Source organism: Pecten maximus, chromosome 19 (genome assembly GCF_902652985.1).
Source record: "Pecten maximus chromosome 19, xPecMax1.1, whole genome shotgun sequence".
In the NCBI taxonomy this organism is placed as follows: domain Eukaryota; kingdom Metazoa; phylum Mollusca; class Bivalvia; order Pectinida; family Pectinidae; genus Pecten; species Pecten maximus.
The window spans coordinates 2,901,218-3,175,397 of NC_047033.1; the positions used below are offsets into that span (position 1 = coordinate 2,901,218).

Sequence of the window (274,180 nt, forward strand, 5' to 3'; positions counted from 1 at the left end):
GTCATAATACTGTTGCCGTGACGTCATGGTATTGTTGACGTGGCGAAATACAATTGTTGAGAACGTGAGAAGAGCACGTGTAGCTTGTATTTTCCTTAGGGTGAGATAAGAAAATCTCACCCCGGTAAAACTGCGGATATACCTGTCCAGGGTGAGAGAAAAATCGATCTTACACAGGGTGGATAAAGACAGTCGACACGCGCTATATGACGCTGCTCACAATAACGTAACGCCATCATTTAACGTTGAGTAACCAAGTCATAAATGATGACGTCATAAATTTTGACGCACATTCCAAGGAACATTGACGATGGCGCGATAAAAAACTTTCATAAAAACTTTGGTTTCGTTGCAAGTGTGTGAGAAAAATAATCAATCACGGGTCTGTTCCACGAACAAGGATATCTCAACCCTCGTGCAAGAGTTTGGTTGGCCAGCACTCGGCAAGCCTCGTGCTGACTGGCCAAACTCTTACACTCGGGTTGAGATATCCCTGTCCACGGAACAGACCCGTGATAGATTCTATTAGTAAATCAGCTGTCATCAAGTTTAGTGTGCATATTGGTATTTTAACGACCAATTAACAGCTATTATGATTTCCTTCAAATATGAAGAGTTATAGAAATAAAGAATAATAAACCACACCCTTGTATACATATGCAGTTAGATAATAAAGACACATTGAACTAAAACCTAACAAAATTTGTGACAATGCCAAATTTCTTTTCGCTAGAAGAAAGAAGGATCATATTATCATATGCTACTTTACAGTGTATAACATTTATAATCATTCTAACCTACATGTACTTTTTATATAAATATCAAACCGTCATCGAAATCTTCTTAAATTGTTGTTAATATGCAATGCACGCTAAACTTATTGAAACCGGAAGTGAATTGCTGATTACACTGTTATGTAAAGCTGGCCTTATAAAAGCATTTCCTTGTCAATTTATAGATAAGATATCATACGGCTTACAGGGGCATTTTATCTTTATTTGCAAGTTTAATTTTACAAGAGGTGCTATCAACTTAATGTGTTACTGATAATCTTTGGAATGGTATTGTTCTGATAATGTCGCACTATTCCACCAGTAACATAATTCATGCTCTCTACTATTCATATGAGACGCTGAGTGCTGAAAACACTTGGCCTTTTGATGAGTTTTGTAGTTGAACATGTCCTCATAAATTGGATAGCCTTTAAATACAACTTCAGATAAGGATAGGGAAAAGGCATTCTTTTGGCGATTAGAGTATTGTAAATACTACATTTGTTGTTCGCGAGCGAAAGAGAGGTTTTATTAGAATGGATGTAAGAAGCGATTTTATTGGCTGAGAGAGATCACATGATGTTGTAAGAAAATGTATAAAAGAGAGCACGACATTCCTGTTAGACTATATTGATAGCTTCACCCGAACAATGCTTCCATACACATCACTAAATGTACTTCTCTAAAATTACTAAAGGGAGCTAATTTAAGGGATTACATACGTTTGTAGCTTAGTGCTCTGTATATGATCTGTATTAAGATTTGTCAATCATTAGAAGGTAAATAGACTAGTAGTGTTGTAGTATAGCATGATGATGTTGATAGCGATGATGATGATGATGATGATGATGATTATGATGATGATGATGATGATGATGATAATGATGATGTGTGTGAAGATGACAGGAGAGTCATTAATCATAATACCCACCCACTACTCAGACATTAATCTGGGTTAAGAGATTCGAATCACTGGATAATTATTCAAGTTTGATAAACGAATGAAAAAAATAAAACAATTGAACAGCCCGTAAGGTGTTAGAACTTATCTCTAATCTTATTTGACAACAAATTATATAAAAATCTTCACCAAATTTATTTGACTTTTTTCTTTGTGACCTTTCAACCTTGAACTCGGCAGGTTATGAGCAGATACGTGATCACTGCAAGTTGGTAAAACTCAATATCTGGACCACCTCTAAGCTTCAACGCGGAAACTTCACTAATATGATTTTGATTTGACCGGAAGTTCTCATCACTGACCGGAAACACTAGGCTCGTTACAATGATAAGTGACGTGCTCGCCACAGACATCTCTGTATTTCTTAATCACCGCACGCTAGCAAAAGTAATCATAATGATCTCCCTATAGAAACAATAAAATCCCAGGGCAAAAGACCGGAAGTGGAACATTGTAACCGGAACTCGAGTGGCACGAGAAGGAGAACTGCGCATGATTGATCAATAAATCTAAGACGTACATAGAGGTCACACACAGACACTGTATATTGCTCGGTATGTCATTCGTTGAAGTTCTTTGAGTGAAAGAGTGTAAAATGAATGTTTACAAAAACAAAACAAAAACAAAAAAGGAACTGAAATTTCAGTGCAAGGAATTTTTGTACTTTTATTCATTTCATTTTCTTTGCCTGTTTTAATATAATATTATGCACAGCGAATTCAGCATAGGTGTTGACACTGTCCACGAATGTTTACATATTCAGTAAGGAATTGCATTAAATATTTTAGACAGTTAGGATACCAAAACATTCCCTCAACATTATTTTAGATCAAATATATACGCCCAGAAAAAGACTACTTTGTCTTGTCTTGTTGGTCGTCCTGCCGCTTCGGTGCCGACTATATCCAACAATACAGAATCCCCGATTGTGATGCTGCATATGCTTGCTTCATCATTATTATACGGGTTGAGGAATAGGTTTATTTCTGAAGGTGAAGCCAAGGCAAATAGGCATGGCAAAGGCGCGTCAGGTGCGAAAGCATCATCACAAAGACCTTTACAGGACCGCATGGAGGGACAGTTGTCTCCCATATTGTCGAATCAGAAGATTTCTGGAACGCAGAAAGGTCAATCAACTTACAAATTACAGTATGCGTCTTGTGTGGGACATGGGACACGAAAAATAGGACGTATGGTTGTTAATAATAATATTTAATCATTTAATTGACATTTTATCCAATGAATTCGTTTTTTATTGGTTGTGCCAGTCAGAAATGCATTGTTACGTCATAATATGGATAATGGCGTGACGTCATTAATTATGAATGTCTAATGATTAATCCCCCCAATTTGAATGTAAAACTGATCAATATGTCATCATAGACTGTTCTTATTACCATAGCAAACAGACGCTGAGCTATTTCCGATACATATTTAAGAATTAAATGTTTTAGATGAAAATCCAATTATCATCTCCACGATCCACGAAGACGAAAACGCATATTTTTGCTATTGTGTGGTTGAGTGGTTACCTCTTTCATGCTGAGTATAGACTGTGAAATTCAGACCAGTTATTGATGCGCGTGACTTCATCCTGCGCACGACCTACTGATTATATATATTGTTTTGATAATAAGTTTATATTATCAATTCACCACTGACAATAAATTTTATCTGTAACATATCCGATAGATAGTGGTACATTGTGTACAGGGAATTTACGCCACACTTCCCATAATCGGTGTTGCGTATAAGGATGAGTTTGCTGTAGTTATTTTTTGTAACCCATCATCGAAACTCGACCAATATAGATAAAGCTACCGCGACTGTTTCTATAGACAAAGTACATTTGCAGCATCAGATGCATGCTAGGTGCATCGGTGTCTGGAACCAAACTGAAATATAGTAGAAAGGTCCCTGTGTGCCGACGTAAACGATACTATCTTGTAGAAGCTGATCTTTAGCAAGATATGTGAACAATTCCTGCGCCATTTTCTTACTAATGTATATCTATGATATACTTATGTGAATCTTGTTTGGTTTTTACGATCTCAGACAGTTGATTATTATCATTATTGCAGGTTTACTTTCTGATAAGTCAAATACATGTTGCTACAAATGTGTAGTTTATATTGAATTTTTGGTGATTTTTGTCAAGATATTTATCTCTTCCTAGAAATATATCCATGTTTGTATCTCGTAGATTGATAATAAGACGGGAAAATGTAAGAAATTGAAAAAGTAAGATATCTGCTTTCGGTCATGTCGCACTTTCGCATTGGCGACCACGCCAAGCGAAGAACATTAATTCGACAGCTCGTAATGCGTAGAGCAACAATGCGCATTGTCAGGGTAATTTTGTACGCATTGCGTTCGTCGCATGGCGTCTGGTCACTCTTCGCATGGCGCACTGTCGCTCTTCGCATGGCGCACCGTCGCTCATCGTATGGCGCACCGTCGCTCTTCGCATGGCGCACTGCGCGCTGTTTGCCGGGCGCATTGTCGCCCTTCGCTTTGCGTATTGTCGCGTTTCGCTTGGCACCAATGCAACAGTGCGATTTTGCCAAAATCAGCCACCAAAGTATTGCGTAACATCGGTGTCTTATTAATATTAAATAAAGAGGACACAACTCTGATTATTTTTATGTCTATTAGTATCTATAATATACAGATTATGTAATTGGGTGACATAGTTAAGTTTCTGGTTTCCGTAGACCAGGTATTTTCCCCAAGGCGAAGACGAGGGAAATAGACAAGGTCGTGGGAAACAGAAACATGCTATAAATTCCTCAACCTGATATTTTAACCCTTCTTTATACCGATACAGACTGAAGAGATGTTCTAAACTTCTCTTCTTTTTTTACATTTTTTTTTTTTTTTTTTTTAATAAACCCTGTTATTTATATGGTAATTAATGGAACATAACGCAACCAGGGTGACTTAAAATATACAGGCTATGGAGACCTTCTGGTTTCGTGTCCGAAGAAAGCGATTATGAAAGATATACAAATTTTCATCACGAACTTAAGCGCAAAATATTCTTAATACTTCATCACATCATTCAACACGACAGCTGTAAATCTTGTCTATATTCTTACCCTATCGCCTGCAAAAGTAAAAGAACGGCAACGCATTGCCACATTAAAAAGTACAAGCATCTTTGAAATGTTTCTGCTCACCTACCCTTACACCCATTCTTACGAGACGTCAACCTTCCTCTATCACACTACTGTAGTCTGTTAAGTACTACATATATGTACATAATTATATTGACCTGAAGCAATTTGACATTTTAGGATTACTTACACAACATGAGTGATTATTGCCCGCTCCGCCATCCATCCAAGCCTACAAGAACGGTTATTCCTCTCCGCTTCTCCATCCAAGCCTACAAGAACGGTTATTCCTCTCCGCTTCTCCATCCAAGCCTACAAGAACGGTTATTCCTCTCAGCTTCTTCATCAAAGTCTACAAGAACGGTTATTTCTCTCTGTCCATCCATCCAAGCCTACAAGAACGGTTATTCCTCTCCGCTTCTTCATCAAAGTCTACAAGAACGGTTATTCCTCTCCGCCAATCCATCAAAGCCTACAAGAACGGCAAATCCTCTCCGTTCCTCCATCAAAGTCTACAAGAACGGTTATTTCTCTCTGTCCATCCATCCAAGCCTACAAGAACGGTTATTCCTCTCCGCTTCTCCATCCAAGCCTACAGGAACGGTTATTCCTCTTCGCTACTCCACAAAGTCTACAAGAACGGTTATTTCTCTCTGTCCATCCATCCAAGCCTACAAGAACGGTTATTCCTCTCCGCTCCTCAATCCAAGTCTACAAGAACGGTTATTCCTCTTCGCTACTCCACAAAGTCTACAAGAACGGTTATTTCTCTCTGTCCATCCATCCAAGCCTACAAGAACGGTTATTCATCTCCGCTCCTCAATCCAAGTCTACAAGAACGGTTTTTCCTCTTCGCTACTCCGTCAAAGCCTACAAGAACGGTAATTTCTCTCTGTCCACCCATCCAAGCCTACAAGAACGGTAATTTCTCTCTGTCCACCCATCCAAGCCTACAAGAACGGTTATTCCTCTCTGTCCACCCATCCAAGTCTACAAGATCATACGATTTTTTGTTTATGGCCACGATCTGTATCATTTTGGTTGGATTCGGGATGCTTCATTTTGTTTAACGTCCTATTAACAGCCAGGGTCATTTAATGACATGCCTGGTTTTGGACGTGGAGGAAAGCCGGAGTACCCGGAGAAAAAAACACCGGCCCACGGTCAGTACCAGGCAACAGCCACACATGGGTTTCGAACTCGCAAACAAGAGGTGGAGGGCTAGTGATAAAGTGTTGGGACACCTTAACCACTCGGCCACCGCGGCCCCTTTAGCGGTAACGGTCGTTTTAACTCGAGACGTCACAAGAATCGGTCCCATTGACAGAGGGAAATCTGACGTTGGGATATGATATTGTTACAGATTGAATATACGAAAAAAAAATAGAAAATAATAATAAAAAAAATAGATTAACGGAAAATGTAGGTATTTAATTGTCTTCTTTGGGACGTGATCGCCTTATATTTATCACAGGGTTGCAGACAAATTGATCACAATACACATTTATCACCAATGTCTTTACATGGATTTTATCTTAATGTAGTCAATATTACTGTTTGACTTAATATATGTATTCATCACAGTACAACTATTACAGGAAATTCAAATATTTATCTTCGGGTCACCAACACATAGTACATATGATACATTGTGATGATTATATGATATATAACATAGTAACACAATTGACGAAGAAAGACAACTGTATGACTCGTGCCCTGACCGGGCCTCGAACTCACGATCTACGGCACAGCTTATACCGCTGCGCCATATCGGCGTTCTAAAAAAAGAACGTTTAATGACGCAGTGATATGTAATAGATACATAATGGGTACGAGTGATGTATCGGATATATCACACGAGTGCGTAGCACGAGTGTGATATATGCGATACGTCACGAGTACCCATTTTGTATCTGTTTTATCCAATGACAGCCGAGGTTTTGTCACCCACGTGCCTAGGGGTGGAGCTATAAAATTGATCAGAACCTGTCACTGTGATATGTTTCCCGCCAATTTCTGACACGTTTCATTGTTCTGTCACAGTAGCCCATTCATTTCTAGTGAGACTGTCAACCATGCCGGATCAGGTACTGATCACTGATGTCGATGTGTTCACTGACCTCGACGATATAACATTATCACAGGCCGTAGACAAGTATGAGTATGAACTTGAAGATAGTGACACGGTAGCTACTGACATTGGAATAGTTGATACCAAGGAATTAACTCAGCCAATTGTTGTAAATGAACTGAATGGTAATGTGAAAAACATGTGAAAGGCTGCAGGATTCGAGGGAAATTACATAAACCATTCCGGAAAGAGGACCTGCGCTACTTCCCTTTACCAGGCAGGTAAGTCTAAAATCATATCGTTTGAACAAATTGTGAAATGAAATATTTTTCGTAAATTTCGACGTTCACAATGTCACAAAATCCTTTCAAAATCCGTGAAATTGTTTAAAGAAATCAATGAATCGGTTAATCGGTATTTTTTATCCACTCGTCTTGTTATCATTTTCATCACGATTTTGTTTATGATAGGATTTTTGTGCAACGAAAGTATATTGTTACATTTAGCGTAATCTGTATAACCATTTTTTTTTAAATGACTGAAATTTTATATGTAATCATGTAATGTATGCTTTTTTTTACTGACCTGTTAAAATAGATTTTACTTAATAAAATATGAACAGGGTTTTATATTCTGTTTGGTCAGGTTTTGATGAACAACTCATGGACAGAACGGTACATCGCAGCAGGGCTGTACGTGCATACAAGGTGAAGAAAGAAGACGGAAAATTTCTAAACGGCACTCGTATTTCATTAAATTTTGTTTGAAATGCATTTCCTGTCTTTGTTCATTTGTCACGCCTACATTTGAAATTGGCCCCGCCTCAAGACTGAGGCATGGACCAATCAGAAATGCCATGTGATATTTCAGATATCACATATGTGATATTTGAAATATCACATAGTATGCAATATATCGCCAACAAAAGATCAAAGAAAAACCGAGGCGTCATTGGATAAATATATATACTTTCCATTGTACGCTTAACATATGGATATTGGAAATATATTGGTATGCAAATACACTATGGTGACCGATGGATAGAGAGAGAGAGACTGTTGAAGTTCGTTGACACATGAAACAGGATCAGAAAATTATTGTGGAGATTATTTTATAAGCACGGTCGTGGTTTTATCGTGCGCACCATCCTTTCTTTCCTCCTTTCATCTCGCTAATGAAACAGGTCACCTGGTACAAGAGGGGTCGACTAAGCATACAATTCTCTCTTATTTGATCGCTGGACTAAGCTTCTGATTATAACTTACCTGATATATATAATGAGCGATAAACAAAAGGTATGTATTATTGTGGTCCTCTTTTGGTCCGCCATAGATCATACATTGTATTTAGTGGATTAATAATGTGGGGTATGCGAGATCAGAATTAATAGAAGTATAGGTTATTTGGAGTCTAATTATAGACCATATCCAGACGTCAAAGAAACAATAACATATGTAAGTCATTAATGTTTTCTGTCATATGTGCGAATTCGAGAAAAAAAGGGGAAAACAATCAAAAATACAAAATACAAAAAAATACAAAAAATACAAACATTTTTTTTTAATTAAAAAAAAATATATATAAGAAACAAAAAAAAAGAGAAAATGATAAGGAAAAGAGATACAAGAACAAAACAAAAAATCAAATCTCGATGAATTGTGATCTTATGTATTTTTCTGATTTGCATCTTGTGAAGTGTTAGGATTTAGAATTAAAATGTACAAGCCATATATATATGATTTAAGCTATATGACGATCGACGATCAGAGGAAAACAACAATAACGAAGCGCATATAGAAAGTGATCATAATGAAAGAATCCACTATTTATGGTGCTATGTTAAGATTACGAACTCCGATTTTGTATAAGGGGACTCCAAACATTGATTTTATAAAACTATGTATATGTTCGCATAAAAAGCATTTGTTAATCAGTCCATATGCTACCCACCAATATGTGTTACCGATAGGATCACTTACAAGTACTGCATTAGTCACTTCTAACAATCAAGAAGGACCAGGTTAAATAATGTTACACATTAGTCGCCTCTCAAATCCAAGTAGGATCAGTATACATAATGTCACACATTAGTCACCTCATATAATCGAGTAAGATCAATCTACCTGATGGCACATATTAAACGCCTCACAAAATCGAGTAGGATTAGTTTACATAATGTCACACATTAGTCGTCTCAAACAATCGAGAAAGATCAGTCTACAAACTGTCATACATAAATTACCTCACAAAATAAATTAGGATAAGACAACATAATGTCACACATTAGTCGCCTCACAAAATCGAGTCGGATCAGTCTACATGTCACACATTAGTCGCCTCAAAAAATCGAGAAAGATCAGTCTACGAACTGTCACAAATAATTCGTCTCACAAAATCGAGACGGAATAATCTACATGATGTCACACATTAGTCGCCTCAAACAAACGAGACAGATCAGTCGAAATAATGTCAAAATAGAATTCTAATATACAAACATATCATGGGTGTCTGTGCAATAGTCATTTTGGCCGTGAAATAAATATTACATAGTACACATGTACCTTATGCGTAGAGTTAAGGAAAATCAACCGCATTATGTAATATAATATACAAGATAAAATACAGTTTAATGTCAAACCGCACAAAGAAATACTTGGGTTGAGTGATATGTTGTATGCCTCGTATTAAAGGAGGCACTCAAGGATGTTCTTATTAAATCCTACTATTCCCTGACTATATAAGGGCCGTGTACCCAAGGACTGGTATCATTTGGTTAGTTTATATCGACGAGGCAGCACTCTTAAGTGAAGAAGACAAGCAGCTCTTGCAAAATAGACAAAATTGGTTAGAGTTAGGGTTAGGATGAAAAATTCTTTCATTACTATAGCTGCCATTCACGATTGAGGCTTTAAATTGATTGAACATCCGCCGTATTCACCTGATCTCGCTCCATCGGACTTCCATCTATTTCCAAAACAGCTATTTCAGGCACCCTAACCCTAACTCTACCATGCAGTGGATGGCTTTCTGAACAGCCAAGAAAAAGAGGTTCTATGAAAGTGGCACTGAGGCCCTTAAACACCGCTGGCAAAAGTGTATAGACACTGAAGGGGATTATGTTGAAAAATAATACAATATGTCCGGCAAAATTCAAATCCTTCAATATGAGGTTCACAACTTATCAATCAGCCCTCGTAGGTCTAGATAAGCTATTTGTACTTTATACATTTACTCTTACTATATGGTCATATTTTTTTGCAGAGTTTCTTAATCGAATCCAACCCCGGTGAGATAGATTGCCATATGATACAAAGGTAATTGTAATCTGATTAAAATCTAAATAGTATTTTTTTTCAGATATAAAAGAAGCGCCACCTACATGTATAATGTACCCGGTTTTCATGTTTTCGGAACTTACATCTGAGAATTGCATTCGTTCGACTTTGAAGACCTCCTGTGCTTTATATTATAAATATCTATCCATTACCGGTAACGCTGGAGTAGTACATGTAAATAGAAACCGTAAGTTGTGTTGATGAACTCTAATCAGTACAGTACAATAGAATGATCCATGCCATACGAATCGTAAATACTGTAGTCGTATTTGGATTAAAACCTTTTCGTTTTAAGTAAAGTGTGCATTCGTGTTTTTATGACATACATACAGATTAGCATCTTCTGTCCTTTCATGAATTTTAAGCCATCCGTTTTGATACGCGGAGAAGCGCGTGATAATAGCTAAAAATCGATGGAAGGAGGACACATTATGACCGAAGAAAACAGTAGGCCTAGTGCGAAAACCCTTTTGAAAAGTCCAGGTCAAATTGTTCAGCCACGCCAGTTATTTTTTGTTTTTGATAGTCTCAGGAGTATTCAACTTCGAAACGTATACCATATTTGAAGAGATTAGATATAATGTTGATTGAGAAACCTCCTGTGTGAGGTCTATTTATGTATATTTTTGATGATGAATAAATAAGATTATTGAATAGAAAAGTTGCGTTTACAAATGAACCCGAACTGGTCCTTGTGATTGTGACATCGAGCACATGTACATGTCACTAGGTATTCTGAGAGTGTACATCATAGAATACATTTGTATATCAAAATATACATGTATAGGGTTTTCGGTTTGTTTTATAATCTGAACGTTCTATGAACACCTGTGGTCATCGAAGGGCGGTCCTCCCTGTTTAAAAGCGGCATGGGTTTTGTTCATGTAAGCGTGTGCGTATTTTGGAAGGCTGCGGTACAGTAGTGCTTTTCTCCTTGTGATAAAGCACTGAACAGATGACGATTTTATAGTGCTGCCTCACTGAACCATACTGCCGAAGACTCCAAGTTGGATGCCCCACCAGGTCACATTATACTGACGTACAAACCAGTCCTCCCACTCTCAAATTACTGGTCGCTTAGTTTAAAAAGACAACTACCAATGTTACAATCTCGGGTATGTCTTGGGTAAGGGACAGAACCCAAAGCCGTCCTTACAGGGGCGAACGCAAAACTTAAGGCCGGAACTGCCCAGAAGTGAGGCAGTGTCAAGAGGGACACTAGGGAAAAGAAAGCAGTCGTCTTTTATTACGAATCCTGCAATGACATGGGACAGCACGTGCAATTTACACAAACTCTTGATACTCTTTAGGACCTGACGGAGAGAACAGACAATTTGTGAATTGACAAATTTAGGGCTATAAAGATCTTTTGCAAAAGGTCCTGGGTTCTTACAAAGCAATACCATAATTGGAGTAACAATGCAAAATTGGAAACGTAAATTCTTTAAAAAAAAAACATGGAATTCTATCAGTGCGAGAGTCTTGCTTGTTGCCAACTGCCTACTGTCTATACATGCAACTAGCGCTTATTGTTGACAGTTTACTACCTACTGTACATTTTGTTATTGTTAGGGATGTAATTTGAGTAACCTTTGTAATAGCTCTATTGGCTAATAAGATAAGATAAGATAAGTTTATTTCTGGTTCAGGACTTTTAAAGTCCTCTATACCAGACTCAAAATAATACATGAGATTGATATAGTACTTCTGTCCGGTCTACTGTACATTGTTTGTGATTTAATTGATGCTTTGTAATTAAAGAAAAGTTCTTGGTTTTTCCACTGATCGTCTAGCTTGTTTTTGAAGGAGTTTACATTTAATGCTGATATAACCTGTTCTGGCAATTCATTCCAGATTGACACTGTTCTGTTTGAAAAGTAGTTTTTTCTTAGCGTATTTGTGGATAGTCTAGGGAATTTTTTTTTTGGTATGTCCTCTGGTACTGCTTCAATTATTTCACTAATTGGTATCGCATCGCAAAAGCAATACAATACGACAAGCTTAGTTGTAATGAACGCAGTTGACAGTAAGCAGTAGACACCGCGCAGTAGGCAGTGCGCAGTAGACAATGCGCAGTAGGCATTGCGCAGTAGACAATGCGCAGTAGGCAGTGCGCAGTAGACAATGCGCAGTAGGCAGTAAACAGTAGGCAGTAAACAGTAGTTAAACTAAAGTAAACAACACGCTGTCGCTTATGTAATTCAGCAACCAACACCATATTTTATTGTAAGCAGTAGTTTAGCTGGCAGTACGCAATGAAGCTTGCAGTACGCATTATAGCTGGCAGTACGCAGTATAGCTAACAGTACGCAGTATAGCTGGCAGTACGCAGTATAGCTGACAGTACGCAATATAGCTGACAGTACGCAGTATAGCTGGTAGTACGCAGTATATCTAACAGTACGCAATATAGCGGACAGTACGCTGTATTATTGGTAGTACGCAGTATAGCTGGCAGTACGCAATATAGCTGGCAGTACGCAGTATACAGCTGACAGTACGCAGTATAGCTGGCAGTACGCAGTATAGCTGGCAGTACGCTGTATTATTGGTAGTACGCAGTATAGCTGGCAGTACGCAATATAGCTGGCAGTACGCAGTATACAGCTGACAGTACGCAGTATAGCTGGCAGTACGCAGTATAGCTGGCAGTACGTAGTATTATTGGTAATACGCAGTATAGCTGACAATACGCAGTATAGCTGGCAGTACGTAGTATTATTGGTAGTACGCAGTATAGCTGGCAGTACGCAATATAATCACTTATGAAATCCATATAAATGTACATTCTATTGTTTGTAGTGAGGCTCATAATTCAATTTGACGCTTAAAATTTGATATACATTGATAAGACTTAAGATTTTTTTCTTTTTAATGGCCACTGAAACAATCATATTTTAGCCAATAAACATGTATATGTGTCAAGCAAGATTACATTATTAACTTATAGCGATATGCGTTTCATATGGTGTTAAGTGAAATTTGATTAGCCGACGGTATATGTCATTAGAATGAAAAGAGGCATGGCGTAGAGAGAGGCATGGCGTAGAAAGAGGCATAGTTGGGTTGGGGAGGAGAGGGGATGGTCAATTTATGTAAGCTTTTCCCCTTCAGCCGTATGATCCAACCGGACGTTTGAAATGGTGTTGGAGATAGGTTTGGTCTGAAAATGTAATTATATATAAATCGGTTTTGACAATTTGAAAATAACATGTACCGACCCATATTGTGTCGTATATTTCCAGTAAACGGACATTGATGACGTATGAGAAATGAACATAAGGCAAAATCTACCGATTACAGGATAAGCCAGTAATTTCCGGTCGACGGAGACAAGGACGTTTTTTTTTTTTTTCGTCATGAAACAAATATCACGTATATTATATCAAACCAAAGTTCATATCAACCTTACCGCAACAGATGCTAGTATCATAGGTGGTCACCCGAGATGGGGAAGCGATTATCGGGAGAAGCAGTCTTCCTCTCGGTGAGGGGATAATATTGACAGGCGGTCCAATCGCAATGAGGATATTTGCCTTTTTCCGCTGGACTGTTCTTTCGCTAAGAGTGAAATAAATATTGGTTGGAGGTCGTCCGTCGATAGTCTGTGTCCTCATAATCTGGAAATTTATTAATAGAATCTTTCCCTGCCTTGGGGGTGTGACAAAGAAATCTAAACCCGAGGGGGAATTCACGAGCGTCCAACCCGAGGCTTGCCGTGTATTTCGGCGTGATGACATTAAAGTATTGTCACCTTTTATTTTATCGCAGCTGTTGCGGAAATGTTAAACCGACAACATACACCCCATTGTCGTTCAAAACTTCCGTTTTTTTTCGTTGGTAGAAAAAATGTAAATGGCAGGCTGATGTATGGGTTGGACAAGATACTCCCGATCCGGAATACAATATCCCTGGTGTCATATCATTTCTCTATCATACGAAACGCACAGGACACACGATGATATTGAATTATAGGTAATTATATGTTCCAAGTAAGATCGTTACTAATCCTACATACAAGGTCTTTCCTGTAAGTGTGTTGGGATGGTTTTGATAATTTCTAAACATTATATTTACTCTTAGTAATGAATATTGACGGGTGACAAAATCAGGGATGGCGCTGAGAAGCACGGAGTTTTATCTAATCTAGCGTCTGTAGCAAAATGATGTTAGTGTATACGTTTACATTAATACGTCTCTCGGCGACGAGATGGACAGGATATTACATTACTAGTCTTTAGCAAATTATCATAATGCCACGAAAATACATGATTTTGTCAGATCTATATTCATGATTTGTCGTCATGACAACCAATGCGCGTGAAAGGGGAGCCATTGTTTTGTTAACAACCTGAAATATTTTTCATTTATTTGAACGGTAAGTCAACTCTAAGCCCCATTAAATTATCCAAGATCAATATTTTGCATGTGTCACTGTTGCTTGCCAGAATTTGCTCTTAAAAGATATAGTTATGATTATGATTCAGTCGATGTGTTATATAATTCTTAGAAGGGTGATGCTTTTTAAAGAGACATGCTTTAAAAATGGTTTCTGGTTCTGGAAATCACTAATAAACATGTCTGCTCATTTTATCTGACATCCGCACTTCCATGTATATGTTTAATGTCCTGGAAATATCATAATATGTCGTGATTTTCAGCAAGTTTCAAGGCGAGACTCTCCTCAAGATGTTTACTTGATTAGTAGCACGTTGCATGAGGCATTAAAACATGTTCATTCGCCATAATTTTTTAAATCAAAAATTTGCAAAAAAAAAGTATTTAAATTCAATGCGAAAATGGCAAAAGTGAATGTATGCATAAAAATCACCAATAATCCCTTTTAATACTGTGGACGTTCTCCAAACCGATCATTCAAGGTGCATGAATATTTGGCCGGTTTAGAGAAGGCTCGATTTGTAGAAGTGACCAAGAGTCTCCATACAAATTAAGGCCTCATACAAATCTGGGTCTCCTTACTATTCTAAACTACTCCACAAAACAGCTGTTAAAATACTGACCGATAATTCTGTACCTAATGTCCGGTAATTCTGTACCTAATGTCCGGTAATTCTGTACCTAATGTCTGGTAATTCTGTACCTTATGTCCGGTAATTCTGTACCTAATGTCCGGTAATTCTGTACCTAGTGTCCGGTAATTCTGTACCTTATGTCCGGTAATTCTGTACCTAATGTCTGGTAATTCTGTACCTTATGTCCGGTAATTCTGTACCTAATGTCCGGTAATTCTGTACCTAGTGTCCGGTAATTCTGTACCTTATGTCCGGTAATTCTGTACCTAGTGTCCGGTAATTCTGTACCTTATGTCCGGTAATTCTGTACCTAATGTCTGGTAATTCTGTACCTTATGTCTGGTAATTCTGTACCTTATGTCCGGTAATTCTGTACCTCATGTCCGGTAATTCTGTACCTAATGTCCGGTAATTCTGTACCTAATGTCCGGTAATTTTGTACCTACTGTCCGGTAATTCTGTACATAATGTCCGGTAATTTTGTACCTTATGTCCGGTAATTCTGTACCTAATATCCGGTAATTCTGTACCTTATGTCCAGTAATTCTGTACCTAATGTCCTGTAATTCTGTACCTAATGTCCGGTAATTCTGTACCTAATGTCCGGTAATTCAGTACCTAATGTCCGGTAATGTCCGGTAATTCTGTACCTACTGTCCGGTAATTCTGTACCTACTGTCCGGTAATTCTGTCCCTACTGTCCGGTAATTCTGTACCTACTGTCCGGTAATTCTGTTCCTACTGTCCGGTAATTCTGTACCTGATGCCCGGTAATTCTGTACCTGATGCCCGGTAATTCTGTACCTAATGTCCGGTAATTCTGTATCTAATGTCCGGTAATTCTGTACCTAGTGTCCGGTAATTCTGTACCTGATGCCCGGTAATTCTGTACCTGATGCCCGGTAATTCTGTACCTGATGCCCGGTAATTCTGTACCTAATGTCCGGTAATTCTGTACCTAATGTCCGGTAATTCTGTACCTACTGTCCGGTAATTCTGTATCTAATGTGAGGTAATTATGTACCTAATATCCGGTAATTCTGTACCTAATGTCCGGTAATTCTGTACCTAATGTCCGGTAATTCTGTATCTACTGTCCGGTAATTCTGTACCTACATTTGTAATGTCCGGTAATTCTGTACCTACAGTCCGGTAATTCTGTTTCTACAGTCCGGTAATTCTATACCTGATGCCCGGTAATTCTGTACCTAATGTCCGGTAATTCTATACCTGATGTCCGGTAAGTTTGTACCTAATGTCCAGTAATTATATACCTACAGTCCGGTAATTCTGTACCTAATGTCTGGTAATTCTGTACATAATGTCCGGTAATTCTGTACCTGATGCCCGTTAATTATGTGCCTATGTCAAGTAATTCTGAAGCCTGTAGATAAATTTTCAGAAACTTTCACAAGCTGTTTCCTTTGTTCAATATAAAAAAACTGTAATATATATACATGTATATACGCTATTTGATATAAAACTCAATACAGACCAAATTTTAGTACATGTGTATGACCTTTTAGTTAGACAGCTGGCTTTAAAAATAATTCTTAATTACTTCTTTACGCTACACGAGTAAGTTGCTAGGTTTTCTGAGGGACAAGAAAGCATTAAACAAACATTAATGTTAATTTACACATGCTATTTATGTACAAACAGATACCAACACACACTATCATTAATAGTTTATCATTTGGGTCGTATATGTTGTTTTTTTGTGGATCTTTATGATGCAAACATTAATTGAATATGATCTCGCGAGGAGACATACAGTTTTAATATGCTTTGATCCTCGTCTAATTTCCTAGAAGTTATTAACGTGGCCTGATAATTCACTCATATTGTGGCGTGTACTGACCTGAAGAGGGTCTCTATTTATGTAGTATGTCCAAACCACAATAAGTGAACTAAAATTCAGATTTGATTCTGCATATTTGTTATCACATAATCGGCCTATTATGCTGTGAATTCACCAGTTTAATATATCTTTACGTATAATTTTGTCACCTATGGAATATATACATGTACTATGCGGCGTTTGCATTGAGTGCTCCTGCCAGATATCGATTGTGACGTCATAATATGGACAATGGCACAGTAAAATGAATGTCTCCGTTTGTGGCGTCATAATATCGACAATGGTTTGATGTCATGAATGGTACATGGTAAAAGAAAATGGATGATTCAGTTTGATTTTGCCCTCCACATTTTGACTTTAAAATCTGTCAAATTACAAGTTTTCCGAGTTATATGATAAAAAATCGTGAATTTGTTTTCATTTCATACCAGGCGAGCATATATGTACTATTCTTTTCCATGAAGTACACAAGGAATGAAATTAATTTTTTCAGCATTCATGAGGTGATAACGACTTTTGCTTCTGGACATATTCCAGGAATCCCGTTAGCGATTCGTGATAAATATGCCCAGACGAGACTGACGGATTTTCGGCTTATTAATAGTTTCAGTTTTATTAGGATTAAAATCAACCAACCAATCTTTCGACCATTCATGGATTTTGTTTAAATCAGAATTAAGAACTTCTGCACTTATTCTAGGGGTATCAATGATTCCATACAAAGAAGTACCATCTGCAAATAATTTGATAATAGAATTAATATTTTTCACAATAACATTGATGAAGATAAGAAATAAAAGAGGACCAAGGATGGATCCCTGTGGAACACCGGCCTTAATGTAGCACCAGTTAGAGTTTTCCCCATTAATAACAACTCTTTGTTTCCGGTTATGATGATAATCTTCGAACCATAAAAGTAAAGAACCTCGAACACCAAGTCTAGATAGTTTACATAAAAGACCTTTGTGCCAAACACGGTCGAAGGCTTTGCTGATGTAGTATAAATATGTCTAATATTCAATGTACATAAAAAAAAATACAATTCCTATAATTGGGAAAATTTTAATTTCCCTTACATCCACTACATAAGCAAGTATCGCACAAGTATGATACTATTAATTTATGTGTACAGGGCAAACATTCGTTTTATGGCATATATGGACTCTAATCTAAATTCTTCATGATCAACTTCATTCACCTGATGGTTCATTGGACCACCTAGTAAAATATGTATTAATGAATAATCAGGTAGTGAATGCAGATATGTACTTAGTGTTATACTTGAAATGGATGCTATAATACACCATAGATTATCACGGATATTATCCGTTACAGAACACTGCAAAATAACACGAGTTACAAAATCTGTGTAGAAAAGGCCACAGTGGTGACATAAAAGCTGAACATTACTTACCCGAACAGTTACAATCAATTTCATTATGTATCCAATATTATAAAGACAATTTGGATGACACAAAGCTAATTGCCATAAATAATGAGGTTTAAGACCATCATGCAGCAATAACAATCGTGTGAAGTCTGCGTCATTAGACATTCTATGCAACCAAGCATTAGTTTCATAATTTGATACAGATTTATAAATCAATGACTTCCAGTGTATTTTGTTTGGAAAGCTACCATCATCAAGAAAAAGTACAATATATTCATATAAGTTATACTTCTTAAGTATTCTAACGATATCGGGTATAAAACCTTTTTGACTACAGTTGTTCACTATGTACATAAAAAATCTCGAAATGAATACTCGGCAGATTAAGTTATTTCTATTCATTCTGCAGATCCTACCTAAATACAAAAGTTTTTTAATATCAATGTACGCTTCTATAGAGAGCCATCCAATCAAGGAAGTACACATATCAGTTCTTGTTCTTTTTCCAAAACCTTGAATTGACTTTACAATAAAGTGTTGAGCTCTTTCTAACATCAGTAATTCAGTATTTGAAAGTACCCACAGTTCACATCCGTAGAGTGCAGATGGGTATATTTTAATTATTACAATTTTAGCAATAGTTAAAGGGTTTAATGCGCATTGATGTGCCCCAGAACGTAAAAGGACCATATTGCCACTTTTTAATTTAGTGCATGCTTGTTTTGTTCTTTCAATGGAATTGTGTTTATCATTTAATAAGATGTCTACATGAGTAATCTCAGAAACAACTGGCAATATGTTATCATAGAGGCGTAAAGTACAGTTAATGGTTATGGTTCTTTTATTTGAAAATACAACAACTTTACTTTTAGAAGGTGGAATACAAAAATCGCCATTTTCGACTGTATGATTCACAAATAGTTAACATTTTATTTAAACTTGTAATATTTGTACTTATTAAACATATATCGTCTGCTTGGGTTGGAATATTTACAGTTTTATCGATAATCATAGCGCCCCTACCACATCTTTCTACTTCATCCAATAGGTCATTAATAAAAATTAAGTACATTTTGGCTGAGAGAGCCCCTCCTTGTAAGATCCCGCGCTCCATCTTTACTGGAGCGGAGATTGAACCATTAAAAAATACGGAACTGTTTATATCCGTGTACATCAACTTTAAAATATTCCACACTTTACCGGTAAGGCCAATGTCATATAATTTTGCAAGTAGACCGTCATGCCAAACGGTATCAAACGCCTTTGAGCTGTCTAAAAACGATACATATACATCTGAACCATTTTCCATATTATAATAAATACATTCCTGTAAATGAAAAGCTGTACAAAGGCTACATAAATTCTTCTGGTATGCCGACTGCTGTTTATTTGGGAACACATCAGATTCTATTACATGGCTAATTGTTTTTGCAATAGCCACTTCGAACATTTTAAAAAATACTGGCAAAAGGGTTATTCCACTATAACTATTAGGGTCATCTTTTGGCTTCCTATGGCCTTTATACATCGTTACTATAATACCATGTTTCCAACCTTTTCATGATATATTCATGTTTTACAACAAGATTAAATAAGTTTTGTATATGGTTAATTACAGAGTGACCTGCATATTTAATATGTTCGTAAACAAGACCTTCATGACCACCTGCTTTACCTGATTTAAGGTTTTTACAAATTAAATTGATTTCACTAAAAGTAAAATTATCATGTAAAAACAAATCTTCATCAGAATGTATACTAGATTTTAACATTTTGATTCTTTTTTCCATCACATCTCGAAAATGACAATCAAATTCCTTATCGTCATGGTTGTTAAATATATGTTGAAAATGTAGACGCCACCCATTAATAATATCATCATGAGGATCTCTGAAAACTTTACCTTCATATTGCAGCTCAGTTTGTTTAACCCTTGAGGCTGACTTTTTGCTTTTAAAAAGTTGCCAAAAAAGGTTCTGATCAAGATCACACGATCTATCAATTTCAGCGAATTGGTTCTTCATGTAAGATTCAAATGATTTCCTGAGTTGACGTCTAAATTTAGTTTTATATTTTTTTATATTCCGAGAATGTTCGACAATCTTGTCTACGCTGTCCGGATTGTATCCACACCACAAGTGTCTTTTGTGCAACATTTCATTATGTAATACCGTAAGACTTTCGTCCCAATAAGGTTTTTGATATTTTTTATACATAGTTTTTGGTAAACACTTATCAGCTGCTTCATATATTGTTATAATAACAATCTATATCATGGCAAGATGGATTTCCAGTAGGTACTGTGATGCAATCCAGTAAACGTTTTACATAACATTGGTAATTTCAAATTAAACCATCACTTAACGCTTTTTTCCACTTTTATTTGTTACACCTTGCTGTATTGCAAACAATAGGACAATGTTTTGAAACGTTTTCATTGTCGTCTAAAACTTTACAGTACATGGTAAGATCTATAGAATTTGACTCAATGAGTACATGATCAATTGCAGTAGAGTTATCTGTTTCAGGGTAAAATGTACAAATGGGACCCGTGCATTCAGATTGAACATTTAACGAGATCATGTTAGTTTTATCTAAAAATTGCTGGAATAACCGAGAACGATTGTTATCAGTAAACTGATAGCGGTCACCTCTTACTTTAACATTAAAGTCACCAATAATAAACACTTTACCCTTGTCTGAGTATACATCATATAAAGATTCTAAAATATCAACATGTTCTTAAAAAACTTCAAAAAGCCTCGAAGAAGCAGGCATATAAACTGAGAACCAATATGAGTATTCTCCACAAGCTGACTGTAATTCCAGGCCTACAATTCTAGGACTGTCTATAATAATTTCCTGTACATTAAGATGCGATTTGTATAACAAACATACGCCACCTCTAATACTACATTTGTAGCGGTAAGGATCTACTTCATAAACTGGTTTCACAAAACATTTATAACCAGAATGGTTAAAACTATTAAAAAATGACAACTGGTATCCCCTTACCCAATGTTCTGATAATCCACAAATATCTATATCATATGTGTCAAGACATTTAAGGAGATAAGGCATACCGGTCATTATCCCTTCACAGTTATTGCATTGACTTTGTTACTTTCTGTCATTATGCTCGTTCCAGAAAACCTGTCTTGGCATCCATGGCCTTGCATATATACCCGGTGGCCAAAAGTCGGGATTTTCCAGAATAGTCGAGTCTGAATCAAGGACATTTAACTGTGCGGATGCCGTCTTTTTGTATCCCTTTTCAAAGTAACGAAGGAACGTGATTTTAACATCATTGTCTTCTAAAAAGTCTCTCATCGCACTTTCCGAGGCGGTATACTTATTTATTCCATGTATATAGTATCTTTAACGCGCTTTTGTTTTACAGGCATTAAACCAACAAATCTGCCGCTCAGTTTTTGTGTCGATATCGGAGTTGGGTGACACACTGATGAAGGACAGTGAACCTGATCTGGCGAAGATTGGCGTTTGGGTTTCCGCTTCCGAGTTTGTGCGACGCATCAGTTGGTACTGAGGTCGAGTTCTGTCGAGGTCGTCGAACGGGCTGAGCGAGGGTTGATGAACAGACTGAGCCAGAGTTGGTAAGCGAGTCGCGCGCGGGATGAGCGAAATTACTCAGTTTCCACCAGATGTCAAGAATTATGGGTATAGGCTTAGCCTAATTATTTGCAAACAGATGAGACAACAACATAAATTACATTAACATATGTATTCACCTGAACATATTTACAAAATCATAGGAAACAATATTTACACCATACAAAACACCCTTTCACACTCCCACTCATTCTCTACAATTAATTAATAATGTACAACACAAAACAAAACCCGTCTCTGAAACCCATTGTCTCTCCGGACCCCAAATATATATAGTTCATCACTGTGGTCGGTTCCCAAAGTTCTCTTCACTCCGATGTTGTTTAACTACTTCAATAGAGTATATATATATATCCTCCTTAGGCACTGTACTAGTCCAGCACAAATATCTCCCTTCTGGTTTCACATAAATAGACCAGGGATTCTGCTGCTCCCACTATGGTCTGGCACATAGACCTTTCTATGGCTAATGGCTCCCTGTCCCAAGGTCACCTACAAGGTTACAGTGTCAATGTTCTAAGTTTATGGGTTTATAGTACTTGCACATTTGTATTATACTTGTATTTTACTTACAATGACATTTAATAATTCTCTTTCTCACTATCTCCAATTACTTTTTTCTCTATTTCCTATTCTTTACATTCTGTTAGGAAATTATTCTACAACAATGACATATATTATTACACCCTATATTTTGCATGCTAAACATTTTTACCAACCTTACATTAATGACATAAATATGTACTTACTGTTGGCGTCTCTCTTAAGCATTTCTGAGCACACAGCTCACTCTCCTGTTTCATTCCAGGACTCCCACACTCCATTGAGGTGGACATAGCACACAGCTTCTCCAAGTAGCAAAGTTTTGCCCAAACTAGCACACAGCTTACATGTAGTGGCTTCAACTATCTCTAACTTGGATAATAACTTTGGGCACACAGCCCTGGTAACATTTCATTACCAAGCACACAGCTTAGGCATTTCTCCCCTGGCACACAGCCTCTCACATCCGTGAACCTTCCAGGTCCAGGTCCGGGGTTGAAATGGCCGCACACACAGGTAGCACTTACCTGTGTTGCATGATTTGGTTACGCCTCAGTGACCCTGACTCAGCACTTTCTATTCAGTGAACTCACTCAGGTACCGTCTACAATACAGGTGTATTTATAGTTGACACACTTTCTTTAGGGGTGTCATCAATGGTAGGGAGGTTAGCGTTAGTATCATCAACGTCAGACTAGGCACTGAAAAAATCATTAAATAGACAAGCGTTTTGAAAGTCGTCTGTAATAACAGAATCGTTATGGATTAAAGGAGATATGCAAAATTTACCAGAGTTCGGTAATACTAAATTGACAGTTTTCCACCAGTCTTTTGCTCTAAGATTTGAAGTTTTTTTTGTTTTTTTTAAGTTTTCCAGATAAATCTTTAAAGTACTGAAATTTAGTTTTTTTTTACAGTATTAACACATATATTACGGATATGGGGGAAGGCCAACCAATGCGCATTGTTCATGGTACGTTTGGCTCTTTTGTGTACTCGTTTCCGTTTGCAAATAAGCTTACGTATTTCGTTTGACATCCATGGAGGTTAGTTTGATCGGACGGTTACAAATTTGTTTGGAATACAGGATTTCGCAATCTCTAATAAGGTAGAAATAAAAGATTTTACTGCACAATTTAAATCCTCAACATCTAATATATTATTCCAGTTAACTGAGCTCAATTTATTCCAATACAATACATAACTGCCATGGTCAAAGAGCCAAACGTTCCGCTTGAAAGACTGCTGCAACGGTTTAACAAAGTTAAATGAACAATAAGTTGGCCAGTGGTATCTAATTGGCTGATCAAGAAAACTTTCTCCGGCGATACATTTATCTATGATACTGACATTACTAGTGCAGACAATCAAGTAGTGAGGTTGAAGCTTCGGTATAAAAAGTTGAATCTTGTACATGTTGAGATAAATTAAAATCACCTGTTATTACGATATTGTACCAGTGTTGAATGCGTTCTCGATAGAGTGGGAAATATGTGACCAGACAATAAATAAAATTTGCCATACAAACATTGTTCTCCGCCCAGAACAAGTTCCATCCATATACATTCAATTGTAGGCAACTCTAGATCTCGTCTACACTTGGCAGATATGCTGGGTTTTTTTAAATCGACAGATATCCCACCATCAAATTGTTCAGATCTACAGTGACAGAATGGGTCAGAATATCCAGGCAAATTATAGTCTGGGGAAATGTCATTTTCATTTAGCCAGGTTTCAGTGAATGATAATATAAAAAAGTACTGAGTTCAGTAAATAGAACATCAAGCTTATGTTTGATACTTTGAACGTTGAGATGGACAAATGAATATTTACCGGTACAGAAATGGGAACTTATATTAGAGGAAAGGGATGAGTTTGATGAACTTGTAGACAAAGGACCCGGATTTAACTCAATGTCGCCCGATAATATCAAAAACCAGTTAATCAACGTATGATGTATGGAAAGAAAACAAACTATGTCAATGAAATAGGCATGTAGACTGTAGATAGAATGAGTTAGGAAAACATTGATAGAGAGATAAGATACTTATACAAGCATAGAACATAAAAGGATATATTAAAAATAGAAATAACCTAAGGCACAGCATATCGAAAACATTCACATAGAGAATGGAGTTTGCCGACTGTACCCAATTATCAAAGACACCAATTCGAGGACGGTAGAGATATACATTTACAGGCATTATGTAATCCCAGAGTGAACAATTGTAAAACAATATGCACGAAGAGATGCCTTGATAAGGTATACAGTCAGAAACATGATGAGCGAAAGTGGAAGGGACTTGACATGGATGGTAATATGGGCGGGAGGGATGTAGGAGGTTGGGGAGAGAACAGTATGCTTGTTTACCACTAAAGGAGTTGGGCATAGAGTAAGAAGAGAAGGCATAGGAACAGAGAAATATATTGAGAAAGTCAAAACCAATAAAATCATGTTGGAAGAAAGGTAGATGCATCAGGAGGACCCTTTTCCCTACTACATTCGTCTGTGGATTAGTAAGCTGAGTTGGAGATATGAACCATTACGGCTAAGAGTATAGTACCAGCATAATTATTTTCCATGAACATTTATTATAATGGTGATATTATAAATAAGTTTTTAGAATCGTTCAAATGTATTTGCATTATGGACGATAACGAAGTGGTTATATGATATCATAGCTGCAACGGAAAGGTGAAGGTAGCGTCAGCAAAAGTTACCAAAGAACATTGACTAAATATGAGAGGAACAAACAAAGAGGAAGGACAAAACAAACAAAAATCAGATAATGTCAAAAACATGATGAGTCAAAAATGATATAAGACAAGCGACAAGCTTAGTTAGCTTATTTCCCCGGAGATGGATTGCCAATGAAAATATATACAGTGTATATGAAAACTCGCTATAGCAACAATTGATATATTAATAACGACTTTTAAACTCATAAGAACGAATTAAAATCATCTCGTTATAACTTATTTTAAAGCCGTGATTATAACTTATTCGGCTTCCGTAGGCTCCCGAACTATTTTAATGCTAAATTGATACATACTTCTATGTAATAGAACAAAATTCTCTTCACTTTCTACCGTCTACGCTACTCGACTCAATCAACGTTTTCGTTCGGCTGAATAATCTGTAAAAAAATTGGAAAACATATAAAATTGTTGCCGTTTTTAAATTTCAAGTAAGCTGTATCTTAGTCAAATTCAATTACAATTATAAACGTACAAACTATTTTCAAAATAAAACTGATATCGTATCAAATCAGTTAAATGTACTGTTCTTTCACTTAATTTTCTCACTAAATTTCATAAATGAATTTCATTATTCAATATATCGACAAAGGAAATTTTATTAAAATTATGAAAGATACTAATTGCTTTCGAAATGAGTTTCTTGCAACGCGTCACACAGTAGAAGTGATATGACGTAATTGACGAGAGTAATTGGTTGTTAATTGCAGGCGATGTTTTCATTTGTTCCCGTATTGATTCGAGCACGTGCATATCTTTATTTGTACTTTAGCACGGCGTTACAGCGGTGAACCTATAACAAAGATATTTTAAAGATAAAAAAAAGAGAAATTTTGATGTGTTACATGGTGGTTGCAATGAAGTTTGCCTGCTTTTGATAAATAAAATTATTTTGAACCTGAAAAAAAAGGAAAGGAAAAAAAATGTTTGTCTTACACGGCAATTACTGATGACTTCATCTTGTTCTAAACTTGTCAATGCGTCCTTCAGTTTGTCTAGTATTCCGTGCATTTGTCAGTTAGTCAATTGGGCAGCCCTGGATTATAAAACGTATACGAAAAAAACACGAAGAAATTCTGAAACATCCTATAACTTTTGATAAAAATGGTTTGGAAGGGTTCAGTAACAAGACTGATCCTAATTATTCTGAATCTTTTGAAAAGAACTGATAGCAAGCATTCTGCGCAAACATCCCATTGTTCCCTTGACCTTTTGATGCCGAAGAATTGCAGGGGTCAGCTCGGCGTTTCTGTGAATTTTAATAATGAAAGGCTGGAAGCTTTGTTGTTTCAATTTTACACTTATAGAGGGTGGTGAATTCTTTTATGGGTAGTTTATGTTACACACATATATTTACATTCAGTATGCTTGAAAGCATTGGCGAAAATTGTATTCATTTTTCATAACAACATTAGCCTCATCACAATGTGTAGTAATGTCGGGGACCGCGTTACCACGGGTAGTACTCTCCGCCTTCGGATATTTTCTTCTTCTCGTATTGATTTACTAATAATACTAATATTACTGAAGTTTCGTCACACAAACACCTTGGTGTATTTCTCTCTAGTAATGGGTGTTGGAATGATCACATCAGCTATTTATTGACGAAGATCTCGCCCAAAATAAATATTCTGCGAAAATTCAAATTTTCGTTAGATCGTCTTAGTCTCCAAACCATGAAATACGTAGACATTGTCTGGGACTGTCCCACACAGGCTCAATCCGACTTTCTTGAAATCATTCAGTTAGAAGCAGCACGTATTGTTACTGGTGCCACTAGACTAACTAGTAAAGTCAAGCTTTATACTGAAACAGGCTGGCTTCCCCTCGAACGAAGACGACAACAACATACACTGTAAATTAATACAGTTTCATAAAATGGTTCATGGTCTTGCACCCCAATTCCTTCATGACATCCTTCCCTCACGTAATAACCGAATACATGACCACACTCCTATCACTTGTCACACAAGTTTATATAAAAACTCGTTTTTGCCTTCTGTAATTCGCCCCTGGAACTCTCTTCCTGACTTCATTAAATGTGATCCATCATTACCCAGACTTAAAAAAAACATTTAAATGAACATGATATTATTGTCCCTTCTTTCTCTTATAGCGGTAGCAGGATGGGTCAGATTCGCCATGCCAGATTAAGGATGGAGTGCAGTTCTCTCAAATTTTACTTGTTCCGTAGAAATCCTATTGACAGTCCTCTCTCTCCATGTAATAACGGAAACGAAACCAATGAATACTTCTTGTTACGCTGTCGTCGTTACTCTCAACTTCGACCGCGTATCTTTATTGAAATAACCTGTCCTATCACAACTCGAGTACTGTTATTTGGGAATGATGAACTGACTGATGATCAACATGCTCTTATCTTCTTATGTGTTTAAAATTTTATAATTAGCTCTAAGAGATTTGACTGATGCTCATACTCCTACTTCCTGTCTGAATGTATCTTTTATCTCACTGCACAGTTGTCGAAAACTTTCTGTTCTCGTTGTTTCAGTGTCAAACTATTTAACTGACATGCTGAACCCCCCTCCTCCTCACAACCCTTTTCCACTTTCCTATCCCACTTTTTTACTGTAATTACGTTAATTACTGTAATTACGTTACTGTTTTTCGTATACATATATACATCACCTACATCATGTATCATTTAAATTCATGTGTTTACTGTACTGGAGACGGATTTACATAAGTGGTTAACACCTATTTCCGAATCCAATTCATCCCTAAGTGTGTTCGCTGTATTGAATGTAAAGGACGTATATTGAGTGAAATAAAGTTTATATTAACGAGTTTTAAAGTCGTAATTATGAGGTTAAGAGTCGTTATTACGATATTGATTGTTGTTCCTAAGAAACAATTTTTTTCTCAGTACCACTCAAGTTAATTTTTCCTTTTTGGTCCTATTCGGCTTCTGAAGAAAATAATTATACTTTGTACATAAAACCTTTGAATGAGTTGTTCACAATGGATTATTACATTTCGCATATGCGTCATATATGACTTCAATCATTTAAGATATTTCTGCACTTAAGATAGTATATTTTAATATAAATTCGATTTACTACGTCCTGCGATGTACGTCATCATATACAGATCTTCTAAGCTTAAAACGTTTTTTTTCCAAAAAGAGTTTACTTATCAAATTGTCGAATGTCTTATACACTTTTTTGATATAACCAACGACGTCATCACGCCACAGGGAACGATTGTCCCTAAACACTGTTAAACTCGGGTGCTAATCAGACTTCCATCATATCCGCAATGTACGAGCCAGGTGTTCATTTTCAAAGGTTTGACAAAAACAAAAACAATCGTCATCCAACCATATCACCGTTTAAATATGGCTATCAATACACTGAGTACTGATTTAATAAGTAGCTTTCATTTAATGCACAATACAAACATCAATCAATATATCATCTCTAAACGATAGAAATTTTACAAAAAAATCCCAAGTTAAAAAAAAAGGTTATTCTACTTCAAAGAAATGTGATTCTGCAGCAATTGGGAAACTACACACGGGTGATGTATTCATACAACTGTGAATTACATTTGTGTATAACAGAAATTGTGTTAATCGATTTAACCATCACCGTCTGTCATAATCAATTAAACAGAGGGAAGCCATTAAAATGTTATAATGGCTCGGTAAACGATCAGACAATGATCAAGCAAAAGTCGATTGTTATAAAAAGAATAATGCAATAGTAAACAATATCTGCATTAGCACGTGAATTTAGGCAATATACCATGTAAGTTTAAAATATCCATATACAAACAGGAATACTGTGGGAATACGAATGTTAATAGTGTACAATAATATTTAAAAGATAAATAAATATTATTTCTAACAAAATAAGGCAAAATTCCATATAGTAAAAGTGAGGTCCAATAATAAAGAATTGCTCTAAAATACAAATTCAATGGTATATATTAAATGTTAGTTACCACAGGATTCCTGTATAAACAATAACAATGCTCATTAGTAACCTCTGTGAAAGTTACACTTTCGCTTTGACCTCCGGGTTAATTACTTGAATGTTATATTGTTTGGTAAACTTGGAAAAATAAAAAATAAATAAAAGAGAAAAAAAATATATCCATATACATTTTGTTTTTTACAAAACCCATTTCTCACATGTTGATTATTACAGATCTCTATAACCGGATACCTGTGTAAACCGGCCAAATTATCTGGTCCTAGTGACATCCGGATTAGACAGGTTACACTGTAACTGATTAAATGTTAACATTATATTTTAGATTGTCACGTATTCAAATGGACAGTTTTTTTCAATATCAACTATATACTACGAATACAATCATATTCAAAATTACAGCCGAACTATTTTGGAATTATTGATATATATTTTTTCCATTGGAGACATCAACTTAAACGCCGACATGTATGCACGTTATTTTTTGGACCGATTTTTTTTTTTTTATTCTTTTAAAGAGAACATGAAAAAATTATAATGAAATCAAACACAATGGTACGGCGGAACAGAGGTGACATGAAAAATATATTTTTTTTATGTACGGCTAAAAATGTTTTTTTTTATGTAGGTTGAAAAATATTTTTTACTTTAAGTGCTCACGTAAAACATTTATGTACGGTAAAAAAACCCATTTATGTGCTCACGTGAAACTTTTACGTGCTCGCGTAAACTTTTTCACGTGAGCTCGTAAAGGGAAACAATCTTTTTCAGTCTACATAAAAAAAAACATTTTTAGTCTTACATAAAAAAAATAATTTATCAGTCTACATAAAAAAACCACATTTTTAGCCTTACCTAACAAAATGTATTGTTCTTGTCACCTCTGTTCCGCCGTACAATGGTGATCACAGTACAATATACACGACTGATAACATACATCCCACAAAATCAATGATACAGCCATTTGCATGAATTAAAACATTAAAAGTTCATTGAAACACATTTAAACATTATCAAGTAATTTCATCAAAACATTATCATGGCAAATGACCATGAGATAAACCATTATCAAGGTTATCAATACGCATTAAAATGTTAACAGTGTTAATGATGCTCATTGTGAAGGTTAGCGGTACCTATTATCAAGGTCAACCCTGGGTATTGTTAGTCTACCAGATACAATGTTACGGCAACCTCAGGGATAGATACCTCATACTTCACCGGCTTGGACTATAAGGACACCTCGGGGACTGATAGTCCACCAGCTACAATGTTAGGACACCTCGGGGACTGATAGTCCGCCAGCTACAATGTTAGGACACCTCGGGGACAGATAGTCCACCAGCTACAATGTTAGGACACCTCGGGAACTGGTAGTCCACCAGCTACAATGTTAGGACACCTCGGGGACTGATAGTCCACCAGCTACAATGTTAGGACACCTCGGGGACAGATAGTCCGCCAGCTACAATGTTAGGACACCTCGGGGACCGATAGTCTAACAGCTTGAATGTTAGGACACCTCGGGGACTGATAGTCCACCAGCTACAATGTTAGGACACCTCGGGAACTGATAGTCCACCAGCAACAATGTTAGGACACCTCGGGGACTGGTAGTCCACCAGCTACAATGTTAGGACACCTCGGGGACTGATAGTCCACCAGCTACAATGTTAGGACACCTCGGGGACTGGTAGTCCACCAGCTACAATGTTAGGACACCTCGGGGACTGATAGTCCACCAGCAACAATGTTAGGACACCTCGGGGACTGGTAGTCCACCAGCTACAATGTTAGGACACCTCGGGGACTGATAGTCCACCAGCTACAATGTTAGGACACCTCGGGGACTGGTAGTCCACCAGCTACAATGTAAGGACACCTCGGGGACTGATAGTCCACCAGCTACAATGTTAGGACACTTCGGGGACTGATAGTACACCAGCTACAAAGGTAGGACACTTCGGGGACAGATAGTCCACCAGCTACAATGTTAGGACACCTCGGGGACTGATAGTCTAACAGCTTGAATTTTAGGACACCTCGGGGACTGATAGTCCACCAGCTACAATGTTAGGACACCTCGGGGACTGATAGTCCACTAGCTTCAATGTTAGGACACCTCGGGGACTGATAGTCCACCAGCTACAATGTTAGGACACCTCGGGGACAGATAGTCCACCAGCTACAATGTTAGGACACCTCGGGGACAGATAGTCCATCAACTACAATGTTAGGACACCGCGGGGACTGATAGTGCACCAGCTACAATGTTAGGACACCGCAGGGACAGATAGTCCACTAGCTTCAATGTTAGGACACCTCGGGGACTGATAGTCCACTAGCTTCAATGTTAGGACACCTCGGGGACTGATAGTCCACCAGCTTGATGATAGGACACCTCGGGGACTGATAGTCCACCAGCTACAATGTTAGGACACCTCGGGGACTGGTAGTCCACCAGCTACAATGTTAGGACACCTCGGGGTCTGATACTCCACCAGCTACATTGTTAGGACACCTCGGGGACTGATAGTCCACCAGCTTGATGATAGGACACCTCGGGGACTGGTAGTCTACCAGCTACAATGTTAGGACACCTCGGGGACTGGTAGTCCACCAGCTACAATATTAGGACACTTCGGGGACAGATAGTCCACCAGCTACAATGTTAGGACACCTCGGGGACTGATAGTCCACCAGCTACAATGTTAGGACACCTCGGGGACTGATAGTCTAACAGCTTGAATGTTAGGACACCTCGGGGACTGATAGTCCACCAGCTACAATGTTAAGACACCTCGGGGACTGATAGTCCACCAGCTACAATGTTAGGACCCCTCGGGGACTGATAGTCCACCAGCTTGATGTTAGGACACCTCGGGGACTGATAGTCCACCAGCTACAATGTTAAGACACCTCGGGGACTGATAGTCCACCAGCTACAATGTTAGGACACCTCGCGGACAGATAGTCCACCAGCTACAATGTTAGGATACCTCGGGGACTGATAGTGCACTAGCTTGAATGTTAGGACACCCCGGGGACTGATAGTCCACTAGCTTGAATGTTAGGACACCCCGGGGACAAATAGTCCACTAGCTTTAATGTTAGGACACCCCGGGGACAGATAGTTCACTAGCTTCAATGTTAGGACACCTCGGGGACTGATAGTCCATCAGCTTGAATGTTAGGACACCTCGGGAACAGATAGTCTAACAGCTTGAATGTTAGGACACCTCGGGGACTGATAGTCCACCAGCTACAATGTTAGGACACCTCGGGGACAGATAGTCCACCAGCTACAATGTTAGGACACCTCGGGGACTGATAATCCATCAGCTTGAATGTTAGGACACCTCGGGAACTGATAGTCCACCAGTTACAATGCTAGGACACCCCGGGGACAGATAGTCCACCAGCTACAATGTTAGGACACCTCGGGGACAGATAGTCTAACAGCTTGAATGTTAGGACACCTCGGGGACTGATAGTCCACCAGCTACAATGTTAGGACACCCCGGGGACAGATAGTCCATCAGCTTGAATGTTAGGACACCTCGGGGACTGATAGTCCACCAGCTACAATGTTAGGACACCTCGGGGACTGATAGTCTAACAGATTGAATGTTAGGACACCTCGGGGACAGATAGTCTACCAGCTACAATGTTAGGACACCTCGGGGACTGATAGTCCACCAGCTACAATGTTAGGACACCTCGGGGACTGGTAGTCCACCAGCTACAATGTTAGGACACCTCGGGGACTGATAGTCCACCAGCTACAATGTTAGGAGACCGCAGGGACAGATAGTTCACTAGCTTCAATGTTAGGAAACCTCGGGGACTTATAGTCCACTAGCTTCAATGTTAGGACACCTCGGGGACTGATAGTCCACTAGCTTCAATGTTAGGACACCTCAGGGACTGATAGTCCACCAGCTTGATGTAAGGACACCTCGGGGACTGATAGTCCACTAGCTTCAATGTTAGGACACCTCGGGGACTGATAGTCCACCAGCTTGATGTTAGGACACCTCGGGGACTGATAGTCCACTAGCTTGATGTTAGGACACCTTGGGGACTGATAGTCTAACAGCTTGAATGTTAGGACACCTCGGGGACTGATACTCCACCAGCTAGAATGTTAGGACACCTCGGGGACTGATAGTCCACTAGCTTCAATGTTAGGACACCTCGGGGACTGATAGTCCACTAGCTTCAATGTGAGGACACCTCGGGGACTGATAGTCCGCCAGCTACAATGTTAGGACACCTCGGGGACAGATAGTCCACCAGCTACAATGTTAGGACACCTCGGGGACTGATAATCCATCAGCTTGAATTTTAGGACACCTCGGGAACTGATAGTCCACCAGTTACAATGTTAGGACACCCCGGGGACAGATAGTCCACCAGCTACAATGTTAGGACACCTCCGGGACAGATAGTCTAACAGCTTGAATGTTAGGACACCTCGGGGACTGATAGTCCACCAGCTACAATGTTAGGACACCCCGGGGACAGATAGTCCATCAGCTTGAATGTTAGGACACCTCGGGGACTGATAGTCCACCAGCTACAATGTTAGGACACCTCGGGGACTGATAATCCATCAGCTTGAATGTTAGGACACCTCGGGAACTGATAGTCCACCAGTTACAATGTTAGGACACCCCGGGGACAGATAGTCCACCAGCTACAATGTTAGGACACCTCCGGGACAGATAGTCTAACAGCTTGAATGTTAGGACACCTCGGGGACTGATAGTCCACCAGCTACAATGTTAGGACACCCCGGGGACAGATAGTCCATCAGCTTGAATGTTAGGACACCTCGGGGACTGATAGTCCACCAGCTACAATGTTAGGACACCTCGGGGACTGATAGTCTAACAGATTGAATGTTAGGACACCTCGGGGACAGATAGTCCACCAGCTACAATGTTAGGACACCTCGGGGACTGATAGTCCACCAGCTACAATGTTAGGACACATCGGGGACTGATAGTCCACCAGCTACAATGTTAGGACACCTCGGGGACTGATAGTCCACCAGCTACAATGTTAGGATACCTCGGGGACTGGTAGTCCACCAGCTACAATGTTAGGACACCTCGGGGACTGATAGTCCACCAGCTACAATGTTAGGACACCTCGGGGACTGATAGTCCACCAGCTTCAATGTTAGGACACCTCGGGGACTGATAGTCCACTAGCTAAAATGTTAGGACACCTCGGGGACTGATAGTCCACCAGCTTGATGTAAGGACACCTCGGGGACTGATAATCCATCAGCTTGAATGTTAGGACACCTCGGGGACTGATAGTCCACCAGTTACAATGTTAGGACACCCCGGGGACAATTAGTCCACCAGCTACAATGTTAGGACACCTCGGGGACAGATAGTCTAACAGCTTGAATGTTAGGACACCTCGGGGACTGATAGTCCACCAGCTACAATGTTAGGACACCCCGGGGACAGATAGTCCATCAGCTTGAATGTTAGGACACCTCGGGGACTGATAGTCCACCAGCTACAATGTTAGGACACCTCGGGGACTGATAGTCTAACAGATTGAATGTTAGGACACCTCGGGGACTGATAGTCTAACAGATTGAATGTTAGGACACCTCGGCGACAGATAGTCCACCAGCTACAATGTTAGGACACCTCGGGGACTGATAGTCCACCAGCTACAATGTTAGGACACCTCGGGGACTGATAGTCCACCAGCTACAATGTTAGGAGACCGCAGGGACAGATAGTTCACTAGCTTCAATGTTAGGAAACCTCGGGGACTGATAGTCCACTAGCTTCAATGTTAGGACACCTCGGGGACTGATAGTCCACTAGCTTCAATGTTAGGACACCTCGGGGACTGATAGTCCACCAGCTTGATGTAAGGACACCTCGGGGACTGATAGTCCACTAGCTTCAATGTTAGGACACCTCGGGGACTGATAGTCCACCAGCTTGATGTTAGGACACCTCGGGGACTGATAGTCCACTAGCTTGATGTTAGGACACCTTGGGGACTGATAGTCTAACAGCTTGAATGTTAGGACACCTCGGGGACTGATACTCCACCAGCTAGAATGTTAGGACACCTCGGGGACTGATAGTCCACTAGCTTCAATGTTAGGACACCTCGGGGACTGATAGTCCACTAGCTTCAATGTGAGGACACCTCGGGGACTGATAGTCCACCAGCTTGATGTTAGGACACCTCGGGGACTGATAGTCTACCAGCTACAATGTTAGGACACCTCGGGGACTGATAGTCTAACAGCTTGAACGTTAGGACACCTCGGGGACTGATAGTCCACCAGCTAGAATGTTAGGACACCTCGGGGACTGATACTCCAGCAGCTACATTGTTAGGACACCTCGGGGACTGATAGTCCACCAGCTACAATGTTAGGACACCTCGGGGACTGATAGTCCACCAGCTACAATATTAGGACACTTCGGGGACAGATAGTCCACCAGCTACAATGTTAGGACACCTCGGGGACTGATAGTCCACCAGCTACAATGTTAGGACACCTCGGGGACTGATAGTCCACCAGCTACAATGTTAGGACACCTCGGGGACTGATAGTCCACCAATTACAATGTTAGGACACCTCGGGGACTGATAGTCCACCAGCTACAATGTTAGGACACCTCGGGGACTGATAGTCCACCAGCTACAATGTTAGGACACCTCGGGGACTGATAGTCCACCAGCTACAATGTTAGGACACCTCGGGGATAGACAGTCAACCAGCTACAATGTTAGGACACCTCGGGGACTGATAGTCCACCAGTTACAATGTTAGGACACCTCGGGGACTGGTAGTCCACCAGTTACAATGTTAGGACACCGCAGGGACAGATAGTCCAGTAGCTTTAATGTTAGGACATCTCGGGGACTGATAGTCCACTAGCTTTAATGTTAGGACACCTCGGGGACAGATAGTCCACCAGCTACAATGTTAGGACACCTCGGGGACAGATAGTCCACCAGCTACAATGTTAGGACACCTCGGGGACAGATAGTCCACCAGCTACAATGTTAGGATACCTCGGGGATTGATAGTGCACTAGCTTGAATGTTAGGACACCCCGGGGACTGATAGTCCACTAGCTTGAATGTTAGGACACCCCGGGGACAAATAGTCCACTAGCTTTAATGTTAGGACACCCCGGGGACAGATAATTCACTAGCTTCAATGTTAGGACACCTCGGGGACTGATAGTCCATCAGCTTGAATGTTAGGACACCTCGGGAACAGATAGTCTAACAGCTTGAATGTTAGGACACCTCGGGGACTGATAGTCCACCAGCTACAATGTTAGGACACCTCGGGGACAGATAGTCCACCAGCTACAATGTTAGGACACCTCGGGGACTGATAATCCATCAGCTTGAATTTTAGGACACCTCGGGAACTGATAGTCCACCAGTTACAATGTTAGGACACCCCGGGGACAGATAGTCCACCAGCTACAATGTTAGGACACCTCCGGGACAGATAGTCTAACAGCTTGAATGTTAGGACACCTCGGGGACTGATAGTCCACCAGCTACAATGTTAGGACACCCCGGGGACAGATAGTCCATCAGCTTGAATGTTAGGACACCTCGGGGACTGATAGTCCACCAGCTACAATGTTAGGACACCTCGGGGACTGATAGTCTAACAGATTGAATGTTAGGACACCTCGGGGACAGATAGTCCACCAGCTACAATGTTAGGACACCTCGGGGACTGATAGTCCACCAGCTACAATGTTAGGACACATCGGGGACTGATAGTCCACCAGCTACAATGTTAGGACACCTCGGGGACTGATAGTCCACCGGCTACAATGTTAGGACACCTCGGGGACTGATAGTCCACCAATTACAATGTTAGGACACCTCGGGGACTGATAGTCCACCAGCTACAATGTTAGGACACCTCGGGGACTGATAGTCCACCAGCTTGAATGTTAGGACACCTCGGGGACTGATAGTCCACCAGCTACAATGTTAGGACACCTCGGGGACTGATAGTCCACCAGCTACAATGTTAGGACACCTCGGGGACTGATAGTCCACCAGCTACAATGTTAGGACACCTCGGGGACTGATAGTCCACCAGCTACAATGTTAGGACACCTCGGGGACTGATAGTCCACCAGCTACAATGTTAGGACACCTCGGGAACTGATAGTCCACCAGCTACAATGTTAGGAGACCGCAGGGACAGATAGTTCACTAGCTTCAATGTTAGGAAACCTCGGGGACTGATAGTCCACTAGCTTCAATGTTAGGACACCTCGGGGACTGATAGTCCACTAGCTTCAATGTTAGGACACCTCGGGGACTGATAGTCCACCAGCTTGATGTAAGGACACCTCGGGGACTGATAATCCATCAGCTTGAATGTTAGGACACCTCGGGAACTGATAGTCCACCAGTTACAATGTTAGGACACCCCGGGGACAATTAGTCCACCAGCTACAATGTTAGGACACCTCGGGGACAGATAGTCTAACAGCTTGAATGTTAGGACACCTCGGGGACTGATAGTCCACCAGCTACAATGTTAGGACACCCCGGGGACAGATAGTCCATCAGCTTGAATGTTAGGACACCTCGGGGACTGATAGTCCACCAGCTACAATGTTAGGACACCTCGGGGACTGATAGTCTAACAGATTGAATGTTAGGACACCTCGGGGACAGATAGTCTACCAGCTACAATGTTAGGACACCTCGGGGACTGATAGTCCACCAGCTACAATGTTAGGACACATCGGGGACTGATAGTCCACCAGCTACAATGTTAGGACACCTCGGGGACTGATAGTCCACCAGCTACAATGTTAGGACACCTCGGGGACTGATAGTCTAACAGCTTGAACGTTAGGACACCTCGGGGACTGATAGTCCACCAGCTACAATGTTAGGAGACCGCAGGGACAGATAGTTCACTAGCTTCAATGTTAGGAAACCTCGGGGACTGATAGTCCACTAGCTTCAATGTTAGGACACCTCGGGGACTGATAGTCCACTAGCTTCAATGTTAGGACACCTCGGGGACTGATAGTCCACCAGCTTGATGTAAGGACACCTCGGGGACTGATAGTCCACTAGCTTCAATGTTAGGACACCTCGGGGACTGATAGTCCACCAGCTTGATGTTAGGACACCTCGGGGACTGATAGTCCACTAGCTTGATGTTAGGACACCTTGGGGACTGATAGTCTAACAGCTTGAATGTTAGGACACCTCGGGGACTGATACTCCACCAGCTAGAATGTTAGGACACCTCGGGGACTGATAGTCCACTAGCTTCAATGTTAGGACACCTCGGGGACTGATAGTCCACTAGCTTCAATGTGAGGACACCTCGGGGACTGATAGTCCACCAGCTTGATGTTAGGACACCTCGGGGACTGATAGTCCACCAGTTACAATGTTAGGACACCTCGGGGACAGATAGTCCACCAGCTACAATGTTAGGACACCTCGGGGACTGATAGTCCACCAGCTACAATGTTAGGACACCTCGGGGACTGATAGTCGACCAGCTACAATGTTAGGACACCTCGGGGACAGATAGTCCACCAGCTACAATGTTAGGACACCTCGGGGACTGATAGTACACCAGCTACAATGATAGGACACCTCGGTGACTGATAGTCCGCCAGCTACAATGTTAGGACACCTCGGGGACTGATAGTCCACCAGCTACAATGTTAGGACACCTCGGGGACAGATAGTCCACCAGCTACAATGTTAGGACACCTCGGGGATTGATAGTCCACCAGCTACAATGTTAGGACACCTCGGGGACAGATAGTCCACCAGCTACAATGTTAGGACACCTCGGGGACAGATAGTCCACCAGCCTTAAGGACATAAGTAACCTCGGGGACTGATTAACCAGAAGTTGAACCACCTTGTGACGTAAAAGCATCACAAGACAATTCCCTTACATAAAACATCTGTTGATAAAACCAGTCGTCGCTGCCGTCAACGAAACAAAGTGACACAAAATGGTCCCATACAGTAATTTTTTTCACGAATTCGTCGACTTTTCGATGAACGACGATGGCATTATAATCTGTAATCTCTTTAACAGAAACGAGAATGAGTTTCAATGTCTTTCAATAAAGACAGTGATAGCACACGTCTTAAAAATGACTAATGAAATAGACATTCGGTGAAGAGATTTAATATCTAGATAATTCACCGGGATTTGTGTCAGTCTGCATGGCATTTAGCCGTTATCGGGCTAAATATAGTATACATATGCTGTTTTATTTTTGGTATGGTTTCTTATTTGGTGTAGAATACAAAAAGGAATGTGATGCTGTATGAAAGTTATTTTGTGATTATTCCAATGCTGTTTTGATTCTTGTTTTGACTAAATGCATGTTATTGTTAAGTAACGACGGAAATATGTTTTGATATTATCAAAAGTGCTACATCTCCAACAAAGATTAATTTTGATCGATGGAAAACAAAAATAGGTCTTTTGTTTATTTTTAAACAATATCAAAAATACATGCTAAATCTTCAATGCTCAAGAATAATTATCCCAATGGTAAGGGGTCGAATGGTTAAGGCGTCCCGACATTTTTTCACTATGCCGCCACATCCCCGGGTTGAGAGTTCGAAACCCATGTGAGGCTACTGCCTGGTACTGACCGTAGGGCGGTGATTTTCTCCGAGTTCTCCGGCTTTCCTCCACCTCCAAAACCCGGAACGTCCTTTAATGACCCTGGCTGTTAATAGTAAGTTAAGCTAGATGTGTTCAACACTTGTTAAAATGCATAGTGTTCGTTTTCCCCACCATAACTCCCATTTCAAATTACGACTTTAAAGACGTAACCTAGTTTTGTATCTCGTCGACGAAGTAGAAGACGCTTAGTTAACTGGAGCGCTTGGTTCTATTGTCCTTTTACTTTAAAAGGGTCTCCATGCAAGATTTTTTTTCTTTTTTTTTGCACTTATGTTTATCATTCCGGTATTCTCTGGTATTACCGTGCTCCACCTCTATATTTAGTATGTAAATTCCGGTTTTCTCTGTTGTTATCGTGCCCCACCTCTATATTTAGTAAGAACATCCGGTATTCTCTGTTGTTATAGTGCTCCACCCCTATATTTAGCATGTACATCCCGGTATTCTCTGTTGTTATCGTGCTCCACCCCTATATTTAGTATGTACATTCAGGTATTCTCTGTTGTTATCGTGCTCCACCCCTATATTTAGTATGTACATTCCGGTATTCTCTGTTGTTATCGTGCTCCACCCCTATATTTAGTATGTACATTCCGGTATTCTCTGGTGTTATCGTGCTCCACCTCTATATTTAGTATGTACATTCCGGTTTTCTCTGTTGTTATCGTGCTCCACCTCTATATTTAGTAAGAACATCCTGTATTCTCTGTTGTTACCGTGCTCCACATCTATCATTAGTATGTACATTCCGGTATTCTCTGTTGTTACCGTGCTTCACCTCTATATGTACATCCCGGTATTCTCTGTTGTTATCGTGCTCCACCCCTATATTTAGTATGTACATTCCGGTATTCTCTGTTGTTATCGTGCTCCACCCCTATATTTAGTAGGTACATTCCGGTATTCTCTGTTGTTACCGTGCTTCACCTCTATATGTACATTCCGGTATTCTCTGTTGTTATCGTGCTCCACCCCTAAATTTAGTATGTACATTCCGGTATTCTCTGTTGTTACCCTTGCTACACCCTTATATTTAGTTTGTACATTCCGGTATTCTCTGTTGTTACCGTGCTTCACCTCTATATGTACATCCCGGTATTCTCTGTTGTTATCGTGCTCCACCTCTTTATTTAGTAAGAACATCCGGTATTCTCTGGTGTTATCGTGCTCCACCTCTATATTTAGTATGTACATTCCGGCATTCTCTGTTGTTATCGTGCTCCACCTCAACAAAACTAATTTCGAGTTCGAATTACAGGTTAACTCACCTTTCGTCCATCCATTGTTTCTGTTCCATCAACCAGATCTCTGTAAGTAGTACGGCGCCCGTGAGTGTCTTGTTCAAGTGATGTTAATATAATTGTACAATATATAATTCTTCAGATCAAACACAAGGCATTGTTTATAAACATATTAAGGACTATTTACAAACTACATTTAAGTAACGACCAACTGTCAGCCTTCGCGAGTAGATTGAACTTGCATACCAGCAATGTGTGTGGCCAAAGTCAGTCGTATATAACATAGAAAGGTAGTAATGCTAGAGACACCGTGACCAAAAATGTCGTGGCCGCCCTGATTTAGTGGTTAATGTGTCTCGACATTTTATCACTAGCCCTCCACCTCTGAGTTACGAGTTCGAAATCTTGTCATTCCGGAGTCAGCAGAATCTAAAATAATGAAAAGAAAAAATTCGAGGTAACCGGGTATATTCGATATATCACTTTTTTCGGAACTGAATTTTCACTTCGAGCTAAAATTTCGTCACGTTGTTGCCTTTTATTTTCAGAAACGAAAAAGGAGCCTTAGGGAAAGTATAAATAATAATGTTCCCGCGCATTAGCAGGTCTGTCACTTTTTATCCGCCTTTTCTCTGGCTCGGTTCATTATTCTAAACGCGCTGCCCTCTTCCACTAACTCATGAACCTACTTCACACAATACTTCATATCTCCTTTCCTCCTCGCCTGGTTCCTCGCGCTACCCTTCCCCATAGCCTCCCAGTCCAACCTAGCAGTGGACACCACCACAATTTCATTCAAATTGCCAACCCTCGCCTGGTTCCATGCCCCACGTACACTACATCCCAGCCTTATCCCTACGCGAACACATAATACTTTTATTTTCATTTTCCTCCTCGCCTGGAACCACCCTCCTGAATCCTAGATCAACCCCACCTCACCGCAAACCTTACAGCACTTTTATTCTATGTATCCTTTCCTTCTCGATCGCTTCCAGACTCCACGTGCATGTTTGAGTCAATTGCGTACAGATAAGAATTAAAACAGGCTCACGTGCACCTGGCCCAAAGTAGCATTAGAACAAAAAGCTATTTCATTAGACAAAACAATGCCTTCATTGTTGATAGTGGTTTATTACATAATAGAAACAAAATGTTCTTTTCATCTGGTGTAAACTTTTGTTGTGGTCATCGAGTGCTGAGAAATTCCGACCTGGAGGTGAGGGGTGCAATTCCAGGAGAACTATACCACATCTATCATGGATTCGCGACAAGTAGGGGCATCCGTAATGGGTAAGTCATTGTTTCAATACTCCTCCCTTGACATTATTGTGTAGCCATGTTGACACTCTATCCCGGATTTATGCCACTAATGGACATCGTCTTTCATTTGGGGGAACCTACAAGTCATGTATGCTACACACGCAAACAAGTAATTTATAGGGTTCCTTAGCTACACATGTGATCTGTGTTTTGTTGGGGAAATCTCCTCTTGTTTTATATACTCATTAGCGGAGTTTTCATGAGAGTGCATTTTGTTTTCAAATCCGTATCCATGTGAAATGAGATACGCTTGATTTCAAGCAGCATATCTGGAGTACCTGTTTGAGCGAACTGTCTTCCGCGATATACACGTACAAGGGATCTGTATAAAGCGTGAACAGTATGAGGTTTTTTCTGGATACATATACATTTGTACGTTCTAAATTAAGAAGAAAGATACACGTGTTGCACATCAATAAAACAATATCATTTAAAATGTTTATTTGTATTTGTAAATCAATCTTTGATAATAAGACTTTTAATTTCGTGTTTAAATGCGCATGACTGTCTCTGTTATTTCATGGTAAGCTTTAGTCTAAATGTATCGTTATATCGTGTTTACTTGCATCAATTTGTGTGTGTACTTCAAAGAATAAAACTTGTAATTGCTGCTTATCTCTATATTACAACATATATTCCTCGGATTTTCCTATCGGAGTTTGTAACAGGGATGGATCACTGGTAGATTGTCGGAGTCCGTGACCGGACGAGTCACTGGTAGATTGTCGGATTCTGTGACAGGAATGAGTTACTGGTAGATTGTCGGAGTCTGTGACCGGATGAGTTACTGGTTGATTGTCGGATTCTGTGACAGGAATGAGTCACTGGTAGATTGTCGGAGTCTGTGACAGGAATGAGTTACTGGTTAATTGTCGGATTCTGTGACAGGAATGAGTCACTGGTAGATTGTCGGAGTCTGTGACAGGAATGAGTTACTAGTTAATTGTCGGAGTCTGTGACAGGACTGAGTTACTGGTAGATTGTCGGATTCTGTGACAGGACTGAGTTACTGGTAGATTGTCGGATTCTGTGACAGGACTGAGTTACTGGTTGATTGTCGGATTATGTGACCGAATGAGTTACTGGTAGATTGTCGGAGTCTGTGACAGGAATGAGTTACTGGTAGATTGTCGGATTCTGTGACAGGACTGAGTTACTGGTTGATTGTCGGATTCTGTGACAGGAATGAGTCACTGGTAGATTGTCGGAGTCTGTGACAGGAATGAGTTACTGGTTAATTGTCGGAGTCTGTGACAGGACTGAGTTACTGGTAGATTGTCGGAGTCTGTGACAGGAATGAGTTACTGGTAGATTGTCGGAGTCTGTGACAGGACTGAGTTACTGGTAGATTGTCGGAGTCTGTGACAGGAATGAGTCACTGGTAGATTGTCGGATTCTGTGACAGGAATGAGTCACTGGTAGATTGTCGGATTCTGTGACAGGACTGAGTTACTGGTTGATTGTCGGATTCTGTGACCGAATGAGTTACTGGTAGATTGTCGGAGTCTGTGACAGGAACGAGTTACTGGTAGATTGTCGGATTCTGTGACAGGACTGAGTTACTGGTTGATTGTCGGATTCTGTGACAGGAATGAGTCACTGGTAGATTGTCGGAGTCTGTGACAGTAATGAGTTACTCGTTGATTGTCGGAGTCTGTGACAGGAATGAGTTACTGGTAGATTGTCGGAGTCTGTGACAGGAATGAGTTACTGGTTGATTGTCGGAGTCTGTGACAGGAATGAGTTACTGGTTGATTGTCGGAGTCTGTGACAGGAATGAGTTACTGGTAGATTGTCGGATTCTGTGACAGGAATGAGTTAATGGTAGATTGTCGGAGTCCGTGACCGGACGAGTCACTGGTAGATTGTCGGAGTCTGTGACCGAATGAGTTACTGGTAGATTGTCGGAGTCTGTGACAGGACTGAGTTACTGGTAGATTGTCGGAGTCTGTGAAAGGAATGAGTTACTGGTTGATTGTCGGATTCTGTGACCGAATGAGTTACTGGTAGATTGTCGGATTCTGTGACAGGACTGAGTTACTGGTTGATTGTCGGATTCTGTGACAGGAATGAGTCACTGGTAGATTGTCGGATTCTGTGACAGGACTGAGTTACTGGTAGATTGTCGGAGTCTGTGACAGGAATGAGTTACTGGTAGATTGTCGGAGTCTGTGACAGGAATGAGTTACTGGTAGATTGTCGGAGTCCGTGACAGGAATGAGTTACTGGTAGATTGTCGGAGTCTGTGACAGGAATGAGTTACTGGTTGATTGTCGGAGTCTGTGACAGAAATGAGTTACTGGTAGATTGTCGGAGTCTGTGACAGGAATGAGTCACTGGTTGATTGTCGGAGTCTGTGACAGAAATGAGTTTGTTAGAGTGTTTGAGAGGAACCAGCCAATAATATGGAGAGGCAATCAGACCTTGACTCCGTTGTGATTATTTATAGACTGTCAGACCCCGGGACAGGAGTGAGTCACATAGGTTTGAGTATGTATAGCATACACAATATGGAATTAATCAAAAAGGTGAACTGCCTTTGTCGAGTTTTATTATAGCTTCCTCTACCTGAGCCAAATTATCGACTTCTAACGCGAGTAAAGAATATACACCCTGTAGTATTATCTTAACGAATTTGAACTTGTTCTTGCCCATCAAGCTTCGTTAGCAAACACACGTGCGTAATTAAGTCATAGGTCTGCGAACGCCCCCAACAAATTGTAGAAGCATAGTTTGGTTTAGGACCCGCAGTTAAAAATACATACTGATGGAGGTACGGCTGAGTCTGAGTTTACGATGGAATTGGCGTGTGTTGGCATATGGTCAGTAAGAGGTTTGTGAAGGTTAAGTTTCTTCCCTCGTCTATAATGGGCTGTTAGCTTTCATCTATAAAACAATTAACTTTTATTCCGATATTTGATCAAATACTTTGCTGATATGGACCTGAAATATATTGTTCTGCATAACCATGGAGGTGTGGAGACATTGATAGATTTGTTCTAAAAGATTTATCTCATAAATCAGAGTAAACCACTATGCTTATGACTACGCGAAGCTAGTGTGTAATTTTAACAGTTTGGATTGTGAGCCGATATATATAAGGTTTTCATTTCGTTCTATTAAAAGTGATAACGTTGGCAGAAGCGACTGATGCCCCAGCCGCCACAGCCATCACAGGTAAAGCTGAATGCGACGACAATGTTGTGTCGTTCCAGATCAGGATCAGCGATAGACGGATTGTATTTGCGTTGTAATTGTTGGCTACCTTCAACAGTAGAGAAAACGATGCTGTACAACAACAGATCGGGTTGTTATACAGAGTAGCAGGCCGCCTGGCAACATGGCCCTATAATATGATATTAGCGTATGATAAAATGGTATCAATAAAATTAGGCTCAGTATCGTAGTGAGAACGATAACTGCTGGGACATAGTGTCATACAGCGACACGCGGGGGTCCCAATCATCAACGCGCCGAGCGCGGGCGACATCTATACTTGTCTCCGGATTGATCACTGGGCGATCGATACGAGTTCGATATTGGAATCCTCATATGTTTATCGTTGTCGCCATATCATATAGAGACACTGGCAGGGAAAGAGGAACGACCGCGGTGCAGTAGTGTGTTATGAGGCAAATGAATTAAAAACATCGTCTCCGTGACACGAAAACGTTTACAATCGATTGTTGGAAAACACAGTATTCATCTGTTAACGCTGAAACACTGTGTCACTACTGACAATGGTAGACGGGATACGCGTGTCGTTACAATAATGGAAACGATCGTAGACGAGACAGATGACAAGGATTTCCATCGTTTAATCGTCGTTCGTCCATGTTTTCATCTTTCATTGCTTCCATCATGTGTTTCACACGACGGCCGTGACACTCATGCTACAGCAGTGTTTTAAATCAGTGTTACCACCTACATTACATCGGTAGAGGAGTTTGTTTTTGCCACAAACCTTTACCTTACACATCCGCGAGGATGAATGCTTCAGTAAAAAGCACGTGCATTTGTTTATATTTAGTATAGTGCAATAGTGTTATAATGACGAACCGGAAAGGATTTTTAGCTCAACAGAATACCTTTTTGGATACCATAGCAACCCGGTTTGACGGCACACGTAAGTACAATGATATTTTGATTCCCTTTAATCTAATATTTTTCTTCATTATTGAACAGGAAACTGTAAGACTGATTGGTGGTATAGAATGTTTTGTCGGCAAGCGCAGACAAATGTCAAGTGTGCCGTTATACGCTATAAGTGGGCACACGTGCATTTCATAAACTATAGTTTAAAGGCTTTTAGCCAATACAAATATTTCTGTACTATTAAACATACAAAGTAAAGAAAACAGCAGCTTCCATATATGAGGGCTGTGTTTATGACACCCCATCGAATGTTAGATAGAAAAAAGGAGATTCAGGTAGTACATGTAAAGTACAGTTTGATATTTACTTGGAATCTGAAGACCGTTTAAAAATAGATTTTGATTAATTGTGTAAATAATTATCGTTCAACAAAACGTCTTGTTTATGTGTTCTTAAGCTGTTGTTCTGGTAGGGTCGTAAATAAGTAATATAAGTATACCATAAATTGTTATTACGTTTCATTGGTGCTATTTCTGTGGTGCAGTCTATACCATTAAAACCAGAACGTTATGTTTACTTCTGATTTAAACAGGACGAGAACCAAGTCGGCAACTCTTCTTTGGTTATTCATCATTAATACTTCGTCAACACAAAATTGTAAATATAAAATATAATGACTTGCGGATACAGAATTATGAAAACTGTACCATATTGGGTGTTATAACTTATACCTTCATTTAACTGTTTCCTTCAGGAGAGATACTGTTTTGGCCCTGTTTTTGACATATATGCCATGCACATGCATGATGCACGTGCAATAAAACAAATATCTCGTAATATCTTCATGTGCGGTTTACATGTGCATATAAATGATAAAAATGGGTATATTCCTGTATGAATACAAGTATATATAATCATCTTAAGCTTCAGAGACATATTTGATATATAACTGACTTTGTACCTTATATTTAAAAACAAAACAATATTGTTCAAAAGACATACAATTCAATTCAAAAGAATATTTTTGTCGTCGGCAGATTTTTTTCTGCTTTATTTTCCAAGTTGTAGATTAGATTGACCGGTGTTATACGCTTCCAGGCGGCAAAATATGATTATTTTGTCGAGCACCAAAGTTTGGTCGTATATCATCGCCCGTGCGCACGTGAGACCCATCTAACTCAAGTAAACGTTACCAGAAGCGATGGAATTGGCCAGGTTATAGCTCATTGGCACTTTCCATCAGTTTTAGAGCAAACTAGCTCCATATTATTTACAGACTTTGTCTACCGGTCCTTTGACCTCAAAGAAGGTCGGCATCTTTAATTTGTCAAGTACGTGTAATATACTGCATGTATAGGATACATGTACAATTGTAATTAGCACTGCATTTCATTCAAATGCATATCGATCTAGAATTTAGCATATGTGATGTCATTTCATTCGCAATGACCTGGGGACACTTAGGTTGTAACATGTGCGGAGATCATTTACATAGTATCTCGTGTAGGTTTCTCGTTATGAACGACACATAATATATTTGTTTTTCACGTTTGAACATATTTATTCGTGTTGACTAATATAAACAAAATGTCAATCACATGCATATAATATTAACTGTTTATATCCATAAGATGGGCCAGCATATTATACATTTAAACTTCGCTATTCCGATCTCTGATACTCGAGGACTGCATATCTCGAAATGTAGTAATTAAGTTCCGACAGTGAAATTAGATATAAAATATACTGTGTTATCTCGAATATTTGGGTTATCTCGAAGGTTTTATGACTCCACTGACTTCGAGATAGCGAGTTCGACTGTTAACCGTTGGAGTACATACTGATAAAATATATTAATAAATATCACACAAAAAACATTATTGATTTTTTAATTAAGGGGCTATTGATCTTTTCCATTCAGATCATCACTTTTTTCTCTAACTATTTTGAGCTCATCTGCCCCATCCTAATCATAAAAAATTTAGACCCTTATAATAACTTATAAGTCCTAAGGGAGGACGGAACAAATGTTTGATGAAGCTGAATTTATTTTGGCTTCGCTGTATCTAACTTTGGGGGCCGCGGTGGCCGAGTGGTTAAGGTGTCCCGACACTTTAACGCTAGCCCTCCACCTCTGGGTTGCGAGTTCGAAACCTACGTGGGGCAGTTGCCAGGTACTGACCGAAGGCCGGTGGTTTTTCTCCGGGTACTCCGGCTTTCCTCCACCTCCAAACCTGGCACGTCCTTAAATGACCCTGGCTGTTAATAGGACGTTAAACAAAAACAAACCAAACCAAAGTATCTAACTTTCTGTTTGTGTTGAAAGGTACCTTATTGTGTGTGTCCTTTGATTAATCCAATGTAAATTTTGTCTTTCTATATATATGTACGTATGTATCTCCCAATTGAATACAGCATATTTTGATGTCGGCCTGAAAATAGTTACACAGATATTCAGCCGTCTGAAATATCAATAAAATGAAGCCACGTGCAAATAAAATCATTCAACATGGGTTGATAGCAATTGCAGATCCCATGACAAAATTCCTATTTAGACTAAAACGAAGCAGAAAGCAAACACTAGCCTAGCATTGGTGATATGAACGGTCATTACTCGACTGTAATCCCAATGTAACGACATATTGGCGACGGCTAGGTTGTTTAAGCTTTCCTTCCACTGAGGCTCCAGTTGGATCTCCTGAAATTAGATTTCCATGGGAAACCATGGATATGGAATACGGCTGGTCACGTTGCTAGAAAATCCTACCTCTCAGAATGGAGAGAGGAAATACAGTTTACGTGTTTCGTTTCGATTTTGCTCGATATGCGACAGTTTAAGGCTTCTTAATGTCACGAAGCATCTTGCACAACCAGCCCTTGTCACCAAAGATCCCCACAAAGCATTTTAACGTTGACGTCAGTGGGAAAATATAGACCTAAATTGAAATAAAGATTTTTCGACATAAAACAGCTATATATAGACACCGTGTTGCAACATCATAGCAATGAAAAATACTGCTAAAAATCGCTAACTGCTTTACAGTTACGAAATATACATGTATATCAATACGTTCATCTGTAATGCACAGTCAATATGATACCATAATCACCTACCTTCTATAAATTAAACATGTTTGCTCATCCTCAAAGAAAACACACAGACATATATATATACATATGTATGTACATTGTACATGTATATCAAGCAATGGGGTTTAATATAAATCTTACAAATTTGAACTTAGAACTTTATTAGCTGTGAATGTTCGAACCTATTGTGGATTATACACGTATATCCTGACTTTATGGATTAAAAGGTCTATAATGTACAGTGTAAGTAGACAGCCTTCTCGATTTAATGTCGATCTGGCTACCACCTGTTGCTACATCGCCCGAGACGTGTCACATACATCAATTCAATTAGATTGCGACTATCAATTAATTACCAATGGAAATTGTCAACGCTGACGAGGGAAAATAGACAGCGTATTCAAGTGTACCAATTAAATTGGCATAATTGTTTATTTGATGTTGATGGATGTAGGTGTACATCACCCGTATATGTATTTACGTCAGATTTATAATTGATAAAAGTTTTACACATACTCGACATTTATGTGATAAGTATACATTATGTAATTCACAGATCTACAAGATCTAGGTCGTTATCGTCTCGGGAGTTGTGCGAAAAATATACCGTAAACCTATATATTTTAGCGGTGAGATTTTTTCGCCAAATGAAAATATTATTACGCTTCACATTCATAGGTATTTAATAACAAATATTATCTGTGAGCTAATTCAAAATTACGCTTATCTGTTAAAATTTGGCAATGCGCCAAAATTGGTACGCTTTCGGTAATTGACAGATCTAGGAGGTTCATACCGTTATAATTGACAGATCTAGGAGGTTCATACCGTTATAATTTGACAGATCTAGGAGGTTCATACCGTTATAATTGACAGATCTAGGAAGTTCATATCGTTATAATTGACAGATCTAGAAAGTTAATCTTGTTATAATTGACAGATATAGTTCATACCGATATAATTGACAGATCTAGGATGTTCATACCGATATAATTGACAGATCTAGGATGTTCATACCGATATAATTGACAGATCTAGGAGGTTCATACCGTTATAATTAACAGATCTAGGAGGTTCATACCGTTATAATTGACAGATCTAGGATGTTCATATCGTTATAATTGACAGATCTAGGATGTTCATACCGTTATAATTGACAGATCTAGGAGGTTCATACCGTTATAATTGACAGATCTAGGAGGTTCATGCCGTTATAATTGACAGATCTAGGAGGTTTATATTGTTATAATTGACAGATCTAGGAGGTTTATCGTTATAATTGACAGATCTAGAAGGTCCATATCGTTATAATTGACAGATGTAGGTGGTTCATACCGTTATAAATGACAAATCTAGGAGGTTCATACCGTTATAATTGACAGATCTAGGAGGTTCATGCCGTTATAATTGACAGATCTAGGAGGTTTATCGTTATAATTGACAGATCTAGAAGGTCCAGATCGTTATAATTGACAGATGTAGGTGGTTCATACCGTTATAAATGACAAATCTAGAGGGTTTATCTTTGATTTAATGATGCAAGTGACCGATTTAGATTTTTTTCGATAATAAATCAAATATTGTTTCGGTTTTGTCTGTAAAGTCCATCCTGTTAATTTAAATGTGTGGTTTCGTTAGATTTTGTTCGTTTAATAAAATTATCTATTAATATCATCCACGGAATACCATGCTTTACAACAGTAAACGGTTCATCACATATTCATTCAGGTTGCTTATCTCCCTTGAAAGGTATGAATATGCCAGAAATTGGAATGTGTAAGAAACCTGGTTTGTCCTACATAAATTCCCATGTTCTCTAAGTACAACTTGTACATTTTTAGTACTTCATGCGAGGAAGTTTTAACCATTCCTTTTACATTTTCTGTTTTGTTTTTGTTTTGTTTTTCTAAATCAGTAAACACACATTTAATTAGTACAACATGATATTTTCCTAAGTAAAAAATAACCGTAACGTTTTTCTCCATGATTTTCACTGTTGTACGCATGACAATTTCTTTAGGTTTAACCTAGTTTTCTTGCGACCTTTTCTTCTGATATGCAGAGATCAGTTGAGCTAACGTTTATAATAAGTTTGGTATGAATACCTCTGTGACGTCAGAACCATGGAAGCCCAACATGTATTTATAGTAATTTCGTTAAATCGGCCTCCTACACTGTAGTTATGAGAATAGACAGCGAATTTTCACTCATCCGTAGAGATTGTAGGGCACGTAATTAGCAAATGGCTTATAACGAGCGTTAGTGTGCGTGTGTGTCTATCCTTCAGAGAAAACATCCGGAATATGAAATGTAGATAAGTTGTTCTCATTTTCGTAATATCGATAAAAGTGAATCAAAGGCATTGATTGTCTAGCATAATATTTGTTGTATGGTGAAAACTGGTCATTGTTCTTTTTAACGCATCTAATTTCTCTAAACATTCTTAGGTAAATCCTATTTGCCATCAATGTTAAAATTGTGTAATGTAAATCAGTCTTGATTTGTAGAGATTTGTTAGGAAGGTGTTAGGCTGATGGAGAAATCATTAATATCTGAAATAAAATAACGTCTCTTCTGTTAATGAGATAGGATAGTAATTGTGTAAAATACTATACTCATCACGGGTTGTTTAAAAGACAATTTAAATATGTAGTCAGTAATAGATTAACGAGTGTCAGATAATGAATACAAAACTACATCATGCAGCTGTTCCTTTATTATTAGTCTGATCAGTAATAAGTGGGACGGAAACAAACAAAGTACAGATCCGGAATTAATTAAATCAAAACGGACAAAAAATGTCATGAATTAAAAAAACTGCGCGCAATCTCGCTTACGTATTGCACTGTCTGTTAGTAGATACAGGGGATCCAAAATGAATCAAACTACATTGTATAGCTAACTGGTCCTTCCAGGCCTCGTCAGTGATAATATGGACATAATATAGCTGTTTCATCCTCAAAGGCCTCGTCAGTGAATAATATGGACATCATACAGCTGTTTCGTTCTTCTAGGACTCGTCAGTTATGTAAGGGACGCCATACAGCTGTTTCGTTCTTCTAGGACTCGTCAGTTATGTTAGGGACGCCATACAGCTGTTTCGTTATTCTAGGACTCGTCAGTGAATGATAAGGACACCAGGCAGCTGTTGTATCCTGCTTTGACTTGTCAGTGATGTTAAGGACACCATACAGCTGTTTCGTCCCTCCAGGTCGACTTGTCAGTGATGTTAGGGATACCATACAGCTGTTTCAACAGTGTAGGACTTGTCAGTGATTTCAGGGACATCATACAACTGTTTCATCAGTGATGTTAGGGACATCATACAGCTATTTCATCAGTGATGTTAGGTACATCATACAGCTGTTTCATCAGTGATGTTAGGTACATCATACAGCTGTTTCATCAGTGATGTTAGAGACATCATACAGCTGTTTCATCAGTGATGTTAGGTACATCATACAGCTGTTTCATCAGTGATGTTAGGGACATCATGCAGCTGTTTCGTGACTCGTCAGTGATGCTTAAGGTCTAGAATAACTATAAGAGGTGGCTTTTCTCGTAACAGATCGAAATAAGTATCATAATCTGGTGGGGGTGGTGCAATAGAGTGCAAGCGCATGGTTACTTTAAGATTAGCAATATACTTTTTACCATTTGACATTGTTGTTAAGGTCATGCTGGGTGATTGGCATTAAACCATGTACTAGTGCCCGATATTAGTGTCTGTAGCGAGACTGACTGTCAAAAATACAGGCTTAAATCTGTCTACCGAGAGCAATAACTCCGGTCTGCCTTCGGTTGTATTTCTAATACTCTTCTTATCGACGCGCTTTCAAGGTATAATATTATCCTGAATTATTGCTATTACCACGCATGCTTTTAATTTTGTAAACTTTATTTCGCGAGTGTTTTATTGCTTATCAATCTTTATCAAAATCATATCTTGAAAAAAAAAACCAACAAAAAACAAAACAAATATTAAAAAAAAAAAAATAACAACAAAAAAGACAAAAAAAAAAGCAAAAAAAAAAAATCTTCTTTTCAATTCGACATAATTATCTTCCGTACAATTTCCAACTGGTTGTTAACACCAGACAAATGGTTGATTAAATGCGTGCTACGTACAATTCAGAAAAAAACGAACGTTGCACGTGTGGATATCTGTACAGGAGATTGTCATTGCAGGCAGACTACAGCACGTTACCGAATAGTCCTACGTGTCATACACATTACATTGCAGTTTGTCTGCGATAACAATAAGCGTTGTAGCTATCAATAGCACGTGTTAAAACATTAATTAGTCACACTTCAACGTTATGTGAGAGAGACACCATTTTGTCACGTGACCACCATTGTGATGCCAACGATCTGACTGACTCTCCGTTCTGTGACCTTAATGAACTGATATTTCGCGGGTGAAATGACAACATAAAACTCGATAACTATAGTAAAATGTAAATATTGGTAATGGGCGGTTCGCCAAATCCTGCACTGCTTCTATCAACTCTTTTTTTATTGCTGACAAAGCAATACCAGATATGCTTCGTTAAATTTGTCAACATTAGCTGTAAGAGCGTTATAGAACCGTGAACATCCATTTCTGGTATTCGTGTTTGTAGAGTGTATGTGTATTTTTAACGTCAGTTCGTTAATTTCTTAGAAAAGCAATGTCAACGCCACTCGGATCCTCGCGAATGGCACTTGCGCATGCGCAACCATGAAGAGTTCCGATAAAATCAGTGTTTTCACTGAATCACGGTCTTTGAATCGTTTGAAGCCAGGTTCAGACCATTACCTAAGACGTACACATTCCCGCGACGCATTTGCATCTATAGTGTATTGCTTGCAAAAATGACTGTTTACTACGTTGAGAGATTATTACGTCACAATTTGTGTTACTAAGTGGAATAAAGACACACTATCACAATAAGAGCTGTATCTGTACTGTGATAACACCAAACATAAATCGTGCTTTGAAGGCGTGCTTATAGTAACATTTCAAACGCCACAAACACTGTCAATGGTTTGTTTGGTTGTATACCGTTAAACAGCCTCCCCAGTGTACGAGATACCTGCTTATGACCAGTGTGTATGTGTTTTGAGAGGCTATGGTATATTTACATTTACCTTCTTGTGATAGCGCGGAACTGATGCCGACTTTATAGTGCTATCTCACTGAAGAGTACTGCTGACGACACTGACAACGCACCAGGTCACACTTTATTGACAACGCTAATGTGACCAGGTAGGGTGTCCTGCTGGGTGTCTTCGGCAGCATGTTTCAGTGAGGTAGCACTATAAATCGGCAAAAGTTCCGGCCTATAACAAGGAGATTTAACACGAACATACCGCAGCCTCCCAAAACACACAAACGCACTCGCCACACGCATGCATGTCGCACGCACGGGAGGCCGTTCTTAAATGACCTTAGCTGTTAACAGGACGTTAAACAAAATAAACCAAACCAAACCAAATGACAACGCCAAACAGGTATCAACTGCCATTTCTAGCGACGCAGGGACAGAACTCAAAGCCGTCCTCACAGGGGCGAATGCTCATGATGAAATTTAAATCCATGTAATATACGATACGAAGTAAAATCTGAGATACCTATCTTAATTATCCTGCATGGTGTCGAAATATCGTTATGATTTCATTGCAGCGTGATAAATCACTCTCTTTGCATAGATTAAAAGCACGTATACAGTCCTTATGATTAAACTTATAATTGTTTCTCTTACATGTTGAATTATGAAAATCCTCATGAAAATTTTGAATAATTTGTTTGTTTAAGATTTATTTTTATTTCTTATCGTCAGAATTTCTATAAAATATTAACATTCGTGTCATGACAAACATAAACGAAAATCTACGTTTTCTGTATGATTCCCCAATCTCTTGTGTAGAGTATTGAGAGTGCGTGGGTGAGTTAATTAATAATTAAAGCTGGCTATTTACGCGGTTATCTCCCCTTAACATGGTTCTGAGGAACTAAATATAAGTTTACGATATTTGTCTTAATTCTGAAACGGGGCGTACACGTATATCAACCTTTATTTATTTCCTAAGTGATAATTCTTCATTTACCTGATCATAAATTGGAGTGATGATAACATCCATGTATAATCAATGTTAACCATGACTAAGTCTAACTCGTCCTGACATTAAAACCTACTGTATTATTCACGATGTTTTCGCCACGCGTTCCTGGTCGGTCAGAGGGGAATTCATCAACGCATGACGTGTATAATGGTTTTGTTACGGATATTCAATGATCCGTGACAATGTATATGAAATTGTATAGGGCTTCGGCAGGTAAATATGTGATATTGTTAACCCTAATTCCATTGGACTCGATACGGTCGATACGATATATGGAATTCTTATCGGAATTTAACGAGGTTTTCGGCTATCACGTGGAAATAATATATGCATATTACCATCGTTGTAGTATTAATTCTCGTATATGAAATAAGTTCGAAATAATACCAGAAACGACAGAAATAGAATAATTAGTCCAGTACTAATTGTATGATATGCAAATGTGTCCAAACACATGGCTTCGTTATTAAGTGAGTCATATTCAAACCAATACCATTATCATCGTGTGACGGTAATGGTACGGTTACATAACTAATGCCTTCTTAATTCTTAATGAAACCATGCCACTTGAAAGACACACATTCGACATCCAAGGGTTTTGTAGGCATATCTTGTCTGTCCCATTTGAATATATTTAATGGCACTATTGGAGAACCACATTTAATTGTCAGTTTATTTTATTGATCAATGCATCAAATACACAAATGTCTGTACTGATAACTTTCCTTTGAATATCATAGCGATGTTACAACTAAATCAAAACCCTTCAGTTTACCTTTGAAATGCCGCGTGACTCCTGTCATATTCTTTCTAAAGATACCTCTTTAAAATCTGTAACAGATGCAGGTCAACTGGCGTCATCCAAAAGAAGCCATGCACCTTAAGAGGTCATTACTTGTCAACTTGGCTGATTTGTCATGGCATTGTTACATTAATGTGCAGAACAACAACATAGCATTTCGAGGATTCGTTTTCAAACTTTATGTAATTAGAATAAAAAATAAAACGCAATTGAAACCTGTGTATTTGTCGTTGGAAATAAAAAAAAAAAAGAGAGAAAAAGGTAATATGGAACAAGTCTTTGACAATTTCCTCTTTGTTTTCAAGTTTGTGAAGCCTACATCTTGATTTTCCTTACTTCTGTTATAAATTTTCCACACATATTTGGCGCGTAGCATCACTGATGAGCCCTAAAAGGTGTGTTTGTTTGTGTTTAACGTCCTGTTAACAGCCAGGGTCATTGGAGGACATGCCAGGTTTTGGAGGTGAAGGAAAGCTGGGGTACCCGGAGAAAAAACCACCGGCCTACAGTCAGTACCTGGCAACTGTCCCACGTAGGTTTCGAACTCGCAACCCAGAGGTGGAGGGCAAGTGATAAAGTGTCGGGACACCTTAACCACTCGGCCACTGCGGCCCAAAAAAGTACACCACATGCAGGATGACGTAGAATTGTTTTAAGACCACCTGATCTCGTTCTCCTTGAATTATTTTAACGGTCTCGATGTAAATCTATACTTTTTGTTCGTGTTTATCGACTTTTAGTCAGAATTAATGATTCGCTATTATGTCAGTATTCTCTGATGTTTAAACATTATCAACTAAGTAATCAAAGATATTTTTGTGATATATTTTTTTTCACTCAAATCAATTTAAATAAACATTAGCTCAGGGACACATACTGCCATCCTAACACATCCGGTAAAGGTTAATATTCATATCGAATGGAAATGATTTTGATATTTGTTGATAAATGTCGCCCCACCTGTGAAATTTCCTGCAGCATTATGCCAATCAATAACATATGCCCAACCCGGTTTCTAACCGTAGTTTTGTTTTGTGTTTGTTTTATTTTTGGGTTTATTTGATGTTTGTTTTTGTTTATCTGTCAAATGTATGCCTTTATGTTTTTTGTATTGTTTTACAACCATTTGATGATTCGACAATTAAAGTACTTGGCAATTAAACAGAAATGAAATATTTTCTATGATTCACAAAATAAATGCACCAAAGTAAAGAATGAGCAACACACTGAGATCAGGGAGCACGTGTCAATAAATAATATGGAAAACAGAACTATATATATAATGGACAAACAACAGCAAATTCCGATAAAATAACAAAATCATAAGTCCCAGTTAAATTGATAAACGTGGGATGATATATAAACAATTAGGCAGAAGCGGATGTTCAAGATTAAATATTTACTTTTCCGGTTTGTATTATCAATTTGGTCTAAGAAATTGACGTTTACACTTCTGTAAACTTTAGTTTAAAGCGTATGAATTTGTCGTTGACAGTGAGTAAGGTTACGCCCCCGATTCGGGACACACACGCGTTATTTTTTTTTTTTTTTTTTCATTTTGTGAATATATTTTTGATAAACAATGATGAAAACAATATGAATTGAAGCTGTAAATATTAATATCCCAGGAAATGTAATAAATATATGATGTTTTTATGGAACTTTATTCTTTTTACTTCTTGTAGTTGACATTTTCCCCGCCAAATTGGAATCAGCTGTTTCATTCTTCATCAGTTAATGGGCTGTTCCGTCAGTGCGTACAACGTCCAGTGAATGACAATTAATGATTTTTTTAAAAAAATTACATATGTACGTAAATGAAAAAAAAAATATCAAAATGTAAATATAAACTTTTTTTTTTTTTTTTTTTTTTTAATTCTTCGGAGTTTTTTCAATCCATTTCTGGCGTAAAATATTTCCCTATAGGACTGCAGCCCTTACATAATTGTAATACATAAGAGCCTAGTTAAACAACTACTCGAGTAATAGCTGTTTAATAGGATTCTTATGAAGACTGCGAATCCACTACAAATGTGGTGAATTGTAGATTCACATCCTTCTCTCTTTCCGAATTTTTAAATGATTGCAAACCAGAAGAATGATCGGTCAGTATTCGCCTTGAAAAAGACTGGACTATGTATAGGTAAGGTTTTTGGGGTATCAAGCATACCTATTTTTATCAAACTGGAAATGTAATAATGTTTACAGGCGAAAGTCATCCTATTAGATGCCTTTAATTATCTTCATTCACCTCCACAAACCTGTCATATAAATCCTCTTAATTAAGTTTACCATTGTATTGCATTTAAAAAAAAAAATTTGATATAATATTTTTTCCTGTTTTTGGCCCTATGTATCGTGAAACGGATGTAACAGGCTCTTGTTTTCCCATTATCTGGTCACGTTCTCGTTTTACCCATTATCTGGGCACGTTCTCGTTTTACCCATTATCTGGGCACGTTCTCGTTTTAACCATTATCTGGGCACGTTCTCGTTTTAACCATTATCTGGGCATGTTCTCGTTTTACCCATTATCTGGGCACGTTCTCGTTTTACCCATTATCTGGGCACGTTCTCGTTTTACCCATTATCTGGGCACGTTCTCGTTTTAACCATTATCTGGGCACGTTCTCGTTTTACCCATTATCTGGGCACGTTCTCGTTTTACCCATTATCTGGGCACGTTCTCGTTTTACCCATTATCTGGGCACGTTCTCGTTTTACCCATTATCTGGGCACGTTCTCGTTTTAACCATTATCTGGGCACGTTCTCGTTTTACACATTATCTGGGCACGTTCTCGTTTTACCCATTATCTGGGCACGTTCTCGTTTTACCCATTATCTGGGCACGTACTCGTTTTTCCCATTATCTGGGCACGTTCTCGTTTTACCCATTATCTGGGCACGTTCTCGTTTTACCCATTATCTGGGCACGTTCTCGTTTTACCCATTATCTGGGCACGTTCTCGTTTTACCCATTATCTGGGCACGTTCTCGTTTTACCCATTATCTGGGCACGTTCTCGTTTTACCCATTATCTGGGCACGTTCTCGTTTTACCTATTACCTGGGCACGTTCTCGTTTTACACATTATCTGGGCACGTTCTCGTTTTACCCATTATCTGGGCACGTTCTCGTTTTACCCATTATCTGGGCACGTTCTCGTTTTACCCATTCTCTTGCCTATTCCGGTGGAATCCATAAATATCTTGAAATTCATATTTTGATTTAGAGGAATGAGTCTCCATAATACGGATCCTTCATGAAAAGATTTCATAGCTTTTTTTTTCATCGGGGTCGTTGATGTACATTGTAGGGAGAAGGAAAGGATCTTCCACGAGGAGTTGTTCGAAGGTTATCCAAATTTAGCTGTTGAGGCGTTTTCTTGCAATAAACCATATTGCGTAGAATTATTTTGCGAACATATATAGACGAGCCGTACAGTCATAGACGAATCATTTATTACATTTTCATTAACAAGCTATCATGAATTAACGTTATATCATAACTGCTTTTAATAATCTTCACTTGTGATGAAATTGTTTTTGACCAATCAGAGCGTCGCTTTCTATTAACCGCATTGAATCCACTTTTTTTTCGGTTCAAATCCCCCCAAAAAGTGAAGGTACATTGTAAAATAATAAGCTATTTTTCTGCACTTCTACAATATCTTTTATTGATTTTCAAAACACCATTCATGTGACAAAAAAAACCAAAAAAAAACGGAAATCGTTGAAATTGTGTTAAAATGACGCCGTAACGTCTTAACGATACGCCATCCAAGATCATGTTACTGAGTCGCGTGCTCTTATAAATGTCGTTCTCTTTCCTGTTTAAAATGAAAGAAATGCGATTTTTTTTTCATTTTGGCTTTGCACACGTGAGGCACATATCGACAGGGAATTCATATCTGTATCTTCGGATCACCAACACATAGTATATATGATACATTGAGCTAAATATTTGATATATAACATAGTACCACAAATGACGAAGGAAGACAACTTTTTGACTCGTGCCCTGACCGGGCCTCGAACTCACGATCTACGGCACCCAATCGTTTTAATGCCACTGGACTAATAAATAGTACATTATCGTTATGCATATTCTTCAATTCTAAGATTGTATCTTGAAACAATGATGAATTTAAAGTAACATATTGAATATCATCAAATGAAATATTTCACAGCATATTATCTCTGTAACAGCCCCCAGTCATTAAAAACCTATTCAAACAGTTCTTGACCTTGTGGTCTGGCAAGTATTGACTTTGCAATACGTCCTCCACGCCATCATCTGTTCGATACTATACTTTTTGAAGTCAGGTTTCAGTCAGAATAAATGTATGTTTGAATATCAAACAAAAACACATCTTCAATAAAACGTATTTAATTTTCCATTCCTCTTTGATGTGGTCTGTTAAACGTGAAAATAAGATCATTCAGAACCAAGTGGTTCTGATAACCAGTATTTCTGTGTCAATACAAATATCAGTGAACAGAAGTGGACGAAAATATAGATAAGTGAATTGAGAATGACCTGTCGGAAAATGTCCAGTTTCATTAATCCAATCACCCTTGTAATCCGTTTTTTTTCAATATCCAGAGTTTTTCAGGAGACACAGTGACTGAAAAATGTAGTTAGGACTGTCGCAAACTTGGAACGAAATCTGTCTTAATTTGTCAGACTCGACATCACGTGTACATCTTAGAACGTGTGTATCCGGATAAGTAAAATCATTTAAGCCTTGAACGGCTTTCAGTTGGCGTTCATAGTCAATATGAATGCCAACTGGACAGAGGCAAATTCCATGAAGCGCTTCATGTTGAATTTGCCTCTGTCCAGTTGGCATTCATATTGACTATGAATGCCAACTGAAAGCCGTTCAATGCTTATATTTACCATCTGCGATTTTTTATTTGTCGTGCGATTTTTTTTTTTGAAATTTTGAAATTCAGATTTCAGTTGGCAGTTCATAAGCTGGTGAACTCGCATCTGAATTGGTAGGGTTATATAGTGGCAGTGCCATACAATGGTAAATATATATAATATGAATCGAATACTCGGTTATCTCGAAGTTTTTTCCAATTAACTTCGAGATAACGAGATTCGATACTGGGAGTAACGGATTACGGTGAAGAATTGTATGTATATAGCTTATCTTATCTTAATACAGGTGTATCTGGGTAGATAATTTGTGTGCATGTACATGTATCTTGGAAGTGCGCGTGAGTCTTTCTTTGGGTTTATAATTTGTGTGCATCTTACATAGAACGTGTGTACATAGCCGTACACCGGAAATTGCTACCACCGAAGCGACACTGCTGGGTTGACGCGGGCAAACACGCGTAAGTTTTTCAATTTGTTTTTCATAATCAGATGTTTTCACACGGCGTATAAATTGTGTCTATGATAAGCCTATTGTATAGGCGTGCCATAGAACCTCCGTATGTGACATTTTTTTCCAAATCATGTCTATTTAAGCTAAACATCCTGCCTGGTACCGCTAAATGCAAAGTGATAACATAACATAACAGGCAACGATTATTAATTATATCGCACGTTAAAAACGTCCCTCACACCAACATTACACTAAATAAGATCCAAATATAATATACGTGCATGCATGACCAAGTTAAAGCTTTAATTTGTTCGAACATAACAGGAAGTATAATGACCAGGTATACGACAGGTTGATCTATAGGTGTACGGGGAGAGTTATAAACTTGATCAACCTGCCGTATACTTGGATCATAAAATTACTGACAAAAACATGGGGATCGAGTTACACGTAATAGGGCTGGTAATTAAGCATGTTTGACATTGAATGAACTATCAGATGTAATCAAAGCTACCATATGATTTTAAAGTCTTTACATATCCGTTGATTAAGACTGACTCATCGTTTCTGTATACATTGTTTGTAATCTATACCTCTATCTCATTATTTCATTCAGACATTTTTTAGAGGGGCCGCGAGTTCGAAACCTACGTAGGCAGTTGCCAGGTACTGCCGGTGGTTTTTCTTCGGGTACTCCGGCTTTACAAAAGCAAGACTGGGCGTTTTTCTATTGTGACGTCACTATTACTGTTGTGGTGGACGCAGAAACGAAAATGGGTTCACGCTGAAAGGTCATCCGGCGGTGAAATATTTATTTGAATATGAAATAAGCATTGTGAAATGTTAGTGTGATACACTGAACAAATTAAATTCTATGGTCTGATAGTGTTGTTGGGGGATGGCCGACTCGGGTACTGTAATATCTCGACAGGACCATCAGAACTGTCACCATAATGCCCACCAAATGCAACGATGTATAAAGAGGTGTTCCCAAACATCACGCAGTTTACGACCGATCTATGAAAAGAGTCCGAGCGGACATGTTGAAAGACAAGTTTGCTAACAACTACGCCATCCGACATCTTATTTTAAGTCGTAATGTATATTTAATAATTAAATCACCTTCTTTGGAATGTTATTGCAGCTAAATTGGTGAGCGCGATATGACTACTTTAATTGTCTGTGATTTTCTGGAACCCCGTAAGGGTTATAGGATTTGGTTTGGTTTGGTTTATTTTTGTTTAACGACCTATTAACAGCTAAGGTCATTTAAGAACGGTCTCCCGTGGGTGCGACATGCATGCGTGTGACGAGCATGCGTGTGACGAGTGCGTATGTGTGTTTTGGGAGTCTGCGGTATGTTCGGGTTAGGTCTCCTTGTGATAGGCCGGAACTTTTGCCGATTTATAGTGCTACCTCACTGAAGCATACTGCCGAAGACACCCAGCAGCACACCCCACCCGGTCACATTATACTGACAACGGGCGAACCAGTCGTCCCACTTCTAATATGCTGAGCGCTAAGCAGGAGCAGCAACTACCATTTTTAAAGACTCTGGTATGTCTCGGCTAGGGGACAGAACCCAAAGCCTTCCTCACAGCGGCGAACGCTCAACTAAAGGCCAAAAGTGAGGCAGTGTCAAGGGAGACATTAGGAGGGTTATGGGATCATGACTCTTTGAAGAAGACAGTTAGATACTATATTTCCATATTAAGTTTGAACTTTTTCTTATAGCCGACCTATTTTTTTATCGTATTCGGAAATAAAATTTCGGGCTATCTATTGGACCTGTTCTTATGACGTTACGCAAACAGGTGACCATTCCCGAAAAAAAAATGTATACTTCGTCAAAATGAACACCGAATCATCAAATTAATCTTAACATTTTATCAGCGTTTTCCACCGTGAGGATATTCACTTTTTACACAACAGAATTACACGAATTGTTTCAAGTGGTTCTTAACACATGTTTTTTTTTTTGCGTATACTAGCTTATGTATATATAGAGTAAGGATACAAAGCTTACACCTGTTATTAGCAATGGTCCTTATCATGCAATGTCAGCTTGATTTACAGTCAATTAATATCCCAAATATCATTATCCTAAAATCAAGTTAACGCAGTTTTACCAGCCGAGCAATAAGTAGAAGTAACTTAGCGATATTGAAGTAGGAGTATTAATTACCCTGTCGGTTGTCCATAACACGCCACTGCTTGTGAGCGATATCGTATGTTTAATGCTCCATAACACTATTATACTAGGAGGCTAATGCACCGTAATGGAAATCGTTAACATCCCTATCCTCAGTGTGTAATCATAGCCCCTAACCTCCTCGATACCCTCGATTATAGATATTACACGCTAGGGCAGCAGGGTTATCGTAAGGGTGTGGAGGAAGGTGAGGCTTGTTATGGTGGGGGGGGGGGGGGGGGTGTCGTTAAGGAGAGACGGATTAGGGCGGGAGCCACTGGAAAGTCAGGACTCTTAAGTGGTGGGGCGGGGGGGGGGGGGGGATTCACTGGAAAGGCAGGACACTTAAGTGGGGGGGGGGGGGGGGGGGGGGGGGGGGGGGGTGAAGGAGGGGCTGGTTAGGGATTGGATTCACTGGGTAGACAGGACACTTAAGTGAGGGGTGAAAGAGAGGCTGGTTAGGGTTGGATTCACTGGAAAGGCAGGACACTTAAGTGTGTCGTAAAAGGAGGCTGGTTAGGGAGGGATTCATTGGAAAGTCACAACCCTTTTCTGACGCATGACGAAATACCTGATTAGAGTCATGGGGAAGCCATGGTACCATTATTAGACCAGTAAATAGAGAAAGGATGATATCAAGAACAAAAATCCTACAGAGAAAGAATACCGTGCTTTTCAATGAAGCATTTGCTTATGAATTTTGCTTTGTCCTCGACATTTGAATGAAACGTAACGTCAACCTGAATGCGAAGTTACAGCATATTAGGCAAACCAAGAAGGACGTCTTTGCGTTCATCGATTTCCTTAATTTCTTTAATGAACTATATTATTCGCGCGAACCTTACGCCTCAACATAAATGCTGTAATTACGTAGAATAATCGAAATGAGGTCGACCGGCATTCATGTTGGATCTAATATTTAGCTTGCATTCGAATCAAACTGCATTCTCAACCAACCAAGCCAAGCGTCAATCACCTTTCAATTAACGCTGTACAAGTCGAACGACATGAGAATTCGTTAACGGATTTCAACTCTTTCGCCGAAGAAATTGTGTATTGTTAATTGAGTGAAAACAAATTAGACAACAAGATATAAAGACAGAAAAAGGGAAATAAAACCAACCTATCGGCAGTAACACGAAACAGACATTCTTAGTCAAAATCAACAAAACAAGGACAAAATACTACAAAAAATTAGGTCTGAATGGTGGCCTTTGAGAGAGGATGGGAATATTGAATAAGGGTTTTTCTCTTTAATTACAAGTGTATGTAATATTTTCCAATGGAAAATTTTAAGTTAATAAGTTTTATAATGTTTTCGTATGGAAAATTTTAAGTTAATAAGTTTTCTAATGCTTTCGTATGGAAAATTTTAAGTTAATAAGTTTTCTAATGCTTTGATATGGGAAATTTAAAGTTAATGAATATCTTTATGCATTCCTATGGAAAATTTAAAGTTAATGAATATCTTTATGCATTCCTATGGACAATTTAAAGTAAATGGATTCCTTTAAGCTTTCCTATGGAACATTCAAGGTTAATGAATTTCCTTATGCTTTCTTAAGGACAATTCTAAATTAATGAATTTGTTGATGCTTTCCTATGACAAAATTAAAGTTAATGAGTCTCATTTAACATTGGTAGAACTAAGGCCAGATAAGAGAACGTTTAAAGTAGTTGAACGGAGATATTCGTGTGAGATGGGTCGAGGGTATTGCTATGACAAGAGACGCGATACAGGAGTACATTGCATCTTTTGATAATAACTGTAGTGTGGAATGACAGAAAGAAAAGATAAAGATATTTTCGAAGATAGAGTAGATAAAGGGCGAAAAATTGGAGAGCAATGAGATACATTTCTTATTAGGAACATCATTGACGGTGTGAGAAGGAAGAATTGAGACCGAGCAGTATCAGAAATATAACAGCAGATACCACGTGACAAGAAATGAGAAAATATGACATATAATAACCGAGATAAATGAGATTTGATAAAGTCCGAGCGGAAGGATAATGCTTCAGAACGAAGCAAAACATCAACAATGGAAAGGAAAAGTAGTCCGGTTTGACAAATAAATACATCATCATCAGAGAAAAAAAAACTGAACACCAGGAAACCGCGTTCACCACAGTCATTAAACTCTAAGGGAACTCTTCTGTGCGGGATATAAAACAGCAGTTTATTACCCCAGTCAATTGACGTTTTCTCCCGACTCTAAAATTATAAATGATAGTTAATGGCGATTTAATGGCCAATTAAGCAATATCACATAATTGATGTAAAATCTTTCTTTTTGTTGATACAAGAGAATTTGTAGGCCTTATACAACACTTAAATTGCACAGACGTGTTGGTACTAAACACACACGAGTCTCGTGTAGGGAAGGCAAGGCACAGGGGACAGTATCGGCAGTACTACAGTTCATCTAGGCCGAGAAAAGAATAGATACAGGGAGGCTATCAACAACATTGTCTTATTGTCTAAGCCAGGAGGTGGCTAGACACGGGGGAGGCTGTCGGCAGTATTATCTAGGCCGATAGAGGGCTAGACACGGGGGAGGCTGTCGGCAGTATTATCTAGGCCGAGGGGAGACTAGACACGGGGGAGGCTGTTGGCAGTATTATCTAGGCCGAGAGGAGGCTAGACACGGGGGAGGCTGTTGGCAGTATTATCTAGGCCGAGAGGAGGCTAGACACGGGGGAGGCTGTTGGCAGTATTATCTAGGCCGAGAGGAGGCTAGACACGGGGGAGGCTGTTGGCAGTATTATCTAGGCCGAGAGGAGGCTCCAAACGGGGAGGCTGTTGGCAGTATTATCTAGGCCGAGAGGAGGCTAGACACGGGGGAGTCTGTCGGCAGTATTATCTAGGCCGATAGAGGGCTAGACACGGGGGAGGCTGTCGGCAGTATTATCTAGGCCGAGGGGAGACTAGACACGGGGGAGGCTGTTGGCAGTATTATCTAGGCCGAGAGGAGACTAGACACGGGGGAGGCTGTTGGCAGTATTATCTAGGCCGAGAGGAGGCTAGACACGGGGGAGGCTGTTGGCAGTATTATCTAGGCCGAGAGGAGGCTAGACACGGGGGAGGCTGTTGGCAGTATTATCTAGGCCGAGAGGAGGCTCCAAACGGGGAGGCTGTTGGCAGTATTATCTAGGCCGAGAGGAGGCTAGACACGGGGGAGTCTGTTGACAGTATTATCTAGGCCGAGAGGAGGCTAGACACGGGGGAGGCTGTTGGTAGTATTATCTAGGCCGAGAGGAGGCTAGACACGGGGGAGGCTGTTGGCAGTATTATCTAGGCCGATAGGGGACTAGACATGGTTGAGGCTGTTGGCAGTATTATCTAGGCCGAGAGGAGACTAGACACGGGCGAGGCTGTTGGTAGTATTATCTAGGCCGAGAGGAAGCTAGACACGGGGGAAGCTGTTGGCAGTATTATCTAGGCCGAGAGGAAGCTAGACACGGGGGAAGCTGTTGGCAGTATTATCTAGGCCGAGAGGAAGCTAGACACGGGGGAAGCTGTTGGCAGTATTATCTAGGCCGATTGGGGACTAGACACGGGGGAGGCTGTCGGCAGTATTATCTAGGCCGAGAGGAGACTAGACACGGGCGAGGCTGTTGGTAGTATTATCTAGGCCGAGAGGAGGCTAGACACGGGGGAGGCTGTTGGCAGTATTATCTAGGCCGAGAGGAAGCTAGACACGGGGGAAGCTGTTGGCAGTATTATCTAGGCCGATTGGGGACTAGACACGGGGGAGGCTGTCGGCAGTATTATCTAGGCCGAGAGGAGACTAGACACGGGCGAGGCTGTTGGTAGTATTATCTAGGCCGAGAGGAGGCTAGACACGGGGGAGTCTGTTGACAGTATTATCTAGGCCGAGAGGAGGCTAGACACGGGGGAGGCTGTTGGCAGTATTATCTAGGCCGATAGAGGAGGCTAGACACGGGGGAGGCTGTTGGCAGTATTATCTAGGCAGAGAGGAGGCTCCAAACGGGGGAGTCTGTTGGCAGTATTATCTAGGCCGAGAGGAGGCTAGACACGGGGGAGGCTGTTGGCAGTATTATCTAGGCCGAGAGGAGACTAGACACGGGCGAGGCTGTTGGTAGTATTATCTAGGCCGAGAGGAGGCTAGACACGGGGGAGGCTGTTGGCAGTATTATCTAGGCCGAGAGGAAGCTAGACACGGGGGAAGCTGTTGGCAGTATTATCTAGGCCGATTGGGGACTAGACACGGGGGAGGCTGTCGGCAGTATTATCTAGGCCGAGAGGAGACTAGACACGGGGGAGGCTGTTGGTAGTATTATCTAGGCCGAGAGGAGGCTAGACACGGGGGAGTCTGTTGGCAGTATTATCTAGGCCGAGAGGAGGCTAGACACGGGGGAGTCTGTTGACAGTATTATCTAGGCCGAGAGGAGGCTAGACACGGGGGAGGCTGTTGGCAGTATTATCTAGGCCGATAGAGGAGGCTAGACACGGGGGAGGCTGTTGGCAGTATTATCTAGGCCGAGAGGAGGCTAGACACGGGGGAGTCTGTTGGCAGTATTATCTAGGCCGAGAGGAGGCTAGACACGGGGGAGGCTGTTGGCAGTATTATCTAGGCCGATAGAGGAGGCTAGACACGGGGGAGGCTGTTGGCAGTATTATCTAGGCCGATAGGGGACTAATATCAATATTAGGATATGGAATAATATTTTTGTCACTTATGGATAATGTTGGTAATTTTGGTGTGCGATGACATAAAAATCAGGTGTTCTTAATCAACATACCGGTGTTGCCTGGCATCGAGATCAAACATCATCTTTCCTGACGAAAGTGTCAACAGCATACGCAATTTTTAAAAGCGCACATTTTTATTTTGTATTTTTTTTTTTTTTATTATTGCAAAAATTTATATGAAACGTGCGCACATGCAATATAATCATTGTCAAGATATTTAAATGGATTTTCTATCAAGTCATCAGCTGAAACAAAGAATGAAATTGAATGACAGACCAATTTAGAAATCGGAAGGATTATCAGCAATTCTACTGCTGTGGGGAGAAATCAGATACAGCATGAAACAAAATAAAAATACAAAAAAATACTAATCGTCATCATCTGCCATGAGATATGAACCTCAAATGGAAATTTCAGCAATAAATAACATTAAAAAATAATATGAATGTCAGCATGCATGACAAGGGGAGTTCATAAGTCAATGAACTTTGTGGAAGCAAACACTTAAAGTGTCAGACTGCCACTAATTTGATAAATTTCAGATAAAAGTTCAAATATGTTCAGACATGCTATGGATAACTCATTTAGAGAGACCACAACCATTTGATGACGTGAATGATATTGTGACGTCATAGATATGATTTTTACATCATCTTTTTTTTCTGTTCCGAGAAATACTCACGCTTACAGAGCGAAACGTTGCTACGCGTTATCCTATCAAAATATTAATGTAAGTGATTGATTTAAGGAAACTGTATTATGGCCATATAACACGCCATGCTAATGCTGACAGACGAACATAAACTGTTAAGTTTGTCACACAATGCATGTTATAGGACCATAACAACCTTTGCTAAAATAATCATTGTTTGAATGAACAAAAAGCTCGATAGAAGTATAAACATCACCTAGGCTTCATTTCTTTAATGTAAAACCAGTTTGTGTTTTCGTATTGTGCACATTAGATACTACTTTTAAAATAAGATGTTCGATACTCTAGTCAATATTGAAAACATACACACTGTAATAAGAAAACGTCTGAATGTTTTGCTGTAGATAGAGTTTTATTTCATTTTGAGAAAATATATTTTTTGTCTAAATAGTTTTTATCCATTTTTCTTTGTTTAACTAATTTAAAAATCCAAGCGATCTTTGCAATATGCATAAAATAAAAATGATTTTTTTTCTAATGTGTATTGTAGAAGTAGATACGGTTTTCATGTTCGAAATTCCTTAGCATCTCAGGTGATTCATCGAGTTGTCATTTCGATTTTTCATTAGACAATTTTAATTAACGATATGTTTTGTCAATATACACTTAACACACGACACCCAAGACAGCTGAGTCTATTGTTTACATAACTAATGCATATTTAGTGTACAGGACCTTGGTGAAAATTCTCAGCCCTTGTAAAACATTGTACGATATGGACAGTTGGTTAGCAATTGACCGTCAAGTCCCTGCAGCGCAATGTAATACTGGCCTCAACGATTTCTATTCTTTTAAACTCTTTCCTCGGCTAATGTGAATTGATCAATATGAAATAAGATCAATACAATTTAAACAAATAATGTCAAATTATGATTCCAAGTGACTCTATTTCACTTTTATCTAAGCAATTAAATAATTAATAGCTAATTAGATTTATATTAAGAGCTAAATGTACCCGCTTTGAAAATAGAACAAAATTTATTTCACAAATACAAACTTTGGTTGCGGGCAATCCAAGGTAAAAATCCTTCAAAGACCTCATCACATCACCGGGAGGTCAATGTAACGTTTCGCCAGGTTCGTGGAATGTTATAGTAACCTATGATAAAAATCCAACTCAGCACGGACGACATCTTTTCTATTTTTAGCAGGAGTTAATATAAGATTCCACGAACCTGACAAAACATTATATTAATGATGATGTCATGGGGTATTTCTAAGGAAATAATTGTTGTCATGTTATCTCATTAGGACCAATGATAGTGGTACATACCAATCATATAATACAACAAAACAACTCGTAGTATCCTACTGCAAGGAACTAGATTTAAAACATTTGTTTTTTATCCCTTCAGACGTTAATTTTGTATGCCTTGCTACATGTAATTACGGTTTTGTCGAATGCTAATTAATTGAATTCTTAGTTAACATAACCATAGCAATAGCAACACAGTATTTCTTTATATAATTATATATTATTTAATATAACCGATATTATCAATGGTATACTATAAAGTTGTCCGTTTTTACATCTATTTCCGCCCACATTGACAAATGTAGCGTTTTAAACTAATGCAATCTATCTTTGTTAGAGCACCATAGTTTTCTGGCTGAACAGCCTAATGGCAACATTGGAACATTTTGAATTGAAACTAATAACACAGCCTTAAAAGGTATACGATTGTCAAAAAATCTGCATTACATTGATTTGTAGTGTAGGGTGCTTGTTTATAAAGTATATCGGGGCGGAGATCGAATGCATCCAGTCGTCCATTTCAATTACATGGATGGCAGGCGAAGGGGATTTACAGTAGTCGGAAACAATTGCAGGAGAGGCATTGCAATTTAATCTGAAAATAACAAGGCAGCCTCACGCGTATATTTTAAATAAAATCTCGAAATACCATGACAAATGAAGAATAGCAAGTATTGGATTTAGGAAAGAAAACCCTTTAAACGAAAATGTTGCCGAGTTTTTAAATACATATTGATGGTTTCTGTACACAATTGGCAAATCCATTGCAATACTCGTAAAGAAAGAATCATATAATAACTAATGTATTTTCAAAGTCATAAACGTTAAAGAATTATCAACGATAGTGGATTTTAACATGTGGCTGAGGAATAAAAATAAAAATATATTGATGCGAATTCTAGTATTACGAATCATCATTTTATTATCTAGTTGAAATAGAACTAGTTCATATTCCTGTCATTTCGGAAACCATACGAGTTTGTTTTTTCGTCAGAATGTATTTTAGTGAGCATTAAATTAACTTCGTACACAAACGTTTTAATTTGATTTTTGTTCAAGGCTAAGACATTGATTGCGGCTTTGATTTAATTTTCTCACCAACGATAATTGCTTCGGCCTTGAATAAACCTGTATAAACTTTTTCTGTTTTCGTTTAATTGTTTCTTCTCTACTGCTTTGTACCACGAAGCGTTGAGCCTTTGAGGAGATACCCTTCAAACTCAATTGCTACATGAATAGCTGGTTGGCAATAAATCAATGTACTCCAAACGAGAAATAGATCGTACATGTACATGATTAATGACGCTTTACTGAGATTTCTAGCTATAATTGCCACAATTTTCTTTATTTGACTTCTTTCTAACAATACAACGTACATTTCCCCGACAATAGGACTAAATAGTAACCAATCGCATACATTTAAGTCTCCTTTCGATCACGTTTGAGTATTGTCATGTCTGGTTATTGTCATGTCTGGTTATTGTCATGTCTGGTTATTGTCATGTCTGAATATTGTCCTGTCAGGCTATTGTCATACCTGGATATTGTCATGTCTGAAAATTGCCATGTCTGGTTATTGTCATGTCTGGTTATTGTCATGTCTGGTTATTGTCATGTCTGAATATTGTCATGTCTGAATATTGTCATGTCTGGCTATTGTCATACCTGGATATTGTCATGTCTGAAAATTGCCATGTCTGGTTATTGTCATGTCTGGTTATTGTCATGTCTGAATATTGTCATGTCTGAATATTGTCATGTCTGGCCATTGTCATACCTGGATATTGTTATGTCTGGTTATTGTCATGCCTGGCTATTTTCATGTCTGGATATTGTCATGTCTGGTAATTGTCATACCTGGATATTGACATGTCTGAATATTGTTATGTCTAAATATTGTCATACCTGGTTATTGTCATGCTTACGGTTAGATTCATGATTTTGTATGTTGTAGTGGTTTGTTTCTATAAATGATATGCTTGTTTTGTTTTAATCATTTCGAATATTGTCGATCACCTATAATATATTTATATGCTGGGTATAGTTTCATTGTAATGAGATACGAACAGAATACATTTGTACAACCATTATGCAATAACTGAAATATCAAACGATTTGCTGATAGCTAGCTCGTGCGTTCGCCCAACACAATATGCTTTTTTATATTTCTTAAAATATATAAAAGACATTTAATAATTTTCAAAATACAAATGTATCTTTCTATCTTTTATCAGGAAAGTTTGTCACGAATTCAATTATCTAACGGTCATGTCTTCCAACACACGATAAAATATTGCAATTTCAGATAATTTCAGAATTCAGATAGAAACTGTATCTGTTAAAACAGGTGACTGAGTATTATTTCCGCCTACACGTGCTCATGTGGTGACAACTGTTAAAATGTGAGAGATAATATAATTCCATTACAATCTATCTAAATGACAAAGAATTAATGCTAGCGATTCCTCACCATCAAACTGTGTTGGACTCTAATGCAAATTAAATGATGTAATTATCTCCCTTTCGTGGCACTCTTTATCACATCCGCTAGGGAATTATGCACCGTAGGAGCTGTTCAAAATCCTATTAACCGATACTAATGGTGGATGACATTTGAAGCCGATGTTGACAGAAATTAAAATAGTGTATCGCCTTGCTGAAGTGCGTTAGAGGTGATTTCAAAAATCTAATTATATATTTTAACACAAAGACTTTATAATTCAAACAAGCACGAGAGGTTTCTTGACTACAGCGTAACGAATTATCTCAAATAATTAACTATGTATTAAATATTGAACACTATTCAACGTACTGCAGCAGTTGTATTAATGCATAGTTTATGATATAGTCTTCCCATCAATCAACAAATATCCATCGATATAAATCAATGCGGTGACAAAAGATCTTATGACGGGTGCCACATGCGGTGACATAATAAATTATGACGGGTGCCACATGCGGTGACGGAAGCAATCATTACGGGACGTTGCCGCATGCGGTGACGGAAGCTGTTAAGATGGGTTCCAAATGCGGTGACAAGATATATTATGACTGGACCACATGCGGTGACGGAAGATATCATGACGGATGTCACATGCGGTGACGGAAGATACCATGACGGATGCCACATGCTGTGACATAATATATTATGATGGTCGCCATAAATGGTAATGTTTGTGACAGTTGCACAATCTATGGTGCATGGGACATACTAAGTATGGTACCACTTTACAGCGCTGTGTTTATGCTCATTTGTTTCTTTTTCCGATTATATACCTATGTTAGGGTGATTTTACGTTACAGTGATATTAACTCGTTCTTAGTGGTTCCTTTGGCACCTCTGACTAAACCCGGATTTGACCTAGATTGACACTGAGGGTATCGTCGATGAAGACGCTCACTCTGTAGGAACCCCTGGTCTTAGTCTCCTTTTACATTCTGAAGGGTCTCCAGGCATTTCTATATTTTGTTCATATCTTAAAGATAGTTTAACATGTTGGAATCCTAGCAAACAACCTCATTAAAAAAACGAACAAGCAAACCGTGATGTTAAACAGTATATGACACCGTGTTTTTAACAGTATTTGCTATTAACAGATTCGCGACTAACGTTGAAAACATACGCGTGATTTCAAGGTCCATACCGTAATATCATGAGAAAAAAAACTCGTTATTTTTGTATTTTTCAAAGCTTGCTATGTAAATCTACATCTTAGTCTTTTTTTGCTTTTATTTTATCGACTTTCAACTTCATGATCAATCATATTGAAACACCATCAAATCTACAATAGTCGTATCGAACGAAGTAGATAAGTCTGGGCTCGGGGATTATAAATGGTAACGTTTACATTAAAAAATCGATGACATTGTATGCTCATCCGACTGAATGGTACTACATTACTTATACCGGGATTCATATTAAGATACGTGTATCGCGGTTCTATTGAACTTTATTTGTAATTAACAAGATTTAGCGAGGCATACATACTCCGGAAACGAGTCGAGGGGAAGCATTGATGAACCGCTTCATTACTTCAATTAGTATTTATGTATGGGAATTAATTATTTAGATTTATATGATTACTACAACAACTAGTATCTGTAGAGCAATTTCCACTTCACGGGTTTTTGAACGCATCCCTGTTTGATTAAACCCATGGAGTGTTCATGACATGTAAACAACTTTTGTCTAGTAGAACACCATCGAAACTCCATTCTACTACCAGCGCTAACCATTTCTGGACGACCTACCAAACGAGTAATAAATATCCAACTGAATTCGATCTCTGCAGAGAAACAAATGGAATCTATTGATCCGAGATAAATCGTTCTTCCATGTTAAAACTGAAATGCCAGCTGCCATCAGTCGCCTGTTTACAAATCTGTCGTTGACACGAGAACGTTACAGTACATGAATCGCTATCCTCGCGATCATTAGACAATGATATAAATCACGTGATGAGCTTTACGTGGATGATGTTGTAGAGTTATGGCATATTGTTGGATATGGATATTGGCATATTGCGTATTCAAGTGATATTTTATTTGCCCCAACACAAAATGGAGTCTAGAATCATGATATAGCCATTGATTATTATACATTTTTGTTATAGTATTTTGTAACCAAACATTTCATTACATGTACATTATTAACAACTACATGTACAGTCAAACCTGTCATAAGGGACTTCCCAAGGGAGGTAATAAAAAGGTAAAGCTAACAGGATGTCGCTTAATCCAAGGTCAGGCAACTATTATATAAATGACATTGGAAGTGAAAAATACGATCACATTACCCCGAGTTTCCTCTGGCCCTGACACCAAGCATATCGTCAGGACCAGAGGAACTCGGGTTACGGTCACATAAGAGAGGGCTCGCTTAATTCAGGTTGTCACAGAGACAGGGTTGACTGTATACGGACATTCTCTCATGTCGCCTCGATGATCACAAACAATACAAGTCATAAATGTGATATCGAATGTTATTGAGGACAGCGGTACCCAACACGTATACCTGAGTCATCCGGCATGATTGGCATTGTTATACTAATTGTCTGACGTATTCGTTCGTCGTGTCAATCATAAGTATAGTTCGTACCTACCTCCCAAAGTGATTGACATATATATATATATAATTATTTACATTGATAACATAAATAGTATCGTAGAGAAGCTATTAAGAACAAGCGCTTTGGGAACTAACAGATGGTGTATATGTAACCCTTCTAGCTCGGCGATACAACTCGACACGAGTTTATGGTTTCAATGTGTTTATTTTCTATATATATGAACCTGCAATAAAAGATACGAAACTATCACTTAATATATATGTACAGGTGTAGTTTCGGTTTCTATTTATAGCATGGTATATTTAAAAATGCATTTAGACGGAGCTACTGTTATACAGTTATATAATTAGTATACAGGTACTTACCAGCGACCGGAGAGGAAGGCAATACTGTGACAATATAGAATATATCTATGCAGGAGCTCCGTCCTGCTTCGCAGCTAAGTGCTGAGTGAATGGGACATACAGGGTAGACAGGGTGGTGATGTGTGCAGGTGGAATCACGTGCAACTCGCTCACGACACGATATACCCGTGGTGACACGGGTACATCCAAAACAGCACAAACAAGTGTGACTTAGTGCAATGAGTACACCCTGTTACATATTCCCCCCCTTTCCTTGAATGACACCCGACATTCCCAGGATGTACCCAGTGTTGTCATACTATACTGGTTATCTACATCAAGGGTTAAAGCCACACTGACTATAGGAATACATATTCCAAGTTAATGAGATATACCTACAGATAGTGTGTCACAACATTGTACTAGTAACAATGAAGTTTAGGCGCACAGACTCAGTACCCAAGGCTATAAGGCACTTATATCAACCATATGATAACTTGTACTCTTTTACAAAAGACAAGGAGATTTACTACATATTTGGGTGAGATGGTTTAAGTTCACCCGGAAAGGTTATCACAAATTCACAAGGCCAATCTCATTGAGTCTATATGTACCTGTAGAAAGTTGTTCTGGTAAGAACAATATATGTAACATCTATAAAACAACTTAGTGATAAAATACAAACTAGATTTACCTACAACACCTGATATTGAGTGGTTGGGGAGCCCCCTACCTACTCACAGGCGAATAGGAGACATATTTTATAAAACAAGTTAAGGATAAAACCAAGATAAAATTATCACAATTTAGAATTCTACACGAATATTTCATGATCACCAGATCTCATCAGCTCAGCCTGTTGAGAGAGTACCCAATGACCGTACCTATCCGGTGGTTTACGTGTTCTAGTGGACTGTCGAACCACTGGTGGGCTCTGTGTTGGTGCTATGAGGGAACTTCCCTCAAGATCACCGATATCTGAGACTGTTGGATCACTGGTAATATCACCCAGTTCTACACTGGTGTCTCCAAGTTCCACTACACTGACACCCTCATCGTGATCTGTGACCTCAATGGATATAGGTTTCGGGGCAGTACCGGTCAGGGTATGGGGTTTTCTCTTTGGACGTTTCCTGGAAATTTGTCGCTGTACAGGTTCCTCATCGGATTCTGATACTTCAGAACTCTCCGATCCAGAGGACATGTCGATTGGGTTAGGGGGAGTTGGCTTGGATGACCTTGCTTTGCAGCGGCTCTCCTCGATGGGGACATCTATGGGCATAGCATTGAAGTACATCAACATATTCCGGTGTAGGGTCCGTTTACGTCCCTTCCCGGTCTCAAGTTGTACCTCGTATACAGGAATATCACTACTAGGCCTATTGATAACCTTGTAGGGTTCCTGTTCCCATCTATCTGCCAATTTGTTCTTTCCCTTTAGACCGACCTTCCTTACAAGGACACGATCTCCTATTTCGAGTTTTGACTCCCGAATCGACCTGTCATAACGACTTTTATTGCGTGCAGACACCTTGGCGGCCTCAGTACCAGCAACCTTGTAGGCATATTTCATCCTATCTCTAAGCTTACTGACGTACGAGGCATGGTCTGTCGCCCCTTGTTCACAAGGGTCTGTTCCAAGGAAAACATCCACAGACAGGCGAGGATGCCAACCGAACATTAAAAAATGTGGTGAGAAACCGGTGGCATCGCTCCGTGAAGCATTATAGGCTTGGACTAATGGCGCTACATAAGACTTCCAGTCCACTTTCTGGTGCTCCTCAAGGGTAGCCAGCATACCAAGAAGTGTACGGTTAAACCGTTCGGCTGACCCATTTCCCATGGGATGGTAGGGGGTAGTTCTGGTTTTCTGAACTCCTGCGATCTTACAGAGTTCTCTTATAACTTTGCTCTCAAAGTTGCGACCCTGATCACTATGGAGACGTTCAGGAAAACTGTAAAAGGCTATGAAATGTTCATAAAGTGCCTTCGCAGTTGTGTGTGCTGTCTGGTTCCGACAGGGCACAGCCTGAGCGTACCTGGTAAAATGATCAGTAATCACCAGAATATTTTCAATACCACCCTTCGAGGGCTCCAATGTGAGAAAGTCCATGCAGACTAACTCCATCGGCCTCGTGGTATGGATTGGTACCAGCTCAGCCCGCGGGCCTACTGGAGTTTTGCGTCTTATGCACCGTCCACAGTTCTCAACTCTGTCATCTACATCTTTTTCTAGACCTGGCCAGTAAAACCTCTGTCTAGCTAACCAAAGAGTTTTCTCCCTTCCCTGATGACCAACATCATCATGGACCCCTTTCAGCGCTAGGGAGTGGTATTGTCTTGGCAGCACTAGCTGTTTTACCTCCTGACCGTCTAGAGAGGTGGTTCTGTATAGCACGCCCTCGTGTAGATGAAACCTTTTCCAAGTTCTCATAATTTTCTGAACATATGGGGACTCATCCTTCCGGTTATTCCCCCTGGGATGAAAACCGGCTCTCTTAAGGTCTATAACCCTGGCAATATCCCTATCCTCCTCCTGCTGTTTCCCCCAATCAATTGTGCTAAGACCATCTTTACATGTAATACCCTCACTGGCCAGGTGAGAGGACAGCTTAGTATGGTCAGCAACACTGTCAATCAGTGGAGCTAGAACAGTTGAGGACTGGCATACAGCCTTAACAACATCAGAGTTACAGAATGATATACGAGAGAGGCCGTCTGCATCAGCATTGTTTCTCCCAGCTCGGTATGTCAAAGTAAAGTTGTAGTTAGCCAAAGCGGCTACCCACCTATGGCTAGTGGCATCCAGTTTAGCTTTACCCAGCACATAAGTCAGAGGGTTATTATCTGTTACAACTTCAAATGTATTTCCATAGAGGTAATCATGAAATTTATCAGTAACAGCCCACTTTAGTGCCAGGAACTCAAGCTTATGAGCTGGATAATTGCGCTCACTTGGTCTTAGTCCTCTGCTTGCGTACGCAATGACCCTCTCCTTACCTTCATGCTTCTGATACAATACACCGCCTAAGCCGGTACCACTAGCATCAGTATGCAAAATAAAAGGTTTGGTAAAGTCAGCATACGCAAGTACAGGAGGACTGATAAGCTTCTCCTTTACAGTATCAAACGCCACCTGCTGAGTATCACCCCAGGTCCACTCAGCTTTCTGTGTACGCTTTGATTTCTTAGACTTTGAAGCCTTGTTTGACTTGACAACCTTTTTTGACTTGTTAGCCTTCTTGGTTAAGTCATGACCCTGTAAAAGCTTATTCAGGGGTTGTACTATCTTTGCATAGTCTTTCACAAACCGTCGATAGTACCCGCTAAACCCCAAGAACTGGCGCAGCTCCTTCAGGTTTGTAGGTGCTGGCCAAGTCTTGACCGCAGATACCTTCTCTGGATCTGTAGCTATGCCATTTTCAGATACGACATGACCGAGATATGTCACTTCAGTTTTGAAGAACTCGCATTTTGATGGTTTGAGTTTCAAGCCGTGCTGGACGAGTCTGGCGAATACTGACTCTAGTCTGTCCAGATGTTCGTCAAAGGTACGGGAAAATATTAGGATGTCATCTAAGAAGATGAGGCATTCCTTCAGATGCATATCACCCATGCACTTTTCCATCAAACGTTGGAAAGTAGCTGGAGCACAGGTGAGACCAAACCCCATTCTATTGGTTTCCCAGAATCCCAGGTTACCAACTGAGAATGCAGTTTTTTCGATATCCGATTCCTCGACCTCCACCTGCCAATAACCTGAACGCAGGTCTAGCTTAGAAAAATAACGGGAACCATTTATGGTATCCACGGTATCATCAAAGCGAGGGAGCATATATGCATCCTTTCTGGTACGTGAATTTAGCATCCGGTAGTCGATGCAGAATCTAAGACTTCCATCCTTCTTTCGTACTAGTACGACATTAGAGGAAAATGGACTATTAGACTCTCTAATCACACCAGCCTCCTGCATCTCCTTTATATGTTGACGAACCTCCTCATACATGCCAGGTGGTATCTTACGATATGGCTGTTTGAAGGGCCGTTCGTCCAACAGTTCGATCTTATGTTTAATAAGATTAGTTTTACCTAAATCGAACTGACTTTTGGAGAATGCATGTTCCCAATTACCTAAGACCTGGCGAACCCTTAATAACTGTTCCTCGGTGAGATTAGTTTTATCAATATGCACACCAAGTTCTTCAGGTAGAGATAACTTTTCCTCCTGTGATGTTGGAAGATCGGAAGCCAAATTGTCTACTACCTGTACCTGGTTAACAGTACATAATATTGACCTTGGGTTTAAAACCACAGGCTTTGCTGAGATATTACAAAGCTTCACTGGTATTTTGTGAGTAGCTGTATTTTGCTTAATTTTCAGCACCCGAGGGCAAACAGTATACCGAGACGAAGAGTTCTCCTGGTTCTCTGTGACTAGGTCAGTTATTTCCGGGTCTACACCCCGGACTATTCCATTTATGACAGCAGTTGTATAGGGAGCAATAGTGACAGGTTTCTTACTCAACATTCTCACTGCGAATGAACAGGAGATACTATCCACTGCAGCCTGCCACTCTTTAGGTACTACTGAATCCTCCAATGTTGCCCTCTTAACTAGGCGAATGACATTGGTGCCCAGGATAACAGGACAAGTACTGTTATATTCTGTGTTGGGTACAACCAGCATCAGTACCTGGAAAGCTTGTTCTGCCATAGCCGGAATCTCAACCTCACACTCTATATAGCCTAAATAATTCAAAGTTGAACCATTAGCTACTGTAACATCCAATCCTAGAGTGTCTAAGCTCTGGAGTAGAGGTTTACATTGAAGACCTGTATAAAACTTTTCTGATAGGGTAGAAACCATCGAACCACTATCTATTAGTGCTTTGACCTTTTGACCTTCGACAAAAACAGGACTTTCATTCGACCGGAGAGGAAGGCAATACTGTGACAATATAGAATATATCTATGCAGGAGCTCCGTCCTGCTTCGCAGCTAAGTGCTGAGTGAATGGGACATACAGGGTAGACAGGGTGGTGATGTGTGCAGGTGGAATCACGTGCAACTCGCTCACGACACGATATACCCGTGGTGACACGGGTACATCCAAAACAGCACAAACAAGTGTGACTTAGTGCAATGAGTACACCCTGTTACATATAGACACAGATAAAACAATTGTATGGGGCTTGGAAGCAGCACCAACCTACTACAAAGACGGCTGGTTTATTTTAGTATTCGTACTCAGATTGGACTGAGCGAGTTGTAGTGTAATTAAGGAATTCTGCAATGTGATGACGTAAAGGAACTAAAGCATATACGATACATGTATGAACCAAGATAAAGCTTCAAAACGCAAAACGGAGCAATATAAAGTGAACTTTACGTAAATAAACCTGTATATAGTTTCTTACTGTGAGTGTTCTAAATATAAAATTGATAGTCTGTTAGCATAACTAATATTTGTATACAATTGTAAATATTAATTTGAAACCCCCCCCCCCCCCCCCCCCCCCCCCCCCCCCCCAAAAAAAAGCAAAAAACAACAAAACATACAGAAATACATTGATAAATTTAGAAATATTTCACGCATGGCATATGCTTATGTATGGTGAAACCGTGAAATTCACGGTGTGCTGCATTTGACTTCTACGTGAAACATTCATATCAAGAGATTAGTAAACCAAAAAACACTCTAGCAAAGCACTGACGTACATCTAAAGTTGTAGTTGTCTTCAGGGGCGAAGACTTTGTGAAGGAGGGAGTGTAAAAGTGGAGAGTAAAGGCCACCTTACAAGCTCAGACTAGTGGGAATTTCCCTTCAGTCTAGTGGAGCATTTCCCTTTAGCCTAGTGGTAGGATGTTTGTATTGAGAGCGAGGGGTTGCTAGTTTGAGGCCAATGCAGAGCATTTCCCTTTAGCTTAGTGGTAGGATGTTTGGCTTGAGAGCGAGAGGTCGCTGAGTTCGAGTCCTAGAGCATTATCCTTTGGCCTAGTGGTAGGCTGTTTGCCTTGATAGCGAGAGGTCGCTGAGTTCGAGTCATAGAGCATTACCCTTTGGCCTAGTGGTAGGCTGTTTGCCTTGATAGCGAGAGGTCGCTGAGTTCGAGGCCTAGAGCATTACCCTTTGGCCTAGTGGTAGGATGTTTGGCTTGAGAGGGAGAGGTCGCTGAGTTCGAGGCCTGGCATGGACAGGGTATTTTTCATTATTCATTCCTTCCTACTATATTAATTGTTATGAGAACATCATCCGGAACTCCTTGGTAGGTACAGCCAACCCGAGGATGATCCGAATGATCAGTAGAGTTAACAGAGATCAACACAACAGAGAATATGCTTCACACCTCAGATGTAATATGTGTTTAGATATGTAAGGAATTCAAACTTATTATTCCCTTGAAACAATTCACGTTTGTATCAAATATTTACCGACATCACGCAAACAACCGGAAGTGTTACCATCTCATGTTAACCTATTACTAAACAACGGAAATCTAGATCATTTTCAAATTAATATTTTTTTTTTTTGTGGCTGCATTTCTTCTTTATCTGTTCAAAATGCAATATTGTGTTCTAGTAGTTGTATGGTGTGGATATCAACGTCGTTCATCTTTGGAAATCTAATATTTTATCTCTCACGTGGATCTTGTAATCATGTTTCAGAAATACCTCGACGACCCATAGTTAGTTTCCATCAACATCAATGGATGCTGACATTAAAGCGAAGTCGTAATGTTCATTAAAATCTACAAAACTAGGGCAAAATACGAACAAAAAATGCATATTAGCACGGAGAGCCTTGAAAACTACAATGAGAATAAAATACAGCGTTCCGGAAGAGTATTCGTCTTCTGCTTTAAGATAAAATAAGTGAAATGCAGTTTGGCAAAACTGAAGCTTATCAAACAAAACAATGCCGCATTAGAATGTGTAATAGAGGGTAAATAGAGAGTGAAAAACAACACAGATTTAATTTCATTGGGCAAAGCTATATTTAGTAACAACCTGTGTTGTGAGACTGTGAGAACTAGATAAAGAATGAATATATATATTTAGTAACAACCTGTGTTGTGAGACTGTGAGAACTAGATAAAGAATGAATATCTATATTTAGTAACAACCTGTGTTGTGAGACTGTGAGAATTAGATAAAGAATGAATATATATATTTAGTAACAACCTGTGTTGTGAGACTGTGAGAACTAGATAAAGAATGAATATATATATTCAGTAACAACCTGTGTTGTGAGAATGTGAGAACTAGATAAAGAATGAACATTTTAGTAACAACCTGTGTTGTGAGACTGTGAGAACTAGTTGTAGAATGAATATCTATATTTAGTAACAACCTGTGTTGTGAGACTGTGAGAACTAGATGTAGAATGAATAGCTATATTTAGTTACAACCTGTGTTGTGAGACTGTGAGAACTAGATGTAGAATGAATATCTATATTTAGTAACAACATGTGTTGTGAGACTGTGAGAACTAGATGTAGAATGAATAGCTATATTTAGTAACAACCTGTGTTGTGAGACTGTGAGAACTAGGTATAGAATGAATATCTATATTTAGTAACAACCTGTGTTGTGAGAATTGTGAGAACTAGTTGTAGATTTGATAATACATATTTTGAAAGTTTCATAAATATCAGTAAAATACATTTTCAGTATTAAGATTAAGATTGCAATGCTTAGATATAATGTCCAGCACCTAGGGTCGATATTGTTTCTTAATAATCATTTGAATCGTACACTCGCTCGTAATTTATAGCTCTGTTACACAAAATCAGAAACGAAATCAAGAAAAATGAAAACTAACAAACAGATGTTTCATGGCAAGTGTACAGTCGGATTATTAAAATCATTATCTTGAACTGTTTTAATGGAATTCCCGAAAACTGGTTGCTATGGAAATTTCTTTTATTTTGATCGGTTCTTTCAATTAATTTAGTCATGATTTTGTGCTGCTTTGTTAGTATAACAAATAATGAAATAATAACGAATCCGTTATTCTAACTCAAAATCGTTAAAATACGGAATATATATGTAAACACAAAATATTAATTTGTTAATAGCTTGGCCTGCTTAATCAACTAGGTGGAGAATTCCGACTTCCTTTACTTCGCTGTTATTTGATATGTCCTATGCTGTTGATGAAACTGAAAACGCTTACTGTCTAGGACCTCGTTATCTTGTTAATCTGGTTCTTTGTCAATATGTTTTTGTTATTTTACATCCTTTTTGTGTCAATTTTAAGCTAGATATATGGTTAATTAATATAACAGTATTATCAATGTATAATTTTCTCTTTTATAATATCGACAAAAATGACTTTGAAAAAAAAAACCCAAAAAAAACCCAAAAAAAAAGAAAAAAAAAAAAAAAACAACAACAACAAAAAACCCCAACTGTCTGGACGGAAAGGAGGGAATTGTTTTGATTGATAGGAAGGATTAGATTTCTTTAAAGATCACAGGTTCACTTATTTCATTAAAACTGTTGTAAGTATTCTAATTATTAAAAATGAAATAAAAGGATATGATATCATAATAACACCTCAGCGGAAACTGTGTATATACAAGTCTCAGTAGACGATCTGGGAGTTCTATACTAACAGTGAACTAAGATGTTACATTGCCGTAGCGACAACATGAGTTAGCACGGAGTTTCAGTCAGATTCGTCAAAATAGATGCAACCGCATAGTTCTTCTTCGATCGTCAGGAAAAAGTTTAATTGGTCGTTGATAAGAAGTACTCTTTGAAGATGAGGTATATTCTTATTGAATCAACGAACGCGTTAACGAGATGGGTCTCTAGCACGACACACAGCCATTAAACCCGCCCGATTCATAGAAATGTACCAATACTCTTGTGTAGAATCGAGACTGTAATTACTGGCAGACTTACGGGTTTAACACCACGTCAATCATTATCTAAATTAGGATTGTAGCGAAAGTTTCAATAAATTCTAATAGTGAATACGACAAAAAATGCAACTGGGGAGACATTTGCATGAACATTTTGTGCTCTTTGCTATTGCTGTTGCATTCCTATTGTGTCATCACGTGCATTTCTGTTGCGATAAAAAAGAGTTCCGCTCAAACCAGTTCTTGTAAACCGCTGCATGTTTCTTGATTTGGTCATGTGAACTAACAAACGACGTTCAACGTATGCGCATACACATCTTATCTTCATATACAAAGGCGAGCTAACCACGTACACTTGTTAACTAAATTAAACGGAATTCATTGAAGTGCTGTATGAAATATCACAAATACTAGAAGCTGGAATCTTTAACCTAAAAAAGGACTTAACTATTATCATCAGGAAATATACAATTGTACATCTCAATAGATACATAATGTACCATTGAAAAAGTACTAAGATGATTAAAACCAAGTGTTCCTCGAGGTTAAGCGTCCCCTGTTGATCGATGGCACCCGACAACAAGAGAGTCATTTAAATGACACTCATTCCGCCGTCGTCCCAAGTTAAAGGATAAACGTTCCCAGGAATGTGGGAGTCGAACACGGATAGGTCGTTGTAGTGGCTTTGATATTGAGATTGGCTTAAACATATAAATGTCTGAAGCTATTTTTATCTGTGTTTCCATATTTTTTGTTCATACTTAAGATATCTAATACTATGTTGTTGTACAATTTAAGTGAATAATACAGGAAGCAGGGCTTTGCCAAGACTTTCCAGTGATCTTTTGTAGTAAGCTTTATCATTGATTTCTCTGTATATTTCATTTACGGAAATATATATTTCTTCTGACATAATTCATCACAAAATTTGGCGGGAGATTAGTGAATCAAATATTTTAAAGATGCACACGTCGACAAACAGAACATTATAGTTTCTCATCCATACCAGTATGCTTTAAATATGCTTGTATATACATTGCGATCAGGGTATTCATATCATCTAATAGACAAGTTGTCACGTGTCGGGGTATCGGACCGACCATCACTGCGTCATTGAAACGTTCTTTATTCAGAGCATGAATATAGTACAGTGATGTGAGCTGCTGGTATTTCCGGCTGAGCGATTAGATGCCTTTAGATCGTGGGTGTGGGGTGTGGCAATATTGAACCTAATTGACCCTTAATGTTTACAGAAAATATATTATTGACCAAACATTTGTGTATGATATTCAGGAGCAGAAACACATATCTGAAAGTAATGTCTGTACTCCGTGGTTGTTTGATTCGATAGTTGTTTAGCAAGGAATCTGATTATTTATCAGATCAGACATTACATGTAACTGTTATTAAAGCGATGTGTACCGATTTAACCGCTAGAATTCTGTTGCAAGCTATTTTACAGCTTACCCGCCCAATATAATTCATAAAAAGTACAAAATATTATATCAAGTAAACCGATCATGTGTAAAATATAACTGACAAAGCAAACAACGAATCCGGAATATCAACTAATCAACAAAACAGGTTAGATAAATTCCGGAAAGTTAACCTTATGTACTTAAACATTCTGACTTTAATCCAAATTTGATGGTATGTCTGTAACATAGCTTTAATATCCGAACACTCTCAAACACATGGTATCGGAGAGTTCGAACTAATGAGTCAAAACAGAACTATTTCCTTGCATGTTAAATATCCTGGTCGCTGAAGTTATATGTGTATCTCGATAATGTTTTACACGTGAAAACAAGGGTAGTCATATTACGTGTGCACTTAGGCGAGCGATTGAAATGTCAAACAAGTTGGTTTATGAAAGTAAATTCCCGAAAGAAAAGATATTCTATACTTTTAGACACGAGGTCAACAGTTACACAACTTTAAAGCCGACTCACTCATATTTGCTTTTTATTTGACAAGTTGAAATCAGTACAATGTTGTAAGTATTTCTTCGCTGTTTCCAAGTAGAATGGTGTTTTTGTGACGTTAATTGTAAGCATCTGCATTTGAGATGTAAGACTCGAGAAAAAGCTTTTTGAAGGATGTATGAATTGAATATAGGAATTTTGCTGGGGCGTTTTAAAAATAGTCCTTGAATGAATTTTAAATGCTTGCATTGAAATAAATAGATAATTAGTGACACGTTCTTAAACAAACGAGTTTTCATTGTTAGTTTGCAAATCGAAGTAACTAACTTCCCTAGAGAATACTTCATTTCCATCAATGGCACTTGCATTCAGTCGCCCATACATCAAAGAAATGTGTCATTGCAGAAACCGAACCTAGTGAATGAAAATGAAACTAAACATGTCTGTTATAATATATACCAGTTGTAATATCGTAGACTTACTTTGACTATGTGGCAAGCAAGCCAATTTATTTATCAAAAACTTTCCTTTTCTTGATGGTAACATCCTGCCTTCTTCGCATACATTGTTTACTTCCAAATCGACTCATTTGGTTTGGTTTATTTTGTTTAACGTCTTATTAACAGTCAGGATCATTTAAGGACGTGCTTGGTTTTTGAGGACATTCGATCTGTGTCCTGACATTCGATCTGTGCCCTGCCATTAGCTCCGCGCCCTGACATTCGATCTGTGTCCTGACATTCGATCTGTGCCCTGCCATTAGCTCCGCGCCCTGACATTCGATCTGTGTCCTGCCATTAGCTCCGCGCCCTGACATTTGATCTGTGTCCTGCCATTAGCTCCGCGCCCTGCCATTTGATCTGTGTCCTGCCATTAGCTCCACGCCCTGCCATTCTCTCTGTGTCCTGCCATTAGCTCCGCGCCCTGACATTCGAGCTGTGTCCTGCCATTAGCTCCGCGTCCTGCCATTCTCTCTGTGTCCTGCCATTAGCTCCGCGCCCTGACATTCGATCTGTGCCCTGCCATTAGCTCCGCGCCCTGCCATTCTCTCTGTGTCCTGCCATTAGCTCCGCGCCCTGACATTTGATCTGTGTCCTGCCATTATTTCCGCGCCCTGACATTCGAGCTGTGTCCTGCCATTAGCTCCACGCCCTGCCATTCTCTCTATGTCCTGCCATTAGCTCCGCGCCCTGACATTTGATCTGTGTCCTGCCATTATTTCCACGCCCTGACATTCGATCTGTGCCCTGCCATTAGCTCCGCGCCCTGACATTCGAGCTGTGTCCTGCCATTAGCTCCGCGTCCTGCCATTCTCTCTGTGCCCTGCCATTAGCTCCGCGCCCTGACATTTGATCTGTGTCCTGCCATTATTTCCGCGCCCTGACATTCGATCTGTGTCATGAAATTCTCTCTGCACCCTGACATTCGATCCGTGTCCTGACATTCGCTCAGACCCCTGACATTCGAGCTGTGTCCTGTCATTAGCTCCGCGCCCTGACATTCGATCTGTGTCCTGAAATTCTCTCTGCACCCTGACATGCGCTCCATGTCCTGTTATTAGCTCCGAGTCCTGACATACGATCCGCGTCCTGACATTTGCTCCGCTTCCAGACATTCGTTGCACGTCCTACATCAGCTTCGTGCCCTGTTATTAGCCCCGCGCCATGACATTCGCTTCGCGTCCTGACATTTGCTCTGAGTCTTGACATTAGCTCCGCGTCCTGACATTCGCTACGCGTCCTGGCGTCCACAGAAGGGACACATCTTCTATTTGTAGCGTTCAATAACCTACGTGGACATCTGCTTCACTTTGATGTACAGTGTAGTCATGCGTAATAGATGTTTTACCGTGATTTTGCATATAGCAGGTAATACTATTGCAGATAAGGATCCGAACAAAAACACAGAAGTGCCCCTCATACAATACTGAATCATACAACTGTTTCGTCCTTCTAGGACTCGTCAGTGATGTTAGGGACATCATACAGTTGTTTCATCCTTCTAGGACTCGTCAGTGATGCTAGGGACATCATACAGTTGTTTCATCCTTCTAGGTCTCGTCAGTGATGCTAGGGACACCATACAATTGTTTTATCCTTCTAGGACTCGTCAGTGATGTTAGGGACATCATACAGTTGTTTCATCCTTCTGGGACTCGTCAGTGATGCTAGGGACACCATACAGCTGTTTCATCCTTCTAGGACTCGTCAGTGATGATAGGGACATCATACAATTGCTGTATCCTTCTAGGACTCGTCAGTGATGTTAGGGACATCATACAGTTGTTTCATCCTTCTTGGACTCGTCAGTGATGCTGGGGACATCATACAGCTGTTTCATCCTTCTAGGACTCGTCAGTGATGATAGGGACATCATACAATTGCTCTATCCTTCTAGGACTCGTCAGTGATGTTAGGGACATCATACAGTTGTTTCATCCTTCTTGGACTCGTCAGTGATGCTGGGGACATCATACAGTTGTTTTATCCTTCTAGGACTCGTCAGTGATGTTAGGGACACCATACAGCTGTTTCATCCTTCTAGGACTCGTCAGTGATGATAGGGTCAATATACAGCTGTTTCGTCCTTCTTGGACTCGTCAGTGATGCTGGGGACATCACACAGTTGTTTCATCCTTCAAGGACTCGTCAGTGATGCTAGGGACACCATACAGCTGTTTCATCCGTCTAGGACTCGTCAGTGATGATAGGGACATCATACAATTACTGTATCCTTCTAGGACTCTTCAGTGATGTTAGGGACATCATACAGCTGTTTCGTCCTTCTTGGACTCGTCAGTGATGGTAGGGACACCATACAGTTGTTTCATCGTTCTAGGACTCGTCAGTGATGGTAGGGACATCATACAATTGCTGTATCCTTCTAGGACTCGTCAGTGATGGTAGGGACATCATACAGCTGTTTCGTCCTTCTTAGGCTCGTCAGTGATGGTAGGGAACACCATACAGTTGTTTCATCGTTCTAGGACTCGTCAGTGATGGTAGGGACATCATACAGTTGTTTCATCCTTCTAGGACTCGTCAGTGATGCTAGGGACATCATACAGCTGTTTCATCCTTCTAGGACTCGTCAGTGATGGTAGGGACACCATACAGTTGTTTCATCGTTCAAGGACTCGTCAGTGATGCTGGGGACATCATACAGTTGTTTTATCACTCTAGGACTCGTCAGTGATGTTAGGGACATCATACAGCTGTTTCATCCTTCTAGGACTCGTCAGTGATGATAGGGTCAACATACAGCTGTTTCATCCTTCTAGGACTCGTCAGTGATGATAGGGACAACATACAGCTGTTTCGTCCTTCTTGGACTCGTCAGTGATGGTAGGGACATCATACAGCTGTTTCGTCCTTCTTGGACTCGTCAGTGATGGTAGGGACATCATACAGCTGTTTCGTCCTTCTAGGACTCGTCAGTGATGCTGGGGACATCATACAGTTGTTTCGTCCTTCAAGGACTCGTCAGTGATGTTAGGGACAACATACCGCTATATTGTCAATCTAATACTCGTCAGTAATGACAGAGACATTATACAGCTTTTTCATCCTTCTTGGACTCGTCAGAAATGATAGGGACATCATACAGTAATTTGATGTAGGACTTGTCAGTGATTCTATAGCTGCAAGTGTGAATTAAGCCAGAAGTTAATTTAGGGAAACCCAGCGAAATACATTATGATAGAAGGCAAATCAACCCTATAATTTAATCATGTTTTTTTTCTTTCATTCCTTTTGTTTTAAAAAAAAATTCTGAAAAAAAAATTCCAATCAAGGGGGTCTCATTAAAAGAATGTCTCGGGAGGCGATGGAGGTAGTTTTTGTTTCAATACTCGTCGGGTGCTGTTATATTTAGTTAGCTACTGCAGCCCACACCGGCTGCTCTCCAGATGTGTGTGTGTTTTTCAAGTTGGAATTATTATTTATATAGAAACACGGACTTTCCCCTATAAACCCACAGCAAAGTGGTTCCAGATCCCCGGCAGACAGCCGCTTCCGACGAGACAGCAGTCTTAAAATGAAAATGATCCGATCTTCACTTTTGTTCTTTCTTCAAACTGTGGGGGAAGAAAGTAATGGAATGAACGATGTGAGGTGGTCGTGGAATGAGGGTGCTTTAGGGACACATTTTAATTGTTTATTTGATGTACAATTTTAGAATATTCGTTATTTCTTATTACTATGTCAGCTGTGATCGGCCATACTCTACGCGAAGTATTGCAAATGAGATAACACACTTAAGTTTCAAGATGAACCATTTCATTGGTCGCTACTTGTCGATTGTATGACATCATCGTGCTGGCAATGATATCAGTCCCCATACTTTTAAATAAATTTACTTTTTTATTGACACACCCACGAGTCACTCAAGATTCGCCTGATATGACGCAAGCTATTCCAATATCCACCCCCGATTAATAATTGCCGTTGTGTCGCTCAACCTCCCCCACTTTGTCTTAATAGCTTTTAGCATCATATACACGGAGAAGATACTAGCCTAATTTTACGCATCAGCAACCTGTATTAGAAAATTGCTTTAGACATAATCTGATATAGAAAATGAGCTCACATGTGACAAAGAACGCCGCTGCAACGCATGTAAGCTTGCAGAGATCAAACGGAAATGACGTCATATCTATATATATACCGCAATCACCTAATCAAGCGCTGATATTCTATATATAGTATAGATTGTGTTGTTACACGCTTCCATTAGTAACACGTATTTGCCGTTCCGCTGGACTGGGTTGATTTGAAATCAGTTATTACGTTTCTGTATTCAAAGTCTACGACTGCCTCATCACCCACTTCCGGTGTGGGATATGGGTTATTGATGTTTACAATAAACATTTGCTTTGATGTCGCTTTCATATCGACCTGTGTAAATGTCATTTGTATGAATGGGAATCTTATCCCTTCGAAGAATACACATATATTTACCCTTTAATTTCAGTCTAGTTAAGAAAAAAAAAACAACATAAAAAACCTACACGCATTCAAAAGTTGTCTATTTTCCGTTTTTTAAGTAAGTTTCCAGATTTTCGGATTATTTATAAACGACACAGAACAAAGTTCTTGACAATACACGTACTATCGTATTATGGAAGTGTTTTTGGAACATGGTCTACGGATTATATCCATTTTACGTTACTTTGGCATCCAATTCACATACCACAGAGTGCCGGATAAATCATTTTCACTGTTTGCTGGTACATAATTGAATTATTCTAATAATAGCTTAATTTGAGGCATGTTTTTTTTTCTTATAATACATAACGGCGCTTTAATCAATGTCTACTTTGAATATATACACGTGTAAACAAATGACGTCACGCATTGGAATCAATAACGGTATATACATCATTAACATTCTATGAAGTGATGAGAAACATGAAAGAGACCAGTTGCTACTCAGAGGGTTATAGAGTACATGTATATGTACATTGGGCGACAAGTGAAAACCAGCTGTAAGATAGACAGATATAGTATGTGGTTCTCATACAGACACATTTCACGTAATTTTGAATTATAAAAAAAAAAAAAAAAAAAATGTAAAAACTAAAAAAAAAACCAAAAAACAAACAAACAAACAAACAAAAAAACTTAAAAACAAAAAACATAAAATTCCATAAATAGAAAATTTGTATATCAAATCCCTCGAAGTAGCATTAAAAGACAAAATATTACATCTGATGGCGTAAAAAAGTCTCGTAAACAAAATATTGTAATATCGAGTTTTATCACATTATGACTACAGTGCACTTTTCATCAATTCCCAGTAGCCCCTAATTACGAGTAGGCGTTTTGATATGTTTTCCCTAACCAGGTTTGACGAGCAAGCACTGCATTCGCTTAAAGCGTTCACTTCTTTTATGAAGTGCACGTTATGGCGTAAAAGTGATGACACGGCAAAATATGTTATTGTGCTGCTCGCTTCTAGCTGAGTTTGACCTTTTTCTGCATGCTTGAAGAGCAAGCCATATACCTATAAGTTAATTACAAAGTAACGACTGTCATATTATATTTACATTCTGTGTTGCATTTGCCTATATGTCGTTAGTAAACCAAATTGTATTCATGAGACTGTATACTACAATTTACAGTGATTCGGTCAGAGTAGGAATACAGCCCCGGGTGTTGCAGGTCAAAACAATGGCCGCCAGTTACTTTCAGCCTGGAGAGCTTTCGAATGCTAGCATTTATAATCCAAAACAAAAAATAAAGCAACTTTACAAGTTATGAGAGTAATATTTTATAATTAAAACAAAATGTAGTCATCACAAAATAACTATAAGCGCCGTTCTTGATCTAGGAATTATCAAAGTCAATGTCGTCACACTCACAGGGGCTCGTTTCCGAATTTTCAGAAATGCAAGACACGACATTAAACATTAGCATTAAATGTCCAGTATTTATATAAAGAAAATCTCGTGAAAAATCGGGAGTATGGACATGGTTTCCGGTTGTGTATGTATATTGGATTTTAGGTTTGTGGTTATTCACTGATGTCAAAGGCCTACCTTACAAAATCGAGCCCCTGTGAAGTTAAAAATCGTCTGCTAAGATGTGACCGGTTAGACTTGAATCTGTTTCGAACGAAAGACAAATGTATCCTTGGAATTGTTTTCACCTACTGTCAAGACGACTTTCATTTAGAATTTAAGAACTGATATTCTTCTGAAAATAACGTAAATCCAGTCGATAGAAACTTAGGTGTTTCCGAGGAATCGGGTCTATCCTGTGCAATACCCGTTCAAAGCCGCATCACTTCTAAATGCTAACCGTATAGCATTGCGCCGAAAAAAGGCTTGGATTTTAAACAATCGGAAATTATGCAATTATGAATAATTTGACGATATCTTCAAACGTATATGAAATAGAATTCAAAGTCAAATTTGTGCAAAACCATTGTATGTGTTTGCCATTAATAACGACACGAGGGACTATATTATTCCTTCTGGAAATTTCGGCTGTTCCGGTATTTGAACAAGATGACGTCAGTGATATGGTAAGCGGCAAATTTAAACGCGTCATAATCTACAGTAAATAAAAAATCTTTATGAATGTAAATATAAGCATTGAACTGTTACCAAATGGTAGTATACAGTCGATATGAATACAATTTGGGTGACAGATAAATATTTCTTGTCGCCCTAACGGGCGACATTCTATTTATCTGTCACCGAAATTGTATTCATATCGACTGTATACTACCATTTGGTAACAGTTCAATGCTTAAATATTTGATTGTTCGGTTTGTTTACCGCGATGGCCATTTTGAGCAATGTCCCCGTAGTAGCTTGTGGCTACCTCACTCACCAGTCACATGCCTCGGGGCAAGGACATTAACGTGTCTGGTCGAAAATCAAAATAACAGTAGCACGGGTTGGTCCTTTATATCAGCTGACGTGGATATAGAAACTCTCGCATTCAATGGAAACCAAACAGACGTAGATTGCCGTGAATACTCAAATGATATAATAGTTGCACTCCTCATATGACGTTTGATATTGCAAGGACGTTAAACGCCATACAAACGTATTTTTACGACAATTATTCATGTTTCCTAACATACAAACAGATTTCGCTGACATATAGCAGACTCAGACATAACATAACAAACAAAAAACATATGATCTGTTATAAATATTTAATCCAACATTTTACAAAAAATTCTGTTATGTATGTACATTAAAACTGACGGAATCACATTTCAATCTAGTATTGAGCACTATGTTAACTTATACCTCTGCACGAGAGTTACAAAATTTGTGTAGGCGGGACAGTTTGGTGACATATCGTGTACACACTTGAGTATTATCCTCTGTAATGTTTACCGCAGCCCTTGGGAATACACTGTTCTGTAAAGTACACGCCCATCATTATGCGACATGGGAGCGAAAATCCCCGGTACAACAAATGCGCATGCCTTCCACAATGCGACATGTTCCGTTAGGCCAAAGAGAATAAAACGTGAAGTGGAAGGTGTATTCCTACCATTATGCGGTAAGTTCGATCTGACTAGAGTGAATGTCCCTTGCTGACTGAAGTGCACGAACGATAATTCAAACACTGTACAATTTGTTATCATTACTCGGTATACGGGTGAATTCTCTGTGGTGCTGTAAGGCCTCCGATACATAATAGATTTATTTGAAGGTCACATGAACGTAAACGCGACCTTGACATGTCGGCCCACTCATTATGGAACTATGTACGGGCGAACTAAGGCCATATCGCGACATACGGTGGCATGCATTTGTAATAAATGTTAGACATCAATTTTTAACGTGTACTAATGATTTTATTGAAGGTATTAATAAATTAATATTACTAAAATTATCATCCGTTAACATGAAAAGCCAATTATTTCAAAGGGAGATTAATCTGACACAAATTAAGCGATCAGTCTCATAGCTTGTCAACAAACTTCGATGAATAAAACTGTTTTTTTTTTCATTTCATCCATAACATTTAACGCCATCGCCTCATTTTTGGACAAATAATAGTATGATAGTCAAGACAAGAAAAACAAACAATGACACTGTATTCCTTTATGTTTTTTGTGTGTTTTGTCTGATGTTGTCAATGTTATGTAAGATTTGTATATTACAATGTATGTATATGATATTGATGAGTCGGAAGACTCAAAGTCAATAAAGAACTTGAAGAACTTTAGGGTGTTCACTTAAAGCGTTGCTACCTGTAGCCAGCACGGGCAGAATATATTCACGTTTTGTATATTATTTTGTTTCATTACTCCTTCCTTTCCATACATGCAATAGCAGCGCGGAAGACACAGAATTCTCCATGAATCCAGTTCTAATACCGTTTGTGGCATTATTTACGTATGTCTGTATATAATAGGCTGATCATTTTGACGACAATGTTTCGTTGACGGGTCACATGTAACGGGGCACTGTCAAAGCACTGGCGATTGGTCAGATGAATTACGAGTGGCATAGTGTGTGTTTGCAATAATGATGTAATATCTTTAAAAAGGCAGATAGGCTAGCAAGAACCACGGAATACAATGTCTAGACGGACTCCATTAGGAGTGATAAACTCCCGGGAGTGAAAGGAAGACCGTCTGGCCTAATGTGCCGTGTAATGCCCCTTACTACTGTCCATATAATATGGACAGAGCTCCATGGGGAAAAATGTAGTATATTATCGAAATAATGATCGACATTTTCCCCCGTAGTCCATTATAACTATACGCGCTAATGTATCAACATTTAAAATGCGGGTATTTTTGTTTCTAGGAATATACAGTGTAATTTACAATGTTGGTTTTGTAGGATATACATAGAGTCTGCATACAAAATCTGATGGTATCGAAATGAAATGGAACGAAAATGGTCAGATACGATTTTAAGATAAATATTATAGATAGATACATTGAATATATGAAAAATCAAATTGTTTGATAATTTATGACGTCATCAAACTTATGACGTAATGAGGTACATGTACTTTGTACCCTGTAGTAAGCATCCACGCTCAAAGAAAATGTTATTGCTTGCGCATTTATTTTCTTTATTGAAATTAATTATATCTCTGTATCGCACGTACAAAAAGAATACTCTTCCGATCATTATATTTACATATCTGATGTTTTAAGATCGTGCGAGCTGATTACGTCGTGTATTTTCTAATTGCAGTGTATGTATAATGCAATGATGTGATATTGAGTAGGACCAGGTAATGATCATAACGCGTACAACTGGCACTGAGTAATGCAGGTTAGGCCCGCCACACCCCCCTGGGAGAAGTCGTTTATAAGTTGGTAAAACTTGCTGATTAATCCCTTTGTCATTATTATATGTCAATAAAATATGTTTAAACTAAAGATCCCCCGAAGCATATACATGTACTTTGACATTGATAGGTATGGAAAATTACCAAATGGAATATTTCAGCAGAATAAATAAATAAATAAATAAGTAAATAAATGAATAAATAAATAAATAAATAAATAAATAAATAGATAAATAAATAAAATAACTAAATAAATAAAGATATAAAATATATGATAAATAAATAAATAAAATTATTAAGTAATAGATAAATGAAATAGATAATTAAATTAATAAATAAATATTATAAAAATAAACAAATAAATAATAGATGAATCAATAAATATCGTAACAAGAACAAACAATTGATTTTAACTAGAAAAGTTAAGAATATCTTAGTTGTGTTGAAATTAGGAAATTATGAAATAAGGTTTGATGCGCTGAGACTGTTTGTATTGACAGGAACAGGTTAAGGAATAGATGATTTCTGTTTCATGTTAGTACTGGAGCAACCAGATTAACCAGATTCATGAAGTGTCTATATGTTATGGGGATGTTTAAAAAAATGAAAATTTTAGAAAATGACGATGTATCTAATTTACAATAATATCTATCCACACACATTATTACATTTATTGCCTAAAAACCCTAACATAAAATAATATGACTATATCACGTGAAATTTAGCTTCTAGTTTAGATAATTAGTCGAAATTTCTCGTTTTTATATCAATCTTAGTTGTCTCCCTTTCCTGTACAGTACATGTATATCACTTGTCACATTTCGGCATATTCCGTATCCAAAACCTATTGCATTCGGCTTGCCTCGGCTGAATCCGGTACCTTCGTCTGAGTGTATGAATGATGAAGGGTATCGGAATCAGCCGAGGTTTGCCGAATGGTGCCGTCTATCTCCGTATAAGCCTAACAAACGTACTATCATCCCAAGTGCATTAGTTTTCTTAAATTGATATTTTATCCAAGCGAGATCCTACCAGAGATACCCATTAGTTAAATAATGAAAACACACTGGACAATTATGAAAATGTCGAAATGTTGTTTCACACGGGCCATCTTACCAACTCAGACTGCCAGAGAAATGGAAGGATGTCCACTCGGAGAGCGAAGGGTTAGTAGTTTGAACCCAAGCACGGACAGGCTATTTTGTATACCTTCCATTTTTGTACAGGGAGCAAAAAAAATCGCATGACAAAATTTCGGATAAAGCATAAACATTGTAGGTATACCAAAGTCAGTGTTTACTATACCAAAGAAGATAAAAACAGTTTTTCAAAAAAAATGTTTTGGTTAGTTGCCCGGGAATAGAACACCGCCATCTAAGACATCTTGAGACATCAAAGATGGAGGTACTTCGGCACTGAGTACATGTAATTGAATTGTGTAGAACTGTAGGTCGACTATATAGCATATCGGTGACGTTACACGCATTACATTGTACCAAAGTTTGTGAAGGAATACAGAAAGCCCAGTGTAGGGGTATGGAAGGGGTCAGAATCTGCCTTCGAGACATTTACCATTTTGTCACATTTATAAATCGATAGCATCCCTGTCGATGTGAACGGTTTTACTGGCGCAGAGCATACGTCACACCACGCGAGCAACTCGAAGCGTCTTAAGCAAGCGGGGTTACTTAAACGCTTGCCTCATGACCATCATGATCTATCAAATACTTCCTTCTAGACGGGGTCGAATTACCCTGGCCGTGACAGCTACATGAGGTGACCGATGGGAAATCGATTTTTCAAACAATCAGAAAAGAAATATAGGCCCACGCGTACGAGTCTGTAGCGCGTGCACGGATGTGACGTATCTATAAAAATGAAGTACATTCCTCCCGATATGTAGTGGACGCCTCCTGCATTTACAGCCGACATTACTGAATGTATTTCAAACACAGATTTATTTCACGTTCTACATCGAAGGTGGAGCATTTTTTTTTTATTGTAATGGCAGTTTTCTGTCAATCTATTCAGGCTCTAACCCAGTGGTCTACATTGAAGACAAAAGTGCAGAATGTTGCAGTTTTCCTTGTAATGTTACCGTAAAAAAATAAAACAAACGAAAATATTTATTTCCCGTCAAATATTTTTCGAAATTTTCATGTATATATTTTCAAATTAAAAATCGTAAGAGCAAAAAGTATGGCAAACACTCTACTGTGGTATTCTTTAAACATTTATTCACACCAATCCGTATTTGCACAGTGATGTAGTTGCATCTTGTTTTTAGCCGGACTGTATACCGTTGATCAATTAAGTTTGAAGCAGCAATTTGGAAGTTCCCGGAAAGGCAAAGTTCCGCTTTGATACAGTGTATCTTCCCATATTTCATTTTTACACAAGATAATGGTTTCATTACAAAACAAAAAGTAATATTTAACACATTTTTGATATAAACTTCTCTTCCAGGAAGTGATTTCCTTTTTCTCTATATACGTGTAATCCTGTACGTTGGGGAGACCTAGAATGACGCATGCGCCGTGAGGACTGCTGTAGATGTACCGAACATAGACAAAAACAATTTATTTCCACTACAATGACACGATTTCGTTTCGAAACTAATCAACACGTCATCTATTAAAACCAAACGAACCAGCAAGGCATTGCTATTGCCATCTCTACCTATCAATTTGTTAAAACGTATTCTAAATTGAAACATCTTTAACAAGATAACCATTTGATTACTGTAATATCATTTTGATTTTACACGAAAGTTGTACCTCGTTTCTCAGGAAAACATGAGCCAGAATTATTTTTAGATTATCACCTAAAATTCTACACAAAAACCTTGAACCATAGAATAATAGTACATTCGAAAAATGTGAGGCTGTCCAGTCGTAATCTTAAACAACCGCTCTCTGTTTTTTTGCTAACCTCTTCCATAGTCTGTAAGCATTCGCCATTGGCAATTTTTAAGTACAGAATTTACGCCAGGGACTTCACAAACATATAAATAAGGACTTCACAAGTATATAAATAAGAAAATATTCGTATTTAGTTGTAGTTATATGTATTTTAAAAGCTCTCCCATATATATTTAACATCAAATGAAGCCACCCAGAGTGTATATCTGTTTACCACAGGCTATTACGCCTAATTCACTGCGCCGATTGCACATGCGCACAAAACATAACCTTTCGATGAACTCAAATAATCGTGTTCATTGAATCGACCACAAATGTAGATCCTGTCCGAATGACAGAAAATAAAAAATAGCTTGTAATGAAAGCGTAATCTGAAATCGGCTCAAGTTTTTGTTTACAAATATATTACTATTTATTGGTCATCCGGATTATTGCCATGGCAATACTATAACTACAATGCACCCACGCCCACACTGGAGTAGTCGACTACTGTACATGCTTATGATCGAGATAAACTGATCTTAATCAAACGTAGATATATTCTATATCAAAAGCTCATTCGTTGCAATTCCGACAATGAGATGTTGTAGACTTAGTTTGAAGAGAGTAATGGTTATGCAAACGCGTGTTATTTGATGCCCCATTCCCCTTTAAAGTTTTACGATGTAGTTTTAATCATATAACTACGATAGACATTTTAGCATGGGCATTTCCATGATAACTCTAAAAGAAGTGGCAAAACGTTTCCATGGTTACCATGAAGCGTTGTAGCGCCAGCGTCACTCCATTGATAGCTTATGGGCGACATGATGGTTCATTGATCTCGAGCGGGGGAGTTTCTGTCTGTCATGCTGAGCCTCGCGTGTCCGTCATATCCTCCCATGGCGTACATACAGCCCCAAAAGCTGCTGAAGTCACGAAACATCTAAAATCAAATAAAAAAAGGAGTAAGAGTATCGTACTATTATTTTTACGAAATCTGAATTTTTTTTTCCTTTTCGTGCTTTCATATCTCATGTTGCAGTCCCCGTAGCCAGACACATGTCGCCGTGCTGCGATATTGTCAACCAACGAAAAGAAAGAGAGGAAACCGTTAAAAAAATCAAATGTCGCCGAGATTTTTAATGACGATATATGTTTAGATCGTAATTCTCCCGCTCGTGCGGACACTAATGTTAAAAAAAAACACACAACCCAAATAAAGACAAATCCGACAACATGACTTCAAATTAATTGAGTACTTTTCTTTAAAGAAAACTTGAACAAGATGTTACGACGACAAAAAGAAGTTTTCAAGATCATGGGCGCTGGGGTTTTCCCGGGTACCCCGGCTTCCTCCCCCAGCACGCTTCCATCCAGGCCGACATGAGTGATGGATATAAGTTAATATAACTTGTTCCGTAATTGTTGTAAAAGGAATAAAGTTTACATTTTTATCAGACTGTATCAAACAGCTCTAAGAACCAAATCCTAGGAGAATAGTGCGTGATACAGAAAACAATATCAGTGGAAGTATTAAAACGACAAATTCGATACCATACAAAATCCTCGTCTACAATTTTGCTCAAATTAATTTCGCTGATGGATCACCTGAGGTAAATATCGAACGCTGAGTATGGTACCGTTTGCCTGTTCTATCGAATAGCAATCTCGTGTCTCCTCAAACCACTGCTCATGCAGCTAATCGGCTTCATGTCAAAGGATATTTTTATAAGGTATTATAAAATTTACAAACATTTCTGCATTTTACATTTTATATCCAATGGTTTTAGTATCATAAACTATGGATTTGTAGTCTTATGTGATTAGCGAGTCTCGTGCGAATGTGTGGGGCCCCGGTGGCCGAGTGGTTAAGGTGTACCGACACTTTAACACTCGCCCTCCACCACTGGGTTGCGAGTTCGAAACCTACGTGGGGCAATTGCCAGGTACTGACCGTAGGCCGGTATGCTTTTCTCCGGGTACTCCGTCTTTCCTCCACCTCCTAAACCTGGCACGTCCTTAAATGACCCTGGCTGTTAATAGGACGTTAAACAAAAACAAACCAAAAAATCCGGCTTTCCTCCACCTCCAAAACCTGGCACGTCCTTAAATGACCCTGGCTGTTAATAGGACGTTAAACAAAAACAAACCAATCATGCGAATGTTGATGTCTCGCGCTATGTTAATATTATACAATATGGTCATATTGATGCCTCTGAGTGGTAATCAATCCGGTAAAAAAGCATGGCGGTCGACTGTCATTGGCATCAATCAACAACGCTCCTTTAAATCCGATTACCTCGTCCGAGGGTGGATATCTGAGGGTAACAGATATATAATTTGCTTATCTGTCTGTTTCGCTTCACAGGTCTAAGACCCGCTCACTTACACCGCAGTGTCTCAATCAATGTGCAACCTAGTAAGTTCTTTTGTGGCTTATCTATGCATCTTTTAACAGAGAGTTGTCAGTATGATCATGTCAGAGTTTATCAGATTGTTCCAAACTACATGTACGACATCGAAACGTCCCTTTTTAAAGGTGCGTGTACTTGGCGCAGTGGTTATTCAGGCCAGCCTAGATCGGGATTTCGAGACCCGGTCAGGGCATGCGTCATAAATTCGTCTTTATTTGTCATTTGTCTTCCTTTTGTTCTTTATTTATGTACATTTCTTCTATATATAGTACGATGTGTGAATAACATGTTCTCTCTTGTAAATAGATCTACATGTATTATCTTCTCACGATACACAAGCCAAATATATCCGTTATTTACGACTGACTGACAAAAGAAGGCAGATCCGTATAGAACAGTTTCCTATACCTGTCGATCATATATAGCCAAATTGCAAAAAATCCAATCCCAGCTTTCTATAGCGGCTTCTTCTTGAGACAATAGCCACTGTTGATGATTTCCACGCGCATTTCCTGTTATTGAAGCGCCACGAATCATTTTAAATTGATAATTCCGCAGCATATTAGCTACATCATACTAAACCCACAGTATACGTGTTGTATTTCGATGTGTCTAGATTATAAGATGCCCGCGTTAACGATATACCGGCTAGAAAGGCACCGACCTAGAATTGGTGACGTCATATCTAGGTTGTTAAGCTTCGTGTAACGTGTTGAAGTTCCGTGCTTCATGCTACGACAAGGACTTTAGGCCTTTTACTAAGGTTTTATAGAAATGGAAAAGTGTTATTTGATATTGAAATAATACAAGGGCACGAGAGGAGCATTCATTTTTCTGAAAATGGTAGTGCGTGTTCATTTTGAATAAAAAAACAACACAATCTTGCACAAATATATATACACGTGCAATCGTGCTCGTTGACATCGATAAAAATACAAGTACATCGTCAAATTAGTAAAGAAGACATCTTTTGTTATAATCCGGCTATCCCATGTGACGGGCAATAAATCGGCCGTAAACCACAAATGAAAGTTCATGTATGAATACAAACTTCAAATATTAATCAATTTATCTGAATATCAATCATTTTAGGATTCTTAAATGTTTCTATTAAATAAAAATGCTTCCTTCCGGAGACAATGCCATTTTGATGGACTCGTGACAAACTCTCACCAGAACAGAAATCAATAAGATGCATAATGAATTTAAAAAGCCGGTAGTCTTTTCAAAACGCCATTAAATAGTAGAAATGGCTTGATACATGTATATTTATCAAATCCGCTTTTGAATGTAATTCCCTTGGAATAAACAACTTCATTGATAATCATAATATCGTAGGTGTTTTATTTCAATATGGTGTAACATGTTTTCATATGGTGTGGACATCATCATTATCATCGTCATTATCATCGTCATCATCGTCATCGTCGTCGTCGTCGCCGCCGTTGTTGTTGTTGTCGTCGTCGCTGACATCATGGTTATTACTTTGATCACCGCTACATGGCAATCGTTTGTCTTCATACATTATCACGATACAGCAAAATAGATTCAGCAGAAAAAAACAATTATATATTTGTCTTTTCTTATCAGACTTGTAAGGATTTCAACCATGGACATGTCCAAAAGTTCGGGCTTTCATTTTTGGCGACTGCTATTTCCAGCTGTTGATACAAGACAGAATGACCGATCACAGCTATCTCCTGATCCGAGCTCTGTTCTCGATAAACATGTCGTCTAGCAGTTGACAGCCCACAGACAGCCATTTGATTGGTTCCCATCATTGAGGCTTATCCAATCACTGGACTGATGTCTTTCCTGATAAATCTTCAAAGAAGCTGCTACGAAAAAATAGTATATATGCAAATAAGGAACTCGATTACTGACCCTAACAGTTAGACAGGCCGTGTCTCCCAAGGACAAAACCAAAGAACCACGCCTTCGGTTTTACGATACTCTACGATACACTGCAAGAAGTAGACTTGTAATTTCTGCTTATACCATATTCTACGATACACTGCAATACAAGAATTAGACTTGTAATTTCTGCTTATACCATATTCTACGATACACTGCAATACAAGAATTAGACTTGTAATTTACACTTATTTACCATATTCTACGATACACTGCAATACAAGAATTAGACTTGTCATTTACGCTTATTTGCCATATTCTACGATACACTGAAATACAATAATTTGACTTGTAATTTCCGCTTATTTACCATATTCTACGATACACTGAAATACAATAATTAGACTTGTAATTTCCGCTTATTTACCATATTCTACGATACACTGCAATACAAGAATTAGAGTTCTAAATTCGCTTATTTACCATATTCTACGATACACTGCAATACAAGAATTAGACTTGTCATTTACGCTTATTTACCATATTCTACGATAGACTGCAATACAAGAACTAGACTTGTCATTTCCGCTTATTTACCATATTCTACGATACACTGAAATAAAAGAATTAGACTTGTCATTTACGCTTATTTACCATATTCTACGATACACTGCAATACAAGAATTAGACTTGTAATTTCCGCTTCTCTACGATACTCTACGATACACTGCAAGAAGTAGACTTGTAATTTCTGCTTATACCATATTCTACGATACACTGCAATACAAGAATAAGACTTGTCATTTACGCTTATTTACCATACTCTACGATACACTGCAAGAAGTAGACTTGTAATTTCTGCTTATACCATATTCTACGATACACTGCAATACAAGAAGTAGACTTGTAATTTCTGCTTATACCATATTCTACGATACACTGCAAGAAGTAGACTTGTAATTTACGCTTATTTACCATATTCTACGATACACTGCAAAACAAGAATTAGACTTGTAATTTCCGCTTATTTACCATATTCTACGATACACTGCAATACAATAATTAGACTTGTAATTTTGGAATTTCTACCCCTTTACGATTCTCTACAATACACTGCAATACTTGTGTTGCAGTGTGTCGTAGAGTAGAAATATCAAGTTTTGCGATAAATCGTAGAGTTTTGTAGAGGAGCGGAAATCGAAAGGCTAATTTCAATTAGATTCGATATCAGATCACTGACGCTAAAAACCTCCTATATTAAAACCTAGCTGACATATAGTGTGTAATATTTCCTGAGCAAATTCTGCTGAGTTCAATCAAGGAATGTCTTATCGGAAACATTATGGTTCAAGCAGCCAATTTTAATTTCAAAAGATTTTATTAACAATACACATATAAAATACAGTATTGTCAAAAGAATAAGACAACAGGCTAGGCCTATATAAGTCTTCTTCTGAAGATATTCCGGTTGGACCTGGCAGAAAGATGTTATGTTCCATATTTAGATACTAAAATTAATGATATATTGCTAGAAAAAGCACTATTGGTTACTGAATAGACGGTAGTATAGTATTAGTTATAACAAAATAGAAATAATTACACCCAATGGAATAATTCTCCAAAATAGAATTGGTCAATAGTTAAGTGGAACCATAACATATCAATGCAAGCAGCCAATGTCTCCTCTGGCCCTAATACCGGACGTCAGACATTTTTACGAGAAGACCACGCATCTGTCCGCGAAATGCCTCATGTCTGGTATTGGGGACACGGTTCAAGCAGAATGACCTGTTTTATTGTCGTCGAATGCTTCTCAACAAAATTTTACAAATATTGTTTCCAGAGGATCAACATTTTGAAAAACATTCCCTTTTGTATAAAGTAAATCTCTTCGCAAGAAAATAACGTTGGCTTTGGTTCATAGTTATCAAAGTCTTCGTAAGCATCTTCTAGTGAATGTATCCTCATATGTAAACATGACTACTTCCGGTTTCATAGGGAAACGTAAACAAGGGCGCATCAGCTAGTTGTTGTGTGTAAAGAATGTTTTGTTCATTATTACGATCAATACCAAATACTATCATTAAGTGGGGCTGCTAGTTTGAATAGAATGATTTCTTCATTAGCACGATCAATACCAATTATGTCCATTATCTAGGACTGGTTTCTTTATGTGTTGTCTTGTAAACAATTAAATTTAAATCCTGCCGTAACCATCTCTTATGAGAAAGGAAGCCGAGTTCATATTTCATGAACTTCAATTCTATAAAAGGTTTGACCAATGACAGCGCTATATTTATCATCTCGAGCGAACGTCATTCTTACAACGATAGGAAATGGAGACATGTTTTCTATGGTGTTCCGTTAGGGTCAAATCAAATATCGTTCCTTCGCCATGTGTTTTCGCTCCTTCGTCATCGTGTTTTCGCTCCTTCGTCATCGTGTTTTCGCTCCTTCGTCATCGTGCTTTCGCTCCTTCGTCATCGTGCTTTCGCTCCTTCTCTCATTTGCGTCTTCACTCCTTACTCTGATACTACCAGTTCTCATCTAGAGCTACATTCATTGACTTGCCGCGAGCATTGCTCTCTACTATACGATTATCAATCAGTACGCATGCGCATGAAATAAAGAGACGAGGTCACAAACAAGATGAGTATCCTTTATGGACGAGCTTAAATCTAATAGCCCCTTCGATCATTTGTTAAATGTCATCGAGATCACCTTCCACATCCCATACCAGATTATATTACATAGAGATCGATGACTGGAAGTTGGCCTGTAAACAGTTACCTTGAAATCGTAATGTATCTGATTAACCCTTTTAAAGTGGCGATTGGAACACATTTGTTGTCATTCTTGAGCTCTATAACGGATCACAGGAAAACGTGACCGGATACTACAACAGGGAATACCAGTTACCTAGGTTACAAAACAGATCCATTATGTAAGATTGTCACCCAAAACGAGAACTATTTTCCCTTAAAGAGAATGCATTTTGCTCCTGATGCATGTGCATTTGCATGTGAAAAAGAAATTTTAGGAAATTAGATAATTCTTTTTGAATTTTGTCACCATTTTATGGAATTGTATATTTTCGTTTGTTGACTTTGTAATTTCACACTGTTATAACCTTGATTATTTCTGTTGAAGGCATTTTAAATAACAAACAATGTTTACAAACAAATGAACAAAATTAATGACAATGACGCCAGATTTGCGCTTCGGAAGATTAGGCAGCGTCGCAGCCGATTATTTTCGTTTTGACTTCCAAATATGATATGAAAAGTGTTGTACAGCTGTGATATATTCATCTATACAAGTTGAAAGATACACATATTGATAAATGGTTTTAATCATCTCACAAAAACATAATTCTGTATATTTAAACATGGATATTTTTTTTTCTTTTCTTGCCAACCTAGTTTTATAAAATGTATGTACATTTCTTCTTATTTTGGCGCATTCAATTTTAAGCACAAAAATGATTTGACGCATATACAGCTGTGTATACATTGTATTCGCCGTACAATGAAATATATTGAAACTGTCTAGATAGTTACAGTTTATTAATCATAGTGTTTTATTACAAATGGAACGACGCATGGCAAATATGATGAATTCTTTGTTTTAATTCCATGCAGCTCTATACAAAATAATAAATGTATTTTAAACATAGTTTTAGCCTTGTCAGTGATGTGCTCCATGTATATTTAAGGTAATCATCGTTTTGGCTTTCAACCTAATTAAAACTGATTTTCTTAATAAATCATGCTCAAAATATGTTTTCATCCCAATGTTTTTCTCTTTCATTGTCGTACATTTCACTCTTAATGTGAGAGTTGATAGTAGGAGATTTGTGGTAGTCTCCATTACCGGAATCTATGTGTCACATGATGAATGTCCCTGCCATTTCAGATGTGTCGAACTGGAAGATTTTCTAATGTTGCCTTTTTGATCCTGATAATGAGCGGTCCTATGGGACGGGTTGAGTACGCCCTGGATGTGTGACCGGGGTTGTGCCGACAGTTTCCCATCAATCAATTCAAAGAATGTGACGACGTAACACATTCATCAAGCCCAGCACCAGAACAGCTTACTTCTCGGTAACATAAAATGATATTTGCAATTTTGCAATGCAATATGTTTTGGAAATCTTTTGAGTTTTGCTTCTTGGATGAGAGAGACTTTTTTATTGAACAATACCGCGAAGGAAGATAATGAATTTCAGCTGTCAATGTTGTTTTTTGGATTCTTATTTTACATTCAATATATTTTGAACAACTGACTTGTGCAATTACTTTAAAGCGACTACTACTGCTGTAAGACCTTATCAGGCGTGGTATATATAGAGGTTACACCACGAGTGGTTGTTGGATATGGAATTTATTTCACACGAGTAAGTTAGTTTTTAAAAGTTACAAAAGACACGAGCTTTAGCGAGTGTTTTTTGCAACTTTTAAAAATAACTTACGAGTGTGAAATAAATTCCATATCCAACAATTTCGAGTCGTGTGACCTGTTTCTACCACAATAATATCGGCTTGAATCAAAGGGAAACGTGGCCAAGTATAATATTCGCGTATGCTAATAAAGTGTACCGGTGACGTCCGGGACCCGGTGATGTGACGTCATTAGATTATTGATGACGTCAATAACAATTGCAGCTTGGGTCAAAGTTCACCGTGTTAGCCAATCGAAATGCGTACAGAGTTTATACCACGTGTGGTATAAACCGATTGTTAAACAACAGCTGTAATGATTAACTGATGGTCTGAGAGTTGAATAACACGGGGTATTGTGGTAGAAACATGTATAATAAAACTAGGAATTTCCTTAATCAAAATATAAAAAAGTGTTTTGTGGATGCTATGTAGATGCTTAAATCATTGCAAAACAATACCATTACAATTTGCTCGTAAGCAGAACACAGCACGGACCCATCACTCTATGATTTCCATTCGGTTTTCTCCGTGTAGCATGGCTTATAAAAATCATTCGAGGTTAACAATTTTCAGAATCCGTAACCAAAGGCTTATAGAAAATGTTTACGGTTCGGCCTATGTGTTGCTATATCTTAAACCCATTTCACCATTTATATGAAACTGTCATCGTTTAATTAGTATGATATCTACATTCATTATTGTTTTCGTATAGGTCAATGCCTTAGATGTCTATATTAATATATTTAAGCGTTGATGTCATTTTTTTTAGTTTCATCGGGGTATGAAAAAATTTTTGTTTGCAAACTGTATGAATCCGCGTAGCGGATTTTTACAGAAGTTTGCAAACAAACTTTTTTTCATACCCCTATGAAACTAAAAATAATTGACATCAACGCTTATAGTTAATTTTTGAAAATGATTTTCTAATTTAAAACATGTTTATGTACAATTTTACTGGTTTTATATGGGATTATTTTTCTCAAATCAATACGCAACGTCAATTGTCGTATTGTGACGTCACATTTTTCGCACCCATTCTCGGAATTTGTTTCATAGTGGTATGAAAAGAAAATCTCAACCAATCAGAAAGCCGCATTCTGCGTACAAACAATGGAAAATTAGTTATAAAAGTATAAATGTACCTACATTATTACAAATGAGATAGAGTGAAGGCGAGGTTTGATTCATATAATCTTTTCCTGTCTTGGGGGTGTGTCCAAGAAATCTCAACCCGAATTCACGAACGTCCATCCCGAGATAATTGCATGTTCCATCGGTGATCAAGGTCTATTCGTTCACAAAGGCACATGGTCGGTGCACGAAAAATTGGTTAACAATATCATTACACAAGAAAACATAGGTCTGAACTTAATTCACAATATTTATTCAAAAAGACACTAAAATAAGTTATCAGTGATACTCTCTGATGTTAACAACATTATATATTGTCATTTCATAAAAAAAAAATGTGTCCCTTACGATTAATTAACATTAAATAACAACGCGGGAACTATGGTGAAGTCTCTCAAAGAGTAGTTCTGTAAGTACTTCCGGTTCAGAAGGGGTTGACAGAGAAATCTTTCACTTCTAAAACTGAAGATAAATCGGTGAACTGTGGGAGAATAGGTCATCTCTTGACAGAGACGTTCTTTCAGATAGGGGCTGCGGTGGCTGAATGGTCAAGGTGTCATGACACTAATCCTCAAACTCTGGGTCACGAGTTCGAAACCCACGTGGGCAGCTGGCTTGTACTGACCGTAGGCTGGTGATTTTTTGAAGATACTCCGGATTTCATCCATCTCCAAAACCATGGCTGATAAAGGATTACCAAATAAACCACCAAGCCAATCTTTTAAATAGGCTTGACTAAATACATTTAATGTGAAGTACAATTAGAAACTATTTTAAGTATATTATGCTATGCAAGTAAGTGATATATTTTGTAGAGTTTTTTTTATCATTTTTTTTATCATTAACTTCATGTTTTGTTATATGTTACGCTATATCCCTAAATATATTTAAAAGGAAATCAAATTACATTAAGAGTTAAGAAGCAAACCTTAGATTTTGTCTTTGGCCAGGACTAGGGCGCATGTCTGACCTGATTGTGTTATTTACAAATAAAAGGGCGTGTAAACTTTCGCATTTGTGTATCTGGAAAGAAGCCAGTTTTAAAGTTGCTAACAAAATAAATAAATAAGATAAAAACAGAAAAAGAACCTTACGACATCGGCTTGTTTTTATTGGGAAAAGGTTATCACACCCCAAGGAGTTAGACTTTGAGGACACCGCCTCTAACGACAAAATATCGTCTTCGCACTTCTCACTGACAACGACAGGAAAACACACGCGGTAGAGTGTGACGGTGGCGAGACCAATGTATTCTATCAGTGTCCCCTTGAAACGCGAGATCGATGGAAGTTTTCCAGCTTGACAAATACCTGGCATTCCGTACACATCCAACGTATAAATAGTCCTGACATTGTAAGTGTAGATTCATGTTGGTTTTGTATTCTAGAGTTTTGTTATCGCGAAATGACAATGACCGCGTGATGACACTAGAATGAATTCAATATCAGTGCGAAAGTCTCTGAATAATTACACGAGGTTTCTGAAGATTTTGAGAACTACGGATGTATATAGGCCTACTTTTTTTTGCATTGTCGAAATCGTAATAATTTTCGAGGAATATATATGGATGTTTTCATCCACTATTGATACTAGAACACTTTTGTGTCTGTCGTAAAACATATGCCTTTCGGTTCTTTAGTCAAAACCCCGGTTCCTACTTTGAAGACGTCACATTACCTGGATTTTCCATAGATATACATGTATCTTGGATAAAGCGAAAACGCGTCCCCTGTAGGAACACCTGGTCTTATCCCCATTACAAGATTACAAGAGAACCCATCATAATGCTTCGTTCTCTATTTTGTAAACGATCCATCACTATGGAGTTAGAGGTATTGTTTCTTTTACTTGATGGTATCTTCTGTTTTAATCCAATTGATGAACTAGACAAATAAAATGTCCCTCTGTCGTAAAAATTCTTCCAGATGTTTATAACAACAGGATGTGTGATGGTATTGGTTGTAAAAGATTTATCTTGTTAAGAACCTTGTCTGCAGAATTGATACCCCCTCCCCCGTCTAATTAGATGACAATTACAGATACCTGCCCACAGAAATATTCTGCCCTATATTTGCAGTTTACAAAAAGCCACACATTATCTTATCGATATTTATAAGGCGTGGTCGCGATAAAAATCGTTTAGGACCTCAGTAGTTCTCTAATTAATGTTTGCTATTAGCTAAGGGATAACATCCAGTTATATTTTATATATGGTTCTTAAACTGGATGACTCGCCATTAGCATGAAGTGTTATGTTTCCTTGTATTTGAGATTGGCATTGTTACAGGGAGACAGTGTAAAGACACGTATTGTACAATTCCATTATATACAATTGTAGCAGGGTCGCTTTCCTTGGCAGCGATCGTATCTCTATTTACCTTACAGGCCAAAACCTATTACAAGGTTGGAATCAATATATTAACCAAACGTACAGTCATCTATTTTTTTCTGTTTTTCTCTTTTTTATATTATCGAAATTGTATATTGTTTTTTTTTAGAAAAACGCGAAAATTGAATGAAGTCATAAATAATGAAGGATATCTTTTCGAAAATTTATGTTATTTTAAAAGCCGTATCACCCAATTGCAAACATCATTACTGTATGTTGCTATACGGAGTAAATTGACTATTGCTTGTGGTGCGTGATGTCTATGATGTAACATTGTCTGTTTCTAATACAATGGTTGACACGACATTGGTTCCACACAGCCTGGGAATGGTTTTGTTTTGTTTATTTTGTTTAACGTACTAATAATAGCCAGGGTTATTTAAAGACGTGCCTGGTTTTAGAGTCGGAGAAACCACCGATCTACGGTCAGTAACCACTCGGCCACCGCCGCCCCCAGCCAGGGATCATAAGCTATATACAAGTATATATATATACATATATATATATATCATTAGAGTTGACGTAGACTCATGGTATTCAGATCAGTACGTTTTTTTACCTCCAATAACACGGTTTGTTATTCAATGTTAAAGTCTAGATTTGGATCTGTTTCTCATTCTGCTATATACAGAATATTGCGTTTTTAAATTAGCATGCATGTTATATTTCTAGAATTCGGCTCGCTCTGAATAGGGACAACGGCAAAATAGTACTTGTACAATCTTGTGTGAATGATGTTCACAAATTACTGTACAGATGTATGAATGCTGTTATTGTAGATACAAAATAATCTTGTATTGATTTGCCGAGGAAAGACGCGTGCTAAAACTGAAAACTATTGTTCTGTAAACAAAAGAAAGGCAAAAAATAACAGAATACCTAACACAACACAACAGGGATTCCAGAGTGTTGACAATAGGCATTGTGAAAACTATCTGCCACAGAGCTATTAAATGACTGCTGAATATAGAGATATAGGCTTTGCTAGGCAACGGGATGTCGGATTTTTCAAAACTGTTAAATTTGTGACAGCTTTATGCAAGTTCAATATAGAAATTAAGGAAATCCGAAATGATGCCAAAAAAGGTCTCAAACGCACCTACTCTTTTATACAAACTACGTGACGCCGTTTCTGATATCCCAACTGAAGAAATGTTGCATTCTGATGGATGGAAGATACTGCCTTTTCGCGAAAGATATGATATGTTTTGTTTTTTGTTTTGTGAGAAATAATTTAGACTTCGATGGCGACTCTGGCACCAGCAAAATTAAAAGAACATTTTAGCGTTGTGGCATGTAGCTTGTCTACTGTAGTTAATCTGTTAAGCGTAACGCATGTTGATTCTTACATTTACAGACGTACACTAACGCACAACATTGGGAGTTTAAAAGTGGCATAATGCGTTGCTTAGAGAAGTTACTCATTCCATTCAAAGTATTGTTCTGAGTAAACGACGTATCAATCTTAATTGCACAATATTGCAAATGACACCCCTTGACCGGAAATGTATTAATTTTTTAAGGCTATATACCCTGTCATTTATATTTTAACGTTTTCATTGTGTTGGTCCATTTTGATTTACCAGACTTTTCTTCCTAATCCTGCTTAGCGCTCAGAATTTCGGGAGAGGGACGAATACCTTGCCCGTTGTCAGTATAATATGACCGGGTGGTGTGTCCTATCGGGTCTCTTCAGCAGTAGGCTTCAATAAGTCAGTGGGACAGCACTATAAAGTCGTCATCCAGTTCGCGCTATTACATGGAAACAGACACGAACAAACTGTATCCCCCAACACACACGCGCGCGCGCGCACCTCACACATGTATCTCAGACACACAGGAGACCGCCTAAAATAAGCTTAGCTATTGATATGACATTTAACAGTACAAAATCATAAATCACTTTCCTTCATGATTTCCACATATTTTTCACGCTAGAAGCATGACTATATGATAGTTTTATTTTTTCAGCTAATTGCTATCTAATGGAGCTATTCATTTGCTTGCCGTTTGTACTGCCCTGTAAATTTTTTTATTCCATAATTTGAGAACGTTGAAGAGATTACATAATCGATCAGAAAAACAAAACTTTCTGTTTGAGCAACATGTAGAGGGATTCGAGAGTTTCAAAATCTCAGGCTTTATTAAAATACAAAAACGCTTTTAGAAAATGCCCGGATCGTGATATTACAATGTAGCAAACACTGTTCCACCGCGTTAAGACAATTAGAATATCTTTCCGCTGAAAACCACCGGCGTAATGTAGAATCGGTGAAACCTCACATAAAACAATCGTACAAGCGAATGACGTCACCGAGGAAATTGAATTTCAACTTTTTTTTCTTTGATCGCATGTTGCAATATACATTTGAACTATAGGAAGATTCGCGGACGTATCGAGCGGTTTCTCGGTGCTTAGTATTAGGATGTAGGTCAGAGGAATCACATGTTTTTTCATTACTTTTTATCGTCAAACCTTATTAAATTTTATATCAGCAACTCCAACCGTTAAACTAACGCACTACATGTTTTTATTACGACAAAAACAACATGGATACGATTTTAGAATGCAATGCTATGCAAACTGCGAAAGCTTTAACTAGAAATATTACTGACATTGTTAATTATATGTTTTCCAGTCTGATCCAAATTAGACACCATGTTCCCGATATGCTGTTTCTGATTTCTACTCCTTGTTTCTAATGTCCGAGTAATAAAAAATAATTGATAATCTTTCCCGCAAAATGACATTAAAATACCATCCGAGACTCGACCTATTTAAAAGTTTACGTCTTTTAGATATGTTATATTTTTGATTTTTTTCAAAACAGTCGTTTTGCTATCAAAATTCATAAGTGTATAATAATATACTTTATACGTTGTAAGTATAGACTTGTTATGTTTGGTTGTTGTGAATATTTATGAGTCGAAATCTGATTTTGAAAACGGAAAGTGGCACAAACCATACATTCCAGTAACAAAACATTCCAATAAACAATGCATTCTAGTAAACAATACCTTACAGTAAACATTAAATTCCAATAAACAATAAATTCTAGTAAACAATACCTTACAGTAAACAGTACATTGCAGTACACGAAAACAGAAAATGTTCTATACAATTTGAATTTCATTGATAATCAATTAATAAGAAAACACATTTCTTTTACATTTCACTGCAATCACCTCGTCCAGGTAATTAACTTAATGATTCCAATTTGTGTTAGGTGTTTCTATGATAAGCTTCATGTCTACTTAACTATTCCATGATTTTGCTGTCTTAATAAGTATGTTGTTAGGGCGATTTTAATTGTTATCACGGGGTTATCTAAACCGACAGAATTTTCAAAAGACGTAAAAAGGATAAGTTCATCTGAATATGAGACATTGACAATGAATACAAAACCAATCATGCTCATCAATGATATCTAGGGCCTTATGTGTTATTTAAAAGGAAGCTTCCGATTGAACTCAAAATGGGCCAAATAAATGTCAAATATGGATGAGGAGGTCAATAGCCTAATTATATGAAACGGATTTCATAATTTGCAGTATTTTCAAAGAATGTCAAATACATTTTTATGTTTCCATTAAACTGTTCCAATATTCAAATGAATCGACACGTGACATGCAGCTAACGGCAAATAATGGTAAAATTCGGTTAATGCATCGTGCATTGTGGTATTTTGTTGGTTATTTTTGTTTAACGTCCTATTAACAGACAGGGTCATTTAAGGACGTGCCATTTAAGGCTAGTGATAAATTGTCGGGACATCTTAACCACTCGGCCACCGCGGCCCCCACATTCTAGTATACAATGGCAGTAATCAGTGTTTGCAATGCTACATGTTTATACAAGGGCTTAAATCTTCGAATCGCACCAAGTTCCGTAATAAAGGACCAGTCGAACACTTAGTGGTCGTGTGGCACAGTGGTAACACACTTGTCTTTCACCTAGCCGGCCGAGGTTCGATTTCCCCAATCAGACGTGAAGAGATATGGGGTCACCTGCCAGACCACGTGGGTTTTTCCTGTGTACTCCAGTTTCCTCCCACACTAAGCTCACCCCCCCCCCCCCCCCCCCCCCACGCGCTTCTAACGGGATAACAAGCGTAATACGATAACATCATTTGATATAATTTGTTTATATCTACAGTTGATCGACATCAGCAACCCGATATGCCTTTATATGGATATCATAGTCTAGAAGTTGATGATAAACATGAGTTCTTGTGTCAAAAAATATAATAATCATAATGGCATGCAGACTGCCTCCAATGCCTGTGATATCAACACGAAAAAGACAATTGTTTTATTTGGTATTCCGTCACGCAGTTCCCGCAGGCTTACCCATGTAGTCTGTCTGGCCAGAATACATATTAAATGATTTCCATGTTGGATGTACACGCATTGTTTTGAATATTTATGATGATATTGGAGTTGAATGTACATTACAGCAGGCAGACTCCTGTGAAATGTATACCAAAAATGGATATAAGAGGCGTTCTGACGGCATCTGCATTAGCCATGGGGGAAATATAGCTAATTCGACGCTACAATGATAATAACGTTTATTGGTTTAGTTATTACCCAAAGGATTACGTTTTTTAGTAGGTTTACTTAATCTGATTAAATCGAAGTACTGTGCGCATTGAAATACATGCGTTTATACAACTGTATGTATTCATAGCGTAAATTTTAAATTTCATTCCATCTTATCATTTGTCACCCTTATCAAATGTTAAATAAAGATATATGCATTTCATGTATATTATACATGTATATATATAATTTGAATTTCATGAATATATCTATTGTTTTGTTTTGTACTTTGCTTATTTGTTTATTTTTTGTTATGTTTTAATATTGCCGAACGGGTACCATATGGTCCAACCATAGCAAATAATGTGTACTCGACTTTGTCTTTAATGGTATCCATGGAATTTCTCTTCCTGGTTGCACCCAACGACATTGTCCTATCTTTCCATTTTAAATGCTTCCTCAATCCATCAAAATGTTCAAGGATATCACTATACTAGCTGAAACATTGGATTCGATATAGTAGGTCGTCAAACGATCCTCAGGGGTTTTCTGATGTTTCCACCAGAATTTCTTTCATGACGTCATCATTGTAGTTCGAGACAGTTGCAGTTAAAAGGGCTTAATGATCACGTTGCTGGCATATTACATATTCTAAGTCTAATGCAAACTTACATAAGCAAAATATGTATGAACTATAACGGCTAAATTGGCTGCGTTTGATGTTTATGCAGTTGTTTTAGATGATCATGAACACCATTGAGTGGCTCTCAAATGATTAATTAAATTATAATATACAATATTCTATTATCCAATGGCAAATACAAGGTTTTAAAATGGAAAAAAAAATGTAAGATTTTTTTCTTAAGATTCAGTACATCGATTGAAAGAAGCAATATGAAAAATAATACATTACTAACTTCTCACTAAAATATCCACACCAACGAACTGCCCCTTTAAGACGGAGCGAGTCTGTGTGTGATTGGCAGATCTAGGCCGATGGCGCCCCCTACTAATGATAGAGTTATTTGTCTATATCACTCAGCCATGTGCTACCACCTTTCAATCAGTGAGTTTGTGAAAGACAAAGAAACAGATGGAGAATCGATATTTATATTATTGGGTCAAATTAACTTATTGCAGGATAACGGTCAGCCGTAGTGGCGAATCGTTCAATTTACAAGCCGTTAACAATTGGTCTGTTCATACGAATTCCTCCCTTGCGTATTTTTGTTTTTTTGTTTTTGTTTTTTTTTATCAACTTTAAAGACATCTAAGATGTTTTAGTGCAAAGCGAAACTAGAGTTCTCAATAAAGAATACAACAATCCTCGTGTGTAATATACAAAACAATCATTTACGTTATAAATATACAACACAACAATATTCGTGTATAATATACAAAACAATCATTTACGTTATAAATAAACAACACAACAATCCTCATTTCAATTTACCAAGTAACATTTTTATTGCTTAATGTATAAGACATCAATCTAAAAGGCACAAATTGATTTAAGTCTAAAGCTGAAGGGTACACTACTTGATAATACTTTGGAATGAGTAACATTTTAGGATGGTTTTGTTGATAAAGCATCATTTTTATCGCGACTTTGTTACTGGAAACTTATTTATTTTTAACACTCGTATTTTAGTTTATAACTGGATTTGAACAAACCGCAAAATCTGCCGTAGAAAGTTAAAATGAACACAGCCATATTTAGTGTAATGCATGCCGCGCGAAAATCTTTAAAATAAGATCACCGCCAAAGCGTGTACGTCTGCAGAATACACTCTAAAACTAACAGAAAGCTTACTTCGTTGTACTTCCTGTATTGTAAAACTTCGTCTATTGCGAAGATATAGAAAGTATATTCTTCAGATCATGTTTTCCTCGCATTTCGCTAGGACTTGTGTGTTAATAGAGCCCTTAGGCTACGGTATCCATGTGTAAAAATGATGACCACTTTTCAGGAGAAAGATTCGCAGGTGGAATAAATGATAACATAAATACATTTCAGTAATTTATTTTCATTGATATTATTGTAATTGCCGAGATATCGGTGACAGTTTTCAGCCGAATCATTGGCATCATACTTCACGCTTACCAGGTGCAAACATTCGATTTCTGGTCGCATTATGATAATTACCCACCGATTTTTCTTACAGATAAAATTAACATTATTCACGTATTTTTCGAGGTTATTACTTATTGTATATTCATATCAATTAAAAGAAGAAATATTTTTTGTGAAGATTTATCTAAGTTCCTATGCGTGTACCCATTACCACATCGAATTTCCTTAATCTAAAAATATATCAAAGCATTTTTTACAAATTCGCTTGTCTTTTTAGTAACATCGCTTTTCATGCTATTATAAGATATCGACCATGATGCAGTATGTCGCCGATATATAAGAATCCTTACCCTTCCGGAACGAATGGTCGGCATGCCATTGTACTCTACAATTACCTCTGTGCATGAACAAAAAGTTTTAAGTTGGTGCTAATATCATGTTAGTTTTGTTACACGTTCGTCATGTAGGTCGGAATCACTCTCAACAGGGCCGGGGTGAACTCTTCTAAACGCATGCAACAGGTATCGGTATGCCCACTAAAATAGTGTTGTCACGTGACTTTTTGTTTGGTTTATTTTGTTAAACGTCTTATTAACAGCTAGGGTCATTTAAGTACGTGCCAGGTTTTTGAGGTGGAGGAAAGCCGGAGTACCAAGAGAAAAAAACACCTGCCTACGGTCAGTACCAGGCAACTGCCCCACAAGGATTTCGAACTCTCTACCCAAATGTGGAGGGCTAGTGATACATGATAAAGTGTCGGGACACCTTAGCAACTCGGCCACCACGGCCCCTGTTACATGACTATTTTATCTAGAATTGCTGCAATTGTGTAAAACATACTTATGACCAATGCTTTGTAATTTACATTGCCTTTCATTAACTGTATACGTCAGTAAATGCCAGTACATGGTCGGCCACACCAGAATAGGGATTGAATCGATCTGAGTCGCTACCTTGTGTTGATTACAATGGGACGAGTTATTATACGATATACAGGAAAAAACTGGTATTCATATTTAATATTCCAAGCATTGTCAACTATAACACAAATAGCATTGTAGATAAAACAAAATTACATCACTTCTTAATATGTTTACTAATTACTTACATAACGTTATGACTTGTCCGTGATTTATACCAAGTCCACGACTTTGATATAACTACATATACATCGAGTTATGTGAATGCGACTTGTAACCTATCACAAATCAAGTTATGACATATATTCTTACATGTGAAGCTGACAAGGACAAGGTTCATTGTCACGCTAATCATCTTTAGTTGCAATACAAGCATTGTCAGATTGATTGATTAATATGTATCTCGTCCTAGCTGCTCAAATTTTAAAAAGTCACAGCAAATTACCCCCCCCCACCCCCCCCCCCCCCCCCCCCCCCCCCCTCCTCATTGTTCCCAGCATGCATGCAACGGCAATGATGGCATCATTTAAATTAACGAACTATCCCTTTAAATCGAAAGTATCATTTGATTCCAGACAAACATTACCTTCTATATGACTTTTAAATTGAGCAAGCAAATCTCATCTTCCGCGCAAAACCATTTTCTAATGTTGACTCTAGTCGCAATCAATACATTCCGATTTTGTTTTGGCACCACTAGGTAAAGCAACTTGCTTTCATGATACACAAATGTGCGTGCTTACTTTTTACTGATTGCCATGCTAGCTACTTTATAAAAAAAGATTAAACTGACCTTTCGATAATAAAGCTTCAACACCTCCGAATGGTACTAATGTTTCTTGTCAAGTGGTACCGCTATAGAAAGTAAGACACATTTCTGAAACAGACTATACTTTAGCTTTATAGACTGTTTCTATTTTTACAACTCACCCAGACAAGTATAATTGGAAACTCGTTTGCTGCAAAGTGCAAATATATTAAAAACGACTATATAATTCGTAGAGTTGTCAGTGGGACTAATTTGTAGAGAGGTCAATTGAAAATCGTTTTAAATAGAAACATCTTAAGCTACTTCGTATTATGTAAAGTGGTTTCCTATCTTTAGACCTCGCGTTAAAACACTTTTAAATAAAAAAGAAGACAAAAAGAGGGGGAAAAGCTATTTGCATCAAACGTTTAAAAGTTTTAATAGCTAGGCAAATGCTATGTGACTGTACTCTAAAATATCAGTGTGCCAGGGATAAAAGATAAAGCAAATGGGCAATAGATACAGCATCCACGAAACAAATACAAGGTCCGTCCTACGACCCATTCGCTTTTGAATTATGTCGATTTTTTTTTCAGGGGTTTTAAAGAGAGCAACATTCTTTTTAGAAAACATCCTTTGATATCGCCAAAAAAACATGGTTAATTCTCAACCAACAAGGGAGCGAACATTGATCGATTGGTAATCAATATCGTTTAATATTTCAATAAACACCTGTTGCATTTACAAGATGATGAAATTATATCAAAACTACTGTGAGGTTATTGTGTGAAGTCTATGGTTGAGTTCCTACTGTGTTGTAACTAGCTTTCACTAAATACAAGTCACCTTAGTCTAATTACTTTGGACCGAGACTGTTCAGCCTTTTGTGTATGTTATTGAATAATTACAAACTTCACATTATGTATAGGTAGATTAGCCTTGTGCATTAACATCACCGTTTCCAAGAAGATCAAGCATAACACGGTTTCCAGTTTTCGTAATTTGTACATGTTGCACTATATGAGCTATGTTGTAGACTCAGTTCATCAAGAAAGCATTCAATGTAATGTGTACACACAAGATTATTGTTAACAATATTGAGAGAAACATTCATTACAATCTTCACAAGAACGGGCAAAACAAAGTACAATTTCTTTTACGCTCAAGGACACATTCAAAACAAAATCGATAAAAAAGGTTCATTACAATGAGAACAACCAAACCAAACAGGAAGCCGCAATTCACCCGCATCGAAAACCGGAGAAAGTATCAGCTGTGCTTCGGATTTTTAGAAGTGTTTCAAAGAAATGAAAAAAAGGACTTCAAATATTAGCACCTTTATCGCAAATTGAGATATAGCTAGCTAGGGTTCCAGCAGAAAATTGATTCAACTGCATCGTAAAGATGTTTTGTCAATCTAGCACTCGTCAGTAATGCTAGGGACATCATATAGCTGTTTCGTCCTACTAGCACTCGTCAGTAATGCTAGGGACATAATATAGCTGTTTCGTCCTACTAGCACTTGTCAGTAATGCTAGGGACATCATATAGCTGTTTCGTCCTACTAGCACTTGTCAGTAATGCTAGGGACATCATATAGCTGTTTCGTCCTACTAGCACTTGTCAGTAATGCTATAGACATCATGTACAATGTAGCTGTTTTGTCCCTCTAAGACTCGTCAGTGATGTTAGGGACATCATATAGCTGTTTCGTCCTACTAGGAATCCTCATTAATGCCAGGGACATCATATAGCTGTTTCGTCCTACTAGCACTTGTCAGTAATGCTAGGGACATAATATAGCTGTTTCGTCCTACTAGCACTTGTCAGTAATGCTAGGGACATAATATAGCTGTTTCGACCTACTAGCACTTGTCAGTAATGCTAGGGACATAATATAGCTGTTTCGTCCTACTAGCACTTGTCAGTAATGCTAGGGACATCATGTACGTAGCTGTTTCGTCCTACTAGGAATCCTCAGTAATGCTAGGAACATCATACAGATGTTTCGTCATTTTAGGACTCTTCAGTAATGCTAAGGGCCCTAAGTGTAAATATTCACGAGACTACAGAGGAAATCAAACACTTGCAGAAATGTCAATAGGGAGGTGCAGTTGGTCAGGTAATACATTTTGCAGGAGACCATGACGTATATTTTATTTTCAAATATCATTATTAATCAACTATTAAATGTTATAGGTAGCTGCTTGTAAGCTTAAGCTTATGCATCAACCTGGGACACATGTAATTAGAATTTGACAATAGGGTTATAAAAAGGAGTATACAAAATGACACAATAAGTATTAGCACGTATAAAAAAGTAAATTTAGAATCAGATACAAAGGAACCAAAATGAAGTAAAATGCACCATATATCTGTTTCATTCGTCTATGACTCATCATTGATATTAAGGGTCTAAAGTATTAATTACAGGAGGCGAACAAAGATTGGAATAGGTCGATGAGTCAAAATCTTAAAAAAAATATAAAAATTAAAAATTAAAAAAATTCAACATGAGTATATTATGAACCGTGATAATATTCTAAAGAACTAATACGTGGTTACGACGGTTAAAACTGATTGAAATTAATTAGCTGTTTTTTTAATGGTTGTTTTTCTTTCAATGTGCGAGTCTTTTGAAAACAGTGAAATGACTGTCGCTCTCGTATTACAGAAGTGAAGATCTAGCTTCACTAGTTTCATAGCATCCCGATGAATGCGTTTGATTTACAAATAAACTTGTTTCAAGCATGACATACTTGTTGGTTAACATGTTGGAGTTGCCTCTTGTAAAAAGCACAATACGACGACATTTAAGAAATCATACATATAAAATGGGTTCGTAACACTAATGCCAAATCCTATTTACATAGTGCTTGCCTTTTTTCGTTTAAGAAGACAATATCCTATTGTGGAAACATTTATCAAGTTGATGAAATTTAGCTGTAGTCGTTGTACGACTACAAATAACACTGTAACAAGTGATGTATCGGTAGCGCAGATTAAGGCAGCATGTTCTGTTAAGGTGAAGCAAAATAAGTGACAGAGGAGGGAAATACGCAAACAAATAAAAGCAACTTACGTACAGTTTTATTAAACTACAATAACATATTACCTACTGGGTTGATATATAAAGAGAGAATGTCAGGACATTTCTACATTGAAAGTTATACGAAGATATATGGTTCAGAGCATACCTGTAGTGCGTATAACGTATTGGCTTGGTCGCCCTAGTCACCGTGGAAGTGATATTAAAAATCATTCCTCTGTAACGAGGAAAGAAACTACATGATAATGAAAAAGATCAGAAGAAATGAATGTACGGATGAACGAATAAATGAATAAGATACATTTAAGTGAACAATGATGATACAAAGTCAATCCAAAAATATTTGTCATAACATAAAAGTTAGATTTGAACAATTGAGATGAAATGTTGATTAAGTTAAACCGTTGTATGAAAATCTTCCTAATTTACAGTTCAACTCAATATGAATATCTGCAAAAAAGTGTTAATTAAATGAATTAAATGAAAAATGAATGTCACTAGCGCTCCTCGTGGAATATTTCATTTCTGTTTGACATTCATATTAGCTGTAAATGCCACACAGGGACCAGTACAATGCTCCAGAGCACTTTACAATTGGGGGGGGGGGGGGGGGGGGGGGGGGGGGGGTGTAATCACGGGATATTCATTTTCTATAAACGTATCCGAATTATCTAGCCACTGTATCCAGGTAGGCTCCCTAGGACGGCAGATTCAGGAATGTATCTAAACTTTTCAGCACTTCGTCTCCCATGTATTTAACCTTTAGTAGTATAGTAGACTAAAATCATTTTTGTTATTCATTAATAAATATATTATGTCTATTATAGCGTTGGACTCGATTGATGGTGAGTAAAATGCACGAACGTATCTTTTAAAACACGCCAGAGAATAATGGAGTAAGTAAGATTGTTGAAATAATGCACCATATTGTATAACAAATAAAGCACGTTCAGGTATATTTATTTCATAAAGTAACGATAAGATAATTTTGATTATAACGGAGTTCTGTTAGGCTGTAGACGTATATTTTTGAAGCACTCAAATTTCAGCGATTAACTCAATCTTAACTAATAAGCGACATTTGCGTACCAACATACTTGCTATGGAAACAAATACAAAAAAAAAACAAATAAAACTAACGCAGTCATAATTTACCTGATTTTATTCTACGCGAAATAAAATCACCGCTAAATATGTATATTGACAGTTCTTACTTTTTTTTTTTTTTTTTTTTTTATAAATTGCGAATAAGTATTTTAAATATCTATACTTCAGCGGTTATTCTATTCCATCCGAAATACAGTGTTCAACCTGTCAGTGTAGATAGTATTTTATACAAATTCATGTGGATATTTCATATGTGATAGTCTTCACCTTATAATGTAAAAACATTCACTACTGTTGTGTATTGTGTTTGTCTTTGTCTCTACTAACAAGCACTCCAACGTTTAAATAACTTATAGCACACCATGTTAACATACCAAACCATATGTTTAATACTAATGCATATCAAATCAGTTAATAGTATGCAGTTTCATACCGCAGTAAGCATTTGGTGCATATTTAATATTCCAATACCGTATAATATAAAAGTAAACCTTTCCCAGTAGCGATATGGAGACGGAATCAGCCTAACGCCATTAACAAAATTGCAATTTCCTTCCTTCATCTAGCCTTGCTGTTTATATCAATTCTCAACTAACACGAATCTCGTATATACTTTAGATTTTATTGAATTAAGATAAATTAAAAATTTGTAGGAAAGGTCCTTCTACCCGAAATTTGATTTATCATTATTATTATTAGAGATTATGTTAAAGGAATGTGAAGTACAATTGTATATTTGTATGTACTCAATAGAAATGGACATTAATTATACACTAACGAAATGTTGATATCACGTAGTTTATGTATCTGATCACGAATAAAAATTAAATCATTCCTATCGAACAAAGTACTTAGGTTAGTGAACTGTGGTCATAACGGTCAGATACATAAGTTAAGTTGATGCTGATATGTCAACTGTTATCGCGGAAACAAGAAATTTTGAAAAGCGAGTTCACTAGGTAGAGGTAGTCACGTGATGTCTTCTTCCGACAGAGATTCTGACCCTTGTCTATTCTTCACCTTGACTTGATAAGGATGTGTTTTCTACAGGGGGTTTCATATCATTCATACATCGTCATTGACAACACTCGAAGGCCTCTTGAGACTCAGATCAGAAGTAAAGAGTCTGATAGAATAAGATCGATATTCATTTATAAGCACACAATGCAATCTGATTCATCAAGGCGCTTTGTCCTTACCTAATCCTCTTAATATATGACCTCCAGACTTTTATATATATATACATCAACAACGGGTAATTATACTTAAGGATTTATACGTGTAATTTGTAATTGAAAGTGACATATTCAAAAATATGAATTCAGTAATACAACAGGACATGCCAGATAATGACACATACGTGTTTCCTGACCAGGGTCATCTGCAATCTTAAAGACAAAAAGTGTCAAATTAAATGAAGTTCGGGTTTGACCATCCCATAATTCCATCATTTTGGTGACATTTGGATATCGGATAATCATGATATAACATCAAATATGATCATACATTCTGATCCGATATATAAAACATGGTATATTAACGTGTCAAAGGATTAGATGATAAATCTTGTTTAAACTAAATACACGCCCCGAGATGTCATAAGTCGACAATGAAATTCCATCATCAGATTCAAATCATAGAAAATCCAGATAATGGTATATAGGATGAGATTGGCTTATATTTAGCGATATATTGAATAAATGGTTATTTTGAAAAAAAAATGGAAGTATTCGAGGTCAAATATGAATTCCGTGGATGAAAATTACGGAGAAATAATCGTGTGGGTATGCTATCATTATTCATTTATAGCTGGTATTTAAAGTCATATAAGATGTTTATGATATTAAATGCTGACAGAAACTAGTATGTTTTACTGTCAACGTAAATGTTTTAGCAGTAATATTATTTTAGCGGTTATTTTTTGGGCTGGAAGCAATCCGCTAAATAATGATTTCAATAATTGCACTTTCTATGCACTGTTTCTATATCAAATAGTTTTGTTACATACATTCATCAATATTCGCCGAATATAGTAAATTACAGTACTTCTCTTTAGCATTATATGCTAATCACATTAAAGTTTGCGTTTTCGTAAAATCCCAATTAATGCTCCAACAATATGTTAATGTTTTTCTATTTTACTTTGTTGGTAATTGTAATCAATTGATTGGAACTGCAAACAATTCAACGGAGCGTCAATGGACACTACTGTATATTAGTCACAGGATCTACAATATCCATGTGTACTTTCCAGGAAATCACTCTCATGTTGAATAAATGAATAAAATACCTTACAGTAATACATTTTTACTGATACTATCGTTATGGACGAGATACTGACGATTTATATCAGCCTTAATGAAAAAAATCGAAGCTAATTAATTATGCATCGTATAGTGATACTATCCGAGATGCCGAAGCGCTGACCTAAAATTGCTAGCTAAACATGCATTAAGTCAGCGATGACAACGTGTGTAATTTACACTAACATGTGCTTTATACAAAAACTGGTTTTGCGTGAAACTACAGATAAACATTTTCACTTGACTTGATATTGTTCAGTAACAAATAATTACCTGCTATAATGTTCGACTGACAAATACAAACGGTGCTGTGTCTGCTTTGAGTAAAAGATACCGAGTTGTTCCGGATATGGTGATTTCCCCTTTACTTATATTTACACGTGTACATTAGAGGATGCTATAGCAGGTACTCGGTTTGACACATATCCTCAATACAAGTTTTTTCCCCATGTCATTTATCTATTTCGTAATTCTAATATCTCATTTATTCCAAATGTAGGAAATGTAAAATGAAAAAGTGCACTTAGTCAATTTAGTCATATGCTACTTGCTATCACTATTTTCCTGGTTAAAAAATCACATACGAAATGTACGCTTCAATCAACCTAGCTTAGCTTTCTTAAAGATATGATAAAAGTCTCCTTTGTTCCGAGCGTGGAATTCTTTCTGTACTACGCTGCATAGTTGGGGTTCCTAATCGGTCCCCTGCTTTCCTGAAGTGAAATAATATAACATCTGTATAAATTGTGGTCGGCTTTGTGATAATTTCTCTTCTTGTCTTTTCTGAAGATGAAATGATACATACTGAAATATACGTTATCAAATGATTTGTATAAGGTCTCTTGCTTTCTAAAACGGGAAATCCTCAATTCTGCTCTACTAAGCTTAATGTGTTGCTTTCCTGTTTTCTGAAACGTGAAATCATGCATAATGCTTACAATATCTAGGTCAGCTTTCTAAGATCTCAAGCTTTCCTGAAGGTAAATCATACATTCTACACTACCAAATCTAGCTTTGCTTTCTGATAATATGTCCAGCTTTCCTGAACTTGAATTCATACATGCTGCACTAACAAATCTGAGTTAGCCTTTACACAAGGTCCCTTGCCTTCATGAATGTGAATTCATAAATGCTGCGATACCAAATCGTATTTAGCTTTCTGACAAGGTTCCACTGCCATCCTGGATGTGAATTCAAACTTGCTGTTCTACCGAATCTAACTTAGCTTTCCGATAAAGTGTCTTGCTTTCCTGAACGTGAAATCGTCTATTCTACATAATCAACTGTGTTAGATTTCTGATAAAATCCCCTGCTCTACTGAACGTGAAATGCTATACACAACACGGCCAGTCGTGAATGGATCAGTAGTTCATGGACTTCATTACGCCGGACAACTATCCGATTGGAAGTTATTTCCGAGCTGTCGAGAGTCTCGGAATTGCCGTACGGATTGTAATGGAACAGATACAGACTTCTTATTTGTTCTTTTCAATATGCGAAATCCTGCTTATCTCCTTATTAGGGGAGCAATTGGAAATTCTGTAGACTTAACACGCCGTGTGAGACGTATATATGAACTGTGATAGGAATATAAATGACAAGGGACCGTGAGGGGAATAGTTTATATGGTAAATGGCGTGTATTTTTGTGCTAATGTGGATATGTTTAGATTTAGAAGCTGTCTGGGTAATTCTTCAACGCAATTTCCGTTGATAATGCAGAGTTGAGCAACTATATTTGTTTTTGTTGTTTTGTTTTTGTTTTTGTTTTTAGTTATTTGTTTTTGTTTTTGTTTTTGTGTTAATCAATACATATGCAGGTGTAACAATTGCGATTTGTGGCTCTCGGGAAGTTGATAATTAGGCAGGTCTGTTTTGGTTGTGTCCTTGAGCAAGACACTTTACCTTAATTGCTCTGGATGGCATGCGACGGTCCTGCTATATGTTGTTCAGTGAGGTAGGCACCATCTACTCCCCCACCACCATGACCCGTATGACCCCTGCTATTCGCAGGGCAACAGACACAAATGTAATTGCTCGTAAATAGAAAACTTAAAATTAAACATGATTGGATTGAGATGTCAGCGTTTCAATATTGAAAGTTTATACAATTATGGTTTATCGTTTCTTTTGTAATAGGGTAACGCAGGTTTTTGGCGAACATAAATGTTGCGATGAAACCTTTATAAAACCATTGCTGATAAGGTTTCGCGGATATTTTTAAAAAGAATGGTTAGAAAAACAATCACAGATGGAGTAGTCATCATTTTACAACAAATTCCCAAATCATTCAGATTGGATGAGTCTATGCACTATCCAGGTTGACATATTAAACAAAAAGAAGCAATGTCATTTTAATAGCATCAAATTACATATTCAGGCAGTGCGACCTTGAAAAATAATGACTTGACAGTTATGTGTCATTCAAAATAAACAAAAATTCTGCAGCCTGGAATAGATTGGACTGATATGATACACGTACAGTCCCTTGGTACTGTGTCGTGGCTTACACCGTGCGCTTCCTTTGTTTATCGTAAGCAGCGCATGATTCTTTCATTAGCGGAGCGTGATTATATCGCTAGTGGAGAGTGATTATACTATAAGTGGAGAGTGTTTATATCATCAATAGAGAGTGATCATATCATAAGTAGGGAGTGATTATATCATAAATGGAGAGTGATCATATCATACAAATGTAAGTGGAAAGTGATTGTATCATACAAATGAAAGTGGAGAGTGATTATATCATACAAATGTAAGTGGGGAGTGATTATATCATAAGTGGGGAGTGATTTTATCATACAAATGAAAGTGGAGAGTGATTATATCATACAAATGTAAGTGGGGAGTGATTATATCATACAGATGTAAGTGGGGAGTGATTATATAATACAAATGTAAGTGGAGAGTGATTATATCATAAGTGGAGAGTGATTATATCATAAGTGGGGAGTGATTATATCATAAGTGGGGAGTGATTATATCATAAGTGGAGAGTGATTATATCATACGTGGAGAGTGATTATATCATACAGATGTAAGTGGGGAGTGATTATATCATAAGTTGGGAGTGATTATATCATAAGTGGGGAGTGATTATATCATAAGTGGAGAGTGATTATATCATCAATGGAGAGTGATTATATCATAAGTGGGGAGTGATTATATCATAAGTGGAGAGTGATTATATCATCAATGGAGAGTGATTATATCATAAGTGGGGAGTGATTATATCATACAGATGTAAGTGGAGAGTGATTATATCATACAGATGTAAGTGGAGAGTGATTATATCATACAAATGAAAGTGGAGAGTGATTATATCATACAAATGTAAGTGGGGGGTGATTTATCATAAGTGGGGAGTGATTTTACCCATACAATGAAAGTGGAGGTGGGAGATGATTATAACCCCTACAGATGTAAGTGGAGAGTGATTATATCATAAGTGGGGAGTGATTATATAATACAAATGTAAGTGGGGAGTGATTATATCATACAGATGTAAGTGGGGAGTGATTATATCATAAGTGGGGAGTGATTATATCATAAGTGGAGAGTGATTATATCATACGTGGGGAGTGATTATATCATAATTGGAGAGTGATTATATCATAAGTGGAGAGTGATTATATCATACAAATGAAAGTGGAGAATGATTATATCATAAGGGGAGAGTGATTATATCATACAGATGCAAGTGGGGAGTGTTTATAGCATATGTAAGTGGAGGTGATTATAGTATAAGTTGTGATTGAGTATAGTATAAGTTGTGATTGAGTATAGCATAAGTTGTGATTGAGTATAGTATAAGTTGTGATTGAGTATAGTATAAGTTGTGATTGAGTATAGTATAAGAGGAGAGTGGATATATTTTAAGTGGGGAGAGATAATATTATAAGCGGGGAGTAACTATACATTTTATCAGCAGAGTGATTATTTTATAAGGGGAGCGTGATTTTTTTTATAAGCGGAGCGTGATTATTTGTAAGAGAGGAAGACGTTAATATCTTACAGAGCAGGTATTTTTTACAAACATTATAAAATATACGTTTGTTTTCTAAACACGGTTCTTTCATCTTTCTATCGTTGTGTATTAGAGCGGTTAAACATTAGTGTAGTGTGTGTTGCAAGTATATTTTCCTTTAACCGTATATAACAATAAGAAATCCGTCTGAAAAGACAGCGTGTTCCGGTTCAACACTTCCTCTATATGATGAACTCCTGTTTACAGAGGTCACTTTTCTTTGTTCCTGTGAGTGAGGCCTTCTTAGGTTTCATTAAAATTTCTCCATATGACAATTAAATGTTCTTCTTAATGTTAACCTTGTAGGAAACGGATTATAGCGTGAGAATGATATATGGTTTTCTTATCTGAAATTCGATCGTCTTTCTAAATATCATATTTTCTTATTTGATATGAAGTCATACGTGGTCATTACATGTTGATATGCCTTGCGGTTCCGTAATTAGCACCATATTTTTCATTTTGAGGATGTGACTTAATCCTGACCTGTCATAGATGTGTATTGCAGGCGTCTTCGATAAGCGTAATGCGCTTACTCTTTCGGAACATCTGGTCTTTCCTGTGTGGATTATAAGTTTCCGTATTATGTCGGTATTCTGTGTTGCCTTTCAGCACTTTGCGTTGTATTGATATCCACGTGACCTATTTTTGATAAAATCCCGAGTTGCTTTTTTTCTGCAAAAATCCCGCGAATGCATATTTTTGTTACTTGATAATTAATTTTTAATATGTATATATATACTTCTTCAAAATGAATATCCTAAAAAAAATAAAGCTTAGCATTTTGAATCGGATGTCTGGCATGAACAGTTGTTACAATGATTACCACAATTTGAAAGATACCCCCAAATTCACGGGAAATAACAGAATCTCCATGAGACTAAAATTAATACACTCCCTGTTACTCAAAGTCAATTACGTGACATAATTAAGGAGAATGTACGTTCAACTAATGTTAATTTCCAATACCAGCAACCATCAGGCCGATTTATGCAGGGCATGAAAGAAGTACACAAAGACATTTCGCATTGTCAGACACCGACCGGAATAAATTTAACTCCCTGTAAGCTTGACGAAAAACGGCAATTTAATATTCAAAAGATTTTGAATAAAGTTAGGCAAAAACCCCAAAACATAACAAAATTAACAAAATTCGCACCAAACGTAAGAAATAAATAATGCATGTGGTATTTAAAACATTTTGATAATATTTTTTATAGGATTTTACGACAAGAAGCAAATCTAACCAGACATTGCAATATATGTTCGTGGTAACGTTTATCATTAATGGGAGATCTACAGAGTTTGACACGGAATTACTTCTATCGCTAGGGTAGGTACGTACAGATAATCCAATACTTTATCTTCACCTGAGGTTTTAGCGTTTGTAGGTGATGGCGCTTCATTGATTTGATGAAGCCTGTATGTGTGGTACTGACGAGTTGGTCACATTCACGTCGCTCTCTGTTTATCAACAATCTATTGTATGTTATTGTTTACTTTCTGGTGTTTTTTTTTTATTGTTTATGTATTAAAACGTTGACGTTTTTATTTTTTCTAAAGTTTTATTTCCCTAGAATTTTGTTTTAGGGTTGTTTTATGTTTTTAATTTCTATTATTATTTTCATTATTTTGTTTAAATTTTTCAATCAAGCATTCTTAATTACAACGTGTTTTTTTTCTTTTTTTTTCGTGTGTGTTTGTTCTCTCTTTGTTCCTTCTTCCTAGAATGTCGAACTTGAGGTTCAAAAATTTAATTATTATTTTTCTTTTATTATTTTTCTTTTCTAAATGAGAGTTTCCAATGGAAAGAACTTCCTTCTTTATGATTTTATTTATTTAATTTGAGAATGTTTTATTGTTAAATATAAGTAACATACGGAATCGGGCAACAGGCAACGCCCACAAAACCCCCAACCCCGCAGTCATAGACATTATATATGCATCATGTTATAAACAAAAATGGCGATTGATATAAAAAAAAAAAAGGGGGTAAGTTTTTTTTATTCCTGACGACCAAAAGCACATTTATACGTTAAAAAGATGCCGTGAAAGTTCCATAGATATATGTCAGCTGATTGTTCATAGCTAAATAAACTGCATTTTTGCTTTGAGGTTTGTATTTTTATCCGTAATGTCTTTATTTATTTATTTATAAATTATTTATTTAATAATTGATTGTCATCTATTTGTAAAAGGCACTTTCAAATACAACCTCATACAAATGGTTCGGAACCATATTATAATAAATCTTTACAATATGATTATGTATGTTAAGGTTTTCTTATAACATTGTATGTCTGTTTATCTGTTTTGAATTTAGTAAATGACAAATATTGTTCAGCTTCAGAGTAATGTAGACATCCCAAGTTAATCTGATATATCAAGGAAAGAGTACAAGAAAACAGTAGAAGATGTCAACTGTAAGTTTAGATCTGAAGTTAGATATGTTATTAAGTAAAGACAATCACGTGTTCTACAACGGTGACATTTTTTGCCAAATCGGCGACAGATTAAATCCTATCAATCGTATGGTCTAGAAACGAGAACACACGCTACGGTATTTCCTTTTTGGCATAGTTTCAAGCGTACCTGATTTATAATTACAGTTTCATACATACCACGGTATTATCTAGTATGTGTTATTTGTGTGGATGCGTACATGTATGTGTGAATAAAATATGATATGATGAAAAATATCACTTTTATAGAATGAATAATTTTTGATATTTCACTGGTAAAAATGTAATAAAATATGTGTGAATGTGTGTGTTGGTATACACGTATTGGTAAATGCAACATTCGCTTGTCTAGGTAGTAATTGTGTACATGTACAATATGTGTATGTGTGAATGTGTGTGTGTTGGTATATTGGTAAATACAACATTCGCTTGTCTAGGTATAGTAGTAATTGTGTACAATATGTGTATGTGTGAATGTGTGTGTTGGTATATTGGTAAATACAACATTCGCTTGTCTAGGTAGTAATTGTGTACAATATGTGTATGTGTGAATGTGTGTGTGGTATATTGTTAAATACAACATTCGCTTGTCTAGGTAGTAATTGTGTACGATATGTGTATGTGTGAATGTGTGTGTTGGTATATTGGTAAATGCAACATTCACTTGTCTAGGTAGTAATTGTGTACAATATGTGTATGTGTGAATGTGTGTGTTGGTATATTGGTAAATGCATCATTCGCTTGTCTAGGTAGTAATTGTGTACGATATGTGTATGTGTGAATGTGTGTGTTGGTATATTGGTAAATGCATCATTCGCTTGTCTAGGTAGTAATTGTTTCAATATGTGTATGTGTGAATGTGTGTGTTGGTATATTGGTAAATACAACATTCGCTTGTCTAGGTAGTAATTGTGTACAATATGTGTATGTGTGAATGTTTGTGTTGGTATATTGGTAAATACAACATTTACTTGTCTAGGTAGTAATTGTGTACAATATGTGTATATGTGAATGTTTGTGTTGGTATATTGGTAAATACAACATTCGCTTGTCTAGGTAGTAATTGTGAATAATCTGTCGATCGACACATAATGCTATCTTAATTAAGGGGCCTCCCGCACTTCGAATTTACCTTTCGGCTTTTCATATTTATGTACAATCATAAGCAAAAGTACAAACATTATAAGGGTGCGTATCATTCCGATATGCAATTTAAACCTAACAGCGTAATTAATGCTATGTTTGTAGTGGTCCTGTTTCTATTTTGGTACATTCGCGTAAGGATTTGAGTGAATGATAAGTGCAATTATGAACTTTGACAACAGATTTGTAAACGAAGCTCCCATTCATCTCATCTAGGGGTACAACCTACACGATAGCTTTGCCATTAATTCCAGAAATAACCAAAGGTTATGTACGAGTACTTCAACTCAATACCTCTAAGAACATATGTTCAATGGTAATTGATGGAGGCTCGTGCTTGGCAGCCAAACAAGACAACATCAGCATGTATTTTCTGTACCCATGCAAGGTAAAAATCAAACAGCATATAGTGAAAAAAAAATCAAAAAAAAATCAAAAAAAATCAAAAAAAAAAAAAAAAATCAGAAACAGAAAACACAATCATTGTTTACTGTATTGTCAAGTTAGAACACAATGACCTTCATACGTCATTTCACAAAGTAAATGTACCATAACGACAAAGATCCCTCTTACTGTTATATATTTTTTAGAAATACATATGATTGAGGTGAGTAGGGGCCGCGGTGGCCGAGTGGTTAAGGTATCCCGACACTTTATCACTAGCCCTCCACCTCTGGGTTGCGAGTTCGAAACCTACGTGGGGCAGTTGCCAGGTACTGACTGTAGGCCGGTGGTTTTTCTCCGGGTACTCCGGCTTTCCTCCACCTCCAAAACCTGGCACGTCTTTAAATGACCCTGGCTGTTAATAGGACGTTAAACAACAACAAACCAAACAAACCAAAAGGTGAGTAGTTGTCATAGAGGGATTTTTTTTTCAAATTCAGTTCAGTCACACTAAATAATACTATATATGAAACATTTCATATCAGCACCCGTACCATACAAATTATACATAGAAGAATACTATAACTAATGGCTACACACAGAGAGTGATTGTTTTATTTAATATCATATTGTATTGACAAGAGGGGAAAGAGAGATGAAATTGAAGAAAGAGAAGCTGATAATAGGACAGAAATGAGACAGAAGGAAGAAAACTTAAAGGACAGATAAAAAAAAGAGAATGACATAGAAAGAAGCCATACTAGAGCTCCATTTTTATAGACACTAAATGATTATACGTCAAAGGAAAGTTCCTGAATAATCAAAACTTTCAAAGAAGAATGTGTTATCATTCTCATTTAAGGTTTTGGCAATATCGGCTTTCACCATTTCTTCCTTTCATCTAGAAAAAATGTAGACACAGATATGAATACATTTTTGGACCAAATAGTTTATTTATTATTGTTTTATTTACTAGAGCCATAAAAGAAAATACTATGTATAGTTTTAGTTATGTAGATAAAGGATTTAATCATAAGAATTCCTTTATCATTTCGATTATAAATGCCTTTGTTATTCAACATTCAAATAGGAATTACTCTTTATAAATCGGTAATGTGATTGTAAGTGCATCAAATCACCTTTCAAGACTTGCCAGGGATTTCTTAACCTCCTTACATTCCAAAACATATAATTTAATGTTGTATGAAACACGCATTTTCATTGGCTGAAATAATTTTGTTATACCTCCATAACAAAATTTTTGACGTTGCGAAATGTAACGTCATTATTGATTGGCTGATGACGTTGCGTAATAATTTATCACAGAAAAGAGTTCGCCAAAGAAAGTGAAATATCTTGGTGTGTATAAGACGAAATTAAATTACAAGAATTAACATTAATTATTTTTTTCTGTTATACAGTCATAACATAAAAAAACTGGAGTGTAGTCTCTTCATAAACGGCTTCGCGGTTTATTTAGAGTACACTCCAGTTTTTTATGTTATGACTGTATAACAGAAAAAAATAATTGATGTTAATCCTTAAATAAACGATTATCTTCCTTTCACTATTACGAAAATTACCTTTTAGGATTATTATGTGTTCGTGATTTATGCGCTTAAATGTTCATTGTTAGATTATAGTGGTTATAGTGGTTCAGACTCAGGAAGAGGTAGAATGTACCTGTACAACCCTTTATATTGTTACTTGTTTTGCAATATTTTGGTAATCATCGGATACGTTTATAATGCAATGTATTCTTCAGTCAGAAACCCATAAAAACAGTACCTAAATTAAGTTCAAGCTACAAGATGTCTGACAATATCGGGAACTAAGATAGAAAACCGAAATCCGTCCGAGAATTAATGCTTGTTGATATAAACATTCATCTGGATGTGACGGCGTGGTTAGAGATATCAAAGAAACTGTACCCTCTCAGAATCAATTAAGTCAATATCCGATTTACAGAGAAACTCACAAATCGTATTTACAAAACCAGGCATTACTCTTGATAGAATCTGTTATCTCCTGGTTTCCGTATGTACCTGTATACAAATAAACCCCGTAGACAGTGAAGACAGATGTCCAGTACCAAGCTCTATAACAGCTGTGCTGCACGGTATTGACAACACAGTTAGATAGAGGATTGAAAACAATTTACCAATATAGATAGTCTGTGTATATCCTATATCAGTTTCCTTTGTCGTTTATACTACACATTTGTTTTCGGATACAATGAGTGCAATGCATTTTTTGATTGTTTTGTTTTTCATCAAATAAGATATCGTTCAAAACAACAGAATACCGACATCCAAACGCAACCGTATTTCAAACTCAAAATCGTCAAAATTTGGAAACACTCCGAATAAATAATTGAAATTCAGGAAGGCCCTTGAAAATGTACAAGGAGAAAAGGACCAGGAGCTCCTCAGAATAAGCGTCATGAATATAGGAAAGTGGCAAATACGGTTTCAGTCACACTATCAAAATACTCTACTTTGAACAAGAACACTTCTTTGCTTATCACAGTAATCAAAGACTCGTTCATATATATATAACACGCCAGTAAGTTAATAAATAAAGAAGCATTGCATCTGAGCATTGGAATACAAGTTTGGTATAAAATACACATTATCTTTAATGGCTGTAAATACTTGTGTCTCACGTGCTGGTTTTATCTGTGAAATAAAGTATTGCTGATTAGGGATTTAAGGTTTTCTACAATTAACAATAAACACACATATAATTCTTGCTCAAAGTTTTAGAATGTCTACATGATCTTAATATTAGCAGTGTAGTTTAGTACTGTGAAGAAAAATGCCTGTTTCGGTTTGGTTTTTTGTTTTTTTAAGTGGACTCCATCTAGTGATTTTACCATATCCTAAAAGGTCGTTCATGCTTTTAGCAGCCAAGTTGGAGTAATAGAGTAGAGTGCAACATTACAGGATTATAAAGTCTTAATGTATCGCTTAAACAATGTCCCCGTCAAAACTCTGGTGCGTGCTGTATTAGACTGTCATATTGGATTGTGATGTAAATACGTGCGACTCACGCGGACTAGCTTGTCATGGGTTATCTAGGATAACGATATATACGGAAGGTCGTCAGAAACTAATTAGGAAGGAGACTTTTATAAATAAACACAAATAAAAGCTCTAATACTGAAGTCTGGCTTTTCTATCAGTCTTGGAAATCACAGCAATCTGACTATGTTAGGTCTGGGACTTACCGATAAGTCCTCACATCGTATCCGGATCCGAAAATACACACGATCGATTTCAGATTGCGGGTCCCTGATCTAGTGCGGCGCAGATTCCGATTAACGGCAGAACAATCGAGGCAACATATAATTGTCAACATTGCCGTGATATTAGAAGGAAGCCTGAGCTAGTCTGTTTTCAATGGTCGGCTAATGGCAGGTCGGACTTTTGGGTCACTGTCTCAATCCAAGGCTCGCCAACAATAACAAATAAAACAAGACTCTCGTACCAAGTAGGTTTATAGGTAGAATCAGCTAAGACACAGCTTAATTACTGTCGGTATTCGTCGGAATTCCCTATAAGCACTCTGCGAAAACAGATATATGTCAATCGAATGTAATTAGCAAATACACAAGACATCAGAAAGCGTCCCGAACTGCCCGCCGCCGAGACATTAGACAATAGGTTTCTTACCATTTGATGTTGATACTTCGAATTTATACAATAAACATGTTTGAATCAGACTGAGGAGCCATACAAAGGTGGTTGATATTATGCTTTTATAGCCCTTAGCTGAGGTCGATACCTAGGATTATCGACCAATGAAAAGATCATATTGACAGAGGACAAAGTTTGGGGTAGTCCGCGTCAATATGATCTTTTTTTTGGTCGTTAAATTTGGTTAAGCTTAGATATGGACTGAAGCGAGGGATCATCATATCCAAAATAATGATAAATCAGTTATTTATTTCAAGGCTATCACATATCTACTGTTAAGGTTTTTGTTTTCGATTGGTGATGTACATTTCGCGATTTGATTATTTTATTCAACCCGCGAAATTGGTAAAAAAAGGAACCTTTGGCCCTAGCAATGCAGTAAATATAACTAAGGAATATGATATGAACAATATAATCAACTGTTCCGGAAGGATGGGCGTCCTCTGGCCCTAGCAATACAGTAAATATAACTGAGGAATATGATATGAACAATATAATCAACTGTTCCGGAAGGATGAGCGTCCTCTGTTTTAGCGACGACGTCTGTCGTATAAATGTACATATGAACATACTTTATCAATCCCACTGTCTACACCACAGCTGATCCGTGAAATAAGTTTCACATATATCGAAGATTGAATAGTCTAAACATTTTGTTATTAGAGAATTGATTTCCCAAGAGAACCTTCAGTCATCTATACGCTTGATGGATACTCTGTTCGAATCTTTAATGTTTCTCGCTTGTTGTATTTTCCTCGACTTTTGCTTGTTCCAGGGAGAAACGTTATCTGACAATTCTTAAAATTTCTTTAAGCATTTAAATCAGCTGATGATGTTATATGCAGTTAATTTGCTGTAAGAGAATTACTACAATAGCCATTAATTGTCGATGACCTATATACTCCAGGCCTAGTAGATACATTCAAAAAGAAATAATAGAAAGTTACATTTTGTTTGATTTTTTTGTATGCAAAAACTACTAGATACTATACGACGGCGATGGAACGAGGCAGTACATCGTGTAATTCATTCAAAGTCTCTCGTAGAGTCGTTACCAAGAATCCCGGCATGTAGCGAAAAAGATTATAATTCTGCCCGAACTGATATTTTGTTTAATTTCAAATCCTACAGAAAATTAACTTTTCCCCCTATTGACTTTCACAGTAATCTCATTCGTATGATAGAATGTAATACCCTGTTCCGCTCATAATTCGCATTCATATAGATCACTATTTTCGCTACCTTGGTTCCCACATTGAGGACAACACATTACTTGAATTTTAACCTAGATATGCCAATATCGATAATGGAGAACATATCGACCCTTCTAGTATCATTTTTATTCCTCTTCTCATTGGTTGCTCCATTGCTATCTAGGTAAATTTAAGAACCTCTTTTAGTATTTTTCTGATATCCTTCTATTACAGGCTAGTTTACATTTCGGCAACGCCGAGAGATATTAACATTACGCCCTTCCGAAAACAGGGCTAGCTTTTTAGCACCAATATGTTGTCTTGTATAGTTTCAAACTCATTTACTGTGATTGACACTTAGTTATACATCCTTGACACTCCATGGGCTTCGTGCGTTTTCGCTCATTTCACCGCTGGAATACGCAATGACGAAATCGTAGGCACACAGCTACCATAGTTTCCTGTATATCGCCCGCTCCGTTAGATTCCCCGCACAAGCCGAAATGATAGTTTTATAATATAAAATCTGCAGATAACCCGCTCCGTAATATTACCCCGAGTAATGGAGTACATTTTTACTCTCAGGGGAATCCCCAACAGTATTGTGTTTAGGTCTCATGGTTTACTTAGATTTAATAAATATCGTAGCCAACAGGTTTATTTAAAACATATTGCCAGATAACTCGCTTCATTAGATAGACCACAGAAGGCCATTTGTAATGTTTTAAATCGTAAAGCTTGTGGGTAATACGCTGTAAAATGCGGTAGCTATATGATTGGCGTTAGGAAAACATGCTTGAAAAATCTTGAAGCTGGCACATTTCTTTTTGAAATTACCGAGGAGCAACAGCGAAAATTCAAGACGCCCGTTAATGTGGGGGTATGGCGACCACAAGATTCACGTGATGGGCATCAAAGAATCAAACACATATTTTTGTCTCATCCACAAGGTCGAGGCGATTGAGCCTTTGATTTTGTCATGACATATTCCAAGTGTGCAGATAGCAAACATTAATGCAAACCCTGGCTTATCGACGATGTGGCTGTATTGATCTGTCTGATGCATACGACAACTCTACAAATGCCATTGCATGTGTTTTTCCAAAGATTCACAAGGAAGCAACATTTTTTTTAAAACCGCTGTCAATATCTCTGTTGGGAAGGCTTTAAGCTCAATCTATTTCATCTGGAGGGTTGGAATGACCTTTCTCCAACCCGAATCTTTGTGCTCTATTTGTCCGTTTTGAACTGTTTTCAGTCACATTTTCATTACCAATGTGCTTCAACGTTTCAACGTGACGAGCTACGTTGAATTTCAAGATATGTTGAGTTCAATACACTACCCTTATTTCACATTTTCATATTTTAGCAATGATAATAATGTCTGTTTAAGACACAACTAATATGATATTTAAGAGTGTAGGATGTTTATGTTAAGTCTCGAAAAATGAAAACTCTATCATATTTACTTTACCAACCCGAAGAAAATGTTCCAGAATAGTGATGTCTGATTCTCAATGACGGGTAAAGGTAAAGTGGAATCACTGCATTGCAGCTCTTTCGGTTTAGCCATCTTTAAAATGGTTACAACATGCTGGCCTTTTCAGAGACTTGGCATAAGCATACTACATCTTCGACAAAGAGTTATTATAAACGATTATCAAAGAAGAATAAATTGTTTTATATTTCATACTTTCACGCTTTATCAACTTTCCATTTAATTATGACACAAGACTCGTATTGCGTTTTACATAATGAAACTTAAGGGTAAGCTTCATACCAATCCCATAGACAGACATGAAAAATAGATACCGTGATACTAATTCATATTTAAGCACAGAAGGCTTAATAAATCAAGCCCAGGAAGAACTGCAAATCTTTGGTCATTAATCAATGCTCGTTTTACAAAATAGTAGTCTAATAAAAATGAAATGTGTCTCCATATGGAATACGTTATATTGCCATTGTTAAAGTTTCGCTATCGATAATATATCGTGATTAAGAGCGCTAACGCTGTTGCTAATTACTATGATCTAGTATTGTCGATAGAATTCTGCCGAGTTTCAAGAGAGGCAGAAAAACATATATTCAGTTAAAATAACACCACGAGTGTATTTTGAACTATAGACATTCCAGCTTCGGTTTCCATGGAAACGTAATTCTTACACAAACTGTACTCAAACGTAGGTCTGACGTTCGATTTGAGATATTTTTTTCTCGAGAGACAGCACGGACGAAGTCAGTTACGACGGAACTTATAGGTCGCTGTGACCTCACCGACCTATTTTTCACGTACAGTGTGGTTCTGCTGAAAGTCAGGTGTCGTGTAACAGTTGACGAATTGTCCATTCGAATATTAAATTAACGGACGTCCAAAGCCTCTGAAAACACACATTCACCAAATGCATGCATCCCGTACACAAGGGAGGCCGTCCTTAAATGACCTTAGCTTTTGATAGGACGTTAAGCAGTGCAAAACTAAACCAAACCAAACTATACTGACGGACGGACGGAAAGACGGACACACAGATGGAAAAAAAACACGTATTTATCTTACACCATCACTAATCCACTTACGTACAATCCTCGTGTAAGAGCCGCTAAATGTATACCCTCAAAACTGTTGACAGAATTTGTCCATACGTCATGCATGTAAGTAAACAGATTGAAATTTTCCCTGTTTTTGTGTCCTTTGACTCTGATATAATGTTGAAGCAATATATCAAGCAATGTATATCTGTTGTATTTGAAAGGGTATGGATCACGATTGAACGCTTATATACGAAGATATATCAAACTCAAAAAAATAACAAGTACAAAAAAGCATTCCGTGTTCGAATAGAAATAAATGACCATATCGTAATGCAATTAGTGTTTTAGATTCATAAAACAACATATATTCAAATGATATTTAGATGATTAGAAAAAAAACATTTTCAGAAGCCCCTATCGTTTTACCACTGGCTGATGTGGGAACGTCCTTGAGCAGACACACGCAGTCGATCCATGTACACCGATGTATGATTTAACACAACGTTGAATGATAGATGGTGCTTGGTTTATATAGATGCTTTCCTCAAGTATCATTCTGTATTTACACAACTGATGAGATGCCGCAAAGCAGACGGATTCTTGGAATGTCAGATAGCAGACGACTCGAGTCGAGTGCTTCTATGTCATCACTTCAGCATGTTAGCTTGACCAATACACTATTCTGCATTACATGTTCTGTAAACTTTCCAATTTTCGTGGACAATTTTTTCAAATCCCCTATTTTCGTGGAGATTTTTTGTTGTAAACTCTACCACACAGTTTTATTTATGCAGATTTCAATGATGTTAGAGATTTTTTTCAATACAATGCAACAAAATGTCGCCGTGACGTGATTGCATTGTCGATGTGACGTCATGAAATTGTCGACGTGACGTCAATGTATTGTTGCCTTGACGTAATTTCATTGTTGCCAGCACGCGTAACCCGTCATACCCTAGGTGAGACGAATTTTAAAATGTTCTGTATAAGCAATATGAGTATATAACGGTGTGAGATCCCTCTTGGAGCGTATACATACATGCCAAACTTTTACCCGAACGGTGCTAACAATGCTTTGTCTCATACAAGTTCTATTGGGCAATGCAATCACCGTTAGGATACACAAATAACTACAGTTACAACGTGTCAACAATGGCATACGTCGTCGTCTGAGAACCGGGAAGGAATGGTAGAGGTGACCTAATTACATCGCACGTGATAGTTAGGTCACATGATAACATCACACGCGATAGTTAAATGAAATTAACAGACCAATATTTGATTGGATCTAAACTGAATTACAAAGGTGAATGCGGTCATGTTTCTTCTGGTCCTGAAAACGGAACACAAATGAAGTTATAAGATGTCTCGTGTTCTTTATGCCAACTCGCGACGAACACAAGTACTCTATGGCATCCTATGCAAAATGCGTATCGACTCACGATGGGTCAAAATGGGTTTGAAGTGAAGTCATTCCATATAGGATCGGAACAACCTAGTTGCGTAAATGCACGTGACTTGGTTTCGTTTTGTATTGTTTAACGTCCTATTGTAAACTTTGGTAATTGTATTTGCGTCTTTGACATGTTTCTGTTCAGTGATATAGCCAGTTATGGAATAAGACGTATGCCTACTTGAGCTTCCACCGGAAATGACGTAATACAAGGACGTGAGTATGTAGGGTAATTTTTGTTCATGTGGGAGGGTCGACGGGTAAAGTAGGTCATGGACCTAATGCGTCTTTAATGGCCACAGAACAGTAAAATCGTACAGTGTATTAATCAGGGTCGTTCGGAAAATATTATCGGTATTTGGGTCAAATATTTGCCTATACAAACTTCAATATACTGGTCAATGCTCTAAAATTACATGCATGTATATTCGTCTTCCATATTGACTGTCGACTGACTGTGGTATATTTAGGTGCTGGCCTTGATCAAACACTGTCTCTACTGAATAAACAGATAATTAATTGGTGACATTCACAAAAGATTAATAGTCTGAATTTCAAATAAACGCCAACTCTCGCGAGACTAGGTCAATAGACTGGCTTGCTATGTACGATTTTGACCCCTTCATTACAGGGGTAAGGCAGAGATAATGTACATGTTTCGTCATGTAAACGTTTCTATGTCAAAAAAATAATGATGACAGTACAATGACACATTTCATCATCAATTTTATTAGATAGTATATGCTGGAAAGTTAATACAAAGCTTAATCATACAACTGCATCAACCTTCTTTGACTCGTCATTGATACAAGGAGCCAAAATTGTCTACCCCAAGCCTCATTTTGGGAACGTGACATTGCCTGTTTTTCTTAAAATAACGACTGTCATCAAAAAGTCACTTACGCTTCTGGAACATCTGGTTCCTACACTTCTGGTCTCATCCTTCTGTAACATCTGGTCTCAGTCTTCTGTAACATCTGGTCTCATCCTTCTGTAACATCTGGTCTCATCCTTCTGTAACATCTGGTCTCATCCTTCTGTAACATCTGGTCTCATCCTTCTATAACATCTGGTCTCATCCTTCTGTAACATCTGGTCTCAGTCTTCTGTAACATCTGGTCTCAGTCTTCTGTAACATCTGGTCTCAGTCTTCTGTAACATCTGGTCTCAGTCTTCTGTAACATCTGGTCTTATCCTTCTGTAACATCTGGTCTCATCCTTCTGTAACATCTGATATCATCCTTCTGTAACATCTGGCATCATCCTTCTGTAACATCTGGTCTCATCCTTCTGTAACATGTGGTCTCATCCTTCTGTAACATGTGGTCTCATCCTTCTGTAACATTTGGTCTCATCATTCTGTAACATCTGGTCTCATCCTTCTGTAACATGTGGTCTCATCCTTCTGTAACATCTGGTCGCATCCTTCTGTAACATGTGGTCTCATCCTTATGTAACATCTGGTCTCATCCTTCTGTAACATGTGGTCTCATCCTTCTGTAACATGTGGTCTCATCCTTCTGTAACATGTGGTCTCATCCTTCTGTAAGATGTGGTCTCATCCTTCTGTAAGATGTGGTCTCATCCTTCTGTAACATGTTGTCTCATCCTTCTGTAAGATGTGGTCTCATCCTTCAGTAACATCTGGTCTCATCCTTCTGTAACATCTGGTCTCATCCTTCTGTAACATCTGGTCTCATCCTTCTGTAACATCTGGTCTCATCCTTCTATAACATGTGGTGTCATCCTTCTGTAACATCTGGTCTCATCCTTCTGTAACATGTGGTCTCCTCCTTCAGTAACATCTGGTCTCATTGTTCAGTAACATCTGGTCTCATCCTTCTATAACATCTGGTCTCATCCTTCTGTAACATCTGGTCTCATCCTTCTGTAACATCTGGTCTCATCCTTCTGTAACATGTGGTCTCATCCTTCTGTAACATCTGGTCTCATCCTTCTGTAACATCTGGTCTCATCCTTCTGTAACATCTGGTCTCATCCTTCTGTAACATGTGGTCTCATCCTTCTGTAACATCTGGTCTCATCCTTCTGTAACATCTGGTCTCAGTCTTCTGTAACATCTGGTCTCAGTCTTCTGTAACATCTGGTCTTATCCTTCTGTAACATGTGGTCTCATCCTTCTATAACATCTGGTCTCATCCTTCTGTAACATCTGGTCTCAGTCTTCTGTTACATGTGGTCTCATCCTTCTGTAACATCTGGTCTCATCCTTCTATAACATCTGGTCTCATCCTTCTGTAATATCTGGTCTCATCCTTCTGTAACATCTGGTCTCATCCTTCTGTAACATCTGGTCTCAGTCTTCTGTAACATCTGGTCTTATCCTTCTGTAACATGTGGTCTCATCCTTCTATAACATCTGGTCTCATCCTTCTGTAACATCTGGTCTCAGTCTTCTGTTACATGTGGTCTCATCCTTCTGTAACATCTGGTCTCATCCTTCTGTAACATCTGGTCTCATCCTTCTGTAACACCTGGTCTCATCCTTCTGTAACATCTGGTCTCATCCTTCTGTAACATCTGGTCTCATCCTTCTATAACATCTGGTTTAAGTGTATACGTTAGCATCTACATATTATACTATCAGCTTTACCGCTGTCTGTTTACTTAGAAGCGCTAGTCCACAAAGGGGACAAGCTGTTGTCATTTTTTTTTATTATTAACACTCTGTAGGGTGTTAATGAGATACATATTTGTAGGTATTCCCTAGTAACTGTGTAGAACACTCCTTCTCGTGCCATGTCGCTCCCAAAGGTCACGTGGTTTCCCTCATTGAAGCATGACAATTTTCCAAAATCATGCTATCTATCTATTTCATGGAATTCAGCTCAAAATCAGTATTTGTTGTCCAGTCTAAAGGAATTATGTTTCTCGTTTATCTCCTCGCGTGCTGTTTACACCAAACAATAGATGTAAATCATGACCTACTTACAGTCACAAGTAAGCGACCTCTAGCGTTTATATATGTGTGGGAGAAACACATTTACTGATACACATTGACAATTCAATTGAAATCAGAGCTGTAATTTCCCTGTCACGTGAGAGAAAGATATCGACGACAATGTTTGATTATGTGAGGAAGGGATTATTGATCGGGATATTATAGGTTTTTGTTGTTGATTTGTTTGTTACGCCTCAGTAAACACGTGTGGCCAGTCTTAGCGACAGTGTCTCAAAATCAGCGACACTCGCTCATTACATCACTCGCCTTCGCTTCAGTTGTAGAACGTTTTTATTTCCCTTATGCATGATTTCCCATTAGCTTCAAACGGTGCCAGGGATGTCGATGCGGTAGATTTTATAAGATCAATATTCGAGGACGAAATTATTCACCTGGATGAGATGCATGATCGCACGCGCTAGAATTAGCCAATTATGCATATCTAAGGTTTCTGACGGCGGCTAATGATGCATATGTGTGTCATTATTGTGGTGTACTTACAAGTATCTGACTGACATCCGAGTTAGGCTAATCTCGGCGAACATTGGTATGGGTCTGGAGCTCGATTCTATATTGTCTCGTGTCGCCAAAGTTATTTACCTACCCAAGGTCAACTCGGGCAAACTGGCATGCGATACTGTCATTGACCGTTATAGCAATTTTGTAATGTTTTTCACAGAGTGCACTCGGGTCAAATATTTTCATTCAGCATACTAATACTTCTATCATCTTTGTTATATACGATTCACTTGGATATTTTGTTTGTCACGAAATGATGGAGAGGGCGCTTTGATGAAGCAAAGCAATGACTCACGCTCAGTGAAACTTGACACGAATTTCAAAACAAGGGTCAATAGGCATCTATTATAGTATCGAGGGTGGTACTTAGTATTTAAATGGACTCCGCGCTGTCTGCCCACCCCTTTATAAGGACTCTACGCTGTCTGCCCACCCCTTTATAAGGACCCCAAGCTGTCTGCCCACCCCTTTATAAGGACCCCAAGCTGTCTGTCCACCCCTTTATAAGGACTCAAAGCTGTCTGTCCACCCCTTTATAAGGACTCTACACTGTTTTTCATCCCTTTATACGGACTCCAAGCCGTCTGTCCACCCCTTTATACGGACTCCAAGCTGTCTGTCCACCCCTTTATAAGGACTCCACGCTGTCTGTCCACCCCTTTATAAGGTCTCCAAGCTGTCTGTCCACCCCTTTATAAGGACTCCACGCTGTCTGTCACCCCTTTATAAGGACTCCACGCTGTCTGTCCACCCCTTTATAAGGACTCCACGCTGTCTGCCCACCCCTTTATAAGGACTCCAAGCTGTCTGTCCACCCCTTTATAAGGACTCCAAGCTGTCTGTCCACCCCTTTATAAGGACTCCAAGCTGTCTGTCCACCCCTTTATAAGGTACTCCGATCTGTCTGCCCACCCCTTTATAAGGACTCCAAGCTGTCTGCCCACCCCTTTATAAGGTCTCCACACTGTCTGTCCACCCCTTTATAAGGACTCAAAGCTGTCTGTCCATCCCTTTATAAGGACTCAAAGCTGTCTGTCCACTCCTTTATAAGGACTCCACGCTGTCTGTCCACTCCTTTATAAGGTCTCCAAGCTGTCTGTCCACCCCTTTATAAGGACTCCACGCTGTCTGTCCACCCCTTTATAAGGACTCCACGCTGTCTGTCCACCCCTTTATAAGGACTCCAATCTGTCTGTCACCCCTTTATAAGGACTCCAAGCTGTCTGCCCACCCCTTTATAAGGACTCCACGTTGTCTGTCACCCCTTGATATGGACCCCAAGCTGTCTGTCCACCCCTTTATAAGGACTCCAAGCTGTCTGTCCACCCCTTTATAAGGACTCCACGCTGTCTGTCCACCCCTTTATAAGGACTCCAAGCTGTCTGTCCACCCCTTTATAAGGTACTCCAATGTGTCTGTCCACCCCTTTATAAGGACTCCAAGCTGTCTGCCCACCCCTTTATAAGGTCTCCACGCTGTCTGTCCACACCTTTATAAGGACTCCACGCTGTCTGTCCACTCCTTTATAAGGACTCCAATGTGTCTGCCCACCCCTTTATAAGGTACTCTAAGCTGTCTGTCCACCCCTTTATAAGGACTCCAAGCTCTCTGCCCACCCCTTTATAAGGACCCCAAGCTGTCTGTCCACCCCTTTATAAGGACTCCAAGCTGTCTGTCCACCCCTTTATATGGACTCCACGCTGTCTGTTCACCCCTTTACTTTTTTATTATAAGGACTCCAAGCTGTCTGCCCACCTATTTATATGGACTCCAAGCTGTCTGTCCACACCTTTATAAGGACTCCAAGCTGTCTGTCCACCCCTTTATAAGGACTCCACGCTGTCTGTCCACCCCTTTATAAGGACTCCAAGCTGTCTGTCCACCCCTTTATAAGGACTCCACGCTGTCTGCCCACCCCTTTATAAGGACTCCACACTGTCTGTCCACCCCTTTATAAGGACTCCAAGATGTCAGTCCACCCCTTTATAAGGTACTCTAAGCTGTCTGTCCTCCCCTTTATAAGGACTCCAAGCTGTCTGTCCACCCCTTTATAAGGACTCCAAACTGTCTGCCCACCCCTTTATAAGGACTCCAAGCTGTTTGTCCATCCCTTTATAAGGACTCCAAGCTGTCTGCCCACCCCTTTATAAGGACTCCACACTGTCTGCCCACCCCTTTATAAGGACTTTAAGCTGTCTGTCCACCCCTTTATAAGGACTCCAAGCTGTCTGTCCACCCCTTTATAAGGACTCCAAGCTGTCTGTCCACCCCTTTATAAGGTACTCCAAGGTGTCTGCCCATCCCTTTATAAGTACTCCAAGCTGTCTGCCCACCCCTTTATAAGGACCCAAAGCTGTCTGTCCACCCCTTTATAAGGACAACACGCTGTCTGTGCACCCCTTTATATGGACTCCTCGCTGTCTGTCCACCCCTTTATAAGGACTCTACACTGTTTTTCATCCCTTTATACGGACTCCAAGCTGTCTGTCACCCCTTTAAAAGGACTCTAAGCTGTCTGCCCACCCCTTTATAAGGACTCCAAGCTGTCTGCCCACCCCTTTATAAGGACTCCAAGCTGTCTGCCCAACCCTTTATAAGGACTTTAAGCTGTCTGTCCACCCCTTTATAAGGACTCCACGCTGTCTGTTCACCCCTTTATAAGGACAACACGCTGTCTGCCCACCTCTTTATAAGGACTCCACGTTGTCTGTCACCCCTTTATAAGGACTCCAAGCTGTCTGTCCACCCCTTTATAAGGACTCCACGCTGTCTGCCTACCCCTTTATAAGGTACTCCACGTTGTCTGTCACCCCTTTATAAGGACTCCAAGCTGTCTGTCAACACCTTTATAAGGACAACACGCTGTCTGCCCACCTCTTTATAAGGACTCCACGTTGTCTGTCACCCCTTTATAAGGACTCCAAGCTGTCTGTCCACCCCTTTATAAGGACTCCACGCTGTCTGCCCACCCCTTTATAAGGTACTCCACGTTGTCTGTCACCCCTTTATAAGGTACTCCAAGCTGTCTGTCCACCCCTTTATAAGGTCTCCACGTTGTCTGTCACCCCTTTATAAGGACTCCAAGCTGTCTGCCCACCCCTTTATAAGGTACTCCACGTTGTCTGTCACCCCTTTATAAGGACTCCAAGCTGTCTGCCCACCCCTTTATAAGGACTCCAAGCTGTCTGTCAACACCTTTATAAGGACTCCAAGCTGTCTGCCCACCCCTTTATAAGGACTCTAAGCTGTCTGTCCACCCCTTTATAAGGACTCCAAGCTGTTTGTCCACCTCTTTATAAGGACTCCAAGCTGTCTGCCCACCCCGTTATAAGGACTCCAAGCTGTCTGTCCACCCCTTTAAAAGGACTCCAAGCTGTCTGCCCACCCCTTTATAAGGACTCCACGCCGTCTGTCCACCCCTTTATAAGGACTCCAAGCTGCCTGTCCACCCCTTTATAAGGACCCAAAGCTGTCTGTCAACCCCTTTATAAGGTACTCCAAGCTGCCTGTCCACCCCTTTATAAGGACTCCAAGCTGTCTGTCCACCCCTTTATAAGGACTCCACGCTGTCTGCCCAACCCTTTATAAGGACTCCACACTGGCTGCCCACCCCATTATAAGGACTACAAGCTGTCTGTCCACCCCTTTATAAGGACTCCAAGCTGTCAGTCCAACCCTTTATAAGGACTCCAAGCTGTCTTTTCACCCCTTTATACGGACTCCAAGCTGTCTGCCCACACCGTTATACGGACTCCAAGCTGTCTGCCCACTCTTTTATAAGGTACTCCAAGCTGTCTGCCCACCCTTTTATAAGGACTCCAAGCTGTCTGTCCACCCCTTTATAAGGACTCCAAGCTGTCTGTCCACCCCTTTATAAGGACTCCACGCTGTCTGCCCAACCCTTTATAAGGACTCCACACTGTCTGCCCACCCCATTATAAGGACTACAAGCTGTCTGTCCACCCCTTTATAAGGACTCCAAGCTGTCAGTCCACCCCTTTATAAGGACTCCAAGCTGTCCGTCCACACCGTTATACGGACTCCAAGCTGTCTGCCCACCCTTTTATAAGGAATCCACGCTGTCTGCCCACCCTTTTATAAGGTACTCCAAGCTGTCTGTCCACCCTTTTATAAGGACTCCAAGCTGTCTGCCCAACCCTTTATATGGACTCCAAGCTGTCTGTCCACCCCTTTATAAGGACTCCAAGCTGTCTGTCCACCCCTTTATACGGACTCCAAGCTGTCTGCCCAACCCTTTATAAGGACTCCACGCCGTCTGTCCACCCCTTTATAAGGACTCCAAGCTGTCTGCCCACCCCTTTATAAGGTCTCCACGCTGTCTCCCCAACTCTTTATAAGGACTCCACGCCGTCTGTCCACCCCGTTATAAGGACTCCAAGCTGTCTGTCCACCCCTTTATAAGGACTCTAAGCTGTCTGCCCACCCTTTTATAAGGACTCCACGCTGTCTGTCCACCCCGTTATACGGACTGCAAGCTGTCTGCCCACTCTTTTATAAGGACTCCAATGTGTCTGTCCACCCCTTTATAAGGACTCCACGCTGTCTGTCCACCCCGTTATACGGACTCCAAGCTGTCTGCCCACCCTGTAAATAAGGTACTCCAAGCTGTCTGTCCACCCCTTTATAAGGACTCCAATGTGTCTGTCACCCCTTTATAAGGACTCCAAGCTGTCTGTCCACCCCTTTATAAGGACTCCACGCTGTCAGTTCACCCCTTTATAAGGACTCCAAGCTGTCTGTCCACACCGTTATACGGACCCCAAGCTGTCTGTCCACCCCTTTATAAGGACTCCAAGCTGTCTGCCCACCCTTTTATAAGGTACTCCAAGCTGTCTGCCCAACCCTTTATAAGGACTCCACGCTGTCTGTCCACCCCTTTATAAGGACTCCAAGCTGTCTGTCACCCTTTTATAAGGACTCCAAGCTGTCTGCCCAACCCTTTATATGGACTCCAAGCTGTCTGTCCACCCCTTTATAAGGACTCCAAGCTGTCTGTCCACCCCTTTATACGGACTCCAAGCTGTCTGCCCACCCCTTTATATGGACTCCAAGCTGTCTCCCCAACTCTTTATAAGGACTTCAAGCTGTCTGTCCACCCCTTTATAAGGTACTCCAAGCTGTCTGCCCACCCCTTTATAAGGTACTCCAAGCTGTCTGTCCACCCCTTTATAAGGACTCCAAGCTGTCTCCCCAACTCTTTATAAGGACTTCAAGCTGTCTGTCCACCCCTTTATAAGGACTCCACGCCGTCTGTCCACCCCGTTATAAGGACTCCAAGCTGTCTGTCCACCCCTTTATAAGGACTCTAAGCTGTCTGCCCACCCTTTTATAAGGACTCCACGCTGTCTGTCCACCCCGTTATACGGACTCCAAGCTGTCTGCCCACCCCTTTATAAGGACTCCAAGCTGTCTATCCACCCCTTTATAAGGACTCCACACTGTCTGTCCACCCCTTTATATGGACTCCAAGCTGTCTGTCCACCCCGTTATAAGGACTCCAAGCTGTCTGTCCACCCCTTTATAAGGACTCTAAGCTGTCTGCCCACCCTTTTATAAGGACTCCACGCTGTCTGCCCACCCCTTTATAAGGACTCCAATGTGTCTGTCCACCCCTTTATAAGGACTCCACACTGTCTGTCCACCCCTTTTTAAGGACTCCAAGCTGTCTGTCCACCCCGTTATAAGGACTCCAAGCTGTCTGTCCACCCCTTTATAAGGACTCTAAGCTGTCTGCCCACCCTTTTATAAGGACTCCACGCTGTCTGTCCACCCCGTTATACGGACTGCAAGCTGTCTGCCCACTCTTTTATAAGGACTCCAATGTGTCTGTCCACCCCTTTATAAGGACTCCACGCTGTCTGTCCACCCCGTTATACGGACTCCAAGCTGTCTGCCCACCCTTTTATAAGGTACTCCAAGCTGTCTGTCCACCCCTTTATAAGGACTCCAATGTGTCTGTCACCCCTTTATAAGGACTCCAAGCTGTCTGTCCACCCCTTTATAAGGACTCCACGCTGTCAGTTCACCCCTTTATAAGGACTCCAAGCTGTCTGTCCACACCGTTATACGGACCCCAAGCTGTCTGTCCACCCCTTTATAAGGACTCCAAGCTGTCTGCCCACCCTTTTATAAGGTACTCCAAGCTGTCTGCCCAACCCTTTATAAGGACTCCACGCTGTCTGTCCACCCCTTTATAAGGACTCCAAGCTGTCTGTCACCCCTTTATAAGGACTCCAAGCTGTCTGTCCACCCCTTTATACGGACTCCAAGCTGTCTGCCCACCCCTTTATATGGACTCCAAGCTGTCTCCCCAACTCTTTATAAGGACTTCAAGCTGTCTGTCCACCCCTTTATAAGGTACTCCAAGCTGTCTGCCCACCCCTTTATAAGGTACTCCAAGCTGTCTGTCCACCCCTTTATAAGGACTCCAAGCTGTCTCCCCAACTCTTTATAAGGACTTCAAGCTGTCTGTCCACCCCTTTATAAGGACTCCACGCCGTCTGTCCACCCCGTTATAAGGACTCCAAGCTGTCTGTCCACCCCTTTATAAGGACTCTAAGCTGTCTGCCCACCCTTTTATAAGGACTCCACGCTGTCTGTCCACCCCGTTATACGGACTCCAAGCTGTCTGCCCACCCCTTTATAAGGACTCCAAGCTGTCTGTCCACCCCTTTATAAGGACTCCACACTGTCTGTCCACCCCTTTATAAGGACTCCAAGCTGTCTGTCCACCCCGTTATAAGGACTCCAAGCTGTCTGTCCACCCCTTTATAAGGACTCTAAGCTGTCTGCCCACCCTTTTATAAGGACTCCACGCTGTCTGCCCACCCCTTTATAAGGACTCCAATGTGTCTGTCCACCCCTTTATAAGGACTCCACACTGTCTGTCCACCCCTTTTTAAGGACTCCAAGCTGTCTGTCCACCCCGTTATAAGGACTCCAAGCTGTCTGTCCACCCCTTTATAAGGACTCTAAGCTGTCTGCCCACCCTTTTATAAGGACTCCACGCTGTCTGTCCACCCCGTTATACGGACTCCAAGCTGTCTGCCCACTCTTTTATAAGGACTCCAATGTGTCTGTCCACCCCTTTATAAGGACTCCACACTGTCTGTCCACCCCTTTATAAGGACTCCAAGCTGTCTGTCCACCCCTTTATAAGGACTCCAATGTGTCTGTCCACCCCTTTATAAGGACTCAAAGCTGTCTGCCCAACCCTTTATAAGGTACTCCAAGCTGTCTGTCCACCCCTTTATAAGGACTCCACGCTGTCTGTCCACCTCTTTATAAGGTCTCCACACTGTCTGTCCACCTCTTTATAAGGACTCCACACTGTCTGTCCACCTCTTTATAAGGTACTCCAAGCTGTCTGCCATCCATTTTCTGTTCTGCTCTCATATTCTGGCAAGGTCTTTCTTTGTCGGTCCTATTTCACAACTAGCTGACGTATGAAATTTCATTTAATGTCTTGCATTTTGTTTTTGCTTTGCCATCTCATTTCAACTATCTTTTAACGTCCTTTCAATAGCTATGGTCATTTAAGGACGGCCTCCCCTGTATGCGACATGCATGCGTGTGGTGAATGTGTCGGTGATGGGAAGCTGTGGAATGTTGGTGTTTGTCTCCTTGTGATAGCGCCACGCCGACTAAATGGCGCTTCACCGGAAGGAAAAGAGAAAACCAAACACGCTAGTCTTATCATAGCTCTCATCAATATCACTTAACTTCATAAAATCCCTTATCATAACACAATTTAAGGACAATTTAGAAAGGGTCTTTTACTAAGATGTCCCTTAAATTATGAAATGCTTTCCGATGGAAACATTTTAAATTAAGGAACATCCTGAAGTTAAGGAGCATTGATGAAACCTGGCCCAGATGTCGTAAATTTTTTTGTCTGCAAAGTCGTGTGTATTTGTAATATAGTAAGTAAACATGCTGATGGTAACGAAGGAATTTCTCGTGCTCAAGTTGATGTGATATTTAAAACATGAAATATTTCTTTGAGAAAATAATTATTATGAATATGTATCTCGCAACGTCTTTTACTAAATGTAAATGTGTGTTCTAAAAATACATCAAATATCGATATGCCGAATGCAATGTTAAGTGCCCACGCATGATGCCACACATTTTCTTATAAAGCGTGTCAAATTGTTTCCATATACTTTAAACCAACACATTTTCGCGTGCAATTAAATTCCACGTTTGTCGCCGGCGATTAGAAGTCGCGAAAATTAATCAACGCAAAATTGTTTCTATCAAATTACAGTTGGCTTTGTATGACTGAAAATTGCGAAATGAAAAGATCCCCACAAAGACACCTAACCCGGTCGCATTGTACTGAAAACGGATGAACCAGCCGTCTCAACCCTAAAGTGCTGACGGAGAAAGTCGTTTGCAGAGGAGAGAAAAGTTTGTTAACGCGTCCCGGAGGAGTGATGTTTAACATGTTCTTAAGAGTGTGTCAACCAGTCATCAACCCATAAGGAAGAGTTTAACGACGGCCTTTTGACACGTCCCAGGGGACTGAATTTCAAAAGATTGTTACGACGGTTCCATTTTAGGATTTACAAAAGCCCATTGAAATTCGCCTGCAAAACTATTTCAACAGCATGGCGAGCAGAAGTCCGTAGGGAGGTACATTCAATAGCACGTTCTGACAGAATCAGAATTGAGGCATCAATAGTCAAACAATCGAGTTAGAAGCGTCAATGTGACATTGCTCGCAGCTTTTAGATAGAACACATCCGGGTCTTTTAACTAACAAGGACTTCCAAGGAGAGAAGAGTCCCAAGGGGTATGCTCGATTACTCGGGATAATTGTAAATGGCTCTGATATGTAAAGAAATGTGTGGAATTGAATACGACAGTTAATTTCGTTGTAGGGGTTACCGAGCGAACATCCGTCACTTGATTCCAGGAAGTCTGATTTCTGTATAAGTATTGTGTTATTAAGAACACGTTCGGATATAAATGATAGATAACTGAGGCATTTTACAAATCATGATACAACTGTCATTTATGGAGCTTATCACAGTAATCAACAACAAACAACAAGGGTCATATGAGGACTGGCTTCTATGGGAGACCAAAAACGAGGGTCATATAAGGACTTGTGTCTAGGGGAGACCAACAGCCAGAGTCTTATAAGGAATAGTGCCTACGGGGTCAATAACTAGGGTCATATTGGGTCATCATCATCATCATCATCATCATCATCGTCATCATCGTCGTCGTCGTCGTCGTCGTCATCATCATCATCATCATCATCTAGCAGCAGCATCGTCGTCATCGTCGAACATAAACACCTCATCCCGTACTTTTTGGTTCGTTAACTATATACATACACGAGATGCACAGACACCGTGAAATGAAGACAATCGCTTATTGCATAACGTTGATTTACCTAATATAGCTACCTCAAAGCTATCGACCAGCACAGCGCTTCTGTATAGCTATTTACATGTACCTGTAATTGATCTAGAGAATGGGGCGAGCATTGCACCATATCCGGTTCTAGTTAGGGGTCACATACCGGAACACCAGTTTGACGTCTCGATATGTCATTGTCTCTCGTGATGTATTTCCGGCTCTAAGTCGGATTCGAGTTTACTTACACTGGCGATTGACTAAATGTCTAGTCAAATCGATTCTGCCTGTGATTCAGTTAAAGCCAGTCTAGAGACTTGTTTACTCAGGTGTCAGTTTAAATACAGTTTGCACTATTTGCTGTCGTTCAGGACAAACATCACTTTCTTCAATGTGTGCGCCTGTTTACTGCTCTCTATAATGGTATTGACATGGCGGATTGATTTTTTGTCCTTGAGTGTCATCTATTTAACGACAGCTATTGATGTCTGCGAATACATGTCTAATTAAGTTAGGCTTTAGCGAGGCTTCGATTCCGAGAGATACCGCTATAGTGTCTTACCAGCGATGTTCACTAATTGGTGCTGAAATGGCGGGCATTCTGTTGTCGAGTCTGATAGCCTGTAACCTTTCCAGAGCGCTCTAACATGTACTTTTTCTGCTCATCTTTCTTGATTTCCGTCATCATATAGCTTCGGCTGTTGCGAGAGCTTCAGCTTCATAAAAATGCAAAAATTATTTCAAAATTTTGATAGTCAGGATTTCTAACCAAAAAAAAACTGTTCTAATGTATTTCTAAAAACAAAAATACGCTGAAATAGTCGTGAACCATGTCAAGGTGGTTTTGCAGTGGCTTCCCGTCGAGGCGAGTCGAGGAATAAAACAAACTTGAAAGAGATGCTGTTGCCGTAAGTCAGCTACTCTCCGTCATCAAAAATGTTATATATGAGCTCTGTGGTGCTGAGACAGCGTTTGAAGAGTTATTAAAGTGCCGAGTCCTTGCAAGACATCATATAATTTGCCAAGCGAGACGATTTTCATGAAAGGTTCGCAATTCGCTCTGTCAGCATGTGTTGACGTTTTTACATTTCTCCATGGAGATATTTATTGACACTGCCAATACACAGCAATTATCCTGCAATTACCGTAATTAGACTGATTTAGCCTTTCCTCGATATCCTTCAAAATGTTCACACACAGAAATTGTATTAAGTATCTTGTAAGATTTATGTATTTTATAACCAGTTCAGAGTTCTGGTTGTCTCTGACTAATGGTTTTGTATTAAATCTAATCAAATACGCACAAGATGAAAATGTGCAATCGGTATCTTTTAGACACTGTCAGAACCATTTTATCATGAAAATGTGACTCCGATAGAAATCGTTCCTTCGGTCAAATTTCTAGCGGTCATATTTCCACGTTACACCGGAGCATAACGATCATGTATGATTAAAACAATGCAGTGTTGTCATGGGCATGTTGTTTTGACTTTAAGACACTAATGACTGTTTCGTTATTACAAACAGTTCTTTTTTGAGACAATCTTAGCAAGATCATGGTGACAAGCTATCATTAACCAATATCTCCCATAGTGCATTGTGCAAGCTACGTGTCATCCGCAATGCACGCTGGGAGAAATTAATTATATATCACCTGGCTAGGTCGGGTTGGTGGAAATTACGCTTTTAAATGTTTTGCCAAGTGGTCGGGCGTCCGCTTGTAGAGAGCGAGGTCGTTGGTTGGAACCTAGATGTGTACATAATGTTTCCATTGCTCTTTCTTCTCGCACATAACAAACAACATTGTCTTTTATATACTTGTAAGAAACAATTCCATTATATTTCAATATACTGCCAAAGTCTATGCATGATTTTTTTTTTTTTTTTAGAAAATCCTAATTCACTGCATTGCATTAAAGAAATGCGATGCAATATATCTCCGTCCTGTCGCTTTTTATGAGTGTCGTTTGTCCTGTGAACTTGTGAGTGCAACGCACAAGTTTTGATTGGTTAACGGATTACACTCTTACGCGCATGCGCAGAGAGGTTGAATGATGAATTATCGGATCAAACATTAAATTTCGTCTCCTATAGGCGATGATGATAGTTGCACGGAATGAATCGCGAATTCACCCCACAAGTACATGTATATCTGTTTGAGTACGGACGGACGGACGGACGGATATAGATTGATGTTTTCGACCACTCCGTGGACAGGATAAGAAACCACTCGAGTAGAATGATGAAATTGACTTCATACTCTTTCGATTGCAGCGAGTGATGTATCATAGTGGTTTGGAGAAAACATTGTATACAGTATTATTCGCTCATGTTAAACTATGACACGGAGTTTGTTGGATGGACAATTTTACTTGTAGATTATAACTGTACTTTTCGGAAATACGTATTATGAACGGAGAGCGGGAGATTACCTATATAGAAACATCGCCACAAGTTAGATAACTAGCCCACACGTTATAAGGATGGCCACAGGGCCTTGGACACGAGTTGTAGTTGCTAGTAGTTATATTTATTTGGACCAATCGCATTAAGAGCGTATCTGACCATTATCTGGTATTTTGTATGATATCACTTTTTAAGCGAACTAAAATGCCTGAAAATACTCTTAACACTTTTTAATAGGCCCAAATACATCTAGACTGTAACAAACTAGCATGTACTTTCGTTTCATCCATGAAACAAGATAGTTTAGGTGTTGAAAACAGAATTTCTGTCATTTTAAACGCTTTATCCTAATAATTCAGTTGGTTTTAAATATCAAATAATAAAAATGTGACTTTGCTGTTTATCATCTAATTATCATTTTAAAACCACATCAAATAATTGTTGTTGTCTTCGTTTTACAGACAGTAACTTCGTGCTCGGCAACGCCCAGGCGACAGGCTGTCCAATCGTCTACTGCTCGGACGGTTTCTGTGAACTAACCGGATACTCAAGAGCGCACGTGATGGGGAAGAGTTGTTCCTGTAAGTTTCTCCGAGGACCGAAGACGAATGAGACAGAAAAGGAGAAGATTGACGAGGCACTGGAAAACATCGAAGAAATTAAAACTGAAATTCTACTTTATCGGAAAGGTGGTAAGTGCAGAGGCGAGAGTTATGTAATGACGGACTATTGAAAGGTGGTCAGTGTAGGAGTGATGGATGTGTAATGGTGGACTATGGTCAGTGTAGGAGTGACGGATGTGTAATGGTGGACTATGGTCAGTGTAGGAGTGACGGATGTGTAATGGTGGACTATGGTCAGTGTAGGAGTGACGGATGTGTAATGGTGGACTATGGTCAGTGTAGGAGTGACGGATGTGTAATGGTGGACTATGGTCAGTGTAGGAGTGACGGATGTGTAATGGTGGACTATGGTCAGTGTAGGAGTGACGGATGTGTAATGGTGGACTATGGTCAGTGTAGGAGTGACGGATGTGTAATGGTGGACTATGGTCAGTGTAGGAGTGACGGATGTGTAATGGTGGACTATGGTCAGTGTAGGAGTGACGGATGTGTAATGGTGGACTATGGTCAGTGTAGGAGTGACGGATGTGTAATGGTGGACTATGGTCAGTGTAGGAGTGACGGATGTGTAATGGTGGACTATGGTCAGTGTAGGAGTGACGGATGTGTAATGGTGGACTATGGTCAGTGTAGGAGTGACGGATGTGAAATGGTGGACTATGATCAGTGTATGGGTGACGGGTGTGTAATGGTGGACTATGGTCAGTGTAGGAGTGACGAATGTGTAATGGTGGACTATGGTCAGTGTAGGAGTGATGGATGTGTAATGGTGGACTAAGGTCAATGTAGGAGTGACGGATGTGTAATGGTGGACTATGGTCAGCATAGGAGTGACGGGTGTGTAATGGTGGACTATGGTCAGTGTAGGAGTGACGGATGTGTAATGGTGGACTATGGTCAGTGTAGGAGTGACGGATGTGTAATGGTGGACTATGGTCAGCATAGGAGTGACGGGTGTGTAATGGTGGACTATGGTCAGTGTAGGAGTGACGGATGTGTAATGGTGGACTATGGTCAGTGTAGGAGTGACGGATGTGTAATGGTGGACTATGGTCAGTGTAGGAGTGACGGATGTGTAATGGTGGACTATGGTCAGTGTAGGAGTGACGGATGTGTAATGGTGGACTATGGTCAGTGTAGGAGTGACGGATGTGTAATGGTGGACTATGGTCAGTGTAGGAGTGACGGATGTGTAATGGTGGACTATGGTCAGTGTAGGAGTGACGGATGTGTAATGGTGGACTATGGTCAGTGTAGGAGTGACGGATGTGTAATGGTGGACTATGGTCAGTGTAGGAGTGACGGATGTGTAATGGTGGACTATGGTCAGTGTAGGAGTGACGGATTGTAATGGTGGACTATGGTCAGTGTAGGAGTGACGGATGTGTAATGGTGGACTATGGTCAGTGTAGGAGTGACGGATGTGTAATGGTGGACTATGGTCAGTGTAGGAGTGACGGATGTGTAATGGTGGACTATGGTCAGTGTAGGAGTGACGGATGTGTAATGGTGGACTATGGTCAGTGTAGGAGTGACGGATGTGTAATGGTGGACTATGGTCAGTGTAGGAGTGACGGATGTGTAATGGTGGACTATGGTCAGTGTAGGAGTGACGGATGTGTAATGGTGGACTATGGTCAGTGTAGGAGTGACGGATGTGTAATGGTGGACTATGGTCAGTGTAGGAGTGACGGATGTGTAATGGTGGACTATGGTCAGTGTAGGAGTGACGGATGTGTAATGGTGGACTATGGTCAGTGTAGGAGTGACGGATGTGTAATGGTGGACTATGGAAAGTGGTCAGTGTAGGAGTGACGGATGTGTAATGGTGGACTATGGTCAGTGTAGGAGTGACGGATGTGTAATGGTGGACTATGGTCAGTGTAGGAGTGACGGATGTGTAATGGTGGACTATGGTCAGTGTAGGAGTGACGGATGTGTAATGGTGGACTATGGTCAGTGTAGGAGTGACGGATGTGTAATGGTGGACTATGGTCAGTGTAGGAGTGACGGGTGTGTAATGGTGGACTATGGTCAGTGTAGGAGTGACGGATGTGTAATGGTGGACTATGGTCAGTGTAGGAGTGACGGATCTGTAATGGTGGACTATGGTCAGTGTAGGAGTGATGGATGTGTAATGGTGGACTATGGTCAGCATAGGAGTGACGGGTGTGTAATGGTGGACTATGGTCAGTGTAGGAGTGACGGATGTGTAATGGTGGACTATGGTCAGTGTAGGAGTGACGGATGTGTAATGGTGGACTATGGTCAGTGTAGGAGTGACGGATGTGTGATGGTGGACTATGGTCAGTGTAGGAGTGACAGATGTTTATTTTTTTGGTCTTCATATAAGGCTTGACTTATCACACATTTTTCAAAACAGGCACATGTATCAAAGACAATGCTTAATCATTCAATTTTAACTTTAGGCACTTTTGTGATTTGACGTTACCATCAAGAACTCGAACCAGTGGAACAACTGTACAAACCCTATTCCATCAGCCACTTACCTTTATAACTATTACTTGAAACTTAACCAACATGGGCAGCTTACCAATTACATATGAATTAGCTGTGTGATAAAAATGATTTTAATTTCTATATAATTAATTCTCCATTTGTCAGCCTCACGGTTGATTAGATATCCGAAGGCCTGCCACTTATATCATAAGTTCTGTGTAAAATTTCGATTGTTCATAGTAAAAGATATGTGGGAACTGGGGAAGGGCATAGAACAACAATATATTGCGTGTGAACGTAATACTATTGCTTCGCAGACAATAGCTTTCATTTTGATTCAGATTTTGAATTCAAAGTCTTTTTCCAGCCAAAGCATCTCCAAAATCCACCGCTAAGTTCTCGATCACCTTAATCTATCTCGTGAAGGCAATCCCTGCAGTTCCCACCCACTGTAAAAGTGAAGGGGATTAAGCGAAGCAGGTTGATTAAAGTATTTTACAACGCTACCAGGTCTGAAGCTAGACGTGTCCAATAATTAATGCTATGACTCATAGTCTCGTTTCGCTACCCCACCTCTCACGTTGAGAACGTAACATTATCTGGATACATTTTCATGGTACTTTTTGTGTGCAAAACGATTTTAACACTCCTTCATACTTATATAACGTATCGAAAAAGAAATTCTGGGACGTGTATTGTGAACGTGCATTTTTCTTTTAAAGATTATGAGTAAATTCATAAATTTAAACTTCTTTAATTCTTAAAATATTCGTCTATGTAACTTTGGATAATGCATCATGGAGGCCATTTGTTAAAAATATACTAACCAGTTAAATACTATGATCCCAGGTAGATAATCTGAATTGTTCAATGGAATTCAAATACCATTTAAATATTTATGATATTTATGACTTTAATAACCTGCACCACTCAGTAAAACGTATAGCGCATGTATATGTGGGTGTGTAACAGCAACTTCATAAATAACACACTGGTATTGATGTGGTCTGTTCCAAAGGATAGGGTTACACAGACAGGTAGGACCTACTTAAGTGTTAAATGGACATTCCTTCGTTTGAATAAAGTTTAGGCCGTCAAAATTAAACTTACTGGAAAATTTGTATTTTTCCAAGCTGTAAAAGTTAAAATTATTTACATTAATAATGCAGTTTTACTATCAAGATGAAGCAATGTTCTTCGAGTATTGAGTCCTGAAAACTCTTAATTCGACCCGCAGTATCACTACTTACTGCAAAGACATACGGTATTTGTGTACGATACACCTTTTTCTTGTACATTTCGGCGCTAAGTTCATTGCATGTAGGCACGGATATTCGTATAATCATCGTTCGGACATAAATTTCAGTAATAGAAATTGTACATGTTTTTGATGTCCGAACAAAGGAATACCTCTTTAAAGAGGCTTACCCGCAGACGGACCGGTAAACGGCACATCTCCGATCACTAAATAAACTTCAGTACACGTTTCTATGTGACAAAATTAGAGGCTTTCCGACTTTATTTCTTGAAAACAATTACAGAATATGTATTTAAAGACGTTTTAAAACTCAACCTGAGAGGGAAATGTATGGAATATAACGGCAAATCTTCTTTGTAAATCGCCGCTGCCTTTGAAGTTATCACTGTGCGGCACTGTGCACGTGCTTGTTTCTTTGATGTGTCAATCAAATTAGACTCCACTTTATAGCGGGGACTTATTGCGGGTTGCGATTAAATAAATAATATGTAAAAAATGAGGTTTTAATATCACTTTTCAGCGTTTTATAAGGAAAATAAAATGAAAAACTCAACAATTCCAACAATCTGTCATGTGTAAAAAATCTTTTTCTATTAGCCATTTTTTCTGATCTCTCTGCGGGCAAGCCTCTTTAAGGAAATTGCGCTGAGATATTAAGGTCACCATACACGGTTTCCTCAGTATAGCCTCTTTACCCTGCTACAGTCTCTGTGTTTGTGTTTGTTCAGGCCTGACGTTTTGGTGTTTGCTGGATATCATCCCCATCAAGAATGAGAAAAGCCAAATTGTGTTGTTTTTGGTATCCTACAAAGACATAAGTCGAGACCGATCATCGTCTACCGATATCCCGGAAAAGGAGAGCAGCGATGATGACGAAAGCGACGGTAGGTATGAATATGACAAACCACGTGATCACTTTCTAAATGGGTTCTCATCTAAGCTATGAGCACGTGTCCAAATTGCAACACCCAACCCCCACTCCCCTACCTCTCTATACATGTATGTCAGTATACCTGAATCGCTTAATACTGTACCCTGGGTAGTACGAGTTTATATGCTAATTAGCCCAAAGGCTAAATGTTAATAAAACAAAACAAAGCAAATTATAATTTAGCTTAGGAAATATCATTATATTTCAAGTCCTTTTACAAAACGATTATAACAAAGGCAGAACAAAGACTTACTTTTTCTGTACATAGAGCGCAGAGAATGAAACAGTCGTCCTCAATATTAAGGGGTTACGTTCAGTTTCGCACCGTACAGAGAGACAGAAAGAGAAGGAAAGGGTCGTCCTTAATTTTAAGGGTTTGCGTTTACTTTCGCGCCGTATAGAGAGAGAAAGAGAAGGAAAGGGTCGTCCTTGGTATTAAGGGTTTGCGTTTACTTTCGCAAAAGAGAAGGAAAGGGTCGTCCTTGGTTTTAAGGGGTTGCGTTTACTTTCGCTCTACGCAACCATGGGATATATCATGGCAAACTAAAGGACCTGCACACACAATCTTGTGAATTAAACAAAATGATTAGTTTCTTCTATTTAGTTTTCCAGCATGTTTTTTTTCCTGAGACCTTAACCAAGACATATTCAATATATACAAAACTAGGGTAGCGGATGAAGGGGCCGCGGTGGCCGAGTGGTTAAGGTGTCCCGACACTTTAACACTCGCCCTCCACCACTGGGTTGCGAGTTCGAAACCTACGTGGGGCAGTTGCCAGGTACTGACCGTAGGCCGGTGGTTTTTCTCCGGGTACTCTGGCTTTCCTCCACCTCCAACCTGGCACGTCCTTAAATGACCCTGGCTGTCAATAGGACGTTTAACAAAAACAAACCAAGGAAGACATAGAGACATATCGCGACCCATCAATCTATCACGTTAGTCGAGGACGGCGAGAGAGCGAGGTTGCTGTGTGTTATAAGGGAGACAACCACAATTAATTTGCAATTTTAGAAGCATATTTCGCATCCAGGTTTATATATCTATACATTTGCTACAGGTTCGCAGTTTGTTTGTTTTATTGTCATTTTTAATCGGAATTCGTTCGCCACGATGTCTTACAAATAATAAGCATAACACACATTTTTAAACACGAAACCCACAGGGAATTCTTTAACAGCAATTAAATCGCCAAAACAATTATGCGTATTCTTTCTTATCAGAAAAGTGTGCATTAGTAATGAACCGATATGTTTTTTTATTTGTTTCGGGAAAATGACAAACGTTCAAATGTACTTTTCTCGGTTCAATTGTCCTAAGCATAATACTGTGTCTATCTATCCTCGATCTGATCAATTTTCTGCCCTTGGCAAATCTCGGTTTTGATGAACATTTAGGTAATGATTTTTGCCATCAAAGAAAAAAAAAATCAATAATTCTAAGGTAAATTTCATTTAACGAAAGTAATACATTTGTAATGATAATAATTTAGTTATGACACAGTGGTAGAAGCTGTTTGTCTGGCTAGGCGATCGGATATTATACAAACGTCTCGAGCCATAAAATGTCTTCGTTCATCACTGGTGTTTCTGAATAACTTTTTATTTTCGTTGCTCTATATTCTCCAAACTATGCTCCTTGAATTAAATTGTGTCAGTCTGTTACATAATATTCGAAACAAACAATGTCAAGAATTTATGGCCAGGCTTTCTTTTATTGTTTTAATCTTCAAGGAATGTTAGTTTCGTCTCGAGGCTGTTGCGCACTGTCAGCATAACATTAAATTCTAAGCATGACTCCCACAAGGAATATTTCACCAGAATTAAAAACGTCACAAATGCACGTTGTCATTCTAATCAAAATAGGCGCGTGTTAAAAATGAATTTATATTATCTGAAGACGTGTCTTGAGAAAATAATAAATGTCAGTGTACTTTGGTGTCGGTGCAAGTGTCCCCAGCGTAACTATATGAACTATATCGCCGACCTGATCAATATTTTACACTATCAGAGTCAGAGTTATTTCAATGGACGTCTAGGTTTTCATTTTATCAATAAAAAAAAAATCGATACTTCCAAGGCAAAGGTCACTTTACGTTATGAAAACGAAACAGGTACATTGCATTGAAACATAGATTGACTTTGTACATATGATCCATTTTGTATCATCTATTTTTTATGTATTTTCAGTTATTCTTTTTTTTGCTATGATTTTCATTTGTTCAAGCCTACACACTCAAGGAACCAATGATTTTCGCTATCTGTGGTGAATACATTATCTTCATGAGAAAAAAAACCCCAACTTAATAGGATTTAATTTGCAGAATTGATTTCTTCTGGAGTCATTCTAAAAATCTGGCACAAGATAATAAAAAAATCTTTGGTAGGGAGAGCAGCTCAATAACAAATATATATGTTATGCATTCAGTAGTTCGCGAGTTCTTCGTGTGTCAAAGTTGATTTTGATCGCAAGAGATTTGTAGGAATACACGCATGTGGCAGGATAAACAGTTTCATGATTTGGTTCATTTACATGAATTTCCAGTCTAGATTTAAATATAATTTGATGATTGAATACGTATAGAGTCATAGGAATATAGATCTAGTGGGATATGTTTTTATTAATATCAACTTCCTGTTTACACTGCTTCACTTCCGGTTATAGATGACCTCGACGAAAACTTCCGCCCACCAAGTGTGCGATGTCGGGCAGATATGCCGACCAACTGTAACTATCAGCGCAGGCGCAGTCGAGCAGTACTCTATCATCTGTCGGGACAGTTTGAGAAACAAAACAAAGCCAAAAGTAAACTACAAAAGCTTAACAAGGTACGTGAGTTTCTGAAAATGTAGTAATGTCTGCGAGGCTTATTTTCGCTAAAAGCGATACCTTGAGTACTGTCTAACCTCGGCCAGATAAATGATGAAATACGTCCATCTATATGCATGTGTGATTAGATATTCGCGATAAATCATATTTGCTCATCTGCTTTTGTTTGTAAATTTTTATTTCAAAATTGAATCCACAAGCGAAAATGTGTCCTAGGATTCTAGGAAATCAAATTTTTTTTAGAAAATACATGGCAAGTGTCTTGAAATATAAGCTGTATTTTGGCGAGGGTAAAGAAAGACTAAAGTGACGTGCTTGGCGAGGCACTTTTGTCTTTCTGTCCCGAGCCATATATACAGCTTATTGTTCTAAAACACTGGTCATGACTTCTATTTATCATGCATCAGCCATCAAAAATAAGCATTGACGCACGTGCTAAGATTCTAAAATTCAGCTGTTTTCCGTCACTGACGAATATAGTAAAATATATATACAATACCATAAAACATATTAGTAATATTTTTAACACAATTTTATCAATCTTAAAGTCATTTTTTATGAGAAACAGATACAGCCATACATGAAATTCCGTTGATAAATTCATTTCAAAGTTTGAAATTCTAATGATTTATACACATGCGAAGTGATCCGATTCTCGCCAATCATGATAGGCAGCGCCCTCTATCGCTCACGATTGCATATTCATTTTGACCGCTTTCTTAACATTTTATTTTAAAATGATATTTGTATTCAAACTGATTCATATTTCAAATATATCTAATCTGTTCTTTGATCGTCAAGCACTTTTTATTACTTCTACGAACACACTGGTAAACATTTAATTTATGTCTTGTATTTATTTTAGCTCACAGAATCCATTTCCGGTAAAATGCCAGAATACAAAGTGCAGGAAGTGAAGAAATCTCGTTATGTGATATCGCATTATGGGATATTTAAGATAGGCTGGGACTGGCTGATTCTGTTGTGTACATTTTACACGGCCATCATGGTACCATACAATGCGGCGTTCACACGTGAGCAAGATTACAGAAGCTCCATATATTCAGATGTGTTAGTAGAAATCCTCTTTATGATTGGTAAGTCGAACGCATAATCTTTTAGTTTCATTATATTATTACAGAGTATACAGTTAGTGGAATATTTCGTTTAAGTTTCAAAATTTCTGGCTATTCGATATTTTTCAAGTGCCATTTTTATGGATTTACGGTATTGTCCGCATCGAAATTTCGTTCCTGTGGTCAATTCATACAATTGATGGAAATTCTCCGGTCGGTATATCAAATTATATCGACTTAGTATACCACATTCATCATCTGAAGGGTTAGGTTGTCGAATGACACAGTGGTAACGCACTTTCCTTTCACCTAGACGTCCGGGGTTCGATTCCCCGGTTGGACACGTCACCAGTTTTCCCCGGGTACTCCGGTTCTTCTCACGGTAAGGCCCCCACGCGCGCTTCCATATGGGCCAACAAGCGTGAATTACATGTATATAACTTGGTATAACTTGTTTTGCAATTATTGTAAAACAAATAAAGGTTAGATGGTGGTTTACAAAACAGACGCACGATGTCCGATATTTAAGTTTTTTTAAACATATTTTATTGCCAAGAAAATGACACGAGGATTTACAAAATTGCCTAGCTGGATGATAAATAATATAATATTCATTATGATATAATATTTGTAATATAAAGATAAAAACATTTAAATTGACTGAAAAAAAAAAGAGAGAAAAAACCTGTGTACAGTCTCGCAATTGTAGAGATTCTTAAGTATTAATACTTAAATCTACTGCTAATATTTATGAATTTATTCACAGCCTAAAAAATATCTTCGTTAACTTCAAAGGTAAAATCTGGAATACCTCATAATAATAATCATTCTAAAGTAATTTGATTAATCCTTTAAGAATTAAGATATTGAAACAACTCATACCTGTGATTTAGATAAGTAGGACATTTAAAAAGAAGTGATATATATTTTCGCTTAGAGATCTAGATAAACACGAAGGGCCGAGCTACAATGTTAAACTTGAATAAATCGTAATGAAGCTTAAGAGAACGCCAGTTTTATCTTCATTTCGTATGAATTTTAGAATTTGTTCACCGTATCCGAAAAATCTGGTAGAATTTCAGTTAGGAATTCGAGAAATGACATTTTAAAATGATTTGAACATATTTCATTGTTTAGGCATCGCACTCTAGTGCTAAAGTATCAGAAATAAATAAAACATTGGTCGGATTGGCATTAAGATCAAGTAACTATTTTTTTGTCCATTTACTTAAAGAATCGAGGTCCAGATTTAGGGCAGCCTAAATTTCTAGACAGGAAGATGATATACTTAAAAGAGAAGTGTGGTCAGCGAACAGTCTGGTAGCTTAATGTAATACATCACATACAAATATATAATGATTTAAACTGAGAATAATACCGGGCCTAAGATGGAACCTTGGGATACTCCTGCTTTTATAACACAAGTACGAGAACAAGAAATTGAGATAAAATCTTGTTTATGCTAGTTCGCCAGATATTCCATACGATTTTAAATTCAATAATTAGGCCATCCTGCCATTCTCTATCAAATGCTTTGGAAATGTCACAAAATACTAAACAAGCATGCTTTCTTTCGTCCAGAGCTTGACAAATATTGTAATGCATTTCAATAAGTTGATGTAATGTCGAACGGTTCGGCATGAAACCAGACTGGTGTTGATAAAGGAGGGTTTTCTTTAAAAAAAGGTTATGACTATGTTTAAAAGCAACTCTTTCAACACCAACATTTGATAACAAATCGGTCGGTAATTAGTAGAGAAATTTCTTTTTTCCTCATTTGTTAAGAGAGGCATAACTTTCACAAATCCCAAGCTAGTGGATAAATGTCACGCGAAAGAGACATATCAAAAAAGATCAGTGATGGGTAGCATACAGTACTTGCAGTGTTGCTTTTAACACGTGATTAATAATACCATCAACGCCAGACGCTTATCGCATATATTTCCTTTCATGAGTTCCTATCATGATGGATTATAAAATAAGACGCACGATGTCCCATGCATCATCATTTTGTTACATTAGGGGCTACCTCAGCGAGATTTGAACTAATATTTCAAAGTGTGACATTTATTTCAGATTGTGCTGAACAGTGGCATATTAAATCACTTTGAAACAATGAAATGCTTCAAAATCGGCCTATCTCCGCAGTATTTGAAGAAGAAAACATCCAACTTAACAGGAGCATTTTAAAGCACTGTTGAAAATCTTAATTGCGTCAAATTTGGTCTTAACTCACGCTATTTTGAAATTTTTTCAACGAAATATCAAGTTTAACGCATATTGTGAATATTTGGTCGCCTCATATGATAAATACTTTAGATCCTTAGCAGTGTTGCTGACGATTACTAGAAAGACGAAACAGCTGAGTCGGAGTATACAACTTTAAAGTGAAATATTTATGACGTCGTTGCCGTCGAAAACCAAATGTAACACTGTGCAGGAAAATGTATCAAAAGTTATATAGAAAATCGATATTGAAATCTCGAGAATATTAAAGTTATCTCGCTGATAGATAAATGGAGATACAGCCTTACAGAATATGACTGCATTGTCATTGAAAGGAACGAATTTTAAAACAAATATCTGAAGAGTTGTGGTATATGTGGTATTTGTATGATACACGATCAAGCCTGTTGCCGACGGTGTGTTCGGTTCAGTTTCAGAAATTGAATAAATATACAAAAATCTTTCGACTACCACTTCGCCCTAAATTTTATCCAGAATGTATTTGATTGACTATCCGTTTTGTTACAGATATTGTGTTAAATTTTCGAACGTCCTTCGTCAGCAAGAGTGGACAGATTGTCTACGACGGCCGAATGGTAGCTATCAACTACATAAGAGGCTGGTTTCCATTGGATCTGCTGGCCGCCATTCCTTTTGATTTCCTATATACGATTGATATTAATACTGTAAGTATGAGACATAGGACAATGTTTGTTCGAAATTTACATCTGTATATGAGGATTGTCAATGTCATGTGTAAAGCACAAGTTTCATTAATATTCCCAACCTTTTGGAAATTTATTAGCTTAGATTGTCCATATAAAACATCAGGTCTAGTTGTTCAAAAGATGATTAGCCTGATCATTGTATTAGTTAAAATCTCTTTTCCCAGTTTACTTCAAAAAAATGTGTGTATTCCTTTAAATAGACAGGTAGGAGGAGACCGGCAGATGTTATAGTTTCATAAAAGTTTGTCTAGATAGTTTTACCACGAATGATTTTATCGAGATTTTAAAATTGTTGTTAAATTGTGATTAGCCTAATTATCTTTTAAACAACTTGGCCCTGATCTTAAGGTTCATATAAATAGCAATTCCAATGATATTTTACAAGCATTCAACTCATTAATCTGGTGCAAAGGAACAGACGTAACTTGACCAATTGTAAATATGTAGCATGGTTATCAATATGTCTTGAGTTTGACATTTAATCTGATATCATATTTGTTAATTTTGGCAAAAAAATTTCGTAAAATCCAAGTTAGTTAGCTACATTTTATCTTTACAGAATACTCCAGTTCATTTGCTCAAAGTTGCCCGTTTGCTCCGACTTGCCCGTCTTCTTCAGAAGATCGACAGATACTCACAGTACAGCGCCATCGTTATCGCTCTGCTCATGCTTCTGTTCGCACTCACCGCTCATTGGCTGGCTTGTATATGGTACGCCATTGGCTACCACGAGCTTTTAAACAGCCCAGCCCATTGGACAACAGGTGAGTGCAAAGTTCAGGTTTTGATACCATGAGCTGTATTGATAATCAGTTAGAACAATCATATAGCTGAACGTCAAATCTACACCCGACCATACCCACATAGAGGGATTTAAATGAATTGTTCAAAATCCGCTCAAGTTATTAGAATCTCCATTACAAATTGAGAGTTAAACACAGTAGAAAAAATAATCAAACTGCTTCGTCCTTCTGTAACTTGCCACTGATGACAAGGACCTAAAGAGTTGATACGTTCGTAGCGACGGAAGAAGTTGAAAAATGTGGAAGTAAAAGTCGAAATCAGGATGGTTTCCCAATAATTCATTTTTTATAATTTTAAAAACCAGACACTGGTTTCCAAAGGAAAGCAATGTACACATACATAATATCATTACAGGCATTTCTTTTCCTATGGAACGTTTTGATAAGTTTTGCATGTTCTTTTTTTTCGTGTTAGGCGAAATGAATATCCTTGAGAGAAGCAAACAAACAAACACAAAAAAAAATCTCTTTTATAGTTTTGTTTAACACAACAAAATGTTTAATAATATTCAATCATATGCACCCTACATGCATTCGAAATAGCTTATCTCTGACGTCATTTTACCATTCTTTCCCATTTCCATATGCATCTTAATGTGCAGTGTACATTCAGAAGAAGAATATGTCTTAAACCTTTAACTATATTCTTGTTTAAACATATCACACATTCTAGCATTTTAATGACTTGCATGTGTAAACAGACAGATATCTTGTACAATCGTACCATCCTGATACCACGTGACACTGCCAATATATGTAGTCTATGTGCGGAAAAAAATAGTATCCACCTGAAAGTAGGAAATTCAAATTAAATTAGGAGCAAATATACTTTCTTCTTCAAATATCTAGTATGCTCTGTTTTGTTTTATGTCGGCTGTAGTTTTATTTAGCTGAAGACGCTTTAATCTCCAGGAACACACGGTCGTATTATCCCTGCTCTTGTTTTAGGTTATCGGAGTAAATATTTTTATTCATTAATTGCCTTCAAGATACTGTATATTGGTTAATTTCATGTGACTAATATTTCGCGTTTGCCAAAGTCGTACATTATTTGCGAGATTTATATTTCGAGCAACGCCGCTTTGTTAATAGTTCTGTTAAGTTTTGATATACATATATATGTATGGGTATTTATTCTGCGCTATCTTTAATGACCGCGAAAAAAGCGAAATTACCACCATCCTCTCTCGTGTATATAACCAGACATACAGTATCTAAGTCATAATGGACTTGTATATCATTAAGTCTTTTTATTTTGCTGCAGGATGGTTGTTTGAGTTGAGCGAACGACTTGACAATCCCGTCCACGCTAACAAGTCTAACAAAGCCTGGACTTATGACGTCGTATGTGTCTGCCCTATACTTCACGTGCAGCAGTTTGACCAGTGTGGGATTTGGGAATGTTTCTGCCAACACAAATGCAGAGAAGATATTTTCGGTGTGTGCCATGCTCGTTGGTGGTAGGTATTTTGATATTTGACTTAAATATTGTTCAATATAGCAAATGTGATAAGGCACAAGCTATCGAAATTAAGAAACATAGGGAAGTATATAATTTGACAAAAGTAATAATTATTAAATAATTAAATAACTATTGATTATCTGACTCTAGCTATGCTCCACGCCGTTGTATTCGGTAACGTCACAGCCATCATACAGAGAATGTACGCTCGTCGCGCCACCTACCATTCCAGGACGAAGGATCTGAAAGATTTCTTCCGAACCCATCACATCCCAAAACCTCTGAAACACCGCATGCAAGAGTACTTCCAAACCATGTGGTCGATGAATAATGGAATGGAAGCAGGAGAGGTAATCTATGTTTCAGAGAATTAAAAACCCATACAAGTGGATAGCAACTCCAAGTATTAGTTAAGTTACAATAAATACCGAGTATTAGGAATGAAAGAAATAATAAGAATACAAAGAGTGCAACGAACAGGTATAATATAGTTATCTTAATGACAAACTGTTGTGAAGGTATATTTTAGTCTCAAGATCTTAAGATCTGTGCCAATAACATGTTGATATAAAATTGGTCATGTGTACATGTTTTAGTGCCATATGTATAAGAGTTTATACTTACAATGAAAATTACTGTATTTTGTAGATTTTGAAAGATTTTCCAGACGAGATGAGAGGGGAGATCTCGTTACATTTGCACAAGGATCTTCTTTCTCTCGCCATATTTGAGAATGCCACACAAGGCTGTCTGAAGGCGATTTCCCTCCATACTCGAAGGGCTTTCTCAGCCCCAGGAGAATTTATTATCCACAAAGGCGACGCCATTAATTACGTGTACTTATTATGTAGTGGGTCCATGGAGGTTTTAAAGACGGAAATGGTGGTAGCTATCCTTGGTAAGATAGCAATAATTTGAATGTCGTATTTGAACTATTTCATATTTAAAAAAAAAAACAATAACCTACTTGCATATCATTTTGTTGCTACTGGGAAAAGTGAATCTAATGATTTTTGTGGCAGTTATTAACAGATAAGTGACTAATTGGATCAAAGGAAAAGGGTTTTTCGTCAAAAGTCGGTATTGTACATGTAAAGCACACTTTAAATTATTAATTACTGTTTGTTCCATTATTTTTTTTCTTCAAATTCTGCTCCATATTTATTACTAGATCCCTCTTGATTTCTCGTCAATCATAAGTATAACCGATAAAAAAACAATTGCTTCTACATGAACAAAAATATCGTTGTTGGCGTTTAAAAGTTTGAAATATTTTTATATAGGGAAAGGCGATTTATTCGGAACAGACATCAACTTGGAGGACCCTATTGGAATATCGTGCTGTGACGTCAGGTCGCTGACCTATTGTGAACTTCAAGGAATCAGCATTAAGGGACTAGCGGAAGTGCTGAGCCTTTACCCAGATTTCGCTGACAAGTTTTCTCAAGATATCCGCCATGACCTCACATACAACCTTAAGGAGGGAACAGATGAATCTGACGTATGTGTTATTTATTATAGAGCTTTATAAACCGGACACCTCCAAAGCTGGTGACCATTAATCTCGTTCAAGTATTCCATGAACTCATTGAAATGTTCCCTTACGGCATTGATACAGGTATTAATTGATAGAACTTCTGATCTGTATAACTGCACGACAGGTGTTAAGTAGCGACATGTTTGGATGCTCTTTTATGCTCGCATTCAAAGTCCTATGTTGGTCGCAAACGTTCACGTTTGTAATCGGATTTAGACGGTAGCTCATCGACAATCAAGAATGCAGCTTGTTATCTTTATAACACACATGACATTTAAGACTTCCGCCTGAAGAGAAGAGAGGAATTGTGTAAATGTATATAGAAAATACTTTAAAAGGGTAACAGAATTTGTTTTGACCGTCTAACAGGCGTAATATTCCCTAAATGTTAAAGAATGCATGAAGAACACTTGTGAATTCCCTCAAGCTTATTGATGTAAAATTACTCGTTGAACATTAGTTAATTTCATTTAATGCCATTTTTAGGTGCTGTGAAACTAGCTAGAACAAATATATTCGGAACTCTCGGGGGAATCAAAATGACGCTTTTTATGATAAATCCCGATGAGTTCAGGATAGGACTGGAAATAGTTTTTTCCCCAAAAAAACGCTTACAACACACTAGACAATGGTATCTCCTTCCGTGTAGTATTTGTTTGTGATTAAGTAATATGATTCACGCATTTATATGTTTGAAGACCTTTGTTTCAGATAAATAACTAATAGAAAAACAGTTTGCTTCCTGGTTTGTACAAAGGGAGGTAACTCGTATACACTCTAGGTTATTTAATCTTGATACAAAGTTAATACAGGAAGAGAAAAAAATGTAAATTGTGTACAATTTAAAAACTTAGGAACTAAAATATACTTGGAGAGTATTTACAGCAATTATATATAGGGAACAACCAACCAATTGAAAAAAAAATTTTTTTTGAAACAGCCCTTGTGTATAGAAAGTTGAGCCAAGGATAAAATGTCTGGCAGCCACTGAATGGCCAGTATGTTATGAAGTGAGAAAATAGATATGTAGCCTGATAGGTAACTATCAATAAGAAATGCTGATATAAATTTCGTAAGTCCGATTGTTTTTTTCCTCCAAAAGTTCACGTAATAATAGTAAACAGATAAACATTTAAGATTTTTGAGAATTTTTACTGCGAAATTCACCTATTTTTAAAATGGCTACCCTGGAGAAAATTTGAGCTGAAGGACCCAACTTTTTTTTTGATTAGGTGTTATATCAGACCCTAAACTTTTGTTATGAACCATAATCGTCATATTCAATTCAAGAATTTGAATGAAATAATCCAAAACGTTAACACTAAAGTCTATGGGAAAACAATTGGTTGGTTGGTCTCTATATAGGGAATCACGATGGGGTTTATCAAGAAACATGGTCGATATCACGGATTACTCTATTCTTCACCGTTCATCACAACTATGACGCAACCACAGCCTTTTCAAAGTAAATAAAATTCCTTAAAATGACATAGTATAACCACCAGTAAAACATTCAGGAACCCTCAAAAGGGTTACGTTGGTATTCCTTGATATACTCATACAAACTGTTCATACTCATATATTTATACAGGGTGAATACGAAGAGAAACTTCCCATCACCAGAGTGATGACACTGCCCTCTATATCAGAGGATGACGAGGAAACAGACAGTGACCACGTGTTCCACAGGGGAGAGAACTCAAGCAGTCCAAACTCACAGAAAGACGGCGGCCGAGAATCCAGTCCATCCTCCCCACTCTTAGCCGATAAACCTTTCACCTTCAATATCCCTAACGGGGATATAGAGAAGTTCAGCAGGTATTCAGAACATAAAACAGAACTTGCTTCTTATGTCACATGAATGTTGATTATACGACCCACGGTGTGTATTCTTTTTTAAAGAGAAGTGGCTTTCAATTCATCTTGATCAATTTGATAACAATGGCAGGACTCCTTGCTTATCTGCAATTACAGACGACTATTGTGTTCTCAAATTCTTACGAATTAATTCTAAAGACAGAACAATTTGAAGAATTACCTACGCTGTAGATTCGTATGGCTTTTTAATTAGGAGCACTGCTATGACATGACGTGGAGTAATGCGTAGTCACGTTGTTTTCGGGTCGCTTATCTGTCCTTACGACCCGATCAACGTCTGTTTTTATTTTTAAATATTTTCCTTTAAGTTAGCATGGATTTTTTTTCATATTGTTTTCATTGTTTTCTCCAATTGAAATAATTTCAAATTGACTTTCATTTTTAGATTTTCTCTTAAATATACAGGGTTACATTTTTTTCGAGTGATTTATTAATTTCGATATTAAATATTTATCATCGGCAAATATATTTTCAATATTAACTATGAAAATGTATTGATTAGTTTTGAATATTGATTTTATTTATCTATCTCTAATACAAAGAGACCTGACGAGCCCCCCATCATTAAAAAGAGGTCCTGTCACTGTTTCCAGTCCAGCCCCTAAGAGGAATTACAGTACACCGTTCCGCCGATCGTCGCTAAGGAAGCAACGTCACCTCGCCACTGCAGGTACGTATTAGCAAAGTAATATTTTTAATGGAATTTTCTGAAAACTTTTTTTCAAGCATGCAGCTCAGTTTGTGAAGCGGTTACGTCACGAACAAATCAACATATATTATTAACGACAATGACATTCAAATGTTTATAAAATCAGCTACAACTGTTGCCTGAGTAACTTTGGTGAGGGCCTGTTAAATCAAGTCCTGATCAACTATAGAGAGGGCCTGTCAAAATAGACCCCTGGTTATCTGTAGGGACGGCCTGCTAAATCGAGCTCTGATTAACTGTAGTTACAGCCTGCCAAATCGAGCTCTGATTAACTGTAGTGACGGTCTGTCAAATCGAGCTCTGATTAACTGTTGTGAAGGCCTGCCAAATCGAGCTCTGATTAATTGTAGGGACGGTCTGCCTAATCGAACCCTGATTAACTGTAGTGACGGTGTGCCACATCGAGCCCTGTTTAACTGTAGTGACGGTCTGCCTAATCGAACCCTGATTAACTGTAGGGACGGCCTGCAAAATCGAGCTCTGATTAAGTGTAGTGACGGCCTGCCAAATCGAGCTCTGATTAACTGTAGGGACGGCCTGCCAAATCGAGCTCTGATTAACTGTAGTGACGGCCTGCCAAATCGAGCTCTGATTAACTGTAGTGACGGCCTGTCAAATCGAGCTCTGATTAACTGTAGTGACGGCCTGCCAAATCGAGCTCTGATTAAGTGTATAGACGGCCTGCCAAATCGAGCCCTGATTAACTGTAGTGACGGCCTGCCAAATCGAGCTCTGATTAACTATTGTGACGGCCTGCTAAATCGAGCTCTGATTAACTGTAGGGGCGGCCGGCCAAATCGAGCTCTGATTAACTGTAGGGGCGGCCGGCCAAATCGAGCCCTGATTAACTGTAGGGACGGCCTGCCACATCGAGCTCTGATTAACTGTAGGGGCGGCCGGCCAAATCGAGCTCTGATTAACCGTAGGGGCGGCCGGCCAAATCGATCCCTGATTAACTGTAGGGACGGCCTGCCAAATCGAGCCCTGATTAAATGTAGGGGAGGTCGGCTAAATCGAGCTCTGATTAACAGTAGAGACGGCCTGCCAAATCGAGCCTTGATTAACTGTAGGGGCAGCCGGCCAAATCGAGCTCTGATTAACTGTAGGGGCGGCCGGCCAAATCGAGCCCTGATTAACTGTAGGGACGGCCTGCCACATCGAGCTCTGATTAACTGTAGGGACGGCCTGCCAAATCGAGCCCTGATTAACTGTAGGGACGGCCTGCTAAATCGAGCTCTGATTAACTGTAGGGACGGCCTGCCAAATCGAGCTCTGATTAACTGCAGTGACGGCCTGCCAAATCGAGCCCTGATTAACTGTAGGGACGGCCTGCCAAATCTGATTAACTGTAGTGAGGAACAGTCAAATCGAGCTCTGATTAATTGTAGTGAGGAACTGTCAAATCGAGCCCTGGTTAACTGTAGTTACAGCCTGCCAAATCGAGCTCCGATTAACTGTAGTGAAGGACTGTCACATCGAGCCCTGATTAATTGTAGTGACGGCCTGTCAAATCGAGCCCTGATTAATTGTAGTGAGGAACTGTCAAATCGAGCCCTGATTAACTGTAGTGAGGAACTGTCAAATCGAGCTCTGATTAACTGTAGTGAGGAACTGTCAAATCGAGCCCTGATTAACTGTAGTGAGGAACTGTCAAATCGAGCCCTGATTAATTGTAGTGAGGAACTGTCAAATCGAGCTCTGATTAACTGTAGTGAGGAACTGTCAAATCGAGCCCTGATTAAGTGTAGTGAGGAACTGTCAAATCGAGCCCTGGTTAACCCAATCCTCAATATTGTATCCCATATACTAACACATGTATGTTTTAGGTTTTTGTTTTATATTGTTAAACATATTTTCTTCTATCATCTTGTGATAGCGGGAAAATGGCTTTATACTGCTACCTCACTGAACCATACTCGCAAAATGCTGAGAGTCCAAGTAATATCAGGACAGGTATAGCTAATTAGCCGTCACGTGCATATGTTGGTACGAGCAATACCTTGTTCATTAAGAACAATGACAACTGTTAATAGGACGTTAAACAAAATAAACCAAACCAAACAAGACACAAAAGCACTCTAGACATTTTAAGAACATCATACGAATCAACCCAGACTGCTCTCCCAAATTACAAGTAAACACCTCGTAGTGCAAGCATTACAATACTGATAAATTATATCTTATCTGTGTTTTTCTATTTTCAATTTCAGCTGAAAAAGGAAGTGGCATAGATACCCTATCAACATCGTTACAAAACCTACAAACAGACTTTGAAGGAACTAAAACAAATATATTCCAGATAGAAAGAAAAGTAGATACTATTGGAAGTGAACTTACTCACATGGATGAACGATTGAAATCGTTAATCGAAATACTGACTCCAAATCCAAGTGTTCATTCGGAATCCCCTCCAAATACACCCTTTACACCTTACACAAAACCCAAATTTTCATTTGGATCTCCAACATCTGAAGACAATATGATAAACATGCCCAGCCACCAGAAGGGGTGTAAATTAAATGTGCCTTGTTCTTCAAATAAGAAGGCTATACCCCAAGGAGCAAAGCCTAGAGCTTCGCTATTTCCTAAAATCCATTTGGACAACATTCCTTCCATAGATAGTGATGACTGGCGTGTAAAAGCCAACAAGAGTTGTGATAATATATACCTTAATAACAATGAACACCAAATTTTGGAGCGTCGCCATAGCGACGGTCCTCCGGACCGTAGAATTCAGAAAGAACTGAACGGAAGTGTTTATGTTCCCCCAGAGTCACTTCCGGCTCGTGTTCATGGCCAATTGGAGAAGCACTCGGATCGTCCAAACTGTTCTTATGTTCTTCCTTCACGTCCCGGTTGTTCTTCTAGTCCACCGCAGGAACATCGAGGCCATTCCTCTAGTCCGCCGAACGAACATCCGGGTCGTTCATATGGTCCAGCAGAGACGCATTCAAGTAATTCGTATGGTCAACCACCATCTCTCGGTTCACTTGATTTTGTATGTGATATAGACACAAAAAAGTTACAGCGCGTGAACTCTGTCGACTGTAAATATAAATCACCTTCTGGAGAAGCACAAACAGTCCACACCATTAGTACCGGGGACTGCAGCAAACCGCCAAGGACAGTGAGAAGGATACCGCGAAGTATTGTGTTACAAGGCCAACATCTTCCCAGTGCTAAAAATGTCCTAGAAACTACTGATTTGTAGATACTTTGTCTGATTCTGTTAGTTAAAATATGACACCAAGGGAGACAACCATGGCATAAGATACACGTAGCATTTATAGTTATACAGTAAAACTAACGCCAAGGGAGACAGCCATTGCATACAACATGCATTATATAAGTAGCTTTTAATTTCTAAATTACCTCCTCATGGGAGACAACTATTCTATATGATACACGTAGCTTTTATAGTTAGTAGTTAAAACACTCAATCAAGGAAGACAACAGTTGCATACAACATGTGTGACACGCGAGCTTAAATAGTAATCATTTTGAATACATCATCAAGGGAGAAAACCATTTCATATGGTACACGTAGTTTTTATGGTCAGTGATCGGAACATTTCCTGAAGGGAGACAACCATTTTATACACATATCTTATAATTCCTAATACACGTAGATTTTATAGTTAAGAGTTAAACACCTCCTCAATGGCGACAGTCAGTAATCCTTTACACGGTATTACCGCATTCAGCGTTGATCATACTACATTGACTACTTCTGTTCTGTTATTGCAGTTGACCTCTGTTATCGACATATAACTGGTATAATTATAATGTGTCAAACATACCTAGAAGCTCTAAATCAGATATACTGGACATTTTTGAACTCATTATGGCACTGATTAGTTGGGTTGTTGACGATATATGACTGGAAAGAAATATTGAACACCGCAGTACTTGTTATAGAAATTTAATATACAGAAACTCCAAATAGCCAAATCATAATTTAGCAGATTTTTTTTTTTTTTTTTTGTTATCCGAAAAGCGCTTAAATAATAATACCGCTTAAATATATTAATGTACAGTATATAGGAAATAACAAAGACCACTGGCAAAATAACGACACCATAACTACGAAATCGATATAACGAGGATAAATAATAACCATTTAGATTTGTATGGAAACCCTTAAAAACAGTCACAATAAAAATAAAACCGGGTGCTCCGGAAAAGTAACTAATTAATACGTCTGTGCAGGGATTAAATAAAACACGCAAAGAATTAGCAACTTAAAACATGAACTTTCATTAATATTTAAGTGCAAAATTGCTTTGATAGGAATACAGTTGGAAAAGCATCAGTAAAAAGCTCATTTGCAATTTCTATGAGGAGATTCGGCTGCATGAATATCGATCAGTTTGGCGAGAACGAGCGTTTTAGATAACTGCCTACGGGAAATAATTTATTATTATATTGCTTATTGATAACACATATTTCGTTGTCAGAATATCAGCAGCTGCTGCTTAAGTGTGTAATGATTTTCAGCTGAATAATCAATTAATATACTGTTGTTAAGCACAGTTTATATTATCAACATTTATTTTGGTTCTTCAAATCATATCCGTAATTAGAGTTAAGCATCAACGGTCACTTCTGATGTAATCCACAAATGCAACTACTGTTGTCTGTGTTGAAAGCAGATATGCATGAATTTCAAAGGATTTTACATTTATGGCATTGTCCCTTAATATTTCATTAGTTATATGACTTGGTTTGCACGTGCATCGATTATCATCGATTTCAATAATAATGAAATACAATATGATAAGGAAATAAGTTCAATTGATAGCGATAATAAGCAAATAGGCAAAGAATAAGGATAATAATGAAATATGACATAAGTCACATTAATGATAAGGAAATAAGTCACAAAATGGATAATAAAGAAATAAGTCACAATAAAGATAACCGAAAAGTAATAAACAGAAAATCCGTAATACAATGTTAAAGTGAGAAGGAAATAAGTTATAATAAGAATGATAAGGAAATAAGTCACGATAATGAGGAAATAAGTCACAATAAGGATAACCAAATAGTAGATAAAAAGATATTACAATGTTTAAAGGAAAAGAAAAAAAGTTATGATAAGGATAATAAGGAAATAAGTAGTTGCAAGGATAATTAAGAAATACGCATGCGCAAAACTGTTACTTATCCTATTTAAACTGGTCGAAACTGAAATCGTGTGACAAAAAGCATATGACATGTGTCTTGGTAGTCATTGTGTCATTGTTATTATTGAATATTATACAAGTGCTTTCATATTCTGTCTTTTTGATGGGGGTCTAAATAAAATAAGAATAGCAAAATAGTGATACGTGTACCATTATAATAAAATGTGGACATTTTGGGGGGATTTTTATCCGTGCAAAAAACAGCTATAGATTTTCTTTATTATCTGAAAATAAATTTGAACCTCTTAAAAGCAGCCTATATGTTTATATAAATGTATCAAGGATTAATATTGAAATATAAAGACGTGTATCGTATGATAACAAATTTTGTAACAAAGTTTTTATATTAGAGAAAGAATCGCTAACTATAGTTTCTATGTTAAAACTCCAGTTCGTTCTTGCCAGCAAAGCCTGATAGTACTGTGTGTGTTGTATGTTGGATATACATCTCGTTCAGCTACACTTATATGTAGTATATACATTAAATTTCCCAGAAGTGACTTGCTCATAAATAAGCGCTATAAATCTACCAAAATAGAAGCCATTTTTATTTTGTTAAGTGTTGTTTAACGTCATATCAACAGCTAAGGTAATTGAAAGGCGGCTTTTGATAACAAATGTCATGTACTATTTGGTTTGTTAAACAGTTTGAGCATTTTGTTATTACTGTATATATGCCTTTCACAATTATACAAGTACATCTGGTTAGTATGAAGTTAAATATATAATATGAAAAAGAAAAAGATAAATCGTTACAAAATGCCACAAACTTCCGTCACCCTCTCTACCCAACACTTTCAAATAATGGCTGTCCCCCAAGGTCCCTTGGGTCCCATTGATCAGTGGTCGAAAAGGCCACACTATGTATTTTTAAAGCAACATTTGTTTTCTTCAAAAAACAGAAACTATATGTCTGTCCGGAACAAATACTGTTATGCCATGTGGGGATCAGAATCGACCTACCTAACCAGTTTCTTTTCACTTTGATTATTAAAACTTCCTATTGATTTAAACGAAAACACAGTAAGCTGAATTGACTTCTATCTAAGATCCCCCCCCCCCCCCCCCCCCCCCTTAACTCTGATCATTTCCCTCTCATCTTAGCTCATTTCCCTCTTCCCCTAGATATAATGATTTTCATTCCTCTTAGCTCTAATAATGTCCCCTCCTCTTATCTCTGATGATTTCCCTCAACTTAGTTCTGATGATTTCCCCTCAACTTAGCTCTGAAAATTTCCCTCCTCATAGCTCTAATAAATTCCCCTCCTCTTAGCTCTGATGATTTCCTCTCAACTTAGCTCTGAAAATTTTCCCTCCTCATAGCTTTAATAATTTCCCCTCCTCTTAGCGCTGATGATTTCTCCTGAACTTAGTTCAGATAATTTCCCCTCTCGCCTTAGCTCTAATACCCCCCTCCCCCCACCCCTCTCGCCTTAGCTCTAACAATCCCCCTCTCGCCTTAGCTCTGATATTTTCTCCTCCTCTTAACTCTGATAATTCCCTCACACCTTTGCTCTGATATTTTTTTCCTCGTCTTAGCGCTATTCAATTTTGAACAGACAGTTAAAACTGATACATTCTCTAATCGATGGGACATACTATAAAATACAGCATTTGGAAACGTCTTAGTGAAATTAAACTGATCGAAATATTGTAAGCGTGGACATTGCTAAAATGGATAATTTGTTATTGTGTAACTCGTTTTCGTTGATAGCTGTATCTATAGCTGTTTACTCTTAGAAAATTGAATTGACTACCATAATTTCATTTGTATCATTCACGTTGAAATTATAACTACAAGTTAAAGAGAAAAATCGTTGTTTGGAGTTTTGCCTCTTTGTCTTAGACATGCGTGGGTAATTGCAGAAATAAGATTTTTTTTCTTAAAAAAAAACCTTATTTCTTACCATTTCTTATTTGTTATCTTCTACAATGTTTATCTGTGCTTAATCAGCATTTTATTATAATGTATAACATAACAAAACAGTGTTAACAAACTCTCGAAGACAAACTTTTGCTGAGTAATATGGTATGAAAGATGTGCGATTGTGGTGTAGATAAAAAAACTCCTACCCTGTTGTGTTCCTGGGAATTAAATGATATATCATAATAGTATAAGTCCATGTATACTACCACACATTGATGATAACGTTTTGGTATACATGTAGAAGCATTCAGTATGCAGTCATTTTTCACTGGGTTTATAAGAAGACATTACTGGTTTGCTGATTTTTAGCACTTATAATACACGTGTGATACTTCGATATATTTTCACGCGAGCATAGCACGTGTGAACATACTGTTGAATTATTCATTTTGTCGGACTGTAATTTTAGCGCATTACCAAACTGATTATTTGGCGGACCCAAAGTACTTGTCATAGAAAATGATATACAGAAACTGCAATTATCACGGTGATAATTAAGCGGATGGCTTTCAACGAGAGAAGGAAATAACATGATATAATCGATAAAATGTGTACTCCTGATATAAAGCAAGAAAGTAAGATTGTTGTTATAACAAAATTCGTTACATAACAAAACACATATAATTCATCTTCAATGTCCACGAAAACAGTTCATGTCTAACTTAAAAGTTTACCGATTCCTTCATTTAGAGACCCCCCCCCCCCCCCCCCCCCCCAAAAAAAAAAAATGAAATAAAACAATCACTAAAATTTGTTTATTTCGATTATTACATTCCCAGTGTCCATATGTTAACAGATAGTTACCCTTTTAATCTGCAAAAGGAGTATAGAATTGTGACGGCATTATAAGAAAATTCATGGAACATTGTGAAATCATAGCATTGATAATACTCATTGCTTGTTATTTACTAAACTAGTTATCCGCCACCATAAGAGAATATCAGCAATTACTTTCAATCATGTATCTTTTTCCATGTTTTAATTGAGGTACACAAAGGAACCCAAAGGGAAAAAATAAATTAAAAATTGGCTACAGAAAAAATAGCTATTCAGAGAAGATAATTCTAAGTTAAATGAGATCAACAATGATAGACTTTCTAAATTTATAGGAGATAACCATGGCTTTCCAATTGTAAGTTACACGAGATAGGTATTAATAACATTACTTAATTAATAGAAGATAATATTGGTTTTGCAGTTATAAGTTACATGGGAATAAACATTGGTATCCATACGTAATTCTAGAAGATGATAAAGGGTTTTTTTCAAACCCTTACTTATTTGATAGAATATTATGATGGTTTTCCAAACCGTCACTTATTTGATAGAAGATTATAATGGTTTTCCAATAAAATTAAATGAGATAAACATTGGTATTCTTACTTAATTTATCGAAGATAATAATGGCTTATTTATTGAAAATTATGAATGAAGATTAAAACCATACTTTTTCCACAGTTGTTTTCCAATTATAAGTAAAACCTAAAAGATATTTTCATCACTGTAACGTCACCTGTGCATATAGGAAGACTTTATTGTCTTGGAACTGTGGAGATCAGCAAGGAAATTCCTGATCAGATCAAATTCTTCAAAGTTGTATTCACATTGTATTGAATAATGTTTTAAATTTAATGTCTGTCCTCCTAAGTCAGATAAAAGAGAGAAGAACGAATCCCGTAAAAAAAGTATTTTACCTTTTTTTTTTCGTTTTTTTTTTTCTTTATCTTTTTCTTTCCGTATGTTAATAATATTATACATTCCACAAACGTAAGACTTTACCTAGAATTTGATTTCGCAACCATACCGATCAGGTAAAATCATCGATTGAAGACATAAACATAAATTATAATTTTTTGGATTACATCAAAAGCTCAGAATCTTCAACCAATTTTGAATTATCCTTGATATCAACTATCTTCAATGCATTTATGATTTCTTGTATATGGTTGTTGTCTACACTAAATAAATTAATATTTTGAAATCTTATATATGTTAAGATGTTAGTGGAGGAAAGACCACATCGGATGTGCCGTTCGGTTGTTTATCGCCACGAGTTAAGATATTTGGCTGAAACCTCTTAAACGCTCACTGGTAAACACAAATGGCAGATATTGATATAATGGAGATAGTATATAACCTTGTTATGACGGAACGTTTGTTATAAGTTTTTAAAAAATACATCACAATGAACCTTTTTATATATAATTATAACCGTGAAAGTCTGTGTGTGTATGAAAGAATGGATAGTCATTTATAAAATAATCGAGATCTCATTTACAAGGGCAGTGATAATTCGGAAGCGTGATGTAATTTATGTGGTTTTGTTTTGTGTTTCGTTTTTTTTGCCATTTATACATAACTCCTTTATCTAATGATTATATAAACAATGTACATTTAGCTTCTGGCATGTTTCCGGAATGATGTGTGGCGGATATACTCCAGTGTAATGGGATCCTATATCAATGTAATGGTTAAGACAGTGTGACACTTTTATTGTTCCATGTTTGTTTTGGATCATTGTTTATGTTTTCAATACATTGTAAAGTACATTGTATTTTGAAACCCCATACCATTGAATATGTTAATATACCTATTTCGCTATGGTATACCGTCTCTTTCTTTTGTTAAAATTGTTAATACACTAAAATGTATTCAAATTTTTATTGTGTTGAAGCGTTGTTTTTTTATCAATAGCCTTCATGTTTCAGATTTTATATAAATATATATCTATATATATAATAGATAATAAATTGTTTTTATCCTTACGGACGAATTATAAAAGTAAAATAAAAAAAACAACTCTCCGTTAGCGCTTTCGTCGCGTCATGGCGACTCTTCAGAATGATTTTATTTTCAAAATAGATGATTATGACGTCATATATTATTTTTATTTCGAATATTTTTATATTCACAATGTTGCCATTCTGTGTTGTGTATTACTGTCTCTATGTCTATGACGTCATAATCATCTATTTTGAAAATAAAATCATTCTGAAGAGTCGCCATGACGCGACGAAAGCGCTAACGGAGAGTTGTTTTTTTAATTTAACTTATATATATATACACATATATATTTGCTATTTATGTACTCTAATGGGAAGTCTGACCAGGTCTGAAGGGTACTAATACACATGTTTTACTTCAATGACGACACACCATGTAATCAAGGTCGAGTGCAAGGAATGTCATGTTCTCAGAATAAGAACCAGTGTGGAGATTGTGTAAACACTAGACAAAGCGTGTTTCAAACATTTTGAATTTGATATAACGGCCAGAAAATGTGTATCCGTATCAGATTATAATTGTGATCATACAGCTTTCTAATATACATTAAGATACCCTTTCCTCAGTAGCATTGATTACCCTTATATATCCATAGACCACATAGCTGGATGTTCTATCCTCTGCCAAATCATGACTATCGAAATACATACGTGTAATAACACTACTGTTTGGTCACAAAATTCTTCATGACGTCACAATGAATCTAACGTCTCACAATTGTCTCTACAAAGAGAAACCTAACGCCTAAGTTCTACATTGAAATGATTTAATCCTGTTTGTAACAAGCAATTTCATTGGCTTATAAACTTATGTTATGAATCCATAACGTCAAAGAATGACGTCACCGTCTATAACGTCGCTTTTGATTGGCGAACGGAGCAGCGTAATGATTAGTAAGAGAAAAGAGTCTATCAGTAAAGTGAATTTTAGTAGGAAATAGGTTAAATTATAAGGATCAACTTTGAGTTATCACACACAAAAAAACCGGATTGTACTCTCAGTACACACCCTTTTTTTGTTATAACATAAAATATATGTTCAAGTTAATCCCTACACAAATTTAAACGTTATTTTCCTGACATCATTTTACATACGGGTGATAAACATAAACAGTAGCTACGTAATATGTAATTTATCAAACTTGTTAACAAATTTGCTATGTAACTCGTGTCATATCAAATCATTGAACTTTAATAAATTACCTATTACGTAGCCCCTCATGTAACTCCCTATATATCTCCTGTTTACTTAAGAGATATATAGAGATGCCACCTGAGAGAGAAGGTACAATTTCAAATGCGCACCAACCACATTTTAAAAAGATATTCTTTAATCTACTCAGTGCAGCTCAATATTACTTTAATGCTTAGAGAAATCTTTTGATTGATAGTAATTCATTTCAAGCTATATTTCGAATGTTACCTTTTACATTGTTACTGATACATTTTACAAACAGGTTTGATTATGATCTACCTCGCGATTGGATCAGCCATTATTCTGCTGGAAATGACCTCCCCAATCCCCTCTTCATTCCCACCCTTCCTCAATAGTGTGTAATAGATTATTGTATATGAATATTATATAGCCAACAAAAATGAAGAGTTGCGTCCCCTGCACTCTAAAATCTTATTAAATGTGTTTAATATATGTGCTGATTGAACATGGTGCGTAAAGGACCTTTCAGTGTTGAATAAGAAACAACATTATATAAAGGACGTTAAGGATGTATTCTTCTATGGTTTCAGTCACGTTCAAGTCTCGTTTTGATCTTGATTGATTATTTGTGGCAATATTCAAGAAAATATTGTCAGTCTAATTAGCAAATAGGAATCCGAAAAAGATGTCAAAAATGTAGATGTCTGTTTGTAAATAAAACTTTTTTCATAAGAATTTTTATAAAATACGAATTGGGCGGTCATTTTCAAATGATTTATTACTTGCTCATGAAAGGCCCAAATTTCACCGGTTTGATCACTCGAATCATCAGTGTGTGGCCATTTTATAATTGCAGCTAGTTCATTTTTGTTCTACAACTTTGTAATGGTCAACATAATGAAATGTTATACAACAATGCGGGAAATTATATATCTATGATGTATTTGTTTTTTACATGTTTGGTGTGACTTAAACAACACAAATTATAATGGGACACAGAGGAATGCACACGGACCTCCCACTTTAAATGACTGTTTAAGAAAAGTTATCTTTATTCGTTTAAACTACTAAATATTTCTCAAATATTAGTAGTAGAAATTTTGATATAAAACGCTAAATTTGCTAAACATATTATTGTGCAATCGAAAATTAAGGTGAAGAGGTAACTTAAATTGCTGTTCTGAGTTAAATGAACAGGTTAAAGAAGTCTTACTTCCATAACTTAAAAGATAATAGTATTTGTGTCACTTCTGCATACATATTTGAGAACACGTATGAAAGAAATTGTATAGGTTCCTCCTGTAAAAGGTCAAAACTTCAAGTGTGATACAAACTGTATCAGTTATTGTTTGCATAAAGTTGTTGTTTTCATGTTTTATCTTTAAAATATGAAGAGTTGTCTTGTACGTATGTGAATACTGTTTTCCTGAAGGAAGTGACTAAAAGCAAATCACCTAAATACCTTTATAATGTGTCATCGTAACGTAAATCAGCATTGAGCTTGATGTCATTGTTTCACGTGATCTGGAAAGTATCACTAAGCCTGTCAATAAAATACGATTATCACTGAAGAGGAAAAACAGGCTGAAAAATAAGCCCTAACAGGATACACTAATATCTATTTTCTATTGTTTCATACTTATCTGAATCCTGAAATAGAAATGAACGTTTGCTAAATCATAAATAGGATGTTCTATCTTATACACAACATGCCTGACGCTAAGTATCTACTTACAAAAACGAGAATGTTCATATGCATACACACAAAGCATGGAAGTTGTGTCATTCGAGTAATGCCAGCAGTAAACTCCCATTGACTCCTACCTGACGGATGCTTGTAGGATACAACTTCCTTTGAAATCGGAATATTGAACAAGCAATTGATTCTCATTATGGGGACAATATTAGGTTAAGATTTCAAAGCAACCTACCTTTTTTTCGAGACACAAAAATATGACAGTAAAAGGCAATTACGTTATAATTAACAAAAAAAGTAAACAGGATAATTGTTTAATGATAGTATAAGTAATAATCCTATCAACTAATAAAATATGGAGAGAAATGATTCAGTTGAGTTGTATTTAAATATTTAATATTTTCTTGCTTTTATATTTATACATAAATGATTGCTAGCCTTTTTTTTCTTTCTTTTTTAATCGGATGATTCCCTTTTTTTCTTTCCACGGCAAAACTTTATCAAAGTTGGGGGGGCCCTGCGTGCCAGTAATGTTTCCTCGACGAAGGAAAATATTCTCTCGCCATTTTCATGAATAGAAAATAATGCTCGCGTCATTATATTGTAACCCTAGAATAAATTAGGAACTTCCTCGTGACTGCGTATACAAAATGAAAACTCCAGACCGACACTAAACACTTTTAACTTAATATGGCGACCAGAATTTATCACAATGAGATGATAAGTCTACTTTCCTCAATGCTACTACTTACTGTACTATCATGTTTTAACAAGATTTCTTTTTGTCGCCGATTAAGGGTCATCTATATAGCAGAATAGTGTTGAATTTCAAACACGAATAAATACCTTAAGATTTGCACAAAAATGTCATGTAATATACCAAAATGTTTGTTTGGACATGTAGCTTCTTACACTCACCAATAATATGCTAGAGATGCTACCAGTTTCTTCTGTAGAGTAACTTTGTGGTAAGATTTGGCATGGAATAATTCTAAGTCACGCAAATGATCAAACCTGAAAATGGCAGCTGAGAATAATATTACACAAATATGGCTTAAAGGAGGCATTTCAGTCAATAACAAAACTCCTATATCGTACATTTAAGACATCTCATCAAAGTAGCATGAACATTTGAATGTCAATTTGTTAAAATGGTGAGTTTGCAGCCTTTTTCAGAAATAGGCATATTTTACCCCAAACTCAACGGTTGAACATTTTTTCATAAAAGCAGTCCTCTTGCCACTTCAAGAATACTTTATATTGTCTAATAAGAGCATTTTTGATGTTTTAAATACCTCCTTATATGCCATATTTGTGTGATATCATTCACGACCGTCATTTGCAATTCAAGGTCAAAATAAAAACAGCATTTTTACATATAATAACGTCAAAGCTGGTCAAACCAACGCTCCTATTTTGTGCTTTAGACACTTGTGAGCAAAACGACATGGCAAGTTTGTGTAATATATGGGATACAAATGAGTTAATTATGTCCCCCTGAAACATGCATTTTTTTACGTTTTGTTGAAATTTACAAACAGCTTAACAAATTACATGTCAACAGAAAGACCCAGGGTTTGCCATGATACATGCTAAAAGTCAATCATGTTACTTCTGTGACATTACACTATAATAGGGATCTATAGGCCTGTAAAATATCAATGTTTTGACTGGATTTGCTGTTTAGATGCCCCTTAAACAGAATAGATTTGTTTCCAGATTGTGTCATATTGGCATATTTGACCGATCATAGCAAAGAAACGGACACATAATTCTTTTTACATGTTCTGTCATCCCGCTATGAGAGAAAGGGAACTTTTTTTACATCACAGAGGTAAGCATGAACACTCTTAAGTAAGCAAAAAAAAGGTTAAGTAAACAACAACATTAAGTAAGCATAAACGTTAAATTCAGAGCATTTTAAAGTACAAGAAGGACATGTGTTCCGGAAGTGCTAGTGTCTTCTGATGAATCTACGCCGACTGCCATGAACATTTATATTGAATCAAGTTAAGTCACTAAAGTCTTAATAATATCATAAATGAGTGTATGCTAATTTGTAACGAAACTGACATAAAACTATTTAATAACAATGTACATTGTTTTGTATTTGCATTTAGAATTCAGCCCATTGGTATCACTGACGAGTCCAGAGGGAGGAAACAGTGGTACAGTGTAATTTAGTTTTCCTCTCTACTTTACCTTCTTACTCTCAGTTGTTTTTGAATATACTGTGTATTAATATATACTAATGTATTGTGTCTTGTACAAATCTTTGAGATCGTTGGTGGTAGACGCTGCTGATGGACACCAGTGTTCTTTGCATGAATATTAATGGATTTTTCCTACTTGGAGAGAAGTACTTACAACTGCGAAGCAAAAACAAATCTTCATATTGCTTCATAGCGACATCAATCGCAAAGAATCGTACAGCTTCGAATATTCAACAAAGAATCGTACAGCTTCGAATGTTCAACAAAGAATCGTACAGCTTCGAATATTCAACAAAGAATCGTACAGCTTCGAATATTCAACAAAGAATCGTACAGCTTCGAATATTCAACAAAGAATCGTACAGCTTCGAATGTTCAACAAAGAATCGTACAGCTTCGAATATTCAACAAAGAATCGTACAGCTTCGAATATTCAACAAAGAATCGTACAGCTTCGAATGTTCAACAAAGAATCGTACAGCTTCGAATGTTCAACAAAGAATCGTACAGCTTCGAATGTTCAACAAAGAATCGTACAGCTTCGAATATTCAACAAAGAATCGTACAGCTTCGAATATTCAACAAAGAATCGTACAGCTTCGAATATTCAACAAAGAATCGTACAGCTTCGAATATTCAACAAAGAATCGTACAGCTTCGAATATTCAACAAAGAATCGTACAGCTTCGAATGTTCAACAAAGAATCGTACAGCTTCGAATATTCAACAAAGAATCGTACAGCTTCGAATGTTCAACAAAGAATCGTACAGCTTCGAATATTCAACAAAGAATCGTACAGCTTCGAATATTCAACAAAGAATTGTTGTCATTTGTGGATGATAAAGATGATGGTGATGATGATGATGGTGATGATGATGATGATGATGATAATGATGTTGTATATAAAGATTATGATGATGATGATGATGATGATGTAGATGTACAAGTATCTGGATGATGATGTATTTAGGATGATGAGGATGATGATGAGGATGATGATGATAGGATTATGATAATGTAGAAGATGCATATCTTGATGATGATGATGATGATGATGATGATGATATACTTTAATTATGATGCTGAAGACGATGATTATCTTACATGGATGATGATGAAATCAGGTGATATTTTTATTTTATACATAATGTTGATGGTGTGTATGTGTGTGTGTGAGAGATCGTATGTATTTTTTGTTTATATGCAAAAAATGGTGAAAAATAGAAAAATACAAAAAAAAAAAAAAAAAAATCGATGTCTTCTCCGACGGTAACGTTTATAGGAATTTCAATTACATATTGACTTTTTTGTCACATATTCATCCTAACAGAGAGTGATATTGATGGTACATACTTCCGAGATCCTTATTGGCTTAATCCTCAAAAATAGCTATTGCGTAGTTTACCTTGCTAATGAGTATTCCATCACACGATCAGTTGTAACTAGTTCATATTCCTGAACCCCTCGATACGACCTCAACCAATTATTAAAAATATGATTGTGTTTGTTTTAGAACATATAACTTACCTCGTCACGAAATTGGCCTCCGTCTAGTGATTTAGAGTAATAACACGTGTTTCTACATTTCATTTATATTTTAATGCTAGATTTGTCCCAATGGAACTGCAATGTGATTTTCTTTATTATGTTTAAAAAAATCTACATTGAACTTATCAGCAAAAAAAAATAGATATGTTAAATATTCAAAGTATATGTCGTCATTCTAAGCGCACTTAGAAGGATATGACAGTAATCATGTGTATGGTTATTAAATTAACACTTCTTAGTCTCCTAGTCATGCGTTCTCTCGGATAAACCATATATGGTGGGCAGCATATCGACCACAGGGGAGTGCACACTTATGATCGACAGGATAGGTTAGGTAAGTTACTAACACATCGCTTAAACGAAGATATATGGCTATCAGTAAAGTGTTTCTTATAGTTCAGAGTTCGTGTGATCGATAATATTGAGTTATTGATTAAGGTTTTCCTATCATGCTAAGCGTCGAATAAGGACAAATGAAAAATCGAAACATTGATATGTTGTGAGCCTCATATTGAATTCTGTCGGACATATTGTATTTTTTTTCAACATTATCCCCTTCAGTATTTACACATTTTTGCCAACGCTGCTTAAAAACCTCAAGGCCACTTTTATAGAACTTCTTTTCTTGGCTGTTCGGAAAGTCATCCACTGCATGTTTGGGTTCGGGTAAGGGTACGAGTGCCTAAAATAGCTGTTTTCAGTTTTGGAAAAAGATGAAAGTCTGATAGAGCGAGATCAGGTAAATAAAACAGAAGCTCAATCAATTTAAAGCCACAATCGAGAATAGTAGCCACGGCAATGACAGACTCTTTCACTCTAGCCTTAACCGATTTTGTCCATTTTGCATAAGCCGCTTATCTTGTTTACTTGAGTGCTACCTCGTCAGTATGAACTAACCAAATGAGACCACAGGCACTTGCATAGAAAATGTGATTTTCAATATTTCTTTTTTTTTATATGACAGTGGTATGTGTACTCTGTTAAGTACAAGGTTGGCAACTCCGCCACGAGCGAAACGGCAGACCACCACACTTCAATCGGCTAAAAAACAATTTTATTCAAAATGACACGGTGCACACTATATGCGACCGTCATCAGAAAACATTCATCTTTAAAGAGGCTTGCCCGCAGAGAGATCAGGAAAATTGGTTAATAGAAAAAGATTTTTTTACACATGACAGATTTTTGGAATTGTTGAGTTTTTCATTTTATTTTCCTTATAAAACGCTGAAAAGTGATATTAAAACCTCATTTTTAAATATTATTTATTTAATCGCAACCCGCAAATAAGTCCCCGCTATAAAGTGGGGTCTAATTTGATTGACACATCAAAGAAACAATCACGTGCACAGTGCCGCACAGTGATAACTTCAAAGGCAGCGGCGATTTACAAAGAAGATTTGCCGTTATATTCCATACATTTCCCTCTCAGGTTGAGTTTTAAAACGTCTTTTAAATACATATTCTGTAATTGTTTTCAAGAAATAAAGTCGGAAAGCCTCTAATTTTGTCACATAGAAACGTGTACTGAAGTTTATTTAGTGATCGGAGATGTGCCGTTTACCGGTCCGTCTGCGGGTAAGCCTCTTTAACCTACCGTGTCACTCAATACGAATTGTTACATTCAAAACACAATTATCCGTGAAAACATCGCCGAATTCCTCCAACAAAACACCATTTTTCAAACTGCTCCCTCAGCCTGTTCAGATTCTTCATTTACATACAGGGTTGAAAGGTCATGCGTTTATATAATCGACTGTCATCAGGTGCACTTTTTGGGGTCATCTCGGCATACTTTATTTTACAGGTGAATGTACAGGACGTCGTTTGTGAGATCACGGACTTATTAGAAAGCATGTTTTAATGCCAGTGATGAGATCATCCTTTCTCCTTTTCTTTAACTGCATCATTTCGGCAGTTGTTGAAACTTGGTTTTGCAATCGAAAGATTGTGTGTAACGCAGGTGCGGATCCAGGATTTTCAAGGAGGGGTCCAGTAATTTAGTGATAATGCGAGCCGAATTCTTTTTCTTGCGAGGGGGCTGGGGTCCGGCAAGGCAGTCCGGGGGTCGCAGGTGGGCGAAGTTGGGCGAAGTTATTGGTAATTTTTACACTCTATTTTAGACATATCATTATAACAATGAAGTGACGTAATTTGAAAATGAACCCTATGAGAGAGATCATATTATGATGGGATATGGTTACTGATAAGTTGTATCCTCAATTAAAGACGTCATTTTAACAACGAAGTGAGGTTATTTGTAAAATGAACCCTATTTTAGAGATCATAAGGGGTTATTGATAAGTTTCACCCTCTAGGAAAGACCTCAATTTAAACTTTATCCTCTTACAGAGATTATATAAACGATTAAACACAGTAATTTGTAAGTTATACCCTCTAACATAGTTCATTTGTTTGTAAAACCAGATATATGTTTTAAAACTATCATTTATTATTTATTATTTTCATAATAGTAACCTACAACGAAAATCTACTTTTCATTTGAAAATATGCCTTGAATTCCCGGAATTGGCCTAGATTTGTATGAAACCTCGTCCATCGTCAATGGAGCAGAAGACGTTTATCATTTCGGAACGTTGGTCGTAATGTCGTTTCACTTCTTTAAGGATCTCCATTTAAATCTAGATTCATTGTTCATATTTTTTTCCTCGTTTTATCCATATTGAATAAGAACTGGGTTTCGTTATTATGTCGGTATTCTCTGTTGTTTTCATTCACAGTATGCTGCTTTATTTCTTTGTTTGGGGTCATAATTTCTTTTCTGACTTCAAAGTAATGATATCTAATCGTTGCTTGATGTTACTAAAGGTAGACTGCTGGCAGTTTGACCCTTAAAGGACAAATTTACGGGTCAAGTATTTTTTCCGAAATTTTTATCAGAATAAGTTTAAATACAAAATGTAATGAGCCAGCTTATCCCAATGAATGAGTGGTCAAGTGATGACGTAGACATACACGCTTTTGAGAGGGGAGCCAAATTCTTAATTTTCTAATTTCCTTGGGATTACTCTTCCCGTCTGACTGGTGAGCAGGGTTTTTTCTGTACTTATATTCGCCACAGACTATAAAACTGGATCAAATTTTCTACTCAAAAGTGTCCTAAATTGAAATTTTGTGACAAAGGACTTCAGTGCACGGACTTATATGGAGCTCACTGGAGCTAATATTCCTGGCTAGGCAATTAAGCGGCGAAAGCTTAATTATGACCTGAGTGCAAGTAATGATGTCTGTCGGTACACCTATAATAAACTAATGCATTAAACGAAATGATATTGATTCTTCGCCTGATCCTACATTTGAACAGTACCCAAAGAAATATAATATAATATTGATAGACGCGACTCCGTGTCCTCCATTAAATCCAGGTGTGCACGTGTACAGTAGAGAATCAGCCATACCATCAGATCGAGGCAGACGCGTTTCTTGTGATCTATAGTATATGCCAATAGAGTTAATTACTTCACTTCCTGTCGAAACCGGAAATGTAAGTTCATGTTCACTGTACTTCGATGCAAGTGGAAGGAATTCATATGTTATATGTTATGCCAATGGCAATCTCTGTGTGAGTTACTTCTACTCCCAATTCCTTGATTTCTTCTGAGTGCATCAAATGTATCTCCAAATCTAGCCTGTCTATCCACATATATATCTATAAATAGATCTAGTAGCTCTACATATCACTTGTGACAGTGTTTATTCTATTTTTTTTTTTTTTTTTTTCGTTTTATCATCATTAACATTATTATCATTACAAGCTAACCGATAATAAGTATTTATATATTAAAGTATTTAAAATGTTGCCGCTATCCATCCATGTAAAGAATATATAAAAGAAGTATTGTGTGACCAGTAGCATTGGATTCTAATACTTTTTCATGTAGGGAAAGCATGGTCTTTCATTGATATGTGCAGTATTTTTCTATCTATAGTTACATTATCTTTAACATTTGTCTTTCAAACCTTAAGCTACATGTAGTATTCCAAGCAACTCGTTTTCATTTGACAGAAAGTGACATTGACCTTTGACATCCGAGTATGAAAGAGTACTGAAGCCATTGTGCAGCAACCAAATAAGAGGCCATATCACCTCCTTCTCTGGACCTCTTTTTGATATTGAGAAGAAAAGGGTTTAAACATTTAAACATTTTTGACGGCTGTGACCTTGAATTTTGTATCACTTTCATCAGCATACTACAGGCCCAATACCAGGTATCTTGGCCTCAAGGTTATTCAGTTGAAGATTTTCAAGGTTTTTTTTTTGCACGTCTGGCTCCAGTGGTCTTTAATGAAGGTAAAGGTCATTCATTAAACAAACCTATAGTAGCATTCAAGATTTGGGACCATCACTACAGAATGCATGTGCATTTGAATTGTTGAATTGTCCTTTTGTGTCTCGCCCTTTCTCCTTGGGAGCCAGCATAGTGCCTCAAGATTCTTAAACAACAATCAGACCAGCCAAATGATGCCCAAGACCAAGTTTGAAAAGATCCTCAAGTTATATTTAGCCATACAGAAAAAAAACAATTATATATATATGTTACAGAGACATGCAAAATATTGATGTACATGTATTGCAAAACAAAAAGCAAATTTTGAAAATCAACCAATTCTCAAAAGTCACTAAATATGACAATTTTTTAACCTAAAGGAAACTGAAAGACATGAGAAGAAACTTTTGAAGATATTTAATAGAAGGAAGTGTAAAGACTCATGTAAGAGACTATAACCACAGAGATATTATCAAAAGAAAGGAAACTAATTTTAAGTATACATATAAGCAAGTGTTAACCTTGTTATATAGGAGATATATATCTGATGAATATGAATATGTCCTCTGCCCCCAACATGGCAACAATGGAAAGTAAAACAACCATATCAATAAAATGTTAAAATCTTACCTACATGGAAACTAAAATGGATTTGTAAAGTATCACTCTTTTGTAACTTCCAGATTTCTTTAACTGGATGAATTGGAGAAATGAAGTCAATGTGACTCAATACAATAACTCATTCCATTTTTCACCCACTTTCAAATATCAGATGTATACGAGGTGTAGAACAATTGGAAACAAATATGAATGGCAATCTGCTAGAATAAGATCTATAGGAAAGAAAAAAAAGGGGCACAACTCTTCAAGTTAGTAAAAATCCAACCCTTAATTAATTTAGAATATGATCATCTGTCATTTGAGAATGTGTTCCTAAACCAAAGTCAACTACTGTATGAGAGATTGTCAGTGTCTAACTTCTGGTGGTGGGGCAAGAGGAAACTCTGAGTACTCATTAATTAGGATCATCAAAGGTCTTTGACCTGTTAGAAGGTGAGATCTATTGATTAATAAAATCTGACATCCTGTGTATTGAAATAAGACCAAAAGTAATGCAGTATATGTCAACAAGTATTTTTGGATAGATACACCAAATATGTTAATACGAATGTTTAAAAAATATTTCTTATTACTGCAAACACATACATGTATATTCTACAATTATTTCAATTACAGATTTGGGAAATGAAGGAAATATTTCTATGTTCGAGTGGATTAAAGAAATATATAACACAGTATTCTAATAAAGTAATGTAATAATTGTGAAAATGTCACAGAAACATGTCAACAAACAATATGAATTGATGTGGAGCGCAAAGGATTTTGAAAGATAAATTCTTACTGTAGTCAAGTTGTCAAGAATCATATTCTTTTATATATCTACATGACTTAAAAAATCTCTGCAAGGATTTATAAAACAAAAACAAAACAAAACCCTGCAAAAAAATAACAAAACAAAAAAAAGACTATACACAGATGAACATAATTTAAAAAGATAGACAATAAAAGGTGGTAATTGTGTAAAATGAACTTAATTCTATATCTTCATAACGTGTTTACACGGGCCTTCAGAACTGAACGAGAAAAACCCAATTCCATTCTTTTTAAATTTGTTGTTGACATTTCTCTGATCTTCAATAACCAAAGTTTTTTTTTTTTTTAATTTCACATTTTCATGACTTCAGCTAATATGCCAAATACAGTAAAAACTTTGTCTCTACTAACCCGACTGACTCTAAAAAAAATTCTTGCATGCTTTTTTTATTAATCCTGGTCAGTTATACAAGGTATGTGTAAAGCGATTACACTTAATATTTGGGGAAATATTCTGTTTTTATATGATCAAATGAAAGACATTAAATTGATAAATATCTTCTTCATCTAAATGACAACCAAGGGAAAGATATAGGTTGCCAGTGCTGGAACAATCTTGATTTTTTTTTTTTAAAGTTTTCCACATTACTGGTAATATATACCACATGGAGACAAACATGAACATACCGCAGACTCCTGAAACATGTATTAAGTGCACAAGTGACCAGGGCCCAGTTGTTCAAAAGGTGATTAAGCTAATCACAATTTAACAACAATCTTAAAATTGTGATAAAAAAATTTCTGGTACAACTAACATCACAAAATTTTGTGAAACTATAACACACCTCAGTTTCTTCCTATTTGCCTATTTTAAGGAACATACACACGGAGGTTCTGAAGTAAAGGCGAAATAAAATTTTCACTGATCAAGTGATTAAGCTAATCAACTTTTGAACAACTGGGCCCAGGTACATGTAGCTCAGTGGTGAAGTGTAAGTCTAGAGTTTGCAGGGTCTCGTGTTCGAACCCCTGTCTGGCTACTATCTTTCTCCTGTTACATATTTAGCGAGCTTGCAAATCCTTTGGGAGGATGCTAAAGCAACGGGATATCCGAACCTGTTATCTTTGTCGGTGAAAATTTGATAAAAGGAGGGAGGAATGTTGCGGAACTGGACTGGGTTGATCATCGGCGACCAGGTAGCTCAGTGGTAGAGTGTCCGTTTAGAATTAGGAGGGTCTTGGGTTCGAACCCTGGTCTTGCTACTTACTTTTCTCTTTCTCGATCTGTTATAACATGTGACACACGTACTTGATACATGTACATGTATGTCTGTTACTGTGACAGGTTATGAGTAATAGAGTACAAAGACAAGTTACTATTGTATGAGCTCGAGTCATAGGGTTCCCCCCCCCCCCCCCCCCCCCCCCCCCCCCTTCAACTGGGGATGTTATTTTTGGGTGGAGTCACAACGTTCCAGAAGCAGAGACGTGTATATCATATACACGTCTCTGCCAGAAGGTAGAAAATTGAAGTAATACAGATAAATCTGCCGTTTCTACAAAGGAATACGTAGTAACGTGACCCTGTGGTCAGATCGAGAGTCAGCTGATCATGAGGGTAGTCAGATCAGATCTGCAGATCTAGACCAGTCAATTGTAAACAAAGATGCACTGTACATGAGAAGTACAAATATTCTTAATAGAAAAATCCAGTGGATACGTAATTAGATGACTATGGTTGAGAAGATGAATTATTTATATGATCATATCTGTAAACTGTAAAACGAAAGTAGGTCTAGCCAAACTACTACTAAAGTAACGTTGCTGTTACACCACAAGCTAGTTACCTCGCTGTTGGTCACGCTATCTGGTTTACAATGGAGGTCGATCTATATCACCACGGGTCGCTGGACAGGTCAGGATACGGTGATGATACAGCAGTCAAATACTTATCCAATAGAATATACTGGCTTAGTGTCCTAGCTAAAAGCCCGGAGCACTAAGATAACTGACACTACTTACGTAGAGATATACTGACTCCGTTAAAAACAGAGATGGTCTAACACACGTGTTGTCTGATTGCCGGTCAGGTGTGAAGAGACTGTACACGGGGTAGATCTTTATCTGGCACGGGCCAGTGAACCGTGACGCACTTCCGGCGTAAGTAATCAGGTCAACTCGGCCCGAGACACTACATTCCTCCCAACTTTATAATGAAAGTCCTTTATGGCCGGAGGGTTGGTAATGGTATATACAAAGATCTTCCGTGTCTTGATCAAGTTCCTAAATTTTGACTCTGCACACTAAAAGCGTTGCGATGAAGTCACTTAAGTTACTACTGGGTTGCTTCCTCCAAAAAGGGGGAAATAGTAGGGATAAAATCCCTTGCAGTCAAATCCGGTTATGAGGCGCGGGTCGTCCTAAAAGGACACACAATCCTGTAAAATACATGGATGCAATCCCGACCTCCATGTCTAGAATACAATCCTCGATGATGAGGGTACGGGTAGCCTATAAAATAGACTCACTACCTAGTAAAATACTGAGGTACAACCCCGTCCCTAACTGTCCTTTCCGAGTTCCTAGTGACGAAACAGTCGTTGAGCGTTGGTTACGGTCGCATTCAGCAGGGATTCCGCCGTGTAACTGAGGTGTTTTGCTACAGCCTCCGCCGTCCAATACAATTGGTTGGGTGCAGACCACTTGCGGCCTGACCGGTTGAAGTAGGGGGCGTCGGTCTCCAACAACACTCTCTCAGGGTTGATCCACTTCAAGGCGCGAACCTGAGGTGGGGTGAATCCTGCAGCCATGCTGGTAAATCCGAAGTACAGATTCCTAAAAGCACTAGACCACTGCTCACGGACATAGGAATCCCCATTGAAACAATGGAGATATATCCGCTGGTCTTCAGGCACTGCCTTCTTTACGTAGTGTAGAAGAAGGAGGTATGCTTCTGCTCCACTATCTCCGGACATCCCTCTACAATGGAGAACCAAGACATGTCGAGGCTCCACCAATGGTAGAATCTTCTCCAACATGACTAACTGCTGCGGCCACTGCTCCGGTGGTACGGAGTGGTCAACACCAACTTCGCCAACTGCTGTCACTCTGCGTTGTCGTACGAGGTCCTTCAGCTTCCTGATGACACGATCCAACTCCGAGCTCGAGTATCTTTTCTTGGGGTGTACCCCTACTGCGACCTCCATATCCGCTGGTAGGGTCTTCAGACTATCCGTGGTTGGATAAGTCTCCGGGTCGCAGAAAGAGGCACAAGTCCCGGCGACGATTACCTCCTTTCCCTTGTCCATCCTGGTACCATCCAACACGGACTGGAACGTAGAGTCCAGTCGTAATCCCATGGCCTTCAGGGTGCGGTCAAGATGGAAGTGAGCATCAAACGCCCGAGGGGTTCGGGTTCCCACTTCCTCAGGGGCAGGAAATAACGTCCTCCAATACTCTCGCTCGGTAGCAGGGATCCGGGCAGCTATCAGCAACAAAACCTTCCAGTGGAGGAGGACGGCTACAGAGTTCACCGGTTCCAACGTGAAGTTGTCTGGACATGGTACACTCAAATAGCCACAAAATGCCCTCATCCCCACTATCTGGCAGTCTGAAAAGCTGAGCTTCTCCGATGATGTTGTCAACAGGTGCTGCATCTCCACGTACTCCACAAGGTCGTCCAGGTTGTCCACGGCTCTTCTCAAAAGCCATACAGCGGCTTGTAAAAGGGCCTCCTTCCGTCCACGAAGAACCTTGATTGCTGCAGGGGGCAGGCGCTCGTCAAAAACCCTCGGCAAATGATGGTTGAACGCGTGGGGCTTGGCGTAGCTCCCAACCTCCTTGCAGTCAGGAATCACACAGTGTCTGACCCTCGGCGCTCGGCTCCGCGACGTAGATCCAGAACCTCTCGGAACCTCTACCACTATTCCTCCTCGTCTCGGCTCGGCAGACGTCACAACTCGAGTGGTACGGGGCTCCTCAACGTGGACTGTCTTCCTGGGAATAGGTCCAGTTGACTGGCTGTGAGGGCGCTTACGGGGGCTCGTCCGACGCATAGGGGCAGACACTGAAGGGCTTCTGGCAGCTCTCCGCGGACTGGATCGATGACGAACAGGTGAAGGACTCCTACGGGAACTCTTCTTACGAGGACTGGTCCGGCGAGTACTCCTGGATGGCCGGTCACTTACCTTGGGTTTAGCACGGGAGACGGGGATAAAATCCTCACGCACACTGGCTGGACCCTTGGCAGAGACGCGACCTGACGGTACAGTCTGGCTATCTGGTCGCTGGGATGGGGATACAGCAGGCGATCCAATCAATGGCTCCTCCAACACGGGGGTATCCATGGTATCCACTGGGGGCATGAGCTCAATATCCATCGGGTCATCCCCCAAGAGGTCCAGGTCATCTTCCGATGCTGCAGGGGCCTCAGTGGTAACTGCATCCTCGATCCTGCGCTCCAGATTGGGGTCGGTAGACAGGCGAATGTCACGGTAACAAGCCGTCGACTCTGCAGGTACAGGTCCTACTCTAGGGCGACGACTCAGCGGGGCGACGTGCTGCTCAATCCAGGCGAATGAACGGAGCTGCAGCGAGTCCAAGGTTTCCGCGACCTTCTTCAGCCAACCTTCAAGTTGTCTCCGGTTAGCTCCCTTCTTACCCATCTTACCCTTTGCCAAACTGCACATATCCAAGACGATCTCGTCAAAGCGTTGATCCGACATCATACAGAGGGCCATCCGTTCGATGAATGCAGTAGGGGGCTGAAACAGCTCACCTCGGCGTAAACACGCTGCTGCCTGCTCATCAATGGGCTGAGTGGTCCCTCTGTTTGCCATATCTGTAAATAATCAGAACAGAGCACATGATTACTTATTACAGCAACCCTTACATTTGTATTTGTCAATATCAAGTGCCTCAGTAGCAGTTACGTTGACACAAGATCCATGATACCATTCCTGACAATAATCACATTGTATCATGAACCGGCCTTGCCATGGCTTACGACAAACACAAAAAACTTCTGTACTCTGGTCTGGTAGCTCCGCATCTCCTCCCCCTTTTGTCTTAAAGGTCTGGATCCACGCAGGGATTTTCCTATCTTTACAAGGGGCCATTCTATCATGGTTGGTCACCAAAACGGAACTGCGAAGCTTGATTTGATACAGGTAAGGCGATATCTTCTTCACTATAACTCCCGGTCCTTTCCAAGGGGAACATAGTTTTTTACATTTACCCTTGGTGACTGCAGTATCTAAAAGATACACGACATCTCCTTCAGCGTATGGTCTCTGTAGAATGCGTAGGTCATAATAACGCTTCATACGGTTAAGAGATGTCTTCAAATTACTCCTAGCGACGGTGTGAGCTTTCTCTAGGTTTCCTACCAGGGTAGACACATAGTCTTCAACACTGTTGGTTTTCTGGCCTGGTAAGGGAAACATGAGCTGGGCGGGCGTGTTCACTTCTTTCCCGAGCATCAGCATATTCGGAGTGAATCCTGTAGTCCGATTGACCGATGCGCGAATAGCTCCAGCTATTTGCTGGACATGCTCATCCCATTTATTTTGGGACTTCGCGAGGAAACAACGAACAGCGTCCATTAACGTTCGGTTATACCGTTCCACCTGTCCATTGGAAGACGGTCTGTAGGGTGTAGTACGAGCTTTATGGATATGGAGAGCCTGGCATAAAGCTTCGAACAACTTACTCTCAAAGTTTCGTCCCTGGTCGGAGAAGATTTGAAACGGATAACCAAACCGCGAAAAGAATCCGTCCACAGCTGCTCTCGCTGTTATTTCAGCTTTCTGGGAGGGTAGGGGAATGCACTCCACCCACTTGGTAAATTGGTCCACCATCATGAGGCAGTGTTCATTTCCGCTTGCTGTCTTAGGTAACGGTCCGAGGAAATCTATATGCACTCGTTCCATAGGAGCACCGGCGTGGTACTCCGTCATGGGGACGCGTCCGTAGCGTTTGTTTTTCTTGTTGCGGCTACAGACGTCACAGGAGGTTACATAGGTCTCAACGTCTCGTCCTAGATGTACCCAGAAAAACTTTTCTTTCAGCTTAGCCTTTGTTCTGGCTATTCCTTGATGAGCAGCTGAGGGAAGATCATGGTGCCACTCGAGGGTCTTCTCTGTCAGAGAGATTGGCACTACAAGCACCAAATCATCACTGTCAGTCTTCTGTTTAAATATCACACCGTCAATTAGTTTACAGATGTTTCTGTTTAACCAGTAGTACTTGGCTTCTGGAGAAGCTAGGAATAGCTCTCCCTGTCCAGGTTCTGATCCATCCAGTAGGTATTTCCGGATAAACTGGAGGTCTGTGTCTTTTTCTTGTTCATCTTCGAGTTCACGGTAGGTGAACCCCCAACAAGATGGTGTCTCTGCTGTAGCTTCTTTTGCTAGCTGAACTGTACACATCCTAACCTGGAGCTGGTTATCCAGAAGCTCTATATCAAAACTTGATCCATCTGAACGATGTTCCACTGGCAGGGTGGATAAACTGTCATCTTTGAGTCCACTGTCATGTCCACCACAATCAGGATGTGGATAGTCAAGGAAAACCGAGGAAGCCGTATTCACCTGATGACTCCCCGGAGTTTGACTCGCAGAAGGTGGTTGGCCAATAATGGCCCTGTCATCTTTAAGCCGACTGTCATGGCTACCGCAATCAGGGTGTGGATAACCAAGGAAAACCGGAGTAGCCCTATTTACCTGATGACTACCCGGAGTTTGACTTGCAGAAGGGGGTTGGGTCGAACTGGCATCTTTAAGTCCACTGTCATGGCTACCACAATCAGGGTGAGGATAGCCAAGGAAAACCGGAGTAGCCCTATTTACCTGATGACTACCCGGAGTTTGACTCTCAGAAGATATACTGGCATGCATGTTCAGGGGACACTCAAGGAAACTGGTAGGCTTACTTTCTTTACCGGCAGAGTTACACACGGAACCAGCCGTGGCACTTTCGTACGGGCGTTGATCGCTAGCAGGAAAACTGTCATGAGTGCCTTGACATCCAAGATAACTGTCATGTTCACCTGGAGGGTGAACAAGGTAACTCGAACAACTCAAGAATGAATTGACCCCTGGCATGAGTGTCGAGTTGATTGTCCCTTTAGGAGGCTCTATAGGGCTAGAGTCCCCTAACCGGTCTTGCGGATCTAATGTGGCCACATTGTTGGTACCTACAAGGTACCCCTTATCACCGCAAGTCTTACTTCCCGTCAGGGCGGTTACGTCGTCTACTTCCAGTGAGAATTCGCCCCACTGTCTGTCAGCACGCTTACAATAATTGCAGCCTCCACAGGGCAAGTTTTCAGGCTTGATTCCAGCTATGTACGATGGGCATGGAGTCAGTTCATCCGGGATTCTGGATAGCGCGTCCGCATTTCCATGTTTGGTTCCGGGTCTGTGCTTCACAATCATATGGTATTGAGAAAGTTCCTCCATCCATCGTGCAAGCTGTCCCTGCGGCTCCTTAAATCGTAGCAGCCATGTTAGACTTGAATGGTCCGTCCTGACGGTAAACTGTCTACCTAAAAGGTAGTACTTAAACTGTCTTGTAAATCTCACAATACTAAGCAATTCCTTCCGAGTGGTGCAATATCTTTTCTGTTCGGCTGTGAGAGAGAAACTGCTAAAAGCAATAACTCTCTCAACCCCGTCTTGTACTTGATTCAGCACCCCTCCAATCGCTACATCCGAGGCATCTGTGTCTAAGATGAATGGATCCTTAGTATTTGGCAATGCTAAGATGGGAGGTTCTGTCAGCACCTTCTTAAGACTATCGAAGGCCTGTTGCTGTTCTGCGTCCCAATGAAATTTATTCTTTCCTGTGAGATTATACAAGGGTTGAGCTAACTCGGCGAAGTCCTTAATAAAGGAACGATGATAGTTCACCAATCCGAGAAACCGCTCCACATCTTTAGAGGACGTTGGTAAAGGCCAATTAGCTACCATGCTGGTGTCTGTATCCGACATCGCTATCTGGTCCTTTCCTACTATCCGACCTAAAAACTCGACTTCCGGTTGGAAAAGTAGACACTTTTTTGGTTTTAATTTCATCCCATGTTGTCTGAATCTTTCCAACGTTTCTCTCAAATTACTGAGGTGTTCCCTGAAGGTGTGTCCTAATACTAGGATGTCGTCCAAAAAGGCGAGAACTGTTTTCCAGGTGAGACCCCGTAAGATGAGATTCATTGCACGAGAAAATGTAGCGGGAGCGTTAGTCAGACCAAAACCCATACGAACATGTTCAAATAATCCGTATTTTGTAAGAAACGCCGTTTTCTTTCGATCCGTGTCCTTAACCTTTATTTGCCAATACGCGTTGTTGGCGTCTAGTTTGGAGAACCACGAACTTCCAGCTAGGGTGTCCAAACAATCCTCAACTAATGGTAGTGGAAAGGTGTCCTTAACAGTGACATCATTGAGCGCCCTGTAATCAATGCACCAACGCATTGAGCCGTCCTTACGTCTGACGAATACAGGTGCTGACGCCCACTCCGACATGGACTCCTGGATGACACCTGCGTCCAGCATTTTCTTAAGGTGAGCCTCCTCCTCCCCGGCAAATGATGCTGGCGTGCGACGCATTCGCAATTTAACAGGCTTGGCGTCGCTGGTGTCCACTGCATGCTCAATTTTGTCAAAAGTCCCGAGATCAAATTCATTCTTAGCGAAAACGTCCGAATAATGACGGAGAAGTTCGACTAAGTCCTTATTCTGAGATTCTGTCAAATATTTACTAGAATCAACAGCTAATTTCTGGAGATGCTCGGGTACCTTCCCAGTATCGGATGAGGTTTTGGTTTTGTCTGACTCGCTAACGTTGCGACATGTTGTCCTCTCATTTGTATGCCTCTGAATAGGTCTGGCGCTTATATCGGAGCGAATAAAATCCGCTGTTTCGGGGTTAAAATAATCCCGAACCTCAAAAGCGTTAGCTAGTAATTCTCCTTTCTTAATGGTCCTAAAATTGTCGCCTAAATTTACCAAACAAACAACGGGCTTAGTATGGGCATTACGAACTATTCGGGGTACTAGAAGATCCAGGTTCCCACTAGGCTCGATGTAATAATCCTCCAAGTCCGCGTTCATTTTACCGGTTACTCTGACGACAGTGTTGGGTGGTACTACAAGTTTCCTTTCAGCTGTAACCCTGGCAATTATTGGTCTGTCATCTCTGAATTTCGTGTTTAAGTACACCCTCTCCTCCCCTATCAGAAGAGTATCTGTTTTCATATCGTGGATGGTGCCCCATTTGTGTAGGAGATCATGTCCTAATAACATTTCATCACTGATGGGGGCCACATACACGCTTTCCTTAAACACGCTGGAACCAATTTTCAGACTAATTGGCGCAATCCAAGTGCCATTCAGAGAAGATTCTGTGTCTGCCAAGTGCATTACAACATCTTTCAACTTCTTAGGTTTTTTCCGTAGTCTGTCAAATACAGATGTGGAGATAATAGTCATCTCTGCTCCGGAATCAATCCTGGCTGTAATGGGTACCTCTCCAACTGTGACCTTAACTAATGAGGAGCTAGCACAAATCCTATTGATATAAACAACCTCAGGTTTAGAGGTGACACAAAATGCATCATCTACTGTACTAAAAGCACCAGTAGCCTCTGAGTTAACAGGTTGTGAAATTGGTAAAGAAGAAGAAATATCTAGCAAAACATTTGCTGGATCGGTTGAAACAACCATGGGAGTAGTAGGCACGGGGTTAAAAACCTCCATAGAATCCATATCTAGGCCTAAATCTACAAGTGGCTCAGGGGCTTGGCCCGTAGTCCTGGGCCCTACTAGTTTAAAGAATCGGTAGAGTTCTTTGCCTTCTTGACCTTGTCTGGGTTCTTCTCACACCACTTTTTGTAGCGGCGGCAGTCTTTTTTCATATGGCCTGCTCCTTTACAAAAGAAGCAGGTTATTTCGTTGGAACCAGACTGTCCTTGAGCCTGTAGATTGGTCTTCCCCAGTTTAGCTGCAAGTTTGTTGACCTCCTTCTCAATTAGAGCTTTAATCTCATCTTGAGAAGACTTCACTGCATTGACTGAGGTTTCCTCCCTTCCTTTTTTCTTCTTTCCATCCACGGCCTGGCTAACATACTGATATTGTTTCATCAGGTTCAGAGCTCCTTCCATGGACCGTGGTCTGCTGAGAAACACATGTTTCCCTGCGTCTTTGTCAGTGCTCCCTTGGCAAAATCTGGAAATGGCCTCGGAACGGGCATGTTTCTCCGGTAGGTGACGAAATGCGGGTGTGGCGAGGGTCATAACTCTATCGGCCCAGTCATCGAGTGACTCGTCATTCTTCTGAGTGGCCTGTTGGAATTTGACCGTCGACGTCTCGGGTAATTCCTTAGCACCAAAACGTCCCTCCAATTTCTTCATAATTGTACGGAAAGAACATTCCCGTCCCATGCCGACATTCATCGTGAAATAATCCAAGGCCTTACCATCTAATGCCCACGTCAGGTAGTCACGGCATTCTCCCTCTGACCAGTGAAGGACCGTACGGAAACTGTCAAACTTCTGCTTGAATGACAGCCAGTTTGTTGAACCATCATACTTGAGGTTTTTCGGTAGCTTCTGTGGCTTACCCCGTGGTCCCAAGCTATGATAGTCATCTCCACTGGACTCGCTACCAGAACTTGAGGTGTCGAAATAAAATCTCGACTTCTCACGACTGGAGCGATTGTGATGACCGCGACTGCGATGACGCGAAACAGAGCGCTTGTGGCGACGCGAAACAGAGCGATCGCTGTAACCTTTCCTTGAAGGAGACCGAACACTCCGGCTAGTGCTCATACGGTCATGACGACATGGCGAATATCCTCGGTGCCTAGAAGAACTAGGTTGCCTTCTAGACCTGGATGTTGACCTGGAGTCATGACGGCGCCTATGGTGTCCAGACCTACCCTTTGAACTGGCTCTAGTATCTGATGGTGACCTAGTTTTGTGATGATGCATCGGCTTTCCAGGTGACCTCGATGACCTTGATGATCTTGGTTTAAGAGACCTGAAAGACGATGTCCCTTTGCTAGGTGACCTCGAAGACTTACATGACCTTTGAGGTGTCTTGTCCGACCTCGATACTTGGACACTAGCTTTGTCCTCAGTTGGGTAGTAGCTGGGCGCATGACTGGGTGGGGGTTGACTGGATACTTCGGGTCGATTTAACCAGAGTGAACTAAGTCGATGCCTAGTCATCTCATCATATGAAGATGGCGGCTCCAACTTCATAGGTATAGGTAACTTGGCTGACTCTGGCTGCTTAGACTTGGGAATGGCCCCCATTTCCTGTTTGGGGTCAAATACCGGGACATCTGGATAGTCCATTGGCATTAAATCCATGCTGTTGACAGGTTTTACCAAAGTATTAACTGGTGACCATTTTTTGTCTGTATCGTCAACACCCGTGTTATATAAAATACGCGTAGGATTCCCTACATTAGGGAACCCAACCATGTTGGCGCGAGACATGGGATCAAATTCCGATATTTCTGAAAATTCCTGAGTCCCATGTCTCTGCATTGACGGCTGTGATGTGGTAATAGGTACCTGGGGTGGGGCGAGAACTGGGGTTAGGAATTCCCCCATGTCCAATAAATCAGCAAACTCCGGTGACTTATGGGACTGCCTGCCTGGCTCTCCAAAATAAATAGAGTCCCATAACTCCTGACTTGGTTTTCTGCCACCAAAAGCCGCTGTAATGTGCTCGGCGGTTAATTTCCCATAATTAAATCTCATATTAATTAGGGTCCTTGCACGTGTCTCCCCTATTCCAGGTAAATACCGGACCATATCTTCAAAAGTTGCCGTGTTTATGTTTCTAGCCGGAAGCGACGCCATTTTAACCGGAACTGACGCCATTTTGATGAAACAATAGAGGTTGGATATTTTTTATTCAAAAAATAGGCATACAATAAATACAAAATTCCACCGTAAAAAATACTCCGTATCATAAAATAACACAGGAATATGAGGTGAAGAATGATGTTGTGCAATGAAAATGATACAAATTTAATCCTCGTATTATAAAATAACACACAGGAACGGTATCATGAATCTGTAAACCACGTGACTGCTGGCTGAGGAACAATTCGATAAAATCGTAATTGAAACCACAGAAAAATCAGGAAAACTGCGCGAAAATTGATAAACACAGGACTCAATGAATAAACATTAATTTATCAATTACTAGCCAATACTTCTGACACCATTAAAGTAACGTTGCTGTTACACCACAAGCTAGTTACCTCGCTGTTGGTCACGCTATCTGGTTTACAATGGAGGTCGATCTATATCACCACGGGTCGCTGGACAGGTCAGGATACGGTGATGATACAGCAGTCAAATACTTATCCAATAGAATATACTGGCTTAGTGTCCTAGCTAAAAGCCCGGAGCACTAAGATAACTGACACTACTTACGTAGAGATATACTGACTCCGTTAAAAACGAGAGATGGTCTAACACACGTGTTGTCTGATTGCCGGTCAGGTGTGAAGAGACTGTACACGGGGTAGATCTTTATCTGGCACGGGCCAGTGAACCGTGACGCACTTCCGGCGTAAGTAATCAGGTCAACTCGGCCCGAGACACTACACTACATTGTAGGTGAAGCAAATACTGCTATTTTCGCAATAACTGTTCATTTTACTTGATACGATAGCAATAAACAAAATCAGTGTTACCTTCCGTTGTATTTTAGCACATTGGTGTCTCAAAAAATGAGAAAATAAGCCGGTATAACGTTCAATGATCTTCTGTTTTTATTATCGTCATGCATGTTTTCCGGGTCACGTTCTAATAGCATGTGGGCTTCCGGTTACGTCATCAAATTCATTTCCCGCGAATTTATTGGGAAATCTAAATTACACTTACAATGATATGAAGTGAAAGAAATAAAAAATGTCTCAATAAAAATATTGTGATCAGTATTTAGTGCAACATGAAATTTTCACTGTAAAAAAATTGCTAAGATTTGCTTGTACCTAAAGCATTAGTAATTAAAATCAAATTATTTTAAAATCCATATTTCGTTTCTATTAAATTCTTAAATTTTTATCACAAGACCGTTTAGAAGCTTTGCAGTACTGACTCTTTCAAACGCACAGATGCTTTGATTTGAGCAAAGATGGCGACCTGAAGCTGTGAGGCGGTTTGGATTGGAATTAAAATGCGTATATTTCGGCAAGTAAACATCGTACAATGTCCCCGTATGGTCAGATCATCTAATTTTGTCATTATGTATTCAGAACAGTTGTTGTTTAGTCGCTACGGTCATTAACATACAAATTCGGATTATTATATAAATACTTATTTAATTATTTAATTTTGTGGAACCTCCATAAACCAAACATGCATGGGACATATATATTTGTTCGGTTTACAGAGGGTTCGGTTTGGAGAAGTTGGTCGAAATAACCGGCCGAGTTCCGAATATAATTGGTCGGACGATGTTTTATGAGATTGTACCGGATTACAAACCGGGACGTACGTACGGAGACAATTTGGTTTGTCTGAAGAATATGAATATGAAAGCAGAGACCTATAGGTCTCTGATGAAAGTAAATCAATGCACAGATTGCAGACTGTAGTTTTATACAGTATTTGTACATTTACTGCACTTCATGATCAACCTACATTCTGTTACATCCGGCTACACCATTTGGTGGGGCCCAATACGGGATATTTAATTATTTTACAAAAAGAAAACGGAAATCGAATGATATGAAAGTGTTAGAAGATGTGTTGTTTCAATAATATGAATGAAGGCAAAGCCTTGGGAGAGCGCAGCTAGTTATAATTAATGACACAAACTTAGTAACGATATTAGTAATAACATTAACACTAGTAACAGGAGTGTGACATTTTCTACTTATTAAAATGGTTTGGTTTGTTACATTATATTTAATTCATGATCAAAACAAGTCGTCAAACTCCTGTGATTGAACTGATATAACAACAAATTCAATGATTCTGTTGAAATACTTACAGTACTTATGTAATGGTTTCTGATTCATGATGATGAGTCCGTCGACAGTATACATGGGTCTATCATGATGTATATAACAGTTTAGTTCATGCAAGGTGTCAAGACATAGTAGAGGTGATGACATAGTGGAGCTACCATTAGTTCATAAATTCACATGATATCACATTAATTGCTAAAACTGGTACTGGTGTATTTGAATAGTTTGGAATGATTTATAAATTATTAAAAAAAAAAAAGAATATTCTTGTATTGAAGACTTTCAGTGAGATGAGGCAATCCACACCTTCACTTACTAACCTTAATACTGTTTAAAAAAAGATGAAGAATTTATTCACAGTGTTCCAAGATTCGTAAAAGCCAATATTGAGCCACTTCCTCTGTTGGGTGAACTCCGTCAGAGAGTAGATTGAAATTGTATGAATAGCGACATCCGTGCTCCTGTCCATTGCGGTTTCCATTTTTTCTTGATCTTTCAAGGTCACATACAAACTTGGGTGAATGGAATCCTAGCTCAGAGTTGTACTCACGCACTATGGAATTGTAGACATTGATATGCTTGTTAACAGATTCGTCATCCTTTTGCTCTGATTGGGCCTCCCAATGTACGTAATCTTTAAGGCGGTTCCACTTAACGATAGATATTGGGGGTATCTCAAGTACACCAATTTTCAAATTCGGCGAGCTGGATGAAATGGCCTTCAGCTGTTGAAAGACTTCTCTAGTATCTTTCTCTAGAGCATTAAGACTTTGATACCTGGTAAAAATGAATCTGTCTCTCTTAAGGGTAACATCACAAGTCCCATGCCAATAGATAATTTGAGTAGGACAAGTTGTTAGATATGGTAAGTTGTCTGTTATACATTTTAGACCATCAACTGACCTCCTCCCACTTACATAGAACCATTTAATATTGATATCTTTTGTGCTGAGGTTCACCAATCGCTTTTGTAAATATCGGCCCTTGCTGTCTGTAATGAATACAAGGCGATGTTTGATGGTCTTGTCTTCCAGAGCTTTTTCTTTTTTACTCATGTACTTCCTTATTTTCTGAATGTTACATGACATAATTGAATGTAGATGTGTTGAAGTGCTGTGTTGTAGGTCTTGAATCACAAGGTCACACCAGATTTCCTGAGTAGTAAAAACAGGCAATTGGCGCCAAAAAAGTGTAGTAAACACACAATGAATATTTACATGTTTAAATCTGCCTGCTTGAATTTAGAATTAATATTATACCCGGTTTTAAGTTTAAGACAGACTGGCTTTATTTCATAATCTACCTCTAATTAGATCAAACATCTAGCCTACATTGCATTTTTTTCAAATTAAAAGGGAGGCCTTGTTATTATTTTAAATTCAACTTTTAAAAGTGAAAATTACAAATATTTTTTTCGACAATAGTCTATTCTGGGCAAATGATCACGTGAATTTTCATCTTTACGTACAGTACATAGGTCCTACATATCTTATAGACTAGCTACACGCATTGTAAGCTTAATCTCCAGCCGTCCGCGCGATCGGCAGTAAAGTTAGTCTAAAAATTTTAAGCTTTGAAAGTGAATATTTTCTACTAGAATTCTATGCCATTTCTCCTGATAAATTTGGCAAAATAATTGTTGTTATTATTGATTTAAACTGTATTGATTGTAAGTTAAAACTCCATTTTGTTTACATGTACGTGTATATAGACACCTTGCATGAACTTACTACACTTGATATGCTATGGGATAGGCCCGACGTAGATTTCTATGACGCTGGGTTAACCTGCAGTCGTCTGGCGAATATTGTCGTCTGCGACAGGAAATTTAGTGTGCAAAGTAAAAATAAAAGTATAGAATGTATCTAAGTGTTTTAAAATTTCCATTCTATCATAAAGTTTATTTTTGCGACAATGGCAGTTCAAGCGCATCACAATTTAGTCGTCTGCACTTAGCGTTCCTATTTTTGGTAACAAACCAAATATTTTCATCCAATCAAATTCGCCGATTACATTCATGTCATCAGTCATAACAGAAATGGAAAATAGTCGGTATACCGGCGGTTAGGCAGTTTTTATATCAATATGTAAAGAATGAGGTAATTTTTAGTGAATATCGGTGAGGTATGTCGATCAGAAAGAAATGGATCAAGTCTCACCATACAGGTAACGAGAATTAAAACATGGCTGCCTGCATGGAGGCGCGAGACTTTTCCCGCGGGACACAATTTCAAAGTCCAAGGGGTATAGGATTGTATTGGACTGTATTGCTTACACGTGTTATGGTTAGTAGAGCTTCGCTCTACGCGGCCTTCGGCCGCGTAAGAGCTGCGTTCTTATTAATTACAATTGATCAGTTAATACCGGTCGTATTTCCGACATAGATGTTGTCTTAAAAAATAAACATCGGGCACTGGCATCATTTCAGTGTGTATATTTATGACCCTGCAAGAACACCCCTGTTTGGGCCCCATTTAAACTAGATGCGAAACTCAGGCTTCTAGCTCTACTTGTATAGATATGACGATAAACAATCCGCTCCGCTGGCATTGTTTCCTAATTTCCGTGTTGATTATACACTTCAATCATAACGTGCCCTGGGGTATTTATTGGATATGACACAGGAACATAATGTAATTAGTTAGATAGTTTAAAGTATTGGGTTGTACTGTACGTTTGTCACCTATGTATTGTAGTGTGGAGAGTATACCGTGTTACTATTTATAGTTCTGTGTGGTGTCTAATTACCTGTAGTCGTCTATTTCTGTATGTCCATATTTGGTGTTGTTGATGAGTTATATGTAAATTAAAGTTTGAATTAGAGAGAAAGCCTGAAAGTGTGAGTGAAAGATAAACAAAACCGTTCGTACACCGCAGTAACTCGCAGTTAGCCTTACTCGGACGACGGAACGCATCCTCTGGAGTCCCGTCGGCACGGCCCAGCCGTATACACTGACATGATTTTACCAGACATATAGATGTTTTGGAAGGTAATTATTATCTGAAATTCATGTATTAATTAGGCTTCACACAATACCCATCACATGTGTTGTTTCGTGGTTGACTGACTGGACCTCGTGTCATAATCGCTCAGCTAAGGCCGATTTTCAGAAGTAATTTTTTGGTATACTTTACAGGAACCGGACACCAGATCGGTCCGGTGTTCGGAATTCAGAGGTATCGATTTTCTTGTATCTTGATATTCTTTTGGCCCCGAATATGACGCGACAGGTGGCGTTACTGGTCAAGATGAAGTATGTGATTGGTCAATGTAGCGGTAAATGCAAAATGCAGATATACAGTTAAAAACGAAACAAAGTTAAGATCGAATGCAAGCTGAATAAGTGGATTATCTTTTTAAATGACACATTAATAAAATTATATTCCTGATTCAAATGCAGTCTTATTTTCACCAAAAATGATTCAAACTGATATTATTTTGATACCATGCTGAAACGCATCAATTCGTAAATTTATTTCACCAGCAGTTTTACATTATAACTATGCCGTTTATCTTTTTTAAAGATATTTCTTGTTTAATACTATAATAAAGAAGGACCAATTCCGTTCAAAGAAAATTCGTTCGGTATTCAGAGGTGTTCGGTTTTTAGAAGGTTCGGTTTTCGAAAGTTGCACTGCATTTATGTTTTATGTATTGACAGTTATTCAATTTAATTCCACTTATGTTTTCAGTACTGTTTTTTTTCTCCGTTAATAGAACACAATCCTACAGTACCATTGAGATGTAAACAGTGTGCACAGACTGTCAGTACTATGATGTGTGTTGTGAGTGCAGCGTTGCATTATATTCCATGATACTGTACAATTGCCATATGTGCGCACGATCGATAGGTATTATGTATGTGTTTATGTATAAACATATGCAGAATATGCAAATAGTATTATTATTATATATATATTTATTTATTTATTCTTCTACAACTCAATTATAATCATCTAATATACAAGTATTAGATGTAATTGGCCTACTCTGATACTGACGGTGTGGCAGAAACGCTTAACATAATTGTATGGAATAACCCGGAGAATGTTTATATGTGGGACGGGATGTCACAAACTGTTTGATAAGGTGCAAGTATGTAATAGGGGAACTGTATTGCTTTCGCCCTCTGTATTCAGAGTGACCTCTACCATATACTACCAACTCAACAATATCAAGCATGTGTGTGTATATGTAGGATGTATTTGAAATATTCTTCAGCATGTGCATGTGTATATGTATGTATGTATGTATGTTATATCGCTAGCTTGTGTGCATCAAATTTTGAACATATAATTAAACTCATATTTTGATAATCTCATGTTGCTTTTTCATATATCTTTTCTTTTCAATTTTTAAAATTTACAGTCTATATTGTTACCTTAATATGCTACTATCTTATATTACTAACAGTATGTCCTATATTACTATCAGTATGGTCCTATATTACTATCAGTATGTCCTATATTACTATCAGTATGGTCCTATATTACTATCAGGTTGGTCCTATATTACTATCAGGTTGGTCCTATATTACTATCAGTATGTCCTATATTACTATCAGTATGTCCTATATTACTATCAGTATGTCCTATATTACTATCAGTATCGTCCTATATTACTATCAGTATCGTCCTATATTACTATCGGTATGTCCTATATTACTATCAGTATGTCCTATATTACTATCAGTATGTCCTATATTACTATCAGTATGTCCTATATTACTATCAGTATGGTCCTATATTACTATCAGTATGGTCCTATATTACTATCAGTATGTCCTATATTACTATCAGTATGTCCTATATTACTATCAGTATGTCCTATATTACTATCAGTATGGTCCTATATTACTATCAGTATGGTCCTATATTACTATCAGTATGGTCCTATATTACTATCAGTATGGTCCTATATTACTATCAGTATGGTCCTATATTACTATCAGTATGTCCTATATTACTATCAGTATGTCCTATATTACTATCAGTATGGTCCTATATTACTATCAGTATGGTCCTATATTACTATCAGTATGTCCTATATTACTATCAGTATGTCCTATATTACTATCAGTATGGTCCTATATTACTATCAGTATGTCCTATATTACTATCAGTATGTCCTATATTACTATCAGTATGGTCCTATATTACTATCAGTATGGTCCTATATTACTATCAGTATGTCCTATATTACTATCAGTATGGTCCTATATTACTATCAGTATGGTCCTATATTACTATCAGTATGTCCTATATTACTATCAGTATGGTCCTATATTACTATCAGTATGGTCCTATATTACTATCAGTATGGTCCTATATTACTATCAGTATGTCCTATATTACTATCAGTATGGTCCTATATTACTATCAGTATGGTCCTATATTACTATCAGTATGTCCTATATTACTATCAGTATGTCCTATATTACTATCAGTATGGTCCTATATTACTATCAGTATGTCCTATATTACTATCAGTATGGTCCTATATTACTATCAGTATGGTCCTATATTACTATCAGTATGTCCTATATTGCTATCAGTATGTCCTATATTACTATCAGTATGTCCTATATTACTATCAGTATGGTCCTATATTACTATCAGTATGGTCCTATATTACTATCAGTATGGTCCTATATTACTATCAGTATGGTCCTATATTACTATCAGTATGTCCTATATTAACTATCGGTATGTCCTATATTACTATCAGTATGGTCCTATATTACTATCACAAATATCAAGATATGTCCCATATTGCGTTCTCATTTCACTATAGTCTCATATTGTTATTGCTATCATATTTTATAATATTCCATATTATGATAATCCTATATTACACTTTTGCAATTATGAAAATCATATCTAATTCATTTTAATGATATCCTTCCCCGCTATCCAATTTGTATAATACGGGAATCTTTTTGCATGATCCTTCCAAATAATCATACTTCCCTGGATTTGTCTTATTATTGCATTGTAAACATATAGTTCCATATTGTACACCATATCACTACGCTCTTATTCAGTATCAACATTTTACATTTCTTTTCAGTTTGGTTATCGCCCCTCACTCATTGTTCAAGCCATGCCCCTCCTGGTACATCTTTACCCCCCTCCCCCTTTATTTTTCCTGTATCTTCAACTCTCCCTAACTTCCGTTTGTCTCTTCATCAAAACCAATCTCTCTTTCAGTTCTGTATCCCTTCCCCCACTTTCTTTCTATCCACCTCCTTTTTAAAGTTCTTTGCCTTGTCACCCTGATGGCTTCCATCCTTTTCTCCTTTTCTCTTTCCTTCATTCGCCTATCCATCCTCCCCTAGGATATACATGTACGTGTGAACACAAGTCACATATGGTAGACCTCCATTATTCTTTTTCCGATATTTTTTATTTTTTACCCACCCTCCATGACGGGTAATGATGTTTGCGCTCGGAGGGCTGCAATAGGATGTTTTTATTGTAAGTTAGCATGTATACCAGTCACCTTTATTTTCAACAATGGCTTCTTCAAAGTTTTTAAAACAGCTATCTCCAATCTTAACTGTCTCCACCTGATATATATTCTGCTACTGCAGTTGTCCCACTACATCCATCATCCTTTTAACGCAACCTTGATTATTTTACTAATAGCTTAGGATATCCACCCAGGGGCCAAATTTCAGTAACAGTTCAGTTACTAGTGCCCTTAATTTGCTCCAATTAAACATTCGAAGTTTGAGAAACAAGATCCAATACTTGTGCTCTCCGATAGATGTTTTATGTATACCTGAGACACATCCCGATAATTTTGTACCCGAAATTAAAATTGATGGCTTTTCTAAACCTTTTCGCAAAGATAGAAACATGTTTGGAGGAGGGGTAGCTTTTTATTTTTTTCCGAATCAGTTGTAGCCAAACGAAGACCTGATCTTGAACTTGATAACGATGAAGTGATATGCTTTCAAATCAAATTTCGTAATAATGTATATCGTATTTGTAACGTTTACAGACCCCCAACTGACAACAGCAGTGAATTGTGGCAGCATTTACGGCATTCGGTTGAAACCGCATGAGAAGAAACACCAAATATATATATTGATTACAGGTAATTCAAATATTGATTTTCTGAAATCCATCAGAGGCGACCTATGTGATATTTTGTCCAATTATAATTTAACCAATCTGATTACCGAACCAACTAGACAAACCGATACCTCCTCTACACTGGATGACCCCATAATTGTAAGTGATACAGTAAATGTCATCTTTTCTGATGTTGTTTAAATTTAGCAAACAATAAGTGACCATGATGCGTTTTTTTTCAATTAAACATATTCCTGTTAAAACTTAACAATATTAAAAAAGACGGATGTGACGGATATGATGAAACCAATATAGATAAACTTAAGGTAACCATTAACAGTATACCTTGGATTTATACTTTTACCAACCTTTCGTTAATTTCTTTCATTAAAAAATTAACCAACGTTTTTTCCTTGAAACTTTTGGAAAATGTATACCCTCTAAAGAAAATTGTAGTACGCGATAGTGATAAACCTTCGATGAATGGAATGGTAAGACGTAATATAAGAAAAAGAGAGTCCAACAAATATAGATATAAGTATATGAGTATAACGTTAATAATATGATAAAGAGGGCTAAAAATATACAGTTATAGATAATAGTAATAACAACCCCAAGACATATTGGAAACTTCTAGGAAACCTTATAAAATGTCAAAAAGATACAGATACATATCCTCTACTAGACAGCAATATAAATGAAATAACATACGATAACGATAGGAAATGTGAACTGTTAAATAACTACTTTAGCTCTGTGTGTACTCTATCAGATAATGTCATAGATAAAGACCTACCATTTTTTGAAAAGAGGACTAATTCTCTAAGAAATACATATAGTTTCCAGTGAAGTTGAAGACATTATGAAAATTCTAGATGTTGATAAGGCGTCAGGTCCTGGCGGTATTAGCCACAAAATGCTAAAATTATTATCCAGTGAAATTTCTATACCGCCCTCTTTTATATTCAATTATTCTTTGTTCTCTTGTGAATTTCCTGACAACTGGAAAATTGCCATTGTCATGCCTCTTTTTAAGCCCATTGACCGCAAGCATAGTCTCTAACTACACACCCATATCATTGTTAAGTTATATAGGCAAGCTGTTTTAACGTGTAGTTTATAAGCATGTTTATAATTTCTTAATAGAAAATGGCCTAATTTATAAATATCATTTAATAACTACTTCTTAAGAAATTATGAGCATTCTATGTTATTTTTTGATTATTTATTTTATTTTTTGTTTTTTTTTTGTTTTGTTTTTTTGTAATTTTTCAAAGGCCTAAAACACAAGCTTGACAATTATGGTATCTGGACCTCTTCGTCGATGGATAACTAGTTATCATTAAAGGGACTAAATGGCTAGATTCAGTATCTTCGTTTAAGGCTATAAATGCTGGTGTTCCTCTAGGTTCAGTTCTCGGTCCACTTTTCTTCCTATTATACATACATGTTATTTCCTGGGATCTTTTTTCTCTGTCTAGGCTTTTTGCAGATGATACCCCCTTTCCTACTCGTCAAATAACTTATATATTATTGAAGCTGAGACATGAAGTGATCTAAGAAAACTTGAAGCTTGATCCAATGAATGACTGGTGTCCTTTTACCCTACCGAAGCTGATGCCCTAGTTATCTCAAATAAACAACGCCATTTGTTCCGTCCTTCACATTTGACAATACCCCCATCCAAATCACAAACCAGCCTAAACACTTAGGTGTTATCCTTGCAAATGGTTGTAAAAGGAACATTTATGTAGAATACATAGTTAATAAAGTACCTAAATATATCTCTACCCTTCGTAAATTAAAACGTATACTGTAAACGTACTTATTTTAGCGCAATCAAATTTTAGCGCATTTGCAGATTTCAGCCAGTTAGCGAAATGATGAATTAGCGCATCCACCGAACTTTCTATAGAAATGGAACGTACAAAAAGTAATTAGCGCAATCATAATTTAGCGCAAGGCTTCCAGCGCGAAAAGCGCTAAAATAAAATTACCGCTAAAATATGTACGTTTACAGTATCAGATAGAAATTCACTTGAAAAAAATTATCTTACTTATGTACGACCTCTACTTGATATGCATGCAAAGTATGGGACAACTGCGGTACAACTAATTCCTTGTTACAGACCCGTGTACGTTCGCTGTTCCGTCTTAAACGCAAACGCTACGGAAATGCTACGGTAATGCTACGGAAGTGCTACGGAAATGGTACGGTAATGCTACGGAAATGGTACGGAAATGGTACGGTAATGGTACGGTAATGCTACGGTAATGCTACGGAAATGCTACGGTTGACGCTCACAAATTATCGACCGTTTCTGAATAAATTATCTGGTTCTTATAAAAAGCGGATCCTAAACGAAGCGAACTCGTAGAAACGACAGTGAAAGGTGTCTGATGGAGTGAATGTTGTATCGGGAAGTGGAAGAACGTTTTATCAAACTGTACTACTATAGAAAACCTCAGTTTGCGAGAATTTGTACAACTTTTAGAAACCGGAAATATTAAGGTCATAATTTATTGTTCTCGGCAACAAAAGACGAAAGTATTTAATTTTAAAATAAAATCACTCTCTACACTAGCGCTGCGGTCGCGTATGTGTTGTCTCTGTGTGTCCGAACTTTCTCGTTTTGTTTTTATGTATTTATCTATATTTTCACTGCATTTATTCACCGCATTTGCACTGATAAACCCTAAGGTTTAAGTAATAAACTAATTGAATTGTAAAACTTGTATCAAAGTGTTAATTTAGGTACAGGTAAACAGATCAAGAATTCTGAACACAGATTGACCAGGCTATGAATAGACCCGCCTAGGGCTAATTGTAAAAAGGAGAAACTGACCAGGTGTGGTTATGACTTACACACCTGAGCCCGGTGACTCCTAATCAAGTGTATATCCATGGCCATCAGGTGAAGTTGATGGTGGTGGGGAGGGGGGATTAGTACCCATGGCAACAAGTAAGGGGGACAATTAAGTCAAGTACATGTACATGCCTGGCAAGTCTATATATAACAATCACTGGTACATATTAATGGTGTGTAAGCATTGACGATTTGTTTAAAAGTCTGATGTCGGATCAGAGGAAATTCTGGCTGCATGGGGAGGGATAAAAACTAAAAACAAAACATCAATAATTATATACTTAAGACTATACAATGTACATGTGCAATCAGATACGTGTATATCACCAGAGACATATATATGTCTCTGATATCACACGTCTGCAATGGAGCAGACTCTGTATGTTTACGTGATAATGGATAACACTCTGAAAATATTTATTAATGGACTACAACTACAGTTGAGTGACAATCAGTTAACCTTTGCACCCTAGGAGAAGTGAGGAGTGCACGAGATTTAAGGTACTGAAGTAAACGTATAATTAGTGCACAATAGTTTTTTTAAAACTTATTATCACAAAGGACATAACCCGGTAATACTTTGATTCAATATATAAAGACTTCAACAGTGTAGAGTGAAGAATCTACTTTTGAAATTAATTTTGATGCTGTTTGCGATCATTTTAATCATTTACATGCTTCTATTACTGTAGTAGAAAAGGGATTTCTGGCGAATAGGTGTTAATCCCGGATATAGCGGGTATGATTTTGTACTTCGCGTTGTGTTTAATTTTGTGATCTCATATGTCAGACACCCATTCCTCAATATCCCTCGTCCACAATGTTCTTTTATATCAGGCGGGAGATAAGAGAAATGAAAACTTGAGTCAGAAATAACAGTTCCAGTATTTAATAACATAACAAATCATCATCTGAAAACATAACAATTGTAAAGGTTGTTGCCATTGTAAAATATGGACAGCAGTAGTATCAAAAACTTTATCACAGAGACTAGTGTCCTTAAGTTTAACTTGTAATTATAGACATAATGTGATAGTAAACCAGTAAATACTACCTAAATAGTTCCTATATAATAACTTCCCCGAATAGCTGCATCCAGAGCTATACATAATTCTACTCTAGAAATTTATCTAGCTATTACTCCCCTATCTTCATTATATTCACCTTAGCAATTATATTTCAACCTAACACTGACAATATTCATATGTTTCTCCCATAAGCTCATAAAACTACAACCTAGCCACAGTGAGACTGCTGTCTCTAGTGTTAAACGGTCTATTACATTTCTACACAGGGGAAATATATGAACTGTACCCAGTCCTGTGCTCCCTCAATACTATGGTAACTATAGACCTATTGTTTATAACATGTAAACACCCCTCAATCAGCTGTTCTGCTGTAAATATCTTTGGTACTGTAAGTTGGCTACCAAGCCATAAACCCGTGCCGGCACGTGCTAACTCTATCCATACGCCTATACTGGGTCTCTCGAGCCATCCGGCCCTATACTAAAGTGGCAGCTAACCCATCCTTACCTGGACATAGGTTACTGTTGACGAGCTGTCCAGCCCTGTCTGCCTCGTCTATACGGGAACACCGGCTTATATAAGCCGCGGTCCATTTTGATTGGCTACTGGTGTTGAGCTCAGCCAATGAGAAATCTGCACTATGTTTACATCCCGACACACGTTCCAACATGGCTGCCTGAGAGCGAAAATACGACCTAACGGAATAACAGAGTCGCTATATCTATCCTGTAACAGCGAACGCCGTCGTACCAACTGCATACAACGCTTCTAAAGCTGGTAGTTATATCAAACAATTATATTACCGCTATTCTGATGTAATAAATCCCCCGAACTCGCTACGTATAAACACATATATTACTCGACTCGACTACATTACAATACATCAGTTTGTGTCAGAGGCCTAATAATGGCTGACTCAGGTGTACATATACTTCATGTAAATATTTGTCAAACAAAATATTAATATTTTAAATTTTAATTGAATGTTAATTTACTAAAGTTTCTTTTACATTGTTATTCTCAACTTGAAAGGTTTTTTTACAGTATAAGTCATCTATATGATATTATACATTGTATGTTCTGTCGACAGATCTTGAGACATGTACATGTCCAGACCACATGTACATTACATTGAAGCCAAACATCTATGAAAGGCCTGTTGCCAATGGCCAACTGGGCGCAATATGCAACCCCACAGCCTTGAGGACATGCATCCTATCACACTTTACCTGTAAGATGCTGATCAGTCTAGCTCATTTATGTCTGGCACATGGTATACCTGGCCAGGTGACCTGTCCCCAATTAACCCCCGGGGTCCAATTATGGCTTATTCTCACTTAGCCAACATACAGAAATTTACCTGTATTACCAGGCCAACTTGTCAAATTTTACACCTGAGTGAGTTTAAACTATAGCAGTAGCCTGTTCTTACTTTCATGAAAGAAAATACGAAAATGTCAAGTTGAATATGACTTATACAATAATGATTCAAATGAATTTATAGAGGCTACTTATAACAAATCTTAGATATTCACAGTAAAAATCGAAATTTATTAAGTTTACATATATCATGAAACCATCACCATCTCAAGAGTTTAAATTACAAATGTATGCTTTTTATAATAGAAGTATTAACAAGTGTCTTGTATGACTGTTATTTAAATCTGTGTATATGTGTGAGGGTGTGTGTTATTTTTATTTTTTTTTTTTTTTACAAAATAACACTTTTAGAAAAGACACCAAAGCAAATATTTTTTTCTGCATACCAATAATTATAAAATTCTATCAAACTAGCAGCGGATGTGTTTCTTAATGAAGTAAAGCAACGTTGCCACGAAGAAAAGTTTTTGCTATTCCAACTTTGACGATGATGTTAGTGTGATGATACAAACAATATCTGTATAATATCAGTCCTTAAACTACGCGATTCAAATGATTCACCCTCTCTTTTACATCTTTTACGTGTTTTAAATCAAAATTAAACGATCATAGTCTATATTACATGTTTTGTACACAATTCAACTTACGTAGTCTGGTATGTAGGCATTAATACATATATTTTTATTCAAATCTTTACATAGCCTGCTTGATCGAACTTTTACATGATAATTTAACTTTGTAGTTCCACATCTTTTTTTGACTAGGTCGAGTAGCTCAACCCTGCTTTATCCCTGTAAATTCTGGATTATTGTAAGAAATTGGATTGTTCTTAAAAGAGTCCTAATTAATTAAAACTACGTTCGTCATATTCCTGACAGTTTTTTAACGTCTCACTTGAGAGATTTATGTCGGACGAAGATTTGTTTTCAGAATTAAGTCTCTTTTTTACTGTTCATAACAAGACTAACTTGATTATCTGGATGATTTCTATTTAGGACATCAGTTCTATTTCACATGTGTATGCACTTTATATACCGTATTTGCTCTTACTTTGTAATTAATTTACTCTTGTTATACTTTATCAGATACATACATATATATCACATATGATCCGAAGATATAGATTTGAATTTCCTGTCGTAGTTTTACCGAGAGAAATATATATCACATTTATACGGTCTCTGATTTTATCAATTTGTTATCAATTTTGTGATTAGACCTTTGGGTTTTAAAACTGAAATAAATAATGAATAACTCCGTAGATCACGATGACATTCTCATTAATGTTGGAAGCTAAGTTTTATGAAGCAGTCTATAGCCTTACCTGTAGGTCATACTTATCTCTTATTGTTCTACCTTTCACACCTAGTATCACTTGGTCCACAGAATACCGTACCTTTAGTTGACCAGTGTACAACATGCTGTGTTGTTTGTATCATCGCTGACAATTAAGTCTAACTACCCTAGTTTACCTGTGTGATACTGTCTGGACCATTTGTACCCTATAAATGTAGCCTGACCAGTGCATATTACATGGAACTGTTTTAAAGGTTTGACTATAGCACAGTAAAGGAAATATTGTTTATTTGACACGATCTTCATCATCGTTTCCATCGTAATGCGTCGACTACTATACTAGGATCCGCCATTTTTTTATCACACTAAGATCGATGGACCATGTGACTTGACTTGTTTTTTGTGAGAGTGTTATTTTTTCTAAACAAAGATACAGAAAGATGTATAACCATATATATTTAATTCTCACCTCCTTATTGAATTATTTGCTGTCGCTACTATGCTTTAGTGACGTTCGGTAAGTATATTTAACTAAATTTCGTTTCGATAAAAAATACACTCCGCAAATTTTTTTTCTACCGAACGGTTATGAGACGGTCAGCGAGTGAAAATAGGTAAACGCAAATGCTACGGTAATGCTACGGTAAGTGGACGCAAACGCTACGGAAATGCTACGGAAATGGTACGGTAATGCTACGGAAGTGCTACGGAAATGGTACGGTAATGCTACGGTAGTGATACGGAAATGGTACGGAAGTGATACGGTAATGCTACGGAAGTGCTACGGAAACGCTACGCTTAAATCGGAACTGCGAACGTACACGGGTCTGTATTAGAAAAATTCGGCAAGAATAGTAGCAGGGCTACCCATATTTACAAAAACAGATTTCTTATATGAAAAAAATGAATGGTTACCTCTTTCGATGAGAAGAGACGCTCGAAAACTGCCATTACTTTATTTCATAGTTAATAATCTGGCACCAGGTTTTCTCATCGACTTATTGCCAGTTCATATTGGTAATGTAGTTCCTTATAATTTGCGAAATGCACATTTATTTAGAGAACAACAATTTCGTTTACAACTCTCAAAAAACTCTTTCCTTCTACTTCAATTTTTGAAACGACTAAAATAACAATATTAGAAACTTGACTTCTCTAAGTTCCTTCAAGTCTAAGGTAAGCAAATCTATGGCAGTTCACTACATTTCGATCTTTTTAGAGCTGATTTCGTAGATTCGTCTGATTGTCAATGCGAGCATCCCTGTGAAGACTGCTATCACGTTTTCCTAATCTGTCCCTTGTATGTCAATTTAAGAAGAACACTCACTGCTGATCTGTTATGGTACGGTCCTTCAAACGTAGATTTTCTTTGTTATGGTGATCCTAACATTTATAAAACATATAAAAATCGCCGAAGCTGCACAACATTTCCTGGAAATGTCGGGAAGATTCGACTAACTACCACTCACTTAACACCCCCCCCCCCCCCCCCCCCCCCCCCCCCCCCCCCCCTGTCTGTCTGTCTGTCTGCCTGTCTGTCTGTCTCTCATAAAAGATAATTTTTGTGATAATTATTACTTATTACATTGTCTCTTCTTGTCTTCACTTTGTCAAACTTTGGAATATTTGCATATTGACATCACCTGATTACTGTATATTTATTCCATTATATCATTATCACGGAAGAAGTCATTTAGAAATTGGTAGAACTTACTGACTAATCCCTTTTTATTTTAATGTCAATAAAATATGTTTAAATAAACTAATCACAAAATAGTTTTGGTGTAAAAAAACGGAGGTGGGTATATCGTTTCCGTAGATATCTGACACGGCTGAAAATATTACTAAAATAAATTCGACAATAACCTTTGTCTTTATATTGATGTTTCAGATTCATTGCGTGTATTCTCTCTACATATTTGGTTCATAAATTTCAGTAAATCACACCACATCCGATAATCTTTTGATACAGTTTTGGATGAAAAACTTTCTCCTGCTATACACCTCTTATGGTTTATTTTGGCCATAGCACAGGCCCCTGGCACATTTTGAATATCTGAAACCCATTTCAAGTATTCACTCTAAGAGTGCTACAAATAAACTCTAGTTTTGATCAATTCGGTTCGTTGGCAAAATTTCATTGTTCATGAAAGAGGTCCTTTATTTTTTCTAAAAACCCGTCACTATCTTTAATATAATTTTAAAAGTGAAAATTGAAATATTTGCTGTTGTTGTTGTAGTTACCATGAGCAAGCTGAGTTATTTGCACACTATTCCATCTGTGCCTAACAGCTACAGCACCTTCAATGATGTCATCAAGAGAAATGCAGAAACCCTTTCGAATACAGAGGCATTCATCTACCGCAGTGGCGATGGACACCGCCAGTGTATCACTTTCAGTGATCTGTATGAGAAAGGGAGTTGTGTGGCCCAGTACCTCGTCACTTCCGGTGTACAGCGACAGGACAAGGTTGGGTTATTTGGTCCGAATACGATTCCTAGAATTGTAGCGGAATTTGGCATCCTCCTGGCGGGAGCGGTTGTCCTTCACCTCAACATCGATGTCAAAAATTCGAAAGATTGCGCCGACGTTTTAGAGAAAGCTAAATGTCGTATAATATTTGCTGATCCCGGCGTTCACGATGATTTTCTACCGACGATAAGAAGTCTCGAGAACAGAGCAGACGCAACTGACAACAGACGTCAATTAATCTTTTTGAGGAAACCATGCTCAACAAGCATCAACCACACTCTCATAAACGATATTCAAATAGCATATGATTCGTCCATTGTATTACCGGAAGTTTGTCCCGAAGATGATGCCGTCATATTTACGACTTCCGGTAGTACTGGTAAACCGAAAATGGTCGTCCATGGCCATTTTGCTTTTACTGTTAGCACTGAATCAATCAGTGATACAAAATTTAAAGAAACAAAATATTTTAACAACCGTCCACTTGGCTGGTTGGGTGGATCACAAGCTTATGCAACGGTTAGGGGAATCACTCAAGTTTTTACTGACTCAAATCTTGGTATAACTAGAAATGGGATCAAAACAATTTGGAAAATCATGACAGAAGAAAACGTCAAAGTAGCTATGTTCATGCCATATTGTCTATTCGATCTTATCGCCGAACAAGACAACATAAAAGATGACGGATTTCGGTTAGAGTCCATAGTAACTGGTGGTCAGATCGTAGATGGTCTCTGCACACAGGTTATAGGCAGATTCTGTAAAACGTTGGCAGTGACTTACGGATCAACAGAGACCATGATTATATCGACTGTTTTATCTAACAGCGCTGATTTTAAAATTGGGGACGTTGGGAAACTCAGCCCCGGTGTAGAAGCCAGGATAGTCGATGAAAATGGGCGAGTAGTGCCGATCGGCGAGGAAGGAGAGATTCAGATCAGGAGTAGGTTTTCGATGAAACGTTATCATACAGACGAGACAATGACGAATAAAGCATATACAAAGGACAGGCCTAGTTGGTTCAGGATAGAGGACATTGGCTTGATTACACCAGCAGGACATTTGATCGTGCGCGGGAGAGTTAAGGAGAATATTTCCCGAGGAGGACGAAAGGTGCTGCCAGGAGTGGTGGATGACGTGGTGAAACAGATGGAAGGTATCAGCCTGGTGGCGACGGTGGCAGTACCGGATGAACGGCTGTATGAAGAAGTCTGCGTCTGTTACGTAGCAAAAGATGGAGTGGATCTGTCTCCGTCAGACGTACAGCAATACTGTACAGATAACTTCTCTAAAGTCGAGTCGGCGGATGGAATGGGTTCAATGCCGACGTATTTTGTCAGGTTTGACAACTTTCCTGTATTCTATATGGGGAAGATCGATAAACCAACACTAAAGCGACAGGCTGCGGACAGTTTAAATCTGTCTGCTTGCTGATTTGAAATTGACGAACATGTTCGCAATCAGATTGATTCTTTTATAGATTATATCTAAAAACGACATTGGAGTAGATAGAAAAGGTGACATTTAGACAGAGTTAAGTTGAAAACTAAAAACGTTCTGCATGTGTGTCTTCTTGGTGAATTCATTGAATTCCCCCATACTCATTATCACTGAATTTTAGATCATCTTATTTATGAATGGCATCTTATTTGGTATGATTTAGTAGGTCATGTATTATGTTGATACTTGTATGTATAATAAGCGTCAATTAACTTGTTATGAATAGAGTAGCACAACATCCTAAATAACTAAAACTAATTTCATTGTATAAACGGAATCAATAAAAATGTTATATTATCGAACTTTATTGCAAACATAATCTTATTGATGATATCATATTCAAACAAACCAGGGACAAAGAAAAAACTGTTTGATTTGCCCATTTCGCTATGGTATATCATCACTCGTTTGTTACATTTATCAATACAAGCTCAGTCGCCGTGTAAACATATGTCTAATGTTGTTTTGTTTTCGCAATGATAACCACTATTTAAATGTAGGTCAAATGATGCCATGCTCTCAAAATGACAACCAACGTGTAAATCTTTATCAAATGATGACATGGTTTCCCAATGAGCCCAACCGTGTAAATCTAGCTCAAATGGTATTGTTATGGTTCATTGATTTGGGCATTTTAGTTGCATAGTCTAATAGCTAGCTTTTGTGGCTGTGCGGTTAAGTGTCGTGTCTGTGTACCGAAGTTAAGCAACATCGTGCGTGGTCAGCTCTTTGATTGGTAACTGTCCCAGTGTACCCACGATGTACGTTTCATTTGGTGGCAGCGATCGGATACTGTTGTGCAATTTATTCATTTCATTACCATTTGAGTATATAAGCAAAACTATTAATGAATATATAAGCGCAATTGAGACCCAGCTCTTGATTTTGAAACAAGAGAGAAACTTGACAGGGGCTGACTTAGTAACGCGACTGGAATACAGACTATGGGTATTATTACAGAGACTGAATAAGTCCCCCGGAACGACTGTGAAAGTAAATTTTCGGTAGCGTAGCAGGTCGTGGTCGCTTAGTTAATGACCAGGGTTGGTATGGCAACATTGAGTTCAATGTGTATAGAAGTTTGGTTGCTACGCTGGATAAGTTAGTGTGCAAGATAGTCACTTTATCGTATAAGTTCCAGGAGCACTTGTTTTGTTCCGTTTTTTTATGTAGCCGTATCGATTAATCATCTGTAAACAATGCTGATTTTATTCCGATTTAGATTAAGTTTGTTTTGGTCCAGTTGTCAAGTGCAACACTAGGCAAGTTTGCCGAAGACACAGCATATTCCAATAGACACATTGGACGGTCGATAGTATCCACCTGGTGCACGTGGAGCGTGGTCAGCTCTTGGATTGGTGACAGTTCCGTAGTACCCCCAGTGCCCGCTACAATGCCATGCTTTCACACTGACAAGCGCCCTACACTCTTTACAACTTCATTCACAATTAGATCAAGTATTCTAAACGGGAAATGATTACCACGATTGAAGGACTACATCCCTCGAGGAATAATTAAATGAAAATAAAATAAAGTGTCCATGGAGGGTAAGTGGCTACTGCTTCATCGACTGCAATAAATTGTAAATCAAATCCTGGTCCAGTCAGTTAAATTACCTTTCAAAAGTATGATTTAAAGCAATATATCATCAGAGGTATGCAGGTTTGAAATCAAACAGAAATAAAAATCTAAAAACTTAATCAGTACATCATGGATGCATCTTTCCTGGAATTTTACTTAAGCATTGAACTGTTTTTGTATGGTTTTTATGATCTATTTGAATGCCAGAGCTCTGCAAGCAAACAACATTATGATTTGTTTGCTTGCAAAGCTCTGGCATTCAAATAGGTCATAAAAACCATACAAAAACAGTTCAACGCTTATATTTACATTACTTTTACTTTTTTATTTTTCAAATGCTATAATTCATACTTAAAATTCATAATTTCCGCCTTACCGACAGTCAGCAGATTTTTTTGTCAGTCGTTGGAACAGCCGGAACATGGTCGCGTGCTTTTTGCCACAAACAAAATAGTACATGGAAAATAGAAAAAAACAAATGTTTAAAAATGTTGTTAATCATTTTATTATCAACGTAATTCGCAAATGGCATTTTGTTTTTTTATAATTTTTTTTTATTTTTCCAAACACATATATCATCAATGACAGTCAATAATCTTAATATATCATCCTGCACACTACTGCCATCATCTTTTAACAATTGTTATTACTACTCACAATCATCATCATCCTCATCATCATATCTCCTCCTCCTCCTCCTCCTCCTCCTCCTCATCATCATCATCATCATCAGCATGATCATCCAATCATCATCATCATCATCATCATCATCATCATCATCTTCAAGCATCTTTATCATCAACATCATAATCATCATAATCATCATCATCATCATCATCATCATCTTCAATCAACATCATCATCATTCAATCATCATTATCATCAATCTTCATCATGCATCATCATACATCATCATCATCATCATTCATCATCAATAAAACTCACAATTTTATCATCATCAGCAGCAGCAGCAATATGCACATCATAGGTACAATTCATTATCAATGACATATGTGTAACATAATTTTTTTTCTTTCTTTCTCACACACACTCGCAGACACAACAGTATACAGACTTTTGTACTTTCAAATACACACATCAACACACACCCTCATCACACACATACACACACAAAAGCAAACACTTTTGTACATAATATGTAGAAGAGAGAGAGAGAGAGAGAGAGAGAGAGAGAGAGAGATGGCATATTTTTTATAACAAATAATGTAGACAAATAATTAGTGGTTAAAATTAATTATCCTGGATATTGTAGTTCCGGTTTTTGTTGTATTAATACGCTGATAAGTATAGCGCGTGGTAGGTGGCATTTAAACGTACATCAATGCCAGAGCTCTCAAACAGACTATATACACAACTGTAGTGACAATGCCAGACAAGTATAAATATAATGATATACATGATTGTAATATGCTCCTGAAAATTAGATGGTTTACAGAACTGACAAGTTTGGCAGTCTGTGTTGTAAATCCTTGTCCAGGTGGCAATGAAAAAACGTTCGACTTTTAATTAATTTTGATGTGCATGTTTTGCAGCTTTTGTTGCACATTTGTGGAGTATATCAAGGGTTTTCAAATAATGAAGTTTAAATATCAGCAAAATATACGCTGTATGGTCAAGTATAATTCAGGTTTGTTCTGCTGTATCTTCCAACTCTTCATTTGTTTTCAAAGGTGCAAATACATTGTGTCTCGTACAATCCTTCGAGATTGCGGGTGGTAGACGCTGAACACTGGATCCGAGCAAAAGTGTTCTTTGCATGAATATTAATTGAACTTACCTACATGGACTGAGGAACCTACAATAGCGAAGCCAAAAGACCTGTAACCTTTCCAAACAATCCGTTGATTTAACAAGATTGATATATGAAAAGTAACATAGCGTAAGATGGACAGGGAAAATGTTTTATCAAATCGGTGAGGTTATGGTAACAGTGAAGTCCCAACCTTTATGTTGAATAATCTTTATAGCTCTCTGAAAATTGAATTATATAAGATAAAAGCTTAAATATAAAAAAAAAATCTTATTTCGAGAGCTAAGATGATACATGTTGCATTCAAAACGACACTGTTTTTCTATCTCTTTCTTTACTGTCTCAACATAGAATTTGCTTTTCAAATTGCGCCATCCTTTCTGTGCACCGAAGTGGAACTGTACACTATAACTTTTCGGAAGGTATGTTTGTCCATGCCATGACTCCATCATGTTGCCGTCAGAAAGGATTTGAGATTTTTTTTTTTAATTCTCTGTATTTCTAGTGTTATTGCTTCACACATTTACATTTTGTCACATATACGACGTACATTCTTTGATCATGCAAATACTGTTGATATTCTCATTTAATTGCTGAATTCTTGAATAACAATTGCGTACTTTACGTTGCTACTGAGTATTCCATAACATGATCAATTGTAACTTATTCATATTCATGAAGTCCTTGACACGGCCTCGAACTATCATTAAAAATATTATTATGTTTGTTTTAGTACATATATTTTACCTCGTCACGGAATTGACACCGTCCAGTGATTAAGTTAGAGTAATAAAACGTGTCTCTACATTTCATTTATATTGCAATGCTAGATTTTATCCACAGGGAACTACAATGTGGAAACATTTTTCTATTACTATATCTACATTCCTGTTCTACTTGAACAAAATTAACAATATGGCTAAATAAAATAACATTTACGCCAGTAGAATAAGCGATATGTACACATGAATATAGCCAACAAGTCACGTGACAGACAAACGGTGACGTAGACATAAGACGAAAAGAGGATGACTGCAACATTTACTTATTTATAATTTATTCATTTATTGAACATCCTGCTTTGTACTTCATCCAAAACGTTATACGCCTGAAATAATAGATAAGTTAAAGATGCAAAGCATGTATCGTCATTCTAAGCGCGCTAAGAAGGCTATGACAGTAATCATGTGTATGGTTAAATTAAATGAACACTCCTTTAATTTCTCGGTCATGTTTCTCTGGGATATAACATATAGGTGTGTATCATATCGACCATAGGGAAGAACATTGCTTGTACACATCTGATCGACAGGATAGCAAAATAGGTAAGTAACTGTACATCATCAACGAAGAGATGGGGGTATTGGTAAAGGGTTTCCTATAGAGTCTAGAGATAGTCTGCACGATGAAATTAAGTTATTGGTGAATTGTATCCTATTGTCGAGAGATAGTCTGAACGATGCAATTGTGTTATTGGTGAATTGTATCCTATTGTCTAGAGATAGTCTGAACGATGAAATTAAGTTATTGGTGAATTGTATCCTATTGTCTAGAGATAGTCTGAACGATGAAATTAAGTTATTGGTGAATTGTATCCTATTGTCTAGAGATAGTCTGAACGATGAAATTAAGTTATTGGTGAATTGTATCCTATTGTCTAGAGATAGTCTGAACGATGAAATTAAGTTATTGGTGAATTGTATCCTATTGTCTAGAGATAGTCTGAACGATGAAATTAAGTTAATGGTAAAGGGTATCCTATAGTCTAGAGATAGTCTGAACGATGATATTAAGTTATTGGTGAATTGTATCGTATAGTCTAGAGATAGTCTGAACGATGATATTAAGTTATTGGTGAATTGTATCGTATAGTCTAGAGATAGTCTGAACGATGAAATTAAGTTATGTGTGAATTGTATCGTATTGTCTAGAGATAGTCTGAACGATGAAATTAAGTTATTGGTAAAGGGTATCCTATAGTCTAGAGATAGTCTGAACGATGATATTAAGTTATTGGTGAATTGTATCGTATAGTCTAGAGATAGTCTGGACGATGAAATTAAGTTATGTGTGAATTGTATCCTATTGTCTAGAGATAGTCTGAACGATGAAATTAAGTTATTGGTAAATTGTATCCTATAGTCTAGAGATAGTCTGAACGATGAAATTAAGTTATTGGTAAAGGGTATCCTATAGTCTAGAGATAGTCTGAACGATGAAATTAAGTTATTGGTGAATTGTATCCTATTGTCGAGAGATAGTCTGAACGATGCAATTGTGTTATTGGTAAAGGGTATCCTATAGTCTAGAGATAGTCTGAACGATGCAATTGTGTTATTGGTAAAGGGTATCCTATAGTCTAGAGATAGTCTGAACGATGATATTAAGTTATTGGTGAATTGTATCCTATAGTCTAGAGATAGTCTGAACGATGAAATTAAGTTATTGGTGAATTGTATCCTATAGTCTAGAGATAGTCTGAACGATGAAATTAAGTTATTGGTGAATTGTATCCTATTGTCTAGAGATAGTCTGAACGATGAAATTAAGTTATTGGTGAATTGTATCCTAAAGTCTAGAGAGTCTGAACGATGAAATTAAGTTAGTGGTAAAGAGTATCCTATAGTCTAGAGATAGTCTGCACGATGAAATTAAGTTATTGGTGAAGTGTATCCTATAGTCTAGAGATAGTCTGAACGATGAAATTGTGTTATTGGTAAAGGGTATCCTATAGTCTAGAGATAGTCTGAACGATGAAATTAAGTTATTAGTAAATTGCAACCAACAGTTTACAGATAATATTGCAACGACGAAATCGGGTTATTGGAAAATTGTATCCTACAGTTTAGAGAAAGTCTGAACGATGAAATTGGGTGATTGGTAAATTGTATCATATAGTTTAGTTTAGAGATACTAATAGTCTGAACGACAGAATAGGGTTATTGGTAAGTTGCATTATCTAGTAAAGACGTCGTTTTAGCAATAATATGGGATTATTAGTAAGACGAACCCTATATAGAGACCAACCAACCAATTGTTTTCCCATAGACTTTAGTGTTAACGTTTTGGATTATTTCATTCAAATTCTTGAATTGAAAATGACGATTATGGTTTATAACAAAAGTTTAGGGTCTGATATAACACCTAATCAAAAAAAAAAGTTGGGTCCTTCAGCTCAAATTTTCTCCAGGGTAGCCATTTTGAAAATAAGTGAATTTCGCAGTAAAAATTCTCAAAAATCTTAAATGTTTACCTGTTTACTATTATTACGTGAACTTTTGGGGAAAAAACCAATCGGACTTACGAAATTTATATCAACATTTCTTAGTGATAGTTACCTATCAGGCTACATATCTATTTTCTCACTTCATAACATACTGGCCAATCAGTGGCTGCCAGACATTTTATCCTTGGATCAACTTTCTATACACAGGGGCTGTTTCAAAAATATTTTTTTTCAATTGGTTGGTTGTTCCCTATAGCAGATACCATATCAAATATAAGGTTATTAGTATAATTAACCATTTAACAGCGTTTATTTGACCAATAGTAGATATATGATTTAAAACTATGGGTTTTTTTTTTATAAAATATTAACCTCCGGCGAAAATAAATAATCTACTTTCTATTTGAATGTGTCAAAATGAGTCTAGCTCTGTTGAATATGAAATTCATTTTCTGTGTGATTTCGAGTATCATAATGAAATTAGGATACCTGTTTTTACAAAGGCTAATGATATGTCATCAGATTTTTATATATGAGTTCGAAAGATACGTTTACTTTTTTAACAACTAAAGTAATAATTTCATGCACGAGGAAACGTAGTTCATTTAACCATGATTGATTACTTTTAGTGCGTTCTGTGTCTTGTAGCCAATACTGGCTGGTCATTTGATGAATCATACCATATTTTAGATGACACTATTATGTACGTATTATGAAGTATGTGACATGCTAATAGAATATTTATTATCATTTTATATCATTGTATCCGCTAAGTAGTGTATAAATATTTGTTTTTTTCAGTAAAACAAAAATATACTTCTTTCTCTAAACCTGTCATTATATTTGGTATTATATTGAAATCATATATTGATAACATTTGTTGTTGTTGCAGCTACTATGAGCAAGCTGAGCTATTTACACACTAATCAAACGGCGCCGAGCCATTACGGTACTTTAAATGATGCCATCAAGAGAAATGCAGAAACCCTTTCTAATACAGAGGCATTCATCTACCGCAGTGGCGATGGACACCGCCAGTGTATCACTTTCAGTGATCTGTATGAGAAAGCGAGATGTGTGGCCCAGTACCTCGTCACTTCCGGTGTACAGCGACAGGACAAGATTGGGTTATTTGGTCCGAATACGATTCCTAGAATTGTAGCGGAATTTGGCATCCTCTTGGCGGGAGCGGTTGTCCTTCACCTCAACATCGATGTCAAAAATGCGAAAGATTGCGCCGACGTTTTAGAGAAAGCTAAATGTCGTATAATATTTGCTGATCCCGGCGTTCACGATGATTTTCTACCGACGATAAGAAGTCTCGAGAACAGAGAAGACGCAACTGACAACAGACGGCAATTTATCTTTTTAAGACAATCGTACTCAACAAGCATCAACCACACTCTCATTAATGATATTCAGATAGCATATGATGCTTCTATTGTATTACCGGAAGTTTGTCCCGAAGATGATGCCGTCATATTTACGACTTCCGGTAGTACTGGCAACCCGAAAATGGTCGTCCATAGTCATTTTGCTTTCACTGTTGCCATTGAATCATTCAATGATAAAAAATTTAAAGCAAAGAAGACTTTTAACAGCCGTCCGCTTGGCTGGTTGGGTGGATCACAAGCTTTTGCAACGATTATGGGGAGTACTCAAGTTTTTACTGACTCAAATCTTGATATAACTAGAAATGGGATCAAAACAGTTTGGAAAATCATAGCAGAAGAAAACGTCGAGGAAGCGATGTTCATGCCATATTGTCTATTCGATCTTATCGCCGAACAAGACAACATAGAAGATGACGGATTTCGGTTAGAGTCCATAGCAACTGGTGGTCAGATCGTAGATCGTCTCTGTTACCAGGTAATAGGCAGATTCTGCAAAACGTTGACCGTGGGTTATGGTTCAACAGAGGCCATGGCTATATCGGGTGTTGTTTCTAATAGCGACGACTTCGACACTGGAGACGTTGGAAAACTCTTCCCCGGTGTAGAAGCCAAGATAGTTGACGAAAATGGGCAAGTAGTGCCGATCGGCGAGGAAGGAGAGATTCAGATCAGGAGTTGCTTTTTGATGAAGCGTTATCACGCAGACGAGGCAATGACCGATAAGGCATATACAAAGGACAGGCCTAGTTGGTTCAGGATAGAGGACATTGGCTTGATTACACCAGCAGGACATTTGATCGTGCGCGGGAGAGTTAAGGAGAATATTTCCCGAGGAGGACGAAAGTTGCTGCCAGGAGTGGTGGATGACGTGGTGAAACAGATGGAAGGTATCAACCTAGTGGCGACGGTGGCAGTACCAGATGAACGCCTGTATGAAGAAGTCTGCGTCTGTTACGTAGCAAAAGATGGAGTGGATCTGTCTCCGTCAGACGTACAGCGATACTGTACAGATAACTTCTCTAAGGTAGAGTCGGCGGATGGAATGGGATCCATGCCGAAGTATTTTGTCAAGTTGGACAACTTTCCACTTCTCTTTACTGGAAAGATTGATAAACAAACACTTAAGCGACAGGCGGCGGACATTTTAAATATTTCTGCTCGCTGATTGGAAATTATCTGTGGATATTACGAAATCAGATCAGAATTTTTATACAGTATATCTAAAACGACTTTGGAGTAGGTTCCAAAAAATGACATTTAGACAGAATGAAGTTGAATCATATAAAATATGTGTGTCTTATTTAAGAACGCCTTTAATTCTCCATGCTAATTATGACTGATTTTTAGATCACTTTTTTACTTTTATTGCAAATTGTTTGGTACGATTTAGTATTAGATGTATAATTGTGTATAATTTTCATACCTACTGGTTTTGAACCTTAATGTTATAAGATTTAAACAAAACCTTGAATTACGAAAATCACCCTAATTAATTTTGTTGTATTAACAGAATCCGACAAAAGTGTTCTATCACTGAAATTCATGGCAGATGTAATCGTATTAATGATAATATATTAAAACAAAACATGAACAGGGTATCTTGTTTGTAACAATTATTTAGGTCAAATGATGCGATGGTCTAACAATGAAAACCACCGTGTAATTGTCGAACCGACTAAGTGAAAATTGAATTTATTCAAAAAAATATTGTATTAAAGAGCTGGGGTTTTTTTTCAATTTCATTCACAATTAGGCCAAGTGTTCTTAAAGGGGGCGTTTTCTGCTTCATTTACCACAATTTAGGTGCACCGGAAAGGTAAGTGTCTTTTGCTTCATCGACAACGCCAACACAATGTAGAATCTAAAATCAAAGGAAATATCAATCTTGTAGTTAAGGTAAGCATGATTTAATTACGTCTGTCATTTACACGTGAATTCACTCTTCCGGAATGCACATTCGGTTGCTTAGCCATGTTTAGGCAGATCTGGCCATGTTTAGGCATATCTGGCCATGTTTAGGCAGATCTGGCCATGTTTAGGCAGACTAGCACGTAGGCTGCCTAACACTATCTTATACACGCACATACCATGCAGCCATTGTAGTATAAAGCATACATTGATTACAATGAAGTGTACATTGATGAAAATGCAGAGAACATTGATGACAATATAATGATGACAAAATTGATGGTTATATCGACAAAAGAAAGATTTGACCTCCGATACCATCCTGAGTAGTTTTAGGTCGATAAAATCATGTATTGACCTCATAAATATTCATATATTATCGCTACCAGGCTTTGTCGGAATTTGTTAAAATTTCACTCACCAAGATTTATTAATATTCGTATCTGCTTCTTTTTGATTATCAAAATCAGAACGATTTCACTGATAAAGCCTAAATATGAAAATTAACTAAGTTACCATTTTGAAGGTCTGACACATTACCCATTACCCTAGGTGACCTATTACATGTCGAGTATAGTTCACGATCCTCATCTTGTTATTCTGGGGATTTCAAATGTAAGTCTGTGACCGAGTGGTTAAGGTGTCCCGACACTTTAACACTAGCCCTCCACCTCTGGGTTGCGAGTTCGAAACCTACGTGGGGCAGTTGCCAGGTACTGACCGTAGGCCGGTGGTTTTTCTCCGGGTACTCCGGCTTTCCTCCACCTCCAAAACCTGGCACGTCCTTAAATGACCCTGGCTGTTAATAGGACGTTAAACAAAAACAAACCAAACAAACCATTGATGCTAGAGGCAATAAAGGCAAAAGTAAGTTAGAGAAATAAGCTCAATTAGAGGGTCAGTTATGTTTATCTTTCAGTTTGATCCATTTGTAATTTTAAGATATTTGTTTAGTCCACGTCATCTGTCGTAACATGTTTGTCATGTTTGAATTCATTTGAATAATTACACGATTTATAATACACACATATGCATACGTTCCTTTTAAAAATGCAACATTGAAAATAATTAAAGCTATTGAGGGACAAAACAGCTGTATGGTACAGTATGATTCATGTTTACTTTACCGTATTCTAGCTCTCAATTTGTTTTGAAAGATGCTAATATATTGTTTGTCTTTAGTACAATTCTGGAGGAAGTTATAACAGGTAATATCTCGACATTGTTTCCAGCAATAAATAAAACAATATTGGTGATTTGAGACATAAAGTCTAGATCCCAACTTACACGTTCCATCGTATGCATCACATCTACGAATTAAGCATATGGAACGTATATGCGTGGTGTAGTGGGACTGGACTGGGTTGATCATCGGTGACCAGGTAGCTCAATTGGTAGAGCATCCGGCTAGTGTTTGGAGGCCCCGGGTTCGAACCCCGGTCTGGCCACTACATTGTATCCTCTCCTGTTACACGTGGTATTTTACTTCATAGGATATATCGATAATTTGGTCATCTGGTGGAACAAAAAGAAATTAGGCTAATCACTGTTTAACCACAACATTAAAACCTTAATGAATTAATTTCTGGTAAAACTTATTTGACAAAATTTTCTGAAACTGTAACACCTACCAGTCTCTTCATACCTGCTGATTTTGAAGGATATACACACATATGATTTGAAGTAAAGGAGAAATGAAATTTTCATTAATCAAGTGATTAAGCTAATCACCTTTTGAACAACTGGGCCAAGAAATATTAATAAACTGAGAAGGCAAAAAGTTAAACCAAAAATTCTAACCGTTATACAATCACCGATGTTTTGGTGACACATGCATGAAGGTACCAACATCACCAAAACGACCGATTCGGAAATAGTGTTGTACATAACTTTAAACTGCATCATTTACACATATTCATACACATATTTTTCATATGGATATGGGACTCACCTTTAATCAACATGGGCTTGGATCAGATATACACACTTGTACACACCTGTATTGCAGTCCCATCGTTTACAATATTCCTAACGAAAATAATACGAATTAGTGCTACGGTATATATTTCTTAATATTGATTTTGAACTTTGCTAGAGATTGTGTGTCTCAGCTTTTAAACTTTTAACTTGTTTTCTTAGGTTATAGCATTTCTTATCTGTTATGGGATGAAAATATGATAATTGAGTCAATTTCAAGTATTTTATAATAGTAAGAGTTTTACATGTACAATGCAATATATACCATAATGTAGAAGCACCTGCAGAATTGCAGGAGTTTGTGTTATTTTGTGATTTCTGTCTTCAGTGGCATTGGGGGACAGTATTGCTCTGTTGCCTCTATTTTACATTTGGGAGAGCTGTTTCTTTTTTAATTCTTCTCTTGATTTCTGCCGCGACTATCTACTCTATGATCTCCTCACAATGATGTTCTTTCCATTCTCTCTACTTAACTACTTCTTTACTCGTCTAATATTGAATCAATTGGAACCAACGCTTTTTGGAAAGCAGGCATGCTGCTATCTAGAAAAAGTAAAACTAAAAAATGGGAAAACATCAATTAAGATTTCCACACATCTTAGATAACCAGTCGCAGATGTTTGCATTGTATTTAAAGATGATGGTTAATGTTGAAGAGTGTCGGGTTGTTGATTCTAAATTCTATAGGTACATCCCATGGCCATGGTCAATATATATTGCTATTTGAATAATCGTCAGTTCACTTAAAGCCCTTGAATATAATCAGGCACTGTATAAAGACACGCCGGAAGCCCACGAAGTCACTGCTGCACACTTATCAGAATGAAGCAGACGCCGGTTTCCATAAGTAGATTTACTAGTGTAAATATAGAACAGGATCTAGAAATAGGCTGGCCAGGATTACAGAATAGACTGAATAAGGATTTAAACAACTACAGACAAACCAATTACTCGACCGGTTTAGACAAAGATCCGGATTTAACCGAGTCTAATGTAAATAAATTGAAAAATTAATAAAAAAAAAAATTCAATAGAAAATTCACATTTTGGTTCGCTTGATAATTTGTGTTAAAATAGACAATTCTTATTTAAATGAATGGTAAAGTGAAAACATTGAACCATATCAGAAATCCTTTACGGGACCCCTTTGACGGAATATTGATAAAACACACATGCGTTTTATTGAGTATGACCTACAGTCCATATATTGATAAATGTGTTTTGGTCCGACATTCTAAAATAATAAGTGATATGAAGATGACAGATCTATTGATTGAAACTGTATTAGACAGACCCTTTTCATAATCACTGTTTGTTGTTATCTCCCCTGCCGCTGTGATTTTCAGAACGAGGCGAGAGGTGTCTATATCTGTATACACATGAGACGCAAACAGAGTCCTGGATCGAATTTCATTGACATCATGACCATTTGTAAAGTTAAGAACATATTAAATAGTATAATAAATGTTACTGCATCCGCCAGCAATACCATAGTGTGCTGTGCCTGGGAGCAAAGGTGTGCAAGGTAGTTTCACATTGTTGTAAATAAATTACTCCCGTGGCCAGAAATAAATTAAGTACCTCCTTCAATATCTTGTGGAATATGTACGAAAATATATCAGGTGACACTTTGATTTAACCGTGTAACTGTTGATAATCGATCACATCGGATCGCTAGCAGTGTCTGACCTGAAATGCTTGACCGTCTATAGTGTAAATTCATCTGTACTTGACACGTATAAGTGAAACAATGGCGACTCTGGTCAGGAATAACTGTGTCAGCCCCGGATATCAGGATCAATCCGCTTCAAAAGAGATACCTTACCTAACTATTAAGCTTTGTTGCTTATAATTATGATTCAATAGGGGCATTGTATTTTACTTTATTAAAAACAAAACAAAAATAATTTTGTATGTAAATTGTATTTACAAATAAATGCACACATGTTGAATTGTATTTGTCAGGTGTGGTAATTAGTGATTACACCTCTATGTGTATACAAATGAATGTGCATACATAAATACATAGATTTTATTCTGACAAAAGTAGGAAATTTCATTCCTTTGACAGTCGGCTCTGTAATGAATAACATATTAAAAATGAAGAATTTACAATTGAAATAATATCTCTGTGATTAACTTTTTCCTAATGTTCGCCTAACTTATGTTCAAATACTGTACGTTACAGTGTTTGCATTTACTACATTCAAGGGGGGACTATTTCTTACATTTAATCTCGAAGGTTTTTTTTCTTGATCTTGAGGCCACGCCCCTTGTTGAGGAACCATGTCTGATTTTTAAGATATCTGATGCACAATCATATTTCCCTGATAATATGTTGTAGACCTCAATTATATCACCAAGTGATCTCTATATGCTAGTGTTAGTTAGATTTTGTAATTGTTCGGTATATTGCAAGTCCTTCAGCCCAGGTATTTGTTTTGTTGCTCGACGTTGAACATTTTCTGTCGTTTCAATGTGTGTTTCAAGATGAGGGCTCGAGAACTTGATTCGCATACTCGATGTATGGTCTAACCAAAGATGTGTACAACAATTCAAAAAGTCTCATTGATTATATTGTTTTCCGGAAAATTCCCATTATCGAGTTAGCTTTTTCACCCTTTCACATACATGTTTATCAAATGATAATGTATTGTCTGCTGTGAGGCCGATGTCATTTTCGAAGTTGACCCACGCGCACCAGTTTGCATTTTTCTGGATGAAAACGGAATTGCCAGACTTCGGACCACAACTGTAGAGCAAATATATCTTGCTGTAAAATATTACCGTCTTCCTCTTCATTAATCAATAAAGAGGAAGACTGTCAGAATTCACAGCGAAATGTCTTCGTATCGTCCGCAAAATATATAATGTATTCGTTACGGGACTTGTAACTTCCGGCGTGTCATTTATGGCCCTAAAAGCGATCCATGTGGTAAATGAGAATATTGAATGGTTCCATTCAGATTCGCTCCATTTACGACGACCCTCTGCTTTCTTTCGAGCAAAAAGTTCGATATCTAAGAAGAAAACGTCACAGACATTCCGTATTTTTCCAAGTTTATGGATTAGGCGTTGATAAGGAACTTTATCGAACGCCTTCATAAAATTACTATAAATTACACATCGACACCTCTTTCTTTATCCGAAATTTCTGTCCACTCATTCATAACTTTGCCATCAATGTGACCAAACTGAGCTTTGCTAAAAAGCTTGTTTCTCCTCATATGCTTCATAATTTCTTCCCTTATAATTGACTCCATTACCTTACATGCGACACTGGTTAGACAGACTGGCCTATAGTTCCATGCTTTCTTACGGTCTCCCTTTTTAATATAGCTGTTACATTTGCGCATTCCCAGTCTTCTGGTAATATCCCGGTACTTCATGATGTTTGGAATATCAATGATATCGGCTTACACACGACATGATAAACGGTTGATATTATAAGAATTTCAAAACATGTACATTTAGATAATAAAGGCAAATATTGGAACCATTCAATACTATTTTATTCAGAATTATTCTATAGATTTCTACAACAATAAAAACAATTCCCTTTTAACATGAATTATTTTGTTTCATTTTCAACATTGATGATCCAGTTAATATTCATCAGAATTATTTATCAAAACCAGTGGTGTTGCAAGAATAAATATTGAAATGCTGGGGAATATATCCTCATCCGATATCTGAAGGAAAAAAATTATAAAGTCATAAATGACCATATCAGTTTGATGGTATGAAATATGTATATATGTACGTATATGTATTGTATGTATACTAAACCAAGAAATGTATTGTGTTTATAATATCATATTATCATTTATATGAAACCTGTCATAGTTATGTTCAACATTGATCTAAGGTTGGTGTTAGCTGCAACTTCAAAAGGATATATGCGAAAGTATTAATGCCCTTGTCATTTTTTCTATATAGCTCACACAGACAGAATATAAGTATCAGTCATCTAAGTATACAATACACAAAACTACTCGTACCACATTGATGGAGATAAGTGATCCCAAACTTAGGACTAATTAATTAATGTGCCATAAAAATACCGTAAAAATATTAGTCACCAAAGTTAGAATAAGCAAAATTACCTTTTTATAGAAGAATATTAGTCACTAAATAGAACAAACCAAATTTCCTTATTATAGATAATATTGATCATAAAAGTTTGAAAAAATAAAACTATCGTATTAAATTAGAAAATTAGTCATAAAATTAAGATAAACATATTTTCGTATAATATGTTAGAATAAACAAAACTATCATATTTTAGTGAATATTAGTCACTGAAAATAGAATATACAAAACTATAATCCCACAGTAGAATATTAGTCATTAGAATTAAAATAAACCCAATTTCAACCTTATAAAGATTATTAGTCACCAAAGTTTGAATAAATAAGTAACAGCATGCACATTTACCGCATTACCTGGTGCGCGAGAATATTATTCATCTTAGTTTCAATTTACAAAACATAATTATTACGAAACATTTCAACAAATTAACGAAAAGTAAAAGTCTATATCAATATCGGCAGTATTTAATGATTGATATTTTCACATGACTATTTACAAATATGTCAAATCAAATCAAATTACATGCACAGGAACACGTAAAAAGCATAAATTTGAAAAAGAAAGAACAACATCAACAACAACTTTTTAATTGTGTAATTATACGAAAAGTTCTCAAAAGAACAAAAGAATATGAGGGTCATGTTGATTAGGAGATCATTTCGTTTTCCTTGTTACAAGCTCGAACTTTCTGCTTACTTACTGGACGTTTCGAGCTATTACTTGAACTTTTGACTTGATAACTCTAAATTTCGACAAAATTACTTAATATTTTGATGACTATCTCGAATATTTTTAGGAATTATACGAAATTGTTTTATCGCCTGGTAATTACGACTTGAAAGTTTGAAGATTGACTTGATAATTCAAAATTTCGACCTACTTAAAATTTGGACTTCATAACTCCAAATTTGAATATGCTATGTTGAAATTTCGAAATAATAAATCCTAATTTCGACTTATCAAATCAAAAGTATGCGATACTATTAATAAGCCGTCGATACCAGCTAAATTTATTTCACTTGACGAACGCACAACGGATCAACACGGCGATGGACTGATTCAAGCATAATTTGAAGTAGATTTTTCTTCCATGGCCCAAATACCATTAAGACAAAAGACACGGTTTAGAAAAAAAATATCTTAAAGTGTTAACCGATTCAGACCACCAACTTTAAAAACCAATACCACGAAGGCCAACATGATTCTATAATACACTACTCTTGATATATAGCCTTCGATCAATTACTTATTTTGGTACAAGCTATTGTTTGCTAATGATTTAATGTATTAAGATTAATGATAATTGTCAGTTCCGTAATGAACAAACAAAAGATGCGGAGATTTTCGTGTTACAACTGCCAAAGGGTCATACTGTATCGTTTAAGTAGAGTTTACCGGGGAAGAATATTGATATATGTCCACCATTTAAAAGATTTGATTAAAAAACACTTGAATATACCCAATGGAAATTTGTATTGATTAAGTACATCCGGTCATAAAGTACAATATGATTATAAAACTATGTCAATAAAGAAAATGTTTGTTTCGCCTGAAAATATTATATTACTGTCACTCCCTCTTCCTGTAGTTTTAATGCAAACATTTTCATGTTTGTTTAAGATCAATATAAATAACCTTAACACATTTGACCAGACAACGCCTTGAAGGTAGGATTATTTTATGAGTTTACCGTAATTTTACCGTAGACTATTTAATCGCACCTCCGGACATAGTGCAAATATTTTTTTCTTTAATTAATTTGATCAATATTTTCGATTTTGTGTCATAACAATTTAATAATTTATCAATGATGTTCATGCGGAGTCATGAAACGTCTTGTTTTGTAAATATACACCACCACCAACAACAACAACAACAACCACAACACCAACAATGACGACAACAATAACAACAAAACTGGAAAAAGGAAGAAAATAATTTTGTTTCTAAGATAACATTTTATCAAAGTGAGATCATTTACACCGTTTTATCAACTTTGATAATCTCTTGCTTACTCCTGTATTCATCCAGATTTTGCAATTTAAAAATGGTCGGCATTCTACAAATCCCTGAATAATCCCTGACAATGAACATATGTGTTTAAAATAACCATTGTATGTAGGATACATAATGAATGTATGGAATGTTTTTACTTGATGAATCAATATCTAGTACCGATTGAATTAAGATATGGTATTTCAAACTATTTTTATCCATTTTGTTCCGCTGAAGTAAACAAGGTCAGCTTGCACAGCGGACATTTAAGGAAAACAGAGAATTGAACAAAACAGAACCTTTCAACCCGAATTGGAAACAGAAACTTTCAACGCGAATTGGAAACGGAAACTTTCCACGCAAATTGGGAACAGAACCTTTTAATACAAATTTGGAACAGAAACTTTCAACGCGAATTGGTAACAGAACCTTTCAACACAAACTAGGAACAGAACTTTTAAATACAAATTGGGAACAGAAACTTTCAATACAAATTGCGAACAGAAACTTTAAACGCGAATTGAAAATAGAACCTTTCAATGCAAACTGGAAACAGAACTTTTCAACGCGAATTGTGAACAGAACCTTTCAACGCAAACTGGAAACAGAAACTTTTCAAAGCGAACAGGGAACAGAACTTGTCAATACGGACGGGAAACAGAAATTGTCAACGCGGGACTGGAAACAGAACTTTTCAACGCGAACTGGGGAAACTAGGGGAACCAGGAAATATAAAAAAGCAGTCATAAAATTACCATTTCTTTTCATACTTCATATACATTTTAGAGATTGTTTTTATCTTTAAATCTAAACGAAATAATAACAATAATAACAATTTTAATATGTTTAAAAGCATAATATCGTAATTAAGTAATCGTTATTCAAACTAAAAAGATTCATTTAAGCCCCTTAGATGTACTTTAAAAAAAATGTATAATTTCTATGGGTAGATGCAGTTTAGCCTTGCATTGTTAAACGTCCTACGAACAGCTATGGTCATTTAAAGATGACCTCACTGTGTGCGATATGCATGGGTGTAGTGTATATATGTTTAGGGAGGCTACATTATGTTCACGTTTGTCTGTTTGTGAAATAATGCCGAATTATAGTGCTACCTCACTGAAACATACTGCCGCCAGCAGGACTCCACATCCAGTCATAATTTATTGACAATGAGCGAACCACTTGTATAATATTATGTAAATTTCTATTTTTACATCTAGATATCGAAAACGAGTAAGCAAACAATGTACAATTACCATAAGGTAAGTGTTTCTATATTTGTCTAAACCCATCAATAAAAAACAAATCACCATTAATCCAGAGGCGATATCATTGTATGGACGATTGCTTCATAAAGTGTTAATTCATATCTATTTCACAGATAAAAGAGGAGACAGTAGCTGCCACATCAATACCGTCACCCCACCGGTATCCTTCACCAGGGACGAGGAAGAGGAAATCTTCATCGTCCATGTAGTTATTAGGCTCTGTACCATACCAGTTCATGTACGACATGACCGTGCCGTCCTCAAACTTGAATATCCCCTCACTGTTACGGTCGGAACCCTGGATTAGTACTACAAAGTGACAGGTTGCATCACCTGTGGAAATAGAAGAACAATCCTAAAACCTCTGGCGTATCGTTGATTTGTTTAATTAGTCAATTGATATTTATAGATACTTAAATCAAGAAACTTAGCAAAACAAGGCTCTTGTATTATGAAGTAGTATAAACAAAAGGATGCAATCATTGTTGTGTTTTCCTAAGTGTCCTTATATACAGTTATATTATGATGTAGTTTATCTATTTTATTACGTGAATCTTTGGTTTTTTGTATGAACTTTCATTGTTTTCGTGAGTGATACAATGTGGATATATATTGTTGTATTGCTTATTGTGGAGTTATTGTAGTATAGACTTACCACGAAACTTAAAGCCCGCGAAATAATTCGAAAACTCCAAACCACGGAAGAATTTACACACGAATATTTCATGTTATACAGTAATACTTAGTAGCAATTTGTCGTGTCGTGTTTGTATAAAATTTATCTCGCGGAAATCTAATTTAAGCTACGTGGGATGATTGATAAGTTGTGAGCCTCGTATTGAAGGAGGTACTCAAGGATGTTCTTTTTAATACCTACTATCTTTACTATGTAGGGCCGTGTACCCTAGGAGTGGTCTCATTTTGTTTATATCGACGACGTAACACTCTAAAGTAAGCAAGACAAGCGGCTTTTGCGAAATGGATAAATTCGGTGAGGGTTAGAGCTAGGATGAAAGAGTCGGTCAATGCTATGGTAGCCATTCACGATTGTGGATTTAATTTGATTGAACACCCGCCTAATTCACCTGATCTCGCTCCATCAGACTTTCATCTATTTCCAAATCTGAAAACAGCTTTTTCAGGCACCTTTACCCTAACATGCAGTGGATGACTTTCTGAACAGCCAAGAAAAGTAGTTCTATAAGGATCCACTGAGGCCCTTAAACATCGCTGGCTAAAGTGTATAGAAACTGAAGGGGATTGTGTTGAAAATGAATACAATATGTCAAAAGATGGCAAAGTTCAAATCCTTCATTATGAGGCTCACAACAATCAGCCCTCGTATGTAATGTTATATTTTGATATACTTTACCTACTGCATAACGTGAATCTTTCGTTGTGTTTAAACTTTCATTGTTTTCGTGATTGATACAATGTGGATATATATTGTTGTATTGCTTATTGTTGAGTTATTGTAGTATGGACTTACCACGAAATTTAGAACCCACGAAATAATTTGAAAACTCCAAACCACGGAAGAATTTACACACGAATAGTTCATGTTATACAGTAACAATTTGTTGTGTCTTGTTTGTATAAAAATTATTTACATATTCGTCAACTCTGCAAATGTCAATTTCGGATGAGATGTGTGTGCTTTATCGGAAATCTAATGGATGCTATGTCATGATTTATATTTCAACTTGGTAGCATCGCCCTTTTCGTTGTCTGGGTTTTTTGGGGTTTTTTTGGGGTTTTTTTTTTTAATTATTATTTTCTTTAACGTCCTATTAACAGCCATGGCCATATAAGGACGTGCCAGGTTTTGGGGATGGAGGCCTAGGAAAGCTGGAATATTCTGGAGAGAAAAACACCGACTTACGATCAGTACCAGAAAACTGCCCCACGTGGGTTTCAAACTCGCAATAAAGAGATGGAGGGCTAGTGATAAAGTGTCGGGACACCATAACCACTCGGCCACCGCGATCTTCCTATTTGTTGTGAAACATCTTCTTAAGGTCAAAGGATCTATGATGTTCACGTAAAAAGATCTTATTTCCATTTTTCAGAGAATTGACTCTCAAGGCGAATAGTTTTCACGGCTACAACCGTAATCAAAGAGATATTGACGATGTTTTCCGTCAATTTTTTATTAACCGATTTTCAGCATTCAAAAAACGCATTTCTCATGTAATAATTAGGGTAAAAGAAAAAATTACACATTTTTAATTTATAATAGATTCATGAGTATCTCTGAATGGCATTTACATTGTAAAGAACTATTTTCCTTGGTGTAAAGTTTGTTTTCAGTTTTAGAAAATTACGTATTTTTGTAAAAAAAAAAAAAAAAAGACAAAAAAGGAAAATTATTGAAGAAAACGAATACTTAGAAAAGCGGCGATGTGATCTTGTATTTCTTGTGACGTGATCCGCAGTAATTCTCCACCTTCTGAAGTGCACGTGTCCATGCTGTCATATGCGTTCCTTTGTCCTCCCAAATGTAGCTTGTAGCATATGTTTAGCTGTCTGCTGTGTATGTATCCGTTTAAGTATGGGCAGCCATCTAAAGAATAAAATATGTCCTAGAACTGTGACAAAGTAACCGTAAAATTCAAAATAAACAGAAATAAAGTGAAAATGAAATAACGATTGAAAAACCTACAAAGTATAAAATCATAGAAAACGCTTTACTTTCATTTGACGTACATGTAATAGGAGATGAAAACAGCGTGAACCGGAGATAAGTTTCTTTCCAAGTAAATCTAAAATGTTGCCTTATTCTTCATTGAATAATGTACTGGAATTGGGACAACACGTCAATGTCAACACATCAAATCTGTCTGTGTGGTGATGCAGTAACAATAGAAATTCACTATTATATCTTACATCAGGAAGCCTTTGCGATAAAACAAATATCGGATTACAATATAGATGTTTGATCCTAGATAACACCAACGGATCGGATTAGTTGGTAGTACAATAACCAAACGTAAATATATTCACAACATCCGAACTAAAATAACACGGAGACGCTATGGAAAAAAATAACATCAATATGTTTATACAAATCATTGGTAGCCAAGTCAAATGTACTGAAAGTGTTCGCGATTCCTTTGACATTAAAGACACCGGTTATGGTATTTTCAGGATTCGTTTGCCGGTGGCGCGGGAAAACCTTTCCTTTCACCAGACTAGTGAAGTGTTTTATCTAGCCCTGGTTATTTGAGTAGTAAACATACGAAAACTTAAAAAAAAAAGTTTCAATTTTTATCTTATATATGTGCGTTGGGAATCTTCTCCGTAAACCAATATGGCAATTATAAATCTGTTTCAAACCATTATTTGTAGTTTCAGCTTCACCCCGGCTACTTCATCGAATGGAGGAGAGTTCAAATCTCGTTCTTTATAAGATATCTTATAATGGAATTATATAATATATCTTATATAATAGATAAGATATCTCATATAATATATAAGATATCTTTTAAAATATGTAAGATATCTTATTTATTATGTAAGATATCTTATTTATTATATAAGATATCTTATTTATTATATAAGATATCTTATAAACTATAAAAGATATCTTATAAAGTTTAGTAGATATCTTATGTAATTTGGTAAAATCTTGGATCAACGTTGCTCCATGACAACTTGGCTTGCCATAGTTGTGAATCTTCTCCGGTAACAAGGGGCCGCGGTGGCCGAGTGGTTAAGGTGTCCCGACACTTTATCACTAGCCCTCCACCTCTTGGATGCGAATTCGAAACCTACGTGGGGCAGTTGCCAGGTACTGACCGTAGGCCGGTGGTTTTTCTCCGGGTACTCCGGCTTTCCTCCACCTCGAAAACCTGGCACGTCCTTAAATGACCCTGGCTGTTAATAGGACGTTAAACAAAAACAAACCAAACCAAATCTCCGGGTAACAAACGATGAGACTTACTATCCTTTTAACACTTTGTATTATCTCTTTGTAGTTCGTTCAAATGTCTTAATGTAAATTAAGTTTCTTTTGCTGTGAATGAATGTTGTTGGAATTGTATTGAGTAAGAAACACATATGTACTCTTAATTAATATTTAAAAATACACATGTATATTAATAAGTATAATACAACACAGGATGTTTTATTTTTTCAGTGTATTCTTTCGTTTGGATATTTTGTTTAACGTCCTATTAACAGCCACGGTCATTTAAGGACGTGCCAGGTTTTGGAGGTGGAGGGAAGCCGGAATACCCGGAGAAAAACCACCGGCCTACGGGCAGTACCTGGCAAGTGCCCTAAGTAGGTTTCCAACTTGCAACCCAGAGGTGGAGGGCTAGTGATGAAGTTTCGGAACACTTAACCACTCGGCCACCGCAGTCCCGGTGGATAAATTGCTACGAAGCTCTTTTAGCCAACCAAGAATGTGTTATCAGCAACATGCGTTTATGTAATGGAAAAGTAATGTAAAAGGTTGACAAATGGAATTGGTGATAAAATGTTTTAATTATCACAAAGTCGCAGGTTATGCAGTGAAATAGCCCTTTCAATATGTTTGCATATGTAATATACCCAGGAGCGTTTGTCATTGGCTGTGGCAGTCACGAATGCATTATGACGTCACAATACAAACAATTGCGTGACCTCATCAATACGCAATGAAATGGTTGTCTCCGTTCGATTAAGTACTTTACATTTTGACTTATAACGTCGAAAATTGAGTTCTCTGAATTATGTGCTAAGGTAGCTAATATTTTTCCGTCTTTTTTACATTTGATGAATTCGTCATTATTTGTGTTCCCCAAAACTCACAAATTTAAGAAAAACAAAAAACAAAACAAAATACATTCGTGGAATTTCATATGAAATTATCTTTCTATGATCCTACACATATGAAATATATGATATCCTTTCAGCTGTTAAAAGCACATGTACATTGTAGGTGGAATTTGACATCAGAAATGTGCATAAAACTAGAGAAAATGAATCAGCTTAACAATACCCCTGTCAAATCACTGCAGTAATATTTCTGGTAAAAGAAAAACAACAGAGAATACAGTCGTTAAAACGAAACCGCAATGCTTATTCGAAATCGACAAAACAAGGCAAAAATACGAACTAAAGTATCGATTTTCACAGCAATTATTTTAAAATGTACGAGATTAAGCCATGTGTTTCTACAGGGTAAGCGTCTCTTGATTCATCGAATGCACCCGTCATATCAAATACAGGTGAACTCCGGGTTTAGTCAGATTCTAAAAATGATAGCTACGGTGTTGACAACAGAAATTGACCAGCCATAACAATAGGCGTCAATCACGTATGACTTCATGTCGCACCAGGAAGTGTTTCCAGATGAGGCCATTACATTTTTGTATGTCGATCATACATTTTTCGTGGTGTTTTTACATCACGCTAAACCCTGCCATCTCCAAAGTCATTCTAAGAGAGAAAACATACGATGTACGATTTTGATTATTTTTCATCACTTGACATGTGATATAACATTTATATATAACATTTATATATAACTTGTGTATATAACTTGTATAACTTATAGTATGTCATTATTTTAACATATGAAACAACTTGTATACGCCTTTTATTACGCCTTACATGACATTTGATACAAGTTTTATATGCCTTTTATCAATGAGACATATGATATAACTTGTATCAGACTTCCATCAATGAGACATCTGATATAACTTGTATCAGACTTCCATCAATGAGACATCTGATATAACTTGTATCAGACTTCCATCAATGAGACATCTGATATAACTTGTATCAGACGTCCATCAATGAGACATCTGATATAACTTGTATCAGACTTCCATCAATGAGACATCTGATATAACTTGTATCAGACTTCCATCAATGAGACATCTGATATAACTTGTATCAGACTTCCATCAATGAGACATCTGATATAACTTGTATCAGACTTCCATCAATGAGACATTTGATATAACTTGTATCAGACTTTCATCAATGAGACATGTGATATAACTTGTATCAGACTTCCATCAATGAGACATTTGATATAACTTGTATCAGACTTCCATCAATGAGACATCTGATATAACTTGTATCAGACTTCCATCAATGAGACAGCTGATATAACTTGTATCATACTTTCATCAATGAGACATCTGATATAACTTGTATCATACTTCCATCAATGAGACATGTGATATAACTTGTATCAGACTTCCATCGATGAGACATATGATATGACTTCTATACGTATTTCATCAACGACACATTCGATAATTTTTATACACCTTTCATCAATGAGACATTTGATATGACTTCTTTCCGACTTCCATCAATAAGACATTTGATATGATTTGTATCAGACTTTCATCAATGACACATTCGATAACTTGTATACGCCTTTCATCAGTGAAACATTTTATTTAACTTTTATTCCCTTTCAGTAGTGAGATATTTGATAAAAAAAATAGTATACGCCTTTCATTAGTGAGATGTTCGATATATTTGTATACGCCTTTCATCAGTGAAAAATTTGATAGAACTTGTATAAGCCATTCATCTGTGTAACATTTGATATAATATATATATATGATTATTTCAGAAATATGAAATATGATTCAATATACAATAATAAATATGTACCCCTACCTGTGTATACATTGTAAAACTTCCAACCAGGATCTAGAGAGAGTATAGTATTGTCCACAAAGCCATTATAGTAATGATGGCATTGTCCAGCATTTGTGAAAATGGACATACAGTTAATATTTTGTCCACACAAAATCAAACATAGATAAAGTGAGGTGTTCCCGGGTACCACCAAGTCCGGGTTACTCTGAGGATACATCCCGGTAATACTATTAGTCGTAAATCCGTAGAAAGATGAGTCGCCAACGACCAGGCGGATGTTTAATAAAATCTGACATATTCCAAAGAAGTACAACATTCTGATATATTCTTTGGTACGTAGCGCGCTTGCAGTTGCTTCTCGACTGTCGTTGTTACGTATGGCAAATCGCTCTACCGTTAAGATGTATGTTGGAGTTATACAAGCTATGGATCGTCAGTGCTATGTGTCCAATGTTCTAGTATATCTCTATCCTTGTTTAGAAATTCTCAGTCTGCCGTTACCAAGCTTTTCCCAAGCTCCCAAACGTCTATATTCGTCTCCCAAGATGATTGTCTCTACGGCTTACCTATATTCTTGTTTGAAGAAGGGTGTTTACTGAAGTGGAACAGTTATGTATGTGTTGTAATGGGTATTGAATGTCTCGCAACGGCGCTCGATATTCTAGTCCACGTTAAACTTATTAATTTTTTATAATGTGGGTTCACTAAGGCGATTTCATGCATAGTTGCTTTAATCTTGGCACTTTCTTTTTAGTCCCCTGCCGTTTGAAAAACGGGGGGACTATAGGTTTACCGTCCGTCTGTCTGTCACGCAATAGTTGTCCGGACAACTCCTCCTAAAGTACTACTCCGATCTTAACGAAGCTTGGTGGTATACATGATCAGTATAACATGTAGTTGTGCATCCCACATTTGTTTTTTTCGAAAAATCATTTTTCAAAAAAAAAAAATAGGAAATGAATAGGTGCACTTCTAGCTCAGGCAGGGGACTTTGTATTGCTGTTGCAATACTATCCATCCTTGTTTTAAGCTGATACCCCAGCAACAGAAATCATAATGACAATTCCATTGCATTGTCTTCATTTATAGTTATCTCGAGACTGAAATCAGTGTAGCTAGGTTCAGATATAAGAAACAGATCAGCTTCATTGATAACAGCCTTACGGCGCATCAGTTTAAAATGAATAGGAGCATTTGTCGGTAAACCATATGCTAGTACAGCCAAACAATTCAATACTGGCATTTATACCATACGCACACAGGCATTTTTTGTTTTTGTTTTTTGTTTTTTGTTTGTTTGTTTGTTTGTTCAATTGTCTTAAGGCTGTTGATTTCGTCACACACACGCAGCATGATACAATGCAGTAAAGGTTAACACTTGTAATTATATTTATATTCATAAATGGACGCTTGAAGAATTGCCTCTGTATCCGTATATACATGTACATTGTAGTATGTTAATAATATTGATTATGTTTTAGTATATTATTGCAAGACATGTAAAATATTTATAAGATATTAATATTTACCGCTAAAGGGCCTTCTTTTAGCTAGATTTCAATAATGTTTCGCCATACGAAAAGTGATTTCATATGTGTACTTTTAAATGCTTTTTGTTTTTCATATCCTAAATGTGTGTAAATAATGTTTTTTCGTTGTTACTTCTGAGTGGAAAGTGTCAAGAAACGGCCTATCTATATTATTTTCATTTTTTCCCCAGCCTTTATCCTCCTTTTATCACCTATTTGATGTTCTCGTTACCTGCTGATGATACTCCACGAGCTGTTCAGAGTTTCAGAGTTTCTTCTTTTTCCGGGTTCAACAAATCAATCCCTGACTGGTGATGCTGTTATTCCCAGAATAATTAGTCTTTTTCTTCTTGTTGTTGTCATTTTCTTTCCCGTATCTGTACATTTATTTTCTGTGTGAGCCTCAATTACTGATTCGAGTTCAGTTACTTTTGCATGTTGTACGTGGTCTTTTTTGGGATTCTTCGCATTTTAAATTTGTCAAATGTTCGAGTTTGTTGCTTCCTCTATAATATCTTTACACAGTTCTCATATTTTAATATATGGAAGAATACTCCTTTCAACCACCAATATTTCATATTTTCTTTAGCCATATTTACATATAATAATATTGCAATGTATAGTTTTATATTTTCCCTGTAGTGGGTTGATTTGGCCATATTCACAAGTTTTAATGTTGTAATGAATTGTTTCATGTTAAGCGAAAGAAATGTATATTTAGGTTTATGAATTATAGTAAGTGACTAATTGTTCAGCCATCATTTTTACTTCACGTGCACATACCGCACAAAAAAGCAAACAAACAAAAAATTAATAAATGTCCGACCAGTGCTCGGGACGGTTGATGTTTCTCTAGAACTCAGATTATGAACGTCATATGTTGTAATGTTTGTGTCCTTGTGCAAATCAATTTACGAAAATTGCTATGGATAACATGCAATGAACCATTGAGGTAGCCACCAGCTACTACAATGATACCCTTGCCTAGCATGCCTGTTAAGAAAGCAATTAAAACCCCAGCGAAGTAACATATAATGATACGTCATTTTGAACGAGATCTTGTGGGCTATCTCTTGGCATTGAAACAAACAGCAAAGTCCTCTTGTGTTTTCCATACGCCTCCCGTTATAACAAGGCACGATCTATGACTTCATTAAAAAATGATTTTTCAATGTTTTATTCTACTTGTTTATTTAGTAAATGCACCAGCTGTATGGAAACATACACGGAAGTCTTCCGGTGTGCGTCTGAATATTGATATAGTATTCCTATTTCCTGGTTACCACGTGCACGCCAGACGCCAGACAAATCAAAGAGTAAAGGTAACTAACACAATGCTTGCTTTAAATATCACGCGATCGGTTAGCAGCATAAACTCGACAAGCTTTAGGACAAAGACACTCTAGGAAAAAATATTAAATAATATATGTCACACATCTAAAGGGAAGTTATAAGCATTGATTTCCTCTGGGTTGTACTAAAACCTATCGAAAACCATCGATAAAGCGGGGCGTGTACATGTTTGCGAAAATAGATACATGCATACCATTGGTTATTGGTAATTACAGATGGCAATAAGAATTGTTATTTCGTAATATAAAATCAATGCTCCTAATTTTCCTGTTATGTGTCGTAAAAATGGGACTGACAATTTTGATGGGTTTCTACATTACATGATCTTAAATGTTTTTTATTTTTATTTATGTTTTTTTTATAAATTCTAGGCAATCTCTACTCTAGGTAGTAATTTATTTTTTTCAGTGTTCAAGGATTTTGCTCCGTATGGGTGGAAAGCTAGAAAATGAAGTCGTTAAACAAAGGGACCCTTTCAACCGGAACGTCAATACCCTGTAACGTAACAGGCCGCTGGTAGGCCGATTTATTGTCTGACAATATAGTATGCCGACTGCGACTTCTTATTTCTATGATCGCCTTGTTAATTACGCCCCACATATGGGAAGTTGCTACGTGGGGCTAGGGGTTTCAATTTTGAAGCCGGGAATGTGATAACACGGTAAGTTAAATTCACAATTCCTTCTTACATGACGTAGAGTAGAGGTTATGAACACGTCGATGGGTTGCCCGAAGGTATTTCGAAAGTATCTGGTCACTTACCCGACTGAAATGCCTTACAGATTTTGAGGTTAAGATTTTTCTCAATATTGTGTCTGCTTCGAGTGTTTATAGCTATTTCCCTCTCAAATAAGACTATCTTTCACACTGAAAATATTTTTTCATGAAAATTTAAATAATCACTCATTACAGTTTTGCAATTTTGCAGCAACAGGAGATCTGGTAAAATCATGAACGTCGGTCAATTTGCTAAGTGTTATGTGAAGCACGTGGTTTCAATGTGTGTGAGGCACACGGTTTATACTCCTTATATATTTTATAGATTATCGTATTTTACTGTGGTATCAAGTAAAATACTGATTGGTTTGGTTTCATATGCTAGATGGCTAAAAGAAAAGAAAATAGTTACGGCTCTCAAAGCTAAAACGTAAAACGGGAAAGAGTTTTTTCAGTTTTGGTCAACTGCACATTCTGAAGAATCAAGAAAAACGTCGTTGCATTCCTTCCCAATAATATCTGTAAAACATCTGCGCCAACACTATAGCCAATCAACACAAAGATCATTCTTTCAGAAAAAAAACTCATAGCCTATTACTGTTTATATTGAAGATGAAAAATGTGAAAACACTTTATGTAAAATACAACAATACGAATTGTTAGACGAAGCATTGAAGAAATTCCTTGACAACAATCTTGAGGCGGATTTCTTATCATTCTTGGAACGTGTATCTATAAATAAATTTCTGCTTGATAACATCTCATTGATGCTGTTTTTGGAGACTGTTAGGATTTTTGCCACTAAAGGTACAAGAAAAATGCATTATTCTGAAATCACTAAACGATTCTGGAAAATCGGATACCGTCTCTTTCATGGAAAATTTCTATACTGCATTGGAGGTCCGAAAAAACTATGGATAATCTGAGACATCAGAAAAGGGCAGTTATGAAGCAGATAAGGTACTTATCAACTTTTATTAAGTCTGGAGACACTGCAAAAGACAGCTTAGTTTAATCTCAGATTCATAAATTAACATGACGGAAGAATATAATGCGTGTATATTTAATCCGAGGGGTGACAAACTATTATGTTATGAAACCCCAGGCGATCCCGAGGGTAGAATATCCCCAGCCTACATATAAACTTACAATTAATGAAAAAGCCGTTTTCTCTCATATCAATACCGTATTTCTGACAAAAATGTCTCTCAGCCATCAATTTTCTTCATATTCTTTTTAATTTTATTTTTCATTTACTAGTATTTGACGTTAATACCAAAACTATTTGTGATATTCTAAAAGATAAATACCCAGTTTTGGCAAACTGTCAGTTTGCACATAAATTTCTTATATATATATATATATATAGTTCAGTGATGAACAAATGGATAATTCGGCGATAAAAACCTTGCTGTGATTTTTTACATGACCGTGATCAAATTGTTAACATTCGAGAAAAAAAAATTATATCAACAATACTTTGAAAAATCAACAAGGAAATGAGTTTTCCAAATATACTGAAACGAAAAAGAAACGCAACATGGAAAATTGTGATTAATTTTGTATTAAATATACATATCTGTATAAAAATCGCGGAAATAAACATGCACCCTGCCTAACACCCATACCAATCTTCAAAATCACCCAAGTGTGACTAGAGACCTATGCACTTCCGGCGCGGTAAAAACATCAAAAACCGTGCCTGTACAAACATATGCGTTCTTTTTTCATTCAAACCAGTATCAATTCATCACTAACATTGAGCCACATCATCGCCAATACTTTTGCAAACAATAATTCCTTTTACAATTATGCCACGGTTATCAAAGGTTGATAGAGGACGTGCTATAGCGATGCTTCTGGCAGGGAACACGCAACTTCACGTCGCTCGACAATTCAGAGTTCACAAATCGACTATTAGTCGATTAGTTTCACGTCTTAACGCAACAGGAAGAGTCGATGACCAGCCGAGATCAGGACGTCCACGCGTAACGTCGCGACGTCAAGACCGGGTTCTTAGGTTGGCACACCTGCGTAACAGGAGATTAACGGCCGCTGAAACGGCAAGGAATACGATTGGTAATCATAACCGTCGAATTCATCCCCAAACAGTGATCAACAGACTGCGTGAGGCTAATTTGCGTGCAAGGCGACAGTACGTTGGTTTACCACTAACACCGCAACGTCGAGCACGTCGTATGCAATGGGCAACGGCACATATGCCCAGACGTTTTCCTATGAGACGTTGGAGGTCTATGCTCTTCACCGATGAATCTCGATTCACGTTATTTCGAGCAGATGGCCGTCAACGTGTGTACCGGCGTCGAGGCGAACGTTTTGCTGACGCCTGTGTTTTGGAACACGACCGATTTGGGGGTGGATCAGTTATGGTTTGGGCGGGAATCTCCCATGGTTTGAAGACGCCTTTGGTGATAGTCAATGGGAATTTAACGGCCGTACGCTATCGGGATGAGATCCTTAGGCCCCATGTTGTGCCGTTTGTTAGGCAGCATCATCTAACCTTTCAGCAAGATAACGCGAGACCACACGTTGCAAGAGTCTGTAGAGACTTTCTTGCGACACAGAACATTGTTCCTATAGATTGGCCTCCATATAGCCCCGACCTGTCCCCAATCGAGCATTTGTGGGATGAATTAGACAGAAGAATTCGAAATCGCCGTAACCCCCCAAATACCCTCCCTCAGTTAGCAAATGCACTCGTCCAAGAATGGAATAACATTCCAATACGGAAAGTCAATGCCCTGATGAACTCAATGCAACAAAGAATTAGAGATGTGATAACTGTTCGAGGAGGACACACACGATATTAGGGCACGGTTTCAAAACTGCTGCCATTTCAACTTGGATTCACGTAGGGTACTACCAATCATGACCTTCTAGCAAAGTGACCTGTTCTTAAAAATCTCTAAACATTTAAAGGATGTTACATCAATATTCAATATTAACTATTACATATGAAATTTAAACATAATGCTCACAAGTATTATTTTATTAAACCTACAATTTGAAGTTGCGTTTCTTTTTCGTTTCAGTATATAATTATATACAGTACTAAAAAAATAATGTTCACGTGTCAAAATAATGTATGGCATGCAGATATTCTAAGACATTTCTCCACTTCTAAAGTGTAATTGGAAAGAAATGGTGATTGTGGCAGTATTTCACTTGGTGGAGGACTAGTACTTGTAAATTATACATGCATGAATCCACCCGTATTAATGTACAATTTGACTCTATCTGTACGTTAGACGTCAAATATACCGGGAAATTTATCTCAAATTTATACAAAAATAAAGACATACAATGGTATGCATGCATCTATTTTCGCAAACATGTACACGCCCCGCTTTATCGATGGTTTTCGATAGGTTTTTGTACAACCCAGAGGGAATCAATGCTTATAATTTCCTTTTAGATGTGTGACATATATTATTTGATATTTTTTCCTGGAGTGTCTTTGTCCTAAAGACTGTCGAGTTTATGCTGCTAACCGATCGCGTGATATTTAAAGCAAGCAATGTGTTAGTTACATTTACTCTTTGATTTGTCTGGCGTCTGGCGTGCTTGTGGTAACCAGGAAATAGGAATACTATATCAATATTCAGACGCACACCGGAAGACTTCCGTGTATGTTTCCATACAGCTGGTGCATTTACTAAATAAACATGTAGAATAAAACATTGAAAAATCATTTTTCAATGAGGTCATAGATCGTGCCTTGTTATAACGGGAGGCGTATGGAAAACACAAGAGGACTTTGCTGTTTGTTTCAATGCCAAGAGATAGCCCACAAGATCTCGTTCAAAATGACGTATCATTATATGTTACTTCGCTGGGGTTGTAATTGCTTTCTTAACAGGCATGCTAGGCAAGGGTATCATTGTAGTAGCTGGTGGCTACCTCAATGGTTCATTGCATGTTATCCATAGCAATTTTCGTAAATTGATTTGCACAAGGACACAAACATTACAACATATGACGTTTATAATCTGAGTTCTAGAGAAACATCAACCGTCCCGAGCACTGGTCGGACATTTATTAATTTTTTGTTTGTTTGCTTTTTTTTTTGTGCGGTATGTGCACGTGAAGTAAAAAAGATGGCTGAACAATCAGTCACTTACTATAATTCATAAACCTAAATATACATTTCTTTCTCTTAACATGAACCAATTCATTACAACATTAAAACTTGTGAATATGGCCAAATCATCCCTCTATAGGGAAAATATAAAACAATACATTGCAATATTATTATATGTAAATATGGCTAAAGAAAATATGAAATATTGGTGGTTGAAAGGAGTATCCTTCCATATATTAAAATATGAGAACTATGTAAAGATATTATAGAGGAAGCAACAAACTCGAACATTTGACAAATTTAAAATGCGAAGAATCCCAAGTAAAAAGACCACGTACAACATGCACAAGTAACTGAACTCGAATCAGTAATGGAGGCTCACACAGAAAATAAATGTACAGATACGGGAAAGAAAATGACAACAAGAAGAAGAAAAAGTCTTAATTATTCTGGGAATAACAGCATCAACAGTCAGGGATTGATTTGTTGAACCCGGAAAAAGAAGAAACTCTGAAACTCTTAACAGCACGTGGAGTATCATCAGCAGGTAATGAGAACATCAAATAGGTGATAAGAGGAAGATAAAGACTGGAAAAAAAATAATATAGATAGGCCATTTCTTGACACTTTCCACTCAGAAGCAACAACGAAAACATTATTTACACACATTTAGGATATGAAAAACAAAAGCATTTAAAAGTACACATATGAAATCACTTTTCGTATAGCGAAACATTATTCGAAATCTAGCTAAAAGAAGGCCCTTTAGCGGTAAATATTAATATCTTATCAATATTTTACATGTCTTGCAATAATATACTAAAACATAATCAATATTATTAACATACTACAATGTACATGTATATACGGATACAGAGGCAATTCTTCAAGCGTCCATTTATGAATATAAATATAATTACAAGTGTTAACCTTTACTGCATTGTATCATGCTGCGTGTGTGTGACGAAATCAACAGCCTTAAGACAATTAAACAAAGAAAAAAGAAAAAAGAAAAAAACAAAAACAAAAAAATGCCTGTGTGCGTATGGTATCAATGCCAGTATCAAATTGTTTGGGCTGTACTTGCATATGGTTTACCGACAAATGCTCCTACTTATTTTAAACTGATGCGCCGTAAGGCTGTTATCAATAAAGCTGATCTGTTTCTTATATCCGAACCTAGCTACACTGATTTCAGTCTCGAGATAACTATAAATGAAGACAATGCAATGGAATTGTCATTATGATTTCTGTTGCTGGGGTATCAGCTTTCTAATAAAACAAGGATGGATAGTATTGCAACAGCAATACAAAGTCCCCTGTCTGAGCTAGAAGTGCACCTATTCATTTCCTATTTTTTTTGAAAAATGGTTTTTCGAAAAAAACAAATGTGGGATGCACAACTACATGTTATACTTATCATGGATACCACCAAGCTTCGTTAAGATCGGAGTAGTACTTTAGGAGGAGTTGTCCGGACAACTATTGCGTGACAGACAGACAGACAGACGGGACGGACGGACGGACGGACGGACGGTAAACCTATAGTCCCCCCGTTTTTCAAACGGCAGGGGACTAAAAAGAAAGTGCCAAGATTAAAGCAACTATGCATGCAATCGCCTTAGTGAACCCACATTTATAAAATAAATAATAAGTTTAACGAGGACTAGAATACCGAGCGCCGTTGCGAGACATTCAATACCCTTATAATACATACATAACTGTTTCACTTCAGTAAACACCCTTCTTCAAACAAGAGTATAGGTAAGCCGTAGAGACAATCATATTGGGAGACGAGTATAGACGTTTGGGAGCTTGGGAAAAGCTTGATATCGTTTCTTGGGAACATATTCGTTGAAATCGCCGTCGTAATTGGTAACATTAATTTTTGGTAACGGCAGACTGAGTATTTCTAAACAAGGATAAAGATATAAGAGAACATTGGACACATAGCACTGACGATCGATATAGCTTGTATAACTCCAACATACATCTTAACGGTAGAGCGATTTGCCATACATAACAACGACAGTCGAGAAGCAACTGCAAGCGCGCTACGTACCAAAGAATATATCAGAATGTTGTACTTCTTTGGAATATGTCAGCTATATGACAACTAGAAGTTTGACAATAACGTTAACGGAATCAACTTTTAATTATTTTACTAACTGAGAACTTCGTTTTCTAGTACAATTGATCATTCACAATAAATTCATGGTTTAACTTCTTGCATATAAATATTGAAGTTATTTTTCATTTTTTAATATAAGAAATCAATATACTTGATTGGAGTGGGAGGGCGCTTTTATAACGCTGTTTTCTGCTGCCATTTCATCTTCATGTTCCCATCGAAATGACTTTTGCATGTCTTCAACCAAAATGTTTTCTGTTCCACCGTCCATTCGAACACATCGTGGAACACCTCCGAAAAATAATTCACAAACATCACATTGGTAAAGCAATTTAAACGTCCAGCAAATCCGCATGGTTTACAGACATTTATGGAATGCCATGGTTGCCACAGATGGAACAAAAATACAATATTGGCTTATAATTTCATTATCAAATATGACTTCATCAATATATGTTTAGATTTGGTCAATATAATTATATAGTATATGTCACATAACCATGAACGCATAAGATTACGAGTTAGAACCATATAAGCATATTATGATTAATATCGTATTGTATACACAATTTATTATTTCAATACCTTTAATTTCGTTCAAGTATTCCAAGAAAAACGTCCCTATAATTTTCGGATTGTTGTTGGTATTTGCTATCTTCAGCCATAAAATCCGACGGGAGAAACTGAAGAAAAACAAAAGCCACATATACACTATGCTCTTGTATCGAAAGGTCATTGCAATTGTTAAAGGAGCATCCACGTGATATGCAAATTTGCCACCGAAGATGAAACTGGAATATTCAAGAAACCTTTAATCGTCTCTCGGTTTTCGGGAGTTTTACAAACATTATTACGTAGAAAACATGTTTTTACTGTTTGTTACGTCATAATTGAAATTTTCCAAAACTATTGTAGATGAAATGTCAACGATTTTGATTTGACGTTATTTTACAGCTCTATAGTTTCGGAGACGGTATGCCAAGTGGCAGTAGCTCGTGTATTACAAAATATGTATTATCTCATATTACAAAAGTCGGAACAAGATTTTTTAACTCTGTACTGATATTTCCATATATAATGTTCGACTATTTGTTTTATATACAAAAAGTATTGATTGCAAATCATTTATGCAAGGCATCACTTCTTTAAAAATAATTACCCACAAATTGCCCCATGAATAGGAAATCCGTAACGCTTCAATTTATCATATCCATCGATGTGTATCAAATAATTTGGTCCTTTATTAATATGTATCCGCCTGCTGAACTGATGTCTTCTTCTTCTTGAGACACCCTCGGGATCCAAGTTTCTCAGTACGTCTGATACAACAGTTCTGAATGAAGAACAGAAAATTTAAAAAATGCGCTTATTGAATCAGTAAGTGTTTGCGATATCATCTATTGTATTATAAATTAAATGTTTACATGTAAATCTATTCAAAATATGAGAATCGCATTCTTGTATATTTTGTACAATATTGCGAAAGAGCGATTTGTAAGTTGTGATAACTTGTGCCCAATCCTCTTGTTTAAATTTTGCAATGAAATATGTTTAAACTTAACTTGATTATTGAGCGACAATCGGGAAAAGTAGACCTGGTTGAGCGATTATTACCTTAGAATTCGATGCCATGCAATGAAGAATTCTGTCAATAGTTAACGAAATGTAAAACGAAAACTGCACGATAGATGAAAAATAACAAAATGGGAAGCATATGCACAATATACGTATATACCTCGGAACCACAATTCCGTGTCTTGTCAAAAGTCTGCGTGTCATACTTCTGTATCCAAGGCAAGGTCCACTGTTTTGAAGGTCATGCTATAGTGAAATTTAAAGAATATTTTACCAATGAAATCGTTTAATTTGTAACCATGATTAGGTAAGAAATATCTCTAAAAAAGATAAACGGCAGAATCTTAATCATTTTAATGCAGGTTGCATGGTTTCATTGGGGTTTACGTATGATTATTTCATTTTTTTGAAAAGACTAAATTCACATCAACTGATAAGGGATAGTATTCAATTATGTATGTTAACGTCGATACATTATGTATGAGGTATCCATTTTATGTACTTAAAAATGAATCTGTTTATTTAAGTCTCATAGTGTGGAAATTAAAAGGCGGTAACTCGCAAATAATGGCTTTTGTCGATTTTCTAGGGAACTGAGTCAGTTGACTGTTTTGTTGGCCTCGCGCCTTTTTGTTTTTCAGGGAATCTCGAATCGGGTAATTGACGGTAACATGTATAAATTAAACATGGAAACATGTAATTATCCAGCTTACATTTAAACTCTAACTTCGCATTTTATTTCTGTATTTACCGTTATATTCACATATCAGAGACAGCAAAATAAGTGCGCTTCGTTTTTACATAAATTCTTATTTCCGTATTTATCGCTACATTAACCAATCACAGACATCAAATCTACCAGCAGCGCCACCTGTCGCGTCATATCCGGTATCAAAAGTAAATTTATAGTAAATTTCAAGAATTCAAAAGGGGTAAAAGTCTAAGGAATTTCAACAATACTTTATTAAACGATATTGAGTATGTACAAACAGTCAAGAAAGTAATGAAAGATGTAAAGAAACAGTATGCAGTGCCAATCTATGATATAAATTACTTGGATAACATAAATAAAAATGAAATACAATTTATTATTGATGACCAGTTATTTTTGGAAACTTTATTGATGGAAATCAGGGGAAAAACAATTTCTTATGCCTCTTTAAAAAAAACAATCTTCGAAAACAGAAACAGAGTTGATTACCAAAATTAAGAACTTAGAAGAAAGGGAGGGAATTACAAATAATGATGATATTTATCAATGTAAAAAAGAGTTAGAAGAGATTAGAGATAAAAAAAATTGAAGGGAAATATGTTTAGATCAAAGGTAAAATGGATAGAAGAAGGGGCAAAACCATCAAAATATTTTTGTAGTTTGGAAAAAAGAAATTTCACAGAAAAAATAATACCAAGGTTAGAAACAGAGATGGGAATTATTACAAAGCAGGAGGAAATTTTAGAAGAAACCAGAAAGTACTATGATAGACTCTATAGAAATAATGATAAACCCTCTAATTACTCGTGGATTAATGATCTCTCACTTACTGATATCCCTAAATTAACAGTCGATGAAAAAAATAATTTAGAAGGTAATATTAATTATAAGGAAGCAACAGATGTATTAAAGAGTATGAAAAATGATAAAAGTCCTGGGTCAGATGGTTTCACTGTTGAATTTTTTAATTTTTTTTGGAAAAATCTTAATTCATTTATTATTCGATCAGTAAATCGGGGATATGAAACAGGGGAAGTATCTGTAACTCAAAAACAGGGAATCATTATTTGTATACCAAAGGGAGATAAACCCCGTCAGTTTTTAAATGATTGGAGACCCATTTCTCTTTTAAATGTTATATATAAAACAGCTTCAGGATGCATCGCAAAAAGACTTAAATCAGTTCTAGATAAACTTATACATAGTGATCAAACAGCTATTTGAACCCCGTAATGATGAAGAGCATGGTGCTGAAAAGCTATGGCCAACAACCCGTTGAGAACATGACTTGGAGGTATGGCTGACCTGAAGCTCATGGGTACCATAGCCTGGTCGCTCAAATGTCCAGGAGTCGGCAAGAGTTGGGAGTTACATCACTTAGGCTAGGGGTTTGACTTGCTGTCTTACCCTGGGCCAGATAGAGTTGATGTATGCAGTCCAGCTAACCCTTGGTTCTGGGGTTGGATTGACCGATTTGTGGTGTATAGCAGTAGTCTGGCATCATTAATAGTCCATATTATTATGTTATTACATGGTGTCAGTTTACTGCCATAGGCCCAAAGGAGTATGAGAGACATGGTCTATAAGCATGTGATGATACGAGGACCCCAAAGAGGGAATGTAGGGTATGAGACACCTTTATCCCCAGCGCCACCGGGAGAATATGATATAATTGAGAAGATATACAGCAAGTCATAGACAAATTCTGGCAGAATGCCTCAGTATCGAATACAGTTATTGTCCTCAGAGGTACTTAGGTGTAAAAGAAAACAGGGTACTAATGTCAATGACTAGTAAACATTTAGTTCGGTTCTGTATCCCAATTCGGAATGTCCAGATGTAATCCTTACAAAAATGCTGGCCTGCATGGCTACAGAATGAGTTCTGTTACCTTCGTTTCTGTTAGTTGTTGAGTATGAGGGCCGTAATAGTACCGTTTAGATATACTCGCCCTAAACGAATACACACATATATCCCATCTGAATGGCGACAGATAAGCACACTTACACACATATAAATCCAATGGAATATGCACATAAATCCTGTGTGAATGATGACAGATTAGCACATCAATATACATGTTAATCCAGTGGAATATATAGTACTCATTATAGATATACTCGCCCTATAAAGAGTACACACTTAGACTCCTATACAGAGGGCAGCCACTAGGCTACTAAGTATCAGGTGAAATCTTGCACATTTCTGCTTGAGCTTTCCGGAGAATATGATGAGGGGTACGGATGTATCGACAGTAGCTATCCGATTGCCAGCGTCCAAGCACTTTGATGAGGTGATCGGGGACATCTGACTGGGCGGCAGTAGTTGCGGCTCCTATTCTGAAGGAACGTCCTGTGTATAGTGAATGATTTAGACCTAGTCGGATCAAGGTCTGTCTTAGTTTGTCAATGAAAACATGTCGAGTCAAGGCAGCAGAATGAATGGAAAATAGGGGGTCCGAAGGACGACAACCATTCATGAATCTTTCTGTTAGCATTCTGATGACAGCGGCTACAGCACATACATGGTGATGGGTGCGGAACAGGTGAATGGTGACTCCTTGACGAAAGGGGTCGGTTTTGGACGCCTTGAGACGCAATGTCATGCTGTTACTGTCCGGTGCTACTTGAATGTCGATGATACACAAGTGAATTGAAGAATCAAATGTGTTAGTGGTGCATGTGAATTCTTCGCACCGTAAGAATGCGAAGAAGGCCACACAGCAGGCAGCCTCCATAGTAGTGTCTGTGGCAGGATCGAAAACACCCTGTCGAAATGCTGAGCATAACTTAGACAATATGTTGAAAGTTATGGGGAGTCTAGGTTTTACCGGAGTTCCCTGTAGTTTCTTTAATCCCCGTAATATGGTCTGGAGTCGGTAAAGTGGTAACCCATGAGTATTCACAAGCGGGTTGCTGAGCCCCTGCATAGTACAATGGAACTTAATTCCGTATAAATACAGCTTAATTGTAGAATATTTCAGTCTGAGGTTATGATAACAATGAGTCACGAAGAGTATTAATAATTCTTCTGTAACGTTGGTAAACACACTTGCTTGGTTGTTTATACCATTCATGAGGATGAAGTTCTTGAAACAGGAAACACCTGATGTGTAGGTAGCTCTAGTCGAATGAGCCACTGCAGCGTTCCATAGGTCACGCACTGCTGGTTCTAGTATAGGGGCACATTGTCGTAATCCGGAATGGGATTTTGGCTCTTCTCTGCTGCTGGTGCCAAGTCGTGGAACCGGTACATCTGGAAACGAGATAAGGCATCAGCAATATTATTCTGTTTTCCAGGAATATGCACGGCTGTGAGAACGAAGTTGTGGATAAAAGTACACCAAGTTAAACGTCGCATAAATGGCATGATATAAGCGCATTTAGAACGCCCTTTCCTGATGATATCAACAGTTGCTTGATTGTCACAGTGTAGTCTAATTCTGAGACCTGACCACTTGTGTCCCCATATCATACAGGCCAGTACGATAGGATATAATTCCATGAAAGCAATTGACATTTCAGAACTGTTCAAGGATATTTGATGTGGCCAGTGACCGTGGAACCACTGACCGTCATAAAAAGCACCAAATCCAATTCCTCCGGCTGCATCTGTGTAGAGATTTATATCATGAGCTAATGTTGTCGTCTCCTGGAGGAAGACTGAATTTCCGTTCCATTGATCTGTGAAAGTATACCACATAAATAAGTCCTGCTGACAGGCCCCAGTAAGTTGTACATGATGATGCAACTGTTTGAGTGAGGCGGCAAGATTTAAGAGATAAGATATAAACGAGCGTCCTTGAATGATCACCCGACTAGCAAAGTTCATATGTCCCAAAAGGCTTAATAGTTCGCGCTTTGTGACCTTTTTGCGTTTACAGAAAGATTTGATTGTTTGAGTTATTCTCTGCACTTTATTTGCCGGCAGGCGTGCTTCCATGTTACTAGTGTCCAGAGTGATTCCTAGTAACTCTAAACTCTCAGATGGACCCAATAAATGTTTTGTGAGGAGACACTGGAATATTGAGTGCTGTAAAAACCTTGGACAAAATTGCCATTGTTCGTTCAGCTACCACATTTGGTCTGTCGATTGTAAGAAAGTCATCCAGGTAGTGAATTATGTATTCTATCTGATAGTTAGTTGATAAAATCCAACAGAGAGCGGTTGATAAAAGGTCAAAGATCTTAGGACTGGAACGACACCCAAAAGTGAGTTTGGTATAAAAATAGTACTGTTGTTTCCAGCATATACCGTAGAAAGGCCAGAGTTTTGGAGAAACAGGTATAAGTTTAAAGGCATCTGTTATGTCAAGTTTACACAGCTTGGAGTGTCTTCCTGTATGCTGGATTTGATTGATGGCATCATCAACACTAATGTACGACAATGAGTATTCCTCTTTAGCAATTAATTCGTTGATGCTGTTACCTTCGGAGTCATGGGGGCAGAAAGGTCCACGATTAGGCGTTTCTTGTCAGAGTACTTCCCTGTCGCTATTCCAATTGGGTTAATCCTGTATATATCAAAGGGTTCTGTATAAGGGCCAATTAAGAATTTCTTGTTAACTTCGCTAGTTATAAGTTCATCGACGATGTCTGGTTCAGAAGTGGCACTTTTTAAGTTCTTGCAGATTAGAGATGTCTCTGGTAATGCAGACATTCCAGTGTCAAAGCCGTCTGATAATCCAGAAATCAAAGACTGCACAAAGTTCTTATCAGGGTGGTTTTTTAGTTCTCTCTCCAGTGCTGCTATATTGATAGGAGTTGACGCCTTGAAATCCTGGAAGTTAGCCTTTTGTCATTGTTTAGCTGATTCGTTGGTTTTATGTGTTTTAGCAGATTTAATTGAAGATTTCTTAATGTGAAGGT

The 274,180-nt window shown here is 37.9% G+C and overlaps 6 protein-coding genes and 2 long non-coding RNA genes across 9 annotated transcripts; 4 read left to right on the plus strand and 4 right to left on the minus strand.

Moving 5' to 3' along the window:
* Positions 1 to 6,892: 6,892 nt before the first annotated feature.
* On the plus strand, positions 6,893 to 7,697 carry LOC117317801. Its single transcript, XR_004530250.1, has 2 exons — positions 6,893 to 7,205; positions 7,570 to 7,697. It is a non-coding gene; the product is annotated as an uncharacterized LOC117317801 (long non-coding RNA).
* A 14,573-nt stretch (positions 7,698 to 22,270) lies between these two features.
* Positions 22,271 to 23,196, minus strand: LOC117317822. Its single transcript, XR_004530253.1, has 2 exons — positions 22,923 to 23,196; positions 22,271 to 22,665 (listed from the first exon to the last, which is right to left on the minus strand). It is a non-coding gene; the product is annotated as an uncharacterized LOC117317822 (long non-coding RNA).
* Positions 23,197 to 46,322: 23,126 nt separating this feature from the next.
* On the plus strand, positions 46,323 to 183,826 carry LOC117317755 (potassium voltage-gated channel subfamily H member 8-like). The gene is given in 15 exon segments (XM_033872667.1): positions 46,323 to 46,842; positions 159,518 to 159,748; positions 164,126 to 164,281; positions 166,991 to 167,154; positions 168,021 to 168,252; positions 170,986 to 171,143; positions 171,745 to 171,949; positions 173,253 to 173,302; positions 173,304 to 173,448; positions 173,601 to 173,800; positions 174,099 to 174,348; positions 174,734 to 174,957; positions 176,579 to 176,805; positions 177,408 to 177,535; positions 179,785 to 183,826. Coding segments are annotated over 15 exon segments (3,447 nt in total). The 5' UTR covers positions 46,323 to 46,766; the 3' UTR covers positions 180,786 to 183,826.
* A 17,735-nt stretch (positions 183,827 to 201,561) lies between these two features.
* Positions 201,562 to 212,367, minus strand: LOC117317969. The gene is made up of 2 exons (XM_033872940.1): positions 212,024 to 212,367; positions 201,562 to 204,587 (listed from the first exon to the last, which is right to left on the minus strand). The coding sequence occupies exon 2, from the start codon at positions 204,583 to 204,585 to the stop codon at positions 202,330 to 202,332; it is 2,256 nt and encodes a 751-aa protein (XP_033728831.1). The 5' UTR covers positions 204,586 to 204,587; positions 212,024 to 212,367; the 3' UTR covers positions 201,562 to 202,329.
* A 4,250-nt stretch (positions 212,368 to 216,617) lies between these two features.
* LOC117318000 (medium-chain acyl-CoA ligase ACSF2, mitochondrial-like) lies at positions 216,618 to 231,817 on the plus strand. 2 transcript variants are annotated; one of them, XM_033872970.1, is made up of 3 exons: positions 216,618 to 216,732; positions 220,749 to 220,844; positions 229,634 to 231,817. In XM_033872970.1, exon 3 carries the CDS (start codon positions 229,639 to 229,641, stop codon positions 231,298 to 231,300), a length of 1,662 nt encoding a protein of 553 aa, XP_033728861.1. In that variant the 5' UTR covers positions 216,618 to 216,732; positions 220,749 to 220,844; positions 229,634 to 229,638; the 3' UTR covers positions 231,301 to 231,817. The 2 variants fall into 2 exon arrangements, with proteins under 2 accessions (XP_033728861.1, XP_033728862.1); XM_033872971.1 differs by lacking the exon at positions 220,749 to 220,844 and having other exon boundaries at positions 216,619 to 216,732.
* Positions 231,818 to 238,841: 7,024 nt separating this feature from the next.
* Positions 238,842 to 240,868, plus strand: LOC117318045 (medium-chain acyl-CoA ligase ACSF2, mitochondrial-like). The gene has a single exon (XM_033873047.1). The coding sequence runs from the start codon at positions 238,842 to 238,844 to the stop codon at positions 240,501 to 240,503; it is 1,662 nt and encodes a 553-aa protein (XP_033728938.1). The 3' UTR covers positions 240,504 to 240,868.
* A 9,804-nt stretch (positions 240,869 to 250,672) lies between these two features.
* LOC117318047 (echinoidin-like) lies at positions 250,673 to 253,049 on the minus strand. The gene is made up of 2 exons (XM_033873048.1): positions 252,968 to 253,049; positions 250,673 to 250,914 (listed from the first exon to the last, which is right to left on the minus strand). Exons 1-2 carry the CDS (start codon positions 253,047 to 253,049, stop codon positions 250,673 to 250,675), a joined length of 324 nt encoding a protein of 107 aa, XP_033728939.1.
* Positions 253,050 to 267,167: 14,118 nt separating this feature from the next.
* Positions 267,168 to 268,804, minus strand: LOC117318048. Its single transcript, XM_033873049.1, has 4 exons — positions 268,761 to 268,804; positions 268,185 to 268,358; positions 267,611 to 267,708; positions 267,168 to 267,316 (listed from the first exon to the last, which is right to left on the minus strand). The coding sequence occupies exons 1-4, from the start codon at positions 268,802 to 268,804 to the stop codon at positions 267,168 to 267,170; spliced, it is 465 nt and encodes a 154-aa protein (XP_033728940.1).
* Between the last annotated feature and the right edge of the window lie 5,376 nt (positions 268,805 to 274,180).

Excerpts from the sequence above, each read along its gene's own strand:
- LOC117317969 (XM_033872940.1), bottom strand. The coding sequence starts at position 204,585 with ATGGCAAACAGAGGGACCACTCAGCCCATTGATGAGCAGGCAGCAGCG.
- LOC117318000 (XM_033872970.1), top strand. The coding sequence starts at position 229,639 with ATGAGCAAGCTGAGTTATTTGCACACTATTCCATCTGTGCCTAACAGC.
- LOC117318045 (XM_033873047.1), top strand. The coding sequence starts at position 238,842 with ATGAGCAAGCTGAGCTATTTACACACTAATCAAACGGCGCCGAGCCAT.
- LOC117318047 (XM_033873048.1), bottom strand. The coding sequence starts at position 253,049 with ATGGACACGTGCACTTCAGAAGGTGGAGAATTACTGCGGATCACGTCA. Across the intron at positions 250,915-252,967 it reads TCACATCGCCGCTTTTCTAA|GTGATGCAACCTGTCACTTT; the intron begins GTATTCGTTTTC and ends CTATTTCCACAG.
- LOC117318048 (XM_033873049.1), bottom strand. The coding sequence starts at position 268,804 with ATGACACGCAGACTTTTGACAAGACACGGAATTGTGGTTCCGAG. Across the intron at positions 268,359-268,760 it reads CACGGAATTGTGGTTCCGAG|AACTGTTGTATCAGACGTAC; the intron begins GTATATACGTAT and ends TTCTTCATTCAG. Across the intron at positions 267,317-267,610 it reads ATACTTGAACGAAATTAAAG|GTGTTCCACGATGTGTTCGA; the intron begins GTATTGAAATAA and ends TATTTTTCGGAG.